We start from the raw sequence: 288,358 nt of genomic DNA, 5'->3' as shown, positions 1-288,358 counted from the left end.
GGAATGGGGTCCAGAACAAGCCGAGGCAGTAAAACAACTCAAAAGAAGCCTCTCACAAGCGCCTTGCCTAGCTTACCCGGTCAGAAACAAGGAGTTCTTCCTGGAGACAGGGTTCTCTAATACGTACTTGACGGCAGTATTATATCAAAAGCATGACAAGGTCAATAAAGTAATCTCCTATGCGAGCAAAACTTTATCCTCTGTGGAGGAAAAATTCAACGATTGTGAGAAGGCACTCCTGGCAACGGTGTGGGCATTGAAGAATTACCGCCCGTTTATCCAGGGGGAACACATCATAGTGGAGACTCCACACCAGCCTCTGCAATATCTCCAAAGTGACAGCATCCGGGCCGGAAATGTGAGTAATTCCCGAATTACTTCCTGGATTCTGTCAATGCAAGGCTTTCCTGTGGAGGTCAGATATGGCCAAAACAAGAAGAGTCCCCTCGCGCAAGGTCTGGCTGACTTGCATGATTGTGCCAGAGAAAACTGTCTCGAGGACGAAAGTCTAAAAATAAAGGACAACATGGAGGCATACCTTAATTCCCCACACAAAGTCTTTGAAGAGGACAAGTGTGAGGGAATGCCCACTGTGTACGTGGATGGATGCTCTTACCATGTTGACAACAACGGGGAGAAAGAACTAGTGGCCGGCGTAGGGAATGCATGGGTGAATGAGTCCCCAGAACCCTCCGCCGGATACAAAATTGGTCCCCGAAGTAGTCAGGTGGCAGAATTGATGGCTGTGCATCAAGCCATCCTCACTGCTGTCCAGCATCAACTCCACGAACTGGTCATAATCACAGATTCGGATTATGTACGGAACGGGTTCGTGGAGCACCTGGTTAATTGGAAAACCAGAGGCATGTTATGTGCTAACAACAAACCCTTGAAACATGGGAAGTTGATCCAAAACATTGATGATCTGGTCACCTCGAAGGGGATGACCATCTATTGGAAAAAGATCAAGGGTCATTCCAAAGTAGAGGGACCAGACAAAACTGGAAATGACTTAGCTGATCAGCTGGCCAAAACCGGGGCCATCCAAGGGGATCTAATTGAGATTGAGTCCCTGTTGGGGGAAATCCAGGTCACTGCCATCACTAGGTCCCAGACAAATGCTCACAACGACCTTTCTATTGCACAATGGAGTAAGGAGACCCCTGATGCTGATTTGATTACCGCTCAGAAGGGGGATCCAATTATTGGTAAATTTTACCAGCACCTTGAGGACCCTGAGAACTTTCCCCTGACGGATACCGATTACATTGGGAAAGAGGACCTAAGAGTGTTGATGAAATGTCCAAAAATGTTCCGGATCCAAGACGGTTTGTTGGTAAGGAAATCCAAAGCTGGCCACGACCAGTGGGTGGTTCCTACCTCATTCCGAAGCCTGATGTTAAGTCACGCCCATGATGCGGCCACCGCCGGTCATAGGGGGTTTCACACAACATTGGAAATCTTAAGAGAGGTTGCATACTGGCCACACATGGGCCAGGACCTCAACCAATATTTGAAGGGTTGTCTTGTGTGTGCACAATTTCAGCCGACATCCCTCACACACCGGGCGCCTTTACAAAAGAGGGGAATGACACTGCCATGGTCAGATTTACAAATCGACTTTGTAGGCCCTGTGATTCGCTCGGCTAGGGGGAATAAGTACATGTTGACTGTGACATGCTTGTTTACCAAGTGGGTGGAATGTCTCCCAGCCCCAAATTGCAAGGCAGAAACTGCAGCTGCCTTGATGATTAACCACATCTTTTCCCGTTTTGGTCTACCTCAAAGGATTGAGTCAGACAGAGGTAGCCACTTCACCAGTGAAGTAATGACAAAGATGTGGGAGATACTGGGGGTCAAAAGGAAGTTGCATATTGCTTATCGGCCAGCTTCTTCTGGGGCAGTAGAGAGATATAACCGGACAATTGTGAGCATATTAAAGAAGTTTGTGGCAGATTCTGGGCCAAGTTGGGATATCCGATTACCTCTGGTCCTAATGGCCATCAGATCTACCCCTTCATCTGCAACCAAAATGTCACCATTTGAGTTGATGACTGGGCGCAAGATGGTGCTTCCGCAGCATTTGCTCTACAGGACCCAAGAGCAGACACTGATAAATGCCTCCACTACTCATGAGTATGTAGAGAATTTAAGGAAACACCTTCAACATGCTTTTGCTTATGCTCAGCGGAATCTAGAAAGATCAGCTGATAGCATGAAGACCCATTATGACCTGAAAACTTCCAGGAAGGAATATCAGGTGGGAGACCGGGTCTATCTATACAACTTCCAAAGGAACCAGGCCAAGCAGCGCAAATTTTTGCCTACATGGAAGGGACCCTTTGAGATCATCGACAAGATCTCCCCTGTGGCCTACAAGATCCGCATCCCCAAAGGCGGTTCGGCAGAGGGGGAAGACAAGTGGGTCCACATAAACCAGTTGAAATGTTGCCATCCCAGGCACACTCTGCAACAACTGGAGGAATCCTCTGGAATCCTAGCGGGTACTGTCTCAGACTAATTCAGTTCCAACCATAAAACATACCACATCTAGTCTCTAAAATATTGTGACTTGCATGAAACTGTCTCTTAGTTATACTGTTTTTTTTTTCAAAATAAGAATGTAATGTTTCGTTATGATGAAATGCATATGCCGCCCCACTATCTCAACAGTGGTGGAAAGACGTCTATGAGTAGGTATTGCCGCTCTTCCTTTGTCGTCCTAGGAGAGAGAAAACCGGGAGACGGGCCAAGGAGGACGATCCGGAGACCGGGAGCAGAGACGCAACGGGCCCGGGGTACCGCCCAATCTTCCCATCAGGACCGGCGAGGAGAACTGATCGATCTGACCGGATGGAGAGGAATATGCTGAACTGTGCCATCTACAGAATTGGAAGAAGATAATGTGGACATACCAGCGCCAGGGTTCAAAACCTCCCTTGCAACCGACTCCCCCTCGACTCAAGTCAAAGCGCAGTCGGGTGGGGGGGTTTGTGGAGGGTTTTGACCCATGTGGAATCATTAGACGGGGTAAATATGGGGATTAAGCTGTTGCTGCCCATCATTTTACCCCAGAACAAAAATAAATCATTGGAGTGCGTAAAGATGGGGATGCGCTGTCGCCGCCCATCATTTCATCCCAGAATCCAGGAGAGCTGCGCAGTTGTGCGCACACCAAAATGGTTACCTAACTTGCCACCCACCAGTGTAAAGAAAGGTCTTTGTTAACAAAATCCACTGTTACTGATGTCAAAAAGTTGCTGAAATCGTGACTCATTGGACCACTTTAAAGATTCAACCCTTTTTGTGGGGTTCCACATAACCATCTTACTATAAGGAGCCCCATCAAAACAATGTTAAGCAAGGATTTACTATCATGTAAGAACCATTCCTGTTTAGAATGCATTAATCCAAGAAAATTCCAAAGTTGCATGCAGTGCCAACAAAATCCCGATGGTGGCGCTAGCGGTCTAAACTCTGACAGGAGAACTGAGTGCAGTAGCTGACAAAGGGATTTGACTCAGCTGACTTCAAAGGCTGCATTTTAATTAAAAATTAGCCACATGCTGTTCCCAGAGGCCTGAAGCCTGGGAAACCCTCTCACCTCCAGAGCTCACACCAGGAGTAAGAATCTCACATGACCTCTTGATTGATAGAAGGCAGACTGGCTGGGAGCTTCCCAGAGACCACACAAAGGACCCTTTCCTCTGAAAGGAATATGTTGATTTTGACTGTTTAATGTCAACAAAGCCCTGCCTGCCCAGAGGACTGACCCACCCAAGTCTTGGAGGCGGACCTCAACACTCTGAGGACTGAATTGAAAGGAAAATATATATTTTTCAAAAACACTGATAACTCTTTGTAATCAAATGACAGAAATGTATAACTTTGAGAGCTTTAATTTAAAAAATGTACCTTTAATTCAAGACTAAACTCGAATTTGTGTGATGTTCTGGGGCAAAACCCCATTGTTTATTAATATTACAGACTCCCTGTTTCAGCTAGACAAACGAAAATGCATTGGTATGTGGGTAGATATGTGAGGAACAGTTGTATAAAATTTAATGAAGATCCAATGTTGTTTAGCACATTAAAAAGTGCTAGAAGTTGCCATTTGTGAATGCAAGCTCCTAGAAACAGCAGATTTGGACAGAGACATGGCTAAATTCAGCCACACCATGTATATGTAATTTCAAACAACTGTGTAACTCTGAAATGTGTCTTTTATTATCAAATATAGAATGTGTGCAATCTGACAGAGGAGTGTCCTATCTGCAAGCCATAAAATGACATCCCTCTGACTCACAGTTCATTCCCCAATCAAATGATAAATGGAAGTTTGACCAATTAGAAGCTGAGAGAGAGGTAGGGTCAGTGATGCTAGGACACACCCACATTCTAAACACATAAAAGCAGACAGACAGGACAGAGAGGGACCTTCCAAATCCATCTGCAGCGGGACGCTCTGCCGGAAAAATCCATACTTACCTCCATCAAACCTCCAGAGAGCCAAACTAGAGACTTCAATCTATCCAGAACTAGAGACCAGACCAGAGGGAGAAAGCAGTGCTGTACCCAGAGAGACCCAGACCAGCAGAGAGAGCTGACCCAGATCACTGTGAAGTGCAGAGGCCAGACCAGACCAGACCAGAGCCCAGTCTAAAACCCTGACCAGATCCGTGATGAGGCCCATTTAATTCAAGAATATAGTGTGAGTACCCAGCAGAACTGTGTAGAACCAATCTCTTAGTTTAAATTCATCTAATTCAATCTATTTAACCTAAGTAGAACTGCCTCCTAGCTGTCACCTGTCATTTCTAGTTGCAAGCTGCACTTGTCATTTTGAGCTTTTGAAATTTGCAAACCCAAAAACGACCTTTATTAAATCGCTCATATCTCCGCGACCGTTTGGGCTAGAGACTTGCAGTAACTTTCCTCTGATAGCTTAGAATCGTAGCTTTGAATCGCACCAAGAACCGCATTCCTACCCCTTATAGTATTACCGCAATCGCGGAACACGCATCCGCGAATTTTACCACGATTTGCAATTTCTTCACATGTAAAAACTGCTGCTGCTTGCCTTCCATTTGCCAGAAATTCGTTTAACCTGCTAACTATCCCTGCCTCATTGCTAGTGTGAGTCTGGACTAATATTAACTAGATACCACTCACCCTGAACCTCTGAAAGGGAATTAAAAAGCATTTCCAGCATATTTCTCATCCATTGCTAGCACATATCAAAGCATTTGCCTGTGTTTTCAAAACTCCTATCTGTTTTCTGTAGTCTAAGCTTGCTGGGGTGAACTGAATTACAGTTGATTGCATTTCTGAGAACTGTGTGCTTCCTTCCATTTCCTTGCATTGCATCAAGGGGGGGAGGGGATTGCCAGAGAAAAGTGATTACATTGTTTTGTTGAAATCATATTGAGTATTTTCTATACTGCATTTCATTCATTCAACCTTGCATTTCCTTGAACCCTATAAAGCATTTTCTACCACATTATACTTCTGTACCTATTTACCAGTGTGCTACCTTATCCATTTCATCTCAACTCCTTAGTAATTATAAAGAAGTGTGCTAGTGCCAGATTCTCTGTTGTTAATCTGTATCATATCAGATCAAGTGTGATATTCAATTATTAATTTATTATAAAGTGTCATATATATATCTATTGTTTAAAGTATCAAATAAACCCTTTTAACTTGCAAAACAGAACTACTTCTTGGCTCAGTGGGGTCAGGGGGATTCCAAGAGAGGGGTGTTATATAGGGGTAGTCATCCAGAACGCATGAACTGGACCTAAAGATATATCAATAAGGGTTTTCATTCAGTATTCTAGACTAGGCGTTAACTTAGCTGTAGTGCTGAATTGAATCCTCTTACACTATATGTATGCTATACTAACCCTACCACTCGAGTAACCAATCCAGAGTGGAAGTAGGTTTTTTGTTAAACTTTGTAAGGTGGCGCAAGTGGCGCGTCATACTAAGGTAAAAAGGGCCTGCGAGCCCCACGATTGTGTGTGTGTCAGGACGGACGCGTACGCTCCTTGACCCATCCCTGCCGTTTTGTCTAATAAACAGCAGAGTCACCTTGCTTCTTGCGTGTGTCTCATACTCTATCTCTTTTGGGATATACGGGAGGAGTTGGGGCCTCCCTGCCCGGAGGTCTGCGGACGGCCCGGCCGACCCCAGCAGAATTTCCCCCCGACAAGTTGGAGGCACTGCTGAGATCTGTTTAAGATCTGCTTTTTTTATTTTTACTTTTTTCCAGGTAATCCCGTTGCGAGGAGGCCCGGCGGCGCGGCCCCCTCTGCCGTTGCCCCCTTCTGAGGACTACAGGACAATCGCGGAACTGCGAGAATACCGGACAGCGCAATCCGGATATTAGCCTTCGGGAGCCGGTTGAGAAGTATCCCGCCCGCGGTTGGCGAGTGTCCGGACGTGGTCCAGACGGGGGGAGGTGGCGAGCCGCTTGGAGGGGTGCACGCAGTCGAGCGGCCCCGCATCAAGAGAACTTGGTGAGCATGCCACGCACAACAAGCAATGTGAAATTGTGAGGGAGGGGGGATGAATTAAATACGGGAGGTGTTGCACAGGTGCGCGGCGAAGGTTTGACAATTTAGTGTTGGCAATGAAATGAATGGTAGCCGAACGATTGCGAGAGCAGTGGGCTACGTTACGCGAGAGAGGGAGGTGGAGCACGAAAACATCACGTGCGGCCGCTCGTAGACACTGTTTGGCCTAGGTCGCGATTACGTGTAAGGGTGTGTGTGTGGTTTCCTACGATTTGGCATTTATTGATCAATGAGTAGATGAGGATCCCTATTGTTCGAGCAAGAAACTCGATAGGTAGATGACGTTTCCCTGTAGGCGGTAGCTAGTTAGTTGCCCAATACGGAAGATAATTGGCTGGTTAAGCCCTCCTGTCGAGGGGCGTATCACACGCGAGGCGACGCAGTGTGCGCAGTCCGATTATACTATTGATTACCTTGTTCCAGGAGTGACAGGAAGACAGCTGTGAGGATTAACGGGGGTAGATTTCAAGTGTATTTTGGACTCAAAGAATATATGAAGAACTTACCAGTAGTTCGAAGAGATCGGTGACGTCACCAGTAGGGCTTTCATAGGATATCCCGAGCACAAGGCATCTTTCTTTCTGAGAGTGGTGGGGAAGAGAACTGTGGTAAGGGAGTGGAAACGGAGATAAACGGTAATGAATTGATCGAGGAAAGGCGAAACGGGGGACGTGGCGGCGCACGGAGAACGCCGGCCACGGCAAGTGTAGAAGAAGGAGGAGGAGCAAGTGAAAATAGGACGACTGTATAAGAACGTCACAAGGGGCACGCTGCCGCAGGGGGCTACGTGCGCCTCGGCCACAGGGGGCCGTAAGGGTGTCGTGTAAAGGAAGAAAGACAGAAGAAAATATACAAATGTAAATACTATATTTTAATAATTTTCCTTAGCGGACTATCGCAAGTCCCCAAACTTACGGGGCCAGGTAACGATATAAGGCTGTATATTGTAAACTGCTAGTGAGATAACCGCTACCAAATAGGGGAAGGGTAACAAGTTGAGCGCTACTATGTCACACGGGACAAGATCGGGAGGGTGGGGGAACACCCTCACTATCCCACTACAACACATATGTACAACACTGTCACCCCATAGGGAGAAACTGATCAAGTATAGCATAGAATGGACACAGGGGACGGACAACAAAATGATAACACCATGGCCGCCTAATGGTAGCTTCGATCCATATACCCAACATTCACTATTAAACCATCTGCATAATACATACAAAGGGAAGAAGTTGACAAACCACGTGGAGGTGTTTAACTTATGGAGGATGTTCCAGGGGTCCCGACCAGGACCAAATGGAATGTTCACTGTGGGGGAAATACCGGAAGAAAAAGAGATTAAGGAGGAAAGAGAGAATGGGAAAAAGGGGAGTGAAGACCCAAAGAACACGGGGAATGGACAAGAGGGAGGAGAAAAGAATAATAACTCAAAAGTAAATGAAATAAAAAAGGAACAGAGCAACGATATACCCCTAGCAAAGGTAGGGAAAACAGAGGGAGGGGGGTTGTACCCTTTAAGAGAATTAGGAGAAATAGAAAGAGGACAGTTAAGGGCGGCTGAGGGGTACTCGAACCCGGCATACAGCCCGCCACCATATGTGGCTCATAGGAAGATGCCAGCAGGGGAGGAGAGTACTGGAGAAGAACAAACTGTGGAAATAGGACATGAGGAGTGGGTAGCCGTGCAGATATTATTAAAATTACGAGGTTCATTAACAGGAGAAGAGAAGGAGGTAGTAAGGAAAATAGACGAGGATAATACTAGGGAGAGTGGAATGACAGGGGAAGAGCTGTTACGTCAAAAGGAAGAGATTTTGGAGGAACGACTAGCAGAGTTAAGGGATGAGCAGAATGAACTGATCAAACAGCTCGAGAGGGAGGAAAGAGAGAGAGCGAGGGAAAGGAAAGAAGGTAAGAACAAATTGGAAAAATAAGGGAACAAACTGAGGAGCAAAGGCAAGAAGCTGACAGGGTAAAAGCAGCAGCAGAAAGGGTATCAAGAGCAGTGCTTCGAGAGAGGAACAGGGAAGAAGAAGAGAAAGAAAAAGAAATGGCAATGTGGAAGAAGAGATTACTATCAGAAACAACTAAGAAATACGAAGAAGGGAGGGTGATAGAGAGTATATTAGAAAGGGAGAGCGTGAGAGGGGAAAGGAAGAAAGAGGATAAAAAGGATATTGGAAAAGATGAGTAGTGAAGTAATGGAGGAATTAAAAAGGAAAAGGGAGGAAATTGGTAGAGAGATGGAAGAGAGAAATGAAGGGGAAAGAGAAGATAGGAGAAGGGAGAGTGAAGTAAGGGGGGGATGTATATAGAGACACAGAAGTAGCAACAACATCAGCGCAAAGGGGAGCGGTTGATAAAGGAGAAAAGGGAGAACTGGACCTAATAGACTTAAAAACAGTAACAATCAAGGGGAAAAAGACCGAGTGGGGGGTGCCGTTTATGACTGACTTTTGTAGTGAGGAAGAAGAAGGAATGGAGAAGGAAGGGAGAAACAGTGAAAGGGAAAGTCTAGATAAACTATACACCACCCGGACCAATACAGACTCACCATGGATCTGTAGGAGAAAGGATGAACTGGAGAGAAGTGAGGAGGAAGAGCAAGGAATAGCGGAAAGACAGACACATGAAACCACACCGTCACCATCACACCCTCTCCCATCCCACCCTACATGCTCAACCACCTCACGCTCATTACGTACAATAAAACTTGCGCCCTTCACAAACGAACTGACACCCTATGCATGTCGGCTTAGATACCTCCCTAGACGCAGGCAGGAAGGACGAATACACACGCCCACATTAAATACAGGAAATGATGGAAGAAGGGGAAGGATGGAGAAGAAAGAGTTACGAGCAGGGGAAATACGGACGAAATTGACGATGTAGGAGAGAGGGAAGAAGAGGAGGGGTGTGAGGACTCGATTTTATGGAACCCAAGGGATAAAACGAGACACAACTTAATGCCACTTCTGGAGAGGGGAGGGGTTAGACCACAGTACGTCCCTTGGAAGCATACAGACAAAGAAAATATAAAGTGCAGGCTCCCATCATTAAGTGGAGGTGCGGTTAAATGGATATATGAAATGGAAAAACACACCGCAGGACAGAAACTGGCAGTGGGAGATGTAAAGGGCCTTCTAATATCGATATTAGGGGATGCAGCGGATGACATTTGGAAGAGAGCGGGATTCCCTGGGGTAACAATAGCAAACACATTGCATGATGGGGCACCATTCGCAAACTGCAGACATGCACTATGGCAGGCTTTGAGGGTACAGTACCCAGACACATCAGACATAGGAGCAATTACCTCACGCAAGATGTGTGAGAACGAAGATCCTGTTGATTATATCCAGGAAATCCAAGAGAAGTGGCGCATGGAAACTAGAGAACAATGGGACAAAACACCAGCAATATTTTATCATATACTAGTACAAGGGCTCCCAGAAGGAGTTCAGAAACAACTGAAGAAAGTAGTGGGAATGGAGGCAAAAGCATGGCCAGAAATACAACTGACAATAGTGCATCATTGTAGGGCATGGCAAGGAAAAATGAAACAAAAGGAAGAGGACAGGAAAACGGAAGAGGCTAAGCTAGTACAGAAAAAACTTACTAAATACACAATGGAAGGGGCACTAATAACTGCACCTACAATAATGACCCAAAGCCCCACACAAGTATTGGCTGCACAAGATCCCTCCCAAATACTACCCTCACAGACAATAACACAACAGGTGCCGCTACTCCAACCATACACGACCAACATGGGAGGAGGATACTCAATGCCAGGAGCTGGGTATTATAATTACAACAGGGGAAGAGGAGGAATTATGAGGGGGAGAGGATACGGATATAACACACAACAGCAGGTGGGAGGACTTAGAAACTCCTACCCCACCAGGCAACCAGTATACCAGGGCAACACAGGAAGCTTTCCATGGCAGAGTAGGGAACCACGGGTGTGTTGGAGTTGTGGATTAGTAGGGCACATGTCACGCACGTGTAGAGTAAGACCAGGTATACCATCATGGAGCGAACAGGGACAACCAAGGCCCACACAGGACCAGCAGGGCATACAGCAACAGCAGACGTTGCAACAGGGAAATGAACAGCAACAACTAATAACACAACAACAGCCACAGACATATTCACTGCCACAACAACAGGTAGCGATAACACAACAACCCCAAGCACAACAAACACAACTGGGTAGGGTGACGGTCCTGGGACACAACCCTTACACAGGAAATGGTCAATCGTTGTACCCTCAATAGGACAGCCCACAGACGGCCTTGGTGTATCCCATCCTGTCGGTAACACCTAATAGTGCAGAGGAACCACGCATAGAGGTAACGATAGGCGACAAAAAATTATTATTCCTTGTTGACACCGGGGCGACCCGGTCTTGCATAAGGGAAGGTAAATTTACGATGTCGGGCGAAGCCATGAACTCCCAAGGATTCTCTGGGGCTAGAGGGTTGGTTCCTTTTACTGATAACATTCCCTTATCTATAGGAGATTATGACATGTCAGTCCCACTTTTATATTATAGTGCCTCACCAGTAAATATACTGGGGAGAGACATAATGAACAGGTTGAATATGACGATCTCCTTTACGGAGGACGGCATAATTTGCTCTACTCCAGGAATTAACATGCTCACAGCACGACAGATTATGCAAGCATACTGCGGACAGACAGCGATTAGGGCCGAGCCAGTAGATGGCGAACTCTTCCAGTACGGGACAGACATGGCATTTGCATGGATGCCAGGGATAGAGGGAAAGATCTGGAGGAGGCCAGCAGCATATTTGTTCAGACCAGAAACACCAGTCAACGAACTAGAAGGAAAGGTGGTTCCAGTGGACATTGAGAGCATTATAGCAACAGCTGATTACATTGCTGTACATGCCCAAGACAGAGAAGGAAGAGCTTGGAGGGCAGTGATAGCACTAGCAGAAGGATGTAGACTCACCCAGGTGTCAGATGAGGAGCTGTTCTCAGAAGAAAAGGAGGAAGGTGAAATGGTGTTTATGATGAGTGTGGAAATATGGCTAAGAGTGGCGTACAAACAAGTGGCACAGAAAATGGCAATGGCACTTGAGGCACCCACATCCACCCCAGTTCCCTTCTTTAAGTACCCACATCATTATGGACTACTAGCCCCTATGACGTGGGGTGCATTAAAAGTATAGGGGGGTAAGGATAAAATTGAAAAAAGGTGCAATACTCCCCAGAGTGAAACAGTACGCACTATCAAAAGAGGCAGATGAGGGCATATATGAAACCATAACGGCCCTCATAGATAATGGCATATTGGTCCCCTCAGAATCACCATGTAACACGGCTGTATACCCAGTGCGCAAGGCTAGAGGGGGGTCTTGGCACTTCATACAGGATCTCAGGCCCTTGAACAACATAGTAGAAGCAGAATACCCCATAGCCGCAAACCCGGCCACGATATTGTGTGGCATTCCAGCGGAAGCATCATGATTTACAGTGATCGACCTTAAAAATGCTTTTTTCTCAATACCATTGCACCCAGACTCACAAGATCTGACAAGCTTCACTTACAGAAACACAAAGTGGAAACACACCAGATTACCACAAGGGTACTGCGAATCACCCTCAATATTCAACAGAGTAATACAGATGGATTTGGGTAACATTGAAGTGGAAAGCACAGTGTTGCAGTATGTCGACGACATAATAATTTGCAGTACAAATGAAAGAACATGCAGAGAGGACTCATTAAAGATGCTGACAATATTGGCTGAAAAAGGTTACAAGGTAGACATGGAAAAGTTGCAGTACTGTCAAGAACAGGTACTTTACATTGGTCAGCTCATATCCCAACATGGAAGAAAGATTGCACCACAAAGGGCACAGGCCATTTCAAAAACGCCAATGCCACAAACAGTGAGGGAACTGCAGCAGTTCCTGGGTCTGTGCAACTACTGTAGAGCATGGGTATTTGATTACAGCTCATACATAGGACCCCTGCTTGAGGCGTTAAAGAAAGCTAATAAAGGGGAGAAAAAGTTGGGGTGGACAATGGAAATGAAAGAGGCTTTTGATGAACTGAAAGATGCAATATCAACTGCTCCGGTACTGGCAACCCCAGACTATGAGTGACAACTCTTTATATTTTCACATTGCGACTCAGCAGTAATGAAAGCAGTGTTGGCTCAAAAAACAAGCATTGGCTACAAACCAGTAGCATTTTACAGTGGCCACTTAGATCCTGTGATGTTAGGTAATTTCCCTTGCGAACAAGGTCTCGCCGCAGCTGCTTTTGCGGTAGAAAAAGCATCAGCAATCACCATGGGGTGCCCAACTACACTGTTTGTGGAACATGCACTATTTGCAATATTGAATAAACCTAAGTCCACCCTAACCACGCAAAGGGCATCAGGTTATGAGATCATTTTATCCAGAGCTGAACTATCAATTGTTAGATGTAGCATGGTCAACCCTGCAAGGTTCCTAGCAGAAGTACTTGAGGAAGGAGATTATGCCCACGATTGTACGCAAATAACTGAAATGTACTCATGTACTAGAAAGATTGAAGAAAACGCACTAGAGGGAGGTGAGCTCCTGTTCATTGATGGGTCATCAACTATCGACCAAAGGGATGCTATAAGGAGGACTGGGGCAGCAGTGGTAAAAATGATGGAGGTACCGGTGTGTGTGGCAATGAAATGTGTTCAACTACCACAGCATTATTCCGCTCAAGCAGCAGAATTAATTGCACTGATTTTGCCGTTGAAGGAAAGCTTTGACAAACGAGTGACCATATATTCCGACAGCGCATATGTTACGTCCACTGTCCACTCAGGGCTGTCGAAATGGAGAAGAAGAGGGTTTAGGAGAGCTGATGGCACTCCAGTGCAACATGCCCTCCTATTGGCTGAACTAATTGAAGCAATAAATGACCCCCAAGAATTAGCTTTGGTCAAATGCACCGCACACACCGATGGTGAAGACCACATTTCAAAAGGGAATGCAGCAGCAGACACACATGCGAAGTATGCTGCATATTTTGGTGAGATATGGAACCCCCCAGAGTCAGAGAGAGGGAGAGGGAGGGGAATGGTTAAGGAGATGTTGATAAGAGAAGGGTACACCCATCTCCCAGCCACACAGATTATGGAGCTACAAGCGGCTGCACCAATGGCCGAAAAAGAAATATGGCTAAAAAGAGGATGCACAATGTCACCAACCGACGCACTATGGCGCCAGAGTGACACTGGGAAGATTGTAATACCACTGGCACTATTGAACACCGCCCTGAGCCAACTACACCACCCAGCCCACACAGGCAAGGAAGTAATTGCAGCACGAATTAGGGAAGACTGGTTCTGCCCCGAGTTAAATTCTCATGTGTCAAATTTTATCAGCAATTGTCTCACATGTCAACAGTTTACGGCCGGTCACACTCTGAAGGTGATAAGAGGTACTATACCCCGGCCAGAGGGACCCTTCTGACATCTCCATATTGACTATGTTGATATGATCAACTTATGTCAAGGAAATAGGTATATGATTGTAGTAGTATGCCCATTCTCGAGGTGGATTGAAGCAGGGCCCTGTTCACACCCAGATGCATTTAGAGCAGCTAAATTCCTAGTGAGGGAGGTCTTCCCCAGGTGGGGAGTGTGCGAAGTACTGCGGTCAGATAATGGCCCACATTTCGCAAACAAAATGTTCCAGCACATCACATCCTTACTGAACATCAAGCATAAATTTGCATGTGCATACCACCCACAGGCCAACGGTATATGTGAACGCCTGAATGGCCTATTAAAGGAGGCAATTGCAAAAATACAGCAAACAACAAAGAAGAGTTGGTTGTATTGCCTTCCATTAGCCCTATTTGAGCTAAGGAATAGACCAGGTTCTGACCACCACCTCACCCCTCACAAGGTGGTTACCGGACGTCAAATGCGCCTTCCCCTAACGCCAACATCAAGAGCATTTACTGACCACGAGAGTACTGCAAATGTCCTTGGTGACGAAATGTAACAATATGTGTCTTCTCTGATTACTAGTGTAGTGTTTGTGTCTCAACAGCTCGAGCGCACGCGGGGCGGGTCTAACAGCGATCAACAAGAAGACGCGGATAAAGAATTGGAAAAGGAAAGACTGTGCAAAGTTGCTAAAGGTGACCACGTACTACTTCGCAATTTCAATAGAAAGTGGAACAGTCCACGCTTCACTGGCCCCCATCTGGTAGAGGAGGTATCAACGAGAGCAGTAAAGCTACAGGACAAACGTGCCTGGAACCACCTACATGACGTAAAGATCTACAAACTCCAGACCCGCCCCAGCACCACCGACAGGGCCACTGAAAGAACAACAACAGCGTCACCAATGGAGGAAGAGACTTCTACCGCAACTAACGGCCTAAGTGTCCCCATACCCTGCCACCCCCAGATTCCCCAGAGACAACTACTAGAAAAGAAAGGGGTGATCCCCATACCACCCACCCCATGGTTACACGATCAAAGGGTAAAGAGACTTCCGCCAGTTGAGCCCCAAACCCTTTGCCCATTGACCCCCTACCCACTGTAGTAATAACTGAACTGAAGGACATTGTTTTGCACATATACACATGTAAACACCTGAATGTTCTCTTTCTTTTCTCTCGCACATGCAGGTACAGCGTATTATTGTACTGTTAAGAAAGTAGATAACTAACCAATTCACTGCCCAGGAGTAGATGGTACCCTCAGACGATAATTACCTGGAAGAATTGTCACACCAATTTGTATATGAAATAAAACGGCCAACGTACCTGAAAAGAAGGAGGGTACGTGTCTACTACACAGTATTCCTCTTGGCCATAGAACACTCAATGCCCCACCTCCAACCATACTTGCCTGCCCTAAGAGATAGATCGCTTAGATTGGCGTGGGAACAGCTCTTCGCCTGGGCACTGAATGACTACTTGATAGGGAGAGCTTAAAAAAACGACAACTAACACCAATAACAAGCATATTAAGAATTTTCAGGCGGGCAACTGTAACGTCGCAAGAATAAGCTGCCGGACTGCAGCAAGGTAAGAGCAAAATGCCGGTGAAATTAGCATCTGTAATAAAATTGATAGGGATTTTAATGATCACCAGGTTCTTGGCTGCCTCTGTATGGCAGTACAGCTATGCTATTGATATTATTGCTGTACCCAAACCTAATGCACCCCCACCCCCAGCTGCAACAGGTGTTACGTCAGGTGGTACTAGTAAAATTCCACACAAGAAAAATAGAATTAAACGCAGCACATACTCAGATAATAAAGGTATTGACAACTACATACAAGATTCAGCACATATCTCAAACAACATATGGTACCAACACATGACCCACATAGGTAAACAGACAACAGAAGACAGCTGCTACGTTTGCTCATTAATTCCATACGCCATAAGCGCTTCTCGAACATTTGTTGCCACGGAGATAGATGAAAAAATAGCACGATGTATAATATACCTGGCACTGTTCCAGACGAAAGGAAGATTTCAAGGGACAGTGGTGCATCTGGTGTGGAAAACACGAGATACATATCCATATGAAAACAACTTCCTCAAGACTTATTTGAGTTACCACAAGAGCAGTTTACATGCTGAAGGATTCAAATACATAACAAGTGGTCCTGAAAAAGGAGAAACAAAGAAAGTAACACTGCAGTACCTACCATGTGATTGGTACGCCACTGAAGTCCCTGGTAAAAACGGATGTTGGGAAAGACCACTGGTGATAATAACAGGGAAGGTGTACATGAACAACAAATGGGACATAGGAGTGGTTGGCAGCAACATGATAACAAGAGAAAATATTTCAACTATTGATGGACACAACCATAGATGTTGGATGACTTGGGTCAAGTACGTACCCATGCTCACGTGGATGGAAAAGGATGAAGACCCAATAACAATACTGCCGCTAACTGCGCCTAAGGTATGCTACCAACATAAAGGAGAAGTGGACGTAGGATACAACACCAACTGTGAAAGCGTGATGGAGTTTCCTGAGGGGGGAGCAGGAACAGCAGTAGTAATGGACCATTACTGGGCCTGTGGAGACAAGGCATACCACACACTGCCCCCTCTGTGGAATGGTGTATGCACAATAGTACACGTTAATGTACCATCACTAGTGGTGCCCCAGAAACATGTGAATATGGCGAATTTCCCCAAAATGGATGAAGGAAACCAGAGGAAGAAGAGATCTGCACAGCTTCAGAAGGGGCAAGAGAACAGGAACAACGGCAACAACACCGTCCTGAATAGGAAGAAAAGACAAGGAGAACCTCTGACAGGAAATTACCTGTGGGGAAGGTCGGAAACAGCACTCACTTCAATTCCGCCAGAACACAGACTATTCAGCAGAGCAGCAATGTTCTTCTCCTCAATAATACATCCGGGACTACAGGCTTACGCAAACGCAAAATGGCTCCAGATAACTGGGTGGGAACTAATGATGACAATTAACTCTACAGTGAATGGATTCAACGCAATAAAAGAGGAACTGCGAGCTGTGAGGATGGTAGCGCTTCAGAACAGATATGTACTGGACCTCCTCACAGCAATGGAAGGAGGAGTTTGCGCTAAGATAGGACAATCATGCTGCACATTTATCCCTGCCAACGATGCTGACAATGGTACACTGACAGAAGCAGTTTTACAATTGACCCAGATGCACTCAAAAATGATGGATGAAAGTAAAGGTGTGAAAAAGGATGAGAGCTGGTTTTCAATATTATGGTCATGGATGCCATCTTGGCTGTCAGATGGACTGAAGATTATAGTTGGATGTACTATTTTGGCTGGAGCTACATTGATCATAATAAGATTTTGGAAGGCCCGGAAGGCACGCACCACAGACGAGATGATCGAAATGGTTGGTATGCACCTCTTGATGCCAACAAATGACGGAAAACACACAGGCACAATAAGAAAAGAGAGAGAGAAGTTGCGCAACCAGATCATCACCAACCACCTGGACCCACCATCTGTAAAGCTCGAAAACCCAAGAAACCCAAAGAGCTACATAGGGAAATGGGTATACTGCACTCCTGGAGGAACCTGTGAATATATGTATTGGTTATTTGAAGACCATGTTAACCACTATGGATATTTGGGAGGAATAACTAAAATATGGAGAGTAAGAGGAGATAAAGAAAATGATATGTTTGTGGTCGACAAGTCGACCAGAGGGGGGACTGAGGTGGGAGAATGGAAGAACAGGCTCCCACCCTTCCCCTTTCGCGCTTGGCCTAGAGGATCACGGCCCAGACACCCGCCACGAGAGGAGTTTGCCCATCTACCAGACGACCAAATACCCTGGTACAGGAACATACGGATGTGCCCACCAGCCTGCCCTGCACATGCCGACACCTGTGGCATGGATGGACTCGACTGAACCATCCAGCACTAAAATCAACACGTCGTTAGAGATGCCATGACGACCTAGCCAACGGTTAGCACACCTGTGCAAACATGCACACGGACACTCCCACACCAATCCACACGAAGAATATACTCAGTGCTATGACGTAGGCGACAGACATACTCACGGACGTGCATCTTTATTATTTTCCACATAGGCTCTCAAAATGCAGAAACGCAAGACGCATCATGAACTTATCTAAAAAGGCTTGCTCACGCTTCTTCTAAGAACCATGTACCATAATGAAGAATATAACGGAGACACGATACTGAGGATAGGGCAATATGATACCGTAACCTAAAGCGCTCTGCATCAAACGGTTCCACCTATGCACCAGGCCCAAGTAGGCCGCAAGCAAAAGCTTCCATGAACATTGAATGAGCAAGAGCTCGGTTGCTGACCCTGCAGAATGAGCCCGGCGAAAGCACACCGCCAAGGGCACGATGTTGCAATCTTGCACGCCGCAAGCCAACGCCAAGGTCGCACCTGCAAGATAAACCAGGCACACAGTGGGAAAAACAATATTAATTGTGCTGAATTCTGCCTCAAACATGGTCCCACCTCACGTGACAAAGCCAAACCTGACAGGATGCCAAGCCCAGGAGGAAGGAGACGCCTGAATCCCACGTTTTAAGACACAGGCAGATACAATTAAAAGATTCATTGGACATCTGCAGCAGTGGGAGTAGTCGACCTCCCAACATATGAATAAATCCTCACATTGTTTACACCTATCCATAGTAAAACATTGTTGCAAATTACAGGTGCACCGCGAGCTGGGAACAGCGATAGTCCCAGACTGGGAGGCTCGCGAGTGGACCAATCAGAACATGGGGCCCTTATCACTGACGCCATTAACATTGACCAATCCTCAGAGGTCTTCATGTAACAATTTTCATGTATCAAATTGAAGGGACAGCCCAAGTAACCTGACTAACCCTCAACCACTAACACCGTTCTCTATATGTATGCTATACTAACCTTACCACTCGAGTAACCAATCCAGAGTGGAAGTAGGTTTTTTGTTAAACTTTGTAAGGTGACGCAAGTGGCGCGTCATACTAAGGTAAAAAGGGCCTGCGAGCCCCACGATTGTGTGTGTGTCAGGACGGACGCGTACGCTCCTTGACCCATCCCTGCCGTTTTGTCTAATAAACAGCAGAGTCACCTTGCTTCTTGCGTGTGTCTCATACTCTATCTCTTTTGGGATATACGGGAGGAGTTGGGGCCTCCCTGCCCGGAGGTCTGCGGACGGCCCGGCCGACCCCGGCAGAATTTCCCCCCGACAAGTGGAATACAGAGCCCAAAACAAACAAAGAGAAAATACTGTGACATTGTGCCTGAGAAGGCCCAGAGCAGCGTAATAAAGGAAAGAAGTGGAGTCTGAGGAGGAAGTGAGAGAACATGTGAGTTTTGAGTTTGCTCGCAGGCGTGCACTGAAGAAAGAGAGGACGCGCTGCGTCCTATGACAAAAAGGATTCCAAAGGAAGATTCTGATGTGCGGCATCAGGAAGAGAAGGAACAGAGAGAAAGTGAGACAAACGCGAGGCATCCTCAACACAGACAAGAGCTAATTGGTGGCATGACCGAAAAGGAGCAGAGTTTTGTCCGTAGTTCTGGAAACAACACTGATACGCTGCCTTGGCACTGACACAGAAAGTGCAAACAAAAGAGAAACTGGGAAGGTTGTGTGTGAAACCACAGAGACTCCAAGAGGCCAACCTGACAATTGACCATCCCAACCCTGTGACACTATCCTGATACAGCACAAGGTAATGGGCAAGGGGTGAGACCCCAGGGAGGGGTCTGGGATTCACTACTGGAACGATCCTACTCATTCCAGTCCTAAGATATTGACATTGAATGAAGAGAAAGATAATCATTACTGGAATGCTCTTACTGGTCCCAATCCCAGACATTTAATGAACGAAAAGAGAATCATCACTGGAATGCCCATACTCATCCCAGTCTTAAGATATTGGCAGTAAGTAAAGGAGAAAGCCCAGAAACATTTTAGAATAGGAAACTGTGATATAAAGATTGAAAACCCATGAAGTCAAGAGATAAGTTTTAAGTGTTGGATAAAATTTCTTATGAGAGAAAAAGGCTAAATACAAATAAAAGAAAACAAGGTGAGGGCCATGCGTATCAAAAGAGTAATCCAAAGAGAGAAAGGATTATACATTTGAAGAACTCAACTGTGTGACTTAACACACCTAGTTGCCCACTTAAGAATACCGTATTGAACTGAACTGGGCGAAGAACCAGCGTGCAGGAGAAGGGAGTAATTCTCCTGCTTTCTGTTGTTATAATAGTGCTAGGGTTAGAAAATATTAGGTTGGACAGTAGACTGGTTCTGATTTGGACTCTCACTGATACTGAGAAGCACCTTAGTTAGTTTTGTAAGGCATGGACAACCCTTAGCATGTGGACAGATATGCATTTCTTCCTTTCATGTAATAAAGCCACCAGTGGACAAAAATAATCTGAGTCTGTGCGCTTTTTCTGACCTGCCACACTGACCAGAATACACATAATCCTTCTACAGCTGTTCTGGGCTCACAGTTTTGAAATATTTATGATACAAATTGAATGTGGCTTCTAATAAGTATGTGATTTACTATCCACCCTACTGTAAACGGTGTCAGGTAATATTATCCCCACCAATAATATTGCCATATATATGGTCGTCGGGGACGGCCATAGGCAATATTATTAGTGGGGATAATTTTGGGGGTAAAAGGGAGCAGGGGTTGAGGGGGTGTCCCCCACTCCCTTTAAAATAATATGGGGGTTGTGGGGGTGTCCCATGTACGTTCAATGGTTTAATATCGCCGCAGAAATTCAACGCCATTCTTGTATGGCGATATTTATGCAGGGATATTAACACATGGAACCCTGTAAACTCAGGTATAACTTCATGTTTAAAGATTAAAGTGCTACCAGAACAGTAATCCCTCATGAGTATGTAGCTTTGGAAAAGAGGTGCAGTCTTTAAATGCAGCCTCTGAGCTGATTTTGACTTGGCTGTCATATCAGCTGTCAAAAGGGCACCTGTGATTGCTAAAACTGTTCTGTGCTACTTTTGAGAGCAGGGGCTGCAGATCAGGAGACTGATGAGTAGGCCATGGGTGTATGTTATGTGTTTAGCATGCAGCTTCTAAAAGAGAGGTCTGATAAGCAGGCAACCCTTTCTGAGATGGAATTACCTGCATCATTGTATTAAATAATAAAAGTGAAATATGCCAGGGCTTCTAGGCCATTGCCCGATTTTAATTCCTCACAATCCATTGGCCCCATTGCATCCACCATTTTGGAAATGTGCTGCCATATTTCCTTCTTTTACTCACTGATGTATTCACACCCTGGTTCACAAACAGCCTGGGGCACCGTTAATGGCCTCGTCCATTTGTATGGACAATTCATCCTCAGAAAATGGGATCTTCCTCTTTTGGTAAATACCCCAACATCTCTCTGATCCACTTTCTGGGCTCATTGTGGATGAATGGCACACAGACAGGCAGTGTGGCAGTGGACTGAAAGCAGTAATAGTTAAAGGCAAAGGAGGAAATTCGTTTTCTGAGAATGTGCAGAGGGTGAATGGGAGTGGGCCTAGGACTGATCCTTGATGAACAACCATGGGAGGGAGGTGCTGAAGAACATTGAGGTGGGGAAGAATGACAGGGGACACACTTTCAAGCATGGTGTCATTGAAGCCAAGGAGCAAAACACTTTAAAGGAAGGGGGATGACCCACAGCACAAAGTTCAATAAGGATGTGAATGGATGGGAGATGAGAGTGGTGGGCAGTGGTAAGAGAATTCATGCGTATGAATGCCATTTTGAGTGTTTGGACCAGAATCCAGATGGGGGAGGGCCAGCAAGTGAATGTACCTGTAGATAGTTAACGATGTGGTTGAAGACAACACTCTCAATGATTTTAGAGTTGTAGGAAAGAAGAGGCAGGTCTGGAGAATGAGGTGTTTGTTGGGGTCAACACATGGTTTCTTTAAGTAAGCTATCACTGTGGCTTTTTTGTAGCAGGTGGGAAAGATACCATTTGAGTGAGATATTTTTTGAATGAGGTGGAGAGATGAGCAGAGGTGATGAGTTTAATGTCCTTAATAAATTAAATGTAAAGGGGTCAATGTGAACCCAGAATGGGTTGGCAGGGGGAAGGAAGGATAGATGTTCAGTGAGGAATATGAAGATGGCAGTGTGGTGAGGATGGGAAGAGGGGAGAACAAGGGTGCTGGTAAAAGTGATAGAAGGGTGTACTTGGTGTGCAGCATTTTGATGATGTTAGCAGAGAAGTAGGAAACAAAGATATTTGCAGAGAGACAGGAGGAAACAGGGCACTTGATTACAGTGAAAGCATGAGCTGGAGTGTAATAGATAAATAGCAAGGTGGCAAGGAGAAAGAGGAAACACCAATAGTATAATAGGCGGATTTGGCAGTATTGAGAGCTGTGGTCCGGGTCAGTAGAGAGTTCTTGTAGGCAGTGAGGCGAGTGGGAGATCAGTCTCTCCACCCTTCTTGCCCTCAGCAGCTGGTTGGAGATACATGTTTGAGTATGCAAGCAGGGTAGAGTGTAGGAGTGCAGAGTGTAGGAGCAGGCGGTGGAATGATCATTGGAGTTGTTAGACAGTGCAGAGTTGCAATAGGTAAAGGTGGGTTCAAAGAAGAGGGCAAGTGTAGGAGAGAAGTGAGATGTTGACCAGATTGATATAGGGGACCATGGAGTTGGGCATGAATTTACATTTAGTGATCGATGAAAGGAGGAGGCTGGAAGAATGTTGGAAGACCAAGGATGATGAAGTAAATGAGGAGTGGTCATAAGGGCACAGTTGAATTGTGGGAGCATAGCAGACCAGGGTGGAAGATAGGAAGATGAGATTCACAGAGTTACCTTTGGTGTGGGTTGGAAGGGTATGTAGGTTAACTTGTGAGAGAGTGGAATTAAGTTGGCGCTGTTGGGTTTTAGTGTGATGAAATTACTGATCAGCAGGAGTTCAGGAATGAGCAGCGGCTAAACCACCTACTCAGCCCCACACTACTAAACCACCAGTGATCCCAATCATGAATGTGGAACAACCAAAAGCTATTTTTTCAAGAGGGGTATGAGATGATTGTAGTAGCAACCCAAACAATAATAGTACAGGACTCCAAAACAAAAGAATGTCCAATCAAGGCTCTATGAAATATAGACTTTTATTTAAACAATACAAATGCAAGGAACTTACTAAAAACACAAGCAAAAACTCACTCCAATGCAAGTTGTTGTAGTATAGCACTCTCGGAAGATGAGCAGTGGTGTTCAGGCACCCAACTGGCACAATGTCAGTGTTCAAGAAAGTGTATTGTTAGAAAAAGACAAGAATGGTGCTAAAAGTGGAGCAGGGGGACAGGGCTTTGGGTACTCAACTGCAAAATTAGTTGGGCTTCTATGCACTTTCCTGCAGTCAAGCCTATGTCGATAAAGGGCAATTTGTGTTGACTCAGGGGTGAGCCGGCATCAAGACAGGGTTCTGTGTAGATCGAATTGCGCTCAAGATGAAGCAGGTTGATGTGTTCGAACAGGCTGGAGTAATTGGTAGAGTCAGATACAAAGGATGCCTGTGGTGGGCTGAGTTGCTGTCTGATGCGATAGCTTCCAGTGGGTTGAGTCGGGTTGAGATGATGTTCTGCTGGGTCCATGCACTGCACAATATTTACTTCGCAAATCGAGGCAGTAGTCATTTTTACTGGTGCAGGACAACGTTGAGTCAACACAGAGATGCAGGTAAGCAGCTGAAGTGTTTAGAGTGCTATATGTAGTACATCAGGTCCTGTGTCAGCTCGAAGGGTGGTGATGATGAATTAACTAGCTTGAAGATCACTTGAGGGGATGAAAAAGGATTCCATCTGATCTTGAGTTTTCCGGTTGCTGGGAGACGCAATCTAGCGACTCCTGACCAAGGTGAACTCTTCTGATGCACTCCACCTCCCAGGAGCTTGGCTGGCATCTCCAGGGTTTCCTTCACCTCAGTGACAGGCTACTGGTTCCAGTGCAGCCGTGGGAAGGCCTTGGTTCAACAGCAGTTCATCCCAATGCATCCTGGGGAAGGTTATGGAGCAGGGCTATCCTATGCCTTGCATACCTTCTGTCTTCACATTCCTGGCAAAGGAAATTTGAATCGACGTATGTTCTAACATGTAAATTCCATGTCATTCTTAGAGTCTAGGAATAAATCCAAAAATGAGGCGGTGTCCCTCTCATTTTATAGGAAACACTGCCACTGGGATCTGGTCCAAAGCAGGATTGCTGTAAGGGGTCCAATTCCAGTTCTTGTCCTTTGCTTTATGACATCACATCCAGTGTGGTTTGTTTGCAGAAAATAAATGAAAAGGAAGAGCTCCTCAATACAGCCAAAATGGTTGAACTCCTCTCCAGACCTACCTTCCCTCTTTGGTAACACTAACTCTGCCCCCTTTCATGCATGCTGGTTTCAACAGTATTCCAGTGATCACCACCAGTCCACCAGTGTGTGAGGCTGGCTTTGTTATGGTATTACCCAAATTGACCTTTCAATTTGACCTTTTATCCTAATTGGCCTAATAATAGTGGTCCTAAATGACCTTCTGCACAATTGACCTTTACCTTTATTTTAGTTCTTTTATATATATGTGGGGTGGGTTTGTGATAATAAATAATATATATATTTTTTTATTTTATTTGTTTTGGCTACACAGTAACCTTAACAAAATATAGAAATCTCATAATAAAAGATCATAAAATTACATTACATGAAATCCAATACATAAAATATACCAAAACACATATTGTATACAGATAGACCAACAAAAACAGAAAAGACAATATTACATAATAGATAACTTTTCCTTTCCTTCATGAATTTTCGTGTTGCATATCCCCACACGTTAAGCAACCAACATATCTACCCAGCATTCCTCCCTGTATTTCACATTTAGTTTAAAAAAAACGTAGCACCACCAATTGCAGTTTGACCCTAGAACCATGCAACATATCTATCCAGAGCGCTTCCAGATTAACACACTCTGGGTTGGGCACATAATTAATAAAATAGTCAATGCATGCTTGTCTTAGTCCTACACATTTGGCCTCATTACAACTCAGGCGGTAAGGGGTTTACGGCGCTGTAAACAGCGCCGACCCTTACCGCCTGAGTACGAGGTCCCTTAGCGCCATGGCGGATTTAACACCTGCTTTTAGCAGGTGTTAAAATCCATTGCGCTAAGGGACCATGGAGTTAATTACGCCACCGTAATTTACGGTGGCGTAATTAACGCCTTCCCCACTCCCATTATGCCCTATGGGGCAAAAATGGGAAAGGGGAAGGGTAAATGGGGATTGGGGACTTACCGCCCCGCCAAACTCGGAATGGGGCGGTAAGTCCGCCAACCACCATGGCGTAAACGTAGTTTACGCCATGGTGGTAAAGTCACGGCCCAGGTGGTAACTTACCGCCTGGGTCGTAATGAGGCCCATTGTGTCAACAGATGTTGCAAAGTTACTTCCCTGATGTCTAGGTTACAAAATCGACATTCTGCCGTAGGGGTAGACAAACATTGCCTTATACTCATAATTTGGCCCGTTGCCAACACATTAAAGCGAAAACGCATGAATTCCTGTCTGTGCCCTTTAATGGGGAATTTTATAAGGTAAGGTGCTGTTGTAGCCATTTTTTTATTATTACCGACCAGATGCACATATAATTGTTTTCTTTGAATTAAATTGACCGTCAAATTCCAGTCTGCATGTTGCAAGAGTATCTCAACCTTCGTCGGGTTGCTAATAAGCAGGTCTTTTGAAACCCCTACTTCTACAAGGATTTCCTGAACCTCCCTTTCCAATTCTCGCAATACCACAAGAGAATCCTTGCCAGCCACCAAGCACAGACCCAGGATTCCATACAGCCTAGAGTCCTTACCCACAAGCAATTTCCTAAAAAGCGATAATCTATGCCAGAGAATTATACTTGAGAGGGAATATAACCCAAGTTCTTAGCGTATTGCCGCAAGTGGGACACACTTCGGGAGGTACCAGACCAAGGACCTCAACAAACATGACTAAAATTTTGGAAATTCACTCCTAAACCAAGATGGAACCAATTCCATCCCATAGCAAAACTGTGCAATGGTCTTGCTACGGTACATTTTTAAACAAGGTAACATCGAGAATTTCCCATATTTGTTGTCAATTTTGAGTAATTGGGAAATCAGAGGAGTTTTTTTTTTATCCAAGTAATTGCACAAATTAACCCTGGTAACAGTCTCAAAAATAAGATAGCCAAGGTACCGGAAAGCATGACATATTGAGAGTTTGGCCTGATCCAAGAACCAGGCAAATTTAATTGCACTCTTCCTATAGCTCAATCGCATGATGAAAGTTTTTGAGCAATTTATAGCTAATGCATTTTCCACCGTGTATTTCTTAAATGAAGACAAGACACGTTGCAGGCCTAGGGAGTTAAATCAAATAGTAATACGTAATCCGCATAGGCGGTCCACACAATCTTGGTACCCTCCACTTTTGGGACGGCAAAAGATGCCTCTTCCAAATGCGGACCAACATCTGACATATACAAAAAAGTTATTTGGCGCAAATATACACCCCTGTCTAAGACCATTACTTGTGATGATTTCCTCAGAGAGAGTTTCCTCAGTATTAAGTCATACCCTAATCTTAGTTTCTGCATGAAGATGGTATAAGATATCTAAGAACTGTACAGGCATATCTAAGGCAAGCAGTTTACGCCACAGCGTGGCTCTATCAACTAAATCAAAAGCGGAGCAAAGATCAATAGACGCCAAGTATATTGGTTGGCTACCTCTTTGCCTGGTCTGGTGCTGCATAACGGTCAATAAAATGATCAGTTCCCACTGCTTTCTTAAAGCCACATTGCTGGGGTGAAAGTACTGCCTCTTCATCCATCCAAATGTGGATGTGTTCCAGGACTAGGGACACACAGATCTTAGAGTCGGCATCAAGCATGGCGATAGGTCTATAGCTAGATGGTAAAGACCTATCGCCCTTTATATAGATTTGTACAACAAAAGACATGTGCCAAGTAGTTGGAAAAACCTTGGATATAACAATATCCTTGAACAGTAGAAACAAAACTTTGGCCCACTGAATCATATTGCCCTTAAAAACAACATTGGCAAGCATATTTGATCCTGGTGCACGAGATGAGGAACATCTAGAGATAAGTATTTGTACATCCTGCAGTATAAAAGGGATGTTCCACTGACATGCAGAAATCTCTGTAGTGGTCCTAAATGACCTTCTGCACAATTGACCTTTACCTTTATTTTAGTTCTTTTTTTATATATGTGGGGTCGGTTTGTGATAATAAATAATATAAGGGTATTGGGTGCGCGGTTCAGAGAGGTTTGGATTGGGTGGGGGTTGTGGGGTTTTCCCCCCACATATATGTCCTAATTGACCTTTTAAATTAGATCAGTTTTCCCTGCGAGCAGTTCTCCTGCGATCGATTGTCATTAGAGCAATTCGTATTCATCCTTTGTTATATCTGTGCTGACTCAGAAGCACTGTCCCCAGGAGATCTTCAGAGGGAATTTTCTATGCCCTTGTGGATATTTTTTGTCACTCTTCTTGTCTATTGGCCCACAAGGCAGCTGTAGAAACATTCAGCCTCAGCACCAATACACATATTTTCTGTCTCATTTTAGCACTGCAACAGAGTTGACACTAGTGTGATATTAGATTGCTGTGAACTCAACATTGTGTGCTCTTAGCAATATCATGCCACAACCAGGGATAGCTTATATTTAGAGATGCAACTGCAACCTGACTGATTAATGCAGGCAATTATTATTTTTATCAGAGATAGATAGACAGTGTCCCAGCACCTTGGTAGGTTGCACAGGTGACATGTGAACCTTCTCTGTGCCACAACAAAGCTTGCACTGTAATTGTCAGTAGACTAGTTAAAGCAAGGAACGGCTGTGCACTTTAATTTTGGCATGTACCATTTTGAAAGGGAAAGGTATGATTAGCAGGCCTACCTTTCAGAAACATAATTAGCCACATCATTTTTGAAGCACTATTGGTGTTTCCAGATACCGGGGAAGAGGTTAATAGAGGGTGCAGATGCAGAGGAGGTAGTTGTTGGAGTAGATAAAGGGATGCAGGAAGGGTAGATGAAGTTGCAGTGAGTGGAATGGGAGAGAGAAGAGCAGCTTTATTGGTGTTTTAGAGCAGAGTGAAGAATGGAAAGACAAGGGGAACAAGTCAAGTGGTGCGTAGGGAAGATGGGTGATGGATGTAGGCCATGGGGAGCGTGAGCAAAACAAAAGTAAGATGGACGTGAGGGATTGCCAGGACAATGACACAATTAATGGTAGGGAGGGTTTAGGGGGTACCATCGGGTCCTAAGTGACCAAAGAGTAATATTTAAAAAGTCACAGGTTCCTAGATAACAAACATTTTACAAATTAAAAGCATCACATGGACCTAGGTGAAAAACAATGCTATTTAAAAAAATCACATGGTCTTAGGCCCCCAAACAGTGCAATGTAAAAAAGAGTCCTAGGCAACGAACAGTGTGATTTAGAAATGCACAGGTTCCTAGGGGACCAAACAGTACAATTTAAACAAATCACAGTGCCCTAGGTGAGGAAATGTAATAAATCACAGGTTCCCAGAGGACCAGCAAGTGCAGTGTAAGAAAACCACAGTGCCATAGGCAACCAAAGAGTGCCATTTAAAATAATAGAGGGGCATAGTTGGCCAAACAGTGCAATTTAAAAATTACAGGTTCCTAGGTAAACAAACAGTATGATTGAAAGCATCCTAGGGTTCTAGACAAATACAACAGTGCTATTGACAGTGTCCATTTCGTACATTTATTTGTGAATGTTCATAACAGTGATCTCACTGATTTAGGGAAATAGGACACACGTGGTGTCTCTGCATTCATGGGAAAACAGGTGGAGGGTGTATTATGGGCAAAATGTGTTGTCGTAGGATATACCAACCCCTTCCATGGCCTACCCTTCTCTATACAGCCCAGGGCATTTTGGAAATTGAATATTTATATATACATGAAATAAATCCACAGTGATGATATTGCTACCTGGGAATAGAGGATGGCAATGCCTGGCAAATAAGTGGGCACGGGGTTATAATCAGAATAAGTGGCGTACCAACCAATGTGATTTATTTTAATTTTAATTAAGTTTATATAGTGCTAATACTTAAGAGCTGAACAGATAACAGTATCAATTGGTACACAATTGTGTCACAGTGCAATTCTCGTTGGCAACATTTGAAGTTTCGGACTGGTGAGAGGAGAGAACATTGGTTTCAAAAGAAAAGCAAGAAGAGTGTATTGAAGCAGATTGAATGTAATGAGGAAAAAGGTTGAGCATTCCAGTCCTTCGGGGCAGGACTGAACACAAAAGAGCAAGGACAATTTAAACGAAGCGGAGAGTCAGAGGCGTAGATAGGGTAGTGCCTGAGCGGGCCAGGCCCACCAAAAAACTGTAAAGGGCCACTCAGCAGCACTGATTAAATGTGTGGGGATTTACAGGTGTTAATGTCACTGCGGTGGGCCCATCTACATTAGCTTCAGGCCCCACTTCAGGCCACTCTCAGCAACCTCGGTCCAGGGCCCAGCCACTCTCCACCTGCACTGCCTCCCCGGCTCCCCCTGCACTGTGGGACTGTCACTGTATCCCTACAGCCCCTTTCCCAGCACTTGCTCTGCACTTACCTCGCACTTGCCACCAGCTGGCCCTTTCTATTTATTATTTATTATTATTTTATTTTATTTTTTTTTTTTTTACGCTACTTACCTTGTACTGCACTTCCCCCCCACCTCCTCCCCCCTGCACTTCCTCCTTTTCCCCTTACCTCTGCACTTGCGCGATCTGAATGACACCTGGCCTAGTAGGATCGTTTGTCTGTTTTCCCCTTGTTTCCCTCCCTCCCTGCCTCGTCGCGCCTTGAAACACTTGTGTATAGGCGCGTTACAAATACCATATCATATCATATCACTTGTTAGACAATCCCGGCTACACCTCTGCGAAAGTACTGAAGAGTTCTGCATGGTGAAATGCCAGTGATGAGAGAAAAGAGGAAAGACTCATTAGCATAAATGTTACTGGAAGGATATAATGGATCAAAGAAGGATGGTGTAGATTGAGAAAAATGAACATCCAGGTACAGATACTTGAGGGAGCAGAAAGGAATAAGTAGTGCAGAGAAGAATTGCGCACTCAAGATACAGAGTAATTGCAAAGAACGGTCAATAGTGTCAAACGCAGCAGATAGGTCAAGAAGAATAAGAATGAAGGGGAGCTTTGAATGCTGTGCTAGACAGAACGTTAGTAACGTGAAGAAGGCTACTTGTGTAGAGCAGGAGAGAAGACCAGATTGAATACTAAGGAGGAGGGTATTTGAGTCAAGATAGTGGGAGAGGTGATTCTAAGGAATAGGTAGAATGGCATAGTGCTAATAAAAGGAGGACAGATACCAGCATGATGAGAGAAGTTAAAACGAAGTAGATAGAGGAAGTAGATAGAGGGAATAATGAGAGAATACTGAGAATCCAGAGAGGCAGAGGTGGGACTAGCAACACGAAAACTATGTTAGATTTCTGATTCAGCTAGAAGAGAAGTGGGTGGAATAACAAATGTGGTGAGAGAAGAAGAAATGCATCCGCAGGTAGGCAGTCAGAGCAAAAAGAAGATCATACATAGTTTCTCCATTTTGGTGAGCCTGGGCACTGCTGCAAATGGCCATGGCGATATCTGTCAAATTAGTACCCGGCGTGCCATTTTTGTACTTACCTGCTAAGGCCCATTGTTGGAATTGCAAGACTTACCTGACCAGTAATCCCTCTTCTGATGTTCCATCTTGCGCCCAACTTCGCACAATGTTCTTTCCCTGTCCCACACAGCATCGCTCAACGCTGCAGCCCCAGAGTTCCTTCAACGACCGTCCACCACAGAAAGAGAGAAGGCACTCAAGGTAGTCCTGTCTCCCTTTCATTGGCGGCTATTTTCTTTGATCAATGTATGTCATGGAAATGGAGAAGGGACTTTTGTATCACAATACAAACGATTCTTAGGAGAAATAATACTGCAAACTCATGTCTAGAGATACTAGTTGAAAATGAATGCAGGAGGGGGAACCAATGTTATGTTGCTGTCTAATCCTTGTTGGAAGAACACTGTGTCCTCACACAGGGGTGCCTGTCCCTAGGCAGCGTATGGTGCAATGCCTATCTAATAGGGATAGGGTAAAGAGAAAACTGTCCCTCAATCTACCAAATGTTCGGATGCCCCGACCTGCATTAAAGATTCTGAACAGGAAATGCTAAAATGGAGACAACCAAAGAAACAACATACCACTCCAATGTTTCCTGGTGCGGCAGGACTGATAATTAGATCGCTGGCCAGCACAGCTAAAAAATATAGCTTACATGAGTGTTTAAATAACCATGGGATTTTCTGTTCAAGTTTTATTCACCCTAAGGAAATTTAGTTTAGCCTCATGATGGAGTGGTGGATGTTATGAACATCTAAAAAGGCAATTGGTATGGGTACATCAATGCCCCTAAGTGTGAAACACTATAAAAACCTCACGATTTGTGAGTAATGAACTAGTATTATATATATTATTTATTTATTTATTTATTTTCATGAAAAACTACAGTTTGAATTCAAGAAACAAACTTTTGTTTCAAACAAGACCTCAATTCTCACATCATAAGAGTAATCAAAATCCATCAGAAACAGGAGAAAGGAAGAAAAAGAAAAAAACAAACAAGAAACAAGATGCAGAATTACAAGCAAAAATGCAGATGCAAGTATTCAGTTGCCGACACCATCAAGATTCCACCCCGTCCTTCCACCCGATACCAAAATGTAGCTTTAGCTCTCCTCTTTCAGTATCGAGTCAAAATAATTCATAGTGGCACATACAAGTTTTATATTGTGACCAGTGATGATCCGCCCCACCATCGCTCCATGTCTCCATCTATTGGTGCAAAATTACCCAGATGTAGTGTGCGTTGAGTAATCGTCTTGGTGCATTCAATTAACAGATGTTTAGCTGATTCGATCGACTGATTACAGAAGCGGCAAAGATTGTCTTTGATGGCATTGTCCTTTCTTTGCCAAAGAATTTCTTTGGTCTTTAGAGCATTTATTCGAAACCTAAGAAATTGGGCTCGATGATGCCTCGAGGGACAGTGCAGTAGATAACGTGCTGGTTCATTTAGCTTCCTATGCACACCTTCCATTAGTTTCATCGATTTTAATTTAGATCTCGCATCATTGTTGGTAATCCAAGCTCAGTTATCAAATTTCTTTTTTGCATATTGTGGCGGTTTATCAACTCCTTGTTGGTGATATTTGCTGCAGAGAGGTAGGCCGACAATTTACGAAACCATATGCTGAGAAGATCATGATTGTTCGGAAACTGATTGTTGGCAAAGATTTTGTAGGCTAGGGCCGGTGATGTTGGGATAGAATTCCAAACCATTTTCATATGCAGCGAGTTGATCGCTAGTTCATGTCGCAGTATGGTAATTGGCGTTGCTTGCGGCACCTGCAGAACTTTCCACCAAAAGTGGCCTTCCAAGATATGCCACGTTTGGACAGTTATATTCCAGCCTGCCTCAGCCCCAAATATTATGATTGGAGTCACTTTTTGTAGGTAAAATTTGAGGACAGGTTCTAATGAAAATTTTCCAAAATTCCTGTTGATTTTTGCAGCTTGTAAAGATAACTTCCTCATTTTGGATGTTAGTTCAGCCACCCATTGTTGCTCGCAGATGGAATTATTAACCTGTATGCCCAGATATCTTATCGAGTCAACAGTTGTTAAATTGGTTTCGGCAATTCTCCACCTGAATGCTTTGTCTTTTTTACTTACGATGTTTCCAATCGACATAACGTTGGTTTTCAAGGTGTTTATTGACAATTGATTTGAGTCCATATATGATTTCAGGCCTTGATAGGAGACGTTGTAGCCCAATTTGGGTTTTATCCATCAGGACCAGGTCATCCGCATATACTATACATTTAATTGATATTTGGTTTATCTTGGGTGGGAAACAAGGAATTTTGTTCAGGTGGATTGGAAGGTCATCCAAGAATAATTTGAATAGTTCTGTGGCTAGGGGGCAGCCTTGCTTGACGCCCTTGTGGGTAGAGATGGCTTTAGACAATACACCGCTATGATTTAACCGTACTTTGATTGACGTATCTTCGTGTATAGCAATAATTGGTTCTAGAATTGCAGGCGGACAACCCCATTTTGCCAATTTTGCCCATAATAAGCTTCGATTCACTCCGTCGAACGCTTGTTTTAAGTCAATGAATGCAAAATGTATCTTGCCGTTCTTATATAAGGTTTCCAATTTTAAGATCGTCTGGATAAGCAGATTTACGTCCACTCCAGTCCCTTTCGTGAAGCCGGTTTGCCGTATGTCGCTTATCTGTGCCATTTCAGCCCATTTTGCAAGTTTAAGGCGCAGGTTTGCCCCGAAGATTTTGCCGATCTTATCTAGCAAAGCGATTGGGCGATAGTTGTTAGGATCGTCCCAACTGCCTCGCTTATGAATTGGCAATACAATTGCGGACTTCCAAGAATCAGGCAATTTCTTCGTAAGATTGATTTTTAGAAATAGTTTCCTAATGAAATCTGCCCACTCACATGGATGTTTTTTTAAGTCGATGTTGGAGATCAAGTCGGGACCTTCAGCTCGTGAGCACTTGAGGACTTTAATTGCTCAAATTATTTCTTCATTTTTCATCTGCACGTCCCAATTGGTGTCATTTGCGCTCACTGGTAACGTAACCTCGGAGTCCGGACTTTTGAAGACCGATGAGAAATGCCTATTCCATACATCATTTGTTATGGTGTTGATTATAAGTGGGGCGCCGTTTACTGACTCCATGTTTAATAATTTCCAAATCTCACGTGTATTCTTGTTCAGAATCAATTGCAACATGTGCTCAGCGCGCTCTTGCTCAATTATGGCTGCCTGTGACTTTAGCCAATTTCGATATCTCGCACACCTTTCTTGTAAAGCATTTTGAGTTTCCATACTAGGACTAAGTTTCTTTAGACTTCTCAGATCTTTTTGCAAGTCCTTTTTGGCAGCATGTAGCACCTTGCAATATGTATGTGGATGAGTCCGCCCAAGGTTTTGGAATGTATTTTCCGACATGATGAAATCAGTCAAGAGTGGAATGTAATTAGGCACATGTGAGGCTGACTTATTCAAAAGCTTTACACCAAGACCCACAATTTGTTTCCCGCTTACTCGTATACGATTTCTGCGACAGTTGGTTTCTAGGTTTGTCTTACACGGCCTCGTCGGCAAAATCGTGTCTAACATGATGCGTAAGTGAACAAGACAGTGGTCACTATAATTAATTTTCTTTATTTTCAGGTCGACTACCTTGAATACCAAATTTCTTGAAATCCATATATAATCAAGAATGCTGTGTGTGGAATCTCAATTCCATGTTGGATTTGCTGGAACATCTCCTTTCACATTTCCATTTAACATTTGAAAGTCACATACCTCCATGGCAGTTTCCCATCTTTTCGCTCTTTCATCAAGCGCTTCCTTAGGGATTTGCTGGTAGCTTTTCAGAGATTGATTGAAGTGGAACCACGTACAGTTCAAATCCCCACAACAGATAACTGAAAGATTATTATAAGCTAACATTGCTTCATCAAGTAAGTGTGAGACTGCAGAGATGATGCTGTCTGTACTGATATTTATTGGGTTCCAGTAAATGTTTATGATTAATAGATATTGTCGCTCTGTGATCTTTTTTTCCATTGTGTGCATGATGGTTCCTTGCACATATGGGTTTGGGTTTATTGGAATCGGCAGTGACCAAGTTTGAGTAATCCTCACCATTGTTATAAGGCCCGAACTCGGGCGACCCTTGATGTTTTTGACTGCTGCATTCAATAAGACCGAGAATCCATCACAAATGGGAGGTATACAAAGCCAGGTTTCTTGCAGGCATATTATAAAAACGTTTTCTAGTGGTGTCTCAAACTCGTTGAATAGATGTTTATATCCACGTGTGTTCCAGGAGATGAGTTCAGATGGATTTCCTCCTGTGATTAGTCATGGCTAGTGCTGCTTCCCATAGTGCTTTGGATTCTGTTTTTTGAATGACACGTTTTTTTGTGACAGCTGGACTGGACTGAATGATGAAGAAATGCTCATGGACTGTCTTAGTATATCTGCATCAACCAGTTTGCTTGAGGAGCTTTTTCCCACGGTTGTTCTCTCTAAACGGCTACACTCTTCCTGATCTGGTTCGGGCAAGAGTTCGAAGCCAAAGAACAGCAATTCATCACACGCTTTTAAGAGTGTACCACGAACACTTGCTGAATTAATATGCAATAACACCTGATCAGAGGTTTTTTCAGTAGCATACTCAACTATGCGTATATCCTCAGAGACAATTGTGCGTAGCGACGGCACGCATTGAAAGAGTTTCATAATGTTTGCCCTATTCAGGTTTACTTCTACGTCGTCGTTTTGAATGTTTTGCAAGCGTAGTTTTTTGTAATTGAGGGTGTTTTGAGAGTAAGTATTTTCATGAACTCTGCTTTTGAGTTTGACACCTTGTGTTCGTTGTTTCAGTGTGAATTTCGGATTCAACTGAATATCCGCAGACATGTCCTGGGTGAATTTTCCAGCATCCATATTACAAGCTTGCGATTTCTGACCTTGTGATTTCACATCTTTTGCAGATCATTTGTTTACTATATCTACAGAGGTATGGATAGATGTCTCTCTGTTGTCATTTTGACTGCTTTCGGCATCTTGAACCTCATCAATTGAATACATAGATAGATCGCAGAGGTCTATGGAGGTGGATGCAGTTGTTGTCGAGGTGCTGTCAGAATCAGAAATGATTCTTCTCCGTTTTAAAGATGGTTTATGCAACGCTTGAGTCGAGGGCATGCAAGACGCTAGCTTTTAAGCAGCCCCGGGTTTGGTCTTATTCTGGCCGTTTTTACGTTTGAATGTACTCAAACGTGGCGGAGTTGATAGGTTTCTTAGAAACACTTTTTTCTTGGAGGCTCCCGTTTGTTTGGTGTCTTTTGCAGGGTTTATTACCAGGTTATTGGATTTACCACTTGCCTTTTTGTATACAGCTTTATTTTCGTCTGTTTTTGTAGCAGGTGTCGTTGTTTTTGCAGAACCAGAAAATATGCCAAAGGAGGAGAAATTACATCCTGGTAAGGCCACTTTTACTTGTGTGGCAGCCTGATGCGGGACATTAGTATCCTCTTTTGGGTCATTTTCCCTTAATTGGGGTCCATGGATGTCGTTACAGATTGTAGTCCCAGACGTGGTCGCAACCTCCAAGCAGATCAGCTGAGACATCGATTTATCAGCCATGGCCGGATTGTTGGATTTTAGTTGGCCCCCTTTTGTGTCAGATAGAATCACACAATCCTCAGTCATTTTGTCAGCATTATTTTTTGCTGAGATTCCAACCTCTTTTGCCTTAGCGAAATCTGTATTCTGCGACATGTTCTTAGCACTATCATTTCTGCATGTCATACAACAATGACATTTTTGCGTTAAGCTCAGAGCCTCAACCAAGCCACCAACTAATTTCTCCTGGTGACAGTTGTTTCGAGTAGCCATGTCGTCTTGCCTTCTTTGCCATGTTGCGATGCGTTCTGCGTCAACATTAATTTTTCAATTAGATAGATGTTAGACTTTTCTAGTTCCGTCGTTTTCTGAATGAGGTTTGAAAGTAGAGCCCCTTGATCCTGTAGCCGTTCGCTTAATGCTTGATATAATTTAACAAAAGGAATCATTGCCAGGGAGGATGTTGCCAAAACGTTGTTATGAATTTGCATAGCTGCGGCTGACGAAATGCTGGCTTTTGCTGGAGTTTGTCCTGTGTTCTCTCCTCCACTAATTGAGAGGCATGAAGCGTCTTTGTTATGAGCATTTGTTTCGGTCATTAAATCAGATTTTCGGGCCGCCTCTGGCCCTTTATTGTTTCTGCTTTTTCATGTTGGCATCACAGGGGTACTTGTAGTTGGTTTGTTTAGTTCGAACATTGAGCCCGCAGTTAAACCTTTCAAGGAGTTCTTGTTCATCGTCTGAGTGATCTTAGCAATGCTATTTTCTTGATTTGGAGACATAGGAGTTCCATTAGATGTCGACGCTATGCTTTCCAACATGGGCATTCAAAGAATTTCATCCACAGAAGATGTAGGCAGGGATGAAACAATGGAACTATAATTTGGCCCTTTGTCAAATCGCTTTGGATTCGGCATGGGATGATAGCGTATCACCTGGCCTCCGGTTGGAGTTAAACCCCCGTGAGTTCCATGAAGTTGAACCTGATGCAAATTACACCTTGTTATGTCTGGAGACTCATAGACTGGGTCTTTTAAGCTTTCGGCTTTGCCATTGTTCGACTCTCGCACTTCTCTAAATTCTCTAGCGTCAACATTGTTTTTAATGTTAAACTGATTGCATATCTGATTTGCATTTTCTGGCATGGCGGTTTGGACTTCTATTTGCTTGCCGACTAACAATTGAGTTATTTCCACAGACTCATGCTCAATAATCAGGGCACTTGATGAAACGTCCTGACGTTCACAAGGTTGCATGTTTTCCGGGAAATCTTTTACGCACATGATTGGTGCGGAAGAGGAAACATGTGCAGCAGCCATCATGTCGGCGTCTGTGATTTCAAATGGTGAGTAAAACGTCTCTTGCGACGTCAGGCTGCAAATTTTCTCATGAGACTCATGAGACTCACAAATTGATTGTGATATGGGTTCTAAATTGTCTAGAGTCAATAGAACAATTTTTGGTGATACTGTCGCCGAAGAAGTTACAGATCGTATGTCAGGCTGGATTGCCTTTGGCATGATAAGCTTTTCGCCAGATTTGGCAAAGTTTTGTTGGTGTTATTAAATGGGGTGTCAAGATGTTCATTATTTACTGGTAAATCTTTTTGGGCAATAAAAGGAGACGTAATAATGTTAGATGTGTCTCCATTTGTGTCGCCGAAAAAGGCAGTGTTTGGCTTTTGAAGTTTCGCGGCACTGACACAGAGGCCTATCTCAGTGCTCGTACTCGTGTCCTGCAAAGTTGTTGTTTCGCTTATGGGAACCGGGTTCTGCAAGATTACAGTTTCAGTTTCTTTTCTTACCTTTCCTTCACATTGTTTATCCTTGTTCAGGGCTGTCCATGGGTTCAACATCCGATGTTGCTGAAGCGTTTTGTTGCGGGTCTGAGGTCCTGACTTTTTGGCTGTTACGTCCGTCATAGTGCGGACTGGGAACTCGGGGCAGACTCGCTCTCAATGGAGTGGCGTAGATTGACTCTAGGTTCAACTTCGTAGGCGCACAGACGGGATCAAAGCGGTGAATCCTCTGCAGTCTCCCCGGATGTAGGTAGTGCACCACCTGCGCCAAACAGCCGCTCAACAGCCTCCAGGCCTTTACCCCTGTCGTGCTTAACGCCGCAAGGGTGGTAGCCTGTGTCTTTTGAGTGAGCCCTCGATCACATGATCAGCTCACGTGTCGCACGTGGCCCCGCCTCCTCCAGGAAGCAAGGTGTAGCAGGGAAGCCGGCAAGAGCCTAGGAGAAGCTTGCAATTGCGGGTGAAAGTTTGCAGCTTTAAATTTACCACAGCAGTTGCTTCAGGTAAGCAGCACCTTATATTACTTATAGGGTATCACCCCTTACTGTTGGGGATATCCAAAAATGGCCATGGTACCACCCATGACCAATAGGGTCGACCGGTTTCGATGGAGTAGGGTATTCAGACCATCTTCTTCAGGAACATCTAATCAATCATGCGGTAAGTCTGTCTTCCAAACATGCCCAAGGGTAGGGGCACGGTGTGGATGGGCTGCTCCGTCTCCTGTATGTCTGGTAACTAAGGAGGCGGTCAGTCAGGATGCCCAGGCAGGTAGAAGGGCTACTGTTGAAAACCTTGTTCTGCTTCAAACTGTGCAGGAGCGTGATGCAGCAGCCATCCGTGGGAAGCACAAAATTAGTGAAGCTCCTCTATGGGGGACTACATGCAGTCTCTTCTCACGTTCCATGGCAGCAATTTTTTTGTTTACTTTTATTTTTTTCTTCAATGGCTGCCACAGAAAGGGAAAAGGGACAATGTATAGTGCGTTTTCTGAGTTATGTGGTAGCCATTTTTTTCTTTTTTTCAGTTGCGAAATGCCAACGGTGTCTCGCAACTGAAAATAACACTATTAGTACCCCGGTTTTACGGGCCTGAGTACTAATAGCAATAACCCCCTTGCAGGGTAATACCACTTCAGATAATGCCCCGGGATCTGCATTAAAGCCTGAGTGAAGTGAGTGCCTGCAGTTATGGCCCCTGGGGCATTACCTGAAATGGTAACGCCCCCCTGCTGTGGCTATTGCCTAAATAATGTTGTTATTCCTTTTATTGATCACACGCATTTATCCGACTTCTGGATACGCTCCTTTCGAAATAAAGTTTCCTATATGTGGTGCCAAACTTTATTTGTATTTCTTAAAACACGTTGGATTGAACCGTGGCAGTAGGACTTTTATTCTCATGAAAGGGTAACACTTAGCTTGTTAAGCTATCGGGGAGCTAGGGAACAACCTTTGAAAAAAGTTGACATATTTGCAGCAAACAAGCCATCAATGACTTTATGATGACTGTTTTTTAGTGCAACATGTCAGGGGTAATTCATGTTTCAAGCAGCTCAAAATTCACAGTCTGAAGGTATTATTTTTATTTGGACTCAGTTTAATATACAAATGGAATTCTGGCCCTAAATGTGGGTTACGTGGGAGTGGGACACAGTGCATCTACATACATGCCTACCTGCCTCATTCCATTTGGGAGATGCTGGTCCAGTCCTGGATTACCTTTGCATTCTGGGACTTGTAGCCCGGGGATTCCCCATTATAATTCAGGACTACAAGTCCCAGAATGCAAAGTTAAACACAGGACTGGACTAACCTCTCCACAGGAAGCACAGCAAAATGATGACTGTGCAACAGGAGTACAAGGATGAGTAGTGACTAATGCAAAGCGCCCATGCAGTCTCACACTCCTACTAACCCAACAGTGTTCCCAATCATAAAGGTGAACAAAGTGCAACACGCCAGTATACACCTCCTTCACCGCCTCTGGTAGCATTGCCCAAGGGCAGGCTGTGCTCTAAGAGGGGATGTGAGCTGGTAACAGTAGGAACTCAAACAGCATTAATACAATGATTCCAAAATAAAAGAATGTCCAATCAAGGTTCTATAAAAATGTATGCCATTTATTTAAACTATCAATGCAAACAAATAATTACAACTCTAAAGACCCACCCCTGTAAGAATAAAACAAGAGTACAAAACAGAGGATGCAAATGTTTGATGGCACTCAGGGTTGATAAGCAGAGGTGTTCAAGCAAACGATTTCAGCAGCAATGTCAATGTTAAAGTATCTTGTCTTTGGGGTTCAACAGCAACAAGCCAGGTTTCAAGATGCTTTGCTGCAGTTGTGCTGGTGTTAAGACGATTGAGTTGCGTGGTCCCAAAGGGGAGTTGACGGCGAATCCGTTGAAGGTGTGAGCTCCCACTGGATCAAGTCAGCCTTAAAGTCAGTTGGGACAATGGCTTCCAATGGTTTACATTAGCAGTGGAGATGGTGACAAACAGATGATTATGCGGGATCGAGACAGTGTTTGAGACAGTGAGGGAGATATTTCCAGCAGGTACTCGAGTTAGTTGCTTCACAGATTCGAGCATGAGATCATATTGATATGATCTGGTCCATTACAATAGGTCGAGCTGGTTCCTGGATGGCTTAAAGACCAGGTCAGTGATTCAAAAATTGTAGAGTGCCAAAAGCATCACAGCAAGTCCTTAGTGGCACAAATTGAGTTGAGCGCTAATGAGCTGGCTCAAAGATGTTTTAAGCTGGTAAAACATGTTTCCAACTGCTTAACCCAGAGACATCTGTGTTATGGGGAGGTAAACCCCAGGTTCTCAGGGGCCAATGTGAGTCCCTTTTTCCGCCTTTCCGCTCCAGGTAGCTTGACTCGAACTCACAGGAGTTCCTTCACATCCAGTGCACAGGCAGGAGAGAAGTCTTGGTCCAGGACAAGGTTCACTCTCTCATGTTCTCTGGGAATGATTAGGGAGCAGAGCTTTCGACTTCTTGGAACCCTCTGTCTTCACCTGGACTTTGTGATAGACTTTCCCCTCATCAGAGCGCCACGTGAATTCTTCTTCTTCCTCTTAGAGTGCAGCTGTGAATCAACTAAGGACAGAATTACCCATCCATAAAATGGTAAACTGCTAAATTTTATTGGCCAAAAGCAAGCCTGCTGTCAGTGGTCCAATGCAGGCTGCTGTAAAAAGTGCTGTTTGCCTTCTGATATCATACCTAGAGTACTCTGTGGAAAGTGGGGATGGACAGAACGTCGTAGAGAGCCGTAGCAGAAGCCTGGATAGAGGAACACATCTCATGGCCTCTGGGATACACTAACTCCACTATGTTCCCATGTCTGCTGCCTACAAAAGGACTCTGCAATCAGCAACCTGATGTGAGAGTGGTTGGTTTATGTCAGGGTTGTATTTTTTTTTACTCACTACTTAACAGTTGACTTCACGGGGACAATTCCTGTGCCTTGAAGGATTTGGCCTTCCTTCGGGAGATCAAAGGGCAGCTTGCTGGGCATTGTCCCACAGGCCTGTGGTGGTGCCATCCAGGCAAGACAACTAATACTAATTGACCCCTCTATGGCTAAGGGTTCTATGAACCAAGTTGACACAATAGGATTTCCAAATGCTGTGGTTGTATAATTGTGTGGTCCTTGAAGCTATTGTGCCGCAACCAAGCATGACTTATTTTTACAGTTTAATGTGCCCCCAGGATGACTAGTGTACAAAGATATTAACAGAAGACAGAAGATTAAAAAGCCATGGCTGCCTGTTGGATCTTTCTGTTTCAGCAGCTGTCAGGAATTCACATGTGATCTTTGAACCTACTCTGCTGCCACTGCAGAGCAAGTGCTGTAGATGTCAGGAGAACGTTTTGACCAGGCACATGGTAAACCATGGATTTACACTCATAGAGTATTTTAGCAAATGAAGTCTGGTTAGCAGTGCTAACTTGTAGAGGCAGAATTGCCCACATAATGTTTTCCTAAAAATAGAAAAAGGGTCAGGTTATCTTACCCCTAGCAAATGACCATTCTGTTACACTACTTCTTCCCCCACCCTCTCTCTTTCTCTGTATGTCAAAATCACTCACTCTCTGTCTTTCTGTCTCACTCTATTGGCCTCATTATGAGAATCACGCTAAAAACACAGTCATTACTGGCATGGTGGTATTAGGGTGTCCGTGCACCCTTGACGCTGCTAATAGCATCTGATTACGAGTGCGCTAGCACGTGTGAACCCCCATGCTGGTGATGGTTGCACCGCCATGCCGCAAAAGGCCCGCCCAACCCCCTGATAGCGCCATCACAGAACCCGCTGATACTGCCTCCACCCAGGAGCAACCCCTTAACAACGGACCCATAAATACCATCATGCAAATACCGGGTTTGTAATACCGGACCCGGAAATAAAGTCATTGCGCCGGAACAGGAAATGCTCCGGCGTCCATCATGAAAATCACAATCCATTGCAATCCCATGGCTACAGGCAGTGAAATCCAAAACCGAGATCCCAGCCTGCCAGAGATGACACAGTCCACCCTCAAAGGCACACCTCATCTGCACAAACAATGTTTCTCCGGCGAGGAGAGAAACATGCTGGCTGACACCCTGGCCCAGCAAGCAGATTTGGTGTTCTGCACAGACCTGCGCCATGCGACACAAATCAAGAAGAAACAGATCTGGGAGGAGGTGGCCCAGAAGGTGTCTGCAGTGGGGACAACCACACACAAAACAAAGGAATGCCGGAAAAGGTGGAACGACCTGTGGCTGTGTGTCCACAACATACTGACTACCAGCCGTCAGCAGGCCCAGGCAACAGGAAGTGAACCATTCTTGCCCATCCGGCTAGCATGGTGGGAGGAAACGTGCTGCTCCCTGATGCACACTTTAGACTCACTTGCATCGTGGGTGGGCGGTTCATCTATGTAAATAGTTTCATTGTTAATTACATCTCATTTGGAAACAAATAACATGACAGGACATTGCTTATTGAGTGTGTCACAATTTAATGCAAACAGTGTACAGTGCCCAGAGTCCCTCGATCCCAGTGCACAGCGAGTGGGAATTGATGCACCCTCTTCATCACAGTGCATCAAACGAAATTGTCCATCACTGATTGGCGCACAGCACATCCATCATGTGCATTGGCACATGGCTGATTTATTACTCTTACCTTTCATCATCCCCATCTTCACCTGGTGGTTGCTGGTCAATGTCAGGTGGTATGGGTAAGTTCCACTGGATGCACATGTTGTGCAGTATCGCACAGACCATGGTGATCTTATCCACCTTCTCAGACCCATAAAGGAGTGCTCCACCAGACCTGCTGAGTTAGCAGAAACGTGCCTTCAACAGGTCAAAGGTCTGCTCAATCACAACACGGGTACGGGTGTGAACCCGATTGTACGGCCACCGTCACCTGAATGGGAGCACAATGAGGTATGTGTGACACAATTTCTGGCATTACACCTGTAGAAATCACTGTCATGGCTGCAGCTATTTGGTGTTCACATGCACATGTCCCTGGATGTATGCAGTATACATTTGTCACAATGTTTGCTGGACATTGGTCTGCAGGTGTGGATTGCATTGTCCAGATGATGCAGGGTGTTCACTTGCATGTTGCTGCAGATATAGTGTGGATGCGGAACCATGTCTTGCCACCCACATTGGCGATGTATGGCACTCAGTATGTATTGCCACTAGAGGCATTGTCACAGGTGTAATCATGTTTTGTCATCCATCGCTTGACATTCCCAAGGTGGCCTGCTTGTGTGTCTGGAATTTTGTCATTGCTGTGCAGCATTGATCTTATGTATGGCATTGATGTGTCATGTTCTGGTTGGTATGTTCAGGGCAACAGTGTTTAGCTGCATGGGCATTGTCCACTCACTGCCCAATCTCACCCAGGTGGATTATGCATCCCCCCCAATCTCACCCAGGTGCATTATGCATCCACCCCCCCCATTCTCACCCAGGTGGATTATGCATCCCCCCCAATCCCACCCAGGTGGATTATGCATTCCCCCCCCCATATGACCCCCTCACAGCACTACCATGGGCCTATCAGGCAACTTACCAATCAGCCAGGCACGATGTCCAGCATGTCGCTCTATGTAGCGGGGTAGCGAGGAGTTACGCAGCACCATGGCATCATGTGTGGATACGGGATACTGAGCACAACAATGTGTGATGATCTCACTGGAGTCACATACCATCTGCACATTGTTGGAGTGGTATTGCTTATGATTGCTGTACACCGCCTCTATGACATGAGGGACCACCAATTCTACATGGGTGCAGTCGAGGGCCCTGACGCAATTGGGCATTTCTGTCAGCGCGTGGGAGCCAACTTTGGTGTCAGCAAGCTCCGTGGTAGGGATATGTGGATGCTTGCATGCTTCAGGAGGGCATCCAGCACTTGGGTCAGCATGCGCGAAAAGAGAGGTTGTGATTTGCCATGCTGCTGGACCACTCAATTATCCACTGAGCCCCTTCACCTCTTCACCCCTTCACCCCTTCAATTACTTTTTACGCATGCTCCCCCCTTACCTATCACAAAAGGCTCCATGGCCCCTTTTCTGGGACAGGACAAATCCTCCCACCAAGCTTTCACTCCTCTACCTCTCTATCCTTCATTTAATTCAATAAACACTGGCTACCACTTAAATGGTAACTATCCTACCTGCTTCTTCATCCCCTCCCACTTACATCCTCAACCATGGATTTCTCCAGCCAGATAGCCAAGATATTTATGCACATTCATATACATCGCTAGGATGAAAGCTCCTCCACTAGTCCTGTTATTCCCTACAAAGACTCTCTCATTGCCCTCACTGCTGCTCTTGGCTCTGAAAAATACTCTTACTAGACAGATTTGATATCTTCTCTCAGTATTGCACTCTCACAATAAATCCAATACCCTGCAGGCCATGTTCTCCCACCAGAAGAAAACAAACACTCTAAATCTACTTTCTATATATGCTAACAGCTTTGCATCCTACATCTCCAAAATATCCAAACTATGCAATGTCCTGTACCTTTCTATCTCTCCCACCCACTCTCCTTCATTCTATTTTCTCGTCTTCCAATCACTCTCAGCCTTTACTCAGTATCGAACATCCTTCTTAATTCCCCAAATGAACTGACTAATCCTTTGCTCAGCCAACCAATTCTCAGCTATAGTTGATCCCTTTGTACCTCAAACATTTCATCTCATTTTACCTCTACTGGCTTTTCAATATTTTTCTCTCAACAGGTATCTTCAAGCCTGTTAAACATAACCACGGGGATACCCGTACTAAAGAACAGCACAGCAGATCCCAACAATCTATCATTCTCCGGACATGTGCCGTTCCTACCTCGCCATTCAAAACTTCTCAAAAGGGTTGCCTTGTAATGCTTATAATCGACGACCTTCAATATATGCACTATACAATCCCCTTCAATCTAAATTTAGAAGCAAAACACTTCAATGAAACTACTGTCTCCCACAGCTATAAATATGTCACCACTGATCACCACTCATACCTCTTGTCTCTCATTTTACTTGATCTCTCCGTAGCCTTCCACATTGTGGCTCACCGCTCCCTCCTCCAAAAATGTTATTCCCTTTGGTTAATGGACACCATACCTGATGGGGTCTCCTCATATATCTCCAACTGCCACGTTTCTAACTTTTGGAACACACGCATCTCTTCCCCTCATTTCTTTTTCAGTTGGTGTTTCCCCAGACTAGCCTTTTTTGACTCTTCTTCGCGATTTACATTTCATCTCTGGTTAAAGTCATATCATCCTTCTGCTTTCAATACAAAATCTATTCTGGTGATACTCAAATCTTTTTTTATCTTTGCCTCTATCACACGACTGTCTCAGAATGTATTACTAGCTGCCTCAACACCATGTGTAAATGGATAGCTGTACACCTGCATGATGCTAAACTTATCAAAGACTGTAGTCATCTTTATCCTACTTTCTAACATTATCCCATCTCTTCCATTGACCATCTCCTTCCTTTGAACTCTAGCAGTCATCATGGCCACGGCTAGCACATTCAGGCTTAATCTTCACAACATAGGGAATATTTGACCACACCTCATGCACCACTCAGAAACCATTCTGATCTATACTCTGGTGCACTGAAAACGGGGCTACTGGTGTAGCCTATTCCTTGGTATTCCCATTGACGCCTTGCTCCCCTCAACAGAGTTCTCAAATTTGCTATACACCCTATATACTGTCTACCTAGATCATGTTCCACTTAAAAGTATAACATCACTATGTCTGAATCCCATGCAAAATGTCTCACTCCTTGAGTTTCAATTCCCCCTTCTTTAAATCTATCCATGTGCTTGCCTACAATTACCTTTTTGATTGAATCAATCTATACTCCCTCAGACTCTGCAGTCCACATCTATCAGCACCCTATCTGTGCCCACAACTCTTTGCCTCTCCCACTACCACACCTTCTCCCGACTTGCCCCCTCCACTGAAATGCTCTTTCCTTGGACATCAAACCCATTTCATCAGAGCAGTTGTTCAAGACCAGGCTGAAACACCATTTACTAGTGAATGGAGGGGCACCTCTGACACCCACACTAATCCTCCTCCACTGACCGTCCAACCTGCCTTTCCCCATAATATCACATATGCATGTATACATGGCCCTGTATATCTTGCTCATAGTTGTTCTGTCCCCTAGTCATTATGTCTGGTCTACAGTATTTTACATAATCCCTGCACCACCAACTTACATGGAACAGAAATCTGAGAGAGTTCAAGATGTGAGGTCAAAAATAGTAGATGCATGAAAACAATCCGTTAGCAATGTAAGCAATACAAAACCAAAAGTCGACAGATGTCTAATGTTTTAACATCTTGCCTTCATCACAGATAAGGGGAACTATGGATCATCAGAACCAACAATGTCATGAGTGGAATCAAGCGTTTGTGCCAACTGTTACTACCTCAGTGTTGATCTTCCATAACTAGTCATTACAGGTTTCTGGGCTTCTTCCAAATTACATTTGAGATGTTGTTAATGAATTGGGTGACCCGGGAAAGTTAATAGATTGTGCAGTATATAGAACAAAGCAATCATACCGGCTGTGTGCATCAGTACAATTAACTCTCCATGTGAACATTGCAGTATTTGAACATGCAAACTAGATGTACATGTATCTAGACATATTCACTACTCCCTATGTAACAAAGAAATTGGTCATGTTCATATACATAGTAATATTAAATTCCATATAATGTAATGCATTGGTGAAGTAAATTCCACCACATTTTTCACAGCATTGGTGTAAATAGGTAACCCTAAAAACCACAACGTACATTTGTAATAGCTATTCAATCATCTCTGAAAAATATTGTCATTATAGGTTTCCAGTTAAGGTTTCTATTAATCCTTCTCTTGATTAGTGATACTAACCAATGCTCTAAGTGGGTAAATAATGACAAACCTTTGAATATTCAAGGAAGGGATTCGCACCTGAAGTCAGAACACTGACAATCTTCTCATACTCACTTGCAAAGGAGAGGGAAACATGCTTATGAACGACAGAAAATGTAGGCAGCCATCTAGCGCACACTAGCAAGACCTCTGCGTATGCTGTGTAGCTGCCTACTGGGGCTAATACTTTGCATCACTATGCAAAATGGAAGCACTACATTCTAAGCCTCCAGTCACCATGTTGTATGCATTTGCAGCCCTAATGAGCAATCAGAAGAGCTCTCTTTACTTTAATTGTATTGTATGCCAGGGGTTTCATCTAGTGCTGCATTGCTCTTGGATGTGAAGGCCTGTGTCAGAGTATGTTCCAGCAGAAGTGAAACAGTTGTATGCTACCTACTTATATTCAAACGGAGAGCTAAAATTGGCCATCATCCCTTGCCAACGGCAATGCAATGTGACAATATGAGCCTGATTGTGGAATATTTGCTGCTTTCTATGCATTTGAACTAGCTAACCACCATTGGCCATGATGCTTTTTCTCGCAGGTGCTTTGACATAGTGGGCCATACCAGTTTTAACGTCTTGATGACAACAAATATATTCGATATCTAAAAGAACAGAAGGATAAAATAGCGACAAAAGAGATAACTGTTATGGTGGATATATGACATATATTTTGCATACATCATTACAATTCAAATTCCTACCGGTGAGTTGTCAAGAGACCACAGTTGTCCCCTTCAGAATGCAGCATTTGTAATTATTTTTCAGAGTTAGAGTATTGCATTTTTTTGGTAATAAAATATGCTTAATTCTAAAACAGTTCAGTCGTTACAGTTAACAAATAAATGTTCAATTTAAATCTAAATGTGAATGGGCCTCATTCCGAGTATGGAGGTAGTCATGGCGCTATTTGCGCCATGACTACCTCCCATACCGGGTCCAGGTCCGACCTGGTTCATTGGTGACTTACCGGTCCATTCCGACGCTGGAGAGACCGGTAAATCCCCATTGAAAAATCCATTCAATGGGAGCTCAAATGTGAATGGGGAAGTAGCTAATAACGGTACCGCAATTTGCGGTACCATTATTAGCTCTCTGGTCCCATACTGGCTCCCGCTAAGTGCGCCTTGTAAAACCAGGCACCCATAGCAGGACCCGCTAAGGGACCTCGGAATAGGGCGCAAAGGGATTACTGGCACCAATGTCCTTAACGGTGTCTGGTATCCCTTTGCGTCCACCTCGGAATGAGGCTCAAGGTGTTTATTAGTTTAACTGGTGCCTGTAATGTGTTAAATTCTTAATTCAAGCTGTTTCTCGGTTCATTAGAACACAGCAGACTGTACAAACTGGAACATTACAAACAACAAGGAGTGATTGATTGATTGATATTTTATTTCTATCGCGCTCGTACACAAGTGTTTCAGAGCGCGACAAGGCAACTGAGGGGAACAGGGGAGAACAAAATAGCGATTTTACTAGGCCCAGTGACATTGAGAACGCGCAAGTATATGGGAGAAGGGGAGGGGAAAAGTGCATGGAAGGGGGGAGAGGTGGAAAGTGCGAAGCAGAGGAGAAACAGATAAATAACAATAAATAAATAATAAAGGCAACAAACAGTGGTAATGCAGCCAGCAATTTGCAAGTGCTAGGTTTAAGGCAGCAGACAGGGTAAGTCTGATAAGTGCAGGAAGAAAAAAGGGGGGCTGTATGGGTACAGATACAAACCGCAGTGCAAGGGGTGGCCCGGACGCAGTGCGGGAGGGTGGCAGGATGAGCAGGTACCTGGGCCCAAAAGACAGAGGGTGGCCAGGTGCACGAAGCCAAGAGAGAACAGATCAGCAGGGGAGAGGGGGAGCGAAGGCAGAAGAAATGAGGAAGGTCTTGAGGTGCTTCCGGAACCGGAGATGGTTCTCCTCAAGTTTTAGTGTGGCAGGGGGGCTGTTCCAGAGGGAGGCCCCAGCCGAAGACAGAGATCTACCCCCAGCTCGTTTCTTAGAAAAACGACTGACCCTGAGTGAGTTGGAGGTAGAGGAGCGAAGAGCTAGAGAGGGGAGGTATTTGCGGAGGGATAGCTGAAGGTATTTTGGACCCAGGCCCCAGAAAGCCATGTGGACAATGCAGAGGGTTTTGAATTTAATCCTTGCATCCACTGGGAGCCAGTGGAGAGATTTCAGAGCTGGAGAGATATGATCCCAGGGCTTGAGGCCAAGGACAAGTCTTGCAGTCCTGTTCTGGATTAGTTGCAGAGGGCGGAGAGTAGAGGCAGGTAGATTTAGAAAGAGGCTGTTACAATAGTCCAAGCTAGAGAGAACCAGAGCTTGAGATACCATGAGCTTCTGGGGGAAGGAGAAGAAAGGCAGAGTACCTCTGAGGAGGTGCAGTCGGATATTTGACTTTTTAGAGACCTCAGAGATGTGGGCGGAGAAGGAAAAGGTGCGGTCAAAGATGACCCCGAAGTTCTTAGCCTCGCAGGTGGGGGTAGGAGGAGGGCCAAGGGAGGCCGGCCAGATAGTGAGGGGAAAGGATGGTGAACGTGTGCCGATGAGGAGGATCTCCATCTTGCTGGCATTCAGACAAAGATCATTGGCGGCACACCAATCTTGAATGGCAGTTAGGCAATCAGAGATGAGAGGGGGAGAGGAGGTGGCAGAGGGCAGCTTGAAAATGAGTTGAGTGTCATCAGCGTAGCACTGGAAATTTGAGCAGCAAATGGCAATACAGTGTGCGAGAGTTGCCAGGTATTGGTTGAAAAGCCAGGGCGAGAGGTTAGACCCCTGGGGAACACCACAGGTAGAGAGGAAGATAGATGAAAGGAAGAACCCAAGTTGGACCTGGGAGGGTCGATCTGAGAGGAAAGAGGTCAGCCAGGCCAGAGCCTGATCAGTGATACCCAGGTTTTCACGGAGACGGTTGAGCAGGATGGTATGGTTGACCGTGTCGATGGCAGAAGAGAGATCGAGGAGGATGAGGACAGATGGAATGTTAGAGTCAAGGTTGATGAGCAGATCTTCACGGATGTTTAGGAGAGCATTTTCCATGCTTCTGGCAGCTCTGAAGCCAGACTGGTGGTCATGGAGAAAGCCAACAGAATTGGAATGAAGGTTAAGCTGAGAGAAGGGCAACTTTTCCAGGAGTTTGCCAAGAAAGGGAGTAATGGAAATTGGGTGATAGTTAGCTGGACAAGAAGGATCAGCTGTGGCATTCTTGAGAAGAGGATGCACAAAGGAGTGCTTCAGAGGGGAGGGGAAGGATCCAGTGGCAAAGGAGTGGTTGCGAAAAGCAGCAAGGGCCGGAGCGAGGTCAATGTGGTCCTTGATGGTTTTAGAGGAACAGGGATGAACCTGTTTTGAAGAGGCTTTCATAGATCGGACTTGTCTAGCAACCTTGTCAGGGGTGAAAAGAGGAAAGGACGAGAAGGATGGTGGGAGGGTGGCTAAAGGACGGTCAGCAAGCACAGATGGAGAGGGAAGTGGAGGAATGTGGGTGGAGAGGGTGGACAGGATGTCCTGGGTTTTTGAAATGAAGTGAGAGGCAAGGGCATTGCAAAGAGCCTGGGAGGCAACAGGAGGGGTAGAGACTGCAGCACGGTTGGCCAGCTCCTTGCAGATTTTAAAGAGTTTGGCCGAGTTGTTAGATGCCGCAGAGACACGAACTTGAATGTGGACTCTCTTCTTGGTGAGGACAGAGAGTCGGTATTGCCTTTGTAGCAGGCGACAGGCCAGTTTGTTAGAGGATGAACATGAAGTCCTCCATTTCCTCTCAGCTGCCCTACACTTACGTTTAAGTGTAGGTAGGTCAGAGTCATACCAGGAATTGCACTTGGCTTTGGACTTCAAACGGATCCTCATGACAGGGGCAAGAGCATCAAGCGTATCAGAAATTGAAGAGTAGAGCAGAGACACGGCTGTATCAGGATGAGAGACAGCCAAAGGTGGAGGGGGGAAGAGAAAGTGGCGGCAAAAGCCTCAACTGACACACGCTTCATGGGCCAGATGTCCGAGAAAGTAGGTGGCAGTGTTGGGGTAGGCTTGGCTTGGGGGGAAGAGAGGGAGAGATGAGATGAGAGGAGGGAGTGATCGCTCCAGGAGAGAGGAGTGGTCGGGGGGGATGGAGAGGGGGAGGTCAGAGGAGATCAAGACATCGAGTGTGTGCCCTGCAGAGTGAGTCGGGCCAGAGTTGAGGATGGACAGGGAGAGGGAGTCGCAGAGGTCACGGAAGAGTACAGAGGAGGAGCAAGGAGAGTCTAAATGTATATTTAGGTCACCGAGGAGGAGGAGTTGAGTGGTAGAGGCCAGGAGGGAGGAGGAGAAGTCTGCCCACTCAGAGAGAAATGAGGTGATTTGACCAGGAGGCCGGTAGATGGTAACCACAGTAAGAGAATGGGTAGGTGAGAGAGAAAGCCTACAGACAAGGCATTCAAAAGAGAAGTAGGTCTGAGTGGGAATGATAGAGGCAGGAATCCACTCAGGAAAGATCAGGGCTACCCACCCACCGGACCGGGAGGATCTGGGTGCTGAGAGGATCTTGTAGCCATCAGGGAGGAGAGTGTCAAAGCTCGTGACTGAGCTGGCCCTGAACCATGTCTCAGTAAGACCAAGGACATCAAGGTCTAGTTCTTCAAGGAGGTGGCAGATGTCAGAGGAGTGTTTGACGGCAGAGCGAGAGTTGAGAGTGGCAATATGAAGAAGGTTGGTCACCTTAAACACCTTCCGGGGAGGGGTACAGATCAGAGGTACGCCCTGTGGAGGAGAAAGAGCCCTCGGAGGGGCAGAGGAGGAGGAGGAAGAGAGCGAGGGCAAGGTAGCCAAGGGGGGAGAGGAGGGGGCAGCAGGAGATGAAAGGAAATTGATGAGGCGAGGGAAGCACCTATCAAAGAGGAGGAGATTGGCCTGAGGGCCTTGGACCATGACAGTGCCATTTAGGTAGACATTAATGATGACTTTAGAGGAGGCGAAGGAAGCCATGAGAACTTCCCAGCAAGTGCCACCATTAATGGGAGAGGAGGAGATAGGGCAGAGCACAGAGACCATATGAGGAGTCCATAGATCTGGCGAAGGAACGACAAAGAGGATGTTGGTAAGGGTCTGTCTGGCGGAAGCATTGGAATAGGTGTCGGCGATAGGAAGACCAGGATTAGAGGCCAAGATATCCTTTTTGAACTTCTTCCTACCAGACTTAGTGAGAAGGGAAGGATAGTCAATGGAGAAGCAGTTGGAGAAGATGGGAGAAACAGAAAGCGCCATTGGGGTGGAAGTTAGGAGAGGATAGAGATACGGGGGGGCTAAGGCAGGTAGGTGTGAGACAAAAGAGAGTGGTGAGGTCACTGGGCTGGCAAGTTACAGAGAAGAAACAGTATCCAAGCAAAATACAGAGAATTTCGCAATGGGCAGCAAGATTTGACTTTTTAGTACAAAGCAACAACAGCAAGATTTGACTTTTTCAATCTTGGAATTGGATGTTAGCAAAGGGTTTTAAGAAGCACTGCGCAGCAGGATGACAACATGGGAGCAACAAGCAGAAAGAACAGTGATAGTCAAAGGCAGTAGAAGTGAGTCCATAAGGAGGGAACTAACCCATAGTTCTGGAGGTGCCAAAGTCAAGGCAGTCCGGATTTCTTAGAAGAGTGAGGTGGCAGTATCATTGTGGTTATGGTGCAGGGAGGACCCCAATCAGCGTTCCGGAAGCGGACAGGGAGCAGACAGGGGAAGTGGGCCTTTGCTGAGAGGGCCCGCTGAAGCCTGCCAGTCCCTGATTGGATGGAAGAAAACATTCAGCAACCAATGGGAGTGCAGTACAGGGAGAGGTGATTCAGCACAGCCTGCCTACACAATAAAGAAAACCACGGCGGTCATCTTGGGAGGGCCAAAAACAGTCAAATAAGCACCAATAGTAGGAAAAAACTAGTGCTTTCAAAATAGCAACGCAGCTCCAGGTATTAAAAATCTAAAAAAATGGCTGCACGGTGAAAATGCTAAATAAAACAGTTTTTTCCAACACTATTATGCAAATGTCCTCTATTTTCCTTTTTCTTCTTTTTTTTTCAAATTTCGATTTTTCAGGTTCAATAATTCCCCAGGAGGTGCATTAATGCTCAGAAAGTGCACCTACCTAATGGAATGGTCAGCAGCCAGGCACAAACTCCACATGTGCTGGAGAACAACAGATGGCCAGGAGGATAGAAACAGGACCTCACTCCCAGTGAGAAGCAGATGAAAGAAACCAGTTCCAGTCAGTGGGCCTTGCTGAGAGGGCCGGCTGAAGCCTGCCGGTCCCTGAGTGGAAGAATAGGGTGTGAGAATACGTTTAGAGCAACACCTTAGATTTCTTCAAATGTGGCTATTAACTGCCAGCAGAATCGTATGTTAAGACCAAACTGGAAAAACCTTTGGCTACGTGCACCATATGTTAGACATAAGTAAAGTATTCTCAAAATGATACATATTTTAAAGGTGCTTTATGTTGAGGCTTTCACTATTGAAGCTGCTGTGAGCAGTGAATCAGCATTCCAGTAAAGTTATTCTCTAAATGCCTTATTGGTGTATACATTAGCTACTATTGCCGTTTTAGAGATTATCACACATGAGAGCTTTGGATTTACATACTGGTTTGCCAAATGTACCATTGGACTAGCAGCCATTTGCCATCGCCAGCTTTATAGAGAGATGCCCTATTCAAGGAAGATAGCGGCTTGTGATGTAGACTCCCTCCCTTCAAGGTGGAAGAGTGTCGCCTATACAGAGACTCCGCCTTGAAGGGGGAAGATGTATTTGGTTATGGCATCTTCACGTTCAAGGGTGAGATTTATTCTGATAGTCAATGATCAGTTTATTCTGTGTTAAGACCATACAACCAAGTGCACAAAGTCCATACATCATAACTGTACATTTACACCATAATAATAATTAAAGAACATACCAAAATCCTAGAAGAGCCTATGCACATTCGACACATCATTCATAAAGAATACAAATCCCCAATCTTGTCTCTAGAATATTCACTGGTACCTTTTGCCAGATTAACGCCTTGCTGGTCAAGGATTGTAGTTTAATAAAAGTATTTCTCCTCAGCCAGTCCCTGTTAATGCATTTGGATCCATAATGAACAATATAGGGTCATGTGTTTCCTTGCGTAAATCTAGAGTATTATTCACACTTCAAATGCCTAGCTTTCTGAATAACGGACATAAATATGACCCCCTTAGTGAGAGCGACTTAGTATTTGTGTACCCTCATATTTCTGCTCCATATAGTGCTGAAGATAGAGCTTGGGTCTAATGCATTTTTATAGCTGGAGATATGGCCCCACCCTGGAGACATGCAGCAAATCTTATTATGTCACAACCATTTTTGTCTAGCCTTACACATCCTTTTGTCACCTGGGAGGTCCATAGGCGTTCTCAGAGAATCTAATCCCTAAATAATCGTATCCTTCTACCTGCTCTTGACGATAGTCATCTAATAGAAGATTCAATTTCGCATGTATAGATGCTTTAGGTCTAAAGACCATCACCGTGGTCTTACTCTTGTTTATCACAATCTTGAGTTGCTTGCTTTTGGATACAACATTGTCCATGGTATGCTTGATTCCCATTGGTGTTGTGGACAACAAGAGAACAGCGTCGTTGGGAAAGAAGAGACATGGTATTCTCTGTTCCCAGTCTAGGGCGGTGTTGGGCGTGCACAACATGCTCTCCAATCACTTTATCAATATAGATGCAGAAGAGCAGTAGGGCCAGGACACATGCTAGCGCACACCCTTCTCTACTTCTATAGGTCTAGTCGTACCCTCCTCCTGAGTCCCAACATCCACTGCCTTCTTGTCTGCATACAGGTTTTTGATTATTTCTAGCATAGATAGATAGTCTTTACCTTCAAAGAGGAGAGTTTGAATAAGGAGTTATTTTCTGATCCAGTGTATCCCCTTTCAAGGGTGACGAGTCATTGTAACACAGTCTTCAGCATCAAGTGGGAGGTTTTATTATTGCACAGTTACTATCTTTAAAAGTAAATAATTTCTTCTGCTACAGATTCTCCCCAGGAAGGAGGAACGTTTATTCTTATACAAAGTTACCCTCTTCAAGGGGGATCGATTACTACACATAGGCCCTGAATCATGGACCTATTTGCGTGTAAAATGGGGATTTGCATGTCACAAATCCTTATTCGTCAAACAGGGATTTGCGCAAAGAATGGCACGCAAATCCCAGGTTTACACGCAAATAATTCCATTAATCAGGGCTATAGTCTCTACTTGCAATGGGTAGATGTTATTCTGCTAGAAGATAATTATTCTGGTACTGAGACACACCCTTCAAATAAGAGATTTTATTCTGATCCAGAGCCCAACCCTTCAAGGGGGAGAGTATATTTTTCTACAGAGACGCCAATGTCAAGGAGAGGGGGCGGGGGGTTATTCTACTACTCAGTCTCCCTCATCAAGAGAGACACTTTATTCTGCTAAAAATTCTCTTCCATTAAGGGAGTTTATTCTGATACAATCTATACTCTTGAAGGGGACCATTCGTTCTGATAGAGAGTCTTCACTACAAGGGGAGTGTTTATTCTGATACAGTCTTCCCTTTAAAGGGGGGAGTGTGTTCTGATACAGAGTTTCCCCTTATTCTGATTCAGAGTCTCTCCCTTCAAGTGGGAGAGTTTATTTGGGTACCGAGTCTCCCCTTCAAAGGGAGAGTATATTCTGATACTGAGTCTTCCCTTTCAAGGGGGGAGGCGTTTATTCTGATAGAGAGTCTACCCTATTAAGGGTGAGAATTTATTCTGATACATAGTCTCCCCCCATCAAGTGAGAGAATGTATTCCGATATATAGTCTCCTCAAAGAGAAGAGTTTATTCTGATGTAGAGTCCTCCCTTCAAGAGGGAGAGTTTATTCTACTACAGATTCTCCATTTCAAGGGTGAATAGTTTATTCTGATACAGTCTCCCCCTTCAAGGGGGAGAGTTTATTCTGGTGCACAATCTCCCCCATCAAGTTGGACGGTGTATTCTAGTACATAGTCTCCCCCTCAAGAGGGAGAGTTTATTCTGATAAAGAGTGTCCCCTTCATGAGGAGAGTATTTTCTGACACAGTCACCCCCTTTCAAGGGGGAGAGATTATTCTGGTACTGAGTCCCCCCTTCAAGGGGAGAGTTTATTCTGATACAGAGTCACCCCCTTTCAAGGGGGAAGAGTTTATTCTGGTACAGAGTCTGACATAGAGTGTCCCCTTTCAAGGGGGAGTGTTTATTCTGTTATAGAGGGAGGCACAACAATATTTCAAAAGAAAAACTTATTTTTTCTGACTCGACTTTTCCAACACTCTGCCTAGAACAGTAGAGAAACTGTTTTGAAAGATTCCAGGTGATGGAGATTTAAAATGTTTTTAAATTAATTATCACAGGGGTCGGGGGGAGTTTCCATTTCAGAATAAAGTCCCCCGGGGGAGACTCTGTTAAGGGGGAGGGTTTATTGTGTAACACCGGCATACCATTTATTTTATCTACCTACCAGTATTTTTAGTACATAACACAAGTGTTGCCTTGGTGCCACAAGTAATGCAAACAAGCATGTGCTGTGGATGAACAGGCCGTATCATGTTCTGGACGCGTGTATGGACCGTAGGAAACTACCTGCCAGCTGAATGGTGGCTGCTGTTTTGCAAGTCTGCCCAGAGCCGGAATCTCACGGCTCCTGGAGGTAGAACGCAATGCCATCAGTAACAGTGGTGTGCTGGCTGCAGCATGTGCATGGATTGTCTGATCACTTTTGCTGGAGTGGGATCGCTTGTGGACATTGCATGTAGTGCACCATCTTGTAGAACGGATATGCACCAAAGTAAAGATGTGTCATGTAGTCTAAGGTTTGTAAAGAGCTAAGGAGACAATACTACGAGGGTCCTTCTATTTTGGGCGTTATTTGATGGTATTTCTGTGGTATGTCCACAACGATCAGTAAACATTACCACCACTTTATTGGATTGACTGTTGAATTATCAATATGGCATTACCGGGCAAAATACCCATTTTGTAGTCTACAGAACTTTATTGGAGAGTTGGCATATTTCCAGTTGGTGGTAATTGTACCCAGGTTAAATGTGCTGCTTTTGTCACCAAAGTGGAGGGTGTTCATCTGGCAACTTGCTGGAGGTAATTCCTCAATGTCAAGGTCAAGTGTCTAGTTTGGAGGTAACATAGTTACCACCATTTTTTACCACACTGCCAAACTTGTAATGAGCCCTTTTGACAACAGTTAACATGACTGGTACAAGTAGATAAGTATAAAGGAACATTCCAAGACGAATGGAGGATGCTCAGTTCATGATTCCAACTACACATAGTATGAACTGAAGGTTCTAGAAGTAATGGATCCTAGCAACTTAGAGGTGTTGGTGGCATCAACTCGTGGGTTATAGCGATGCTAATCAATTCAACAGTTGGTGATATGTGTACACGATGCATAGAGCAAGTCATAGTGAAAGACAAGTGTGTGACAGGTAAATGTACTATGTGAAATGGCAATGTGTCTGTGGTTCTACTTGTTTTCATAGACAGTCTTTTAGACATGAACATTCGCCAGGGCGATATGCTTTAAAAGAAGGTGCACAGGGTAAGTGCGTGTGTGTGCACACCCCTGCACACACTTCAGGCCACATTTGAAAAACAACTGTAAATCGCCCATGATAGACAAATAACATATACTTCTGCTGTTTAACGTGGCTGCAGCAGAGAAAGTAATGCAGCATTTAAGAGGGAAATGCTACGGTATATGTTCCTTTTGTTGACGAACAAAAGTATGAGAAGTATGAGGGGGCAATGTCTGTGGAACATGTCAACATTTTCCCAGACATGCTTGCTCCATTTTCATCACCTCCAGCAGTATATGTGCAGGGTAAGAGGCGCTAATTCCCCTTTTTGCACGGTTAGGACTTCTACACCTGTCTCTGATGATCACAGTCAATCCACTCAAATGTTTTCGGAGATGATTCTGGTGGCAGGACACATGTGATTTTGATTGACAGACTACTTAGCATTGGCCACAGTTCCATTTCTCTGCGCAGTAAAGAAAAGGTGTGTCATTCATAGCACCCCGCACATTATCTTCAATATACTTCTCAACTAACTTATTTGCATCAAGGTGGAGTGTGCCTTGTCCCCTTCTTATTTAATTTATATATTAGTGATTTATACATTTTTAATTGATGGACAGTGATGTTTCAAAATAGTTGGTAATCTATTAGCAATAATACATTACTCAGATGATGCAGTCTCATTGACATGGACACCCAGAGGGCTGAAGGCACTGATCCACATAAGGTCCTCTCAATTAACACCTCATGGTTTAAGGTTATGGTGGTTAGGCAGAAACATAAACTGTTCCTTGATATAACATGCAAGTGTGGTAAAATGGAGACAATTAAGGATTATTTAGGCCTTGGTTTCTCTGATCTGCTGACATGGACTCACCAGTTCCACAGTAGACAGTCTGTATGGATGACACACATAAACTCAACCCTCTCCTGTTTTTTCAGAAATAAACGTAGTCATCATGTCAAAGATATGGTGTAGGCTTATTGGGTTTAAATGGTAGAATAAGAGACATATGGGCAATTGTTTGGGATTAAACCAACGTTGATTTTCTTGAAAGTGGGGGAAATGATTTCCTGAGGGACGTGTTGTGTCTTTCTTACACAACTAAATGTTTGCACTTCATCAAGAAACAAGGGCAAGCTATATTGTGGATTGTCTATTCCTGAAGCATATTTTATTATGGTGCAGCATCGGGAGAAATACTGCGGCATCATCCCCTACCAGTATCCTTGCAACTGTCAGGAACTGAGCCATGGGGCCAACTGGGTCTAAGGACATGGATTGTGTACCATCTGAAGTATATCTGACTGCTTCACTGCATGTTGTGACTTTCAAAAAGAGACAAAGGGAATGATGACTATCTCACACACTGACATGAGCAATATTTAGGTACAGAACATATACAGATATTCTCTTCTCTTTAAGTTGAGATGTAACATGTCTCCTAGAAATGTAATCTCTGTTAGAGTCATCGTCATTTGTGGTAACTCGTGTGTATTACTACTGTACTCCTCCTGTAGTCAAGCACTTGACACATTTTATGTATTTTTCCCCTTTGCATTCCCTCTAGAATAAGAAAACGATAGTTCATATCCTGATATTATATTGTTTTAGTGAATGTAGGACAGCACTAATATATCTGCAGTTGCTTAATGAGGAATTAGTTTGACAAACCGTTGAAGATATCTTTAGGGTGTACTTAAAATTAGAAGCAAGCTGCCAACTCCTTTTGGATTTATTGTGGTATGATGGTGTGCATCCTAAAATGGCAATAAACAATGGCCCTCATTATAAGTATGGCGGTCCAGAAATAAGGGTGCCGGTAGCAATATATCGGCACCCTTTCTGGACCGCCATATTACAACAATGCTGGTTGTCACTGAAGCACTTACGGACGAGAACACCCCACCTGCGGCAGACCACACCGCAGAAATCAACCCACCCTGCTCATCGTAAAACAATTACAGGCCACAGTCCAAAGACGTGGCATGTAGACAAACACACCCAAGCTTTGATAAGGACCCCGAGGGGTCGAACCATGTGTTGGCTGACCACTTATGATACATAATAAACCACACAGTACTAACCCAAGTGTTTAGATATGGAATCATTTTAAAACCAGTGCAAGGTATCCGGGTACAAACACATTTCTACATAGAAGATGGTAGCCATTTTGCTTCTGTAATGAAAAGAGCTGCCCTTTAGCTGCCTGTGCTCCTGGTGAGTAGTTTATAACATGGCAGGATGTTTGGTAATGTTTAGTTCACCCTTGACTTTGTGGAGATTTCACAAAGTACCATGTACCTAGATCCAGCAAGCCTACAAAACTGTAAATATCCGTGTCATGGGTGTTCAACTGCTTGGGAGTCATCAAAAAGAGGTTTTTGGGTGGCACTTTGTGATGTTGTCACCAGGCCTTATTGACTGGGAACTAGCACACATGGCCAGCCTGGGAGTAAGCCTGGAGTAAGTTGTGTTGCAACCAATTCTTCGAGGAGCTTCAGAAGGCCCCTTACTTTGTTTTATGTCACTAGCACACAATTAATACTGAGTAAAGTCCTTATCTGCCTCATAACAGAAGATGCCGGCCATAGCAAAATTAATACAAATATTTCTGAGGACTGTAGGATCACATAGCACTGTCTGCTGGTATATAAGAGCAAGCAGCTATCACATGTACTAAATGTGGCCAACACATCAATGCCAGGCCATTAAGACAGAGATAGAGTTATTAGCAGATATTAGATTGAAGCAGAAGGAAGGAAAGCTATGCACACTACCAGTCCAGAGAGCATCAACTCATCCCCGAGTTGAAAAACACTTATTCCAACTGTTGAACCCTACGAAGCAGTGCCTGAGCCAAGCATACTTTAATTTTGGTAAGTGTTCTTGGGGAAATGATGGAACAAAACCAACTACTTTAGGGTTTCTCATGGGACCAGGTTCTTCTCCGCAGTATGAATTTCTTTGTTTTCACATTTCACCTGTTTTACTCCTGTGGTCTGCTGAAACCCATGGCTTGTAAACTACTTATAGCCCTAATGAGAGCTGAGATCATGAAGAAAGATAATGCTATTGTGCAGCTATTAGACCCTAACCCCTCAGCTAGATTGAACCAGGATAGTGCATGGAGAGCTGTGCGTATGGATCAATGGAAGGGGAATAAAGGGAAGGGCTGGGAAGATATCAGAGCAAGGTGACCATGAGAGGGGACAATATCCTACTGATGGGGTGATGATTGTTAAAAGGAGCATATGTGAGGAAATAGAGTGGGCACTGTGGAGAATCCAATGGGATTACGACCAGGAAGCTTTTTTGGGACCCTTCTCCTGTGGCCAGGTGAAGGCAGGTGCTCTCTGATACTGACCCTGGGGGTGGTGTACTGTGAGAGGATCAGACCAGGATGATTGGGATGAACCCCTTTATTTTCCAAATCAAACTAAAAGTCTCAGAATCCCTCAGGAACAGTGTAGAGGAAGCCAGCTGTTGGGTGTCCTGACCCACGTTTGGACTATTATGCTGCAACATTTGGTCCTGTGGGCTTAGGAAATCCAACATGGCGGAAAAGCCCACATTTGCGCCAGGATCCAGGAAAACCGTGCAGTTTTTGCACACACCAAAATGGTCGCCTGACCTACCACCCACCAGTGTGAGCGTGATGGGCCAGGAGTGCCATGAGTGGAATGCGAGCCAAAGGAAAAACAGCAGTGCCTGTTAGCTCAAAAAGTGCTTTGAAATCACCTTTGTTTCTCTGAAATGCAAGCTACAAATGCCTATTTTAAACATTGCAAGATATTCAAAAATCTCAATGAACACCAGCAGACATTTGGCAGAATGTAGTCTTGTGTGCATACAAAATCTGGAAAGATGAAGAGACGAAAACAATGTTTATAACAAAACTGGCTGAGATGTGGATGTCAGCAGCTGAAGTGAAATTGGACTTAAAGCCACTAAAATCGAAATGTTTAAAATAAATGAGTGACCTACTTTGAGTGTCACATAGGTTGCATCTGTTTAAATGTCAAAGTTTTGAACTTAGAATCAGCATTCTAGCTGCATGTGTTTGATTTGGATGAAGAAAAATTGGGAACAAAAGTGAAATTTGGCTGAAGCCTGGCTTGAAGAGATTGAATTCTGCCCGGCAACTACCCCCGACAGGAGTGGAAACTTGCTCAGCCACTGCATTCCCAGACCTGGGTGCCTTCTGCTGTTCCCACCAAAAGGAGATGACACCTCCCTGATTGAATCAGGGGAGGAGCACCTGGGAGCAGGGAAACAGAACAATGAGCCTTCCTTGACTCAGGCAAATGTTAAATTAGGGGGGGTCGTAAATAGCTTCTTCTTGAGAGAAACTGGGAGGGGCAGTGCCTCTGTGAGCAACTTGAGTTGGAGGAAGTGGACAAACCAGAAATTCCACCATGTGCTTTGGGAAACCACACCCCTCTGTGCCAGAGCATAATTTTAAAAAGATGGATAATTCATAGTATGGACTTGTCAAAATTATATAATTAATATCATTATTCTTGTGATTTTTCTGTGCACATTTTAAGAGGTGTTAGGACTCTGTGGTATGTTCTTGGGGGTAGTAGTGGAAAATAAGGTATTACTCCGAATGTCTGTATGTTAAAAATCTGACACTTTATCATCTAATGCCCATATTCCTTGTGCATGTTTGTGTACATTCTGGAAAAGCTTAGAGGTTGTGTTCTTGATGAAAAGGGCAGAATTCTGTCATAAGTGGACACGACATCTTACAAAGACAGGGATCGGATGGTTTGGTGCTACAGAAAATATGTTAACTGGACATATAATATTAGAAAAATTGTACGTAGATGAATATGTATTTGGATCAAGAATAGATTTGTGTGCAAATTGACCAGGGGTGGATCCTCTGACCCATAAACTACCTCATCACGATGACACTCCATTTTCTTCCCCCAATCAAGGGAGAGAGGAGAGCTTGGCCAATGATAAGTTGTGAGGGGCAGGCTTAGTTATGCCCACGCACACACCCACTTTCAAAAACACATAAAAACAGACTGCTTGGACAGGCGAGACCTTCACTTTCCAATTTCTTGCCGAGCATTTTGACGGACGACTTCACATACAGATTCCAGACTTTACATCCAGAGATCCAGAACATAACTACAGAACTTAAAGCAAAGGCCTAACCCACAAGCTGAGAACTCTTCTCAGCAGGCCTTCAGAACCCAGCAATCCAACCAAACTATTCTACAGCCGGACGAGCTGTTGGATTCTTTGCCAAGAACTTTTGCCAGAACCGGTAGCAGACCCAGAAAGCAGTGCTGTATCCAGAGAGACCAGACCAGATCACTGTGAGCAGAACCAGAGATCTCCAGAACCAGAGACCAGCAGAACCAGAGACCAGACCGCTGTGAAGTGCAGAGCAGAGCTGTGACTTTACAACCACCCGCCAGGAGTCCAGTCCAAACCTGATCAGGCCTTGACGGCCTATTTCAAATTTATAGTGTGAGTACTCAGCTAGAACTGTGCCAGAACCAATCTTTTAGTCTAAAATAATCTGATTCAAACCATTTTAACCTGTCCAAAACTGCATCATAGAATGGTGTGTCCCTTCTCCGATTTTAAATCTGTAAAAGTGCCATTTTGAATCATTATTTCATTTCTGAAAAACTACCTTCATATAATCGTCTGTATCTTGGGATTCGTAGGTGCTAGGGACGATATTTAACTTTCAATTGAAAGCTAAGATTCTAAGCTTTCCAAAGACTTTCTATTCATTATAGTTTTTCCGTAATCGCGCTCGATGCATTTGGAAAAATTGCCACAAATTGAAAAATTAGCTCCTGTCAAAGATAGCCGTCTTTTGCTTGAACTGCTAAAATTCGTTTTCAACCTGCTAATCCCTCATTGAGCATTGCCAGTGTTTCTTGAACTAATCTTAAATATCTATCACCTACCCGAATCTCCTATAGGGAATTAAAAATCATTTTTAGCATACTTTACTTCATTGCCACCACATTTAAAAGGATTTGCCTGCTTTAAAATCATACCTGTTTTCCTCTAAGCTCGCTGGGGGGAACTGGGACTTTGAACTACATTTGATTGTAATCCTGAGAACTGTGTGCTCTCCTTTCCATCTTTTTATATTGCATAAGGGGGGGTGGTGAATTGCCAAAAGGGGAAAAGTGATTACATTGTCTTTTGTTGAAATCAAATCAAGGTTATTCCTGTGTTGCATTCTTTTCCATCATTGTTTTTCCTTGAAACCATAAAGGTATTCTCTGCTACTTTAAGTAAGCATACCATTGTCATATTATCCATTGTTGATCACGGTCATATTCATAAGTGTGCAATCAAATATAAATGTATTTCTAAAAGTGTAATATATATATATTGTTTAATTTTTCCAATAAATCTTTTAAATTGCAAAACAAACCTACTTCTTGGCTCAGTGAGGTCAGGGGGATTCAAAGAGAGGGGCGTTATATAAGGGTTTATCATCCAGAGTATAACTTGTCATAAAAATATATAAATAAGGGCTTCCCTTGGGCGTCCCAGACGAGGCACTGACTTAGTGGGATTGCTGACTTGAAGTCTCTTGACAGATTGGGGGCTCGAGCCGGGGATTCTGGATTAGATCTATCACTTGTGCAGATTAATACAGTGTGCTAACTGACAGGATATATAGGAAACGGTCTGTTTTGCAAAATAAAATACAAACTTCTGTAAGTCAGGAAGGAAATCAATTTCCAGAATGACGACCTTAGTAGATATCAAAATAGCCAGAGAACACCTCTTACATAAGCTATTTGTGAGAGGTGAGTGGGCTCATCAGGACCAGGTGGCCTGGTTGCAGGCAATCGCACCCCAGATCATTGAAACAGGGTCAGATATATGGAGAGATCAGGGTCCCTTACATGTGGCCCTGAGTGAACTATATATGGCCCCTAAGGCCAAGGATGAGCACAACAAGATTGCCAGGGTAGCAGCATATTTATATTTATATATGGGAGCCATACAGGACAAATGTGCTAAAGGCCAAGATCTGGCAAATAGGCAACTGATGGCATTAGAGAAGGCCCAATCTGACCTGGTCTCTTCTGAGTAGAGGCTGCAGAGGAGCCAGGAGTCAGAAAATTATAGTAGGCAGTATATTATTAAAATAAAGGAGGATATCGATATCCTGCAACAGGAAAAGGCTGACCAGGATACCAGATATCTGGCCTTGCAGAAGGAGTACTAAGAAGGTTTGGACTCCCTACTGCAGAGCCAGAAAAAGCTGGAGCAACAACTAGACTTTAACAGGGAATGCACAGAGCAGGTAGCCACCCTGCAAATCCGACTAGACAGAGAGAAAGAGGAAAGCAATAAATTGATTTTGAAAGACCTGGATACCCAGGCAGAGTTTGATCAAGAACGCCAGAAAGCCGGTGCCTTTCAAAGGCAGAGGGACGACCTGGCAGCACAGATGCAGGCTCTTAGTCAGGAAAGGGACACCTTAGGCCAGGAAGTCTGCCAATTAAAAGAAAAAATTGAAGAAAATCACTTGGCCCTCCAGGTACTGGGTGACCTCCAAAAAGAGCATCAGAACTTGTTAAGGCACACCAAGAGGGTGGAAGATGCTCTGGCAAGAAAGGAACAGGCTAGTAGGGATGGGACTCAGGAGGTAGCCCTCCTGCAGCAAAGAATGGCCCAGTATTCCAGGACCAACCAGGAGGCGCAGAGAGATAATGAGGCTCTCTGTCAGCACAATGATAGGCTCCAGCAACAGGTAGCCATGCAGGAGAGACTGATAGAGTGTAGTAAGGCCTTAACTGAGGAACTGAAAGCGCAGGCTCTTGCATTGCAACAGGGAGCAGGGGCTGACAGAGATGAAGTTTGCTGGGAAAGGGAAACACCTGAGCATAACGTCAGGAGCCCTAGTACCAGAGGCCTTCATCTCTCCCAGTGCTTGGACTCTGCCACCCCCATGTCCCCTGGCGCCATGAGCCAGGGCCACAGGAATGGCAGATTAATATCCAGCCAAAAGTATGGGGCTCATTGGCCAGTACCACCCAGGAATGGATGGGCGGGCATCCGGGTATGGGCACCCAAGCACAGTGCAATTTAGTTGGGAACCCCAGGAAAGTAGGCCCACTAAGGGCATCCTAAAAACCTCTGCCCAGTTAGGTCAGTGGGGGGGGGAACCCATCAAATCCTGGCAGCAAGGAGGGATCTGAAGACTCCTCTGAGCGGCCCAGGACACAGGAGACTAGGTCCCCACATTCTGCCAGCCATTCCCAGGCTGGCAGAATCCGGGAAAACCTGTAAGATCAGACGGGCACCTCTGGGAGCAGTGCTTCTGAGTCAGAGGATGAATGGACCAGGGTTACCCAAACCAAAAAGGCCAATAAGGCAAAAAAGGGCCTTGCTTAAGGACCCCTTAAAACAGATTAAGGCAATAAGGAGTTAAATCACGCCTTACCACAAGAACGGCAAGTATTCTGTTTGGGAACACTTGGAGCTTTATGAGCAAATGATGGAGACTTTCCATTTGAAGGAGAGCAGTAGCTGCATTCAGTATGTCAAATGGACATTCTCCCAGAATACTCCAGTTTCTTTGCGGGGCTGGAGGACCAAAATCATTCAAGATGGTCCACGTACAAGGCGGCCATCTTGAAACATTTTTCTGTTCACAGAAATCCCCAAGAGGCTCGCAAGGCAGCCTACAATTTGCAATGTGGGGAGGATCAGGACCCACAAGAATGTGTGCAGGAGTTAAAGCGTGCTTTTGCGCAGACTACAAAAAGGATACGCACGGACAGTAAAGAATTTTTTAATACATTTTTCCATGCCTTACCCAAATACATAATGACCCAGCTCGTGAGAGACTTTCACGAGAAAAGATCTTTAGACTGGGTCATTGAGCAAGCCACCCGCATCTATGAGGTGCAGAAACCGGTGGCAAATAAGAAACAGCCCAAAAACCCCAAAACCAACAGCACCCCTGCTGCTGCCAAGGTGGCAGAGGTAAAGGTTGCCCCCGTTTTAGATTTGGAGATGGGGGGCCTAAAAACCTGCCTGCACCGAATAATTCTAAGCCCATAAGGCCCTCGGGCCAGTCACAGACAGGGAGTCAAGGAGGTAGTCCCACAAATGGGGTTCCTCGCTCCCCTGACTATGTCAGTCCCCGCTATAAGGGAAACAGTCCAATCCTGGGTTATGTGTGTACTCCTCCGGCCCAAGAGGGGGGATCCAACCAAGCGCTCAACTCAGGGAACTTCCCTCCTAACTTCCCACAGGAGGGCAGAAATTCCCCAAATCCTGGGAAGAACTTGTTCCCCAGGTATCCACCCAACTTCCAGCCCCAAAATCATCCATCCTTCTTTCCCCAATTCCCTGAGCCTAGACAACCTAATCCAGGAGAGGGAAGGTCAAGGGTGGAGGGGTACCCAAATCTTCCCAATCCGGGGTACCACCAGAGAAGGGATAGCTACCCTTCCTGGGATTAGCCCAGAGGAGAAAACAGAACCCCGTATCAGCCTGAGCGGGTTTCCCAACTTAAGCACCAGGTCCAAAATATGGCACAGGAGCTGGGTCGCGTGCTAAGGGTTCAGCAGAACCCTCAGATGGGCATGCCGGCACAGAATGCACCAAACTCTGGGCCTGGTGCTCCAGAACAATGACAGGGGCAGCACCCTGATAACCCACCGGTTCCCAGGGAGGAGGCACAAGGGGAAGGGTGGTGAAAAGCCTTGGAGGAAGCTTCCTTCCCCACTTGTAAACAGTCCCTGGAAACCCAGGAACCGGAAACAAAATCTCCTACCCCTGAAAGTCTGCCACCCAAAGAGCAGAGAGGAGGTAGGAGAAACAAAGGACCCAAACAGACCCATTTTGTGGAGGAGGTACAGGTCTTCCAATATGAGGGAGAGGGATCCTCAGAGGATCCTGGGAAAAGGATCTTCTCCTTCAGAGAAGGGGGAACTCCTCCCAAGGAAAAATGGGTCCCAAGGGATTCCAACCCAGACCGGGTAGATGTGGGGATTGAGCTGTCGCCGCCCATCATTCTATCCCAGAAACAACAAGACCGAAAACCCCTGGTTCAAACCCATCCTGATGACTGCCTCCAAAAAGGGGGGCGGCCCAGAACCGGAACCAGGGGAACCTAAAACCGAATCAATGGACTGGGTAGATGTGGGGATTGAACTGTCGCCGCCCATCATTCTATCCCAGAACCAACAATACCGAAAACCCCTGGTTCAAACCAATCCTGGTGACTGCCTCCAAAAAGGGGGGGGCGGCCCAGAACCGGAACCAGGGGAACCCAAAACCGCTTCAATAGACTGGGTGGATGTGGGGATTGAGCTGTCGCCGCCCATCATTCTATCCCAGAACCACCAGCATCAAAATCCCTGGGTTCAAACCCATTCTGGTGACTGCCTCCAAAAAGGGGGGGCGGGCCAGGACCGGAACCAGGGGAACTCGAATATCCTCTTTCAAGTTGTCAACTTTTTCCCATGACTCTGCACAGAATTATGCCCAAATCTCTTCTCTCCCAATGTCCAAAACCAGAAAATTAGCCCACCAGTTGTCCAAAAATGTGCATTATCTGTGCTCCCTTGAGGAGAAGGAGGGAAGATACTATGCCCCGGTACAAGTACAGGGGCAGGGTACAATTTTGGCACTGGTGGACACTGGATCCCAAGCTACCCTTCTGTCCTAAAGGGCCTTTGATGAACTAAATGCAGGAAGGGGGGAGAATTACCGTATTCCTCTCACCTCTCTTCCTGGACTACTGCAGACCTTTGACGGGAAGGAAATTCGCGTCGAGGGGACTGCAGATTTGGACATTAAAATTGGGCGACACAAGGTGAAACACCCGGTCATAGTAGTGACTCCAGAGGGCACCTCTTGTTTATTAGGGAATGACCTCCTGAGAAGGTTGTCACCCCTAATAGATTGCGTAAACAAGGTCCTCTGGACTCAGACTAGCCGACCAATAAAATGAAAGCAGAGTGTCAACCATGTTAGTTTAAACAGCACGTGCCACATGGTTGAACAAAAATCTGACCAAGTAGAATTTAACTTCCAGAACAACCAGATTCTAGACGTGACAGTAATAGCAGTAGGACAACAGACTGGTGATGGCAGGTCCTCTCTATTTCTGAAAATCAACATTCCTTCCAGTTTAAGGTGGTATTCCACACTGGAAGGAAACACTCTGAAATTCTTTACTAATCCACAATCAGAAACTCCCACTCCTATGGTCCAGAAAGATGTGAAATCAGCTCAGAGCCTGGCTGATATTCAGCAAATTGGAGAGCAGTTGTTCATCCCTGTTCAGTTAAATGATGGGAAGGACTCTGTTTTCGCCCAAGTGTGTGTGAACAACGGTAAGAGCTTCATCAGCGAAGCCATGTTCCGCCAACTCCCAAAAGATCCAGCCATTCCCGCATTCAAACTGATAGACAAATTTTAAATGGATCTGGAAACACCCAATTCCAAACATCTCCTGCCAAGCAGGTGTATGCTCAAAATCTCCATTGGCAACAAGAGCATAGTCCATAATTGTTGGGGCGTGCGAGACGTCACTGCCGCATTTTACTTAGGCAGTTACATTCTCAATCGCTTTGCCATTAGTTTGGACCTAATAAACTTCAAAGCTCGGTCCCGATTAGCGGATAATCCCATGGGCTTTGATGATCCAGAAAAAGCATTTAGGTCAGTTCAATTGCTACCTTATGCAGTTGAAATTCAGGTTAAAGAGGAAGTCACCATCCCAGAAAGGACCCGACAATTCTCCCTGGAAGTGAAAGTTAAAAGAGGACAAAAATTGAAAAACCCTGATGCTTATATTCATCTAAATGCTTCTCTCCAACAGCAAGGGTTGGGGGTAAACCCAACACGATTAGTCAACATAGAACATGACACCATTCCAATAGAGGTGGATAACAGCGACTTACAGAGTATTACTCTAGCCGCAGGCACCATTATTGGAATGGCGGTTGATGACAGACATTACTCCATTGATTTAGGAAATGAACTGTTAGGACCAATCCCCAAGGACTGTTTTGACAGTGACAGTGATGACAATACAACACCAGACAGGATCTTTACCCGGCATGGGGGGAACTTCCTGGTGTACACTTCTTGCCCTTATGGTAAGGAAGATGTGACTTGTGACTTCAGAGGGGATGAGGTGATTTTCCAGGTCCATGAGGGCTGCCTTTCCCACCTGAAGCCTCTGGACCAAATCAGCACTCTGACCAGGGACTTCTCCACCCAGCTGGAGGAGGCCGCTGAGATAGCAAAACCAGAAGTCTATCCAGACTTCAGGCAGATGGTGGAAGAGAGGGTCAACCTAGCTGATGCCTGTGTGACTCTAGAACAGAAGCAAAAGTTGAAACAAGTTTTCTTGGATTTCCAAGATCTCTTTGTGGTAGACTCATATGACTGTGGTCGCACCGACATCCACACAACCACAATTCCCACGGACCCTGGCATGGCTCCAGTGTTTGTGAAGCAATATCGCTTGCCTCTCGTATCCATGGAGTCCCTTACTGAAATAATTAAAAACCTTGAGTCCCGGGGGATAATCCGTCCAGTAAACAGGACCTTCAATAATCCGGTGCTGGGAATATTGAAGCCAAACGGCCAGTGGAGACTCTGCGTCGACCTTAGGGAGCTCAACAAACGGGTCCATACTTCCCGATGGCCTCTGCCCTACATTGACCAAGGGCTGGCCCAGATTCAGGGGTCACAGGTATTCACTGCAATATACCTGACCAATGGATACTGGACCGTGCCTGTCAGTACGGAGGACCAATACAAACTGGCTTTTACCTTTGGGGGCCAGCAGTACACATGGACCCGGGCTCCCTTCGGATACCTCAACTCCGGCAATTAGTTCAACATGTTCCTACATAAGGCCATGCCCGACCTGGGTGCGAGGGGTAACCTGGCTTATGTAGATGATGTCCTCATCAAAAGTTCATCTGTGGAAGAACACATAGCGGAGATCCGTTATGTTCTGACCCAGTTGAAGGCCGCCGGAGCAAAACTTTCATTTCAGAAAGCACAGTGGTGCAGAACCCGTGTTAATTTCTTGGGGCATGAGATTACTCCTCAGGGTCTCTGTCCCCAAGAAAAGAAAGTGGAAGCACTTCAGAAACTGAAAGACCCCACAACTCTGCGGGAACTAAGGAGCCTCCTTGGACTGACTAATTACAGCAGAAAGTTCATTGAGGGCTACGCAGAGATCACCAGACCCCTGATTCATCTCTTGAAGGGGTGGGTAAAGTGGGAATGGGGTCCAGAACAATCCGAGGCAGTAAGACAGCTCAAAAGAAGCCTCTCACAAACGCCCTGACTAGCTTACCCTGTCAGAAACAAGGAGTTTTTCCTGGGGACAGGGTTCTCTAATAAGTGCTTGACGGCAGTATTATACCAAAAGCATGACAAGGTCAATAAAGTAATCTCTTATGCGAGCAAAACTTTATCCTCTGTGGAGAAAAAATTCAACGATTGTTGAAGGCACTCCTGGCAACGGTGTGGGCATTGAAGAATTACCGCCCGTTCATCCAGGGGGAACACATCATAGTGGAGACTCCACACCAGCCTCTGCAATATCTCCAAAGTGACAGAATCCGAGCCGGAAATTTGAGTAATTCCCGAATTACTTCCTGGATTCTGTCAATGCAAGGCTTTCCTGTTAAGGTCAGATATGGCCAAAACAAGAAGAGTCCCCTCGCGCAAGGTCTGGCCGACTTGCATGATTGTGCCAGAGAAAACTGTCTTGAGGACGAAAGTCTAAAAATCAAGGACAACCTGGAGGCATACCTTAATTTCCCACACAAAGTCTTTGAAGAAGACAAGTGTGAGGGAATGCCCACTGTCTATGTGGATGGATGCTCTTACCATGTTGACAACAATGGGGAGAAAGAACTGGTGGCCGGCGTAGGGAATGCATGGGTGAATGAGTCCCCACAACCCTCCCCTGGGTACAAAATTGGTCCCTGAAGTAGTCAGGTGGCAGAATTGATGGCTTTGCATCAGGCCATCCTCACTGCTGTCCAACATCAACTCCACAAACTGGTCATAATCACAGATTCAGATTATGTACGGAACAGGTTTGTGGAGCACCTGGTTAATTGGAAAACCAGAGGCATGTTATGTGCTAATAACAAACCCCTAAAACATGGGAAGTTAATTCAAAACATTGATGATCTGGTCACCTCGAATGGGATGACCATCTACTGGAAGAAGATCAAGGGTCATTCCAAAGTAGAGGGACCAGACAAAACTGGAAATGACTTAGCTGATCAGCTGGCCAAAACCGGGTCCATCCAAGGGAATCTAATAGAGATTGAGTCCCTGTTGGGGGAAATCCAGGTCACTGATATCACTAGGTCCCAGACAAATGCTCACAATGGTCTTTCAACTGCACAATGGAGTAAGGAGACCCCAGATGCTGATTTGATTACGGCTCAAAAGGGGGATCCAATAATTGGTAAGTTTTACCAACACATTGAGCACCCTGAGAACTTTCCCCTGACGGATACCGATTACATTGGGAAACAGGACCTTAGAGTGTTGATGAAATGTCGAAAGATGTTCCGAATCCAAGACGGTTTGTTGGTGAGGAAATCCCAAGCTGGCCATGATCAGTGGGTGGTCCCTACCTCATTCCGAAGCCTGATGTTAAGTCACGCCCATGATGCGGCCACCGCCGGTCATAGGGGGTTTCATACAACACTTGAGATCTTAAGAGAGGTTGAATACTGGCCACACATGGGGCAGGACCTCTACCAATACTTGAAGGGGTGTCTTGTGTGTGCACAATTTCAGCCAACATCCCTCACACACCGGGCGCCTCTCCAAAAGAGGGGGATGACACTGCCATGGTCAGATTTGCAAATCGACTTCATAGGCCCCGTGATTCGCTCCTCTAGGGGAAAAAAGTACATGTTGACGGTCACATGCTTGTTTACCAAGTGGGTGGAATGTCTCCCGGCCCCAAACTGCAAGGCAGAAACAGCAGCTGCCCTGATGATCAACCACATCTTTTCGTGTTTTGGTCTACCCCAAAGGATTGAGTCAGACAGAGGTAGCCATTTTACCAGCGAAGTAATGACTAAGATGTGGGAGATACTGGGGGTGAAAAGGAAGCTACATATTGCTTACTGGCCAGCCTCTTCTCGTGCAGTGGAGAGATACAACAGAACCATTGTGAGCATATTAAAAAAGTTTGTGGCAGATTCTGGGCCAAGTTGGGATATCCGATTACCTCTGGTCCTAATGGCCATCAGATCTACCCCTTCGTCTGAAACTAAAATGTCACCGTTTGTGCTGATGACTGGACGCAAGATGGTGCTTCCCCAGCATTTGCTCTACAGGACCCAAGAGCAGACATTGATAAATGCCTCCACAACTCATGAGTATGTGGAGAATTTAGGGAAACACCTTCAACATGCTTTTGCCTATGCTCAGCGGAATCTAGAAAGATCAGCTGATAGCATGAAGACCCATTACGATTTGAAAACTTCCAGGAAAGTATATAATATGGGAGACCCGGTCTATCTATACAATTTCCAAAGAAACCAGGCCAAACAGCCACATTTTTTGCCTACATGGAAGGGACTGTTTGAAACTATAGACAAGATCTCCCCAGTTGCCTACAAGATCTGCATCCCCAAAGGTAGTTCGGCAGAAGGGGAAGACAAGTGGGTCCATATAAATCAGTTAAAGTGTTGCCATCCCAAGCACACTCTGCAGCAACTGGAGGAGTCCTCTGCAATACCAGAGGGGTCCGCTCCAGAGTAATTCAGTTCCAACCCTAAAATATCCCACATATAGTCTCTAAAATATTTTGATTCTTGAATGCAAATTGTCTCCTGATTAAAAAAATGTATATGTTCTTGAATCCTGATTAAAAAAAAATGTATATGTTCTTGTCTCCTGATTTTAAAAAAAATGTATATGTTCATGTCTTTGGATTTATAAGATGAATATGCCGTCCCACTATAGAAATATCTATGAATAGGTATTGCCGCTTTGCTTTGTCATCCTAGGAGAGATGAAACCATGGAGACTGACCAAGGAAGATGACCTGGGGACCGGGAGCAAAGATCCAAGGGGCCCGGGGTACCGGCCAATACTCCCATCAGGACTCGCGAGGAGAACCGATCGATCCACCCTGATGGAGGAAAAGATGCTGAACTTTGTCATCTGTGGAATCGGAAGAAGATGAAGCGGACATCCCAACGTGTGGATCAAAACATCCTTTGCACCCGACTCCCCCTCGACTTGAAATCAAAACGCAATCGGGCGGAGGGGGCTTGTTGGGTGTCCTGACCCACGTTTGGACTATTATGCTGCAACATTTGGTCCTGTGGGTTTAGGAAATCCAAGATGGTGGAAAAGCCCACATTTGCACCAGGATCCAGGAAAACCGTGCAGTTTTTACACACACCAAAAGAGTGCAATGAGTGGAATGCGTGCCAAAGGAAAAACAGCAGTGCCTGTTAGCTCATAAAGCGCTTTGAAATCACCTTTGTTTCTCTGAAATGCAAGCTAAAAATGCCTATTTTAAACATTGCAAGATGTTCAAAAATCTCAATGAACACCAGCAGACATTTGGCAGAATGTAGTCTTGTGTGCATACAAAATCTGGAAAGATGAAGAGCCCAAAACAATGTTTATAACAAAACTGGCTGAGCTGTGGATGTCAGCAGCTGAAGTGAAATTGGACTTAAAACCACTAAAATCGAAATGTTTAAAATAAATGAGTGACCTACTTTGAGTGTCACATAGGTTGCAACTGTTTAAATGTCATAGTTTTGAACTTAGAATCAGCATTCTAGCTGCATGTGTAAAAATTGTAAGTTTGATTTGGATGAAGAAAAACTGGGAACAAAAGTGAAATTTGGCTGAAGCCTGGCTTGAAGAGATTGAATTCTGCCCGGCAACTACCCCCGACAGGAGTGGAAACTTGCTCAGCCACTGCATTCCCAGGCCTGGCTGCCTTCTGCTGTTCCCACCAAAAGGAGATGACACCTCCCTGATTGAATCAGGGGAGGAACACCTGGGAGCAGGGAAACAGAACGATGAGCCTTCCTTGGCTCAGGCAAATGTTAAATTAGGGGGGGTCGTAAATGGCTTCCTCTTGAGAGAAACTGGGAGGGGCAGTGCCTCTGTGAGCAACTTGAGTTGGAGGAAGGGGAGCAACCAGAAATTCCACCATGTGCTTTGGGAAACCACACCCCTCTGGGCCAGAGCATAATTTTAAAAAGATGGATAATTCATAGTACGCACTTGTCAAAATTATATAATTAATATCATTATTCTTGTGATTTTTCTGTGCACATTTTAAGAGGTGTTAGGACTCTGTGGTATGTTCTTGAGGGTAGTACTGGAAAATAAGGTATTACTCCGCATGTCTGTATGTTAAAAATCTGACACTTTATCATCTGATGCCCATATTCCTTGTGCATGTTTTTGTAAATTCTGGAAAAGTTTAGAGGTTGTGTTCTTGATGAAAAGGGCAGAATTCTGTCATAAGTGGACACAACATCTTACAAAGACCGGGATCGGATGGTTTGGTGCTACAGAAAATATGTTAACTGGACATATAATATTAGAAAAATTGTACGTAGATAAATATGTATTTGGATCAAGAATAGATTTGTGTGCAAATTGACCAGGGGTGGATCCTCTGACCCATAAACTACCTCATCACGATGACACTCCATTTCCTTCCCCCAATCAAGGGAGAGAGGAGAGCTTGGCCAATGATAAGTTGTGAGGGGCAGGCTTAGTTAGGCCCACGCACACACCCACTTTCAAAACACATAAAAAGAGACTGCTTGGACAGGCGAGACATTCACTTTCCACTTTCTTGCGGAGCATTTTGACGGACTACTTCACATCCAGATTCCAGACTTTACATCCAGAGATCCAGAACTTAACTACAGAACTTAAAGCAAAGGCCTAACCCACAAGCTGAGAACTCTTCTCAGCAGGCCTTCAGAACCCAGCAATCCAACCAAACTATTCTACAGCCGGGCGAGCTGTTGGATTCTTTGCCAAAAACTTTTGCCAGAACCGGTAGCAGACCCAGAAAGCAGTGCTGTATCCAGAGAGACCAGACCAGATCACTGTGAGCAGAACCAGAGATCTCCAGAACCAGAGACCAGCAGAACCAGAGACCAGACCACTGTGAAGTGCAGAGCAGAGCTGTGACTTCACAACCATCCGCCAGGAGTCCAGTCCAAACCTGATCAGACCTTGACGGCCTATTTCAAATTTATAGTGTGAGCACTCATCTAGAACTGTGCCAAAACCAATCTCTTAGCCTAAAATAATCTGATTCAAACCATTTTAACCTGTCCAAAACTGCATCATAGAATCGTGTGTTCCTTCTCCGATTTTAAACCTGTAAAAGTGTCATTTTGCCATTTTGAATCATTATTTAATTTCTGAAAAACGACCTTCATAAAATCATCCGTATCTTGGGAATCGTAGGTGCTAGGAACGATATTTAAATTTCATTTGAAAGCTAAGATTCTAAGCTTTCCAACGACTTTCTATTCATTAGAGTTTTTCCGTAATCGCACTCAACGCATTCGGAAAAATTGCCGCGAATTGAAAAATTAGCTCCTGTCAAAGATAGCCGTCTTTTGCTTGAACTGCTAAAATTCGTTTTCAACCTGCTAATCCTTCATTGAGCATTGCCAGTGTTTCTTGAACTAATCTTAAATATCTATCACCTACCCTGAATCTCCTATAGGGAATTAAAAATCATTTTTAGCATATTTTACTTCATTGCCACCACATTTAAAAGGATTTGCCTGCTTTAAAATCATACCTGTTTTCCTCTAAGCTCGCTGGGGGGAACTGGAACTTTGAACTACATTTGATTTTATTCCTGAGAACTGTGTGCTCTTCTTTCCATCTTTTTATATTGCATAAGGGGGGGGGTGAATTGCCAAAAGGGGAAAAGTGATTACATTGTTTTTGTTGAAATCAAATCAAGGTTATTCCTGTGTTGCATTCTTCTCCATCATTGTTTTTCCTTGAACCCATAAAGGTATTCTCTGCTACTTTACCCTTTCTATACCAATTCCTAAGTGATTAAGTAAGCATACAATTGTCATATTATCCATTGTTGATCACGGTAATATTCATAAGTGTGCGATCAAATATTAATTTATTTCTAAAAGTGTAATATATATATATATTGTTTAATTTTTCCAATAAATCTTTTAAATTGCAAAACAAACCTACTTCTTGGCTCAGTGAGGTCAGAGGGATTCAAAGAGAGGGGTGTTATATAAGGGTTTATCATCCAGAGTATAACTTGTCATAAAAATATATAAATAAGGGCTTCCCTTGGGCGTCCCAGACGAGGCACTGACTTAGTGGGATTGCTGACTTGAAGTCACTTGACACAGCTAAAGAGGCAGGTAGGAGTCCAGGTCAGCCTGTGGGTCTGCACCTAAATCTTATCAGCCCACCTGAAAAGGGTATAAAAGGCTTCTTGAGAAATAAGCAGTAGAAAGAAGCTGGGGCAGGAGCTGGACAGTCGGAGGTTGCAGAGAAGAAGAAGTAGAGCACTTAGCCAGCAGATTTCAAGGAAGTGTGATCACAACAGGGACGCCAGAGTAGAGTGGCAAATACCAATTGCAAACTCTGAATTGGTCCTGTGCTCACAAACCCTGAATAGATGTGGCAGCACTGGAGAGAAATGAAACCACCAGGCAGTCTTTCCTGGGGCACATGATTGCTGTAATTGCAAAGCTGAAGTTGGAGTTGTTCCTAAGGCATGTCTGCAGAGTCCAACCGAGGGAAACTGGAGAGTAAGAGGCTTTCCCTTAATGAGGCTGGATCGAAGACACGTGTGCAGCAGAGTTGTGTTGATGACAAGCATGCCTGCAGTAGTTGCAAGAGGAGAAGCAAAGGCAGGAAGCCACAGCAACCTGCAGTCATTATAATTGGGAGTGGAAAATGGAAACTCTGTACTCCTAAGAGCAGAAGTTCCTTGCTGTTAACTGTAGCCAGCTTTTAATTACACTTGCGTTGATGTACAAGTGTGTGATGAAAAGCCTTTCTTTCCCTTATAGTATTAATACTTTGTTGCTGAGCAGTTGCTTGTCTATGATTAACACATAGAACGCTGCTGGTAGCACACCTACAGCTATACAGACTTTCCTGAAGTGTTGCAAGTATTGTCAAAGGAACTGTGTGCATGAGACAATGTTTCCAGATACCTTGGAAGCTGAGCGCGGACCGAAAGGTGGGAACGCATCTCTCTTTGAAGTGGCAGTTCACTACGAAAAAATAGTTGTGTGTGCCAAGTTCTCATTCCAAATGGAAATACACATATTGCAACAAATCAAAGTCTGAAGCAGAAGATTGCAAAAGCCAGGCAATGTATAAACAACCTCATTCTGAGGTTCAGACTCTGGATGCACCAGTCATTTTAAGATCAGGCTGGCAAGATGATTAGGGCAAAAAGCATGCGGTTGAGGCACACAAAAGCAGGATTGAAGGAAGAAGTGGCTGCTTGCTTCGTCAGTGATGACCTTATCTCAATGAAATTGCTGGCTGGATTCAAAGATGCACGAGCACTGGGGTGAGCAGTGGACGCTGCGCTGGGTGTTCTTGTCGAGTGGTAATCAGCCAGAAGCCAGCGGGGGCTGCTCCTGCAGATGGAGATGGAGAAGGGCTCCAGCCAGAACAAGCAATACCCAAGAACATAGAGTGATGTCTATGAAAGTAAAAACCCATGCATATAAGAACTCTATACAAGTGCTGTAAAGCTGAGGAGTGTATTGTTACCCAAGAGTCTGTATTCAAAGCTGGGAGAGTGGCACAATCTCTTTGCGGTAATACTGAAATCATGGTATATACAAAGCTGGGAGGGGAGCTCGGTATTTGTTCCTTAAAGTAGTTTTCTTTATCTGCATGGCAAAGACTGTTTAAAAGAACAAGAATTAGTCGAGAAGCCCAAAGCAGATTCTATGATAGCTGCAAGACAGGCAAAGAGGCTGCCCTTTGTTAAGAATAGAAAGAAGAATGCTTTTTCAGCCTATGGAGGTAGAATATTTCTTGCAGAGTTGCTCATCCTTGAAGTTGCTGTTACAGTAGCAGATTGCAAAACAGTAGAAACCGTAGTAGCAGTAGCAGGACTGTAACTATCAGAATTTTCCAGAACTGTTGAGGCTCACTTTGGGGCAAAGTACCCTATTCTGACAGTTGCAGCATAGAGGGACGTTGCTGAGAGAGAGGAGTACATTTCAAGCAGAACCATTATGACAATTTGTATATAAGACACAGCAGAAGCTGAAAGTAAAGAAGTTGTCATCAAAGTGGGAGAAGGTACTTTTGTCAACTTCAAGAAATGCCATTGGTTCTATAGATTCTTTTTTGATTCTTTGTGGAACTGTAAAGCAAGAGGTGTTTACCAAAGTTTTCAACAAACAAAGAAGATACTTTGATCAGTGGATGTTATGTGTATGCACTTTTTGATTCTTTTGAACTTTTCAAGACTTTGGTTAAAACTTGTTTTTTGTTCTTTGGAGAAAACAGACTTTGGGACATTTTTGAGGGATCAAGATCTGCCCAGGACCACGAGAAGTTATCCAAGACACTGGATGTTTGGTAACCTCATCTTTATGTTGTACTTATGCTGTTTTGAATATTTGTATTATTTAAAGTTAGGGTTCGTTTTGTGAATGCTAGGAGCTTTTCCCGTAGAACTCAGAATATGTTGGGAATCCCCTGGTAGAGTAGATTTAGTTAGGATTTCTGTTATTTTCTGTGTAATTAAATGGCAAATCCTGAGAAAACTCAATACAGTTGTGAGTATCACATTACTGACCTCTCACAGCACCTCACCTTTGGATGAGATATCTCTATGGAGAGGGCAAGGGCTGAACAGGCATGACGATAGAGTATCTTCTCTCTAGAGGAGTGTGTGGATTCCCACTTGGAGAAGTCCATGTCCTAGATAGAATTACCAATAAGTGATCTCAGACCCAAATAACCAGACAGACTCAAAGAATATGGAAAAATACTACTTTATTATCAGCTCAATAAAGTAGGGAAACCTGGTGAACAAACAAATTGCAGCTCACACACTCTCAGAATACATTTTGATAAAACAAAAGCTCTATTCCTCGATGTATGTCAGCTATGACTTCATAGTACGAGGCAGACCATAAAAACCTATTGGGCAGAGGGATTGGTTAAAGGAACATATAGGGCCCAATTACGACCCCGGTGCTAAACCATGGTGCTATTAGCACCATGGTCCATGCCGGGGTGCCGCCATGGTGAATGGCGGAATTACCGCCCCATTCCAAGGTTGGCGGGGCGGTAATTCCCCATTCACCATGGCCCCTTCCCCATTCCCATTTTTGGCACATAGGGCTCAATGGGAATGGGGAAGGCGCTAATTACGGCACCGTAAATTACGGTGCCGTAATTAGCTCCTAGGTCCCTTTGCGGGTTGTTTTTTTAATGCCTGCTAAAAGCAGGTGTTAAAGTGCAACCCGCAAAGGGACCTCGTAATCAGGCGTTAAGGGTTTAACGGCGCCGACACCTTTTACGGCGCCGTTAACCCCTTAACACCTGGGTTGTAATGAGGCCCATATACTTATATTTTGTTTAGGTATTAGTAACACAATTGGCTGTCAGCTTATCTGGTAGGCATGCCATAAACTACTTTTGGCTACATAAAAAATCAGATTAATTGTAGAATAACAGCAGCTGATTGGCTTTTGCAACAATGTATGATCAATTGCTACATAGGCCGTCATGATTGGTTGGAATTCGCTCCCAACCATGGACATTCAGCACCTTAACAGCACGTAAGTAAAATGAAACCCAGGTGCAGGGAACAACGTCAGACTACCAAACACTTGTCATATTAGTTTATCATCTCTCATCAGTTAAGCCCTAAGGCAAGGCTTCTTCTTTGCAGTTCACCTGGATGACAATTCTCCTCCTTGGGACTTTTAAGGGAGTATAGTACATCACTTTATTGAGTTGGAGCTTGATGAAGAGGCCTTGTTTTCGAGACCTGCACCACATGTGAGGAGATCACGATGTTCTCAATTTAATCCTTTTATTTAGTGCTAATTAATTCAATTATGCTGGGTGCTCTTACTCCTCTTGGCCTCTGGAGACTTGGTTGCTCTGTCTTGCATATGCTTTCTGCATCCTTGATTGTTTGATACTTGGCACTTACAAATGTTCTTTCTTTTACCTAATTGTTGAGATATAATTCACGTGTATGTAGCTTATCCTCTCTGACTCCCTTTGTGCCTTGCTGTTGTATCTTGATTTGGCATCCTTGATCTCAAGCAAAACAGATATCATGTGTTCTCTCTGCAGAAGCTGTTTTACAGAGCCTTTCTGTTCTGTAGCACTGGTCTCACTCCTTAGACTTCTTAGCTTGCTATTATACGAAACCAACGTCCATCGTATCATCATGTCCGCATTGTCATCTTTATATGTTCTACTGCAGCAAACTTCTATATGTCTCTTTCTACCTTGTGTTTCTGCATATGCAGATCTACCGCATCTCTTCTTACTTATCTTCTTAGAATATATGATTTCTTTGTACTTGCACATCCAGTTACTTTATTACTTCAGTTCTTATCTTCATTATTTTTGCATTTGCATATTCTTTCAGTGTGTCCTATTATCTTCTCTTTATGACACCACTTTTCCATTGTTTGGTTTAATTTATAGCTCTTCTATGTTCAATGGCATATGCCGACATCTTTTAACCTTCTCACTGCAAGGGTATTTTTGATGCGGTTGTTTAAGTGCATAACGTCTATTTGATCTTCGATGCATTATTGGGATGATACCTGGTCTCACTCATTGTATTTTGTTGTTCGTCCAATATGACAGAGGTGACGTGTACATCTGTCTCTCTACATTCCCCCCTCTGGTTGTGTCCTCCACCACCTCCTCAATCTTCTTCATCTTGTCCCCACATGGTTGTATAAATTGTTTATAGCAGCTCCCACCCACCTAGTATTTTATAACCATTTGGTGTTTACTGCTGTTTGAATTCCCGGCATGAATATGGCTGTAAATATCACTGCCATCCTATCACACAGTTTATGCTCATCTGGAATGTCATGATACATTCTACTGAGTTTGCTGAAAAGTAATTTTCCCTTTTCAATCGGATGAGGTTGAGCGACCTCTTCTTCCTGTGGTGTGCAGTCATTGTTGGAAACCCATCTTTGTGGAGGTCGCTCTGAGAGATCACCAATGCAGGAGCATGTACCACCACCAAGGAACATACTCCCTCCCAGCTGTTGGGCAACTTCATATAAGTTATGGATCTGCAGGCCCAATAACGATACATCAATACTGCAGTTCCTCCTGTCATTCTTGTAACCTAGACTTTTTTCTGGCATCCTTTGTTTTCTCTAACTTTGGTCAGGCTCTTTTTTTATGAAACACAGTGTTGCATTCTTTATGTGTAATGTAGATACAGGTTCTACTAAATCTTCAATCCATGTTACTAATGTTGCATATTTGGCCCATTCCTTGAGACATCCATCATGTATTTTCTACACTACATGCAGTGGTGATGTCATCAATATGTGTGCACTGCATGCCAACATTCTTGCCTCCCATCCTACATTAGTGGTCACTTGTCCATATACTAATAGTTGACGACCCTGTCCCAGCATCATGGAAGTCCTGGTCTTTCACATCCATCTGTGTAATTCAATCTCTTGCTCAATGACTGTTATCTGTCCTCCAGTCAGGCCACTAAATGAATAATGCAGCATTCTATTCTTACACTCTTTTCCATCTTTTGTGTCTTGAGGAAAGAATCTTCCTATTGGAATGTTTTTTGACATCCATCGTAGGGTGGCCCATTTTCCTTCAAATTGTCCTCTGGTAAAGCATGCTGCTATGTTGACAAAACACATTGCATCATGAACAGGTATTTCTCTTTATATAAATGTTCTGTCTGTAAATGTGGCATATGAAAAGGAGAACAAATCCTGGGAGTCCTCATAAAGGTGAATTGAGAAGAAGGCGTTCTTTAAGTCTATGACTTTAAAGTACTTGTCTATGGCTGGAATATTACATAATATCGTAGCTGGATTTGAAACCCATTGAAACTCTGCTTTTAATATATTGTTTAGGGGACGGAGATCCTGAATAAATCTCCACGACCCCATGTTTATTTCTTCACTGCGTACACAGCCGTGTTACATGGGGATTCTGATGACACTAATATTCCCTGCTGCACCAAATACTTCCATGTACCTGTGAAAGGATTTGCTCCTACCACGGTCACACTCCCGATACTGGGTGTGGATGCGTGTAGGACTCCTGTATTCACATTCTATTGTGGCACCATTGCTTTTGTCTGTGCTGGCTCAATTTGCACTTTCTGTGTTTGCATAGGCACTTGTTATGATTGCCCTTGTGGAGATTGTGATTGCAATAAACCTTATAGAACTTGCTTTATTTGCGGTGCACATGTTTGATTCTGTGTGTTATCTTGGGTATACTATTCCTGTGTGTCCGTATTATATGTGGAGTATAGCCCATCCCCCCTCTTGGAGCTTGCCAGTTTTGTTGCATGCCCCCTCTGCTTCTAAATATTCAGGGTTTCAAATATACCTTTGTCTGCTTCTCTGGTCATGGTATACCGCTTTGCTCGTGGCAGGATTGCTCCTGGATTGAGCTTAATTTTAACTACTCTTGCACCACACAATAGGCCATGTCATATGGACTACTGTTCCATAAGATGCTTGGCACCTTTTCTAAATCTTCCCGGAAAAATTATGGATTCTTTTTCACCAATGTCATTCTCTGTGGTATTTCCCTATTCTCAACTTTAATCCAATAAATGAGACTTATAAAAAATACTATTCATCATCTGAATAATCATCTCTAAACAACTCATCATCTGTCAGGTCTGATAGTCAATATCCTTCACCAAGAGCTATTACTGATCTCCATCCCCTTCCGTCATCGTCTGTCCCATGAACAGCCCCTCTTTCCTCTCTTACCACTGCTGCTTTGAGTTCTAGAGGAATAATCTGTTCTTCCTCATCATCCATAGGTATTTCTGGCCTAAACATAAATTCATCAGGTATTTTCAATACTTTACCTATCAACCTAGGAAGCCATGTCAACAAAATATTCACTCCAAATAAAAAATACTTCTGGATCACCTCACAATGCCTTTTGGCCTGTAAATGCTAAGATACACTCTCTTACAGTCATATAATGTATACCTGGAGTGGAACATACTATCCCTTTATCAGTAAAATATATTGTCATGTTTAGTTTCATCATCAAGTCACGTCCTAATATGTTAACTGGTATCTGCATAGAATCCAATAGTGGCATAGTCACGTCATGTTCTCCTATAGAGATTAGTAATTTGTTAGTGAAATGAACTAGGCTTATAGCCCCAGAAAACCCCTGAGCATTCATGGAAATGTCAGATATTGGAAACACAGGAACAAGTCGCTCCAGTGTCTACAAGAAGCAAAAATGTCTTGCCTCCTATCATTACCCTGACCCTTGGTTCCTCCTGAGGGTCCGGTGTCCCTGATAGTACTGAACATATCATGTCTCAGGCTATATGTCCCATCCTCCTGCAATTCCAACATTGTTGTGGTTGTCCCCCATTAAATCCTCCTCCTCCCTGAGGTCTTGAAATCCACCTTATCCACCTCTAGGTCCATTCAACCTGCCTCGTGGCCAAAATTCATTCCTGCTTGGGTCTATAGGACACCCTACATTGTTTGGCTGTGCTGACTGTACCTCTTGTGTTGCAACACCTTCACCACTTTTCCTTTTCAATACTGCTCCTTCTCATGCAAATTTGGACAATTGTTTCTGAACAAATGTAATTTCCTCCTATTTTCTACTCTCAGCTTGCTTCTTGATTTTCTTTTGTAATAATCGACAATTATGTACAATAGTCAATTGGATTTCTGACCATGGCTTCGCTTCCATCACTACCTGTTTCTTCATCTGCCACTGTACTGGCTCGGGCAGTAAAATACGATAAAATAATACTACTGTTTTTGTTTTATCCCATGGTTCTCTCGTCTCAAGGCACCAACGTTCTTGATTCTCCTGAATAAATGCAGCCAGATCTTCATCCTCATCCATTTTCCATGTCATAATCACGCCCACGTCTGACATCAGGATATTGCACCCTAAGTGCCCGCCTGTTATGCTCACCTCGTCTCTGCAGGGACGTTGGGGCACGGCAGCCCTCCCTGAAACTGGCTCCCCTGGGTCAGGCTTCTTCCCCTGCTCCTGTGTTGTGGACTGCACTGGTTGTTGATACTGCCCCAGCGAGAATACGAGAGGCTGTGAGAACGCTGAGATATGACTGTGGTCTCCCTCAAACCCTTCTTCCCAGAATGTGGTGAGCATGTGCCTACCTAGATAGTCTCACCAGTTTAATTATGATGGCGAGCTCTCCGCCCTGCTTCTCACTGCAGGGACGCTTGTAGATAGACGGAGTTTCTTCACTGGTCCATGTGTGTGGCAGCCCAGACCGGCTGTGGCAGAACCACTTCAAAGGTAAGTATCCTTCGATAATGATTATTGTCTGTATCCTTTTGTCATGTCTTTTCCCTTGATTATTGTCCGTATCTCTTGTAATGTCTTTCCTTTTCCCCAATAGGTCATAAGAGGCCCAGCGGTAGTTATGGTGCAAGAAGCGAGTGCCAATGGAGAAAAGGAGTTTGTGATGTCCGAATAGGTGGTAAGTTTGGTTCTTAGGTCAAGCGCAAGGATTGGTTTGAGCGCGACCTTAGCGTAATGTCTTTATTGTTTTTTCTAACATTATTTTGTCCTTTTCTCTTGCAGGGATGGCCTGGTAAAGTCAGACTGGAATGCTGTTATCTGGAGATCTGCCTGCGGATGAAGGATGCCTGGATCTGCGATGAAGCTGGCCGAAAGTGGACTCCCAAGTAGTGTTGTGAGCCGGAATAAGGTAAGGATACGCTCCGACTGCGGTTGCTGCTGGAATCAGGTAAGGATGTGTTCCGACTGTAGTTGCTGCTAGAATCAGGTAAGGATGCGCTCCGACTGTGGTTGCTGCTGGAATCAGGTAAGGATGTGCTCCGACTGTAGTTGCTGCTAGAATCAGGTAAGGATGCGCTCCTACTGCGGTTGCTGCTGGGATCAGGTAAGGATGCGCTCTGACTGCGGTTGTTGCTGGAATCAGGTAAGCTGCTGGAATCAGGTAAAGATGCACTTCAGGCGGCAGTGAGCGTTATGCTGCTGTAAGAAGACTAACGCAAAGCACCTGCATGTGGGTGGGGTAGGCTTAAATAGCCTGGTCCTGGCCACGCCCATTTGTTCTGACTCATGGCCCCACCCTGCCACTCCTAGAGGATGCTGCACGTGCAGCCCAATTAATTCCTATGGCCACGCCCGACCTGGAGACATGTGGAAGCCCTGCAGGAAAAAAAAGGCACGTGCACCAGAATAAAGTGTGCAGAGCACACCTACTCATAAGGTGGACCTTTTATGTAGTGGAGCTTGTGGTCCTTGCCCAGTGGCCATGACACCGCCATACATCTGCTCTGCAATTGTTAAATGGTGCTCCATTGTGTCTCATGTTTTGCGCTGTCACACTCACTTACCCTGCTCGCCTCGAAATGTCATCAGCTCTCTCCCCTAGAAAGGCTGCTAGCAGGGCTTTTATGTCACCCACTGCTAACGTTATTCCCGCTGTCAATCCTTCTAACTTCTAGATCCATTTTCTCACCTCTGCCGTCAAACTAGGTAGATTACAATCCAAATTATCTTTATCCATTTGTGGCCACAGAATATAATGTATGGGAGTGAGGCCCCCAGCCCCCCTCGTGCCGTACACTCAGTACAAAGCTTGGACCACGTTCCTCCGGTAGTGGGTTTGCCCCTTGCCCTCATGTAAAGTTAACCACGGTTGACCGCTACATAGATGGGACTACTGAGCAGGACACGGGGCATCCATCTTTTGTGCCCCCTTTAAACTCCATCTTGGGTAAACAGGCCTCACTGCGATAGTACAGCAAGGCTCAGCTCCCCTTCCACTGCAATAGCCAAGGACAGAGACACACACAAGGCGCGCAGGCAGCTGGCTGGCCCCCACCGTTTCACTCCCCCTGCGAAGGAAAGCTCTGCGCTCCCATTCTCATGCTGAAGCTGGAGAAAGTTGCAACAATCAATATGATACAGTTTTCTTCCTCTGAGATCACTGTGAGCATGAGAACCAGCATGTTAACCAGGATGAGATAAGCACTTTCTGCTCGTTCATCCCCATAAACGTGCAAGCCACCCACCCCCATTTAGAGCAATTCATTGCCATCCTGACCCTGCGCTCCCTGTAAGGTATTTCTTTCAAGTGCCAGACCCTCGCCTGTGCTGCGAAACCCACCCAACACACCCACTACTAACCTTAAGCATCTTGCCACAATATATGTTTTTACTTATACTAATAGGTCTAAAGCTTAGGAGATATGTGAAACACAGCTTGACTCTTTTTACATGCACAATAAAGGTCAAGGCCTCCAATTAAAGCCACAAATGACCCAATTGTACTGACAATAAATACTATGTGTGATTTGTGTAAGAAATATGAAAAGTAGCATAAAATGTTTAGATAATTTGTTATTTAGTGTTTTACGAATGCAACATATTAGCTTAGGTAGTGACCACAGTGACTGGAACCTGACCTGCGTGGAGCACAAGATATTCGACGTCCATCATCTCGTCAGCCACTCAGCCAATCAGAAGGAAGAGATGCCACCCACACCTACAGCACCACACCGCCTGGCCAATCGGGTCCATTTAGTATTTTTTGTTAGAGTTACTTTAACTGATATATATATGAGTAATGATGTAAATGTTTTTGGAGGGTTTTTTGGATTATTTCCTAGCTGGAGAAATAAACCATCCTTTGAACTCTTGCAGCCGGGTCTCAGTGCCTCCTTCCCCTTGTGGGGTTGTGTTGGTTATTTTATTTTCTCTTACACGTAGTAAGCCGGGGAAAGGCACCTACAATATTGTGGTTGTCCTCCCCCTTTCTCTAATAATGGACCATGTGTAAATCCTGGTCCACAATCTACACTTCTCGTCTTCCAGGTGGGGCTCATTTCTCCCATTCATCTTTGTCCTGACAACAACCTTAATCTGCTTACACACAGCGGGGATAGATCCCCTGCACTGCACGGCCATTCTGGTTGTCATTCAGAATATGGTGTTGGTTCTGGTGTTTTTTTCTTTTGGGGCTACTAAAGCTGATCATTTTACCCCTCTCACTCTGCTTGGGTATATCAAAAAATGTCATGCCCCTTCTCCTTGTGCCCTTTCGCTTTGTTCCCTTTCTTCGTCTGACATCATTATACAACAGCTTGTATGAATCTCGTCCCTCTCCTCATTATCAAGATCTAATCTGCTTGGGGACAACGTTCTATCCTTGTGCGCCATTAGGTCATCCAATCTCCCTCCTGTTTCCTGTGGTGGAGACCCTTCGATACTCGCTTTGGTTTTATAACCATCGTTCTCCCCATTTGCCTATATAAATCAACAACCCTTTTCCCTATGACTTCTGCCTCATGTTCATCAACTCATGTCTATATTATTGGTATCCGTTGCAGCTTCCTTCAGGGCTGTTGTGACCCTCTCTCTTCTTCCCATTGTGCTTGTGCTTCGATTGGCACTATACATCTATTAACCAAGTGATCTATTTCTATTCTATTCTATTTTAGTGGGTTTTTGTACAGTGTCAGCATGCCCATAGGCCTCATGACGCTCACGGAACATACAGACAAATAACATAGACAGGTATGGGTGTATCTCTCAGAGGAGCTGGGTCATATAGGCGCAAGTGGAGCTTAAGTAAGAGACATGTTTTTTCAAGTTCAGATTGGAGTCAAAAACAACCCCCAAAGTTTTCATATGGTTGGAGACCGGTATATTGGTGCCTTCAATCAGGAAGGCTTTATATTTTACATCTAGTTTCTTCAGCTTCACATCTTTTCCTGAAGTCAGAGTCTCAGATTTATTGTCGTTTAGTGCGAGGGAGTTTTCCGTCATCTATTTTTTAATGGTTGCAAAGATCTCCTTTACTGTTGTTAAATCTATGTCGTAGGTGCTGGATAGCTCCAGGACAATCTGGGTGTTGTCTGCGTAATTTGCGAATTGACACCCAGGCCATCCAGGAGATCAGACAGTGGTATAGAATAGATATTATACAATAGCGGTGACAGGCATGAGCCCTGGGGAACGCCACAAATGAGTTGGACTTGGTTAGATTGGAAATTCTATTTGGCAGCACTTGCCCTCCTAGGTTCCATGTGGTTCAATGTGTTAATATCCCTGCAAAAATATTGCCATACAAAAATATTGCCATATTTTTGCAGAGCTATAAAGCCATGGAACCTGCGGGTGACACCCCTGCAACCCCCATCATTTTTTAATTGAGCAAGGGACACCCCTGCAACCCCGGTCCCAAAACCCCATAAATTATTCCCATTAATAATATCACCTATGGCTTTAACCCACGACCATATGTATGGTGATATTATTGGTGGGTATAATATTACCTGACACCCCCTCCTTGGTAGCAGTAAGGATTTAAACCAGTCCACAACTAGTCAACAAACTAGTCCAGAGAATTTTCCCACCTTTGCTATCCTATCTACCATGATATCATGATTAAGGCAGCAGACAGGTCGAGCAACAACAGCATGGCCAGCCTGCCCCTGTCTATGACATCCGCTATACAAGATTTGACATCCACCAATGCTGTTTCAATTCTGTGTTTTTTTCCTGAAACCCCATGGACCTTTGCCAGGATTTCCCTCTGTTCAACAAAGGTAACGTACAGAGTACATGCCACTTTGTCTACGACCTTCAGCAAATATGGTACATTGGTAATAGGCCTGTAATTAGCGGGCTCATTTGGATTAAGGTTCTCATTTTATAGCAAAGGGGAGATCTAGGTCTCTTTAATGCACTCTGGAACATATCCCTCATTGAAGGATCAATTAATATATGTTACCACTGATGGACTTTAAGAGGAGAAATATTCTTTAAAATATGAGACAGGAATGAAGTAGGTTTCATGTTAACAACAATATCTGTAACTTCAGTAATAGTTATATTATGGAAAGAGAAGGTGCTGACAGTAACGTCTGTCTCAATAGGCTTTTAACCTACAGCCTATTGTTGGTGTGTTGTTTACGCCATCTGAGATGTTTGTTTGATGTTCACTAATTTTCTTAGTGAGCCCATCATGAATTTTCTGACACCAGGTATCATCTATATTCACAGGTGAGTCTGGAACTATGCCCTTGAGTTCATTCAATATTATTAACAGCTCTCTAGAGCTCTATTTTGCTCCCATGATCCGTTCCTCTAACGTATCTTTTTTGGCTTTGAGAATAGTTCTCTGGTAGCTCTTAGCTGCCTCCTTGTATGTCGGGAGTGATGAGTCTGAGGGGTTTCTCCTCCAGCTCCTCTCAGCCATACTCTTTCTACTTTCTGGCTGCTATGAATTCCTGAGAGAACCATTAGTTTATAGTTGGTTTAGTTTTAAGAGTTAACCTTGTTGGTGCTAATTTCTTAAAGGCCTAATTCAAGGTGGTACATAGCTGTGCCACATATTGTTCAAGAGGACTGAACTCATCCAGAGAGTCTAGATGTGGGCAGACGATCAGATCTATTGCCTCCTGAGAGATCTTGCAAGTGCTTGGCAGAAGAGTGGGTTTGAGAGTCGAGCATACATTTGTCCTTCATATTTTAGAAATCATGATATTGAAATGTATAGTATAGTGATCTGACCAACAGCAGGTTTGAACATCTAGAGTGGAGACAGCGTGATTTCTGATTAGTACCCAGTCTAGGATGTTACCCCCTAGATGTGTAGGCACCGTTGCGTGTTGGCTCAGACCGATATTCTGAAGCAATTTTAACAAAGTGGAAGCCTCTTGGTCCAAATAGTTAGATGCCCACAAATTGAAGTCTCCAGAAATTAACAATGGTGCTTGTACTTTAATGTGTGACCCTATGAATGCCAGACACTGTGTTTCAAAGAGAAGGGTAACAGTAGGAGGACGATAAAGGATGAGAATTCTGATCATTGATGTGGGGTTCAAGGCGAGTTTCACCAACATAGCCTCACAGGCGTCGAATGTTGGGATGCTAGAGAGGAAGATATTGGGGCATTCCTTGAAAATGATGGCTATCACCCTCCCCTTAGATCCACTCAATCTATATACAGGGCTTTGTTTCCTGGGGGCGTGGCTAGTTGAATGGTATGCAGGTTTGCTTCTTGAATCCAAGTTTCCATGAGAAATGTCCAGCATTGCACTTTCAATGTTGTCTTAAACTTCTGGTGGATGGCATGCTAACGATTGTGCAATAAGTAACATAATTGGGCTTCATTACAAGGTGGTGCAGTAATAACGATACCGGTAAGGGAATGCCTGCATCCTTTACCGGACCGGGCCATCACGACTTGCAATGCCGGTCTTACAGGCATCGACATGGACCCGCGGGCACCGTGCGCCACCGTACCAGATTGTGCGCAGACTCGCGGCTGCCGTGCCAGTAACACTAGCATGCCGCAAGGAAGAGGACATTACGAGTTGCACGGACATGCATATTCCGGCATCCAGATGCCGGTAAGAAGGGTCACCAAGATGGTGGTAACACTGGCATCGCGGGACAGCCGTTAATGGCAATCTGCTGTGCTCAGACCTGCCACAGGTGCACACAATCAGCACAGGGGGAGGCAATGGAGTCTGGCCCAGCACAAAAGGTGCACACCCACACACCACAAACCGTCCAAGACATAAATGATTCCACTAGCGGTTGGGATACAGTAGCTGGAGGACATGCCTGCACTGTGTCATGATGCCTACCCCCGGGCATCAGGACTAAGGCCCTCAGCTACGGGAGCAGGCATCCAGACATTTGTTTAAACCTCAGCAGCCCCGGCTAGGGGCTGTCTGGGTTCAGTCCTGGCGCCGTAGGTGCCAGGCTCATCATAGAAATCAGTCCTGGCGCCATAGGCGCCAGGCTCATAGACTTTACTTACCTGATGCAGACCATGCTGCAAAAGAGTCCAACCCTACATGAGGCCTGGATGGGACTATTTTGTTACAGGGACTATTTTTTACTCGGGCGTGGCTCTAGGGAACTTCTTACCTGGAACTACTTTGGAGGCTATTTAAACCACACCCGAACAGCAGCACATGCTTTGCGTTATTCTGCATCCAGCAGCGTGACGCTCAACGTGCCTGCAGCCAGCATCCAGTCTTCAGCCACGCCCGCATGCCTGCATCCAGCATCCAGTCTTCTGCCACGCCTGCCTCGAACCTGGAGCTCCTAGAATAAAGAAGAAGAAAAGGACAAGGTTAGAAAACGAACTTATTTCAAATTCCTCACCTAATTCCGGAACCATTTCATCTCCAGACCTGGAAAGTACATCAGTCCTGCACGTGTCGCTTCGCCAGCTCCAGCACGGCGCCATACTCACCAGTTCTCACAGCATCTTTCGATCCGGCACTGTCTCCATCATTTCTTCTCCGTAATCCGGCACCTCAGGGACACAAGAAAAAACAAGGTGAGCCAAGGGAATCAACAAATACAACCTCTTACCACCATAGACTTACCTGATTTACCACCGGCGGTATTATTCCATAACTCTCCACATTTTCATATGCCCCATCTGTAAAGAGGGAGAAAAACAACACGTTAACGCATGCCATAGTTACCGGACAGTGTTGGGTAACACAGACTCTTACCTGAACGCCAGCAGCAGCTACGAGAACTTCTTCTCACGAACTCAGTTGCAATTTAAGGAAGGAAGGGGACAAGAGTGAACATCGGGTACATTGAACTCTTTGAACTTGATACTTACCAATCCCGCCAGGGACTTCAGAGTCAATACTTACAGGAACTCTCCCAACGCCTTCAAACCAGTGAAATAACTGGTATCTACGCGCCCCTGCAAAACATGCAGGATGGAGAGCTCATTTTTTACGAACATAAGGTGAGGTTACTAAGGGGACATCGGAGGAGATTAGTGGGGGAGAGCGATAACCGTTGGGAGGCCATCACTAAAACCCACAGGTGGTTAATCCCTATCTCCACTTGCAGGAAAATACTTCTTCGGGTCCAGCAGACAAGACTAGGCAGGCCAGTCCAGACAGTCATCTCTGCACTACGCACCACGTTGAAGGAGACCACAGCTGTCCGGGTCCGATCGACACCCCTGTGGGGTCCAGGTGAGCGTAACACACTGCTACTCTTTGAGCAGGCAGTGCCCCAGGGATTACAGAGGAGACGCAGGAGGAGGAGGAGGAGGGTGAGACTGGCCCAGCAAATACCACCAGTGCAAGCAGTGGTTCCGCACAGGCAACCACCAATCTCTTGCATAAGGGCCAGTCCATTCGACTTAACCTCAGCACAGATCCACACCCTGTAGCGCCTGGACAGGGACACCATCACCAGCATCGTGGATCTCCTTCATGATGACCTGGTCAGCCTGATCAACATCTGCACCGCCATCCCCCCTTTGCTGAAGGTAGTGTCTGTGCTCCACTTCCTGGCCACAAGCACCTATCAGCACACAGTGGGGCAGGTGCATGGCATCTCGCAGCCATGTTTTTCCGGTATGTTGAACCAGGTGCTGGATGCACTCCTAAAGCACGCTAGTGCCTACATATCCCTACCACGGACTGTACAGGAGGTGAATGACACCAACATTGCATTACATGCACTGGCAGGCATGCCTAACGTCATTGGTGCCCTTGACTGCACCCACGTGAAGTTGGTAGTCTGGCATGCCATGGAGGTGGTGTACCGCATACAGAAGCAATACCACTCCATCAATGGATGGTAACACATTGCTGTGCCAGATACCCAGGATCCACACCTGGTGCAATGGTGCTGCGGAACACCACGCTCCCCTTCAACATGGAACGAAATTCTGCGAAACGTACTGGCTGTTGGGTAAGTCTGACCACAGGGCCATGGGGTTCATTTTAGGGGGGGGATCACATGCATATGCAGCCTGTATGCTTCCTGGGCCATGGGGTCATTTGGGTGTTCGAACACTGTTATTGGTGGCAAACACTGTGACCCTAATCATCCCAACCTGATGCATGATACTGACAAGGGATGCAGACGTACCATGGCCGCACATCAATGTACAAATGTCAGACTCTAATTCAGCACCCACCCATGCACATGTTCACTGGACATCATCAGACCGCACCCAAAGGTACCACAATGCACCATCTTGCAGTCCCAAAGCTGAATCCCCATTAGCGCATCAAAGCACATCACAGATCATGCATCCGTGACTGTGCAATGTAAAATGCCACTCAGGGATTCCCTGTCACTGCCCCACCCCGACAGGAACACCTCATAACACCATGCCATTATGTGCAGATGAGGGCAAACTCAAGAATCCCATGTCACAATGATGATGAAAATAGATTCCATAAAGTGGTGAACATCACCAACATGAGTGTGATTGGTGCGGGAACAATCCACAGTACAAAAGTACCAGGATGCCAGTTGTCACCCTGCATCATGAAAGGGACATATCCCTACACTGGCAGACCATACTACCAATCACATTGTGCCATGGTTACATGGGTATGGCATCATCAATTATTTGAAATCATGATAGTCAAACCCACCTGTATCATGTTGGAAAGCCACCAAATGCATCATACAGTGCTCAACATGCATTTGGTTTCATTCCCTGCTGCACACCCCTCACATGTGAGTACCTCACAGACCTTCACACTTCATCTGGGTGAGTGGTGTATCTCATGTCAAGGTCCCTAAATTGTGTACGCCACCCATGCCCCCCACCATGGCTTGCTGAGTAGTACACAGGCCTGATATTTGCGCAGATGTGATGGCAATAGATGTCATTGGAAATGTAGTGCATATGAAAATGAACAATGTACAGGCAGTGCACACATGGAATGGCATAAATACTCATAATCACACTTAATTTTGCTCCCATACAGGGGATGCTGGCTATCCCCTGAAGCCGTGGCTCCTCACCCCTGTCAGGCATCCTCTGAACCGGCACGAAGAGGACTACAATTGTGCACATACACGCACTCGTGTGGTGATAGAGCAGACTTCTGGCCTGTTGAAGGCATGGTTTTGCTGCCTCAGCAGGTCGGGTGGGGCACTCTTTTATGGGCCCGAGAAGGTGGGAAGATTGTATTGGTATGTGCCATGCTGCACATGTGCATCCTACGCATTGTACCTCTGCCACCTGACATGGACCAGACACCACTGTGTGAAGATGATGATGATGTTGAAGAAGATGCTGCACATCGGCCACATTGCGATACGCTTGTGGGACATACTGTACGCCAATCATTGATAGCACAATATTTTTGATGGACTTGGTCACAGAAGGTACCGGTAATGTGTAACACTGGGCACTGGGATTGGGGGACTCTGGGCACTGGTCACTGTTGAACAATAAATTGACAAACACTCAAGAAGTTATGTCCAGTCAGGTTATTTTTTTTCACACAACAGGTGTATTAATGAAGTGGTACTGTGTACATGAATTAACCCTCCACATGCATTATGTTACAGACTACCCACCCCCAACAGCTCCACACACCCATGCCCACCACCCCCCAACACACCACACCCCCATGCCCACCACCCCCCAACACACCACACCCCCATGCCCACCACTCCCCAACTCCCCCACACACCCATGCCCACCACCCCCCAAAACCCCCACACACCCACGCCCCCCATTCACCCAACACCCCCACACACCCACGCCCCTTACCCCAAATTGAGTTCAACAGGACTGCCACATAAAATGTCCCAGTGTCCCTGGCTATTGTTGCCCCGTTTTGGATGGTGGGGTTTGTAGCTCTGGATGGCGCACACTACGCAGAGACCTGCGCACAGGGCTCATCTGCATCGATCTTGCAGGTGTTGTGCTTGACAATGGTGGTTGTGGGTCGGTTGGGGCAGGACGTTGTTGTGCCATGTTGCCAGCCAATCGGTCGACAGCCTGTGTCAAGGCTAAAATGCCCTCATGTACCCGCCTCGCCACACGGTTCACTACACAGATGATTGCCTGTGTGTTCTCCCTGTTAGCCCTGCGTGTGGCCTCCCCTTCGGCCAAGTGCTCTTTCACCATGTCATACATGGTTTGCTGTCTCACCTCTATGTGGCTAAGCCGCTCTTCAATGTCCCGTATGCATGTGCTTCCATATGGCTGCACAGAGGTGTTGATATACTCCTCACGGGGTTGAAGCCATGTTCAGCCATCTCCTCATCAGTGTTGTGGGTACCATCCACATGTTCAGGGGTCGCACTGTGGTGTGTCTAACATGCTTGGGGTGTGTTGGCCATCCCCCAACATACTAGGTCCTGCAGTGTGTTCATCTTCAGGCCAAACGTCCTCTTCATTGCTATGTTGTGCTGAGGCTGTCACCTCACCCATGGAACTTGTGGCCGTTGAATGTGTACCCTCGACAACACTGGCCACTGTGATTGGTTCATCGTCAGCATGAGATGTCTGCTGCGGGGCCAGTTTTCTCATTGGTGCGACCTTTCTGGTCGCTGCATCTTTTTGCAAGTGTGCCTTGATGGCACATATGTCTCCGGTATGGTGCTCCTCAGTGACTGTTGCAGGTGGCTGCTCCACCTGGTTTTGAGGGTGTGCAGCCAGTTGGGCACTGGTGTCTGATTTAGGTGTGCCTGTCTTACGCGTTGCAGGCCTAGAAGTTGATGGCCTGGTGATGTCATCCTCACCCCTGCCCATGCGTGCAGGTGTCTTTCCTGTTGATGTGGCGTGTTCAGAGTCACTGTCTGGATTCGTGCTTGTGGGGGATGGAGAGGCAGGGCATCAGTCATGGGAGAACTTACATCCTGCATGCATCGATGTTGGTACAATTTGGGTCATGTGCATCGTTGTGTGCATGTTTGAGGGGCACACATGGTGCTTGCAGGATTGGGGGGATTGTATTGGAATCCTTCTGATGCTTCCATGATGTCCATGGTGTCTGTTGAGTGTCCTACAGGTGTGTCGTGGCTTCAAGTGTGTATTCGGTAGTGGAGAGGCGTGCAGTATGCATTTTAATGGGACGGTGGTGATGCCAGCATCTCAACAGGGATGTGTGTGTATGTGTGTGTGCATGCATATGTTGTTTGTGTGTGCAATTGTGTGATCATTTTGATGGTGGCTTTGGGTTTGCTTGTGTGTTTTTGTGGTTAGGATGTGGTATTTGGTTTAGGGGTGTGGTTAGGTGGGGCTGATGGGCCATGTATTTGCTCTCATCTACTTCCCACTTGGAGAACAACTTTGTAATTGGGATATCAGGCGTGTGTGGTGACTTCTGTATTTCACAAAGGGTCACTCACCATCATCGTCCGATGATGGGACTCCCGTCTCCGCATGGCCAACTCCATCGATTGCCTCCATATCCATCATGGAGCTACACGTCTCCTCCCACCATGAGAAGTTCATAGGTGAGGCAGGTCCACCACCTGTTGCCTGCCCATGGCTGCGGTTGGTGGACATGATGTTTCTGGCTCACAGCCGCAGGTCATCCCATCTCTTGCGACAGTCCTTCACACTGCGTGGGGTTGTCCCCATGGCAGAAACCTTCCTGGCCACCTCCTCCCTTATATTTTTTCTTCCTTATTTGCACTGCATGGCACGGGTCAGCACAAAACACAATGTCGCCATGCTCGACGAGTGTGTCAGCGAGCATGTTAAGTTCATCATCACTGAACCTGGGTTTTCCTTTTCTGGTTGCCTTTGACATGTTCTGGCAGGCTGGGTAGTGTGTTTTCTGAAACAGGTCCTGTCTGTGGTGGGTGGCAGTGGATTGTGTTTTCAAAGATGGAAGCCAGTGCATTTCCCGTTCTGGTGCGATAACGTTGCTTCTGGTGGCTGTATTACCGGTGCCGGTGTCAACGGTGCCGCTCTTAGCAGAGACAGTGATGCCAGTGGAGGTCTCTGAGCATTCAATGATGCCGCTATCGGGGGTGGTAAGGACCTTACAGCCATGGCGGTGCGCGTGTGCATGCAGACTCGTAATCAACGGTTGATTACGGGGCCAGTGCAACATGGACACGTTAGTACCTGCATGCCGGTAATTGCTATTTCTTACCGCCAAACTCGTAATGAGGCCCATTGTCTTTAAAACACTGGACATTGTGGAATTACAGCACTCAGCAATCCCAGTCTCCCACTGGTTCTTTATATTAGTAATTTGTTCTGTATTTGTTAAAGGATTATCAATCTCTTTGTCCTCTGGGTCATTGCCAGTGTGGATTTGAGCAGGAGTCTCGTCTGCTCCATCTCGGGACACAGCTTCCATGCTTGATTTGCGATTCTTTTGGATATGCATAATTAGGCCACTGCATGACGTCCTGCTATGTAATAGAACTATTAGTATACGAGTTAAGTATTAATCTATACTTACAGTGCAGATCAGTATGTTGAAGTTAAAGGGGGTGATACAGCACAGCACCCTCAACGCCCATGAACCGGCAAACACCGGCTTAGACGCACCAGTGCTGACACACCTGACAACATCTAAAAAGGTGAGGGCTGACTACAAAACTTCTGGAAAATGAATTCCGGCTAATTTACACACACAAACAATGATAAAATCAAATCATGCAGGTAAAGTTAATACAATTGATGGTTATGCTCCTAAAATAGATTTAAAAAGCTGATATGTTTTTTAAAAATCAAAGGTGTCTATCAGGACTAAGATAGTAAGTTTAGTTTAGTTTATTATTTGTATAGCGCCGCCTGGCCCTAGGGCATCCAGGCGCTTGCGATGAATACAACAAGAATAATACAACAGAAATGTACAAACCGATTACATATTTAAAATTTACAGTCTTGGTGCATGCTAGTAAGGTAGGGCTAGGCAGTTTACGTTTCTTTGGATAGAAGCCAAGTTTTGGTGTTGTGTCTAAATCTGTGAAAGGAAGGTTCTGATCTCAGCTCGAGTGGAAGTGAATTCCAAAGTTTGGAGGCAAGCACGGGGAAGCTGGAGCCACCTGCTTTTTGGAGCTTAAATCTTGGGATATTTAAGCAATGTGTTTGAGCTGATCTGGTAGGGCGCGCTGGGGTGTGGTGATTGAGATTGTCGGATAGGTATCTGGGTGCTTGGTTAGCTAGGCATTTGTGTGTGAGTGAGATGGTTTTATATTCAATTCTTTGTGGTATGGATAGCCAATGGCAGGTGCGTCTGGCGTCCGAAATGTGTTCATGTTTGGGTATGTTCAGGGCTGCTCGCAAGGCGTTGTTTTGTATGACTTGTAGTTTGTTGATGTTTTTCTGACTGGTTCCCAAGTATAACGCATTGCAGTAGTCAACTTTGGAAAGGACTAGCGCTCTGGCTAAGGTGATGCAGTTGGATGGTGAGAGGTAAGGTCTGCTGGCATTGATGAGTTTACAGGTGTAAGCAGTGGCTGATGAGATGGAATTGATCTGTCTTGTCAGTGTGAGGGAGGAGTCGAGGTAGATTCCTAGGGTTTTGACGCTGTTAGAGACGATGATGTTATTGCCGTCTATAGTGAATGCTTGATAGAGTTTGTCGAGTTTATTAAGTCTGGGTTGGGAACCTAGGAGAAGAAGTTCGGTCTTGTCGTCATTGAGGCATAGGCCATGCTTGGCCATCCATTCTTGGATAATGGAATAAATGTTGTTGAGAGCAGTGAGGTCGGTGGAGTATCGCCTGTTAAAGGGATCAGTATTTGGGTGTCATCTGCGTAGTTGGTGTAGATGACACCCAAGCGGTAAGAGTATAAAAAATTTAGCAGCAGTCAATGTAAATTGGGAGCAAGGAAAGCAAGTTACAAAGATCATAGTTTCTGCACAGTGAAAGAGAAAAGAAATTCTAGACATGCATTTTGCAAGCGCTTTTGTTTATATAACTCTGGCACAAATTGGCTTAGACGCGGCAGCGCCAACGCGCCTGACAACATCTAAATTGGGGGGGGGCTACCAAGCTTCTGTGAAATGAAGTCCGGCTAATTCACAAACAATGCAAACAATGATAAAATCGAGTCATGCAGGTAAATGTCATACAATTGATGGCTGTGCTCCCAAAAATAGATTTAAAAAGCTGAAATTCTTTTTCCAAAGCAAAGCTCTCTATCACAACTCACAGGCCGATTCATGGAATAATTAGCGCGGCGCAAGTGGGCAAAAACGTGCGAATCGCAGTGGAATAGCGAAAATCGCAGTGGAATAGCGAAAATCGCACGAAAAGCAGCGCACATCGATTCATGGAAGGCCGTGCGCGAGAAAACCATCGGACGTGCGATAAGAAAGTGCGCGGCGCATGTTGGCGCACAGGCCATCTAACGGCATGCGCCAGGTCACAGCGAAAATCGCACAGTCCACAGCGAAAATCGCACATAGCGCGGCGCACGCAACAAAAGTAGGCGGAACACGGGGCGTAACACTCGGAATGGGGAACAACTTGCCAAAATGTGGGCGTCACGGGGGAAGCACAGGGTAAAAGTGCGCAGAACGCCCACACGCTCGCCTACAACACGTTTTCATGGAATAGAATAGGTCAAAAAAGCGCACGCTCAAACCAGCGCACAGGCACAAACACGACCGCCACAAGAAAGCAGGCGGTAGCGTCTCAGCGGCTGTAAGAAATGTGCGCCAAAAGGTGCGCCAACAAATAGCACCCATATACTGCCATGATGAATGTCCTATACTGTGGCCCTCCAGGACAAATGAGGTGCAAAGGGGTACCCACAAACACGGACACGCTGACAAAAAATACGTGTGCGCGGGAAGTCTCAAACGCGATTTGGCCGGGTACGTGGATTTCAGGGGTGCGCGGGAAGTTCCACACGCGATTACAGCAGGGTACGTGTATTTCAGGGGTGCGCGGGAAGTTCCACACGCGAATAGCCTGGCCGCGTGTATTTCAGGGGTGCGCGGGAAGTTCCACACGCGATTACAGCAGGGTACGTGTATTTCAGGGGTGCGCGGGAAGTTCCACACGCGAATAGCCTGGGCGCGTGTATTTCAGGGGTGCGCGGGAATTTCCACACGCGATTCCAGCAGGGTACGTGTTTTCAGGGGTGCGCGGGAAGTTCCACACGCGAATAGCCTGGGCGCGTGTATTTCAGGGGTGCGCGGGAATTTCCACACGCGATTCCAGCAGGGTACGTGTTTTCAGGGGTGCGCGGGAAGTTCCACACGCGAATAGCCTGGGCGCGTGTATTTCAGGGGTGCGCGGGAAGTTCCACACGCGAATAGCCTGGCCGCGTGTATTTCAGGGGTACGCGGGAAGTTCCACACGCGATTACAGCAGGGTACGTGTATTTCAGGGGTGCGCGGGAATTTCCACACGCGAATAGCCTGGCCGCGTGTATTTCAGGGGTGCGCGGGAAGTTCCACACGCGATTACAGCAGGGTACGTGTATTTCAGGGGTGCGCGGGAAGTTCCACACGCGAATAGCCTGGGTGCGTGTATTTCAGGGGTGCGCGGGAATTTCCACACGCGATTCCAGCAGGGTACGTGTTTTCAGGGGTGCGCGGGAAGTTCCACACGCGAATAGCCTGGGCGCGTGTATTTCAGGGGTGCGCGGGAATTTCCACACGCGAATAGGCTGGGCGCGTGTATTACAGGGGTGCGCGGGAAGTCCCACACGCGATTACAGCAGGGTACGTGTATTTCAGGGGTGCGCGGATATTTCCACACGCGAATAGCCTGGCCGCGTGTATTTCAGGGGTGCGCGGGAATTATCACACGCGATTTGGCTTGGTACGTGTATTACAGGGGTGCGTGCGAAGTTACACACGTGATTAGGCTGGGTGGGTCCTGTCACCCTCGACGGCCCCTGCAGGCAGCCCACAAAACAGGGGACTACCCTGCACACCTGCTCATGTCTCCCACCACCCCCACCCCCCCAGTCACCAGGGGTACCCTCCACCAGGCCCCCACTCATGTCTCCCACCACCCCCACCCCCCTGCCACCAGGGGCAGCCTCCACCAGGCCCCCACTCATGTCACCCACCACCCCCACCCCCCAGCAGTGCAGGGGCAGCCTCCACCAGGCCCCCACCCATGTCTCCCACCACCCCCACCCCCCTGCCACCAGGGGCAGCCTCCACCAGGCCCCCACTCATGTCACCCACCACCCCCACCCCCCAGCAGTGCAGGGGCAGCCTCCACCAGGCCCCCACCCATGTCTCCCACCACCCCCACCCTCCCGCCACCAGGGGCAGCCTCCACCAGGCCCCCACCCATGCCTCCCACCACCCCCACCCCCCGCCACCAGGGGCAGCCTCCACCAGGCCCCCACTCATGTCACCCACCACCCCCACCCCCCAGCAGTGCAGGGGCAGCCTCCACCAGGCCCCCACCCATGTCTCCCACCACCCCCACCCTCCCGCCACCAGGGGCAGCCTCCACCAGGCCCCCACCCATGCCTCCCACCACCCCCACCCCCCCGCCACCAGGGGCACCCTCCACCAGGCCCCCACTCATGTCTCCCACCACCCCCACCCCCCACCATCCAGGGGCACCCTCCACCAGGCCCCCACTCATGTCTCCCACCACCCCCACCCCCCACCATCCAGGGGCACCCTCCACCAGGCCCCCACCCATGTCTCCCACCACCCCCACCCCCCAGCAGTGCAGGGGCAGCCTCCACCAGGCCCCCACCCATGTCTCCCACCACCCCCACCCCCCAGCAGTGCAGGGGCAGCCTCCACCAGGCCCCCACCCATGTCTCCCACCACCCCCACCCCCCCGCCACCAGGGGCAGCCTCCACCAGGCCCCCACTCATGTCCCCTATCACCCCCACCCCCCCGCCACCAGGGGCAGCCTCCACCAGGCCCCCACTCATGTCACCCACCACCCCCACCCCCCAGCAGTGCAGGGGCAGCCTCCACCAGGCCCCCACCCATGTCTCCCACCACCCCCACCCTCCCGCCACCAGGGGCAGCCTCCACCAGGCCCCCACCCATGCCTCCCACCACCCCCACCCCCCCGTCACCAGGGGCACCCTCCACCAGGCCCCCACTCATGTCTCCCACCACCCCCACCCCCCACCATCCAGGGGCACCCTCCACCAGTCCCCCACTCATGTCTCCCACCACCCCCACCCCCCACCATCCAGGGGCACCCTCCACCAGGCCCCCACCCATGTCTCCCACCACCCCCACCCCCCAGCAGTGCAGGGGCAGCCTCCACCAGGCCCCCACCCATGTCTCCCACCACCCCCAACCCCCTGCCACCAGGGGCAGCCTCCACCAGGCCCCCACTCATGTCCCCTATCACCCCCACCCCCCGCCACCAGGGGCAGCCTCCACCAGGCCCCCACTCATGTCCCCTATCACCCCCACCCCCCCGCCACCAGGGGCACCCTCCACCAGGCCCCCACTCATGTCACTCACCACCCCCACCCCCCAGCAGTGCAGGGGCAGCCTCCACCAGGCCCCCACCCATGTCTCCCACCACCCACACCCTCCCGCCACCAGGGGCAGCCTCCACCAGGCCCCCACCCATGCCTCCCACCACCCCCACCCCCCCGCCACCAGGGGCACCCTCCACCAGGCCCCCACTCATGTCTCCCACCACCCCCACCCCCCACCATCCAGGGGCACCCTCCACCAGGCCCCCACTCATGTCTCCCACCACCCCCACCCCCACCATCCAGGGGCACCCTCCACCAGGCCCCCACCCATGTCTCCCACCACCCCCACCCCCCAGCAGTGCAGGGGCAGCCTCCACCAGGCCCCCACCCATGTCTCCCACCACCCCCACCCCCCCGCCACCAGGGGCAGCCTCCACCAGGCCCCCACTCATGTCCCCTATCACCCCCACCCCCCCGCCACCAGGGGCAGCCTCCACCAGGCCCCCACTCATGTCACCCACCACCCCCACCCCCCAGCAGTGCAGGGGCAGCCTCCACCAGGCCCCCACCCATGTCTCCCACCACCCCCACCCTCCCGCCACCAGGGGCAGCCTCCACCAGGCCCCACCCATGCCTCCCACCACCCCCACCCCCCCGTCACCAGGGGCACCCTCCACCAGGCCCCCACTCATGTCTCCCACCACCCCCACCCCCCACCATCCAGGGGCACCCTCCACCAGGCCCCCACTCATGTCTCCCACCACCCCCACCCCCCACCATCCAGGGGCACCCTCCACCAGGCCCCCACCCATGTCTCCCACCACCCCCACCCCCCAGCAGTGCAGGGGCAGCCTCCACCAGGCCCCCACTCATGTCTCCCACCACCCCCACCCCCCAGCAGTGCAGGGGCAGCCTCCACCAGGCCCCCACCCATGTCTCCCACCACCCCCACCCTCCCGCCACCAGGGGCAGCCTCCACCAGGCCCCCACCCATGCCTCCCACCACCCCCACCCCCCCGCCACCAGGGGCACCCTCCACCAGGCCCCCACCCATGTCTCCCACCACCCCCACCCCCCCGCCACCAGGGGCACCCTCCACCAGGCCCCCACCCATGTCTCCCACCACCCCACCCCCCCGCCACCAGGGGCACCCTCCACCAGGCCCCCACTCATGTCCCCTATCACCCCCACCCCCCCAGTCACCAGGGGCACCCTCCACCAGGCCCCCACTCATGTCCCCTATCACCCCCACCCCCCCAGTCACCAGGGGCACCCTCCACCAGGCCCCCACTCATGTCCCCTATCACCCCCACCCCCCCGCCACCAGGGGCACCCTCCACCAGGCCCCCACTCATGTCCCCTATCACCCCCACCCCCCCGCCACCAGGGGCACCCTCCACCAGGCCCCCACTCATGTCCCCTATCACCCCCACCCCCCCCGCCACCAGGGGCACCCTCCACCAGGCCCCCACTCATGTCTCCCACCACCCCCACCCCCCAGCACTGTGGGGAACCTGCCAGCAGGCCCCCACACATGTCCCCCTGGCCCCAGGTCCTGACGATACACAATCATGGCAGTAATGGCCAGCATACCCAGCACAAACACCCAGGCAAGGATTGCATCCATCCACATAGTGAATGCAATCACATGACACAACCCCAATGCCAAGTATGCAAAAGAACACATGTCCGTCACACACACATACACAATGGGTGCAAGTGAATGTCAAAACCCATATCATGACATGTAACAAACCAATGAGAAAATAACACAAGTGTAAGAAAATATAAAAAATGTATTAAATACCAAAAATAAGTGAACTTTTCAAACATACAACGATGTGGCTAAGTAAATAAATGGTCCATGTCCGAGAACAAAAGTGATAAACAAAAAAACAAAGGAATAAAAAATAAAAATGATTTTGTCCAAAGCAATATCATGTCATAGGAAATTAATGAAAAACCATTACGTCATGGTGAAAACAATAACAAATTAAAAAAATGTATCTCCCAAAAAAACAAACTATATACAGGAATGTTCCAGGGTCCATGAGCCCAACACCAAAAATGAAACCTACCACTAACTAATGAAAAATATATGTACAAAAAAGTGGCCATTGTCCGAGCGGTCCAAAATAATAAAAATAAAAAAAGGAAACCTAGCACTAACTAACTAAATAACTATATACAAAGGCAGCGGGCAAGTCCTGCGGCTCACTTGGTGATGTTGCTGGCCAGGGCATCATCGAACTCCATGTCGATGTCCTGGAGGCGGGACTCTGTCCTGGCCCCGAGGTCTCGCAGGGACAACCCCATGTCCACCTCAAACTCCCTGCGAGCTTCCTCGAGGCACTCAGCCCGCCTCAATGCCCGACGCATGGAGAACTCCGCCCTGACCATGGCGAGCCGCTCCTCTTCCGCCCGCTGCCGCTCCGCACCTATCCGCTGGCCAAACTCCTCCCACACGGAACACACCACCATCCCAGGGTTGCCCTGCCCTCCGGCCGATGCCTGCCCCTCTGATCTTGATGGCCCCGAGCCATGATGCCTCCCACGTCGAGCCCGCTGCTGCCTCCGACGCCACTGCCTCTGCCAGCACGACGGCATCCAGGCTGATGGAAACCACCGACGCCGTCGTGCACGTGCCCTGCCCGATGATGCCGTCACATCTTCCATCTGCTGGGGTCCACTTGCTGTGTTGTCCACCCCTGCTGGACCTCCGACTCCCAACTGTGGCAGGGATGGGATCCCCACCGAGCTGGCTGCATTGGTCGGGGCAGGTCCACAGGGGGCCCTGGTGGCATCTGGGCCGGAAGACGGCAAGGAGAACGACCGGTGGATAGCCTGCACAGAGGAGGAGAGGGCCGTGAGATTGGCCAACACATGCAGGAAACCCCCGAACATGGCCGATCCCAATTGGGCCACGTCGGCACGGTGCACTTCGTGATGACGTGCGTGCTCCTCCCGGGAAGCACGCACGTCATCACGAATCACAGCCGTGCGCATCGCGACCCCAATCAGGACCTTCTCCACGCGGCCAGGGGTTACCACGTCCGCAGGTGGAGGGGAGTCAGGTGACATGGACATCCCCTCTACCTGCGGACGGGCCTGGGACGGGGCATCCCTGCTGGTGCATGGTGGTGCACTCACAGGGTCAGGGACAGTGACATGCACAGGCCCCTCCACGGTGACCTGTGCTGCCTCCTGCCCCTGGCCCTGGACTGCACCACTTGCACCAGCAGGGATGCTCCCACCAGGCCCCATGTGTGCACCAGTGTCGGCCTCCTCCTCCTCTGTGCAAACCACCAACCTGGATGGCTCCTCACCGTCTCCCGCCGTAGCAGGCCCCTGTGGGGGCTCACCCACCCCTTCCGCTGCAGCCGTGGGGGCATCCCCGCCGCCTTGCTCCACAGCGCCGTCTCCGTCCTCTTCTTCACTAGCCGCTGCGTAGAGGGAGACAAAGAACACAAGCATCAGGCTACTGTACAATGGTCCCCTAGACAGGAAGCAATAGCAGATGAGCACCACTGTCAAAGTACACTTCCATCATGTCCCTCCACAACACACACAGTAACAGGCATGGTGCATGCAATGGACATTTCCATGCATGTCCAATGGACTCTTGAAACATTCAATGATATGTAACTCACATGCATCATGGCTCATGCATATCACATGCACACACTTCACCTCAGTCACATCCATCTGGCCCCAAACACACCGAACACAGGCGAAACAAGGGTAAGTTGGGTGCGTCACTGAATCTGTGCATTGTCACACACATGTGTCATGCATCCATGCCATGCACAAGTCACAGACACGCAGGTCAGGCACACAGACATGGCTACCATATATGTACCTGGCATCAGCACCCATCCTTCACCCCCATCCATGTCCAGGTACAGAGACTGGCATGCTCTCATGTCCAAAATCTGCATAGGGCTCCCCATGCCGCATTTCAACACATGCAACAACCATGTGGGTCACACATCACTGGTCGCACATGCATTACCATGATGTCCCTGCACACATACATGCATACATGGCCCATGGCACACATACAGGCAAGTATCATAGAACCAGCACACCGCAACATCCCCTGTCTCACACAGTAATGCTTGGACACATACCGCTCAACTCCAGACGGGCCTCCCTCTCAAGGACCTGGGCGTGGAGCGCTGGGCGTACGCGTTCCAGGACCCTCTTCTGGATGGAACTCATGCAGCCCCGGCCCCCCTCCACGAGGCGCCGGGCCTTCACAAGGGTCCTGGACCTCAAGTCCTCCCAGCGCTTCTTGATCTTCTGGACGTTGCGGGTTGCCACCCCCTCCGCGTTGATGGCAACCACACAGTCGGGCCAGATCCTCTCCCGTCCTTCCTTGCTGGCGCGGGACGATCCAAAGAGGGCATCATACTGCCCCAGGACATGCTCCACCAGGACACCAACTTCGGTGGCAGTGAAGCTGGTGCCCCTCTGCCCCTCTGGCCTGGGGTTGCCACTGGTGCCAGATGTGGAAGTGCCCGACATGGCAACCCCAGAGGCAGGTGTGGGTGGGCAACTGGGTCCTGGGGCTGGGCTGTGGAGCGATGTAATCCCAGTTGGGAGTCTTCAGTTCCAGCAGGGGTGGACACAGCAACTGGACCCCTGCAGATGGCTGATGTGCAGGCACCAAATGGCAGGGCACGGTGGCAGCAGGCAGGCAGGCAGGCAGGCAGCAGCAGATAGCACGTGGGAGGCTACTCGGGGCACTGGGGGGCAGTAACTCGGCCTTCTGGGCAGGAGCGTGGTGTTCCGTGTGTTTTCGGGTGGCCAGCTTGATACGGAGTGATTTGGCACGTGAAAATCCTGCACGTCAGCGTGAAATCCGAGGAAAGGCCCTTAGTGCGTAAGCGCGTCAGCACGCATACGCGATTCTATTGGACCAGAGTCCCTCAGCGCGTAGAAATACTCCACACACGTGGAAATACTGCACGTCAGAGTGTCATCGCGTGATTGGCCTATGTACACGCTCGCCTAGAACACGCGCAAAGCATTAATTAGCGCACTTTTCAAATAACAAGCCAGATGCCAGGATGAACATACCGTTCCTAGCAGCAGTGGCAGTGGGCTACCAAAGGAGGAGGAGGAGGAGAGTCAGGGCCAGAATATTCACACCCAGAACCAGCCTTTTCGGGATGCCTGATGACCAGGTGTATGGAAGGTACAGGTTTCCACCACACATAATACTGGACCTGGTGAGTGAGTGGGAGGATGACCTCACATCACCCACCCTGTGCTCTCAAGCACTCAGCCCCCTGGAGAAGGTCCTCGATGTACTGCACTTCTTAGCCACTGGATCATTTCAGCGGACAAGTGCCATAGTGGGTGGGGTGTCACAGGCCACCCAGTCACGCTGCCTACACCAGGTCTTGGACATCATCACTGCACGCCCATCAGTCCGCAGGCACATATACCTGCCCAGAACACCTGCTGAAAGGCATGCTGCCGCCCTGGATTTTTACGGAGTGGCACGATTCCCCAAAGTGCTAGGTGCCATCGACTGCACCCATGTGGCTCTACGTCCCCCCAGGGCATCTGAGCACATCTATAGGAACCGCAAGCACTGGCATTCCATCAACGTGCAGGTAGTATGTAATGCCAAGGGAATCATCACCTCAGTATATGCCAACTATCCCGGGTCCACCCACGACAGCTTCATTTACCGAATGTCCACCCTATGCCGGGACATAGATGCTGGGCGGCATGGCGATACATGGCTTCTCGGTGAGTATGTATGCCACTGCACATGCATGCATGTTGGATACTGAGCAAGGTCACAACCCCACCAATGATACCAATCACCACCTCCACAGGGGACAGTGCCTACCCTCTCAGCCCCCACATGATGACGCCAATTCGGAACCCCACCACGCCACCCGAGGTAAGATATAACACAGCCCACATTACAACCCGGGGCATAGTGGAGCGCACATTCGGAGTGCTAAAGTCACGCTTTCGCTCCCTTGACCGTTCTGGCGGGCAGCTGTTATACGCTCCCCCAGTAGTGTGCAGGATCATAGTGGCAGCATGTGTCCTGCACAACGTTGCAACACGCCGGGGCCTGCCCGTGGACATGGTGGTGGCCCCACATCCCCAACCACATGCACAGCCACTGCGCATGGGAGGGGAAAGGGCACGAGGGGAGGCAGCCCGTACACAGCTAGTGGCTAATTACTTCACATAGTATTCACTCCCCTGTGGAGTGCACACTGGCCTGGCACATTCCATCTGACAATCAATGATGACTCAACCTGACACTGATCCTGAATGTCTGGAGATTCAACCGTGAAAAGCATATCAGCCTGAGATTGTTCACCTGGAAGTGTTACAATGTGTGCATCCCTACCCACACACAACACCAATGCAGTTTTGTGAAGGAACACATTCAGGCAGCCAAAATTAATACCCACTTACTAAATGCAACAAGAGGACAGTGCCATGTCACCCAACCCATCCCCAGCACCGCCACACAACACACCGTGCCATGTCATGCTATGTGCAGGTAAACAAAGTAATCCCCACAACGTGACAAGTGTTGCGATGTACAGTGTCCCCAATTGAAACTTCCTACACCTGAAATGCTCACTGTAATGCAGGACAAACAACATACTTGAGCACGTACTACCATAAACATGACTTCAGTAATGTAATAAATCAGTTGTCTCACCACCTGGATATGCCTGCACTCCCACCAATTCCAACTGAACAGTGTTGGTGCCATGTAGAGTTGTAGGTGCACTGCTGCCAACAAGGACCCCATCTCCAGACTAGAGGGCCTTGTGTAGACATGAGGAAGGGACCTGCAAATTGGGAGGCAGACACAGATGATGAGTTACACATCAATGCAACATGCAGTGTACAACACAACAGCAATATGCACTAGGAATGTATACACAGTATTGACTAGACTACCCACACATGTAGTGGGAGTCCAATGTCACCATGTACTTCAATGTCACTTGGGCACACCCTTTGCAAGCCCATGGAAACGGGAAGCAGGAGGGGTGTGTGTGACTCAAACCCAGGCATCTGAACCTAATACATGACAAGCCTGCATGTGCCCAGCCACAATGCAGCGTATGCCCACAGGAACCACGGAAGCCAACAATTTGTCCCAAAAAAAATATAAAAATAAAAATAAAAATTTAAAAAAAATAAAAAGATAAAGAAAATCAAAAATGGCCATTAAAGGGCCCGGGGGGGTTGGGGAGGCCACCCAGGAGGTCCGAGGTCAGGGTGCACACCAGAAACCACCTGTGTGGATCCTGGGAAAAAAAAACACCTCCATGGGCTCATGGCCCACACGGCTACCCTATTGTGGGAGTATCACTGCTGTCACTATTATCACCCTGTGCAGCTGCATCCGGAGGTGGTTGCACTATGGGAGGCAGCCCACGCAAGGCCCTACTCTGTTCCTCCATGGCTGCAAGCATGCGGGTGTGGTAGGTCTCGTTCTGGAGGATGAGGGTGCGGAGGTCCCCATGCAACAACTCACGGGATGCCCGGACCTCCGCCCTCGTTGCTTGCATCTCAGCTGAGAGCGTACGGGTGAGACGCTCCAGCTGCTGTTCTGTCCTTTGGTGTGTTGAAGCCTCTAGCTCAACAAGAGTCATCCTGAGTTGATGTAGCTCCTGCCTCAGGGCTTCCCTGTGGCCCTGGGACTCTATGGAGATGGCCTCCTGCAGAATCGCCAGTGCCGCCCGCCTGTCCCTGTTGGACGCCAACATGTCCTCCCTGTGTGACTGGCAGATGGAGTCGGTTGCCTGCTCTAGTCGCTCCATCAGCCTTTCAGGGGAGACAATGGAAGTGGCCACCCTATCCATGGCCTGAGCCATCATCTCGGATGATGCTGCCTGTTGGGTAGCCATACCGTAAATGGATTGCTCCCATACGGTATTGCCAGGTGGCGTACGGCCACCACGTCGGCGGGCACCACACCTGTCTGGGGCAAGGCGGACTGCGCCTTGCTGTGCCGGCACTGCCTGAGGCTGCAGGACTGCATTCCCCCTCTGATCTGCTGGCCCAGGAACAGGATCAGATGTCGCGGAGTGTGACCCTGCATCCGTAACCACCAAAGGCCTAGCTGCCAACACTGACATCCCCATTGAGGGTTCTGACCCTGGTGCAGGTGGGTGGGACAGAACAGATTCCCTCCCTGGAACACTCACCTGCGACGGCACGTAGGTCTCATCATCCGAGTCAACAGCTGAGTACAGCTCGGGGGAGGTGCAGCCAGAGACACCCCTTGAGAGCACGACCTGCAGCACTTGTGGGTTTTCACCCACCAGCACACCACGTCCCTCACTGGTGGTTGGTCGGCCCTCGGACCCCTCCTAGCTCTGCACCATCTCCACAACCCCAGCAGTATCAGGTGCGTCTTCCCCTGCAATGACATAATGACAAAGAAATGGAAACCCGCATTAGCATCATGGCACACAATGAGGGCTGTGAAACAAGAGAACCAGTACTTGATTGACACATGTCCCACATGACTAAGACCCTCCCATGCATGCACCCTCACTGCGTATGAAGGGCAGGCAAATGGCACACACTCATTACACAAAGATGGAAGATGAACACATTTCATGCATGCTGCCTGGCAGTGGCATCACACATTGCCCTGTGATTGCCAGGTGACACACACATGCCATCACACAGATGGCATGTGCCATTGCTATTGAGTGTAGATGGAGAGGAGGGCAGCACTTATTCATTCTGTCCAGTTCCCACATGCAATAGCTTTTCTAATTCTGACAGGTCTGCTTTATCACCTGGAGCTGCCAGTCCAATATGGTCCAATTGCACAGGGACATGTGTGAACATATAATATCCAGGTAACAAAGTAACTCCACTTTACCATGGCCATGCCATACATGTGACTAGAGGACTGAGGAATGCCTAGTATAAGTGGTGGAATGCATACAATCTGTCTGATTGAACATAGGAAAATAATCAACAATGTAGTGGCAAGGTGACACTTCAAGGGCAACTGGCGTGCAGTTGGGCTAGATGTCTACTGTTGGCAGAAGGGATACTGCAATGGCGAAATGCAGCTGCGCAGGATGTGTTGCATGAAGCACATGGCTGACCCATTCGACTCAGGCGCACACACTCTCACCTGGCACACAAACAGATGCCCTCACACACACACCATGCACATGGATGACACACACATGCATGTGCACTCACCGGACAATGCCTCGTAATCAGGCAGATCTCCCACGCCTTGGATCTGTTCCTCCGTGACGTAGGTCCCAGCGACTGACTCATGTGGAGTGAGTTCCATGTCTTCTACTGGAGACCCACCTCCAGTCACTAGAGTTGCGGCATGACTTGAGGCCAGCTTCTTCTTTGCCCTGCGCTTTAGGTCATTCCAGCGCTTGTAGCAATCATTGGCTGTGCGCCTCACGATTCCAAGGGTACTTACGATGTCCGCAATGGTCTGCTAATGTGCCTGGCGTTGTGCAGGTGTGGTCTTGGATCCTGCAACAATGACCATCTCGTTATCATGTCCGGACACATACTCGACAAGTGCATTCAGTTCCACATCCGTGAAGCTGGGCTTCCTCGACGGACCGGACTGTGTAGCCGTGTCGGGGGCATCAGCCTGTGCCGGACGAGCACTCTTCCTCTTCCGCTTGGAAGGTGGTGGTGATCCTGAGTGTCCTGCGCCGCTCTGGACACTAGGGGCAGGAGCCCTGGTGGGCTCTGTATCAGGTGTGTGGGATTGCACACTCAGCATGGGAGTTGGTGCAGGCATTGGCTCAAGTGTAATGGTGTCATGGGGAATGTCAGCAGAATGGACTAGGACGGACACTGTCCTGGCTGGGTGTGTGAGAGCTGGGGTGGATGGAGCTGCAGCTGCCCCTGCAGCCTCTCTGCCCTGCCTACTTGGGGCAGCAGATGACCTTGCTGCCCCAGATCCACGTGGCATGATAGCATCAACGTGCACCAGCGCACGTGTCGTAGCCCTGCTGACCTGGAAGTCAGCCATGGAGTCAGCCAGGTCTGGTGCCACAATGGGCTGGTCCAACAAGGGCTGAGCATGGATGGTGTCAGCCACTTCAGCCTCAACGGGCGGGGGGAGGGGGGAGGGGGGGGATGATGGGTGCCCTTGACTGGTCCTCCACACATGGGGGGACAGGCTCACCCTACAAGTTACGACCACGTCCCCTACCGGATCCACCACGGCCACCACTTGTGGCTCTTCCACCTTTGCCACCCTTACGGAATCCTCGCCTCCCAGCCATGGCACTGATATTAATGTGCGTATGGGAGTGGCTGTAGACAATTGTCCTGGGCAATTGGGGGTCAAAGGGGTTGGGTACCAGATGGTAATTGTACCCTAGTGCTCTAGCACGGCTGATTGTAACCCCTGGGGAAAGATGACGGGTCACGCAACGCACAGGAGGCCCAAAAAAGGGAGATGACGTGCACTCAACCCCTCCTAGACCACGTGTGCAGAAAGAAAAACCTGCACTACGCTGTGGCACCCAGTAACACAAGAATGAACGTATGCGTGTCACACGCAGCCTAGAATGACCTCTGAAGGGGTAGGCTACACACGGGGCAAGCACAGAAGTTGGATACGTGCGTGACTCACCGTCTGCCAGGTAAAAGAGCGTGAACAATGAGCGCGTTTGGCTGGCAATACCCCCGCCAAAAGAAGATGTGTACGCTGTCTGAGAAGACAGGACAACAGTAGAAGGGGACACTGTTTGAGGGAACAGGCCCAGGTAAACCAGTACAAGAGGAAAAAAGAGAAAAAGCTGTCAGAGGTAACAGGGAGTACGAACTGGAAACGCCGTGAAGTAAATCGCGTGTGAAACGACAAGAAGTACAGAATTCACCCACTCGCTCTCCACGAAAAGCACGTACAAGGAAATGGTGTTCTACATGTACCTTATATACAGGCCCACACGTACAGTGTCACTTACGCGGCGTGTACGTTCACCAATCACACGCTTTGTCACTCCTGCGTGTAGATCCATTTTCACCAATCACACGCTTTGTCACTCCTGCGTGTAGATCCATTTTCACCAATCACACGCTTTGTCACTCCTGCGTGTAGATCCATTTTCACCAATCACACGCTTTGTCACTTCTGCGTGTAGATCCATTTTCACCAATCACACGCTTTGACACTGGGACGTGTCACGCAACAATTTCCTGCACGTGCAGGTGACTATAGGCGCGCATATGCTGTTGACGGGTTTACGCGCTAAGGGCCTTTCCTCGATTCACACGCTGACGTGTGGGATTTCACTCCCTATCAGGCTGTCCACGCGTTCACACACGAGAGACCACGCTCCTGGCCAGGAGGCCAAATTACTGCCCCCCAGAGCCCTGAGCACGCTCCCACCTGCCATCTGCTGCTGCCTGACTGCCTGCTGGCCACGTGCCCCACAGTGCTGGTGGGTGGGGGTGATAGGGGACATGAGTGGGGGCCTGGTGGAGGCTGCCCCTGGTGGCGGGAGGGTGGGGGTGGTGGGAGACATGGGTGGGGGCCTGGTGGAGGGTGCCCCTGGTGGCGGGAGGGTGGGGGTGGTGGGAGACATGGGTGGGGGCCTGGTGGAGGGTGCCCCTGGTGGCGGGGGGGTGGGGGTGGTGGGAGGCATGGGTGGGGGCCTGGTGGAGGCTGCCCCTGGTGGCGGGGGGGTGGGGGTGGTGGGAGACATGGGTGGGGGCCTGGTGGAGGCTGCCCCTGGTGGCAGGGGGGGTGGGGGTGGTGGGAGACATGGCTGGGGGCCTGGTGGAGGGTGCCCCTGGTGGCGGGGGGGTGGGGGTGGTGGGAGGCATGGGTGGGGGCCTGGTGGAGGCTGCCCCTGGTGGCGGGAGGGTGGGGGTGGTGGGAGACATGGGTGGGGGCCTGGTGGAGGCTGCCCCTGGTGGCGGGAGGGTGGGGGGTGGTGGGAGACATGGGTGGGGGCCTGGTGGAGGGTGCCCCTGGTGGCGGGGGGGTGGGGGTGGTGGGAGGCATGGGTGGGGGCCTGGTGGAGGCTGCCCCTGGTGGCGGGGGAGGGTGGGGGTGGTGGGAGACATGGGTGGGGGCCTGGTGGAGGGTGCCCCTGGTGGCGGGGGGGTGGGGGTGGTGGGAGGCATGGGTGGGGGCCTGGTGGAGGCTGCCCCTGGTGGCGGGAGGGTGGGGGTGGTGGGAGACATGGGTGGGGGCCTGGTGGAGGCTGCCCCTGCACTGCTGGGGGGTGGGGGTGATAGGGGACATGAGTGGGGGCCTGGTGGAGGCTGCCCCTGGTGGCGGGGGGGTGGGGGTGGTGGGAGACATGGGTGGGGGCCTGGTGGAGGCTGCCCCTGCACTGTTGGGGGTTGGGGGTGGTGGGAGGCATGGGTGGGGGCCTGGTGGAGGCTGCCCCTGCACTGCTGGGGGTTGGGGGTGGTGGGAGGCATGGGTGGGGGCCTGGTGGAGGCTGCCCCTGCACTGCTGGGGGTTGGGGGTGGTGGGAGGCATGGGTGGGGGCCTGGTGGAGGCTGCCCCTGGTGGCGGGGGGGTGGGGGTGGTGGGAGACATGGGTGGGGGCCTGGTGGAGGCTGCCCCTGCACTGCTGGGGGGTGGGGGTGCAGGGGGACATGAGCAGGTGTGCAGGGTAGTCCCCTGTTTTGTAGGCTGCCTGCAGGGGCCGTGGAGGGTGTACAGGGAACACCTGTGAGGACCCACCCAGCCTAATCGCGTGTGACTTCCCACGCACACCTGTAATACACGTACCCAGCCAAATCGCGTGTGATAATTCCTGCGCACCCCTGTAATACACGTACCTGGCCAAATCGCATCCCTGTAATACACGTACACAGCCAAATCGCATGTGATAATTCCCGCGTACCCCTGTGATACACGTGCCCTGGCTAATCGCGTGTAAAACTTCCCGCCTACCCCTGTAATACACGTACCCTGGCCAATCGCGTGTTAAACTTCCCGCGTACCCCTGTAATACACGTACCCTGGCTAATCGCATGTAAAACTTCCCGCATACCCCTGTAATACACGTACCCTGGCCAATCGCGTGTTAAACTTCCCTCGTACCCCTGTAATACACGTACCCTGGCTAATCGCGTGTATAACTTCCCGCCTACCCCTGTAATACACGTACCCTGGCCAATCGCGTGTTACACTTCCCGCGTACCCCTGTAATACACGTACCCTGGCTAATCGCGTGTATAACTTCACGCGTACCCCTGATATGCACGTTACCCGCTTTGCGTTCCTTGTTTGGCAGCCCTGTAAACTGGTCCAGGGTTAGCGCATCCCTTTGCGATGATTTTGCGATTTTGATGGCTTTTCCTTGCAGCGAGGAAAGCAAGTTACACAGATCAGAGTTTCTGCACAGTGAAAGAGAAAAAACTGTCCAAATTCACATGTTGCTAGCGCTTTTGTTTATATAACTCGGGCACAAACTGGCTTAGACACACCAGCGCTGATTCGCCTGACATCGTCTAAAAAGGGGGGACTTCCAATCTTCTGGGAAATGAAGTCTGGCTAATTCACAAACAATGCAAACAATGATAAAATCAAAACATACAGGTAAGGTTCATACAATTGATGGCTATGCTCCTAAAAATAGATTTAAAAAGCTGAAATATTTTTTAAAAGCAAAGCTGTCTATCACTACTAAGCTAGAAAGAGTATAAAAGATTTAGCAGCAGTCAATTTAAAATGGGCAGCAGCAAGGAAAGCAAGTTACAAAGATCATAGTTTCTGCACAGTGAAAGAGAAAATAACAAATAAACGTTTCGTCATCCCTTTGTCCCCTACTCCTTCTCATTTTGTCTTCCCTTCTCCACATCTCCCCTTTCTCTTCTGTCTCTCAACTTCTTTGCAACCTATGTTGTTTCAATCTCTGTGTTTCTGTTTCATCGTGTTTCTTCTCCTCTAATCTCTCTTTCTCTTTCTTTTGTTCCTCATACCTTCTTTGTTCTTCCTTTTGCTTCGTCTCTCTTCCCTTTTCCTCATTGTATGCTCTCTCTCATTCCTTTTCCTTTTCATCCTGTTCCTCTCTTTCCACTCTTGGTCTAACACCATCAATGCCCTTTCCATTTAACTTGAGTAAAATGTTTCCTCCATACACTCGTTCTGCACTATTGTCTGTTCCTTAGCTTTATCCTTCCCCTCTTTTTGTCTCTTAGCTTCTTCTTCTATATCTGTAACGCTCACCTGATTCCCGCAGAGGCGCCGGTCTTGACTGGGTGAATGCCGTATCTTCAAAGGTGATGTGTAACACACGGTTGGCTCTTTGGGCTGGACCTCTGTGCACTGTATGTCTGACTCGAAGAGTAAGATGTCTGCAGGTAGAAAGTATGGGATTAATTAACTGGGGTTATTGGGTGCCTCTCTCCTCTTCCCTTTCTCTTCTCTTGTAGAACCCCAAAGGTTAACGCCCTCACCTTAGGTAAGTGAACGCCGAGCTCTCCATCTGCCTCGGGGCAGGGTGCCGTAACCAGTTTCTTCACTGGATAAGGGTGCAGGCCTCTTGACCTCAGAAGACTGCTGTCCGTCGTTAACTGCACAAACGGTAAGTTCTGGGCACTTCAAATGTCTTAAAAGTCTTTTGTAATGATATCTCTTGTTTTGCAGGGTTCCGGCGATGGCGGATGGCGGGCTGATGAGAGTTGAGGATCGAACCTGCGTGAGGAATAGAAGCGCCTGGAAGCACGTAAGTAAGCGCTTGTAGCCTGCTTCACGATGCGCACTAACTGTCCCTTTTATCTTGCAGGTACAAGTTCGGAGCTTTAGAGAAGCTGAAGGGTGCTGGAATACCCACTGGATTCGGCGTGGGAAGGAGTAATGGCACGTGAGTAATAAAGTTGCCCAATGTCTTTAAACGCACCTTCTTTTGTCTTTCAGATGCGGGATGCAGCGCCGAAGGCCTCCGGAGCGTGCGAAGAGCTGGTAAGCTTTTGTCTTTCAGATGCCGGAATGCAGTGCGAAGACCTCCGGAGCATGCGAAGAGTAGGTAAGCCTTTGTCTTTCAGATGCCGGAATGCAGCGCGAGGCGTTGGTGACAGCCGATGGACCAGGTAAGAGATGCGCTGCCACTGAAGACCGTAGTGCTAACCTGTTCTTTCTTTGTCTTTACAGGTGCTGCTGAAGACTGGATTCCAGGATGGTAAGCCTTTGTTCCCTTAGGCCCAGGATCAGAAGCAGAAGACACGATGAGCGTTCTGCTGCAGAGAATGCAGAATAACGCAAAGCAAGATTCATCCATCGGGTGTGGTTTAAATAGCCTCCTGTAGTGTTTAGGTGTCTCCTTCCACAGCCTCGCCTAGGTGAGAAAAGAGTTCCTGCTTTCCAGAAGAGTTCCAGTGTTCTGAACCTAGGGAGTGGCTCCTGCCCCACCCAACAGGAAAAGTAGTCCCAAACAGAAGAGGATCAGGGGCTCAACTGGCAGGTAAGTAAGCAGCATGGTCTGCTGCAGGTAAGTCCACCCAAGCATTATGAGCCCGGCGCTTCCAGCGCTGGGACTGGGCATCTTTATGAGCCTGGTGCCACTTGCGCCAGGACAGGGTCCAAAAGGTCCCAATTGGGACTGGCTGGCACTCGGAACCGGGGTTATGGGTCTGCTTCCAAGGGAGTCGGGCAAGTCCTGATCTTTTGGAAGCAGAGATCATGACAGCACCCCCCCTCAAGGCCCCTCCCAAACCGGGCTTCTCCGGGGGTTTGGGCTTGTTAGGAAATGTTCGATGAAATCTTTTGATTAGACGAGGCGCGTGGACATATTCTGCAGGTTCCCAGGATCTTTCTTGGGGACCGTAGCCTTTCCAGTCAATCAGGTAAAATAGTTTAGATTTGGAGATCTTGGAGTCCAGGATGCTTTTGACTTCAAACTCGAGTTCTCCATCGACTAGAATAGGTTTTGGAGATTTAGTTAGTCGGGTTTGAGGTTGCACGGGTTTTAATAGAGAGACGTGGAAGACCGGATGTATCTTCATGTGAAGGGGCAAGTCCAACTTGACCGCTACTGGATTTACTATGGTAGTGATGGAATAGGGACCAAGGTATCTTGGGTTGAATGTGCGTGGTCCTTTTAGAGGTAGATATTTGGTGGATAACCAGACTTGATCTCCTACTTGATATTGGGGGGCTTCCTTCCGATGTTGGTCTGCTCCTTTCTTGTATTGTTCTTTAGCCCTTTGAAGGTGAGAAATGGCTCCCTTAAAGGCTTGGGTGATTGTAGAATGCAGGTGGTCTACTGCTGGTGTTCCAAGATCTTGGAGTGGATCCAACTCCGAGGTTCGAGGGTGACTACCGTATAAAAGAAAAAACGGGGTCTTCCCAGTTCCCGAGTGGACAGAGTTATTGTAGGCATATTCGGCTATCCAAAGGATATCTTTCCAAGTTTTTTCAGTTTGTTGTAGCATGCAGCGCAAATACTGTTCCAGAGTTTGATTGGTCCTCTCGGTTTGTCCGTCGGTTTGAGGGTGGTGGCTGGTCGAAAGTCTCACATCAATTTGAGCCGACCGACAGCAACTTCGCCAAAAATGAGAAATAAATCTACTACCTCGATCCGAAATTAGAACTGAAGGAAAACCGTGCAGTCGGACGATGTTTTCGAGAAATTCTCGGGCCAGAGTTGCTGCTGTTGGTAAGCCTTTGAGTGGAATGAAATGCGCCATCTTGGAGAATAGGTCCACGATTACTAGGATCGTATTGTATCCGGAGCATGGAGGTAGATCGGTGATGAAGTCCATAGAAAGCGTATGCCAAGGGCGAGGTGGGATGTCAATAGGGCGTAAGAGGCCGGCTGGTTTTTCCTTTTGACTCTTGTTTTGGGCGCATACTCCACAGGACATTATAAAGTCTCTGATATCTTTTTTCCAAGACGGCCACCAGAAGTAGCGCTTGATCTTTTCCGAGGTCTTGGTCATACCGGGATGTCCTTCCATTAAAGAATCGTGATAATAAGAGATTACCTTTTTCTGTAAATCTGTGCTGGGCAGGTATAACCGTTCTTGGAAATATAATAGGTTGTCCTTCACCGTAAAGTCCTTTCCCTGCAGATGCCAATTCTGTATGTCTGCTGGAGTTACCAGTAGCCTGGCTTTATCCTTAACTTCCTCTATGGATTGTGTGGCGATTACACCTAGAATTCTTTGTTCGGGAATGATATGTACAGGTTTAGGATTGATCAAATGTTCTTCCACTCCCATCCGAGAAAGGGCATCAGCTTTACCGTTTTTTGTACCAGGTCGATAGGTAATTATGAAGTCAAACTCGGCAAAGAATAGTGCCCAACGGAGTTGCCTAGAGGATTGAGCTTTTGCGGTTTTCAAATATTGCAGGTTTTGGTGATCTGTAATCACAGTAACGGTGTGTCGGCCCCCCAGAAGATAATGCCGCCAAGCCTTAAAGGCGGACTTGATAGCTAGAAGTTCCTTATCAGTAATAGTGTAATTGATTTCAGGAGGCGAGAATTTGTGGGACAAAATGCCACGGGATGCAACTGATTGGTTACTGGGTCCTTTTGTGATAGAACTGCCCCCATGGCAAGGCTTGAAGCATCAGTTTCAACGATGTAGAGGAGTTCTGGGCGAGGATGTTTTAAGATCGGTGCAGAGATAAATCTAGTCTTCAAATTCTGGAAAGCTTGTTCCGCCTCGGTAGACCATTCAAAACGTTTGCTTTTCTTTAACAAGGAGGTGATGGGCTGGACTATTCGAGAGAATTCGGGGATAAACCTGCGGTAAAAGTTAGCGAAGCCTAACATGCTTTGAACACCTTTTACGGAGGATGGCGATGGCCATTTGAGAATTGCATCGACCTTCTTTGAATCCATACGCACTCCGCTAGGTGATAATATGAATCCCAAGAATTCAACTTCAGTCACGTTGAAAACACATTTTTCCAACTTAGCGAAAAGTTTGTGTTGACGCAATCTCTCGAGGACCATTTTCACGTGTTTCCGATGTTCAGTTTCCGATGAAGAATAAACGAGGATGTCGTCAATGTAAACAACAACACACACATCTATGAGTTCTCTGAGGACATCGTTCATAAAATATTGAAAGGCGGCCGGGGCATTGCAAAGTCCGAAGGGCATGACCTGATATTCAAATAGCCCATACTTGGTGCGGAAGGCCGTCTTCCATTCATCGCCCTCTTTTACTCGTACCAAGTGGTAGGCTCCTCCAAGATCTAGCTTTGTATATATGCATGCTTTTCTGACTTGGTCCAGGAGTTCAGGGATCAAAGGTAACGGATATCTATTCTTAACGGTGGTCTGGTTCAGGGCGCGATAATCTATACAAGTTCTAAGGTCCCCTTCTTTTTTTGGAACGAAGAACAAAGCTGAGGAAGCAGGGGACTTGGAAGGACGAATAAACCCATTCGCTAGGTATTGATCCAGGTATTGTCGGAGGTGAAGATTCTCAGGCTCGGTGAGGGCATAAATTCTACTACAAGGAGGAGTAGATCCAGGTATCAGGTCTATCTGGCAGTCATAAGACCTATGAGGAGGTAGAGAGTTAGCCTGATCCTTCCGGAAAACATCTTGGAATTCTAGGTATTCAGGAGGTAACTGGGGAGCTTCCGGGGAAATTGCTGCCAGTGCAACACCAGGTCGAGGGTGACAAGTAGAGACACATTCTGGAAACTGAACCGTTCTTGCTTGCCAATCGATCTGAGGATTGTGCTTCTCTAACCAAGGAATTCCTAGAATAATCTGGAACTGAGGGGCCTTGATCACATCGAACACGATCTTCTCATGGTGTCCATCTTGACTTACTAGCGTCACTTCTTGGGTGGTATGCGTTACTGGTCCGGAGGCTATCTCCGTACCATCCACCGTAGTAATGACGTCCTTTACAGCCTTTGGACAAAGAGTCAGATTCATCCTCAAAACCATTTCATGATCCACATAATTGCCGATGGCACCGCTGTCGACGTAAGCTTCAATCGCATGTAATCAATCCGGATGTTCAGGGCTAATGAGGACCATAGGTATCACGAAATGCGAGGTCACGGAACTGGTTTTAACGCTCGGCAAGAGGACCTCTATTCTTGTCGGGCGAGGTCGTTTCCCTGCTCAGAGTTAGTGACCCTGGTAACTGCAGCTCCTACTGCCTTCTTGGCTGGTTTCACCGGACAGTCTCGAAGAAAGTGCCCCGAGTTTCCGCAATAGAGGCATAATTGCAGCTGTTTTCTCCTTTCCCGCTCCTTTTGTGTTAGTGGTCCTTTCAGGCCCCCTATTTGCATGGGTTCCCCGGAGTCTACTCCTTTGGTAGGAGTTGGTGGTTTGGAAAATACTCGAGCATCAAACTTGGAACGATCGGCCTTCCTGTTCTGCAGTCTGTGGTCAATTTGAATGACTAAGTCAATATAGTCCGAACAGTCTTGCGGGGGATTCACTACTTGGGCTAACACATCTTTGAGCTCTCCACGTAGACCTCTATAAAACAGCGTAATCCTTTTGTCCTCAGGCCATCGAGTTTCCACTATCAGTCTGTTGAAAGACGCAATATAAGCTAAGAGGTCTTGATTACCCTGTTGCAATGAAAGGAGCTCATTGTCCAAGGCCTGCCCCTGTGAATGTCTTGCAAACAGTTTTTCCATACTGAGCTGAAAAGCTTGAAAATCATGGAGAACCGGATCATCTTGATTAACTAGAGGGTTCGACTAGTCTGCCGCATTGCCACTAAGGTACGAAAGCACGAAAGCTACCTTAGCTTGATCAGTTAGAAAGGCTGCTGGCCGGCATAAGAAGTGCAACCGGCACTGATTAATAAATACTGCAAACCTCTTTGGGTCACCAGAAAATCGTTCGGGCGGAGCCAGAGGTACATTCCCAGGTAGTTTGATCTGCACTGGGTTCGTAGAGGATGTTGAAGGAAGATTTGCCCCTGATGCGGGTAACGGAGTTTGTCCGGCTTGTGACTGTAGCAATTGTCTAGCAAGATCGTCTGTTCGCTCCTTGGAAATAATCAGTTCCCTTCTTAGAGCATTCGTTTCCTGACGGGCTGCATGCACTTCTGCTCTTAGTTCCCCAAGTAACTGGGCTAGCTGGTCGGTATCGGAGGTTTCCATAGCGCCTGGGTGGGAGTTTTGCGGTAGGCTTTGCGTTCTGTAACGCTCACCTGATTCCCGCAGAGGCGCCGGTCTTGACTGGGTGAATGCCGTATCTTCAAAGGTGATGTGTAACACACGGTTGGCTCTTTGGGCTGGACCTCTGTGCACTGTATGTCTGACTCGAAGAGTAAGATGTCTGCAGGTAGAAAGTATGGGATTAATTAACTGGGGTTATTGGGTGCCTCTCTCCTCTTCCCTTTCTCTTCTCTTGTAGAACCCCAAAGGTTAACGCCCTCACCTTAGGTAAGTGAACGCCGAGCTCTCCATCTGCCTCGGGGCAGGGTGCCATAACCAGTTTCTTCACTGGATAAGGGTGCAGGCCTCTTGACCTCAGAGGACTGCTGTCCGTCGTTAACTGCACAAACGGTAAGTTCTGGGCACTTCAAATGTCTTAAAAGTCTTTTGTAATGATATCTCTTGTTTTGCAGGGTTCCGGCAATGGCGGATGGCGGGCTGATGAGAGTTGAGGATCGAACCCGCGTGAGGAATAGAAGCGCCTGGAAGCACGTAAGTAAGCGCTTGTAGCCTGCTTCACGATGCGCACTAACTGTCCCTTTTATCTTGCAGGTACAAGTTCGGAGCTTTAGAGAAGCTGAAGGGTGCTGGAATACCCACTGGATTCGGCGTGGGAAGGAGTAATGGCACGTGAGTAATAAAGTTGCCCAATATCTTTAAACGCACCTTCTTTTGTCTTTCAGATGCGGGATGCAGCGCCGAAGGCCTCCGGAGCGTGCGAAGAGCTGGTAAGCTTTTGTCTTTCAGATGCCGGAATGCCGTGCGAAGACCTCCGGAGCATGCGAAGAGTAGGTAAGCCTTTGTCTTTCAGATGCCGGAATGCAGCGCGAGGCGTTGGTGACAGCCGATGGACCAGGTAAGAGATGCGCTGCCACTGAAGACCGTAGTGCTAACCTGTTCTTTCTTTGTCTTTACAGGTGCTGCTGAAGACTGGATTCCAGGATGGTAAGCCTTTGTTCCCTTAGGCCCAGGATCAGAAGCAGAAGACACGATGAGCGTTCTGCTGCAGAGAATGCAGAATAACGCAAAGCAAGATTCATCCATCGGGTGTGGTTTAAATAGCCTCCTGTAGTGCTTAGGGGTCTCCTTCCACAGCCTCGCCTAGGTGAGAAAAGAGTTCCTGCTTTCCAGAAGAGTTCCAGTGTTCTGAACCTAGGGAGTGGCTCCTGCCCCACCCAACAGGAAAAGTAGTCCCAAACAGAAGAGGATCAGGGGCTCAACTGGAAGGTAAGTAAGCAGCATGGTCTGCTGCAGGTAAGTCCACCCAAGCATTATGAGCCCGGCGCTTCCAGCGCTGGGACTGGGCATCTTTATGAGCCTGGTGCCGCTGGCGCCAGGACAGGGTCCAAAAGGTCCCAATTGGGACTGGCTGGCACTCCGAACCGGGGTTATGGGTCTGCTTCCAAGGGAGTCGGGCAAGTCCTGATCTTTTGGAAGCAGAGATCATGACAATATCTATCTGTCTGTCCCTTGTTTCATCATGCTCTTTGCAAGAGGGCTGAGGGCATTACGCCCTCCCCTCTATGCCACTCCTTTTCAAGCAGGTCTTCATTCTCGCTCTGATACATCTTCCATTATTCTGAAATGGCGTGACATTTGTGTAGCTTCTTCCCTGTATATGCAGCGTGTAAGTATGTTGTCATGTGTTGCAATATGGTTCTTTCAGAATGAACCTTCTTGGGTCCACAGAATATGCATTTTGTCAGTCGTGCCTTTTACCCATTAAGAATGGTACTGCCTAACCTTAGGTGTGTATTTCAGTAATATCTTACATAGGGGTAGCAAGGGTGTGCCCTCCATGGAGACAAGTCATTTCTGACTGTCAAAACGCACAATCTGAATTATTTCATGTATTACTTTTAATCAAATACACAACAATAATCAATTCAGGCTTGAACCATGAATCGCTGCCCATTCCCAAAGTTTTTGCCAATTTTAAAAACAATGATTTTCTCTTTATTCCTTTGTTTATAATTCCATCAATTATTGCTGTCCTGTTGTTCTGTTATTAACACACTAAGGGCCTCATTCCGAGTACGGCGCTAACCAATGGTGCTATTAACGCCTTGGTTGACGCCGTACCCGGACCGGTAGCGCCTTGGTGGATGGCGGAATTACCGCCCCATTCCAAGGTTGGCGGGGCGGTAATTCCCCAATCCCCATTTACCCTTCCCCATTCTTGCCCCATAGGGCATAATGGGAGTGGGGAAGGCGTTAATTATGCCACCGTAAATTACGGTGGCGTAATTAACATCAAGGTCCCTTAGCGCCATGGATTTTAACACCTGCTAAAAGCAGGTGTTAAAACCTCCATGGCGCAAAGGGAACTCGGAGTATGGCGGTAAGGGATTACCGCCACCGCTCTCGTTAGCGGTGGCCGCTATCCCTTACCGCCATACTCGGAATGAGGCCCTAAGAATCTTATTTTATTTATTTATTTTTTTCTCAACTTTTATCCTTCTCTGATTGATGTCAATCATTTTTAGAGTCTACTAACCAACTAAATTATTACTGTTGTTTTATGCCTCCTAGTCTGAACACAATACAAGTAGTATGCTGACATATTTATAACCCCAAACAAATGTACACTTGAAATCTTCTGGGATCGACTTCTTTTACTATCTCTTAGTAAATGTATCTCATTTCAGTTTTACCCCATCTTGGAGTTCAATACGCATGCTTCATCTCGGCCCTTGCCTCAGGAATTGCAAAAAACTTACCAGTTGGAGTCTAATGCATGTCCTTCTGTCCCCTTGGAACCAGGAATTGAGGTATCTAGCTCTATTTAACCCAAATCCTATTTTATATACATATATGTATATATATACACGGTAGTGACCATGTAGTTATGGTTAAGTTGGTGTTTCCATAGGAAGAGCACTTTTTGGGTGGCTTATAACTTTGCTCCCCCTGGACGAATCCTCACCAAACTTTGCAGTATTTGGTCCACTCTGAAGTTTTTTGCAAAGTTTGGTGAGGATTCGTCCAGGGGGCGAAAAGTTATAGTGGAGGTCCCAAATTATTTTTTTTTCTCTTAGACATAATGGGAAAAAACTTTGCTCACGCCTACAGCCCAAACCGCTGGATGGACTTACACCAAATTTGCGGCAGGAGCGGCGGCTTGGTCCCGAAAGCGTGCTTTGCATTATTTGGTGTAAATCCGTCCAGTAGTTTTAAAAAAAATGACAAAAATGTAAGTGAAAAAAATTAGTGATATCTGTGTTCGCTTCGCGGACACACTTCACTGTTCACTCCGCCGACAGGACGGTGATTGGGCAAGCAGCTTGCGTGATGTCCGCGGACATCTGACGTGCTCTCTCATTGGATGCGGTGAAAGCGTGCAGTGGGTCTGGCTTCAGAGACGCCCGCCATCTTTGTTCCTCGCATGAGAGGCTTTGTCAGCAGGAGCGGGATCCGCCCTGGCCCGTGTCTGTCTCTTGTTCCTCCCACCCCCGCTCATGCCCCATGTGTCCTTCTTGTCCCCCCACCCCCACTCATGCTCCGTGTCTCCCCTGTTCCTCCAGCCCCCTGCTCACGCCATTGGCACACGATGTCCAGCGGAGGGCCAAGGAGCGGGATCTGCCGCCTGCACACGAACGCCGTGTGTCTCTATCCTTCCCCTGCTCATGCCCCGTGTGTCTCTCTCCCTCCCCTCCACCCCCCACTCATGCCCCGTGTGTCTCTCTCCCTCTTCTCCACCCCCCGCTCATGCCCCGTGTGTCTCTCTCCATCCCCCCCACCCCCGCTCATGCCCCGTGTGTCTCTCTCCCTCCCCCCACCCCCCGCACACGCCCCGTGTGTCTCTCTCCCTCCCCCCACCCCCGCTCATGCCCCGTGTGTCTCTCCCCCTCCCGCCCACCCCCCGCTCATGCCCCATTTGTCTCTCCCCCTCCCCCCATGCCCCGTGTGTCTCTCTCCCTCCCCCCCACCCCCGCTCATGCCCCGTGTGTCTCTCTCCCTCCCCCCCACCCCCCGCTCATGCCTTGTGTGTCTCTCTCCCACCCCCGCTCATGCCCCGTATGTCTCTCCCCCTCCCGGCCACCCCCCGCTCATGCCCCGTGTGTCTCTCCCCCTCCCGGCCACCCCCTGCTCATAACCCGTGTGTCTCTCCCCCTCCCGCCATCCCCCGCTCATGCCCCGTGTGTCTCTCTCCCTCCCCCCAGCCCCGGTCATGCCCCGTGTGTCTCTCTCCCTCTCCCCCACCCCCACTCATGCTCCGTGTGTCTCTCCCCCACTTATGCCCCGTGTGTCACTCCCCCTCCAACCACCCCCGCTCATGCCCCGTGTGTCTCTCTCCCTCCCCCCCAGCCCCGCTCATGCCCCGTGTGTCTCTCCCCCTATCGCCCACCACCCGCACATGCCCCGTGTGTCTCTCCCCATACCGCCCACCCCCCGCTCATGCCCCGTGTGTCTCTCTCCCTCCCCCCACCCCCGCTCATGCCCCGTGTGTCTCTCTCCCTCACCCCCACCCCCGTTCATGCCCCGTGTGTCTCTCCCCTTCCCCCCACCCCATCTCATGCCCCGTGTGTCTCTCTCCCAAACGCCCACCCCCCGCTCATGACCCGTGTGTGTTTCTCCCTCCCCCCACCCCCCCTCATGCCCCGTGTGTCTCTCCCCTCCCGCCACCCCCCGCTCATGCCCCGTGTGTCTCTCCCCTCCCCCACCCCACGCTCATGCCCCGTGTGTCTCTCCCCTCCCCCCACCCCCACTCATGCCCCGTGTGTCTCTCCCCTCCCCCCACCACCCGCCCCGCACTCATTCCGCATGTCTCTCCCCTCCCCCCACCCCCCGCTCATGCCCTGTGTGTCTCTCTCCCTCCCGCCCACCCCCGCTCATGCCCCGTGTGTCTCTCTCCTTCCCCCTCACCCCCCGCTCATGCCCTGTGTGTCTCTCTCCCTCCCCCCAGCCCCCACTCATGCCCCGTGTGTCTCTCTCCCTCCCGCACACCCCCGCTCCTGCCCCATGTGTCTCTCCCCTTCCCCCACCCCCCGCTCATGCCCCGTGTGTCTCTCCCCTCCCCTCACCCCCCGCTCATGCCCCATGTGTCTCTCCCCTCCCCCCCACCCCCCACCTTTCTCCCTCCCCCCCACCCCCCGCTCCTGCCCTGTGTGTCTCTCTCCCTCCCCCCACCCCCTGCTCATGCCCCATGTGTCTCTCTCCCTCCCCCCCACCCCCGCTCATGCCCCGTGTCTGTCTCCTGTTCTCCCCACCCCAGCTCATGCCCCGTGTCTGTCTCCTGTTCCCCCCACCCCCCGCTCATGCACCGTGTCTGTCTCCTGTTGCCCCCCACCCCCGCTCATGCCCCGTGTCTGTCTCCTGTTCTCCCCACCCCAGCTCATGCCCCGTGTCTGTCTCCTGTTCCCCCCACCCCCCGCTCATGCACCGTGTCTGTCTCCTGTTGCCCCCCACCCCGCTCATGCCCCATGTCTGTCTCCTATTGCCCCCCACCCCCCGCTCATGCCCCGTGTCTGTCTCCTGTTCCCCCTACCCCCCGCGTCTTTCTCCAGTTGCCCCCCACCCCCCATTCATGCCCCGTGTCTGTCTCCTGTACACCCCCACCCCGGCTCATGCCCCGTATCTGTCTCCTGTTCCCCCACCTGCTTATGCCCCATGTTTCTCTCCTGTTGCCCCCCCGCTCATGCCCCGTGTCTGTCTTCTGTTCCCCCCACCTGCTCATGCCCCGTGTCTCTCTCCTTTTGCCCCACTCCCTGCTCATGCCCCGTGTCTATCTCCTGTACCCCCCCGCCCGCCGCTCATGCCCCGTGTCTCTCCTGTACCCCCCCACCCCCTGCTCATGCCCTTGTCTATCTCCTGTTCCCCCCACCCGCTCATGCCCCGTGTCTCTCTCCTGTTGCCCCCCACCCCCTGCTCATGCCCGGTGTCTGTCTCCTGTACCCCCCACCCCCCGCTCATGCCCCGTGTCTGTCTGCTGTTGCCCCCCACCCATGCCCCGTGTCTGTCTCCTGTACCCCCCACCCCCCGCTCATGCCCCGTGTCTCTCCTGTTGCCCCCCGCTCATGTTTCATGTCTGTCTCCTATTGCCCCCCACCCCCCCGCTCATGCCCCGTGTCTGTCTCCTGTTCTCCCCACCCCCCATCAGGCCCCGTGTCTGTCTCCTGTTCTCCCCACCCCCCCGCTTAAGCCCGTGTCTCTCTCCTGTTGGCCCCACCCCCCGCTCATGCCCCGTGTCTCTCTCCTGTTGCCCCCCACCCCCCGCTCATTCCCCGTGTCTCTCTCCTGTTGCCCCCCACCCCACGCTCATGCCCCGTGTCTGTCTCCTGTACCCCCCACCCCCCGCTCAAGCCCTGTGTCTCTCTCCTGTTGCCCCCCACCACCGCTCATGCCCTGTGTCTTCCTCTTGTCCCCCCTCCTATGATGCCACTTGTTGACATCTTGTTACCCCCAACCCCCACTCATGCCCTGTGTCTTCCTCCCGTCCCCCAACTCCTCGCTGATGCCCTGTGTCTTCCTCCTGTTCCCTCCCACCCCCTACTCATTCCCTGTGTCTTCCTCTTGCCCCCCTCCTATGATGCCCCTTGTTGACCTCTTGTTCCACCCACCCCCCGCTCATGCCCAGTGTCTCCCTTCTTCTCCCGCCCACCCCCCGCTCATGCCCCGTGTCTTCCTTCCCCCCCGCACTCCCCGCTCATGTCCCGTGTCTCCCTTCTTCCCCCCCTACCCCGCTCATGCCCCATGTCTCTCCTGTTCACCCCCGCTCATGCTCCGTGTCTGTCTCCCTCCTTTTCCCCCCGCTAATGGCCCGTGTCTCCCCTGTTCACCCCCACCCCCCGCTCATGCCCCGTGTCTGTCTACTGTTCCTCCCACCCCCGCTCATGCCCCGTGTCTGTCTCCTGTTGCCCCACCCCCCGCTCATGCCCCGTGTCTGTCTCCTGTTCTTCCCACCCCCAGCTCATGCCCCGTGTCCGTTGTTCCCCCCACGCCCCGCTCATGCCCCGTGTCTGTCTCCTGTTCCCCCACCCCCCGCTCATGCCCTGTGTTTGTCTCCTGTTGCCCCCACCACCCGCGTCTCTCTCCTGTTGCCCCCCACCCCCCACTCATGCCCTGTGTCTGTCTCCTGTACCCCCACACCCCGCTCATGCCCCGTGTCTGTCTCCTGTTCCCCCCACCAGCTCATGCCCCGTGTCTCTCTCGTGTTGCCCCCCCGCTCATGCCCCGTGTCTGTCTCCTGTTCCTCCACCCGCTCATGCCCCGTGTCTCTCTCCTGTTGCCCCCCATCCCCTGCTCATGCCCCGTGTCTGTCTCCTGTACCCTCCACCCCCTGCTCATGCCCCGTGTCTCTCCTGTTGGCCCCCACGCCCCCGCTCATGCTCCGTGTCTGTCTTCTGTTCCCCCACCCCCCGCTCATGCCCCGTGTCTGTCTCCTGTTCGCCCCACCCCCCGCTCATGCCCCGTGTCTGTCTACTGTGCCCCCCACCCCCGCTCATGCCCTGTGTCTCTCTCGGTTGCCCCCCAACCCCCGCTCATGCCCCGTGTCTGTCTCCTGTTGCCCCCCACCTCCCTGCTCATGCCCCGTGTCTGTCTCCTGTTCTCCCCACCCCCCGCTCATGCCCCGTATCTGTCTCCTGTTCCCCCACCCCCTGCTCATGCCCCGTGTCTGTCTCCTGTTCTCCCCACCCCCCCGCTCATGCCCCGTGTCTGTATCCTGTTCTCCCCACCCCCTGCTCATGCCCCATGTCTCTCTCCTGTTGCCCCCATCCCCCGCTCATGCCCCGTGTCTGTCTCCTGTTCTCCCCACCCCCTGCTCATGCCCCGTGTCGGTCTCCTGTTCTCCCCACCCCCCGCTCATGCCCCGTCCTCTCTCCTGTTGCCCCCCGCTCATGCCCTGTGTCTGTCTCCTGTACCCCCCACCCCCCGCTCATGCCCCGTGTCTCTCTCCTGTTGCCCCCCAACACCGCTCATGCCCCGTGTCTTCCTCTTGTCCCCCTCCTATGATGCCCCTTGTTGACCTCTTGTTCCCCCCACCCCTGCTCATGCCCCGTGTCTTCGCCCTGCCCCCCCATTCCCTGCTGATGCCCTGTTTCTTCCTCCTGTTCCCTCCCACCCCCTGCTCATGCCCCGTGTCTTCCTCTTGTCCCCCCTCCTATGATGCCCCTTGTTGACCTCTTGTTCCACCCACCCCCCGCTCATGCCCCGTGTCTCCCTTCTTCCCCCCAACACCCGCTCATGCCCCGTGTCTTCCTTTCCCCCCACTCCCCGCTCATGCCCCGTGCCTCCCTTCTTCCCCCCGACCCCCCGCTCATACCCCGTGTCTGTCTCCCTCCTTTTCCCCCTGCTCATGGCCCGTGTCTCCCCTGTTCACCCCCACCCCCCGCTCATGCCCCGTGTCCCCCTTCTTAAATCATGCCCCCCACTCATGCCCCGTGTCTCCCTTCTTTCCCGCTCATGCCCTGTGTCTCCCTTCTTCTCCCCCACCCCCCCGCTCATGCCCCGTGTCTTGCTTCTTTCCAGCTCATGCCCCGTGTCTCCCTTCTTTCCACCCTCTGCTCATGCCCCGTGTCTCTATCCTGGTCTTCCCAACCCCCCGCCGATGGCCTGTTGTGTTTTCTTTATACACCCTGCCTTCCTACACCCTGCCTTCCCTTTCCCTGGTGTCCATCTTGGTAAAAGATTTTCCTTCCTACACCGGGACGCCTGCCTGCGGCGTCCCGGTTTGGGAAGAAAAATCTTTTTTTTACCACCCCGGATTCCCACTTTGAGAACCTAGGATGCTAGTGGTCTTCCTCCTTTGAAAAGGACGTTATGGTTACGTTGCACTAATAAAAAACTATGAAATTCAGTAAAAAAAAATGTGTTAAAGTGACATTATGGATAAGTTGCACTACTAAAAACCTATGAAATTCAGTAAAAAAACTTTGTTAAAGGGACGTTATGGTTAAGTTGCGCTACTAAAAACCTATGAAATTCAGTAAAAATACTTTGTTAAAGGGACGTTATGGTTAAGTTTCGCTGCTAAAAACCTATGAAATTCAGTAAAAAATCTTTGTTAAAGGAACGTTATGATTCAAAGTAAAACCGAAAAGCCACTGAAATTCGGCAGTTATGGTAAGATAAGCAACCATAACTCGCGCCACCGTGCACTGCTAACACTAACACCCAGGACATCAAAGATGACATCACAAATGTCATTGGTGACATCAGTGATTACATCACATAGCTGGCTCTCCCTTTTTTTCTAGAATGGAATCTACCAAAACAAAAAAGATATGCCTCCAACATAATTACCTCACAGAAACTGTACAGCAAGAAGCAACAGCAGACCTACACAACAGTAACAACACAATTTACCAGAAATAGTAACTAAATTTCATTTTTCTTATATATTTCTAAACCTTCTGTATTAGGTACACTAAAAGTATTTTTTTTTTTTTACACAGAAAAGTCCAGTACTTTGGAATGGATTGAAGAAAATTTCCCACGTGATGAAGTGAGTGAAGACAATGATACTAATGGTAGATCGTTCTCTATATAAGCCAATTAATAACCATTACTTTATGTGTACTTAACACATTTTTTTTAACAGTCCATACAAGCAGTGAAAATAATATAGCAAAAGAGACATTAAAAAATGCTCTGCAGCAAATGGAACAAAAAATGGATATGCTAATGAAAAATGTCAATCTTTTAAAACATTTTGTGGAGGACCACATCAAAGAAAACATTAAATATCATTGTACCACATGTAACTGTTCCCCCTCACCATGTCCAAGTCAACTGTCCCCAAACCATCACCACCAAGAAAAACGTTATGATGAGACTTCCATCCCTTCATCCCTTCTCATCCATCCTCTCCAAACCCCTAATTCCCCTGTATTTGTGTCAGTTTCTGCTTCCCCCTCTCTTTCAAAATGTTTATATTTGTATATAATAATAACATATTATGTGTGTTGTTACTTTATTCCTTGTGTCTTATTGTTTTTAAAAAGGAAGTTATGGTGTCCGTGGACAGCGTGGGTGTCCGGAATGTCCGTAATCTATGAAAATGGAACTGTTCTTAGAACACACTCGATGTCCGGGATGTCCGCAATTAACTAAAATGGAGGTGTCCTAAGAACACTATGACTATCCGTACTGTCCATAATCAATATGGAACTGTTCTTAGAACACACTCAATGTCCGTACTGTCCGCAATCAAAATGGAACTGTTCATAGAACACATTCGATGTTCGGGATGTCCGTAATTAACCAAAATGGAGGTGTCCTAAGGACATAATACCTGTTTGTACTGTTCGTAATTAAAATGGGAGTGTCCACACTGTCCGTAGAACATCTACGCACATGCGCACCACACCCATAGGTCCTACGAACATTGCGCCTGTCTGTCACACATGTGTCACACTTTTAATTAGTTTGAGGACACGAACACTGTCCGTAGAACAATTGCGCACATGCGCACAACAGTCCATGCACATTTGGTGTACTGCAAAAGAGCCGTCCCATTCGCGAACGTGTCCGTGACATCATCATGTAACTGCGCCCACGCTGAGCATGTGTCCTTATTTGAGGACACTGTTCGGGTCCCCAAACATTTTAAAAGTACTTTTTTGGACAATCCAAAGTATTTTACAGTAAAAGTTTACCATTGCACATGTCCCAGACAATGTCCCTGCCGATCTACATACTTTTTGGAACCTTTTGAGCCTTTTTCTGGTGTTCGATGTGTCTGCAGACATCCCCGCTGTCCGCGAAGCACGCACCAGCACCCCTATAAAAGGCCACACCCTAGAATTGCTCCTCATTGTGCTTCTGGCTACCTGACAGAGCATTGCTTCTAAATGCATTCACTGCATTGCTGCTGACTTTTGCCTGCTGTCCTCCAGATGGCGACCATGGTTGCTTCAGCTTCATCACCACCCCCACACTCTCGACCACCACCACCTAACCAAGAGCCTGCAGAGGGGAACAGACGTGAGGATCCAGAGGAGACGGATGAAGAGGATGAAGAGGATGTGGTAGTGGAAGTCCCTACTACCAGCACTTGCAGTGAGTCTTGGGTGTGGTGGTTATTTACCACTCTTGATGGAGTGCCAAAAGCTTGTGCGAATAAGGTCACCTGCAAACAGTGCCACATGGTGCTGAGTGATGGAAGGCTTGGTTTGTATAGCTTTGGTACGACATCAATGAAGCGACACCTAAGGTCGTTGCACGGTGGGACTATTCACAAGTTTGTCTACAGCATCCACCGTTTCTGCTCCTGTCACCACAAGAGACACTCCTTTGGGACAGCGCATCCCTCCAGCTGCCTCAGATGCCATTCATGATGCTGTTGACCTGTGCCTTTTGAGGGTCACACAATTGTGTATGTGCTGCGATGCAGTACTCTGCAGCAGGGAGAATCTTCAGAGTGCTTTTGAGACTGTGGTCAAGGAGCATGAGAAGGTCTGCTACCTACCTAAATAATGCCCATCCCTACATCTCCACTTGCCCTTTCTTATCCCCGTGGTTGGTGTCCCTTCCTTACCCTCCTTTCCCCTCCTTTCCTTGTGTGTCGTGTTAAAAAAACTTTATCCATTTGTGGACCAAATGAAGAAGAACGCAGCCACATTTGTCTCTGCGCAATACGAGAAAAAATGACTTGGGAATTTGGAAACATGCCCATGACCTTCCCAAGTCCTTCTTTCATTGCAAATTGCAAAGAAATTCCAGACACATGTCCTAAACTGTTCCCTCCACAATGAATAATAATTATGTCTGGATGACGCAGTGTCACCAGAGTAGCGCAGAGAGGTACCAAATACAGCCACTTCATTCCACGCGCTCCATGCCAGTGCACTTCCACATGAGGGAATCCAAGATGTGCAGCCACTCCACAGCATTCTGCATGCACCTCCAGCTAATGTATCCATGAGTCTCCCAAAATCCAGATAATCTGTTTTCTGAAAGACACAGCCATAGCTATCTGTTCTTCTCTCAGGAAAAAGACTTTCTGACAAACTCTCTCCTTACACAACACACCCAGTAAACCTTATTGACCAATCCCTTGCTCTGTTCATTCTCATTTGCATGCCTCTCAACCCCAAAATCCACGTATGTAATACGCGGTGTCCGCGGACAACCGCCATGTCCGCGGACATATCGAAAAATCTGAGCATGATGAATTTAAATTGAATTAATGTACCCCATTTCCCCTTTGAGGTTGGCTCTGAAAAGAGCCATTTCTTTCTTTTTTTTGCAGATCCTTGAGAGGCACCTTTTAATTTGTATTTTTTTAAAGTTTTTTTTAAATTATTTTACTCCTAAAATCTTCACATAAGCTTCTCCAAAGCAACCCTTATGTTCCAAAACAGCATGGCATTTCCCATAAAAATATTTGTATTTTCGGAAGGAACTTGTGGTTAGTTACCCTAAGTTGCCTGGGGGCAACCAGACATGGACTCCCTGCTCACTGTGCTCAGAGAGGCACAGCTTCACCTCACTGGTGAGGTCCAACAAGGCTGAAACATGTGTATGGGGTTGCTGTTGGTACTCTTGTTCAGAAGGGAATTGTCATTGCATTTCGGTGCTGGAGTGCCCATGTGGGCGGGACACAGATGGATATGCAAATGAATATTTCCCATCTGTGAAAGGTACAGTGAGCAAAAAGCAGATGGCTGCAAACTCTCAAAGTGGTTAAAAACCACTGAACAGGTTACCATTTTGGTGCTGGACTGCCCATGCGGGCGGGACAAAGACTGATATGCAAATGAATATTTCCCTTCTGTGAAAGGTACAGTGAGCAAAAAGCAGATGGCTGCAAACTCTCAAAGTGGTTAAAAACCACTGAACAGGTTATCATGCCGCGTTCTTTCGAGAGAGGGGCGCCTGCTACCTTTTTTGCATTTCCCATAAAAGATAAAGGAATACCATCTTCTTTAAAATAAACAGCATTACCAGAATCAATGTTCTCATTATTACAAAAGAACATACCAGCTCTAAGCATGAAAGCAAACATGCCTCGGTTGATTGCACACCTAGCAATGTTTTGCTGAGGACAAAAAACAGGACTATTGTCCCACATTGCCCTAGGTACTAAACCAGAAAAAATAACTTTGACATTTGGAAGGACTTTCATTACTGCTTGAACCAAGTGTTCCAAATCTGCCAACAAAGTAGGGGCACTGACATAGCCCAAATACAAAGTACCACAGTGCAAACTACCACATGTGGACTGTTCATCCAGCCCATTTCTTCACAAAATTGTACAATTCCCTGCACATTGAAATCAGGCACAGTGCTCCACACCCAGTGCTTAATTTGTGCCAGTGTTTGTCAGTCTTTTTTGGGCACCGGAACTAATTGATGCAGGCCGGTGCACGTTTTGTTTGTTTCAGCGAGCTCCAGCATAAATCATTGTGATTTGTTTTATTTGTCTCTGCTGTGCTTGTAGTTGCAGGCCATGGCTGGCTGGGCCTGAGACTATATCAATGAAACAACAGCCAATGAAAACTAACATTCTGTTGTTACTATGCAGTATTTGATAAATGCTGTACAGTAACACAGAATTTGCAGTTTTCATTGACTTTTCTTCTGAGCCAATGAAATGACATGGTAAGTGTGGGGGGAGGTGGTGGGTCACGTGGGTGCTGTTGTTTGGCACAGGCAGCGTGGCGCCACCTTCACTTCACAAGTAGGGCATGGCATCTGTGAGAGCCGAGGAGAGAGCCTGCCTAAGCCAGCCCAGCATGTCATTCCCTCAGCTGGGCCATGCTTATTTTTCATTTGCACCCCCTCTCCACCTCCCGACAGGAGGAGAAAGTCCCTGCTGACTCCAAAGAAAGACGGTAAGTGAATGTGTGAAGAAGTGCTGATTGAGCCAGGGGTCCGTCCGGTGCGGTCCCAGTGGTGGTGTTGTCTGTCGTCCTGCTGTAGATAAAAGTGCGTGCCCAGTAACCTTACTTACTCTTCTCCAACTTGATGTGTTTGCAGTATCGGCCTCCCCGCTCCCCGTTTTACAATTCTTTTCAAATTCTTTTCTGAACTCAACTGACCCCACCCGTCACTTTGTGAGCCTGGCACACATTTCCTTCGCTCACCGAAGAGGGACCCTAGCGTATTTAACCCTCTCCGTTGGTATGGGGGTTAGGGGTTGTCCTGTGCGGCCGCCCGTGTCCTGAAATGCTCTCCTGGTAAAGAGCAGCCCAGTCACTGCTTCCAGAAGCATCTCTGCGACAGCGCGATTTAAGAAAATACTAAAACAAACAAAAAAATGAATTAACGTGGGCCCTGCGAGCCCTCGATAAATACGTATTCTGTTTGACAGCCTTCGCCATTCTCTCACTTACCCTACTCCACAAAATGCCTTGTCCCTGCTGTTTTCTTTAACTTTTCAACCCAAGGGGTTGATTTGTTTTTATCCTTTCTTCCTCATCTTTTTGTCTATGCACTTCTGATTTCTCACGTCACCTGTCTGTAATTTACTATCATACTGGGACTCATTCCTTTTTTGTGACCATATTTAAATGTTTTTTTCACTAATGGCCCCAGGCCTGAAATGGGTGAATACATTGATTCGACCACATGGGAGGAGGGAGTTGGGTGAGGGAGCAGGAGTAAAGAGACTGAGTGGTAAACTGGGATACCAACTTCTGTCTGCACGTGGCTTCAAATGCAGCTTACATGCTTTGCCCTTTTGTAAGGCAAGCCTATCGAAACATATAGTCAGATGAGGGGATAGCTAACTCTAGACAGGAGAACACCCAAGCCATCACACATGACGTCATCAGCGCAACAACCAGTGCAAGCAGTTCAGGTGCAAACAGATGCCACGATGTGCTGCTTGTCTTCAAGATGCATAGATGCATTGTGCGGTCGTTATACATTCAAATAAACGACAAGCGCAACACGTGCTTTTGAATGTGGCACGACATTCCTATGAATTAAAAGCTGCAAGGTTAATGAAAACTTTACAGCAGTGCGGCCACTGTCCCTCCCACGTGCACACAGGAGCAGCAGGCCTCCCTGCGCGCACTTTGCATGCTTTTGCACAGGTGCCTGTGTGTTTTGTGTTTCTAGTTGTCATGAACTACTGGCTCTGCGATCCTTTTATGAGACGGCACTGCTGAATGTAAATCTACACTTTTTCGTGGGCCGAGCCCGGGACATAATATGAACTAAGTTAAGGTATGAGGAATGGAGAGAGGGGCCTTAGAACAGAGGAGCAAGAAAAAAGGAATCACTCTAGGATATGAATTTAAAATACTGAGGATAAATCTTTCTCTTAGCATTCTCCCTGCAAATCAAAATTATTACAACTCAATGCAGCCATATTACTCCACAGCACGGGGTGGGAGTGGCAGCCTGCACCCCATCACAGGCAACAGCGAGAGAGACCTAGACACCATGTCTCTCGACACCAGGCCTATTCGATCTGGCTGCCACTCTGGGGGCGAGTGGTATGGGAGGGGGACACGATTCTGATACATCTACATGGACAAGAGACTCAGCACTTTAAGACCACTATGGGGATGGTGGGCTCTGTATGGACAATGCAATAACATAGCATATCTCGGACAGACCTGCCCCCCATATCTCACAGGTACCAAGAAAGAGCACAGGGCCCATATTCCATGGCGCTCTGGAGTGATGTATACCGTATTTCCCTCTGTATCTGACATAGTACAGCACCGTCCGAGACATAAAAGAGGGCGTTGCTCCAGATCGCAGACACCAGAGTCCCCTCTGCACCCCATGACTGACTCCAAAACACCAGTGAGAGAGCTGCACTTTATCACAGTAACCGAAACCCAACAAACTCTATACCCTTTCAAATACAGATGGAAGGGACATGCCCATGTGTCTGAATCTGTAGAGAAAGCGAGGGGGAGCAGCACTCAATGTCCCATGACACAAGGGGGGCCCTGTGCTCCAAGTCTTGCAATGCAAGGGGGCCATATGTACTGCATGTCTAATGACAAAAGGAGAAAGCTGAACTCCATGTCCTAAAGCACAAGATGGGGACATGCACTCCACATCTCGCAACACAAAGCAGGCGCTGTATTCCTTGTCCCACAGCACAAGGTGGGGGCATGCAGTCGTTGATTCACCGGACAAGGTAGGGGCATGCATTTCATGGCATGTGCCACAAGGTCCGGACATACACTCCATGGCCCTCATTACGAGTCAGGCGGTGGACCGTGGTGCTATTAGCACCATGGTCCATGCCGGACTCCGGCATGGTGGATGGCGGAATTACCGCCCCATTCCAAGGTGAGTGGGGCGGTAATTCCCCATTCACCATTTGCCCTTCCCCATTCCCATTTTTGCCCCATAGGGCATAACCCTTAACGCCTGACTTGTAATGAGAGCCCTTGTCTTTCAAGACTATGGGTTTACCCTTTTCCGTTTTTGGCCTTCCTCGTTATTTGCAGTATGTGCCCATGCATTGTAGGGGGCAGAGACCTTAAAAGCCTGACTCGTTCTGCCGTTCATCCAGCAGCACCCTCTGCTTTTTGCAAATCTCCACTGCTCCAGAAAATTAGGCAGGTTCCGTTGAGCAAGATGGTTTTAGCTAGGAGTGTGCAAAGTTTCCACATGTGAAAGAGGAATTCGGGATTTGCACCATGTTTTCTGCTCCTGTGTCTTTTGTGGAAAAATGCAACTTCTGCACATTGTCCCCCTCTGCGGATATCGGTAATAGAACATTGCTTTCTCTAGTGTGCATATTTGTTACTGTCATTGTTTATAAATGCATGCCCTGGAGGTGTGCATTGATGCGCGTGTGAGGGAGTTGGAGAGTGTGCAAGAGGTGGTGGGCAGGGAGCTGTGGTTGTGCAAGCTTTCTTAAAATGTTGTTACGTTTTACTCGGTTTGGCGAACGAATGCAATAGTAATGTGCATGTGCATATGTTTGTGAGGACATGCCGTTAGAATGTGCGCATAATGTCTGAATGTGCCTATCTGTGTGTGTGTGTGAGTGTGTGTAGTGGAGTCTCTGATACGCAATAACTGCAAAAGCCTCCATCACATACACAATAAGGCCACGACCACCCCATAAAGCCATGAACTGAAACCCAGAATAGCTTGATATGCTAAAAAGTTTGTTTTGATGACCTTAGTTGAATGTTCATAAAACCATACAACACGCTGGAGGCTTGTGACGAAATCTCCAAACCTAAGCTGATATTATTGTGTGTCTTAAAGCGCTGAAAATAAAGTGGGTAAATTATAGATATTTTGCCTTTTGCATCTTATAATTTTCCATTCAGGCTGTATAAAGGTACACTGATATTATGTTGGCCCAACATGCTGCTATATTTCATGTTGTCATGAAGATTTTATGCAATTTGCGTATTTTGCAAGTAAACTCTATAGGACAGTATAATTAGGTCTTGTTGACACCCATGTAAAGCGTGGAAGAAGGTTCCTGTTCTGTTCCCAAATTGCAGAGTGGGTTAAAATCCCTGCTTCACTGTTCAGCATAAGTGTGTGATCCCGGGCAAATAATGTAATCTCATCCTGACTTCAACTGCAAAAATTGGAGTGCTTATTTATAAGTGATTACATTTACACCTTTAAGTTACAATAGGACAGTGTAGTGTAGGGTCACATTTGTCACGGAGCAGCAGCAGTGTGATGGGCTGGTGGTGGGCCGATCTAGGTCTAGAACTGAACTGGCCCGGCTGCCCGCGGTGCCCACCGGCCATATGCCCGGCATTATGGGCCAAGAATTTTTGGGCACTGACACTACACCTCCACTCCTTTAACATCAACATTGTTTGCCACATTCCTGCATTTAGCATACTGCTCCAAACCATGAAAAAACATATCTCCAACCACCAACACCCTGACTTTATCCACCTCTGCCATCTTCACTACACACAGCCTCTTTCAACACAAATCCACAACCTCAAAACCTGATTGGCTAATCCCTACAGTCCCCTTTCCATGCTGGTTTTGCTGAAAAACCCTGGATGTTGCACACCCTGTCCGCGGACAGCCACAGTGTCCTCAGAGCACGTAACTCTTAGACAGCCCTTCTACCCTATCCACCTCACTCTCTGTGCCATTCCCTCATTGGATGCAGCTGAGCAGTCACACAACCATCCACCAATCACATCCAAGAACTCTACATCTAACTCCATCATCATAGTGCAGCACTTCAAATGTACTGTTGATCACTCTGAGTACAAGTCTCATGTCATTGGAAAGCACTTACTACACAAACAGCTGTACAGGATCTCTACTTGCAACTTCATGCATATCCACATGCATGAATAAAAACTACAGGTATGCATATTATCAGCACAGTACATGTACAACTCTTGTAAATGCATATAAACAGGGTAACTGCCACTTAACCTGTATAACTTACAGCTATCTAAAAAAGTGTAATTTAATATTAAAAGATGGGAGAAAGAACAGCATTATTGTAGAAACACACTTAGTAGTGTATTATAAAATTGCACAGAGCCAGGATGAGTGCATGCATCTTTATACACTCATACAGATAGACACCATCATTAGAAAAGCTCCCAGCTGAAATAACACCACTGTCTCTACATCACATCCTTCTGCTTTATTACCCACATCTTCACAAATGTATACATTCCATGATTTTCTATACAGTTTCTGCCATTTACCCTATAAAAATAGCACAATAAGTACATGGACATTGCTTCTATCTCCTAACATCCAATAACACAGCCTTAAGAAACCAAGTGAGTTTCATATGCTTAGAATTATACTCATTTGCAAAGCATGTTCAACTAACAGATTCTAAGTAAAATATACAGGCTGCACATAGGAAAATTAAACTGCATGTACACACTATGATCAGTTATCAAAAAACACTACTAATACAAAAACATAAAAATAAACGTCTAAATTAACAACAGTGCTATAAACAAAATGACTAATTTATTTCTTTTACAACTGCAGTGAAGACCACTCTCCTGAAAAGCAGCAGCATCTGAAGTACAAACAACAACTCAGAAGAAACCTACTCTTTCACTACAAAAAAGTAAGTACAATACTACCATAATGTTCTAACTGTTACTCAAACACACTGTGGGGCTGATTCATGGAATTTGTGCGCCAAAAAACAGGGATGTGTGCGCCATTCTGCCCACAAATCCCCATTTGTTAAACAGGTATTTGCGGGCAGAATGGCACACAAATCCCCTTTTTCGGTGCACAAATTCCACGAATCAGGCCCTAGAATATTAGTATTGTAGAACAAAGAACTGTTTTAATTGTATACCATTAGATGTATTATTGGTGCTTCTCCTCACCACTAGCCTACTTTGTATTGTCATCTGAACCCCAGTTTAGTAACACACAAATACAAGAATAGCCTTCCCAACTTGTTGTAGCTGGCCATTGCACAATCGCACACCTCCACATACATCCTTATCATACTCAGACACTCATGCACACAGCACACATACATTGCACAACAGCCCAAACCATGCCTTCTTTTTTTCCCAACAGACCCCAAAGAATGCCTACCAAAAATCAAGTCTGTAGAAAGCAACACAGAAGTAGAGCAAATCAAAATAAAAGTGTCCAAAATAAGCACCTATCTCTAGAAGAATGTGTACAAAAAGTTCAAACAAAACAGCTAATACAGTCATTAAGCGAAACAAAACAAGCTTCCAGTACAGAAACTTCCCCTCCTCTTTCAAAATATAAAATGAAACAGAAAGTGATTAACAAGAATTCATCTACCACTACTGCTAACACTGCTCCTATACATCTTGATGTAGTGCCAAGTGACTATACCAAAAAAAGTATTTTACGAAAAATGTTCCGCCACATAGTCCTTCAGAATCTTATAAAAACAGGAGAGACATCATGCACAACCCTTAAAACCTACAGTAGAAAATGAATCTTCGAAGCTCTCATAGACAGTGCAATCCTTCTCTTAAGGAAGTTATTTATTTTAGTTTTGAACAGAATGAAACCACTAGCAAAACTAACTACTAAACTACAAAAAAGACTTCTCAATAAATGGAATGTCAACAAAATAACTTCTTAAATATCTGTGGAGGTGAATGGAGTCACACCACGAGCACAGAACCATATTTTAATGACGAATCAAACAAGCAAAGGCAAAAAACCACAATTGCCATACATAGCAGTGGACAAGGGTATGAAAAATGTAATAATACCATAATGGAACAAGAAATGATGCTTACAAAAATATCCCCAAAAAACTCAGTAGCACCTCTCCATTCGACTGAACCAAAACGTCCAGTCTACACATGGCTGTGCTCGTCAATGTGTAACAATGCAAAAAAGATCTTTCAAATCTTTACGCCAGTTCCTCAATCAGTATGTGAAAGGCAAAGACAAATTTAAAATGAAACTACTACAAAATGTGGATACCTGCCCAGTGCGCAAATACACAGGACTACAAGGACATTCATTAGCCTGCATTTCAGGACCTATTTGCAAAAGCACCTTCCATCATATCAAAATGATATCAACACATCATTCAACTATAAGAACTCTAGTCCATAAACTGTACTATGCTAAAAGCGCTGCTTTAGCACTAGCCAATTTAAATAACAATCTTCTACATTGTACAGCCAAAGACTTACTCGAAGAAATAGAGCATATCCAAAGAAAATATTTTGGAAGTGAAAGCCACTTACAAAATGCAATAGATTTACAACAGACTAGCAACAATTGTACAGATGGGAACCTTCTACTACACACATACAAAAAAGAAATATTAACATTTAAAAGTACATCCGCTGAAGTACCAAACCATGTGTGTGAGTGTTGCCGCAAAACTTTTTATAAAAGTAGCACAAAAACTGTAGACATAACATAGAAAATAGAAGACAATGAAGATTCCAAATGGTTTGAATTAGCTCTCTACCTTATAGCAGAAAACAAATACTTTGCATTTACTGCACTGCAAAACTTGACAACAACCAAACTCCTTCACGCGCTATCACAAATAACTTGGAATTATTACCACTACCAAAACCCCTGCAACAACTCAATTTACATGAGAGCATCATAATTCAAACAGTGCACCCATTTCAAGAAATAATACCCCTTCAACAAAAAACAACAAAATTACCTCCCTCTGAATTAGTGAAAGGCATTTGTGGCAAAGTAGTTTATTTACCATTAGATCTGAAAGAAAATGTAAACACTCTGGGAGTGCCACGTCCAATAGATCAATCTTTTATTGTCTGGTGTACCTACAAAAGACAACAACTTGTGAACTTACATAAAGTTAGACAAGACTTGCAATATCTAAAAGACAATAATGAATACTACAAAGAAATTAATATTGAAGAAAACCTGTGGGAAACGACTGAAATAATTCTAGATCCTACTACAGTATCCAATATTTTAGCCCATTATACAATTCATCCATTACACTCTAAAGACACCATAGATGATGCACTAGAAATGTACCAAATGCGACAAAACAAAGGATCACCAATCAGCATATGGGAAAAAAGTATAGAAGCACGTGCCTTTCCTCTACTCTTTCCTACTTGGAAAGGAGGAAGGTACGATGATAGACCTACTCAGATAACAGCATCAGAATACCGCTCTTTACCAATGTATTCTGAAGATCCCAGATTTAGACAAAATGTGGAATATATATTCCACCTACTCTTTGAAAGTGAACTAGCAACTCTATGCTACGGAGTTGCACACAAATTGAAATCAGGTATCCATTTTCAAAATATGTCAGCTACACAATTACTACAAAAAGTTCAAGAAAAAGATGAGGTTCTACAATCAAGCATTACAAATCTGTTAGCAAACATGCGTGGTACAAAAGAATACTGGTTCCGATGTCATGGAGAGGTACGTTTTATGATAAGAAACCTTGGCCCACCACTTGGTTGGTTACATTAAATTGCGCAGAATATGCATGGGAAGATTTACATGATTTCCTAAGCATAGCAAACAAAAACAAAACAAACATAGATATACTAACACCTGGAGAACTCTGCTCTCTAGATCCTGTTAATGTTTCAAGATATTTCCATCATCGCTTCATTGCTATGCTACACTTTATTTGTAATACAATTGTTCCTCCCCTCGGAGAAGTGCAAAACTTCTTTTGGAGAAAGGAATACCAAGCCAGAGGACCACCACATATCCACATGCTTTTATGGATTAAATATGCTCCTAAATTTGTTCAAGACAGTGATGCCACTGTTTTACATTTTATCGAAAAATGGCACTTGTGAAATTCTTTCACAAACAAGAAATAGTGATCTTCATGCACACATTTTACAATTTCAAAGACACAAATGTGGTAACTATTGTCGTCGCAAATATAAGAACAAAGGGAAATACTACACTAAATTCTGCTTTGGTTTCCCTAGACCAGTTACAGCAACAGGTCAAGTAAACAACTTCATGTATTTAGGTAGACATATTGTCAAAGGTAAACCACCTAAGAACACATATTACATAAAAAGAACAGAAGAAGCAAAATATATAAATGATTACAATGCAGTCATTGCCCCCTTACGGAATTTAAACATAGATGGGCAGTACATTGCAGACAATTCCACTGCAGTTGCACGATATGTTACAGCCCACTTACCCAAAGCAGAAAAAACCGAGCTTCACGATCTCTGGGATGACCTATCATCTGACAAAACACTGTCGCAGAAATTGTACTCTATGTAATCTCATAGAGAATGTGGCTGCTAAGAAGCTGCAGACCGTTTAACCGGTACTGCTTTGTATGGAAAATCTGAAAATATAGTATGGCTAAGTCTTGGTCCTGCTAAATCTAGAAAGAGTTCTCAAATCATATGAGGACATAGAAACAATAGCCAAAAATGATCCCAACAGCCAAGACATTTTGAAAAACTATTTACTAGACACATACTACCCAAACAGGAGTACCACTTTGGAAACCCTGTGTCTATACCACATAGCCCAAAACTTGACATACAAAAATAATATAACATCAGATGAAAACAAAGGTAGATACAGAGTAACAAATTGTGAAGGCAGCTTAGTGAAACTTACCAAACAAAGCTTAATTAATCATACCAAATTGTCATTAAAAACTCCTCAACATAAAGAACTATATTACATGTCCCTGCTACAACTTTTTAAACTATGGAGAAAAGAAGAAGAGTTACTAGATATGTATGACTCCTATGAAGACGCTTTCAAAGCAAATGAAAGCACTATAACAGATGTAAACTTTACTCAGTACAAAACAATGTTGCACAATGAACAGCAACACGAAGAAGAACTCCAGGCCCAACTAGATGGGGACTATCCTGACAGTAGTTAACCTTCTGTAACAGGAAGCCAAGAACCTCTGGGACAGCCACTAATAGCAAATGAGGCAGAATTAGCTATGACAGAAGTAGAAAACACTATGTGTCACTATGAAGAAGATACAGAAGACTTCACTCTACTGAAATCAAAACTGAACAATGAGCAGCGTAGCATTTTCCAAGAAGTAACAAAACAAATTGAACATGGTGTACAACATGAAAATAAAAACAGTACCTGCCAAAACTACAAACCTATAGTGCTATATATCAATGGTAAAGCTGGTTCAGGAAAAACATTCTTCATCAAAATCATCAGTAAGTTCCTTCAACAATTGACAAACAACAAACTGTCAGCTGTTGTAACTGCCCCCACAGGTTTAGCTGCCTACAACATAGGTGGTGTCACTTTACACTGATTATTAATCCTTCCAGTAGAACACCGAAACAAATTAGATTATTACAAACTTTCTACAGAAGCTGCAATGGAACTACGCAGAGTTTTGAAACAACTAAAAATGCTACTAATAGATTAAGTGAGCATGGCTCCAACCTAATACTGGCTTTAATTCACTTCAGATTACAAGAGGTAATCAGAACAGACTACGAAGAGTTCTTTTGAGGAAAACACACTATTGTTTTCAGAGATCTTCTTCAATTGACACCAGTGAAAGGTGACCTATTTTTAATACCTTAGGGCACAAACTCTGCCGTAAAACTGTTGGCAGCATAGGAAATGTCAACCTTTGGCAACATTTCCAATACAGAGAATTAACAGAAAACATGCACCAGTATGCAGACGTCACATATGCCAACATTTTAAAAGTAGTAGAGTTGGTGTACTATCTCAAGATGCACAATCAATATTAAAAACCTGCCACATCCATGCACTCTGTGGCCATAACTCATGTGCTACTGATGTCATGGAAAAATATGCACACAAAAATGCCAATTGTATCTCCTTGATGCCATCTCTTGCAAGCTGTTCGAAATTCAATGAAACAATGTTGAAAAAAGAAATGCAACCAATAATTGAAATTTGCTCCACAGACAAACTGGAAGTACATGGTATGACACTACCCATGTGTCAACAAGCCACAACAAGACTAATTACCTTAGAAAACTCTATCTCCAACACAGCTGGTTTGGAAAAAATATTAAAATTATCTTTAAACTGTAGAGTAATGCTTAAACTTAACCTTGACATGGAGCAAGGACTAGTTAATGGAGCACTTGGTACAGTTATTGGCTTTCAAGCATACCCACGTGACAACAACATTCAGTTTGTCAATATTTTCTTTGACAAACTATCAGAAGTTAAAAGGATAGGACGCTCAACAGCCTGATTCCTTCTTTTCAAAGACATGTATGTACACAGAGAACAAGTTTCTCTAACTCTAGCATACGCAGTCACCATTCACAAATCACAAGGTCCTACCCTAGATAAAGTGTTGATAGATATTGGGAACACAGTCTTTAAAGAAGGCATGAGCTATAGTTTAGTGTATTTTAGTTTATTATTTGATAATGCGCTCCAAACCCAGGGGTAGCCGGGCGCAGCAGTTACAAGAATACTTAGGCTTAGGTTACATACATACAGAGGATATATTAACATATATACAATACAATTATACAAGTATACAAAAGATACAAAAAGTGAATCCCTCTCATTGGTCAGGTATCAGATAATCAGATCGATTAGATAATCAGATAATCAGGTGTCAGAATCAAGGTAGTTGTACGCCATGATAGGATTGAGTTCCGTAGGTTAGTTATCGTTAATCCAAAGCCAACTTTTCTCCTTACATCTGAATCTAGAGTAGGGAAGATTAGTTCTCATTTCTGTAGGGAGTGTGTTCCAGGCAAAGGCAGCTCTAACAGTGAAGATTGCTCCACCTGCTTTAGTTAGTCTAAATCTAGGAGTTTCAAGTAGGGAGTGGTTAGAGGCTCTGGTGTGGTGAGTAGAGGATTTTCTAGTCAGTCTAGCTGAGATGTATGGGGGCGCAGTGTTGTTCAATACTTTATGTGTGAGAGATAGCGTTTTAAGGAGAACTCTGTCACTGATTTTTAACCAATGATTGTCTTTCCTAATGTTGGATATGTGTTCTCTGTGGGGTATGTCCAGGGCTGCTCTAAGAGCATTGTTCTGCAATATTTGTATTTTGTTTGTGACAGTTTTATTGGCGCCCGCACATAGGGCATTACAGTAATCCAATTTGGACATTACTAGGGCATTGGCTAGTGTGATACAATTGGTTTTAGACAAGTAAGGTCTACAGGCCCTGATTAATTTGCAGGTGTAAGCTGTGGAGGAAGCCAGGGAGTTGACTTTTTTGAGAGATAAGGTGGAGTCAAGGTAGAAACCTAGTGTTTTTACCTCTGTTGCCACTTTGATTATACTGCCGTCTATATTGAAGGTGCAGTAGTTGGGGCTGAGTTTTTTGAGGTTGCAGTCGGAACCCAGGATCAGTATCTGTTTTATCGTCATTCAGGCAGAGGCCATGAGAGGCCATCCATGCCTGAATGATGAGGTAAATCTTGTTTACTAAAGCTGTGTCATCAACAAAGTTGCCAGATAATGGTATGAGGATCTATGTATCGTCCGCATAGTTGGTGTAGGCTCCCCCGAGTCTGTCAAGTTTGTTGAAGAGTGGCTTAGTGAAGATATTGTACATTGTGGGGGAGACACATGAACCTTGTGGGATGGCACAGGTGATATGTATTGGGGCCGCTGAGCCTAAAGGGGAGAACACTCTCATCGTGCGGTTGTCAAGGAAGGATTGTACCCTGGCTATAGCTTCACTTGAAAAATGGGCAGCAGAGACTAGATGTTTGTATAACACTGCGTGGTCCACTAGGTCAAAGGCCGCCGATAAGTCAAGGAGGAGGAGCATAGCTGTTTTACCTTTATCCTTCAACTCGCCGATTTGTGTCTTAAGGTCGATAAGGGCTGTTTCAGTACCATGTAATGGTCTGAAGCCAGATTGGCGTGATCCTAGTAGTTGGCTTGTCTCCAGATAATTTTGGATCTGGAGGTAGGCTACTCTGTCAATGATTTTAAGGAGAAATGGGACTGTGGTAATTGGCATATAATTAGTCGGGATGGCTGGGTCAAGGGTCTGTTTTTTAAGGACAGGCAGAACCCATGATTCTTTAAGGTTAGTCGGTACGGTGCTGGATCGGAAGGAAGAATTTATTAATTTAGAAATAAAGGGCGCTAGGTCTCTCGCTGCATCCTTAATAACTTGTGGTGGGCAGCTGTCACCTTGGCAATTGGACAGTTTCAGGGATAGTATCACCTTTTCAATTTCCAATATTGATATGTTGCAAAATGTGAATGATTTGCAGTTACTTTGAGTGACTGTTCTAGGTGCAACTGCACCAATGTGGGAGGTATGGTACCAGTGGGGTTCAGGGAAGCTTTCTTCTCTGCAATTTTCGTTTGTAGCATTGTAATTTTATTAGCTAAAGCATTTTGGATGCTGGCGCACCATTGTTTGTCCTTAGGGACATTGTCTACGGGTGTGATTGGGTTTTCCATTTCCCGGAGGATGGAGAAGAGCTCTTTGGAGTTAGAGTTGGCATTGCTAATTCTCTCATTAAATATATTCTTTTTAGTTTGGATTATTTATTTCTTATATTTTTTGGCAAGGTTGTCAAGTAAGGTTTTATTCTCAGCGGAAGGTGTGTGTCTCCAAATAGCTTTGAGTTTACTTTTTTGGATCCGTAATTCTTTGAGGTGGGGGGTGAACCATGAGTTAAGGTGAGACTCTCGTTTACTTTTGCACAATTTGATAGGTGCAATGGTATCTAAGGCTTTGGACATAGTGTAGTTGAATGTCTCAACTAGCATATTAGGGTCAGAGTTGATGACGCAAGCAGTAAGGGCTGGTAGGAGGAGTGGAAGTAGTTTTTCAGCTGTGATTTCTTTTTTACTTCTAGTAGGCATAGGTGGAGCTTTTTCAAGCTTGTCTGGTTTAGGAGGCTCTATGGTAGATGAGAAGCAGATAAGGTAAGCAGTCCATGTTTGTGGTAGGATGTTGGAGATGGTGGTGGCACAGTTTCGGTTAGCTATCCAATCTAGTGTCCATCCTTTTATATGTGTGGGGGCTAAGACTATTTGGGTAAGGCCGTGATCGACTAAGATTGATTGGATGGAAAGGGCCTGTTTGTCCACATCGTCATTGAATCCTAGGTTAAAGTCACCTAGTAGCAGGAGCTGAGTGGAGTCTTTGATGATGTTCATGAGAAGGCTAGGCAGATTTTCCTCAAAATTACCTAAAGGGCCTGGTGGTCTATACACCAGAAGGACAGTTAGTGTACTGTTGTTAGAGATGGGTGTGGGGTGAGCCTTACCGCTAAATTCGTTTTGGCAATAATGGCATGGCCACCTCCCCTAGAGTTAGGCCAATCGACTCTTAGTATGTTGTAGTTGTCAGGTATGGCAATCATGAGTGCGGGGCCAGCAGCGTCATGGAGCCAGGTCTCAGTAATAGCTAGGAGATCTAAGTTGTCCATGGCTAGTATGTTGGCAATTTCCGTATTGTGTGCTATGAGGGACCTTGCATTGATGAGGGCTCCTGATAAGGTAGGAGTTGTGATTATTTTTTGCGTGGGTCTGGGATTAGGAAAATCAAGTCTTTTCTGGTTATGAGAGAGGTCAATGTGTTTTTTAGGGCGTCTTTCTGCAGCTAGGGCAGAAGGGTTGGAGTCAGAGGCAGTTATAGTTAGTGTACAACCAAGGGGTCTAGTTCTTTTGTTTTTGAGGTCATGCAGACGTGGTAGTCTCGCTGTCAGTCGCTGGTTAGTGTGGGTCATTGTTATGATAATAGTGAAAATGGTCCAAAGTAGGGAGCAGAGTACATATATAAGGTAAGTCTTAGTAATGTGCATGTTGGGAAGCAGTTGGCAATGGCACCTAAGAGCGACAGTCCCAGCAATGTCTAAAAATTCAGAGAACAGGGGCGGCACCTAGGTGCAGCAATCCCAACAGTGACTAAGAATGCAAGGAACAAAGGACGGCACCTAAGTGCAGCAATCCCAACAATAACTAAAAGAGCAGAGAGCAAGAGCGGCACCTAAGTGCAACAATCCCAACAGTGACTAAAAAATGCAAAGACTGGGGGCTGCCCCTAGGTGCAACCTCATAGTCCTTCAGTGCATGACAGAAGTAGAATGCCAGCAGGCTAAAGTACAATTGTCCTACGTGTGGCACAGTTTAGACCAAATACAATTGTCACATATAATACTGCATTAGGCTAGATAGGGTAGTCCTGCGTGAGGCAAGAGGTGGGCATGAATACTCAAGTAGTTAAGGGTAACTAAAGACAGGCTCAAGTAGTGAATAGGGCTCAATTCCAGTTTAACAGTAAGGATAAAACACAGCAAAATAAGTAGGCAGACAGTGCATTGTAGAACTTGTGCATGAAGCGCATGATGACCTAGGTTGTGGGGTGGGCACTACCAAAAAAGGTCGCACCAAATACAACTATGACAGGTGGTTATGTTTTAGGTAGTAGTATAAGATGCAAAAGGAGCACTGTATAGGTCATATCACAGGGCATGCAAGAGGCCAAATGAAGTTCCGGTGCGCAGGCGAAAGTTAGTTTTTGTATGAATTCACAGGGGTGGCCACGCAAAGCTCAGCAGGACGGTTGGACTTTTGATGCCGGCGTAGCGTAATGTTGACTGGGGCAAGGTGCAATATGGGCCGGTGACTAATACAAAAATAATAAATAAATAAATAAATAAATCAGGTGGTTTGATGCATCATGTGCTTGTGCTCTTACGTTTGTCTGCGGCCGTGTTCAAGGCATCAGAGCAGTTTGTAAGAGGATTCAATTCAGCACTACAGCTAAGTTAACGCCTAGTCTAGAATACTGAATGAAAACCCTTATTGATATATCTTTAGGTCCAGTTCATGCGTTCTGGATGACTACCCCTGTATAACACCCCTCTCTTGGAATCCCCCTGACCCCACTGAGCCAAGAAGTAGTTCTGTTTTGCAAGTTCAAAAGGTTTATTTGATAATTTAAAATAGATATATATATCACGCTTTATAATAAATTAATAATTGAATAGCACACTTAATCTGATATGATAAAGATCAACAACGGAGAATCTGGCACTAGCACACTTCTTATAATCAATAAGGAGTTGACATGAATGGATAAGGTGGCACGCTGGTAAATAGGAACAAAAGTATAATGTGGTAGAAAATGCTTTATAGGGTTCAAGGAAATGCAAGGTTGAATGAATGAAATGCAGTATAGAAAATACTCAATATGATTTCAACAAAACAATGTAATCACTTTTCTCTGGCTATTCACTCCCCCCCTCTTTATGCAATGCAAGGGAATGGGAGGAAAGCACGCAGTTCTCAGGAATGCAATCAATGTAATCAGTTCAATCCCCCCCAAGCTTAGACAACAGAAGTTTAAAACACAGATAGGAGTTTTGAAAACACAGGCCCAAATGCTTTGATATGTGCTAGCGATGGATGAGAAATATGCTGGAAATGCTTTTTAATTCCCTTTCAGAGGTTCGGGGTGAGTGGTATCTAGTTAATATTAGTCCAGGCTCACACTAGCAATGAGGCAGGGATAGTTAGCAGGTTAAACGAATTTCTGGCAAATGGAAGGCAAGCAGCAGCAGTTTTTACATGTGAAGAAATTTGCAATTCGCGGTAAAATTCTCGAATGCGTGTTCTGCGATTGCGGTAAAACTATAAGGGGTAGGAATGCGGTTCTAGGTGCGATTCAAAGCTAAGATTCTAAGCTTTCAAATAAAAGTTATTGCAAGTCTCTAGCACAAACGGTTGCGGAGATATGAGCGATTTTGTGAAGGTCGTTTTTCAGATTTGAAATTTTAAAGTTCAAAAAGACAAGTGCAGCTTGCGACTAGAAAATGACAAGTGACAGCTTTACAAATGACAGGTGACAGTTAGGAGGCAGTTCTACTTAGATTAAATAGATTGAATTATATTATTTTAACTAAGAGATTGGTTCTGCACAGTTTTCTAGGTACTCACACTATATTCTTGAGTGAAATGGGCCTCGCCACGGATCTGGTCAGGGTTTTAGACTGGACTCTGGTCTGGTCTGGTCTGGCCTCTGCACTTCACAGTGATCTGGGTCAGCTCTCTCTGCTGGTCTGGGTCTCTCTGGGTACAGCACTGCTTTCTCTCTGGTCTGGTCTCTTAGTTCTGGATAGATTGAAGTCTCTAGTTTGGCTCTCTGGAGGTTGATGGAGGTAAAGTATGGATTTTTCCGGCAGAGCTTCCAGCGGCAGATGGATTTTGAAGGTCCCTATCTGTCCTGTCTGTCTGCTTTTATGTGTTTAGAATGTGGGTGTGTTCTAGCATCACTGACCCTACCTCTCTCTCAGCTTCTAATTGGTCAAACTTCCATTTATCATTTGATTGGGGGAGCTAGGTTGGGTCAGAGTGATGTCATTTTACAGCCTGCAGAAAGTCCACTCCTCCTGTCAACTTACACACAAATCTAGATTTGAAACAAATACATATTTGCAGAGGTACATATTGTTTTAAAATCATATGCACCCATCATGCATTACAGGAGGTATCCCCTGTTCAAACTCTGCTCTTCCTGGGAGCTTGCATTCAGAAATGGCACATATTTCACTTTTTAACTGATTTTGCAATTTCTGACATTGACCCAACTTTACATACATGTGCGCAGGGAGTACGGACATTAACTGATGAAGTTTCAGATTTTTAACATGCATACATTTAGAGTTATCCCCACTTTTCCGCTGACACCCCCCTGAACATACCACCGGTTCTAAAAACCTCTTAAACTGTGGGCAGAAAAATCACAAGAATTATGGTATCATTTATAAAATTTTCACATGTCCGCTCTATAAGTTATTCATCTTTTTAGAGTTAGGTTCTGGCTCCAAAGGGGTGTGGTTTACCCTCAGCACAAGGTTGAATTTCTGGTTTTTCCAGTTCTGCCAAGCCAGCTTGCTCTCACAGGCAGTGCCCCTCCCCTTTCCTCAGGAGGAAGCCACTTTTTACGACCATTTACGACTCCTGCCAATAAAACCTTTGCCTGAGCCAGGACAGGGCTTTGTTCACTTTCCTGCAGAGCACAGGTAATTCAATTATCAGATAGATGGCATATCCTTAGTGTGAGCAGCAAAAGGGCAGCTAGGCCTGGGAACACAGCTGTGACTCAAGTTTCACTCCTGATGGGGGTAGTTGCCAGGCAAATTGGAATCTCTTTAAGCTGTCATTTCTGTTCCCCAGTTTCTGCATTCAAATAAAACTAAACATTTTCACATATGCAGCTAGAATGCTGATTCTAAGTGCAAAACTATGACATTCCAACAGTTACAAAGGCATGTGACACCAAACATAGGTCACTCATTTAATCTAAACATTTTCGATTTTAGTGTCTTTAAATCCAGTGCAATTTAAACTGCTGACTCCATAGCTCAGCCAGTTTTGTTATAAGCATTGTTCTGGGCTCTTCATTTCCCAGATTTTGTAGGCACACAAAACTCCATTCTACCAAATGTCTGCTGGTGTTCAGTGAATATTTTGCACATATTGCAATGTTTGAAATAGGCACTTTGGCTTGCCTTCAGAGAAACACAGGGTGGTTTTAAACTGCCGGCTTTTGGATAGTGGTGAGTACTGGTACTGCACCCATTTTTGGGATTTAAGAAAATGAATTCCCAACAATTCTAGGTTGCATTTGGCAATCAGCATTGCCATTCCCAATGGTTTCAGACTACTGTGTGGGTAGTCCAATGGTGGTTTTAGGCAGTGTCCTTCTGTGCCCATAACATCGGCAAAAATGGGTGGCAGCCTATTCTTCCTGCATTTCCCTGTGCCTTTTCTGGGAAGCTCTGGCCATCATGATGTTTTCCATGTCAGTACTGCACAGTTTTGAGGTAGGGCTCGGATGCATGGGTAAATACATCCCACAAGCCCCCCTCTTGCGATGGCCATTCTATTTCACGAATGGGACTCGCAAGACCTGGGATGTTTCCTCATCTTCTTCCAATAGATGGCACAGTTCAGCATCTTCTTCTCCATCCGGTACTGATCGATCGGTTCTCCTCGCCGGTCCTGATGGGAAGATTGGGCGGTCCACTGGGCCCATCGGATCTTCGTTCCCGGTCTCCGGATCGTCCTCCTTGGCCCGTCTTCAGGTTTTCTTTCTCCTAGGACGACAAAGGAAGAGCGGCAATACCTACTCATAGACGTTTTTCCACCACTGTTGAGATAGTGGGACAGCATATGCATTTCATCATGACGAAACATTACATTCTTATTTTGATAAAAAACAGTATAACTAAGAGACAGTTTCATGCAAATCACAATATTTTAGAGACTAGATGTGGTATGTTTTATGATTGGAACAGAATTAGTCTGAGACAGTACCCGCTAGGATTCCAGAGGATTCCTCCAGTTGTTGCAGAGTGTGCCTGGGATGGCAACATTTCAACTGGTTTATGTGGACCCACTTGTCTTCCCCCTCGGCCAAAGGACCTTTGGGGATGTGGATTTTTTAGGCCACAGGGGAGATCTTATCGACGATCTCAAAGGGTCCCTTCCATGTAGGCAAAAATTTGCGCTGCTTGGCCTGGTTCCTTTGGAAGTTGTATAGATAGACCCGGTCTCCCACCTGATATTCCTTCCTGGAAGTTTTCAGGTCATAGTGGGTCTTCATGCTATCAGCTGATCTTTCTAGATTCTGCTGAGCATAAGCAAAAGCATGTTGAAGGTGTTTCCTTAAATTCTCCACATACTCATGAGTTGTGGAGGCATTTATCAGTGTCTGCTCTTGGGTCCTGTAGAGCAAATGCTGAGGAAGCACCTTCTTGCACCCAGTCATCAACTCAAATGGTGACATTTTGGTTGCAGATGAAGGGGTAGATCTGATGGCCATTAGGACCAGAGGTAATCGGATATCCCAACTTGGCCCAGAATCTGCCACAAACTTCTTTAATATGCTCACAATTGTCCGGTTATATCTCTCTACTGCCCCAGAAGAAGCTGGTCTATAAGCAATATGCAGCTTTCTCTTGACCCCCAGTATCTCCCACATCTTTGTCATTACTTCACTGGTGAAGTGGCTACCTCTGTCTGACTCAATCCTTTGAGGTAGACCAAAACGGGAAAAGATGTGGTTAATCATCAAGGCAGCTGCAGTTTCTGCCTTGCAATTTGGGGCTGGGAGACATTCCACCCACTTGGTAAACAAGCATGTCACAGTCAACATGTACTTATTCCCCCTAGCCGAGCGAATCACAGGGCCTACAAAGTCGATTTGTAAATCTGACCATGGCAGTGTCATTCCCCTCTTTTGTAAAGGCGCCTGGTGCGTAAGGGATGATGGCTGAAATTGTGCACACACAAGACACCCCTTCAAGTATTGGTCGAGGTCCTGCCCCATGTGTGGCCAGTATGCAACCTCTCTTAAGATTTCCAATGTTGTGTGAAACCCCCTATGACCGGCGGTGGCCGCATCATGGGCGTGACTTAACATCAGGCTTCGGAATGAGGTAGGAACCACCCACTGGTCGTGGCCAGCTTTGGATTTCCTTACCAACAAACCGTCTTGGATCCGGAACATTTTTGGACATTTCATCAACACTCTTAGGTCCTCTTTCCCAATGTAATCGGTATCCGTCAGGGGAAAGTTCTCAGGGTCCTCAAGGTGCTGGTAAAATTTACCAATAATTGGATCCCCCTTCTGAGCGGTAATCAAATCAGCATCAGGGGTCTCCTTGCTCCATTGTGCAATTGAAAGGTCGTTGTGAGCATTTGTCTGGGACCTAGTGATAGCAGTGACCTGGATTTCCCCCAACAGGGACTCAATCTCAATTAGATCCCCTTGGATGGCCCCGGTTTTGGCCAGCTGATCAGCTAAGTCGTTTCCAGTTTTGTCTGGTCCCTCTACTTTGGAATGACCCTTGATCTTTTTCCAATAGATGGTCATCTCATTCGAGGTGACCAGATCATCAATGTTTTGGATCAACTTCCCATGTTTCAAGGGTTTGTGGTTAGCACATAACATGCCTCTGGTTTTCCAATTAACCAGGTGCTCCACGAACCCGTTCCGTACATAATCCGAATCTGTGATTATGACCAGTTCGTGGAGTTGATGCTAGACAGCAGTGAGGATGGCCTGATGCACAGCCATCAATTCTGCCACCTGACTACTTCGGGGACCAATTTTGTATCCAGCGGAGGGTTCTGGGGACTCATTCACCCATGCATTCCCTACGCCAGCCACCAGTTCTTTCTCCCCGTTGTTGTCAACATGGTAAGAGCATCCATCCACATACACAGTGGGCATTCCCTCACACTTGTCTTCTTCAAAGACTTTGTGGGGGGAATTAAGGTATGCCTCCATGTTGTCCTTTATTTATTTTTAGACTTTCGTCCTCGAGACAGTTTTCTCTGGCACAATCATGCAAGTCAGCCAGACCTTGCGCGAGGGGACTCTTCTTGTTTTGGCCATATCGGACCTCCACAGGAAAGCCTTGCATTGACAGAATCCAGGAAGTAATTCGGGAATTACTCACATTTCCGGCCCGGATTCTGTCACTTTGGAGATATTGCAGAGGCTGGTGTGGAGTCTCCACTATGATGTGTTCCCCCTGGATAAACGGGCGGTAATTCTTCAATGCCCACACCGTTGCCAGGAGTGCCTTCTCACAATCGTTGAATTTCTCCTCCACAGAGGATAAAGTTTTGCTCGCATATGAGATTACTTTATTGACCTTGTCATGCTTTTGGTATAATACTGCCGTCAAGCACGTATTAGAGAACCCTGTCTCCAGGAAGAACTCCTTGTTTCTGACAGGGTAAGCTAGGCAAGGCGCTTGTGAGAGGCTTCTCTTGAGTTGTCTTACTGCCTCGGATTGTTCTGGACCCCATTCCCACTTGACCCCCCCCTTCAGGAGATGAATCAGGGGTCTGGTGATCTCTGCGTAGCCCTCAATGAACTTTCTGCTGTAATTAGTCAGTCCAAGGAGGCTCCTTAGTTCCCGCAGAGTTGTGGGGTCTTTCAGTTTCTGAAGTGCTTCCACTTTCTTTTCCTGGGGACAAAGACCCTGAGGAGTAATCTCATGCCCCAAGAAGTTAACACGGGTTTTACACCACTGTGCTTTCTGAAAGGAAAGTTTTGCTCCGGCGGCCCTCAACTGTGTCAGAACATAACGGATCTCCGCTATGTGTTCCTCAACAGTTGAGCTTTTGATGAGGACATCATCTACATAAGCCAGGTTACCCCTTGCACCCAAGTCGGGCATGGCCTTGTGTAGAAAAATGTTGAATTCATTGCCGGAGTTGAGGTATCCGAAGGGAGTCCGGGTCCATGTGTACTGCTGGCCCCCAAAGGTAGAAGCCAGCTTGTATTGGTCCTCCCTACTGACAGGCACGGTCCAGTATCCATTGGTCAGGTCTATTGCAGTGAATACCTGTGACCCCTGAATCTGGGCCAGCCCTTGGTCAATGTAGGGAAGAGGCCATCGGGAAGTATGGACCCGTTTGTTGAGCTCCCTGAGGTCGGCGCAGAGTCTCCACTGGCCGTTCGGCTTCAATATTCCCAGCACCGGATTATTGAAGGTGCTGTGGACTGGACGGATTATTCCCCGGGACTCAAGGTTCTTAATTATTTCAGTAAGGGACTCCATTGATGCGAGAGGCAAGCGATATTGCTTCACAAACACAGGAGTCATGCCAGGGTCCGTGGGGATTGTTGTTGTGTGGATGTCAGTGCGACCACAGTCATATGAGTCTACCGCAAAGAGATCTTGGAAATCCAAGAAAACTTGTTTCAACTTTTGCTTTTGTTCCAGAGTCACACAGGCATCAGCTAGGTTGACTCTCTCTTCCACCATCTGCCTGAAGCCTGGAAAGACTTCTGGTTTGGCTATTTCAGCGGCCTCCTCCAGCTGGGTGGAGAAGTCCCTGGTTAGAGTGCTGATTTGGACCGGAGGCTTCAGGTGGGAAAGGCAGCCCTCATGGACCTGGAAAATCACCTCATCCCTCCTGAATTCACAAGTCATATCTTCCTTACCATAAGGGCAGGAAGTGTACACCAGGAAGTTCCCCCCATGCCGGGTAAAAATCCTGTCTGGTGTTGTGTTGTCCTCACTGTCGCTGTCAAAACAGTCCTTGGGGATTGGTCCTAACAGTTCATTACCTAAATCAATGGAAAAATGTCGGTCATCAACCGCCATTCCAATAATGGTGCCTGCGGCTAGAGTAATACTCTTTAAGTCGCTGTTATCCACCTCTATTGGAATGGTGTCATGTTCTATGTTGACTAATGGAGTTGGGTTTACCCCCAACCCTTGCTGTTGGAGAGAAGCATTTAGATGTATGTAAGCATCAGGGTTTTGCAAATATTGTCCTCTTTTAACTTTCACTTCCAGGGAGAATTGTCGGGTCCTTTCTGGGATGGTGACTTCCTCTTTGATCTGAATTTCAACTGCATAAGGTAGCAATTGAGCTGACCTAAATGCTTTTTCTGGATCATCAAAGCCCATGGGATTATCCGCTAATCGGGACCAAGCTTTGAAGTTTATTAGGTCCAAACTAATGGCAAAGCGATTGAGAATGTCACTGCCTAAGTAAAAGGCGGCAGGGACGTCTTGCACGACCCAACAATTGTGGACTATGCTCTTGTTGCCAATGGAGATTTTGAGCATACACCTGCTTGGCAGGAGATGTTTTGAATTGGGTGCTTCCAGGTCCATTTCCCATTTGTCTATCAGTTTGAAGGTGGGAATGGCTGGATCTTTTGGAAGTTGGCGAAACATGGCTTCGCTGATGAAGCTCTTACCGTTGTTCACACACACTCGAGCGAGAACAGAGTCCTTCCCATCATTTAACTGAACAGGGATGAACAACTGCTCTCCAATTTGCTGAACATCAGCCAGGCTCTGAGCTGATTTCACATCTTTCTGGACTATAGGAGTGGGAGTTTCAGATTGTGGATTGGTATAGAATTTCAGAGTGTTTCCTTCCAGCGTGGAATACCACCTTAAACTGGAAGGAAGGTTGATTTTCAGAAATAGAGAGGACCCCCCATCACTAGTCTGTTGTCCTACTGCTATTACTGTCACGTCTGGAATCTTGTTGTTCTGGAAGTGAAATTCTACTTGGTCAGATTTTTGTTCAACCATGTGGCATGTGCCGTTTAGACTAACATGGTTGACACTCTGTTTTAATTTTATGGGTCGGCTAGTCTGGGTCCAGAGGACCTTGTTTACGCAATCTATTAGGGGTGACAACCTTCTCAGGAGGTCATTCCCTAGTAAACAAGGGGTGCCCTCTGGGGTCACAACTATGACCGGGTGTTTCAACTTGTGTCGCCCGATCTTAATGTCCAAGTCTGCCGTCCCCTCGACGGGAATTTCCTTCCCGTCAAAGTTCTGCAGTTGTCCAGGAAGAGAGGTGAGAGGAATTTGGTAATTCTCTCCCCTTCCTGCATTCAGTTCATCAAAGGCCCTTCTGGACAGAAGGGTAGCTTGAGATCCAGTGTCCACCAGTGCCAAAATTGTACCCTGTCCCTGTACTTGTACCGGGGCATAATATCTTCCCTCCTTCTCCTCAAGGGGGCACAGATAATGTACATTTTTGGACAACTGGTGGGCAAATTTTCTGGTTTTGGACATCGATAGCGAAGAGATTTGGGCAGAATTCTGTGGAGAGTCTTGGGAATCTGAAAGAAAAAAGTTGGCAACTGGAGATCAGAGCCATTGTGGGTTCCCCTGGTTCCGGTTCTGGGCTGCCCCCCCCTTTTTGGAGGCAGTCCCCAGGATGGGTTTGAACCAGGGGATTTCCTTGCTGTTGGTTCTGGGATGAGATGGTGGGCGGCGGTAGCTCAGTCTCCACATCTCCCCAGTCTGGATTTGCATCCCTAGGGACCCATTTTTCTTTGGGAGGAGTTCCCCCCTCTCTGAAGGAGAAGATCCTTTTCCCAGGATCCTCTGAGGATCCCTCTCCCTCAAATTGGAAGATCTGTACCTCCTCCTCAAACTGAGTCTGTTTGGGTCTTTTGTTTCTCCTACCCCCCCTCTGCTCCTTAGGAGGCAGACTTTCAGGGGCAAGAGATTTTGTTTCCGGTTCCTGGGTTTCCAGGGGCTGTTTACAAGTGAGGAAGGAAGCTTCCTCCAAGGCTTTACACCCCCCTTCCCTTTGTGCCTCCTCCCTGGGAACCGGTGAGTTATCGGGGTGCTGCCCCCGTCATTGTTCTGGAGCACCAGGTCCAGAGTTGGGTGCGTTCTGCGCCGGCATGCTGATCTGAGGGTTCTGCTGCGCCCTCAGTATATGACCCATATCCCGCGCCATGTTTTGAACCTGGCGCTCTAACTGGGAAACCCGCTCAGGCTGATACGGGGCCCTGTTTTCTCCCCTGGGCTGATCCCGGGAAGGGTAGCTGTCCCTCCTCTGGTAATACCCCGGGTTGGGAAGATTTGGGTACCCCTCCACCCTTGGCCTCCCCTCTCCCGGATTCAGTGGTCTGGGCTCAGGGAATTGGGGAAAGAAGGATGGATGGTTTTGGGGCTGAAAGTCGGGTGGATATCTGGGGAAAAAGTTCTGCCCAGGGTTTGGTAAATTTCTGCCCTCCTGTGGGAAGTTTGGAGGGAAGTTCCCTGGGTTAGGTGCTTGTCTGGATCCCCCCCCTTGGGCTGGAGGAGTCCACACATAACCCAGGATGGGTCGATTTCCCTTGTAACGGGGACTTACATAATCAGGAGAGCGAGGGACCCCATTTGTGGGGCTGCCTCCTTGGCTCCCTGTCTGTGACTGACCCGAGGACCTCCTGGGCCTAGCATTATTAGGTGCAGGCAGGTTTTTAGGCCCCCCCATCTCCAAATCCAAAACGGGGGTAACCTTTACCTCTGCCACCTTGGCAGCAGCAGGGGTGCTGTTGGCTTTGGGGTTTTTCTGGGCATTACTTTTGCTATCTACCGGTTTCTGCACCTCATAGATCCGGGTAGCCTGTTCAATGACCCAGTCTAAGGATCTTTTCTCGTGAAAATCCCTCACGAGCTGGGTCATGATGTATTTGGGCAAGGCATGAAAAAATGTATTAACGAATTCTCGACTGTCTGTGCGCACCCTTCTGGTGGTCTGCGCAAAGGCACGTTTCAGTTCCTGCACAAATTCTTGTGGGGCCTGATCCTCCCCACATTGTAAATTGTAGGCTGCCTTGCGAGCCTCTTGAGGATTTCTATGAATGGAAAAATGTTTCAGGATGGCCGCCTTATAGGTGGACCATCTTAAATGATTTTGGTCCTCCAGCCCCGCAAAGAAACTGGAGTATTCCGGGGAGAATGTCCACTTTACATATTGAATACAGCTTTGGCTGTCCTTCAAATGGAAAGTCTCCATCATTTGTTCAAACAACTCTAAGTGCTCCCAAACAGAATACTTAGCGTTCTTATGGTAAGGCGTGATGACGCTCCTGATCGCCTTAATCTGCTTTAAGGGGTCCTTAAGCAAGGCCCTTTTTGCCTTATTGGCCTTTTTGGTTCGGGTAACCCTTGTCCATTCATCCTCGGACTCAGAGGCACTGCTCCCAGAGGTTCCCGTCTGATCTTCCAGGTTTTCCCGGATTCTGCGAGCCTGGGAATGGCTGGCAGAATGTGGGGACCTGGTCTCCTGTGTCCTGCGCAGTTCAGAGGAGTCTTCAGATTCCTCCTTGCTGCCAGGATTTGATGGGTACCCCCTCCACTGACCTAACTGGGCAGAGGTTTTCAGGATGCCCTTAATGGGCCTACTCTCCTGGGGTTCCCCACTGAACTGTACTGTACTTGGGTGCCCATACCCGGATGCCCACCCCTCCATTCCTGAGTGGTACTGGCCTATGAGCCCCATACTTTTAGCTGGATAGTAATCTGCCATCCCTGTGGCCCTGTGCTCATGTGCACCAGGGGACATGGGGGTGGCAGAGTCCAGGGACTGAGAGGTATGAGGGCCTCTGGTACTAGGGCTCCTGAGGTTATGCTCCGGAGTTTCCATTTCCCAGCGAACCTCATCTCTATCCGCCCCTGCTCCCTGTTGCAATGCAAGAGCCTGCATTTGTGCCTTCAGTTCCTCTGTTAAGGCCTTACTCGCCTCTATCAGTTTCTCCTGCATCGCTACCTGTTGCTGGAGCCTATCATTGTGTTGACAGAGGGCCTCATTCTCCCTCTGTGCTTCCTGGTTGGTACTGGAGAACTGGGCCAGTCTTTGCTGCAGGAGGTTTACCTCCTGGGCAATGTCCCTATTGGCCTGCTCCTTTCTTGCTAGAGCATCTTCCACCCTTCTGGTGTGCTCTACCAAGTTCTGGTTTTCTTTTTGGAGATCACCCAGCCCCTGGAGGGCCAGGTGATTTTCTTCAATTTCCTTTTTTAAGTGGCAGACTTCCTGGCCTATGGCATCTCTTTCCTGACTAAGAGCCTGCATTTGTGCCGCCAGGTCGTCCCTTTGCCGTTGAAGGGCACCAGCTTTTTGGCGCTCCTCATCAAACTCTGCCTGGGTATCCAGGTCTTTCAGAATCAGTTTATTGCTCTCCTCTTTCTCTCTGTCTAGTTGGATTTGCAGGGTGGCTACCTGCTCTGTGCATGCCCTGTTGAAATTGATCTGTTGCTCCAGCTTTTTCTGGTTCTGCAGTAAGGAGTCCAAACTGTCTTGGTGCTCCTTCTGCAGGGCCAGAAATCGGGTATCCTGGTCTGTCTTTTCCTGTTGTAGGATGCCCATATCCTCTTTTATTTTAATGATATATTGCCTACTATCATTTTCTGCCTCCTGGCTCCTCTGCAGCCTCTGCTCAGAAGAGTCCAGATCAGATTGGGCCTTCTGTAATGCCATCTGTTGCCTATTTGCCAGATTTTGGCTTTCAGCACATCTATCCTGCATGTCTCCCATATATAGGTACAGGTATGCTGCTATCCTGGCAATCTTATTGTGTTCCTCTTTGGCTTTAGGAGCCATATATAGTTCACTCAGGGCCACATGTAAGGGACCCTGATCTCTATATATATCTGACCCTGTTTCAGTGACCTGTTGTGTGATGGCCTGCAACCACACATCCTGGCCCTGTTCGGTCCATTCACCTCTCACAAATAGCTTATGCAAGAGGTGCTCTCTGGCTATTTTCATGTCTACTAAGGTCGTCATTCTAGAGATTGGTCTCTGTCCTGACTTACAGAAGTTTGTATTTTATTTTTGCAGAACAGAACTTTTCTTGGAGTGTCCCTTTTGAGGAATGCTTCACAGCGTAATGCAGCGTGGTGATCCGACCGGATGTATGTATCCCGTCAGTTAGCACACTGTATTAAGCTGCACAAGTGGTAAATCTAACCCAACGTCTCGGCTCGAGCCCCCAATTTGTAAGAGGATTCAATTCAGCACTACAGCTAAGTTAACGCCTAGTCTAGAATACTGAATGAAAACCCTTATTGATATATCTTTAGGTCCAGTTCATGCGTTCTGGATGACTACCCCTGTATAACACCCCTCTCTTGGAATCCCCCTGACCCCACTGAGCCAAGAAGTAGTTCTGTTTTGCAAGTTTAAAAGGTTTATTTGATAATTTAAAATAGATATATATATCACGCTTTATAATAAATTAATAATTGAATAGCACACTTAATCTGATATGATAAAGATCAACAACGGAGAATCTGGCACTAGCACACTTCTTATAATCAATAAGGAGTTGACATGAATGGATAAGGTGGCACGCTGGTAAATAGGAACAAAAGTATAATGTGGTAGAAAATGCTTTATAGGGTTCAAGGAAATGCAAGGTTGAATGAATGAAATGCAGTATAGAAAATACTCAATATGATTTCAACAAAACAATGTAATCACTTTTCTCTGGCTATTCACTCCCCCCCTCTTTATGCAATGCAAGGGAATGGGAGGAAAGCACGCAGTTCTCAGGAATGCAATCAATGTAATCAGTTCAATCCCCCCCAAGCTTAGACAACAGAAGTTTAAAACACAGATAGGAGTTTTGAAAACACAGGCCCAAATGCTTTGATATGTGCTAGCGATGGATGAGAAATATGCTGGAAATGCTTTTTAATTCCCTTTCAGAGGTTCGGGGTGAGTGGTATCTAGTTAATATTAGTCCAGGCTCACACTAGCAATGAGGCAGGGATAGTTAGCAGGTTAAACGAATTTCTGGCAAATGGAAGGCAAGCAGCAGCAGTTTTTACATGTGAAGAAATTTGCAAATCGCGGTAAAATTCGCGAATGCGTGTTCCGCGATTGCGGTAAAACTATAAGGGTATATAATGCGCTTCTAGGTGCGATTCAAAGCTAAGATTCTAAGCTTTCAAATAAAAGTTATTGCAAGTCTCTAGCACAAACGGTTGCGGAGATATGAGCGATTTTGTGAAGGTCGTTTTTCAGATTTGAAATTTTAAAGTTCAAAAAGACAAGTGCAGCTTGCGACTAGAAAATGACAAGTGACAGCTTTACAAATGACAGGTGACAGTTAGGAGGCAGTTCTACTTAGATTAAATAGATTGAATTATATTATTTTAACTAAGAGATTGGTTCTGCACAGTTTTCTAGGTACTCACACTATATTCTTGAGTGAAATGGGCCTCGCCACGGATCTGGTCAGGGTTTTAGACTGGACTCTGGTCTGGTCTGGTCTGGCCTCTGCACTTCACAGTGATCTGGGTCAGCTCTCTCTGCTGGTCTGGGTCTCTCTGGGTACAGCACTGCTTTCTCTCTGGTCTGGTCTCTTAGTTCTGGATAGATTGAAGTCTCTAGTTTGGCTCTCTGGAGGTTGATGGAGGTAAAGTATGGATTTTTCCGGCAGAGCTTCCAGCGGCAGATGGATTTTGAAGGTCCCTATCTGTCCTGTCTGTCTGCTTTTATGTGTTTAGAATGTGGGTGTGTTCTAGCATCACTGACCCTACCTCTCTCTCAGCTTCTAATTGGTCAAACTTCCATTTATCATTTGATTGGGGGAGCTAGGTTGGGTCAGAGTGATGTCATTTTACAGCCTGCAGAAAGTCCACTCCTCCTGTCAACTTACACACAAATCTAGATTTGAAACAAATACATATTTGCAGAGGTACATATTGTTTTAAAATCATATGCACCCATCATGCATTACAGGAGGTATCCCCTGTTCAAACTCTGCTCTTCCTGGGAGCTTGCATTCAGAAATGGCACATATTTCACTTTTTAACTGATTTTGCAATTTCTGACATTGACCCAACTTTACATACATGTGCGCAGGGAGTACGGACATTAACTGATGAAGTTTCAGATTTTTAACATGCATACATTTAGAGTTATCCCCACTTTTCCGCTGACACCCCCCTGAACATACCACCGGTTCTAAAAACCTCTTAAACTGTGGGCAGAAAAATCACAAGAATTATGGTATCATTTATAAAATTTTCACATGTCCGCTCTATGAGTTATTCATCTTTTTAGAGTTAGGTTCTGGCTCCAAAGGGGTGTGGTTTACCCTCAGCACAAGGTTGAATTTCTGGTTTTTCCAGTTCTGCCAAGCCAGCTTGCTCTCACAGGCAGTGCCCCTCCCCTTTCCTCAGGAGTAAGCCACTTTTTACGACCATTTACGACTCCTGCCAATAAAACCTTTGCCTGAGCCAGGACAGGGCTTTGTTCACTTTCCTGCAGAGCACAGGTAATTCAATTATCAGATAGATGGCATATCCTTAGTGTGAGCAGCAAAAGGGCAGCTAGGCCTGGGAACACAGCTGTGACTCAAGTTTCACTCCTGATGGGGGTAGTTGCCAGGCAAATTGGAATCTCTTTAAGCTGTCATTTCTGTTCCCCAGTTTCTGCATTCAAATAAAACTAAACATTTTCACATATGCAGCTAGAATGCTGATTCTAAGTGCAAAACTATGACATTCCAACAGTTACAAAGGCATGTGACACCAAACATAGGTCACTCATTTAATCTAAACATTTTCGATTTTAGTGTCTTTAAATCCAGTGCAATTTAAACTGCTGACTCCATAGCTCAGCCAGTTTTGTTATAAGCATTGTTCTGGGCTCTTCATTTCCCAGATTTTGTAGGCACACAAAACTCCATTCTACCAAATGTCTGCTGGTGTTCAGTGAATATTTTGCACATATTGCAATGTTTGAAATAGGCACTTTGGCTTGACTTCAGAGAAACACAGGGTGGTTTTAAACTGCCGGCTTTTGGATAGTGGTGAGTACTGGTACTGCACCCATTTTTGGGATTTAAGAAAATGAATTCCCAACAATTCTAGGTTGCATTTGGCAATCAGAATTGCCATTCCCAATGGTTTCAGACTACTGTGTGGGTAGTCCAATGGTGGTTTTAGGCAGTGTCCTTCTGTGCCCATAACATCGGCAAAAATAGGTGGCAGCCTATTCTTCCTGCATTTCCCTGTGCCTTTTCTGGGAAGCTCTGGCCATCATGATGTTTTCCATGTCAGTACTGCACAGTTTTGAGGTAGGGCTCGGATGCATGGGTAAATACATCCCACAAGCTGCAGAAGTTCTTCGACTCGGTATGGGTGATAGGACTGGCTGTGAGATCCAGGCGAGGTGGTGGAGCGGGGGCGGATGCTCAGGAGGCAGGATTCGTGGCTCTGGGCTCGAGCGCTCCAGACAGGCTCACGACAGGGTACGCTGCCTTGAGTAGTGTGCCTTTGGGAGTGGGCCGGCTTAGAGCCTGCCGGCTCACTATTGGGCAACAAATACGGATAGTGGGCCAATCAGCTGTAGATGCTGGTCCTGGTGTGTTTACACACATGGGACTCGCTGGATGGAATTTCGATCGGCCATTTTGGAATGGCTAACAGCCTCGTGGTCGGAGATGGTGCTGGCTGCACTCCGGTGCTGTAGGGGCGAGATCTGGACTGTGCAGACACCATGAGCAGGTGCCACACATCAAAAATAAATGTGGCAATGCTCCGTGGGGCAGGAGGCGATTTCCGAGTGGAAGTGCTGCACCAGGATGAAGCAGGGAAGGGAGAGGCAGTGGCCCTACCTAGTATTCTGTGTGTGCCTCCAGGCACGCCACTGCTCCTGCAGTGGGGGGTGCTCCAGCTCCTCCGTGGGCGAATGTAGCACTATCACGCTTACGTGCAGTTGACAGTCTATTTATAATCAACTTTGATGCAAGTAAAGTAAACGCTGATATTCCTTGAATACAATAGACTACGTTCACTATATACCCCCCATCTAAAAACCTATCCTGTTCCACAAAAAGCAAAACCTTGTAAAAGAAAACTATTTCAAACAGAAATGCAACAGGATCTCACTGAAAATCCTCCAAAGAGAGTAAAAGAAGCTAATACTTCATCAATTACTTCTACCAAAGAAGAATCTACTACTCAGAGTAACTCAGGAACGTCTTCAAAGAAGCAACACACACTCCGAAGAAATGACATGGACACAGAACTATCTGGTTCATTCAAATTTTCAAATAAAACTGGTGTAAATTGCTACGCAAATGTAGCAATACATATTCGATTTCAATTCCCATCAATTGTTGACAACATTTACTTACACAATACAGACCAATTGTGTTTGCAAATGTTAGTCCTTCATAGAAATGCAAGCACCAATCCTCACAACACATACAAGCCGATTCATGGAATAATTAGCGCGGCGCAAGTGGGCAAAAACGTGCGAATCGCAGTGGAATAGCGAAAATCGCAGTGCAATTGCGAAAATCGCACGAAAAGCAGCGCACGTCGATTCATGGAAGGCCGTGCGCGAGAAAACCAGCGGATGTGCGATAAAAAGTGCGCGGCGCACGTTGGCGCACAGGCCATCTAACAGCGTGCGCCAGGTCACTGCGAAAATCGCACAGGCCACAGCGAAAATCGCACATAGCGCGGCGCACGCAACAAAAGTAGGCGGAACACGGGCGTAACACTCGGAATGGGGAACAACTTGCCAAAACATGGGCGTCACGGGGGAAGTACAGGGCACAAGTGCGCGGAACGCCCACACGCTCGCCTACAACACGTATTCATGGAATAGAATAGGGGAAAAAAGCGCACGCTCAAACCAGCGCACAGGCACAAACACGACCGCCACAAGAAAGCAGGCGGTAGCGTCTCTGCGGCTGTAAGAAATGTGCGCCAAAAGGTGCGCCAACAAATCGCACCTATATACTGCCATGATGAATGTCCCATACTGTGGCCCTCCAGGAAAAAAGACGTGCAAAGGGGTACCCACAAACACGGACACCCGCTGACAAAAAATACGTGTGCGTGTATACCGGGATGCGCGGGAAGTCTAACACGCGATTTCAGCAGGGTACGTGCATCACAGGGGTTCGCGTGAAGTTTCACACGCGATCGGGTCTGGGGGAGCGGGCTACGTGTATATCAGGGGTTCGCGTGAAGTTCCACACGCGAACAGCCTGGGCGCGTGTATTTCAGGGGTGCGCGGGAAGTTCCACACGCGAATAGCCTAGGCGCGTGTATTTCAGGGGTGCGGGGGAAGTTCCACACGCGAACAGCCTGGGCGCGTGTATTTCAGGGGTGCGCGGGAAGTTCCACACGCGAATAGCCTGGGCGCGTGTATTCCAGGGGTGCGCGGGAAGTTCCACACGCGAATAGCCTGGGCGCGTGTATTTCAGGGGTGCGCGGGAAGTTCCACACGCGAATAGCCTGGGCGCGTGTATTTCAGGGGTGCGCGGGAAGTTCCACACGCGAACAGCCAGGGCGCGTGTATTTCAGGGGTGCGCGGGAAGTTCCACACGCGAACAGCCTGGGCGCGTGTATTTCAGGGGTGCGCGTGAAGTTCCACATGTGATTTGACAGTGTGGGTCCTCCCAGGTGTACCCTGTACACCCTCCACGGCCCCTGCAGGCAGCCCACACCACAGGGGACTACCCTGCATCCCTGGTCATGTCCCGCAGGCAGCCCACCCACCATGGGCATGCCCCCCAGCAAAGGCACATGTCTCCTTGAACTAATGAACACCAACTCATGTCCCCTTGCACCCCCACCCCCCAGCACTGTGGGGCACCTGCCAGCAGGCCCCCACCCATGTCCAACTCATGTCTCCCACCACCCCCACCCCCCAGCACTGTGGGGCACCTGCCAGCAGGCCCCCACCCATGTCCAACTCATGTCTCCCACCACCCCCACCCCCCAGCACTGTGGGGCACCTGCCAGCAGGCCCCCACCCATGTCCAACTCATGTCTCCCACCACCCCCACCCCCCAGCCACCAGGGTCACCCTCCACCAGGCCCCCACTCATGTCTACCACCACCCCCACCCCCCAGCCACCAGGGTCACCCTCCACCAGGCCCCCACTCATGTCTCCCACCACCCCCACCCCCCAGCACTGTGGGGCACCTGCCAGCAGGCCCCCACCCATGTCCAACTCATGTCTCCCACCACCCCCACACCCCAGCACTGTGGGGCACCTGCCAGCAGGCCCCCACCCATGTCCAACTCATGTCTCCCACCACCCCCACCCCCAAGCCACCAGGGTCACCCTCCACCAGGCCCCCACTCATGTCTACCACCACCCCCACCCCCCAGCCACCAGGGTTACCCTCCACCAGGCCCCACTCATGTCTCCCACCACCCCCACCCCCCAGCACTGTGGGGCACCTGCCAGCAGGCCCCCACCCATGTCCAACTCATGTCTCCCACCACCCCCACACCCCAGCACTGTGGGGCACCTGCCAGCAGGCCCCCACCCATGTCCAACTCATGTCTCCCACCACCCCCACCCCCCAGCCACCAGGGTCACCCTCCACCAGGCCCCCACTCATGTCTACCACCACCCCCACCCCCCAGCCACCAGGGTCACCCTCCACCAGGCCCCCACTCATGTCTCCCACCACCCCCACCCCCCAGCACTGTGGGGCACCTGCCAGCAGGCCCCCACCCATGTCCAACTCATGTCTCCCACCACCCCCACCCCCCAGCACTGTGGGGCACCTGCCAGCAGGCCCCCACCCATGTCCAACTCATGTATCCCACCACCCCCACACCCCAGCACTGTGGGGCACCTGCCAGCAGGCCCCCACCCATGTCCAACTCATGTCTCCCACCACCCCCACCCCCCAGCCACCAGGGTCACCCTCCACCAGGCCCCCACTCATGTCTCCCACCACCCCCACCCCCCAGCCACCAGGGTCACCCTCCACCAGGCCCCCACTCATGTCACCCACCACCCCCACACCCCAGCAGTGCAGGGTCACCCTCCACCAGGCCCCCACTCATGTCACCCACCACCCCCACACCCCAGCAGTGCAGGGTCACCCTCCACCAGGCCCCCACTCATGTCACCCACCACCCCCACCCCCCAGCAGTGCAGGGTCACCCTCCACCAGGCCCCCACTCATGTCTACCACCACCCCCACCCCCCAGCCACCAGGGGCACCCTCCACCAGGCCCCCACTCATGTCACCCACCACCCCCACCCCCCAGCAGTGCAGGGTCACCCTCCACCAGGCCCCCACTCATGTCTACCACCACCCCCACCCCCCAGCCACCAGGGGCACCCTCCACCAGGCCCCCACTCATGTCACCCACCACCCCCACCCCCCAGCAGTGCAGGGTCACCCTCCACCAGGCCCCCACTCATGTCTCCCACCACCCCCACCCCCCAGCACTGTGGGGCACCTGCCAGCAGGCCCCCACCCATGTCCAACTCATGTCTCCCACCACCCCCACCCCCCAGCACTGTGGGGCACCTGCCAGCAGCCCCCACCCATGTCCAACTCATGTCTCCCACCACCCCCACCCCCCAGCACTGTGGGGCACCTGCCAGCAGGCCCCCACCCATGTCCAACTCATGTCTCCCACCACCCCCACCCCCCAGCCACCAGGGTCACCCTCCACCAGGCCCCCACTCATGTCTACCACCACCCCCACCCCCCAGCCACCAGGGTCACCCTCCACCAGGCCCCCACTCATGTCTCCCACCACCCCCACCCCCCAGCACTGTGTGGGACCTGCCAGCAGGCCCCCACCCATGTCCAATCCATGCCCCCCTGCACCTGGGTCCCAACATTCCCCAATCATGTCCGTAATGCCCATCCTCCCCTGCCAAAAGGCCCAACCAACTATCACACCCACCCACATATCAAAGGCAATTACATGTTACACCCCCAATGTAAATAATGCAATATAACACATGTCTGTCACACACAATGGCTGCAAGTGAATGACAAAACACCCAACATGACATGCCTGAAAGCAATGAGATGATACGACACATTGAAGATTAAAAAAATAATATGTATTGAACAGCAAATAAGAAAAAACACAAAGCAAATCAAACAAAACAAGATGAATGTCCAAGAAAAAATTCTGAAAAATTAAAATAAGCCAATTAAGAAGATCATCCTGGGTCCATGAGCCCTACCAAATTAAACCTAACTGACTACTAACTAAAAAGTGAACTATATACAAAAAAGTGGTGCATTGTCCAATCGCAACCAAAAAAAAATCAAAAAAACAAAGGAAACCTAACCCTAACTATACAACTATATACAAAGGCAGCGGGCTATTCGGACGGCTCACTGGTTGTTGTCATGGGCCAGGGCATCATCGAACTCCTGGTCAATGGCTTGGAGGCGGGCATGTTCCCTGGCCCCGAGGTCCCGCAGGGATAACGCAGTGTCCAGCTCAAACTCCCTGCGAAGACCCTCGAGGCACTCAGCCCGCCTCAGCGCCCTCCGCATGGAGTCCTCCGCCCTGACCATCGTGAGCCGTTCCTCCTCTGCCCGCTGCCGCTCCGCACCTATCCGCTGGCACAACCTCTCCCACACGGAAGCCACTCCCATTCCAGGGTTCTCCTGCCCTCCGGCCGATGCCTGCACCCCTGATGTTGATGGCCCCGAGCCATGATGCCTCCCACGTTGAGCCTGCTGCTGCCTCCGACGCAACTGCCTGTGCCAGCACGACGGCATCCAGGCTGATGGAAACCACCGACGCCGTCGTGCACGTGCCATGCCCGATGATGCCGTCACATCCTCCATCTGCTGGGGTCCAGTTGCTCTGGTGTCCACCCCTGCTGGATCTCTGACTCCCGACTGTGGCAGGGATGGGATCCCCACCGAGCTGGCTGCATTGGTCGGGGCAGGTCCACAGGGGGCCCTGGTGGCATCTGGGCTGGAAGACGGCAAGGAGAACGACTGGTGGATAGCCTGCACAGAGGAGGAGAGGGCCGCCACATTGGCCAACACATGCAGGAAACCCCCGAACATGGCCGATCCCAATTGGGCCACGTCGGCACGGTGCACTTCGTGATGACGTGCGTGCTCCTCCCGGGAAGCACGCACGGCATCACGAATCACAGCCGTGCGCATCGCGACCCCAATCAGGACCTTCTCCGCACGGCCAGGGGTTCCCACGTCCGCAGGTGGAGGGGAGTCAGGTGACATGGACATCCCCTCTACCTGCGGACAGGCCTGGGACGGGGCATCCCTGCTGGTGCATGGTGGTGCACTCACAGGGTCAGGGACAGCGACATGCACAGGCCCCTCCACGGTGACCTGTGCTGCTTCCTGCACCTGGCCCTGGACTGCACCACTTGCACCAGCAGGGATGCCCCCACCAGGCCCCATGTGTGCCCCAGTGGCGGCCTCCTCCTCCTCTGTGCAAACCACCAACCTGGATGGCTCCTCACCGTCTCCCACCGTAGCAGGCCCCTGTGGGGGCTCACCCACCCCTTCCGCTGCAGCCGTGGGGGCATCCCCGCCGCCTTGCTCCACAGCGCCGTCTCCGCCCTCTTCTTCACTAGCCGCTGCGTAGAGGGAGACAAAGAACACAAGCATCAGGGCACTGTACAATGGTCCCCTAGACAGGAAGCAATAGCAGATGAGCACCACTGTCAAAGTACACTTCCATCATGTCCCTCCACAACACATGGGTCAGTCCAGGCAAAACACACACAGTAACAGGCATGGTGCATGCCATGGACATTTACATGCATGTCCAATGGACTCTTGAAACATTCAATGATATGTAACTCACATGCATCATGCCTCATGCCCATCACATGCACACACTTCACCTCAGTCACATCCATCTGGCCCCAAACACACCAAACACAGCGGTTACAAGGGTAATTTGGCTGCTTTACTGAATCTCTGCATTGTCACACACATGTGTCATGCATCCATGGCATGCACAAGTCACAGACACGCAGGTCAGGCACACAGACATGGCTACCATATATGTACCTGGCATCAGCACCCATCCCTCACCCCCACCCATGTCCAGGTACAGAGACTGGCATGCTCTCATGTTCAAAATCTGAATAGGGCTCCCCATGCGGCATTTCAACACATGCAACAACCATGTGCATCACACATCACTGGTCGCACATGCATTACCATGATGTCCCTGCACACATACATGCATACATGGCCTATGGCACACATACAGGCAAGTATCATAGAACCAGCACACCGCAACATGCCCTGTCTCACACAGTAATGCATGGACACTTACCGCTCAACTCCAGACGGGCCTCCCTCTCAAGGATCTGGGCGTGGAGCGCTGGGCGTACGCGTTCCAGGACCCTCATCTGGATGGAACTCATGCGGCCCCGGCCCCCCTCCACGAGGCGCCGGGCCTTCACAAGGGTCCTGGACCTCAAGTCCTCCCAGCGCTTCTTGATCTTCAGGACGTCGCGGGTTGCCACCCCCTCCGCGTTGATGGCAACCACACAGTCGGCCCAGATCCTCTGCCGTCCTTCCTTGCTGGCGCGGGACGATCCAAAGAGGGCATCATACTGCCCCAGGACATGCTCCACCAGGACACCAACTTCGGTGACAGTGAAGCTGGTGCCCCTCTGCCCCTCTGGCCTGGGGTTGCCACTGGTGCCAGATGTGGAAGTGCCCGACATGGCAACCCCAGAGGCAGGTGTGGGTGGGCAACTGGGTCCTGGGGCTGGGCTGTGGAGCGATGTAATACCAGTCAGGAGTCTTCAGTTCCAGCAGGGGTGGACACAGCAACTGGACCCCTGCAGATGGCTGATGTGCAGGCACCAAATGGCAGGGCACGGTGGCAGCAGGCAGGCAGGCAGGCAGGCAGCAGCAGATGGCACATGGGAGGCTGCTCGGGGCACTGGGGGGCAGTAACTCGGCCTTCTGGGCAGGAGCGTGGGCTTCCGTGTGTTTTCGCGTGGCCAGCTTGATACGGAGTGATTTGGCACGTGAAAATCCTGCACGTCAGCGTGAAATCCGAGGAAAGGCCCTTAGCGCGTAAGCGCGTCAGCACGCATACGCGATTCTATTGGACCAGAGTCCCTCAGCGCGTAAGCGCGTCTGTGACGTGACCCACACGGGTGTTCCCCACTCAGCACGTGATGACGGGGCACACGTGGAGATACTGCACGTCAGAGTGTCATCGCGTGTAATTGGACAAAAGTGCGCGTACACGCGATTGGCCTATGTACGTGTATTTAATGGGTGCGCGGCCACTTACACACGCAAGTACGTCAGCGAACCTGTATCACGTGGTGCGTGTGAATTTCCGCACGCTATTGGACTGGGAACTGGATTCCAGGGGTGCGCGGGTCACACGCTGTATCCCGTGGTGCGTGTGAATTTCCGCACGCTATTGGACTGGGAACTGGATTCCAGGGGTGCGCGGGTCACACGCTGTATCCCGTGGTGCGTGTGAATTTCTGCACGCTATTGGACTGGGAACTGGATTCCAGGGGTGCGCGGGTCACACGCTGTATCCCGTGGTGCGTGTGAATTTCCACACGCTATTGGACTGGGAACTGGATTCCAGGGGTGCGCGGGTCACACGCTGTATCCCGTGGTGCGTGTGAATTTCCACACGCTATTGGACTGGGAACTGGATTCCAGGGGTGCGCGGGTCACACGCTCGCCTAGAACACGCGCTAAGCATAAATTGCGGACTTTAACAATAACAAGCTCAGACGCCAGGATGAACATACCGTTCCTAGCAGCAGTGGCAGTGGGCTACCAAAGGAGGAGGAGGAGGATAGTCAGGGCCAGAATATTCACACCCAGAACCAGCCTTTTCGGGATGCCTGATGACCAGGTGTATGGGAGGTACAGGTTTCCACCACACATCATACTGGACCTGGTGAGTGAGTGGGAGGATGACCTCACATCACCCACCCTGTGCTCCCAAGCACTCAGCCCCCTGGAGAAGGTCCTCAATGTACTGCACTTCTTAGCCACTGGATCATTTCAGCGGACAAGTGCCATAGTGGGTGGGGTGTCACAGGCCACCCAGTCACGCTGCCTACACCAGTTCTTGAACATCATGACTGCACGCCCATCAGTCCGCAGGCACATATACCTGCCCAGAACACCTGCAGAAAGGCATGCTGCCGCCCTGGATTTTTACGCAGTGGCACGATTCCCCAAAGTGCTAGGTGCCATCGACTGCACCCATGTGGCTCTACGTCCCCCCAGGGCATCTGAGCACATCTATAGGAACCGCAAGCACTGGCATTCCATCAACGTGCAGGTAGCATGTAATGCCAAGGGAATCATCACCTGAGTATATGCCAACTATCCCGGCTCCACCCACGACAGCTTCATTTACCGAATGTCCACCCTAAGCCGGGACCTAGAAGCTGGGCGGCATGGCGATACATGGCTGCTTGGTGAGTATGTATGCCACTGCACATGCATGCATGTTGGATACTGAGCAAGGTCACAACCTCACCAATGATACCAATCCCCACCTCCACAGGGGACAGTGCCTACCCTCTCAGCCCCCACATGATGACGCCAATTCGGAACCCCACCACGCCACCCCAGGTAAGATTTAACACAGCCCACATTACAACCAGGGGCATAGTGGAGCGCACATTCGGAGTGCTGAAGTCACGCTTTCGCTCCCTTGACCGTTCTGGCGGGCAGCTGTTATACGCTCCCCCAGTAGTGTGCAGGATCATAGTGGCAGCATGTGTCCTGCACAACGTTGCAACACGCCGGGGCCTGGCCGTGGACATGGTGGTGGCCCCACATCCCCAACCACATGCACAGCCGCTGCGCATGGGAGGGGAAAGGGCACGGGGGGAGGCAGCCCGTACACAGCTAGTGGCTAATTACTTCACATAGAAATCACACCCCTGTGGAGTGCACACTGCCCTGGCACATTCCATCTGACAATCAATGATGACTCAACCTGACACTGATCCTGAATGTGTGGAGAATGAACCGGGAATTCCATGTCAGCCTGAGATTGTTCACCTGGAAGTGTCACAATGTGTGCATCCCTACCCACACAGACACCACCAATGCAGTTTTGTGAAGTTACACATTGAAGCAGCTAAAATGAATACCCACTTGCAAAATGCAACAAGAGGACAGTGCCATGTCAGCCAACCCAACCGCAGCACTGCCACACGACACACCGTGCCATGTCATGCTAATTGCAGGTAAACAAAGTAATCCCCACAACATGACATCACTCTCACTATGTACAGTGGCACTATTAGAAACCTGCAACACCTGAAATGCTCACAGCAATGCCGGACCAACAACATACTTGAGCACGTAGTACCATTAACATGACATCAAAAATGTTACATATTAGTAGTCTCACCACCTGGAAATGCCTGCACTCCCACCACTACCAACTGTGCAGTGTTGGCGCCATGTAGAGTTGTAGGTGCACTGCTGCCAACATGGTCCCCATCGCCAGACTAGAGGTCCTTGTGTGGACTTGAGGAAGGGACCTGCAAATTGGGAGGTAGACACAGAAGAAGAGTTACACATCAATGCAACATGCAGTGTACAACACAACAGCAATATGCACTATGAATGTATACACAGTATTGACTACAGACTGGCCACACAGCTCATGGGAGTCCAACGTCACTGTGTAATTCACTGTCACTTGGGCACACCCTTTGCAAGCCCATGGAAACGGGAAGCAGGAGGGGTGTGTGTGACTCAAACCCAAGCATCTGAACCAAATACATTACAAGCCTGCATGTGCCCAGCCACAATGCAGCGTATGCCCACAGGAACCACGGAAGCCAACACATCGAAGCCAACACATCGGAGCCAACACATCGGAGCCAACACATCGAAGCCAACAGATCGGAGCCAACAGATCGGAGCCAACACATCGGAGTCAACACATCGGAGCCAACACATCGGAGCCAACAGATCGGAGCCAACAGATCGGAGCCAACAGATCGGAGCCAACAGATCGGAGCCAACAGATCGTCCCAAAAAAATTGGGAATAAAAGAAATCAAAATAAAAATAAAAATAAGAAACAATCAAAAATGGCCATTGATGGGCCCGGGGGGGTTGGGGGGGCCACCCAGGAGGTCCGAGGACAGGATGCACACCAGAACCCACCTGCGTGGATCCTGGGAAGATAAAACACCTCCATGGGCTCATGGCCCACACGGCTACCCTATTGTGGGAGTATCACTGCTGTCGCTATTATCACCCTGTGCAGCTGCATCCTGAGGTGGTTGCACTATGGGAGGCAGCCCACGCAAGGCCCTAGTCTGCTCCTCCATGGCTGCAAGCATGCGGGTGTGGTAGGTCTGGTTCTGGAGGATGAGTGTGCGGAGGTCCCCATGCAACAACTCACGGGATGCCCGGACCTCCGCCCTCGTTGCCTGCATCTCAGCTGAGAGCGTACGGGTGAGACGCTCCAGCTGCTGTTCTGTCCTTTGGTGTGTTGAAGCCTCAAGCTCAACAAGAGTCGTCCTGAGGTGAAGGAGCTCCTGCCTCAGGGCTTCCCTGTGGCCCTGGGACTCAATGGAGATGGCCTCCTGCAGAGTCGCCAGTGCCGCCCGCCTGTCCCTGTTGGACCCCAACATGTCCTCCCTGTGTGACTGGCAGATGGAGTCGGTTGCCTGCTCTAGTCGCTCCATCAGCCTTTCTGGGGGGACAATGGAAGTGGCCACCCTATCCATGGCCTGAGCCATCATCTCGGATGATGCAGCCTGTTGGGTAGCCATACCGTAAATGGATTGCTCCCATGCGGTATTGCCGGGTGGCGTACGGCCACCACGTCGGCGGGCACCACACCTGTCTGGGGCAAGGCGAACTGCGCATTGCTGTGCCAGCACTGCCTGAGGCTGCAGGACTGCATTCCCCCTCTGATCTGCTGGCCCAGGAACAGGATCAGATGTCGCGGAGTGTGACCCTGCATCCGTAACCACCGAAGGCGTAGCTGCCAACACTGACATCCCCATGGAGGGTACTGACCCTGGTGCAGGTGGGTGAGACAGAACAGAATCCCTCCCTGGAACACTCACCTGCGACGGCACGTAGGTCTCATCCGAATCAACACCTGAGTACAGCTCGGGGGAGGTGCAGCCAGAGACACCCCTTGAGAGCACGACCTGCAGCACTTGTGGGTTCTCCCCCACCACCACACCACGTCCCTCACTGGTGGTTGGTCGGCCCTGGGACACCTCCTGGGTCTGCACCATCTCCACAACCCCAGCAGTATCAGGTGCGTCTTCCCCTGCAAAGACATTAAAACAAAGTAATGGAAACAGGCATTAGCACCATGGCACACATTGAGGGCTGAGAAGCAAGAGAACCAGTACTTGATTGACACATGTCCCACATGACTAAAACCCTCCCATGCATGCACCCTCACTGCGTATGAAGTGCAGGCAAATGGCACACACTGATGACACCAAGATGGAAGATGAACAAATTTTCTGCATGCTGCCTGGCAGTGGCATCACACATTGGCCTGTGATTGGCAGGTGAAACACACATGCCATCACACAGATGGCATGTACCATTGCTATTGAGTGAAGATGGAGAGGAGGGCAGCACCTATTCATTCAGTCCAGTTCCCGCATGTAATAGCTTTTCTGATTCTAACAGGTCAGATTTTTCACCTGGAGCTGCCAGTCTGAAATGGTCAAATTGCACAGGGACATGTTTGTACAAATGATATCCAGGTAACAAAGTCACTCCACTTTACCATACCCATGTCAGACATGTGACTAGTGGACAGCGACATGCCTAGTGAAAGTGGTGGAATGCAAACAAACTGACTGAATGAACAGTGAAAAATAAGCAAATATGTTGTGTCAAGGTGACACTTCAAGGGCAACTGGCGTGCAGTTGTGCTAGATGTCTACTGTTGGCAGAAGGGATACTGCTATGGCCAAATGCAGCTGCGCAGGAAGTATTGCATGAAGCACATGGCTGACCCATACGACTGAGGCGCACACACTCTCACCTGGCACCCTAACAGAAGCCCTCACACACACACCATGCACATGGATGACACACACATGCATGTGCACTCACCGGACAATGCCTCGTAATCAGCCAGATCTCCCACGCCTTGGATCTGTTCCTCCGTGACGTAGGTCCCAGCGACTGACTCATGTGGAGTGAGTTCCATGTCTACTACTGGAGACCCACCTCCAGTCACTAGAGTTGCGGCATGACTTGAGGCCAGCTTACTCTTTGCCCTGCGCTTTAGGTCATTCCAGCGCTTATAGCAATCATTGGCTGTGCGCCTCACGATTCCAAGGGCACTTACGATGTCCGCAACGGTCTGCCAGTGTGCCTGGCGTTGTGCAGGTGTGGTCTTGGATCCTGCAACAATGACCATCTCGTTGTCATGTCCGGACACATACTCGACAAGTGCATTCAGTTCGTCATCCGTGAAGCTGGGCTTCCTGGACGGGCCGGACTGTGTAGCCGTGTCTGGGGCATCAGCCTGTGCCGGACGAGCACTCTTCCTCTTCCGCTTGGAAGGTGGTGGTGATCCTGAGTGTCCTGCGCCGCTCTGGACACTAGGGGCAGGAGCCCTGGTGGACTCTGTATCAGGAGTGTGGGATTGCACACTCAGCATGGGAGTGGTGCGGGCATTGGCTCTAGTGTGATGGTGTCAGGGGGAATGTCAGCAGCATGGACTAGGACCGACACTGTCCTGGCTGGGTGTGTGAGGGCTGGGGTGGATGGAGCCGCAGCTGCCCCTGCAGCCACTCCGCCCTGCCTCCTTGGTGCAGCAGATGACCTTGCTGCCCCAGATCCACGTGGCATGATGGCATCAACGTGCACCAGCGCACGTGTCGTAGCCCTGCTGACCTGGAAGTCAGCCATGGAGTCAGCCAGGTCTGGTGCCACAATGGGCTGGTCCAACAAGGGCTGAGCATGGATGGTGTCAGCCACTTCAGCCTCAACGGGAGGGGGGGAGGGGGGAGGGGGGGGGATGATGGGTGCCCTTGACTGGTCCTCCACACATGGGGGGACAGGCTCACCCTGCAAGTTACGACCACGTCCCCTACCGGATCCACCACGGCCACCACTTGTGGCTCTTCCACCTTTGCCACCCTTACGGAATCCTCGCCTCCCAGCCATGGCACTGATATTAATGTGCGTATGGGAGTGGCTGTAGACAATTGTCCTGGGCAATTGGGGGTCAAAGGGGTTGGGTACCAGATGGTAATTGTACCCTAGTGCTCTAGCACGGCTGATTGTAACCCCTGGGGAAAGATGACGGGTCACGCAACGCACAGGAGGCCCAAAAAAGGGAGATGACGTGCACGCAACCCCTCCTAGACCACGTGTGCAGAAAGAAAAACCTGCACTACGCTGTGGCACCCAGTAACACAAGAATGAACGTATGCGTGTCACACGCAGCCTAGAATGACCTCTGAAGGGGTAGGCTACACACGGGGCAAGCACAGAAGTTGGATACGTGCGTGACTCACCGTCTGCCAGGTAAAAGAGCGTGAAGAATGAGCGCGTTTGGCTGGCTAAACCCCCGCCAAAAGAAGATGTGTACGCTGTCTGAGAAGACAGGACAACAGTAGAAGGGGACACTGTTTGAGGGAACAGGCCCAGGTAAACCAGTAAAAGAGAAAAAAGAGAAAAAGCTGTCAGAGGTAACAGGGAATACGAACTGGAAACGCCGTGAAGTAAATCGCGTGTGAAACGACAAGAAGTACAGATTTCACCCACTCGCTCTCCACGAAAAGCACGTACAAGGAAATGGTGTTCTACATGTACCTTATATACAGGCCCACACGTACAGCGTCACTTACGCGGCGTGTACGTTCACCAATCACACGCTTTGTCACTCCTGCGTGTAGATCCATTTTCACCAATCACACGCTTTGTCACTTCTGCGTGTAGATCCATTTTCACCATTCACACGCTTTGTCACTTCTGCGTGTAGATCCATTTTCACCAATCACACGCTTTGTCACTTCTACGTGTACATCCATTTTCACCAATCACACGCTTTGACACTGGGACGTGCCACGCAACAATTTCCTGCACGTGCAGGTAACTATAGGCGCGCATATGCTGTTGACGGGTTTACGCGCTAAGGGCCTTTGCTGACGTGTGGGATTTCACTCCCTATCAGGCTGTCCACGCGTTCACACACGAGAGACCACGCTCCTGGCCAGGAGGCCAAATTACTGCCCCCCAGAGCCCTGAGCACGCTCCCACCTGCCATCTGCTGCTGCCTGACTGCCTGCTGGCCACGTGCCCCACAGTGCTGGTGGGTGGGGGTGTTGGGAGACATGGGTGGGGGCCTGGTGGAGGGTGCCCCTGCACTGGTGGGGGTGGTGGGAGACATGGGTGGGGGCTTGGTGGAGAGTGCCCCTGGTGGCGGGGGGGTGGGGGTGGTGGGAGACATGGGTGGGGGCCTGGTGGAGGCTGCCCCTGGTGGTGGGAGGGTGGGGGTGGTGGGAGACATGAGTGGGGGCCTGGTGGAGGCTGCCCCTGCACTGCTGGGGGGTGGGGGTGCAGGGGGACATGAGCAGGTGTGCAGGGTAGTCCCCTGTTTTGTAGGCTGCCTGCAGGGGCCGTGGAGGGTGTACAGGGAACACCTGTGAGGACCCACCCAGCCTAATCGCGTGTGATGATTCCCACGCACCCCTGTAATACACGTACCCTGGCCAATCGCGTGTTAAACTTCCCGCATACCCCTGTAATACACGTACCCTGGCTAATCGCGTGTTAAACTTCCCGCGTACCCCTGTAATACACTTACCCTGGCTAATCGCGTGTTAAACTTCCCGCGTACCCCTGTAATACACGTACCCTGCCCAATCGCGTGTTGAACTTCCCGAATACCCCTGTAATACACGTACCCTGGCCAATCGCGTGTTAAACTTCCCGCGTACCCCTGTAATACACGTACCCTGGCTAATCGCGTGTTAAACTTCCCGCATACCCCTGTAATACACGTACCCTGGCCAATCGCGTGTTAAACTTCCCGCGTACCCCTGTAATACACGTACCCTGCCTAATCGCGTGTTAAACTTCCCGCGTACCCCTGTAATACACGTACCCTGGCCAATCGCGTGTTAAACTTCCCGCGTACCCCTGTAATACACGTACCCTGGCTAATCGCGTGTATAACTTCACGTGTACCCCTGTAATACACGTACCCTGGCCAATCGCGTGTTAAACTTCCCGCGTACCCCTGTAATACACGTACCCTGGCCAATCGCGTGTTAAACTTCCCGCGTACCCCTGTAATACACGTACCCTGGCTAATCGCGTGTTAAACTTCCCGCGTACCCCTGTAATACACTTACCCTGGCTAATCGCGTGTTAAACTTCCCGCGTACCCCTGTAATACACGTACCCAGGCCAATCGCGTGTTAAACTTCCCGCGTACCCCTGTAATACACGTACCCTGGCTAATCGCGTGTATAACTTCACGCGTACCCCTGATATGCACGTTACCCGCTTTGCGTTCCTTGTTTGGCAGCCCTGTAAACTGGTCCAGGGTTAGCGCAGCCCTTTGCGATGATTTAGCGATTTTGATGGCTTTTCCTTGCGCGAGGGCGTTCTTGGGGGCGTTACTGGCGCTGCTGCAGGGTCGCTGCGATACTCTGCGCCACGGCTGGTTTGGGAGCATGAAATCCATGAATACGCTGTGCGCGGAAATCGGTTTTAGCGCACGTGCCTGGCGCAGTCAATCGCACGCGGACACTCTGCGCCAGCCGCTTGCGACACTTTTCAGCGAAATTCTATGAATTACCCTGATAATGTGTTCATGGAATAAGACAAGAATTGGACTACTGTGCTGCAATGGTTAAATTCACTATAAACTCACAAGAAGATCCACAAAAATGTCTAATGTACCTAGTACTAGTACTGGAAAACAAAAACGTACCTATAAATGAAATCTTCCAGATTTCATACATGTGGAAACATACAAGCACTGTCTGCAACAATATGGCACAGGAACACATCCCTAATGAACTCTTCCTGTATTTATCCATACCTAACTGTGAATCCCTTCCATTTCAGCAACTTGTACAAAATGCAAACCATGACAGATTATGTACTACCTGCAATTCAAATAATCGCTCCACTTTACAAATACAAACACATAGTAAATATGTAATATTAATGCTTCTACGTTACAATGCAGATGGTACCAAAAACAACTGCAAGCTGACTGGATTCACACATGGTCAAGTATCACTTAGTAAGAAAACCTTCACAACAAAAGGTATAATATACCACACAGGAGCCACAACCAATGCAGGTCACTACACTGCATATATATATGACGCTCACCTGGTATCCACAGGGACGCCACCCAGCCAGGTTACTCGCTGGTATGCTTCTCAGCTTTGCCCTGATGTGGTCTGCAAGGAAGGTTCTGCCTGAAAATACAGGAGGACTGTGTTCAAGGCTGACCGACTGGGATAAGTATCCTCCCTCCACCCCCATATGATTTCAGTCCCTCTGGTGCCCCCTCCTCACTTTGTGGTAGAATTAGGCGTTCTCTTCGTCCTGCCTTCTTTGCAGGGGCAAGTGCGGTACAGTTACTTCACTGACGCCGGCCCGTTTGATACTGTTCAGGTTCAGGTAGGTCTTATTGCTGTTCTTTAGTTTTGTTACTATCCTGCATGCCTTTCTTTGTTTAAAATGTCTTTTTTTCTCCCTTAGGTATGCAGAACTTCAGCGCGGCGAACTGGCTTGGTTGAGCCCCACTGGTAAATGATGGCGCATTAAGAGCACTATGATGCGGTAAGTAAGCCCTATGCGCAGCGCTGCAAAGTCTTGCCTTTGCTAACCTGTGTTTTCCTTCCTTGTAGGTCGCGGTGTTCTTCAGCACGAGTGGAATGTCCGGAGTGGTGCCAGCCGAGAGGCCACCAGCCAGGTAAGCCTTTTGAGCAGTTTGTTATTTGTAAATGTCTCTACTGCTTTCTTTAATGTTGCCTCTATCTTCCTCTTTCAGGTCGTTCTGTCCGGGAGGTGTGCAGATTCGAGGAATCTGGGATGAAAGGTCCGGGTTCCCTTGATGGGTACGAATTTAGCGGCTAACAAAACTTTGTCACCAACTAGATAATCAGGGGCCTTTTTCTGGTGTTGGTCGGCAAACTCTTTTGTTTTTCTTTGGCATGAATAAGGTGTTCCTTTGCCCTTTTGAAAGCCTGAGTAATGGTTGTGTGTAGAGTCTTTACCGCTGGCATTTCCAAGCTGGCTAGGAGGTCTAGTTCAGAGGTACGTGGATGTCTGCCATAAAGGGTATAGAAGGGCGCTTGTCGCGTGCTTGAACGCAAAGAGCTGTTATATGCATATTCAGCTATCCATAGTAGGTCTTTCCAATTCCTTTGTTCATGGTGCAGCATGCACCGTAAATATTGCTCGAGTGTCTGATTGGTTCTCTAGGTTTGGCCGTCCGTTTGGGGATGGTGACTGGTAGATAGCCGAACGTCGATCTGTGCCATTGCACAACATTTTTTCCAGAGGTTTGAAACAAACTGGCTGCTTCGATCAGAGACCAGAACCGAAGGGAAGCCATGTTGCTTAACCACGCCCTCCAGGAACACTTTTGCTAAAGTGGCTGCGTCTGGGAGTCCCTTGAGAGGAATAAAATGGGCCATCTCCGAGAATAAGTCCACAACTACAAGGATGGTGTTGAACCCTTGGCTTGGAGATAGATCAGTGATGAAGTCAAGGGAAAGAGTGTGCCATGGAACTGGAGGAATGTCCAATGGTTGTAGAAGACCAGATGGTTTTTGTTTCTGTGATTTATTTTGTGCGCAGACATCGCAGGAATATACTGAATGATGTCCTTACGCCAGGTAGGCCACCAAAAGTTCTCTTTCACCTTAGCTTGTGTTTTGGCGATCCCAGGATGCCTTTTGATCAGTGAATCGTGATAGGTTGAAATAATATGCTGTTGTAATTTCTTCTTGGGTACATATAGGCGATCCCTAAAAAAGGGTAGATGGTCCTTGATGGTATATTGTTCTCCTTGAGTTTGCCATGCGAGGTAGGCATCAGGATTCATTGTCCGTTGGTTTTCTTTTCGTAGTTCTGCTTGTGTTAAGGCAGTTGTGATACCCAAGAGTTTGTCTTCAGGTATAATAGGTACTGGGTCTGGAGTTATATATACTATTTCATATATGCCCATGCGTGATAAGGCATCCGCCTTTCCGTTTCTGACTCCTGGTCGAAATGTGATTACATAATAATATTCGGCAAAGAAAAGGGCCCACCGTTATTGGTGCAAGGACTGGTCCTTGGCTGTTTTGAGATATTGCAGGTTTCGGTGGTCTGTGATGACTGTAATGGTGTGCCTGGCCCCCAGAAGGTAGTGCCTCCAGGCTTTAAAGGCAGATTTGATAGCCAGGAGTTCCTTGTCCGTGATGGCATAATTAATCTCTGGAGGTGAGAACTTATCGACCAGAAGCCCACAGGATGTAGCTGGCCGGTTTCCGGGTCTCTCTGTGAAAGGACCCATTACGATACTGGACACATCAGTTTCAACGACATAAGGGAGGTCTGGACGAGGATGTCGCAATATTGGAGCGGAGGTAAACCTTTGTTTAAGTTCCTGATAGGCCTCTTCTGCTTCTTCAGTCCAAGCAAACTTTTAATAGTTTTTTCGTAATAGTACTGTGATTGGTTGCACAACCTGAGAGAAGTCTGGGATGATTCGGCGGTAGAAGTTCGCAAAGCCCAGCATGCTTTGTACCCCTTTCAGAGACGTCGGTGAAGGACATTTCAGAATGGCATCTACCTTTTGCACGTCCATTCTGATGCCTCCTGGAGTAAGGATAAAACCAAGAAATTCTACTTCGGTGGCGTGAAAAAAGCATTTGAACGAACGTACCTGACATGATCTTGTTCCGAGGCTGAGTATACTAAGTTGTCGTCTATGTACACTAAGGCGCACACATCAATTAACTCCTTTAAGATGTCATTCATGAAATATTGGAATGCCGCAGGAGCGTTGCATAACCCGAAGGGCATGACTTGATATTCAAACAAGCCGTACTTAGTACGGAAGGCGGTTTTCCATTCATCTCCTTTTCTGACTCGGACCAGGTGGTACGCTCCTCAAAAGTCCAATTTGGTATAAATCTGGGCATCTTTAACTTGGTCTAGCATCTCAGGGATAAGTGGCAAGGGGTAGCGGTTCTTCACGGTGATCTGGTTCAATGCGCGGTAGTCAATACAGGTTCTCAAGTCTCCTTCCTTTTATGGTACGAAGAGCAATGGACTGGCTGCGAGGGACTTCGAAGGACGGATAAATCTGTTTGCAAGGTACTTGTAACGCTCACCTGATTCTCGCAGAGGCGCCGGTCTTGACTGGGCGGCTACCGTATCTTCAAAGGTGATGTGTAGCACCCGGTTGGCTCTTTGGGCTGGACCTCTGTGCACTGTATGCCTGACGTGTAGAGTAAGATGTCTGCAGATAGAAAATATGGGGTTAATGAACTGGGGTTATTGGGGTGTCCCTATCTCTTTCCTCTTCTCCTCTCCTGTAGACCCCCAAAGGTTAACGCTCTCACCTTAGGTAAGTGAATGCCGAGCTCTCCATCTGCCTCGGGGCAGGGTGCTGTAACCAGTTTCTTCACTGGATAGGTAGCGCAGGCCTCTTGACTTCAGAGGACTGCTGTCCGTCGTTTAATGCACGAACAGTAAGTTTCGAGTCATTCAAATGTCTTTAAAGTCTTTAGTAATGATGTCTCTTGTTTTGCAGGGTTCCGGCGAAGGCGGATGACGGGCTGAAGTGAGTTGAAGATGGAGCCCGTGTGATGAATAGAAGCGCCTGGAAGCACGTAAGTAAGCGCTTGTTGCCTGCTTCACTATGCGCTCTAACTGTCTTTTTATTTTGCAGGTACGAGTTCGGAGCGGCTGCAGGGTGCCGGAATACCCACTGGATTAGATGTGGAAAGGAGTAATGGCACGTGAGAATTAAAGTTCCCCAATGTCTTTAAACGCACCTTGTTTTGTCTTTCAGATGCCGGAATGCAGTGTGAAGACCAGACCTCCGGAGCGCACGAAGAGTAGGTAAGCCTTTGCCTTTCAGATGCCGGAATGCTAACCTGTTCTTTCTTGTCTTTATAGGTGTTGCTGAAGACTGGATTCAGGATGGTAAGCCTTTGCCTTTCAGATGCCGGAATGCTAACCTGTTCTTTCTTGTCTTTATAGGTGTTGCTGAAGACTGGATTCAGGATGGTAAGCCTTTTTCCTTAGGCCCTGGACCGGATGCAGAAGACACGATGAGCGTTCTGCTGCAGAGGTTGCAGAGTAACGCAAAGCAAGATTCATCCACCGGGTGTGGTTTAAATAGCCTCCTGTAGTGCTTAGGTGTCTCCTTCCACAGCCACGCCTAAGTAAGAAAAGAGTTCCTGGTAAGAAAAGAGTTCCTGCCTTCCAGAAGAGTTCCAGTGTTCTGAATCTAGGGAGTGGCTCCAGCCCCACCCAACAGGAAAAGTAGTCCCAAACAGAAGAGGATCAGAGGCTCAACTGGCAGGCAAGTAAGCAGCATGGTCTGCTGAAGGTAAGTCCACCCAAGCATTATGAGCCCGGCGCTTCCAGCGCTGGGACTGGGCATATTTATGAGCCTGGTGCCACTGGCGCCAGGACTGGGTCCAAAAGGTCCCAATTGGGACTGGTTGGCACTCGGAACCTGGGTTATGGATCTGCTTCCAAGGGAGTTGGGAAAACCCTGACCTTTTGGAAGCAGAGATCATGACAGTACCCCCCCTCAAGGCCCCTCCCAAACCGGGCTTCTCCGGGGGTTTTGGCTTGTCAGGAAATGTTCGGTGAAATCTTTTGATTAGGCGAGGAGCGTGGACATATTCAGCAGGTTCCCAGGATCTCTCTTGGGGGCCGTAGCCTTTCCAGTCAATTAGGTAGAATAGTTTAGATTTGGAGATCTTGGAGTCCAGAATGCTTTTGACTTCAAACTCGAGTTCTCCATCCACTAGGATAGGTTTTGGAGATTTGGTTAGTCGGGTTTGAGGTTGCACGGGTTTTAATAGAGAGACGTGGAAGACCGGATGTATCTTCATGTGCGGGGGCAAGTCCAACTTGACCGCTACTGGGTTTACTATGGTAGTGATGGAATAGGGACCAAGGTATCTTGGGTTGAATGTGCGTGGCCCTTTTAGAGATAGATATTTGGTGGATAACCAGACTTGATCCCCTACTTGATAGTGAGGGGCTTCCTTCCGATGTTGATCTGCTCCTTTCTTGTATTGTTCTTTAGCCCTTTGAAGGTGAGAAACAGCTTCCTTAAAGGCTTGGGTGATTGTAGAATGCAGGTAGTCTACTGCTGGTGTTTCAAGATCTTGGAGGGGATCCAACTCCGAGGTTCGAGGGTGACTGCCGTACAAAAGAAAAAATGGGGTTTTCCCAGTTCCCGAATGGACAGAGTTATTGTAGGCATACTCGGCTATCCAAAGGATATCTTTCCACGTTTTTTCAGTTTGTTGCAGCATGCAGCGTAAATACTGTTCCAGAGTTTGATTGGTCCTCTCGGTTTGTCCGTCGGTCTGAGGGTGGTGACTGGTCGATAGTCTCACATCAATTTGAGCCGACCGACAGCAACTTCGCCAAAAATGAGAAATAAATTGACTACCTCGATCCGAAATTAGAACCGAAGGAAAACCGTGCAGTCGGACGATGTTTTCGAGAAATTCTCAGGCCAGAGTTGCTGCTGTTGGCAAGCCTTTGAGCGGAATGAAATGCGCCATCTTGGAGAATAAGTCCACGATTACTAGAATCGTATTGTATCCGGAGCATGGAGGTAGATCGGTGATGAAGTCCATAGAAAGCGTATGCCAAGGGCGAGGTGGGATGTCAATAGGGCGTAAGAGGCCTGCTGGTCTTTCCTTTTGACTCTTGTTTTGGGCGCATACTCCACAGGACATTATAAAGTCTCTGATATCTTTTTTCCAAGACGGCCACCAGAAGTAGCGCTTGATCTTTTCTGAGGTCTTGGCTATACCGGGATGACCTTCCATTAAAGAGTCGTGATAACAAGAGATTACTTTTTTCTGTAAATCTGTGCTGGGTAGGTATAATCGTTCTTGGAAATACAATAAGTTGTCCTTTACTGCAAAGTCCTTTCCCTGCAGATGCCAATTCTGTATGTCTGCTGGAGTTACAAGTTGCCTGGCTTTATCCTTAACTTCCTCTATGGATTCTGTGGCGATTACACCCAGAATTCTTTGTTCGGGAATGATTGGTACAGGTTTAGGGTTGACCAAGTGTTCTTCCACTCCCATCCGAGAAAGGGCATCGGCTTTACCGTTCTTTGTACCAGGTCGATAGGTAATTATGAAGTCAAACTCGGCAAAGAATAATGCCCAACGGAGTTGTCTAGAGGATTGGGCTTTTGCGGTCTTCAAATATTGCAGGTTTCGGTGATCCGTAATCACAGTAACGGTGTGTCGGGCCCCCAGCAGATAATGCCGCCAAGCCTTAAAGGCAGACTTGATAGCCAGAAGTTCCTTGTCAGTAATCGTGTAATTGATTTCAGGAGGCGAGAATTTGCGGGACCAAAATGCCACGGGATGCAACTGATTGGTTACCGGGTCCTTTTGTGATAGAACTGCCCCCATGGCAAGGCTTGAAGCATCAGTTTCCACGATGTAGGGGAGTTCGGGGCGAGGGTGTTTTAAGATTGGTGCAGAGATAAATTTAGTCTTCAAATCCTGGAAAGCTTGTTCCGCCTCGGTAGACCATTCAAAACGTTTGTTTTTCTTTAACAAGGCAGTAATGGGCTGGACTATTCGAGAGAATTCGGGGATAAACCTGCGGTAAAAGTTAGCGAAGCCTAACATGCTTTGCACATCTTTTACGGAGGATGGTGATGGCCATTTGAGAACTGCATCGACCTTCTTTGAATCCATACGCACTCCGCCAGGTGATAATATGAATCCCAAGAATTCAACTTCAGTCACGTTGAAAACACATTTTTCCAACTTAGCGAAAAGTTTGTGTTGACGCAATCTTTCGAGGACCATTTTCACGTGTTTCCGATGTTCAGATTCCGATGAAGAATAAACGAGGATGTCGTCAATGTAAACAACAACACATACATCTATGAGCTCTCTGAGGACATCGTTCATAAAATATTGAAAGGCGGCCGGGGCATTACAAAGTCCGAAGGGCATGACCTGATATTCAAATAGCCCATACTTGGTGCGGAAGGCTGTCTTCCATTCATCGCCCTCTTTTACTCGTACCAAGTGGTAAGCTCCTCTAAGATCCAGCTTTATATATATGCATGCTTTTCTGACTTGGTCCAGGAGTTCAGGGATCAAAGGTAACGGATATCTATTCTTAACGGTGATCTGGTTCAGGGAGCGATAATCGATACAAGTTCTAAGGTCTCCTTCCTTTTTTGGAACGAAGAACAAAGCTGAAGAAGCAGGGGACTTGGAAGGACGAATAAACCCATTTGCCAGGTATTGATCCAGGTATTGTCGAAGGTGAAGATTCTCAGGCTCGGTGAGGGCATAAATTCTACTACAAGGAGGAGTAGATCCAGGTATCAGGTCTATCTGGCAGTCATAAGACCTATGAGGAGGTAGAGAGTTAGCCTGATCCTTCTGGAAAACATCTTGGTATTCTAGGTATTCGGGAGGTAACTGGGGAGTCTCTGAAGAAATTGCGGCCAGTGCAACACCAGGTGGAGGGTGACAAGTAGAGACACATTCTGGAAACTGGACCGTTCTTGCTCGCCAATCGATCAGAGGATTGTGTTTCTCTAACCAAGGTATTCCTAGAATAATCTGAAACTGAGGGGCCTTGATCACATCGAACACGATCTTCTCATGGTGTCCATCTTGACTTACTAGCGTCACCTCTTGAGTGGTATACGTTACTGGCCCGGAGGCTATCTCCGTACCATCCACCGTAGTAATGACGTCCTTTACAGCCTTGGGACAAAGAGTTAGATTCATCCTCAAAACCATTTCATGATCCACATAATTGCCGATGGCACCGCTGTCGACGTAAGCTTCAATTGCATGTAATCGATCCGGATTATCAGGGCTAATGAGGACCATAGGTATCACGAAATGCGAGGTCACGGAACTGGTTTTCACGCTCGGCAAGAGGACCTCTATTCTTGTCGGGCGAGGTCGTTTCCCTGCTCAGAGTTTGTAACTTTGGTAACTGCAGCTCCTACTGCCTTCTTGGCAGGTTTCACCGGACAGTCTCGAAGAAAGTGCCCTGAGTTTCCGCAATATAGGCATAATTGCAACTGTTTCCTCCTTTCCCGCTCCCTTTGTGTTAGAGGACCTTTCAGACCCCCTATTTCCATGGGTTCCCCGGAGTCTACTCCTTTGGAAGGAGTTGGCGGTTTGGAAAATACTCGAGCATCAAACTTGGAACGATCGGCCTTCCTGTTCTGCAGCCTGTGATCTATTTGAACGACCAAGTCTATATAATCCGAACAGTCTTGTGGGGGATTCACTACTTGGGCTAAAACGTCTTTGAGCTCTCCACGTAGACCTCTATAAAACAGCGTAATCCTTTTGTCCTCAGGCCATTGAGTTTCCACTATTAGTCTATTGAAAGATGCAATATAAGCCAAAAGGTCTTGATTACCCTGTCGCAACGAAAGAAGCTCATTGTCCAAGGCCTGCCCCTGTGAATGTCTTGCGAACAGTTTTTCCATACTAAGCTGAAAGGCTTGAAAATCATGGAGAGCCGGATCATCTTGATTAACTAGAGGGATCGACCAGTCTGCCGCATTGCCACTAAGGTACGAAAGTACAAAAGCTACTTTTGCTTGATCAGTTGGAAAGGCTGCTGGCCGGCATAAGAAGTGCAACCGGCACTGATTGATAAATACTGCAAACCTCTTTGGGTCACCAGAAAATCGTTCGGGCGGAGCCAGAGGTACATTCCCAGGTAGGTTGATCTGCACTGGATTCATAGAGGATGTTGAAGGAAGATTTGCCCCTGATGCGGGTAACGGGGTCTGTCTGGCTTGTGACTGTAGCACTTGTCTAGCAAGATTGTCTGTTCTCTCCTTGGAAATAATTAGTTCCCTTCTTAGAGCATTCGTTTCCTGACGAGCTGCATGCACTTCTGCCCTTAGTTCCCCAAGTAACCGGGCTAGGGGGTCAGTATCCGAGGTTTCCATAGCGCCTGGGCGAGAGTTTTGCGGTAGGCTTTGCGTTCTGTAACGCTCACCTGATTCTCGCAGAGGCGCCGGTCTTGACTGGGCGACTACCGTATCTTCAAAGGTGATGTGTAGCACCCGGTTGGCTCTTTGGGCTGGACCTCTGTGCACTGTATGCCTGACGTGTAGAGTAAGATGTCTGCAGATAGAAAATATGGGGTTAATGAACTGGGGTTATTGGGGTGTCCCTATCTCTTTCCTCTTCTCCTCTCCTGTAGACCCCCAAAGGTTAACGCTCTCACCTTAGGTAAGTGAATGCCGAGCTCTCCATCTGCCTCGGGGCAGGGTGCTGTAACCAGTTTCTTCACTGGATAGGTAGCGCAGGCCTCTTGACTTCAGAGGACTGCTGTCCGTCGTTTACTGCACGAACAGTAAGTTTCGAGTCATTCAAATGTCTTTAAAGTCTTTAGTAATGATGTCTCTTGTTTTGCAGGGTTCCGGCGAAGGCGGATGACGGGCTGAAGTGAGTTGAAGATGGAGCCCGTGTGATGAATAGAAGCGCCTGGAAGCACGTAAGTAAGCGCTTGTTGCCTGCTTCACTATGCGCTCTAACTGTCTTTTTATTTTGCAGGTACGAGTTCGGAGCGGCTGCAGGGTGCCGGAATACCCACTGGATTAGATGAGGAAAGGAGTAATGGCACGTGAGTATTAAAGTTCCCCAATGTCTTTAAACGCACCTTGTTTTGTCTTTCAGATGCCGGAATGCAGTGTGAAGACCTCCGGAGCGCACGAAGAGTAGGTAAGCCTTTGCCTTTCAGATGCCGGAATGCTAACCTGTTCTTTCTTGTCTTTATAGGTGTTGCTGAAGACTGGATTCAGGATGGTAAGCCTTTGCCTTTCAGATGCCGGAATGCTAACCTGTTCTTTCTTGTCTTTATAGGTGTTGCTGAAGACTGGATTCAGGATGGTAAGCCTTTTTCCTTAGGCCCTGGACCGGATGCAGAAGACACGATGAGCGTTCTGCTGCAGAGGTTGCAGAGTAACGCAAAGCAAGATTCATCCACCGGGTGTGGTTTAAATAGCCTCCTGTAGTGCTTAGGTGTCTCCTTCCACAGCCACGCCTAAGTAAGAAAAGAGTTCCTGGTAAGAAAAGAGTTCCTGCCTTCCAGAAGAGTTCCAGTGTTCTGAATCTAGGGAGTGGCTCCAGCCCCACCCAACAGGAAAAGTAGTCCCAAACAGAAGAGGATCAGAGGCTCAACTGGCAGGCAAGTAAGCAGCATGGTCTGCTGAAGGTAAGTCCACCCAAGCATTATGAGCCCGGCGCTTCCAGCGCTGGGACTGGGCATATTTATGAGCCTGGTGCCACTGGCGCCAGGACTGGGTCCAAAAGGTCCCAATTGGGACTGGTTGGCACTCGGAACCTGGGTTATGGATCTGCTTCCAAGGGAGTTGGGAAAACCCTGACCTTTTGGAAGCAGAGATCATGACAGTACCCCCCCTCAAGGCCCCTCCCAAACCGGGCTTCTCCGGGGGTTTTGGCTTGTCAGGAAATGTTCGGTGAAATCTTTTGATTAGGCGAGGAGCGTGGACATATTCAGCAGGTTCCCAGGATCTCTCTTGGGGGCCGTAGCCTTTCCAGTCAATTAGGTAGAATAGTTTAGATTTGGAGATCTTGGAGTCCAGAATGCTTTTGACTTCAAACTCGAGTTCTCCATCCACTAGGATAGGTTTTGGAGATTTGGTTAGTCGGGTTTGAGGTTGCACGGGTTTTAATAGAGAGACGTGGAAGACCGGATGTATCTTCATGTGCGGGGGCAAGTCCAACTTGACCGCTACTGGGTTTACTATGGTAGTGATGGAATAGGGACCAAGGTATCTTGGGTTGAATGTGCGTGGCCCTTTTAGAGATAGATATTTGGTGGATAACCAGACTTGATCCCCTACTTGATAGTGAGGGGCTTCCTTCCGATGTTGATCTGCTCCTTTCTTGTATTGTTCTTTAGCCCTTTGAAGGTGAGAAACAGCTTCCTTAAAGGCTTGGGTGATTGTAGAATGCAGGTAGTCTACTGCTGGTGTTTCAAGATCTTGGAGGGGATCCAACTCCGAGGTTCGAGGGTGACTGCCGTACAAAAGAAAAAATGGGGTTTTCCCAGTTCCCGAATGGACAGAGTTATTGTAGGCATACTCGGCTATCCAAAGGATATCTTTCCACGTTTTTTCAGTTTGTTGCAGCATGCAGCGTAAATACTGTTCCAGAGTTTGATTGGTCCTCTCGGTTTGTCCGTCGGTCTGAGGGTGGTGACTGGTCGATAGTCTCACATCAATTTGAGCCGACCGACAGCAACTTCGCCAAAAATGAGAAATAAATTGACTACCTCGATCCGAAATTAGAACCGAAGGAAAACCGTGCAGTCGGACGATGTTTTCGAGAAATTCTCGGGCCAGAGTTGCTGCTGTTGGCAAGCCTTTGAGCGGAATGAAATGCGCCATCTTGGAGAATAAGTCCACGATTACTAGAATCGTATTGTATCCGGAGCATGGAGGTAGATCGGTGATGAAGTCCATAGAAAGCGTATGCCAAGGGCGAGGTGGGATGTCAATAGGGCGTAAGAGGCCTGCTGGTCTTTCCTTTTGACTCTTGTTTTGGGCGCATACTCCACAGGACATTATAAAGTCTCTGATATCTTTTTTCCAAGACGGCCACCAGAAGTAGCGCTTGATCTTTTCTGAGGTCTTGGCTATACCGGGATGACCTTCCATTAAAGAGTCGTGATAACAAGAGATTACTTTTTTCTGTAAATCTGTGCTGGGTAGGTATAATCGTTCTTGGAAATACAATAAGTTGTCCTTTACTGCAAAGTCCTTTCCCTGCAGATGCCAATTCTGTATGTCTGCTGGAGTTACAAGTTGCCTGGCTTTATCCTTAACTTCCTCTATGGATTCTGTGGCGATTACACCCAGAATTCTTTGTTCGGGAATGATTGGTACAGGTTTAGGGTTGACCAAGTGTTCTTCCACTCCCATCCGAGAAAGGGCATCGGCTTTACCGTTCTTTGTACCAGGTCGATAGGTAATTATGAAGTCAAACTCGGCAAAGAATAATGCCCAACGGAGTTGTCTAGAGGATTGGGCTTTTGCGGTCTTCAAATATTGCAGGTTTCGGTGATCCGTAATCACAGTAACGGTGTGTCGGGCCCCCAGCAGATAATGCCGCCAAGCCTTAAAGGCAGACTTGATAGCCAGAAGTTCCTTGTCAGTAATCGTGTAATTGATTTCAGGAGGCGAGAATTTGCGGGACCAAAATGCCACGGGATGCAACTGATTGGTTACCGGGTCCTTTTGTGATAGAACTGCCCCCATGGCAAGGCTTGAAGCATCAGTTTCCACGATGTAGGGGAGTTCGGGGCGAGGGTGTTTTAAGATTGGTGCAGAGATAAATTTAGTCTTCAAATCCTGGAAAGCTTGTTCCGCCTCGGTAGACCATTCAAAACGTTTGTTTTTCTTTAACAAGGCAGTAATGGGCTGGACTATTCGAGAGAATTCGGGGATAAACCTGCGGTAAAAGTTAGCGAAGCCTAACATGCTTTGCACATCTTTTACGGAGGATGGTGATGGCCATTTGAGAACTGCATCGACCTTCTTTGAATCCATACGCACTCCGCCAGGTGATAATATGAATCCCAAGAATTCAACTTCAGTCACGTTGAAAACACATTTTTCCAACTTAGCGAAAAGTTTGTGTTGACGCAATCTTTCGAGGACCATTTTCACGTGTTTCCGATGTTCAGATTCCGATGAAGAATAAACGAGGATGTCGTCAATGTAAACAACAACACATACATCTATGAGCTCTCTGAGGACATCGTTCATAAAATATTGAAAGGCGGCCGGGGCATTACAAAGTCCGAAGGGCATGACCTGATATTCAAATAGCCCATACTTGGTGCGGAAGGCTGTCTTCCATTCATCGCCCTCTTTTACTCGTACCAAGTGGTAAGCTCCTCTAAGATCCAGCTTTGTATATATGCATGCTTTTCTGACTTGGTCCAGGAGTTCAGGGATCAAAGGTAACGGATATCTATTCTTAACGGTGATCTGGTTCAGGGAGCGATAATCGATACAAGTTCTAAGGTCTCCTTCCTTTTTTGGAACGAAGAACAAAGCTGAAGAAGCAGGGGACTTGGAAGGACGAATAAACCCATTTGCCAGGCATTGATCCAGGTATTGTCGAAGGTGAAGATTCTCAGGCTCGGTGAGGGCATAAATTCTACTACAAGGAGGAGTAGATCCAGGTATCAGGTCTATCTGGCAGTCATAAGACCTATGAGGAGGTAGAGAGTTAGCCTGATCCTTCTGGAAAACATCTTGGTATTCTAGGTATTCGGGAGGTAACTGGGGAGTCTCTGAAGAAATTGCGGCCAGTGCAACACCAGGTGGAGGGTGACAAGTAGAGACACATTCTGGAAACTGGACCGTTCTTGCTCGCCAATCGATCAGAGGATTGTGTTTCTCTAACCAAGGTATTCCTAGAATAATCTGAAACTGAGGGGCCTTGATCACATCGAACACGATCTTCTCATGGTGTCCATCTTGACTTACTAGCGTCACCTCTTGAGTGGTATACGTTACTGGCCCGGAGGCTATCTCCGTACCATCCACCGTAGTAATGACGTCCTTTACAGCCTTGGGACAAAGAGTTAGATTCATCCTCAAAACCATTTCATGATCCACATAATTGCCGATGGCACCGCTGTCGACGTAAGCTTCAATTGCATGTAATCGATCCGGATTATCAGGGCTAATGAGGACCATAGGTATCACGAAATGCGAGGTCACGGAACTGGTTTTCACGCTCGGCAAGAGGACCTCTATTCTTGTCGGGCGAGGTCGTTTCCCTGCTCAGAGTTTGTAACTTTGGTAACTGCAGCTCCTACTGCCTTCTTGGCAGGTTTCACCGGACAGTCTCGAAGAAAGTGCCCTGAGTTTCCGCAATATAGGCATAATTGCAACTGTTTCCTCCTTTCCCGCTCCCTTTGTGTTAGAGGACCTTTCAGACCCCCTATTTCCATGGGTTCCCCGGAGTCTACTCCTTTGGAAGGAGTTGGCGGTTTGGAAAATACTCGAGCATCAAACTTGGAACGATCGGCCTTCCTGTTCTGCAGCCTGTGATCTATTTGAACGACCAAGTCTATATAATCCGAACAGTCTTGTGGGGGATTCACTACTTGGGCTAAAACGTCTTTGAGCTCTCCACGTAGACCTCTATAAAACAGCGTAATCCTTTTGTCCTCAGGCCATTGAGTTTCCACTATTAGTCTATTGAAAGATGCAATATAAGCCAAAAGGTCTTGATTACCCTGTCGCAACGAAAGAAGCTCATTGTCCAAGGCCTGCCCCTGTGAATGTCTTGCGAACAGTTTTTCCATACTAAGCTGAAAGGCTTGAAAATCATGGAGAGCCGGATCATCTTGATTAACTAGAGGGATCGACCAGTCTGCCGCATTGCCACTAAGGTACGAAAGTACAAAAGCTACTTTTGCTTGATCAGTTGGAAAGGCTGCTGGCCGGCATAAGAAGTGCAACCGGCACTGATTGATAAATACTGCAAACCTCTTTGGGTCACCAGAAAATCGTTCGGGCGGAGCCAGAGGTACATTCCCAGGTAGGTTGATCTGCACTGGATTCATAGAGGATGTTGAAGGAAGATTTGCCCCTGATGCGGGTAACGGGGTCTGTCTGGCTTGTGACTGTAGCACTTGTCTAGCAAGATTGTCTGTTCTCTCCTTGGAAATAATTAGTTCCCTTCTTAGAGCATTCGTTTCCTGACGAGCTGCATGCACTTCTGCCCTTAGTTCCCCAAGTAACCGGGCTAGGGGGTCAGTATCCGAGGTTTCCATAGCGCCTGGGCGAGAGTTTTGCGGTAGGCTTTGCGTTCTGTAACGCTCACCTGATTCTCGCAGAGGCGCCGGTCTTGACTGGGCGACTACCGTATCTTCAAAGGTGATGTGTAGCACCCGGTTGGCTCTTTGGGCTGGACCTCTGTGCACTGTATGCCTGACGTGTAGAGTAAGATGTCTGCAGATCGAAAATATGGGGTTAATGAACTGGGGTTATTGGGGTGTCCCTATCTCTTTCCTCTTCTCCTCTCCTGTAGACCCCCAAAGGTTAACGCTCTCACCTTAGGTAAGTGAATGCCGAGCTCTCCATCTGCCTCGGGGCAGGGTGCTGTAACCAGTTTCTTCACTGGATAGGTAGCGCAGGCCTCTTGACTTCAGAGGACTGCTGTCCGTCGTTTACTGCACGAACAGTAAGTTTCGAGTCATTCAAATGTCTTTAAAGTCTTTAGTAATGATGTCTCTTGTTTTGCAGGGTTCCGGCGAAGGCGGATGACGGGCTGAAGTGAGTTGAAGATGGAGCCCGTGTGATGAATAGAAGCGCCTGGAAGCACGTAAGTAAGCGCTTGTTGCCTGCTTCACTATGCGCTCTAACTGTCTTTTTATTTTGCAGGTACGAGTTCGGAGCGGCTGCAGGGTGCCGGAATACCCACTGGATTAGATGTGGAAAGGAGTAATGGCACGTGAGTATTAAAGTTCCCCAATGTCTTTAAACGCACCTTGTTTTGTCTTTCAGATGCCGGAATGCAGTGTGAAGACCTCCGGAGCGCACGAAGAGTAGGTAAGCCTTTGCCTTTCAGATGCCGGAATGCTAACCTGTTCTTTCTTGTCTTTATAGGTGTTGCTGAAGACTGGATTCAGGATGGTAAGCCTTTGCCTTTCAGATGCCGGAATGCTACCCTGTTCTTTCTTGTCTTTATAGGTGTTGCTGAAGACTGGATTCAGGATGGTAAGCCTTTTTCCTTAGGCCCTGGACCGGATGCAGAAGACACGATGAGCGTTCTGCTGCAGAGGTTGCAGAGTAACGCAAAGCAAGATTCATCCACCGGGTGTGGTTTAAATAGCCTCCTGTAGTGCTTAGGTGTCTCCTTCCACAGCCACGCCTAAGTAAGAAAAGAGTTCCTGGTAAGAAAAGAGTTCCTGCCTTCCAGAAGAGTTCCAGTGTTCTGAATCTAGGGAGTGGCTCCAGCCCCACCCAACAGGAAAAGTAGTCCCAAACAGAAGAGGATCAGAGGCTCAACTGGCAGGCAAGTAAGCAGCATGGTCTGCTGAAGGTAAGTCCACCCAAGCATTATGAGCCCGGCGCTTCCAGCGCTGGGACTGGGCATATTTATGAGCCTGGTGCCACTGGCGCCAGGACTGGGTCCAAAAGGTCCCAATTGGGACTGGTTGGCACTCGGAACCTGGGTTATGGATCTGCTTCCAAGCGAGTTGGGAAAACCCTGACCTTTTGGAAGCAGAGATCATGACAGTACTGGTCTAAATAGAATTTCAAATTAAGGTTTTCTGGCTCTGTGAGAGCGTAGATCCTGCCGCAAGGGATTTGTGCACCAGGAACAAGGTCAATCTGACAGTCACAGGGCCTGTGTGGCGGCAATGTATTGGCTTGGTCCTTTCGGAAAACATCCTGGAAATCATGGTATTAACTTGGCAAGGTATTAGTTGCTCCTAGGGTTGATACTGTCACTCCGGGAATCATGGGGATACAGACGTTGGGTTTCTCCTCTTGGTAATAGCAGGCAGGGGAGCTGTCACAGGGGAAGGTTAATTTTCGTGCCCGCCAGGCTATCAAAGGGTTGTGAGAAACCAACCATGGCATCCCTAATATTAGCCTGAACTGAGGGGCCTTTATGAGATCGAATGAAATAGACTTCCGATGTCCGTCCTGGCACAGCAAGGTTACCCTGGCTGTGCACTGGGTTACTGGTCCGGAAGCGATTTCTGTCCCATCCATGGTGGTTACCTTGTCCATAGTTGGCTTAGAACACAAAGGAAGCCCCATCTCTGCTGCCAGTTCTTGATCAATATCATTTCCAACTGCTCCGCTATCGATGTATGCTTCAACGGCATGCATTCTTGATGACTGTTGGTGGTTAATTAAGATCACTGGTATTGCAAAGTGTGAGGTCAGCAACTCTTTCTTCTCACTCGACAAACTGACCTCTACATTTGTTGAGCTTGGTAGTTTTCCGATTCCTTAGCTTCATCCTTCTCTGTGGCCCCGACTGTTCTTCTTGGGGGTTTTACTGTACAGTCCTTCAGGAAATGTCCTGGTTTCCCACATTACAAACAAAGCTGTTGTTGTCTTCTTTTGTCCCGCTCTTGTTTTGTTAATGGAGGCCGTATCCCTCCAATCTACATGGGTTCTACAGCATTTTCAGGTACACACGGTATGTTTTCCCTTGGTCGAACATACACGATCCGAGGGTCCGTCTTAGACCGGTCTGCGTTTCGGCCCTGCAACCGGTGGTCTAGCTGCACAACCATTTTTATGAATTCTGCACCGTCTCTGGGTGGATCAACCACCTGAGATAAAACTTCCTTTAATTCGCCTCATAAGCCTCGATGGAATAACGTGGTTCTTTTGTTTTCTGGCAACCTGGCTTCGGCAACCAGTCTGTTGAATGTAGCAATGTACGTTAACAAGTCCTGATTCCCCTGTCGGAGGGACAAGAGTTCATTGTCTACTGCTTGTTCCTGGGTATGGCGAGCAAAAAGTTTTTCCATTTCTCTCTGGAACCCCCCAAAGTCATGTAATAGAGGATCGTCATGGGTTACCAACGGCACCGACCAATCTGCTGCACTACCACTCAGGTATGATAAGACAAAAGCTTGGTCATTTGGAAATGCTCCAGGCCTACAAAGAAAATGAAGGCGGCACTGATTGCTGAATGCTGCATACTTCCGTGGGTCGCCTGAGAACCTTTCTGGTGGTGCCAGGGGCACTGTTCCAGGTAACGTGATCTGTACCGGAGTGGGTAGTATGGCAGGATTTTGCATCGTTGGATTGCTTCCAGGTGGAGGCGACTGTCCTGCCTGTGATTGCAAGTATTGCCTGCTAATCTCTTCAGTGCGTTCTTTGGTCACTATTAGGTCTCTCTGTAGGGCATTAGTCTCTTGTCGGGCAGAATGAACCTCAGCATGAAGCTCTCCTAGTAATTGGGCCAATTGGTCCATTTCTGATGTCTTCATGGTGCCCAGGTGGATTTGTTATGGTAGGCTTCACGTTCTGTTACGCTCACCTGGTATCCACAGGGACGCCACCCAGCCGGGTTACTCGATGGTATGCTTCTCAGCTTTGCCCTGATGTGGTCTGCGGGGACGGTTCTGCCTGAAAATACAGGACTGTGTTCAAGGCTGACCGACTGGGGTAAGTATCCTCCCTACACCCCCGTATGATTTCAGTCCCTCTGGCACCATCTCCTCACCTTGTGGTAGAATTAGTGGTGCTCTCCGTCCTGCTTTCTTTGCAGGGGCGCGTTGTCTTTCATGGGCGAGTGCGGTCCAGTTACTTCGCTGATGCCGACCCATTTAATATTGTGCAGTAGTGCATTTTTTATGTCCGCGGACAGCCGTGAAGACTGTGGACACGACAAACACATCAGGGGCATCTGCCACCTAAACCAATACAGCATTTGACCCATCTCCTACTCCCCCACCGTCCCCAAGCACTCTTACATACCAACACACTCCCCGACATTGTAATTTTCCCCCATTCGTCGCTGCGCTGTCTGCGGATCCAAGATGGCAGACGCATCAAAACAATGTGACACACCTCATGCTTCACCCCAGCCGATCAGCGAACACGTAACATGTCCGCGGACATGACGCAAGCCGATTAGCCAATCGGTGTCCTGTCCGTGGAGTGAACAGGGAAATATGTCAGCGGATCAGACATAGATATCACTAATTTTTTTAGACCTACTTTTTGGTCGTTTAAAAATAAATACTGGACGGATTTCCACCAAATTTACAAAAGCATGCTTTTGGGACCAAGCCGCTGCTCCTGCCACAAATCTGGTGCAAATCCGTCCAGCAGTTTCAGCTGTAGGCGTGAGCAATGTTTTTTCCCAATTCACTCTATAGGAAAAAAAGAAAATTTGGGACCCCCCTTGTAACGTTGCCCCCCCTCACCAAACCTCACTTAACTTTGCAAAAAAATTCAGAGTGGGCCATATACTTTTTTGCAAAGTTTGGTGAGAATTCATCCAGGGAGAGTGAAGTTATAAACCACCCAAAAAGTGCTCTTCCTATGGGATTAGCAACTTAACCATAAGTACATCGCCGCTACCACAGGCCATGTAATATCTATATCTATATCTATATCTATATCTATATATATATACCTATATATATATATATATATATATATATATATATATATATATATATATATATATATATATTCAGTGAAAAAACTTTGTTAAAGGGACGTTATGGTTAAGTTGCACTACGAAAAACCTATGAAATTCAGTAAAAAACATTGTATGCACAAACATATCTCCAAGCACCAACACCCTGACTTTCTCTACTTCTGCCATCTTCACCACACACAGTCTCTTTCAACACAAATCCACAACCTCGACATCTGATTGGCTAATCCGTACAGTCTTCTTTCCATGTTGGATTTGTTGGAAAACCCCGGATGTAGCACGCGGACCGCGTAACTCTTCGACACCCCTTCTACCATTTCTACTTTACTCTCTGTGCCATTCCCTCATTGCATACAGCTAAGCAGTCAGACAATACGAAGAACGTCCTCAGATCACCCCCATTTTGTTTATTTTCGAACATTTCAGGACAATTATCATTTCATTATTCAACATATTAACATTACAAATATTATACTTTTATCTTGTACGCTGCACACAATGCTATGTTTCTCCATTAGTAGCTCAGTATACTAGATAGAACCCCATAATACAATGCTATTTATATCAATGCATCGTTCAAAGCACTAATTACGGTATGATATTTATTGCAATGATCCTTGACACTTTTCTCGCAACATTATAATAAAAATCCCTAGTACACAAATTTCATGAAAAGTAAATGCACATGTGATGTCATCAGTGATGTCATCAATGACATTTGCGATGTCATCTTTGATGTCCTGGGTGTTAGTCTTAGCAGTGCACGGTGGTGGCGCGAGTTATGGTTGCTTAGCTTACCATAACTGGCAAATTTCAGGGGTTTTTCGGCTTTACTTGGAACCATAACGTCCCTTAAACAAACTTTTTTTATTAGCACGCAAACAATATACAAAGATGTAGTGTAAACAGCAAGTTCTCACAAATGGCTTTACACAGAATGTTGCAAAGTAAGCATTTATGCTCGTTCACAGTGAAGGTCAGCTGCTTCTATTTTTTTCTCGCGGCCCGGAGAGGCCCACGACTCCCAGTATATGGTTCTATTTTTTTTTACCTTGACAGACAGAGATTGTGCTGAAAGACTTCTTTTGAAGAAGTGTAGCAAAAACGTAAGACACGATAAAGATGACATTTCTGAAACGAAACCACTTTTGTATATTGTATCACTTTGAGAAAGATCGTTGGCACACGCGGAGTCGTATTCTGGGACTGCACTACACTTGGACAATGGAAAATCCAATTATAATGTAAGTAACCCTTTAGATTATTGTATACCGGAATATAATAACAATAGTGTGGCATTAAAGCCCGATCAAGTTGTACTTGTTCGTTCAATGTGGCATATTGTTTTCTACCGCGCACTATCACCGCCAAATTGATCCCCTGTCGTTTAGAGGGCTCTGAAAAAGGCAGACGACACAGGGTGGGTTAATAGAAATAAGTTAACCGGTCTGTAGCCGGTCAAGTGCTCTACTCGCTGTGCCTCTTCACTGTAGCTGGTCAAGTGGCACAGCGAGTAGAGCGCTCGCTTTGACATCCGTGCACAGCTTGCTAACGCAGGTTCGAATCCTGGCACGACCAAACTCAGCCTTTCATCCTTCTGTGGTCAATAAATGAGCACCACACACCGTGGGTAATAATAAGCAGCGCTGAGATACCTGATGATTCTTAGCGCTATATAAATACAAAAATATTATTATTTTTCGCTAGCAAATAGTTTCACGCCCTAATAAATAAAATGAATATTTTTAATAAAGATCGGCTGGTGAGACTAATTTATGTTTTTTAAAACAGGTATGTTGCCCCATTTTGCCAATGTCACGATTTGCAGACTCCAGCGGATGGATTTTTCAACTGCCAGGTGCAGCTCCATGTAAGCAACTTCATGACTCTCACCATTTTATGGGACAATCGCCAAGGACCAATATGCCCAATATGGTCTAATGCCTCGTTGTTGGAGCAACCTTCCAATTATCAGTGCGACCATTTACTGCTTTTATCATAAACCACCAGCCTATCTACCGCAAAGGAACAGCGCGTGGCTCAAAATAATCTTTTGCAGACAATTGCAAATCGCGGAATATTCACTAAACATTTCATGTGAAATAAATGTACTTTACCAAATGTACAATCCTGCTGTTTACTTTTAAACCACAGTTTCATATTCCGAATTGTGGCGCACTGTGTTCTAAGCTGATCTAACACCCTCTGTACTGCAAAGGAACATCGCGTGGCTCAACATGAACTTTTGCGGATCGACAACAAAGACAAATGCAAATCGCTGAATATTCTCTAAACATTTGATGACAAATAAATGTACTTTACAAAATTTACAATCTTGCTGTTTGCTTTTAAATCACAGTTTCATATTCCGAATTGTGGCGCGCTGTGTTGTGACATAATTTGTGTTCTCTTCCGGGTTCTGTGTAAAGTCGCGTAAGACTGGAGACGACTGGGCGCGTTTGATGACGCACCCTGTAACGTCACGGAGAGAGGCGGGGAATATGAATGCTTTCATAATGTCAGGCTTAGGGACGGGAGAAATGATTTAGTGTCACAAAAGCAAGTCAGCCAGGTCAATAGCGCCAGTCATAGGATTATCACATAATGTCGGCGCACACCAGCCTGATTTATCGTTTCTTTAGTGGACAAAAAGTCGGGTGAGGCCCATAGGAAATTGTATTATCAGCGGACAAAAGGAGGGTTCGTAGAACACTTTCAACCTGACAATGAACAATACAAACAACGTTCTCAGAACAGCCCCATTTTGTGTAATTGCAACCATTGCGGGACACCGCGAGTGTTCTTAGAACACATTCAACTTGACAGATTACAATACGGACAGCGTCCTCAGGACACCCCCAGTTTGTGTATTTACGAACATTTAAATACACTGCAAGTGTTTTTAGCTCAATTTTACCTTCCTTGCGAACAAAAAGGACACATACTCCGTCCCCTGAATACTCCACCATTTAGTTTATTTACAAAATGTCAGAACAGCCGTGTTCTCCACGGACAAATCGAACACAACAAAAGCGTATAGCACATAAAAAAAAAAAACATTGAACCTATCTCATACTCCCCCACCCTCCCCAAACACTCTTACACACCAACACTCTCCACTAAATACAATTTTTAATCCGAGTTTCACCGTGCTGTACGCGGTCGACAGTGAATACAAGATGGTGGGCGCCACAGAAAATCTGACGCGCTCCACGCCCCACGCCGTCCAATCAGCAAACACGTTGCATGTCCGCGGAAAAACAAATGTTTTGGGACCGCCCCCTATAACTTTCCCCCCCCTGGACCAAACCTCTCCAAACTTTGCAACCAAATTCAGACTGGGCTTTTTCTGCAAAGTTTGGTGAGGATTCGTCCAGAGGGAGCAAAGTTATAAGCCACCCAAAAAGTGCTCTTCCTATGGAAACAGCAACTTAACCATAACTACATGGCCACTATGTATATATGTATAAATATATACACATGCAGATCGAGTCCCTCAGTATAGACTCTTCCCCAATCGACCAGTTTGCCTTCAGTCTGCGGGGCGCCTGCGTAGACCAGCCAGGAATTTTGACAAAGGGTCACCTGCCGACCAACTTTTTTTTCAGACTTGAGTCTTTTTTCTGTTCCCCACAGGAAACTCTGCAATCTTCTGGCTAATGGTAGAAGCCGTCAATAATCTGAGAGTCTGGACCTGCGTACAGAAGACTGCACCGCTACCAAAATGAGCTGTCACACTTGGAGCGGTCCATGTGCCAGATGGAAATTCTAATAAATGATATCAGACACAAATAACCATACAGACTGTGGCAAAATACAACTTTATTATAACTCAATATAGTAGGGAAACCTGGTGAACAAGCAAATGCAGCTCAGACACTCTCAGAATACATTTTGATTAAACAAAAGCTTCATACCTTGATGTATGTAAGCTATGACCTCATCCTACGAGGCAAACCATAAAAACCTATTGGGCGTAGGAACTGGTTAAGGGAACATATATAATTATATTTTGTTTAGGCGTTAGTAACACAATTGGCTGTCCCCATATCTGGTAGGCACGCCTTAAACTACGTTCGCAACATATAATACAGATTAATAGTAGAATAATAGTGGATTGGCTTCTGCAACAATGTATGATCGATTGCTACAAAGGCCCTTAAGATTGGTTGGCATTCTATTCCAACATTGGACATTAGTCTCGTTAGCAGCATGTAAGCAAAATGAAACCCAGGTGCTGGGAACAACGTCAGACTACCAACCAGTTGTCCAATTAGTCTATAATCTCTCATCACTTGAGCCCTAGGACAAAGTTACTTCTTTGTGGTTGGCCTTCCTGATTGTTCTCTTCCTTGGGACTTTTAAGGGAGTGTAGGTACATCACTATTTTCAGTTGGAGCTCAATGAATAGGCCTTGTTTTGAAATCCTGCACCACGTGTGAGGACACCACGATTTTGACTATTTCAACCATTTGTTTAGTGCTGTTTAATTCAATTTTGCTGGGTGCTATTACTCCTCTGGGCCTTTTGAGACATGGTTTTTCCTTCTTGCATATGCTTTCTGCATCCTTGATTGTTCAATACTTACAAATGTTCTTTCTTTTACCTAATCTAAGAAAAATATGTATTGTGTATTTAGCTCATCCCTCTGACTCCCTTTGTGCCTTGCATTTGCCACTTGATGAGGCAGCCTTGATCCCAAGCCAAACAGATATTATTTGTTCTCTGTGTAAAGCTGTTTTCCAGTGCCTGTCGGCTCTGCAGCCCTGGTCTCTCTCCTTAGACTTTTTAGATTACTATTATACAAAACCTATGTCCATCTTTTCATCATGAACTCTTGGTCCACGTTATATTTTCTACTACAGCAAGCTTCTATGTGTCTCTTTCTACCTTGCGTTCTGCGTATGTATGTACATCTACTTCATCTCTTCTTACTTATCTTCTTAGTATATATGATTTCTTCGTACTTGCACATCCAGTTACTTTATTACTTCCATTTTTTTTCATTGTTTACGTATTCGCATATAATTTCAGTGTGTCCTTATATCTTCTCTATATGACATCAGTTTACTCTCATCAGGTTTCACTTACATAATTTCTATGTTCAATGGCATATGCAGGCATCCTTCAAACTCCTCAGTGCGAGGGTACATTCAATACATTTATCTAAGTCCATAAAGTCTTTTATAACTTCAGTGCAGTACTGGGATGATACCTGGTGTCAAGCACAGTACTTCCTTGTTCTTCCAATATGACAGAGGTGAGGGGACAGGCACTAGATAGGACTTGTACATATGTCTCTCTACAAGTGATTCTATAATAATCCAGGTACTGCATTCATCTAGCATCAAAAGTTACTCAGAGTCTTGCGACACTTGGAGAGTAGCCAATGAAAGGATGAGGAGCTAATTTTCAAGACCACAGGGCAAGGCTTCCAAACCTCCAGAAAGAGACCAAAGGTATATTACTGGTCAATCTCCCACTTGAACCTTTCAAATGGTGGGGTATTGAGTTGGGTATTCCTGTGCAATTCCATTAAAAGTATTTTGTCTTAAGTAAGGGAGGTGTTGATATGAAACCTGATCCCTGTATCAACCCCTAAACCACATAAATACTTTGTTCCTTTAAACTTTCTTTGGAGGTATTCACTATGTGAGGTCCAGAATTGTGTATACCTACGCTAAATCGGTGTACCTACTCTGATCCACTGATCTCATCCTGCACTGCAAGTGATCCACTCTGTGTTCCTGGGCTAACCATTTAAGCCCATCCTGCCATGGAGGGGGTTCCTTTTTATCCTTAAGAAAGTACTGCAGCCTGAGAGAAAGGGGTTGTTGCACCCATGTGATAATTCCTGAGGTCTGTGCTGTTTTGGCTGGTGGTTCTCTGCTGCTAGATTAAACATGATGTAAGTGTGTAGTGCTTCCTGCTGGTTCCCTCCTGATGCTAAGCCCAGTACAAAAATGTGTTTTATAAGCCATTGTCATTGTACTCAATGTATAGACCTTGGCCTGGTGATGGGATGAGTTGACTTTGTCTGCCTTTGGACCTGTGTATTCTAGGCTACTGTGCAGGCCAAATATCTAAGGAAAGTGCTCAACTTGAAAACATATCTTATAGATATAATTAGCGGAAATCAACATTCTTTCTGCATGCAGAAGATTCTCCATCCCTGCATGAACACATTTTTCATACAGTGAACAGTTTCTCCATCCATTGGAACTAACATTTGGTACAGTTCACCTGTGTTGTATCCCTGAGCTGCTCCCCAAAACATGCCCTCAATACAGATAACTTGCTGTCAGCCCTTCGTTGAATATCAGAACATTTTCTTCCTGTATGTGAAATTTTGTATTTCCCTCAGTGAGTTAATATTACAATCCATCTTTCACACAGGTGACCCCATTAAATCACTGTTTCAATCTCGTTAATGAATTCTTGATCCATAGGATTTTTTGATTCTTAATTGAATTGTAATTGTGAATTATCGATCCTCTGGTACATCTGGCAGGGATAAGTCACAAGCTTGGCTTATTTTACCCATTTATAAGCTTGGGCTACTTTGCGTAGGTATGTGACCTGTCTTTTATTATGGTTGGTTGAATAGGGTCATGTGGGGGTTCAGTTTACCTTTACAGCAATGCCCCAATTTTCTCAATTTCTGTCTTAATCACCAGAACCCATAATTTAGGCAGTGACCAATATCTCTCTCTTCGATGAATCCCCAAAGACCATCCCTCCAACAAATAATTAGCTGATAATCCTTAGGCCACTCCCCAGAACCAATCCTTCCAAAAAGTGATGGTCTGCAACCTCTTTTGATAATATTAGAACCTATTCTTCCACAAGAACAATACACATGTGTTTGCATAGCCCATACCGGTGCAGATTCTCATTTAAATGACATATTCTCTGTGCTCGTGCTGCTTCTCACAGTCTGTTATTTTGTTATTTTGCAGGTTCTTTGTCCATGTGCGAATCCCAAACCTATCTTCCTCTAGTTGACAGGCTCTTTGTCCATGGGTAAATCCATATGATCCCTGCTTCTACAAGGGAAACATTTATTTGTCATTGAGAAAATGTCCCAAATCCACCTTTCCTACCTGGGCAGTTACTCATCCCCTCTATAAATACATAGAACCATCCACATTCGCACCCGGGAAAGGTAGATTGACCATTCACAATCTACAATTCCCGGGTGCGTTTGTGCATTCATCGCCTGCACTGTTGTAGAAAAACAAATGCCATAAAATATGTCTACTACAACATGGTATTTTCTTTTTGGGCTCAATGTTACAACATTCACATAGGAATCTCTCCTTGCTGGAATGAGCTGTAGTTTCACAGTCAAACATTGTATGTGGACTGTTTAAGTACATTCAACACTTCCTTTTTGTCTTCTGGCTCTTCAGAAGGTGGTCATCTGCTTATCACCTTGGTTATTTTGGGAAACAAATTCCATGGTGCTCCAGGCCAAAATGTGTCTGTGCACTATGCCTCCCAGTGCCTGGAGCTGTGGTCGAGGCCAGCTGTGTAGTCCCCAAAGGTGCCACAAGGAAACTGGTGACATAGATTTTCAAATATTCTTTTTTCCACTTCTTCAACCAGATTCCACAAAGATTGAATTCCTTTATGGGCTTCTTTTTTATTCTTTTATCTCCCCTCTCTACTTCCTGGTGACATCCACTGTGTCTCACTGATTCCACCACCACAGAGTCTGTATCCCTGTACTATCTTTTGTTCACTTCCTGCTGGTGCCCTAGTCCTAGCTTGGTTCTCTAAATCCCCAAACTCTTCTAATTCCTTGATGACTCACAATGGTCACATTCCTAAAGGATCCTCCCTGTTAATTACCCCATTCTCCTTTGCACTCACTGACCTTCATGCTGTTCCTCCAGAGTTCATTTTCTAAAACTCTGGTTCTCTTCTCTTGTCATTTTACCAGCTCCATCACTGTACTCTTTTCCACCTCACCTCCATCCTAGCACCCTCTCCTCCTCTCTCCATTATAAATATATTCTCTCCTGCCCACCAATCACTTTTCTGATGTTCTTTCATTCAACCTCCTTGTAAACCCTTATAACTTCCTCATCAGAGCTTCTGTTCACTTCCTTCCTGCTATTTTGACAAAGATCCTCTATATTTCTTATGTCCAGCCTTATGTCCTGACGGCTTTCTCCTTTCTCCTTATCACTTGCACTAATCTCATCCTGGCTCCTTCTGCCCTCCGGCCTTCTCACAACTTATATTCCACCACCATGCGACATCCTTCATTATGCGCTCTGCTCCACAAGCTAGTTTTCTTCTACTAGTCTCCATTCATCTCCTGTATCTTTTCTACCACAGGATCCTCTCTGTCAAAACCTATGTTTCCCTCTCGGCAACTCCAATCAACTGCATCCTGACTAAGCAGCCTGCTGTGCATAAAGCCATATTTCTCTCCACCTGTGCCATGTTTCTCCTCACCTGGTGCAACTGTGAGCAGCATTAGGTTTGTGGTTGGATGCATCTGTGACAGCCACGTTTCCATGGGGATACAGCACATGGTGGACCAAGCCTTCATAATGCTCATCCTCAATCTTGGAACTGACAAGCAGAGAGCCAGCGCGTGCATCACTCCACCACACGATTCCTGAAGCATCTATGCTGCTCTGCAAGCCCCTGAACTGGAGTCAATAAATCTGTCAGCCATAGTAAATCCCATGCTTCCCACTTTTCATCTGGATGTCTAGAATATATGGTAGTGGCATTCCAGGCCTCCAGCAGCTCTGTATTTTAAATCCATGTATTTAAGGAGCAGGGTCCTCATGGGACAACAACATGTGACACGCCTCTAGCACACTATGTGGGTATTCTAGGGTAGTTTTTGCTTAAGAGTCTAAGCCATCAAGGACCCTGCTTCAGGTTTGTGTTGCTTCTCTTACCTGCTGAGAGTTTTGTGCTTATTTGAAGAGATATTTATGTGAAAATAGAGTTGAAACTCCATCAGTTGTAAATCTCATGGGCAAGGCAGAGCTGAGGAAGCCCCTCTGAAGGGTTCTCTCAGCGTCTTCCAAGCTTGGCCATAATGGCACATATTTTGTGGACTATGGCCTTTACCTTGGCAACCTCTGTGTCTTGTTATGATATCTTGCACCATAAGGGTCAAGCAGTGTTCCGAAAAAGGGCACATGGCAGTAATTGACATCTGCCACTCCCTTCATACTGATGCTTCCACTGTCACTCACAACAACATCCGAAGTCAATTGTTTTGGTCCAAGGCCCTCCCAAAGCCTAGGCATTGAATTCTGCCATTGATTTCTGAATTCTGTTTGCTGCATGATTGCCTTTTCCACGGAGTCATTGAAAGAGGTGTTAGCTAGTCAATTATTCTGGATTGGTGTCACAGACATCTGGGTATTGTCTTCGCCCACTCAATGATGTCTAGGAACTATCACCACCTTGGGGATGGTGCAGGGAGTATGGGTCTTGAGGCTCTATATCCTGAGCAACTGCTAAATTTCTCCAGTAAAATGTTTTACAATAGACGTGAAGTACAATGTGACCAGAGAAGGATGTATGAACATTCCTGTAGGATCTGTGAACAACTGGCTGATTGGAGAGTCTAATCTAGGCTTTGCGCCTCTGAAGAACCATCTTTGTATTGTAACCCCTATCATGTTTCTCTCTAGGCTTCCTTTTTCATCACAAGATTCCTTTCCAGTTTTGCATATAGCCTTCGTGAGATGCCAACTCTGTCCTTCTATTTACCATTACGGTATGTAGGATATTGGATGCTCATCTTCTGTTCAGGCAGCAAAGGATACAGGTAGATTTGTACAGGGGTGTTGCTTGGTCTGGAAAAGATCCGGGGCTGTGCTAATGTTGGGATGGTCATGACTCGGGCTAGCTGGCCTTTTGGTTGTAGCCCCTGAGCTTCTATCTGGGGCTTCAACCAAAAGACCTGGGGCTATAGCCCCTAACCCCGCCCTAACAGCGACTCTGGATTTTCACATCTTCCAGAACTCCTGCTGGTCTCTCATCATGAGACCCAGCAGAGCAGATTGGTGTTTCCCCTGAGAAGACTCTGGATCACTGACTTCAGCCTGGTATATTTCAGAAACAATTGAGATGCTGAGCAGCAAGGGAAACATGCTGGCACATCCCTGCAGCAACTGCACCACTAATGGATGGCCCTTTCTGCAGGTTTCTGGAGTGGCTGTGTGAAGGAACACCCAGACCAATAGAGGACATTCTACCTCATGTGTTAAAGACATCATTTAGGAAGGAACTCTGAGATGAAGATTGCTTTCTTTAGGTCACAATGCAGCTCTTCATTGTCACGCCGACTTTCTTGTAGCTATCACCTACACGAAGGCACCAGTGTTTTACCTCTGCAAATACATTATTGGGACTCTGGGCAGCAGCTGGAACATACTGGCATGTCATCTGAAACAAACATTGCGGGACTAGTGTGTGCCCCTTTCTGCAGGATGATGGAGTGTAGGGGACAACTTTGCAATGCAATTTACTGATCTTCTGTATTCACTGCAAGAACGGATATGTTATCATGCAGTAAAGTCTTCATGGTTGAGGGTCCCCTCTCACCCTCTTGGAGTGTAGGTAGCTTTCATTTGGTCACTCGGCTGCTCTCAATTTTTTTCAGGGAATGATGGGACTGTGAAGGATAGCACTTGCATGTGACCATGTCATAGCTATCACAATGAGATCAGATAACTCATTGATACATGCACTGAACAGTTCCCATTTTCATTTCATTGGAGTGTTGACCTTATGCCCCTTGACAAAGCACATCAGTGTGTATCTGTGGACATATATTGTGTAGCTATCGCTGAAATTCCGGATTGAAGCACATCCCTTTAACCTCTAATGTCCTCACAATGAAGGCTCCAACTGCACTGTGTGAGAGCAGATTCCAGTGATTCGGCACACGGAGGTGCAGCACTGCAACATGGCGCATGCAGGATGGAACTCCTCAAGTAGCGGTAAACCAGCCTGTTGGATGTTCTACCAAATTAGCTAATGAGGCGCATTGTCCCTATCTAATTGTAAATTGCAGAACACACTAACTAAAATTGTAAATGTATCATCACATTCTGTAATTCTGTAACTTTTACTATTAATGAATGAGTAACTTACCCATAGCAGCAAGAACACAGGTACTGTGGGCCTCATTCTGAGTTTCGCAGAGTGGCAAAAACGTGGTGGTAATAGAATTAAATCTTGAGTTTGGACTTCAAGTGGGGGATTTTCCTCCAGCCTCATGGTGGAGGCAAATCCTCCACCTGAACCCGGAAAAAAGTGCAAACTCAGCGTAATATCCACCGGCTGTAATTCTGCCGAAATCCCCATGGAGTCTTCTAGACTCCGAAAAATTGTGATTTACACCATTTACCACCATTTGTAATCCTGCAGTGAATCCGCTAAGTGCCGTTAACGTTGATTCATTTTGACAGTAGTTGTGTTTAATTTTCACATGCTGTGACTGTATCGGATTTATGAAGCGGGTATGTCTCACACTTTTCCAATGTGAAATGTGAAAGTGCTCATTATACATACACCTCAATGGAGTTCAGCCAAGTTGCACATTTTTCACCATGGGATATCCCATGGAATGGGTGTGTCAAGTTGTTTGTGTTTTTGTTTATTCATTTGTAACACGCACCAGACCCGAGGGTATCAGGGTGCGACAGTTACAGGCAGGTTCTCAGCTTGGTTACACAGATAAATAAATTAGAAATACAGGTACCTACATGCATAGAATAGACACAGGCAACAGTGGACATAGAGGTTATACATTACGTTACTGTCCACTTAAAGGTGTTGGAATCTAGTGGACACACAGGTGGAGTTAAATATTGGAAGACCTGAGCCAGTTGGTACATTTAGATCTGAAGTTCTGATATGGCTTATCTTCTCGGATAGCAGGAGGCAAGGAATTCCAGAGCTGGGCCGCTTTAGTGGGGAAGCTGTTCCCACCTAACTTAGAAAGTTTGAATCTAGGGACAAGGAGGGAGTTCCTATGGGCTAGTCTGGAGGGTCTAGTGGAGGCCCTTTTATGGAACCTCTCTGCCACGTAGCTGGAGGCAGCATTGTTCAGGGATTTGTGAGTGAGGGACGTAGTTTTCACTTTGATTTTGTCGTAAATCGAGAGCCAGTTGTTTTGCTGCCTAATGTCAGAAATATGATCTCTTTTGGCCACTCCAAGGGCGCTCTAAGGGCATTGTTTTGGAGTGTTTAGATCTTCCTGACTATTCCTTTGTTTGAGCCCATATAATGGGCGTTGCAATAATCAAGCCTGGACAGGATGAGGGCTCTGGCCAGGATGATGCAACTGTTGTTTGAGAGGAAGGGTTTGCCGGTTCTGATGAGTTTGCAAGTGTAACTGGTAGTGGAAGTCAGCATGTTGACTTGTTTGGTGAAGGAGAGGGTTGAGTCAAGATAGAAGCCAAGGGTTTTCACTTCACTGGCCACTTTGATGAGGTTGCCATCAATTATGAAGGAGGCGTATTCAGTCCCAAGTTTTTGGAGCTTGATGGAGGTGCCTAGGAGGATGAGCTCTGTTTTGTCATCATTCAAGCATTGATCATGATTAGCCATCCATGCCTGGATGATGAGATACACCCTATTCACCAAGGCCAAATCCTTACTATAATACCCAGAAGGTGCGAGGAGAATCCGGGTATCATCCGCATAATTAGTGTAGGTGATACCGAGATTGCTCACATCATCGAAAAGGGGCTTGATGAATATGTTGTATAGCGTGGGAGAGACACAGGATCCCTGGGGGACGGCACATGTGATAGGCATAGGGTCTGCAGCTGCTGAGAGCGAGAATACCTTCATGGTACTTTCACTGAGGAAATACTCGATCTATGCGCTGGACTCCCTAGAGACATCAGCAGCTGAGTCTAGGTGGTTGCATAGGACCTTGTGGTCAACCAGGTCGAATGCAGCCGAGAGGTCAAGAAGGAGGAGAAAGGCCGTTTCCTTTTATATCTTAATACGTCGACTTGGATCTTTAAGTCAATGAGGGCTGTCTCTGTGCCTTGTTGTGGGCGAAAACCAGATTGACGTGCTCCCAGGAGGTGGTGTAGTTCCAGGTATTTTTGGATTTGTGTGTAGGCGACCTTGTCGAGGATTTTTAATAGAAAGGGTATGGTCATGATAGGCCGGTAATTAGTGAGTATTGACAGGTCAAGTGTTCGTTTTTTTTAGAAGGAGAAGCACCCATGATTCTTTTAGGTTAACTGGGATGATACCAGAAGCAAATGAAGCATTGATGAGCTTGGAAACAAAGGGGGCTAGGTCCCTTGATGCGTCCTTGATAAGCTGGGCTGGGCAAGGGTCACCCTGGCAGTTGGAGGGTTTGAGCGAAAGTATAATTCTTTCAACCTCAAGGATGGACATTTTAGAAAATGTTAAGCGAGCGGGAGGTGAGCTGGGAGAGGTGGGTGTTTTAACATTAGACTGTATGGTAGTGGGAGGGGGAGTGTGGGATGGCGTAGGGTTAGTGGGGAGTTCAGGGAGGCTTTTTTTTAGGGCTATTTTACTTTGGAGAGTAGTTATTTTGTGTGTCCTTGACTACATGGCTGTATTATAATGTCTCTGTGCATCTCAAATACGGTGTGACTTCCATGGACCTGTTGTTCAAGTTGCCAAACTGTAAATCTCGCATTGCTTATATTACACCTAATAGTTTATGGTGTAAATGTGGTTTGAGGAGTTTAAAATTTAAAATGTGCGTATGGAAATGAGAGATTTGGAAATACTCTGTGAAAACATTAAATGTGTCAGTTTCAGTTAAAAAAGCTTGCCTTGCCTGCAAGTTCACCAGTGAAATATCCACAGAGATTTGTTTTGGGGGGGATTGCATGTACAATAGTTTATTTTTAGTGAAGCGGGTGAAACATACATGGTGAATCCTGAAGTATATACTCACTCAGGAGTGAGTGCCATTTTCAAGCGCAAGTTACAGCACACGAAAACGTCTGCAAGCATCACGTACCCCTATTATGTTATGCTTAGGGAGCCATGCCCTACGTCTGTATATGCAGCGAACCCTTGGTGCCAAAGAAACGCACACATTAATTTGAGTTTTTCAAGCAGTTACCCCAAGTAGCTTAATGTGTTATATTTCTTACACGCAACACATTTAAACTTTTATACGTGTATTTCTTATGTGTAGAACTTACACGTTGGTCCTTTTAATGTCATGTTTTCCACAATAAATTTGATAATACAAATACCAAGGCAGATTCTCAATCGAGATGTACTTTTCTTCAGTCTCTAGATGCGGCTAGAATGAGCCAATAGGTGGTAATCACAGATCAGTTCAAGATTGTACAATGTCTATTTTGCAACTGGCATTCTGCGTTTTATTCCATGTTCTCTGGCTCTATTGTTTTCAAGGCTATGGCTCCAGTTGTTCTCCTTTGATGCTCCACCACTGACAGATTACAAATGACAAAGTGTCGCACCGATAGCGTAAGATTTATTTAGAGCATTCTACTCGCAAGAGTGAAATAAATATAGGTCTCTAACCCAAACAAGATAAATTAAAGGCAGCATATTTATCTCACTGAGTGTCGGGATGATTTACTGGATTAAACACATAATGTGATCAAAGATATTAAGCAGCTTATGAAGAGGCAGACAGTGTGTTGTGTTCCATTGGGAACTATGGGAATTTTAATTATTGAATTATGGTCCTCCTTTAGTCAGAAGAGGTAGATATTCAATAGCATTTGCGTAGGTTTGACTGAATTATTTATTAGCATTTGTGTTATATTTATTCAAATGTAATATCCAGCACTGCACAGGGCATTAATATATGATATGGTGTTCGTTTTTATACCATTGCTCCACTTCCATTTGAAAAGAGCATTGGAAATATGGGCGCGCAGGAAAAGGTGTGCTGGGTTTGGTTAGTGGTGACATAGGACAAATCCAAAATAGCTGTGCTTGTGTTTTGATGCATTCAGTTTTGAACTATCCGGGTGTTATGTGCAACATTTGTAGTTGTTGAACCTGTATAACAGAGAAGTTCCTACAGAGAAGTTCCTTATGTGCCTGCAGTGGGAGGAGGCTTTGGTTTGGACTTTAATTTCTATATTGGTTGGGGATGTGAGTGTTCCTGTGTCTTGGGAAGGGGGTGTCAATTGCTGAGTGGTGTGTTTGTTTTTGCTTTGTTGGTAGTCCTATTGTGTGTTTGGAAGTAGAATGTGGGGTATTAGTCTTGGGAAGAGTATGTGGAGACGCTGATATGCATGTTGCGCATCTATTCCGCGTAGGCATTGCGGCGGTTCTGCAGAGATGCAGTGAGCATTGTAGAGTGGTTTGGTCTCCCTAGAAGGGGATAATTTACAATGCCTGGTTCTAAATCACTATGGAAAGAGATAGGAGGCAAGTTTAAAACATACAGGAGCTAAAAGCAGTGCTAACAATGGGACTCATTACAAGTACATCGATGCAGTTAAAATGGTGGTAAAGTGTCAGTATTTCTGTTACCGCCTCGTTACTGCCACAATAATGCACCACTGTAATGCATGTATGGTAGGGAGGAAGATTTACATCCAGAAAAATGTTAGAGGTAATTCTTCCTCCTTAACGCCAATAATCAGTGGATTTACCGTGTGGTAATTCGGCCAGTGGTACATCCACCAAAACCATGTGACAAAGTGGTGGCAACCGTAAATGAAGTTGGTAGTAATTATCACCAGACTAGTAATGAGGCCCCAATTGAAGGTAGAGTGATATAGAAGCATGTATATTCTTGTAAAATTCAATATTGGAAAATCCCCATGCAGATAGATAACTACATCAGGCATCCACAGGAGAAGGCAACAGTGGGACCCATATATGGGAGTCATAGTGAGAAAATAAGGGAAGATATCCAAGATGGTCAATAGTAGGTAAATGTCACAGCGGAGCAGGAGAGCAGTAGGTAATGCAGTGTGGTAGCCAGCAATGGGAATGTGAACAGTAATGCAATATGAAGGCTGCAGACATCCTGGTTAGAGAGCAGTGGCACTCTTCTGGGAATCATAGAGGATTGGACTTGCTGAATAGGGATACCTATGAATTGGAGAAGTTGCTCCAGGGGATACATCTGTGCATGCCATTTCAAACTGGAGGCATGGCATGCATGTCCCAATGTAGGATATCCTTGATCAAGTGCTGGAGAACTAGGAGGTCGTGCAGAGCAGATACCTTGGAGCGATGCCACAATGAACGTTCTGTTGTCCAACCTTGGATGAGATTGTCTGGGAGCCATTCATGGATATTTGGGCCAAAGAGTGGCTCATGACTGAGATAAAGTCAACGTTACAGGAGTAACAGAGCAATTGAATACTACAAAATCAACAACAAGATGGCCAATTAATGATTATTTGCATATGCTGTTGTTGCCGATTATGCATTACATGCAAGCTATTACCAGTTATTTTAAATTCCAAATGCTGTATCGTTTTGCAGTGACACAATAGCAGAGGATTACGGAAGTCATAATCAAGTGTGGTGACGTCACCTCATGGGGATACAGCATTTCTTTGAGAGGCATGTTTTCCTGTTCTAGGATGCTGTGGGATGAAAGAAGAGGGAAAGTATTCTTTATGTTGTATGTAGTGTCACAGATGGCTTCAAGGATTCAAGGATTGGTTTGATAGATAAAATATTGTATTAATAGGTTTCACAACTCAGCTGATGATGGACTGCAGGATGGCAAGACTAAGGGGAGGCACTGGTCTATCCCTTGATCTCCCGTGGGATACCTCCCTCTAGCCCAGGCTCCCCTACTCTTCAACTGTTTGTAAGAACTAGTGTTACTTTATCCCTGCTATTTAGTTCTATCATGCACTTCAAATGAGGCCCTAACGGTTGTAGACTTATCTATCTTACTACCCTATTCTGACAGCTGGGCAGGTCTATCTGGCCCCTTCTCTTCCTCTCTAGTTCTATTCCTCTTGCTTCTAGTATCTCCTCCTTTAGCCTCTCTTAATACTCTGAAATCATTCTTTCTTTTTTATCCTCTCTGCTCTGCAGGCCTCTCTCTTGGCATTGCAATCACGGGTATCTGATCGTTAAATACACCTTCATCCATCCAATCTGAAATTATTTTCTTCACACTACCACCATTGCTCTGCTTCTACCTCCCTCTTCTTCTTTCTTGTCCTCCATCCTCTCTTTCAGTCTTTTTTTCAAGATTTTAGAGGCATTCTAGACTCTACTCTGTCTATTTACTCTCATATCTTCGCTGTTGCCCCTCCTGTCCTTTTCATTTATATAATGTCCGACGAGCGTGTCCTTGTATTACCTTTTGAGGCACTACAATTCTTGTCTCATCACTTATTTTCTCTCAGCTCTTTTTTTTTGCTTCACTCTCCTCCATGGTCTTCCTGCCAATCAGCTGGCTTCACTGTATTATATATTCAACTCTTCTATTCACCTTCTATTCCTTCTCTCACCTCGTGGTTCTATACTTCCTGAACTGCTGTCTCTTCAGTGTCTTTATTTGGAATCTTTTTTTCTTTGCCACTTCATTTTTGTTGTATTTAAAGGTCTTCGTGGCATGGTTCCTTCTTATCTTTCTTCAATGGTTACTTTCTAGTCACCTTCTCGCTCCCTTCTTCCCCAGTCTCTATTCCTTCTATTAGTTCGTCATCCCTGGTTTCCATCCTGTATCACATTGCACCTAAATTGTGGAACAGGCTCCCACTTAATCTCTGATCTTTTACTTCCTTGTCTCTCTGCTGCTCCGTCTTCTCTTTATTATGTACATGAACTTTGATTCAGTGTATTTGACCTTTCATATGTTTAGTACCACCTTTCGTTTGTCATGTGCTTTGACAAATGGCATTATATACATTGGAAAAACAAATACAATGTGATGTTGAATTGGTGCCTGCTCTCTCACTCTCTCACAATCTATCTTTTGCTCTCTCCTCACTGTTCTCTTTCCCTTCTCTCGCTGTCACTCCACCTGCTCTCTCCTACTCTCTCCTCTTCTGTATCTCATGTTCCACTCTCTATCTCTCTCGATTACTCCCACCTCTCTCTCCACCTCTCTGTCCCTCCTATTGTATCACTATACCATTCTTCCTCTCCCTTCTGCTGCTTCCTCCTATTCTCAATCCTCATTTACGCATGTTTCATCTCTCTTTCACTCTCAATTCCACTCCTCTTCCACTCCGTCTCTCTCCCTCTGTTCCAATCTTGCCTTCTAATATTTGTACTGACCCTCTACTCTCACTCTTTCCTACCTTCCGTACAATCTCTCTCTACTACCACACATTATAACACCCACCTTTACAACAACCACATAACTCTCTCATGCGTCCCCACTCTCTTCCTCTCTTTCTTTTGCTCAGTCTGTCTCTGCCTCTGAGTCACTCATACATTTCTCCCTCTGACCTCTTCTCTCTCTCTCCCTATTGCTACTCCCTCATATTCTACAACCTTCCCCTTTACACTTGTTTCCTCCCTCTTTCACTCTCTCTACCACTCCACTCTCTCTCACCTTCTCTCTGTTTTTTCTCTTTTACTTTTTCTTCATCTCTCTATACCAGTCTCACTTTTTAACAGGTGCTCTACACTCACGCTCTCCTATCTCTACTGCCTCTCACTCTACTACAACTAATTTGAACACCCACTCCAAGAAACACTCCACTCACTCACGCTCAGTACCACACTGTTTCATATGAAATACCTCACTTGCACTCTTTTCCAATAACTTCAGCAATTCTTCAGCACTCTTATCTAACTTCCACCCTCACCTAGCCTCCGAGTCCACCAACTCTTCTCCAGATCTCACCCGAACGCCCCTCAACCATAGCATGTTAGATGGGTCTTTTATACCTGTGTCCTCCTTCACTGCCTCCTCTCCCTTCACATTAGTCCCCACTAACACCTGACTACTCTGGCCAATATATCCTTATGTTTTTGCTGAGACTAGGGTAAACTTAAAAACCGCACTTGACCTGCCCTCCTTCGGCTTGTAGACACAATCATGAGTTTCTGCGGCCCACTCTTGTTGGTGTTCGTTGCCAGCACCTCCTTTTGGCAGTCCCAGGAAATTGGTGTTTCTGCCAGTAGTCTGGATGGTCTCGGAAGAGGGATACTCGTCTTCTGCACCTCTGTTCCTTCTTGAGGTTTAGACCACCACTGAATCTGGATAAAATTCAAGACCCTTTGCATCGTACACAAGGCTTTCTGGGGCATGGGAGAGCAATATCTCCAACTCTCTCTGCGGAATAGCTTCCAATCAAGCTCTTCGCTCTTCCACCTCCAACTCCTTGAGGGTCAGTCGCTTCTCCAAGCAACAAGTTGGGGACAGATCGCTTTCTCCTCTGGAACAGCCTTCCTACTTCTCTGAAACTTGAGCAGAACCATCTATGGTTCCGGAAGCACTTCAAGACCTTCCTCTTTGCTTCTGCCTTCTCTCTTCCTCTACCCCGCTGATATCCTGCCTGTTACATGCACTGGTCACCTGGCAACCCTATGAACTTGGATCCAGGTTCCTGCCTGCCAGCTGCATACCCGCACTGCCTCTCGGCACCCCCTGCACTTGTGGTTTGTATCAGTATCCCTACAGTCCCCTCTCCTGCACTTATCAGACACTTGTTGTCTGCACTCCTAACACTTACACTTGCCACCCGTTGGCTGCACTACTTGTTGTTTTCCCTGTTTTTCATTGTGCTGCACTTGTCCATCCTCTCACAGACACCACCGGCACTTCTCCTCTCCCCGCTCCTTCGCACTTTCACGATCTGAATGTCACTGGGCCTAGAAAGATCATTGTTTTTGTCCTCCCTCTGTCTCCCCACCCTTGCCTTGTCGCGCCTTGAAACACTAGTGTATAGGCGCATTATAAATGCCATATCATATCATCCTGGTGCCTGGGGTTATGTAAGTAATAGGTAAGATTTGAATCTGAAAAGGGTGACTCGCGCTCAGGGTATTCAGGGTCTGATTCACAGAACGTTTTCCTGTGGGATTGTGCCTTTATAACATGCTTCCGTGAATCAGGCCCTATATCTCAAAAATAGTTTTAACTGGAATAATCCAAATTGGATAAAACAGTCACATTTTGGCAATAATGTTTTGCAGAAATCAAATGTATTCCATGATGTGCAGAGCCAACACATGTTTTGACCTCGTTGTCATCTTCATACGTAGTAGACTCTTGTCTCTTGCGGGATTACTGAGAGGGCGGTGTAAATAATGCATAGTGATAAGCACTATGAAGCCGATGCTTGTCACACCTGAGATTTAGGGCATGCATCTGAAACAGCTTGGCGCCGACATGTGATTATTCAATTCTCCAATTAAGATCAAGGCTTGTCTTAGGGTTTCAATGTCACCCCAAATGGCATCTGCCTGTCATGGAGTCAATCCCTGTACAAGAAGTTCTATGTAAACAATAGGTATGGCCTCCGGCAGACAAGAGCCTGAAAGGCATGGTGTGACAGACAGCGGTACCCACATTCAAAGTATGCCAGGGGAGTTAGGGCCTCGCCAGCCCCCAACTCTATCACTCCACCTCTGAGTCAGGATCCTGCTAGACTGTCTACCTCAGGTCGGAAGAGGTCTCTGTCTGCCCCAAAATCCCCTCCCCCCCCCCCACCACTTACAGGGTCAAGCCCCTGACCCTGTCACAGTAGTTCCTCATGACTCCACTCTGCACCCCTGGCAATTTCGTTCCATAAGGGACAGCACAGGATGAAAGGGGGGAGGCCCGCATACACAACATAACATTATAGATTCATAGATTTTAACTATGGGATGCATTTCACCTTGAGGTTTCGAGCGACATAACAGGCACTATGGCTCTGTAATTCCAAACATAACATGTTTAACGTTACATTACAGGGGTTTAGATTTTGTTTTGTTAATAGGGTGCTTGATCATGCAGTGTGGGCTGCCCTTTCCTAGCTTAGAATGCATATGATACGTGTAACCCTCATGACCTGTATGCTTTCAGCCAGGAAACTGCATTGTGTTCACCTAAACAGCCCACATGGGATTTGTGTAGAGAGCATTGTCACCGTCAGCTGAACAGATGATAATTTGCTTCAGAACAGATGTTGCGCGATGATCTCACTGTCATTGAGCTGGCTAAATAGCATCAAAGCTGATATTGCTCGAGGGTACACCGTATCTTTTTCTTTTTTTCTTCTTGATCTAGTTCTTCCACTTAATGTGCACCCCAAAGGAGTTATGTCTGTGAGTATTATGTCATGTTGCCTGATAGTGGAGAAAAATACATGGTTTAGCATGTTGTATATTGACACTTGTATGTGAATATTATATTTGCATTGGCTATCTAAGAAGGAAAGCCTGCGATCAAGGTCATTGATATTAGGTTAGCAAATGCAATTTTGTGATTTATTATATTTTGGGAAACAGTTTGAGACCCTGAATAAATAGAATGAATGTGTACCCTGGAGAGAAATAAAATGCATTTACACAGTTCTGAAAAGTAGAGTTTAGAGTCACAGCAGGAGATGTGTGGAAAAGTGTCAAAAAATGTGCGTCAAGTGAAAGAGTAGAGCATGTTTGGCAAACATATCAGAGGTATTAGTATATGTTTTCAAACATCGTCTTATATTTTCCTTTCTACAAAACATTCTGGGCCTCATTAGGAGTTTGGAGGTAACCATGGCGCTATTAGCGCCATGGCTGCCTCCAAATCCTTACTGACTCCACCCTGGTGAATGGAGCTATTACCACCCCATTCCAAGGTTGGCGGGGGCGGTAATTCCCCATTCACCAGGGCCCTTCCCCATTCCCATTTGAGCCCCCATAATGCTCAATTGGAATGGGGAAGGTGCTAATAACGGTACCGCAAATTGCGGTACCGTTATTAGCACCAAAGTCCCTTTGCGGGTCCCGTCCTTAACGCCTGGTAAAACTACCGCCCACCTCATAATGAGGCCCTCTGTCTTTGTGTCAAGGCCCAGATCTCTACAATGAATATAACAATGCTATCAAATTTAGCTTGCAGAACAGTACCATAGTAGACATTCTAGACAGTGGGCCTCATTACACGGTAGGCGGTGAGCCATGGCGCTATTAGCGCCATGGCTCATGCCGGTAAAATACCGGCACCGCCTTGGCGGAAAGGGGATTTACCACCCCATTCCAAGGTTGGAGGGGCGGTAAATTCCCTTTCCGCCATTGCCCTTCCCCATTCCCATTTCTGCCCCATAGGGCTCTATGGAAATGGGGAAGGCGCTAATTACGGCACCGCAATTTTGCGGTGCCGTAATTAGCTCCGAGGTCCCTTAGCGGGTTGGATTTTAACGCCTGCAGCGTTAAATCCTCCAACCCGCAAAGGGACCTCGTAGTACGGCGGTAAGGGTTAACGGTCACCGTTGCCATTAACGGTCACCGTTAACCCTTACCGCCCTCCGTGTAATGAGGCCCAGTATAATGGATTAATAATACATAGGGCCACATTACGCGATACCAGCCGGTTGCTGCTGGACCCGTAAACATTTACCAGCACCTGACTTGCCGGTAACACCGCAGGATTACAACCCCGGCGGCCAGGAAGTCATGCGTCAGTAAAATATTATTCCCCATTGGATCACAGAAACACTGGTAATAACGGTGCTGGTAAGCTTACCGGCACCATTGTTTACAGACCGGCATGCTTGTAATGAGGCCCATAGTTAATTACAGCTGTCACTGTTCTTTTTTTCATGGCATGGTGGGCATTCCATATGAGATTATCAGAATAGGTTAAGGGAATGTTATCATGATTTCCTAAGGTTTGCTGTCCAAATCTAAGTTAGCAGATCTTTTTGTCCCAGTTGTTATTAATGGATATGATGAGTTTTGTTTTGCTTTATATATCAATAAATTGCTAATGAAACAGTATTTCTGTACAGCTCTCAGTTGTGTGTCTCTACATTGGGATTCCTTGTGATTAAACAGGAATAGGCTGTGTCAACACATAATGGTGTACTAACTACTTCTACTGTCGATATAGCATGTCTTTCTATTGCGATGAATCACATTCGGGCTCATTACAAGTCTGCTGGTGAGGATCAATTTTATCGATAATTCTGTAGCCACCATTTTGTTTTAGTAACGGTGCAATTTGATTGCACTGTCAAATTCCGAGATTGGATATAGCTGGAGTTAAATCCCCCAAATTCACGTTAAAAAAATTGTTCAATTTACTACGTTAGAATTGTCTCTTGAGTTGTATGCACTTCAAAATTGAGGTTCACCACCGATTTACTAGCACTTGCAAACAAGCTGTAAATCCTCTAGACCAAGTGGCAGTTCCAGTAAATACATTTGGTGGTAATTATAGCAGAAAAGTTACAGAAATGGCACCATAATGAAGCACTTTTCTAAAAACAACCAAATCATGGTAAGCCCCAGGTGGTAAGTCTGCTTGTTTTTTTAAATGATTTTGAAGATGCAGCTCATTTTGCTAGCTTTCCTTATCCTGACCCAAAAATCAACAAGCCCTATGAAGAAAGGTGTACAGATGGCTAAGCAGAACGCTTGGGGATGGAAACATTGTGAGAGAAGATTTAAAAATTGGGAAGAGGCTGCCAATAAAGCCTGCAGCCTCCCTTCAAAATGTTGTTCTTATTGGGTATGTCAATTCAAGCCTTAGTTTCTTTCATCAAAAAGGCTGACCCACTAACACATCCCTTCTCCAGGATAAGGCTGTTGCTACCAATTGGTCATAGTGTCCCTGATGGAAGAAACCCTTTGACTACAAGTATACCCACGCCTCAGGAGAGCAGGTCTGCCAAAGCAGATCTGTCAAAGCAGACTGGTGCACCAGATGAGACATGAGCCCTATATGTCTAATCTTACAACAAATCAAAAGAAGAATATGCCCATCTAGTGGCAAACTCAAGTAGAGCAAATGGGAGTGACAGTCCCAAATAGCCACCACTCTCTTTCACACGAAAATTGTACTAGTACGTGATTGAATGGAGAACATCCCTATTCTGTGAGTGAAATTCACCAAATGGAGCAGGACTACACCCCTTTAATGATCATCAAGATTCAATATTGGAACATTTCTGGCATCCTGATATTAAAGCATAAGTCTCGACGTACAAAATGATTGTCGTACAGGAAACTTGGTAGTTAGAACACTGGTCTCTGGGAAGCTGTCTGCACCTTTCCAACAGTGCAGGAAACGGATCAGAGGCAAACAATCAGTGAGGGCTAGAGATTTCGGGCAAAATGTTTGAATGGGGTTCATGATTTTATGGTATGTGGTTATCTGATTGCCAAGATGGGTCTTTGGTGAGGGATCAATGAGGCACAAAATGGGAAACTCAGCACATATGTGTTACCCATTCTGAGCCATGGTTGAGTAAAGATCAATCATAAAGTGCAGAAGCTAATGAGGCTAATGCAGTTTTGTATCAGACTGATTTGGCATCTGTCCAAAACACTGTGGTCTCTGATTCAACAAATTAACCCACATATGAAGCCAGAGATTCAACCATCATTGATTGACTATGCGCTGGTTGTGAATGACAAATGGTACACTTATGAACATTTTACAGTAGTGTCTAGACTAGAAAGTGACTATAATTCACTCTGTTCAAATATCTATATGAGGCTAGAGACAGGTAGGACCTATAGAAGAAGCACATCTCTTAGAATTAGCAAACAAAGCAAGGGTTAGTTAGGGGACAAGACTGGAAAAATATTTCATCGGTGCATCAGAAAAATTCAACCTGACTGCACGTGGGCCATCTAGTAAGGAGGGTCAAGAGACTGATACCTGCGTTGTTCATATGTACAAGGAGATAATATCCTCCCTTGCTCAACTTATCACTAAAAGGGCTCCTGCTAATAGGTCCCCATTTATACAAAATGCACTAGACTGGTTTGACAATGAATGTGCCGAGGTAAGTAGAACCCTGCAGGAAGCAGTTAGACTAGCAGAGGGAGATTAGCAAGGTCATTGCGCTGCGAAACAATGACAAATCACTTGTTGCGCAGAAAAATAATGACCATTTGATTTACAGATGGCAACACCTGGCAAAATCAGCAATGGAGAAAGACTCACTAGCAATCTGGAAGGCTATTTCTCTGCGGCTGGGCCAATACTAACCACGCAAAAGTGTTTGCAGATCTGGGGAGAATTCAGTTGTTCACTGCACCTCTATATTTCGGGAGGTGGGGGTCGAACACCCAGATCAGCAGTTTGACTCATCTACACATAGGAAGTAATATCAGTGAATGTGAGGGGGAAATATGCCTTGTTGACATTATTTTCCCAAAATAAGATCTATGAAGCAATTAAGCATATGGCAAGAGGCAAGGCACCAGGCCCAAATATGAAACCTGTAATACCTGTTCAAACGTTCAAATAATCTAGCAATTGGTGAACTCACAAACTATTTGAAGCGTTCATTTTTTTTGTAACAAGTGGGACATTTCCTGTAGCTTGGTCTAACTCTACCATTATCCCACTATATAAGAAATCTCACGTCCACGTGGTCTGCTACTACAGACCGATCAGTCTGATCGACATTGTACGATCTCTATCATGTTATTTTGTCAAAGCTAAACAGGTGGATCGACGTAAATAGTATTCTAAATTGGGTACTGAGAGGTTGCAGATGTGGGCTATCCACAGTAGACCACGTTTTTGTTTTTTGGCATATTGGCAATAAATATGTTCTAGTCAAGAATTGTCCTATTTGTGCAGCCTTTCTGGGAATCACATTGGCTTTCAACCTAGTAGGTAGAGACAGGCACTGGGTCAAACTTGCTGAGTTGGGAATAGGCACTCCTGCACATTATCATGGATTATATTTCAGAACCTCTGTCCCGATCAGATAGGGTCGATGTGGTCAGCTCACAGACAAAATACCCATGGTAATAGGCATTAAACAGGGTTGTCTATTAGTACCAGCAATCTTCTATCTGTAAAATCAAAGTTCTGCCAGCATTTGCAGAAGAAGCTTCTAAAGATATGCCTGCTATATATACGGATGACTCGGTCCTCTTGGCCAGGGCACTAACTAATGACAGTTGCAACCTATTATAAGTAAAATCAGCTAATTTTAAATAAAAGCAAGTCAAAAGTCTTGATTATCAACAGCAAACATACAAGGAAACAAATCCTTGTTTTAGAATGGAGGGGAACCAATAGAGGTTGTAGATTGCTTCAATTGTTCTGGGATCTCTATTTCCTCAAATCTTGCCTGACAATTTTCAAGCAGAGACTGCAACGAGGAAGGCAGCAGTAGCAGGGAAGGTCATGATCAACCATGCCCAAAAATATAGGGATAACCTGAGGGCTGATATTGAAACAGTCTTCCAAGAGAAATTTGGTGGGACAATCACCTATGGTGATGAAATGTGGGGTCTAGACAAAAATTTTAACAGAGTAGGCATAGGCGAAAGCCAATTCTGGAAACATATTTGGTACTTACCCAAGGGCTTTCCAAATGCTATTCTCCATGCCAATGTGGGTTTTCAAAGCCAACAGCAAAGGATGAGGAATTTATCAGCAAGGGATGCTGTCATAAGAGTGTCAGCTCAGACACAGGATCTGGTGGGCCTGGTCCAAACACTTTTCCCAGTTGTTTGTCTCGAGCTGTAGGAAACAGGTGTATCACAATCTTACATGTATAGGCCTAGAGTGCATACTAAACTCAGCATGTTATCCACTAGTCCCTCGTAGGTCACTCTTGAATGAGCTGACCTGGTTACCCGCCAAGAGGGTCTAGGATGGTTGATGGAGGAGGGTGCAGCAGCAGTCAATCTCCCTTGGCCCCATGGACATGGCAAAACTGCTGACAGGGGGCTGTGACACTCTCTACTGGATGGGAGAACCACTGCACCCCCTGGTCCTTCCCAGCTGACCCAGTCGCAGTGTGTAGGGAATGCAACATGCATGGGCCGTGTGGGCCCATTGGAAGATCGCACGAGTGGATCAGCTATTCTGGACCACTAACCTGCCCGCTGTGTTGGATGCTCCATGTGGACTACACAGACCCCACCCATTTAACTCTTGACGGTTTCACGGCCTCTTGCACTCTCGCTTCAGTGTTATTCTCAACTTTCCCTTATGGTACTGGTTGGCCATTAGCCTTTTGTCCGTATTTAGCCTTACATGGAGTTTACAACCTGCTCTGGCCTGAATTCTCAATCAACCAAACTCCATGATTACCCCGACCTAGTATGCCAGGGGGCACTACCATACTCACCCTTCCACCGGACAGGGATTCAGGGCTGTTTTTATTTCTCTTCACTTACCATTTCTTAGGGAATCCTGGTTAGTCACTTTTTCTCTGCTTACTACTATGTTTCAATTCAGTGGATCACCACGTCTGATCTGAGGTCATGGTTGGGGAGCCAAAGCTCAGGCAGGTGGCTTCAGGGCTGCAAAAGTTTCAGGCTGCGCCAAACCAAACCTGTGGAGGGGTTGGCCATTGGATGGAATCACAAGGCCGGCCATCCAGGGCTGTCCAATGCAGGCAACGATGGGACACCAAAGACAGCTACAGATGGCATGGTCAGATGAGCAGTGGTAGGGGAATGTGCATCAGGCTTTTTGGCTGCTACCACCACAACCACCACCGGAGCACACTGGGTGCCTGGACCTCCCAAACACACAGGTTGTGGAAACGAGGAGTCCAGGACAATCCAACAACAGGCCTCTGTGCCAGGTCCAGGGATCCTGTGACAGTGCTGGTCAGGGTCTGACATTAGGGAGACGAGGGGAAGGGGGTCCATGCAACAACCCGAGCCATGCACCTGGGGAGTGCCCTAGGGCTATTGACATTAAAGTAACCCGCAGACAAGAGAAATTCACGGTCGCAAGGTGCGTTCAAAGTGTCAGATACATGTGTCCTGCAATCCACACTAATTCTCGCAGGTAGCTGCTTTGTTCATTGATGTGCAAGACCAGTGATCCACCACCAGGAGTCACAGCTAACAATTTTGTCCAGATATCAGCCCAAACCTGCATGTGCAGGAGGACTGGTGGGAGACAGTGCCGCCAGTCCCACCTGCCTGCACAGCGAGACAGCCAGTGCCCCATCTAGCTTCCCCACTTGTGAGTCAGCAAAGACCATTGCAGTTTTCAAAGGAAACCCAACGATCATCTTCTGCAGCACTGCAACTGGGGCTTTCCACAGTGACTTGGGCATGCAGCTTACCGCCAGCCCACCAGACCAGCTCATCCTTCCACAACCATGTCCTACCGTTTCCCTTTCAGGGAGAAGGAGAAGAGGCCCAGAAACAAGCATTGTCGAGGATGGGTGGGACCTCTACGGTCTTCAAACCCCAGCTCAGCCACACAGGGCCAATCTTCAGTATTGTGGTGGCAGTGGTATGTCTCACACTGCACTGGTGAGCATGGCCATCGCTCACCCACATCGGTGGGTGTCGGAACCTCAACACCAACCCTTGGAGTGGCCTGGCTGCGACATGGCTCAGAGCTTGGCTAGTGTGGCAAGCTCCCATCCAGCTGGGGAGGTGTCCTTTGAGATCAGCTAGATTTTCTTCTTCTCCGAGATGCACCCACTCAGGATTTACCTTCTGACTGTAGTGCCCCCACCAATACCTGCTTGCTAGATGCTATCTGGCCAGAGAGCAGAGAGCACCCAGCCAGCACAACAGCTCCCCTGCCAGTCGGATAGAAAGGGGTCCACTCATGGCTCCACTCATGGCTCCCTTACCAGTGTGTGCTTGGGGTTCTCCTGGCAGGTTCACCCAACATTGCCAGATATCCTCATCAATCTACTGGGTCACGGACCACTCCGTTGGAAGGGATCCCGCTCCCCGGCACCTGCCCCAGCCACAGACAATTGCACTGGTGAGATCATGCCACGATGCGTGCCCTGAGCTGTGGGTATGCATGTCTGGGACAAAACAGCTGGCCCACCATTGATGACCCTTCCACAGATTCAACTACAGAAACATTGTTGTGACTTTTACTTTCTCAGGATAATCAAGTTTGTTCCTCTTTTCAGCACTCCACAAGGGACATTACCAACCCCAGCAAGACTAATCCGGGGGCCACACTCAACCATCCAATCAGTTATGGTAATGGGCAATGTGTACAAAAAGCAGAAATGTAATCAACACTGGTTTATGACCTGCACTTACTGGGAATTCCTAGTGCATGTGATATGATTGCTATCTCCAATAAATATCACAAACAGGGGTCATCAGTTTACCTGCACCTGTCGGCAAAGGGTAGACACATGCTGATCTGTGCAGTGTAGCACACGTGCAGCCCCTGACATTGGACAGTGTCACAGACATGTTATTGGTCAATCTTGTGTGGCTAAGTGCCACTTGTCCCTCTTAGAAGACAGACGCCAACCACTGGGGGTAACGTAAGTAGTTGGCTTGGAGGAGTCTCGTTCATTATCAGAATTACCCAGAACAATGGCTCCACCAACCTAGAACAGACCTGCACCCCAACCCAATTTATCAAATATGAGCTATCAATCTGTCAATCCTTTATGTGTACGGGCAGGTGTGGTCAAACTGAACTATTGACTATAATCCTGGTGGTGCCCTTCTGTCTATTCCTTTCAGTTTCAGCTTTGCAAACATGCTGCCCCTCAGTACCCAAAGGCTTGGTTTTCCACGAAGCTGCTCGGCCAGTCATTGTGTTTGCTGGAGAGAGCCACACACATTGAGATGCCCTCTCTGAGGGGAATGACGTTGATATGCTCCCAAGGGAGGTGGTGGGTCATTGAGTGAAACAACAGCTGAGGCCAGCCAAGCAGTCTGACAGTAGAAGAGTATCAAACAGTGCCAAATCAGTCCCATGGAGTACAGGAAGGCACACAGGCAGGCCACCCTGACATTCACATGCAAGTCAGCTGAGGATTTGTCAGCCAGTCACCCTGCTGACAAGGAAATAGGTGGCTTCTTTGAGAAAACCCAAGTGCTTCTCCCACCGCCCCCCACTGTGAGCCAGAAGGACACCTGCAACAGGCCATTCTCTAGAGTGCAGCCATTGGCCACAAAGGGGGTGGTTTCACCAAAGAGCCCAGGTGGGGCAGCGATAACCAAGTGGAGCATAGACAGGGCCCATGCCCACTGTATATAGTACTCCATAGGTAGGCGACTGAACTTTCTTGTATTCTGTGTACCCTGGGTGAAGAGGGGGAGGACTGAGCCACCAACCTCCTTATGACTGTAGATTAATTTGGAACTTAATTCCCACCCAAACTTCCAGTGGAGGCCGGCTGTCTGGTAGTACAATGCATTCTAATGGGCCTGGCCTGGAAGGTCCTTTGGCCCCCTGCCAAAGAGCCGGTAGGCCCTGCTGGGCAGGGGACACAGCAGACCCGTGTGTGAGCCAGGCACCCAAGGGTGGGGATGAAGAGGGCCAGCACTTGCACTCTGGCCAGGGTACATTTGAGCTTTTCCCTCCAGGGAGGGATAGGGACAACGGAAGGGTGTCCAAGGTCCACTGTTGGCTGTTGGGCAGGCAGACTGTCAACAGGCATCAAGGCCGGTGCCCAAGGGAGGAGGCAGCACCCCCGGCCATGATGGAGCTCAGGCCAGGGTATGAGAAAACTCTTCCAATCGGCCTTCTAGGCAGGCACAGCCCCTAGCCTCCTGGCACAGACCCACCCCCTCTGCGTGGCCCCAGAAGGCAACATCCAGGTGGTTTTGTGGGGCAGGGTTGGAGGCTGCAGGGACCTTGGCAGGACAGGCAACGGCTAAACGCATTGGATCTTTGCATGACCAGGGGCCCACACCAGGCACACAGGGGGCACTGGTCGGTAGATCACAGTGGTCACGTTTAACAAATCCATGCAGGATTCATTGAGGCAGTCGTTTTATTTCACACTACATGCCTATGCAAGTTGGCATGGAAGTTTAGCAAGCCCTGCCCAGGCCACTCCGGAGGGCATGGGTCAGAATTGTCCCAGCCAGTGACGCCGCTGCCCAGGGCTGTGAACTCAGCCATTGGGCACAAGCCTCTGATGAAGTTTGCCAGCCACATTACTCCGCAGTGTTCCTCACAGGGAACCCAGCCCACTCTGGAGGGCACAGCTTTGTTTGTTGTTGCCGGGTAGACCATAGCTGTCATGATTCCTTGCTCCATACTGGACACCTCAAGGCTGTACATTTGTTTTTCTTTGACACACTGCCTGTCTATGCAAGTTGAAACGGTGATTTAGAGACATGATGTAGATGGGAGCCAGGTGAGTCCTTTTTGCATGTTGGTTCATGGCACTTAGGGGTGCACAGGGTATGGTGGCATGGGTGACATGGATGTGTTCACTGTGTTGGGTGTATTGATGTGCATTGGCTTGGGGTGAGTCGGTCCAGCCGCATGGGTGCAGAGGGAGGCATGATGGAGATGGGAGGCAGGTGAGTCATTTGTGCATGTTTTTTTATGTCACTCAGTGAAGCACAGGGTATGGTGTAATTGGATGCAGGGATGTTGATACCTGCTCTGACCATGGGTTTTCCTTTCTTCTTAGGCCTTCTGCAAGGGGAGACGGTTACTGCAATGCAAAGACGCAGGGCTGTGGAATGTCTGCACGCCACAGGCAGTGTAGGCTGGTGTCGGCAACTCCAGAGAAGTACATTGCTACATGACTGAGGACAGCTGAAGCAAGATCTCAAGGGAAAACATGTGCCACTTGACTTGGACTTGTTTCTGAACACAACTTGCACTTTCCCCTGTCTGCATAGCTATTTGTATGGAGATGTATGCAATGAGCTGTATTATTGGCAGTGAATGGAGTATCCACTCCATCTGTATGTTAGGGTGAGAAATGCCTACGGTGGGCAGATCAGTCCTCCCTGGCATTAGTTCCTGATTACATTATATGCTGTGTATTTTTACTTCTGGTCTCCTGTGTTTTATTGGGTGTCTGCACAATTATTGCTGTGGAGCAGGATAAACTGGTAACAGGATGTTATGCTATGTTAAGTAAACTTGTATAGTGCATGTACACCAAAGGCATGAATGCCCTCAAAGTACAACAGGAGGACTGGAACCAGAAGACCCAAAGGAATTAAACCAGGTGGTTCTTGAACAGACGTCTAAACTGGAGATGATTTCCCATAAGCCTAAGAAAACGTTGTAAGGTATTCCACAATTTGGCTGCTGCAACAGTGAAGGAGCAACCACCAGTCCTAGCTAGCCTAAATCGGGGAACCAATACTAGCGAGCATCCTGGGAGTGCAAAGGATGCAGAGGAAGATAAGGGGAAAACTTGTCATGCATGTATTCTGCATCCTGACTATAGAATGTCTGGTAAAATATACAACGTGACTTAACGGAAATGTGTTTAAAGACTGTCAACCTGTGTAAAGAGTGGTGTGTGGGGGACATGTGGGAACCATAAGGAGTGTCAGTGGCTATACGTGCCACCAAATTTTGAAGGAACTGGAGACAAAAAGAGAGAGGAAGTGACTGGAGCATGACAATTAGGGTGAAGAAAGCAAAGTACCTTTCGAAGGACTTTCAACTGGAAATGGCCAATATGGCAAATGGAACTAACTTGTGCCTCAGTTTAGAAAGATGCAAGACATTTTAAAACTAAGATTTGTCACCACAGATTCTGGGGTGGGAAAGGGACCAAGATCCGAGGGGCCAAATTAAAGGAGTCCTGAAAGAAGGAATGGTGAGAGCAGCTAGGCACTGACCCCTGCAACGATGGAAATGGTTGTTGGCAGCACTGATAGTCATGGTTTTGTTGTTATGTGTGTGATGTGACTGCTTGCATGTGTAGGACTTGAGTGTGTAGCCTGGGGCTGGTTTTGGAGGTGAGTAAGCATAGTGGGAGGTGTTTGGGGGCGGTGGGTGATGTGAGGCAGGCGGGGGCAGCCTTGAGTAGTGGGCTGATGTGAGTGGGGGTAGTGGGAAGTCTCAGGACTTGAGGTTGCAGCTTGGGGTAGTTGGTGTAGGTGAGTGCGGTAAGTGGGAGGTGTGAGGACTTGATGGGGTTGCCTAGGGTTGGTGGAAGAGGTGAGTGGGTATAGTGGGAGATGTGAGGACTTGAGGGGGCAGCATGGGGTAGTGAGTGGAGGTGAGTGGGGGTAGCGGGAGGTGTCTGGATTTGAGGCGCAGCCTGGCGCTGGTGACAGAGGTGAGTGGGGGTAGTGGGAGGTGTCAGGACTTGAGGGGGCAGCCAGGGGAATGGGTGGAGGTGAGTGGGGGTGGTGGGAGGTGTCAGACTTGAGGGGCAGCCTGGGGCTGGTGGCAATAGTGATTGTGGTAGTGGGTGTAGGCCTGACTAGCAGGCAGCTGTCTGCTTGCTTGTGTGTGATAGTTGATACTTGAATATAAGCCAAGTGTTCCCATAGGTTCCTGATCTGGTATAACGGTGAGCATCGGTCTATGAAGCTATCATGCATGCTCCCAGGAAAATTGGCATTCACATTCATGATAACTCCCTTCACATTGCAGATGGCCTGTGCATTGATTGAATGCCAATGCTTGAGGTACCTGTGGGAAGTGTGCAATGTAATACAATGCCTGGCACACTCTCTGCCTTGCCTGTAGGGTGTGTGACATGTACATGTGCCTACACACACTTGATATTAATCAACACAATACATGGTGTAGGCACTGTGATTGTGTGGGCTGTGATATGCCCCCTACAATGGCGGAGGTGTGCTGCAATGAGCCTGTAGCCCAAGAATTGAGGGCTGACAGCACCTTCTGAAGGGGAGTGAGTGCATGGGAGCAGATGGTGGATGATGCAAGGTCTTCCTCCCACTACCTGACTAGGTCTAGGATGAAATGGGGAGGGAATCTATACCTTGCATACATTGTGTATTTCGTGGAACCATCACGAATAAAAGGAGGGAAACACACAACCATTCATTGCTGTTTACCAGAAACTGCATCGATAATAAGGGCAAACCGATCATCACTTGAATATCTGGGATATTTGTTGGAAGTACCTATTCCGACAGAGTCAATAGCGGAAAATTGTCAAAATTGTAAGTGTGCATGTACAACTAGACCGACATCAATAAAGCAAACAAAAACTCCACAAAGGTTCAGTGATGAGCAAGGATGGGAATGGCTGCAAGAAATGTTTGCTCAGAAAAAAAAGATGATGAACCTCGACTGTAACTTGCTGGAATACGAGGGGCTTTAGTCATTGGATGAATGAGGGCCCCTCACGTGACCAACTTCTGACTAATGACCTATTTTTATTACAGGAAACGTGGGTAACTTTTGATCTGGAATTCGATGGATATACAACCTATCAAAATATGGCTATAAGGGGAGAATGGGGAAGACCAAAAAGGGGCTTGTTAATAAGTGCTAAAACTGCCTACAACCCTAAATTGATTTATCAAGATAGTCCTGGAGGTAACATCTTGGCGATCCAGATTAGTCCACCAGGGGGTTGGGCAGGGTGTAAAGAAGTCCTGATCATTAACATCTATGACCCACCTGGGGAACTGATTACGGAAGCCCTAGGAGATAAGCTGGATGCATTGCTAACTACCTGGTGTATGGGGGAAGAAGCGATGGCTGTAATACTTGGCAGAAATTTGAATGCCAAATGTCTTGATCCTGAGGGATGTGGGAACTATCCCTCTGTTCAAAATATCAGTGAACTACCCTCAGACCAGAGTAATACTAAAGGGAGAATGTGGCTTGAAATCCTTAAGGAATGGAACCTGACCATTTTAAATGGGCGCACAAGGGGGGATACTCCGGGTAAAGAAACCTGGGCAATGGGAAAAAAGCATTCTGGTCTGGACTATATGGCTGTATCTGATTGTTTTCTGAATTATGCCCTGTATTTAAATGTCATGCTGAATAACTACCGTGACCATGGTACGCTAACATTAAGTGTGGAGGGAAGTGGAGAAATGGCAGAGGGGGGTATATGTAGAAAAATTATACCTAACCATGCGGGAAATAAGATTAGGTGGATTCAGCGAAACATCGAAAAGATGACCAGTGTAATTTTCCCCACTTATATTAACATCAAACAGCTAATGTGGGGAAATAGCCCTAAAGAGATTGAATGTTGGATAACACATCTTACCCATACATTATTTAAAAGCAGTCCTGCTCCGGGGCTGAGTTGGAATATGAGGGGTGCCTTAACCTTTGATATAAATATAAGAGATCAGAAACACACTATGCGACGAGCCCTTAGAAATATAAGAGTAAATAAAATTGGCCAAAGTAACGAAGGTGCAGCAAAAATTGAGACAGTAGAAATAAAACGAAAATATCAGAGGTGGCTTAGAGGGTATCGTCAAACTCTAAAAAGATATCAATGGCAAAAGTTTGCTGAAGCGCTATGTAGTAGGGATAGTCGTAGAGTTTGGCAGATACTGGCCCAGGCTGGGGGAGAACCAAAACTGAGGGCAGTCAATCCCATCCCAGGGGATATATGGGTGGAATATATATCAAATACATTTTATATAGAGAACATGAGTACCAGCAGTTGTCTGGTGGGTGTAAGGACATGGCCCCTGCCCCTGAGCTACAAGATCATAAAGCAATCTATTATGAATCTAAAATCGTCCAATGCCCCGGGCCCAAATGGACTAGCCAATGCAGTTCTGAAGAAAGATCCACACAATTGGGCTCAGTTACCTAAACGATCAAGGTGATGTAACTGATAAAATCATCATCAATATGGGGGTAAAGCAGGGCTGTGTAACTGCTCCAATGCTATACAACATATATATAGCTGATTTACTGGATTGTATGGCACAAAAATCTAACTGCCCCCCCAAATTAGGGAAGATCCCTATAATAGGTATGTTATATGCGGATGATTTGATCCTTCTGGATCCTTCTGGATCCTTCCACAATGGCGGGTATAAAGAACATGTTGAACGAATTAGTAGATTATTCAACACAGAGAGGATTAGTGATCAATGTGGAGAAAACAAAAATAATGACAATAGCTCGTAAGGGACCTGGCCGTACTGAGATAGACACAAAGGTAGGAACAATTGAGGTGGTAGAGCAATATCCCTACTTGGGTCTAGATTTTAGAGCACCTACAGATTATGACACCATAAAAAACATAAGATACGAAGAGCAAAACTACTCACCCTTCAGGCTTGTAAATTTGCAAAGGGTACTGCAGGCTTCAGTATGGCTGGTATATTGAAACTTTATCAACAATGCTTTGTACCCGCAGTTTTATATGGCTTGGAGGCAGTGGCTATACAAGATCTTACATGGCTAAATACTTTGGAAGGGCATTATTGGCGTATGGTGCTCGGCTTGGGTCCCTCTGTTCGATACAATGTCTTCACCAAGAATTGGGCCTTATTTCCTTGAGAGGCAGGTGCTTTTTATCTGAAACCTCATGCAGAGCCATATTGTAAATTATTGAGTCTGGCAGGGGAAAATTATGAGGCTGAAAAACATCCACGTGGTTTGAATCATAAAGATTTGAATGAATCACTCTTTAGAGAGATTGATTGGCCCTATGAAAAACTGATCAATTTACCTTATATCCATCAAAAAAAGTCATTTGAGGAAAAGTTGAACAAGTGGGACTGGTGTGCGAACACAGACCGCTTGTCTAAATTGAAAGTATATGAGGCAGTCAGGTATGTCTCACATAGATATTTAAAACCTCAGCCCTATCTGTTATTAAGCCTGGCCCCCGATGTAAGGCATTTCCTACTAAAATTGAGAACCAACCAGCTTTCGATTCTCACTATTATAGGTCCTCGATTGAAGATCTCTCTGGAGGCCAGGCTATGTCGAATCTGCCAGGGGGCAGGAACATTGGAAACTGCTAGACATGTACTAACACTTTGTCCAAAAATAGGTCCTATATATATGAATGCGTATGAAAAATGGGTTAATAATTATAAGGCAATTAAGGAGGATGATTACAGCTCGCACTTTTCAGGGTATGGTCACAAATTACCCCCTTGCCTGAGGTATTATAGTAATATCGGTATTAATATATCATCACCCCTTCCCCCAATTTCCCCCTTTCTTCAAATTACCCATGTATGAATATACAGAGTCTTAGAATTTAGAGTTCTTAGAATTCAGAAGTTTTAGAATTGTTGGAATTTACATATATATTCCCATTGGTACTAAATTATATTATTCTTCTTTTTAATTGTATTGTATTGTACTATGTTTTTTGTGTTACACTATACTTATATATATATATATTTATATTATTTTGTATTTTGCACATATATATATATATATATATATATATATTCAGTGAAAATACTTTGTTAAAGGGACGTTATGGTTCAAAGTAAAAACGAAAAACCCCTGAAATTCAGCAGTTATGGTAAAATAAGCAACCATAACTCGCGCCACTGTGCACTGTTAACACTAACACCCAGGACATCAAAGATGACTTCACAAATGTCATTGATGATATCACTGATGACATCACATGTCTGGCTCTCCCTTTTTTCCGTTTACTGACATATCTAGGCCACATAGTTTTCTTCAGTAACAGTCAGGAAGTAAAAATTGAAAAGGTACTTTATTTGTAGACTTAGGGTCAAGTCACATCATATGAAACATATACATAGCGGAAGACACAGGCTTGAAAGAAAGCAATCCTTTCTGTGCATGAAGATAATCATTAGGGTTATCAGCACTTTCTCATAGTTTTATTTGTATTACTCTACCTTCCCTGTATATGCTCATATTTGTGTACAGTGTACTCACTCTCCTTTCCTTAGGGTGCAGTCACATCATGTGATACACATACATATGGTAAGTATCAGCTTTGAAACAGAGCAATAATCTCTGCATAAAGACAATCAGGTTATGAACTCTTTCTGCTACTACTTCTGCTTTTTTGTTTACTTCACTGTCCCTGTATATACTCATATTTGTATGTGTTGCTGTCTCTTTGTGTTTTGTCTGTAATAATTATGTATTAAGTCGGTTTTATTATCTACTTATTACATGTGTCACAGTATGCAAAACTCTAATAAGAAAGCAGTGATCATTTCACTATTCAACATGGCAAGATTATGAATATTGCACCTTCATCATGTATACTGCACACACTGCCTATGTTTCTGCATGAGTAGCTTAGTATACTGGATAGAACTTCATAATAGAATGCTATTTATATCAATGCATTGCTTAATGCAATATTTAGCTCATGATATTTATTCCCAATGATCCTTGACAGTTTTTGGTCAGCATTATAAGAATCCCTTGTACAGAGTTTTCATGAAAAGTAAATGCACATGTGATGTCATCAGTGATGTCATCAATGACATTTGTGATGTCATCTTTGATGTCCTGGGTGTTAGTGTTAACAGTGCACAGTGGCGCGAGTTTTGGTTGCCTTACCATAACTGCTGAATTTCAGGGGGTTTTTGGTTTTACTTTGAACCATAACGTCCCTTCAACAATGTTTTTTCACTGAATTTCATAGGTTTTTAGTAGCACAACTTAACCATACCGTCCCTTTAAAAATGTTTTTTTACTGAATTTCATAGGTTTTTAGTAGCGCAACTTAACCACAACATCCCTTTAACAAAGTTTTTTTTACTGAATTTCATAGGTTTTTAGTAGCGCAACTTAACCATAACGTCCCTTTAACACAGTATTTTTACTGAGTTTCATAGGTTTTTATTAGTACAACTTAACCATAAAGTCACTTTAAAACATTTTTTTTACTGAATTTCATCGTTTTTTATTAGTGCAACGTAACCATAACGTCCTTTTCAATGGAGGAAGACCACTAGCATCCTAGGTTCTCAAAGTGGGAACCCGGGGTGGTAAAAAAAAGATTTTTCTTCCCAAACCAGGACACCGCAGGCAGGCGTCCCGGTGTAGGAAGGAAAATCTTTTATCAAGATGGACACCAGGGAAATGGAAGGCAGGGTGTATAAAGAGAACACAACAGGGCATCGGCAGGGGGTCGGGAAGACCAGGAGAGAGACACGGGGCATGAGTGGGGGGTAACACGAGGGAGACACGGGGCATGAGCATGGAGTGGAAAGAAGGGAGACACGGGGCATGAGCGGGAAAGGAGGGAGACACGGGGCATGAGCGGGGGGTGGGGGTGAACAGGGGAGACAAGGGCCATGAGCTGGGGGAAAAGGAGGGAGACAGACACGGAGCGTGAGCGGGGGTGAACAGGAGAGACACGGGGCATGAGCGGGGGTAGGGCAAGGTGCACTGGTGCACTGTTGGAACAGGGCAGACACGGGGCATGAGCGGGGGGTCGGGGGGGAAGAAGGGAGACACGGGGCATGAGCGGGGAGTGGGGGGAAAGGAAGACAGGGCATGAGCAGGGGGTGGGGGGAAGAAGGGAGACACGGGGCATGAGCGGGGGGTGGTGGGATCAAGAGGTCAACAAGGGGCAACATAGGAGGGGGTGACAAGAGGAAGACACGGGGCATGAGCAGGGGGTGGGAGGGAACAGGAGGAAGACACGGAGCATGAGCGGGGGGTGGGGAGGTACAGGAGACAGACGCGGGGCATGACCAGGGGGTGTGCGAGTTCTTCATGAAGGCACCACAGCCACGCAGAGTACACAGCCGGGCCCACGAAGGTGGGGGCTGTGCTGCTCGGAGCAGTCTGCTCCAAGCAGAACAGTCCCCACCCTCGTGAGCCCGGCAGATCAATTCTGCTCTGTGCACCGCACCCCAGTGCACATCGCCTGCTGTTTAGGGAAACGTTCAGTGCAGTGCACTGAAAGTGCGAGTTTGAACTTCATCCCACACTATTTTAAAATGAAACCGCTCTAGAACAGTTTCATTTTAAAATAGTGTGGGGTGAAGTTGAAACTTGCATTTTCAGGGCACAACGATGTGCACTGATGTGCGGCGCACCAAAACATCCCGTCGCCGAAACGGCAACGCCAAAATGGGGTAACGACGGGGCATGCGCGGTGGGGGGAACAGGAGACAGACACGGGGCATGAGCGGGTGGGGGAAACAGGAGACAGACACGGGTCATGAGCGGGTGGGGGGAAACAGGAGACAGACACGGGGCATGAGCGGGGGATGGGAGGGAGGGATAGAGACACAGGGCATGAGCCGGGGGTGGGCAGCGGGAGGGATAGAGGCATGGGGCATGAGCGTGGGGTGGGTGGCGGGAGGGATAGAGACACGGGGCATGAGTGGGAGGTAGGCGGCGGGAGGAATAGAGACAAGGGGCATGAGCGGGGGTTGGGTGGCGGGAGGGATAGAGACACGGGGTATGAGCGGCGGGTGGGCGGTGGGAGGGATAGAGACACTGGGCATGAGCGGGGGGTGGGCAGCGGGAGGGATAGAGACACGGGGCATGAGCGGTGAGTGGGCGCCGGGAGGGATAGAGACACGGGGCATGAGCGGGGAGTGGGCGGCAGGAGCGATAGAGACACGGGGCATGAGCGGGGGGTGGGCGGCAGGAGGGATAGAGACATGGGGCGGTGGCGGCAGGAGGGATAGAGACACAGGGCATGAGCGGGGGGAGGGATAGACACATGGGGCATGAGCGGGGGGTGGGCAGCGGGAGGGATAGACACACGGGGCATGAGCGGGGGGTGGGCGGCGTGAGGGATAGAGACACGGGGCATGAGCGGGGGTTGGGCGGCGGGAGGGATAGAGACACTGGGCATGAGTGGGGGGTGGGCGGCGGGAGCGATAGACACACGGGGCGTGAGCGGGGGGTGGGCAGCAGGAGGGATAGACACACGGGGCATGAGCGGGGGGTGGGCGGTGGGAGGTATAGACACACGGGGCATGAGTGGGGGGTGGGCGTTGGGATAGACATACAGGGCATGAGCGTGGGGTGGGCGGGATTGATAGACACACGGGGCATGAGCGGGGGGTGGGCGGCAGGAGGGATAGACACACGGGGCATGAGCAGGAGGTCACGGGGGGTGGGGGGAGGGGAGAGTCACACGGGGCATGAGCGGGGGGTGGGCGACGGGAGGGACAGACCCACGGGGGTGGGCGGCGGGAGGGATAGACACACGGGGCATGAGCGGGGGGGTGGGCGGGTGGGATAAACACACAGGGCATGAGCGTGGGGTGGGCGGGATTGATAGACACACAGGGCATGAGCGGGGGGTGGGAGGCAGGAGGGATAGACACACGGGGCATGAGCGGGGGGGGCAGCGGGGCGGGGGGAGGGGAGAGACACACGGGGCATGAGCGGGGGATGGGCGGCGGGAGGGATAGACACACGGGGAATGAGCGGGGGGTCAGGGGGAGGGGGGAGGGGAGAGACACACGGGGCAGAAGCGGGGGGTGGGCGGCAGGAGGGATAGAGACACGGGGCATGAGCAGGGGGAGGGATAGGCACACGGGGCATGAGTGGGGGGTGGGCAGCGGGAGGGATAGAGACACGGGGGGTGGTCGCGTGAAGGATAGAGACACGGGACATGAGCGGGGGGTGGGCGGCGGGAGGGATAGAGACACAGGGCATCAGCGGGGGGTGGGCAGTGGGAGGGATAGAGACACGGGGCATGAGCGGGGGGTGGGCGGCAGGAGGGATAGAGACACGGGGCATGAACAGGGGGTGGGCGGCGGGAGGGATAGAGACACGGGGCATGAGCGGGGGGTGGGCGGCGGGAGGGATGGAGACACGGGGCATGAGCGGGGGAGGGATAGAGACACGGAGCATGAGCAGGGGAGGGATAGAGGCACGGGGCATGAGCGGGGGGTGGGCGGCGGGAGGGATAGACACATGGGGCATGAGCGGGGGGTGGGTGGCAGGAGGGATAGACACATGGGGCATGAGCGGGGGGTGGGCGGCGGGAGGGATAGACACACAGGCATGTGCGGGAGGTTGGCGGTGGGAGGGATAGACACACGGGGCATGAGCGGGGGGAGGGAGTGGGGGGGAGGGGAGAGACACACGCAGCATGAGTGGGGGGAGGGGAGAGACACACGGGGCATGAGTGGGCGGTGGGCGGCGGGAGGGATAGAGACGCGGGGCATGAGCGGGAGGTGGGTGGCGGGAGGGATAGAGACACGGTCATGAGCTGGGGGTGGGCGGCGGGAGGGATAGAGAAACGGGGCAGGAGCGGGGGGTGGGCGGCGTGAGGGATAGACACATGGGGCATGAGCGGGGGGTCAGCGGGTGAGGGGGAGGGGAGAGACACACCGGGCATGAGCGGGGGTGGGGGGAGGGGAGAGACACACGGGGCATGAGCGGGGGTGGGGGGAGGGGAGAGACACACGGGGCATGAGCAGGGAGTGGGCGGCGGGAGGGATAGAGACACGGGGCAGGAGGGGGAGAGACACACAGGGCATGAGCGGGGGGTGGGCAGCGGGAGGGATAGACACATGGGGCATGAGCGGGGGGTGGGCAGCGGGAGGTATAGAGACACGGGCATGAGCGGGGGTGGGCAGCAGGAGGGATAGACACACGGGGCATGAGCAGCAGGAGGGATAGACACACGGGGCATGAGCGGGGGGTGGGCGGCGGGAGGGATAGACACACGGGGCATTAGCGCGGGGTGGGCGGTGGGAGGGATAGACACACTGGGCATGATCGGGGGGTGGCCGGCGGGAGCGATAGACACGCGGGGCATGAGTGAGGGTGGCCGGCGGGAGGGATAGAGACACGGGGTATGAGCGGGGGGTGGGCAGCAGGAGGGATAGACACTGGGCATGAGCGGGGGGTGGGAGGCGGGAGGGATAGAGACACGGGGCATGAGCGGGGGGTGGGCTGTGGGAGGGATAGAGACACGGGGCTTGAGCGGGGGGTGGGCGGCAGGAGGGATAGAGACACGGGGCATGAGCGTGGGGTGGGCCGCAGGAGGGATAGAGACACGGGGGATGGGCGGCGGGAGGGATAGACACACGGGGCATGCGCGGGGGGGTGGGCGGCGGGAGGGATAGACACACAGGGAATGAACGGGGGGTGGGCGGGCGGCAGGGATAGACACATGGGACATAAGCGGGAGGGAGAGAGACACATGGGGCATGAGCGGGGGGTGGGCATGAGGGGGAGAGACACACGGGGCATGAGCGGGGGGTGGTCGGGAGGGTGAGAGACACACAGGGCATGTGCGGGGGGTGGGCGGGAGGGGGAGAAACACACGGGCCATGAGCGGGGGTGGGCAGGAGGGGGAGAGCCACACGGGGCATGAGCGGGGGGTTGGCGGGGGGGGAGAGACACAGGGGGCATGAGCAGGGGTGGGGGGAGGGAGAGACACACGGGGCATGAGCGTGGGGTGGGTGGGAGGGGGAGAGACACACGGGGCATGAGCTGGGGGTGGGCGGGAGGGGGAGAGACACACGGGGCATGAGCGGGGGTGGGGGGTAGGGAGAGAGACACACGGCATTCGTGTGCAGGTGGCAGATCCCGCTCCTTGGCCCTCCGCTGGCCACCGTGTGCCGATGGGGTGAGCGGGGGGCTGGAGGAACAGGGGAGACACGGAGCATGAGTGGGGGTGGGGGGGACAAGAAGGACACACGGGGCATGAGCGGGGGTGGGAGGAACAGGAGACAGACACGGGCGGAATTACTGTGCAGGCGGCAGATCCCGCTCCTGCTGACAACGCCTCTCATGCCAGGAACAAAGATGGCAGGCGTCTCTGAAGCAAGAGACGCACTGCACGCTTTTACTGCATCCAATGAGAGAGCATGTCAGGTGTCCGCGGACATCACGCAAGCTGCTTGCCCAATCACTGTCTTGTCCGCGGAGCGAACAGGGAAGTGTGTCCACGAAGCAAACACAGATATCACTAATTTTTTTCACTTACATTTTTGTCATTTTTTTATAAAACTACTGGACAGATTTACACCAAATAAAGCAAAGCACGCTTTCGGGACCAAACCGCCGCTCCTGCCTCAAATTTGGTGTAAATCCGTCCAGCGGTTGGGCTGTAGGCGTGAGCAAAGTTTTTTCCCATTATGTCTATTGGAAAAAACAAAAGTTTTGGGACCCCCCCCTACAACTTTTCCCCCGCTGGAAAAATCCTCACCAAACTTTGCAGTGGGCCATATACTTTTTTGCAAAGTTTAGTGAGGATTCGTCCAGGGGGAGCGAATTATAAGCCGCCCAAAAAGTGCTCTTCCTATTGAAACTCCAATTTAACCATAACTACATGGCCACTACCGTGGCCATGTAATATATATATATATATATATCAATATTAATGATTGTGTGTTTAAATATGTGTTGTGTAAAATCCTGTTCTTGGATTATATCACAATAAAATATTATTATTACTATACCTTGCATACACTTCCTCATCTGGCATTCCAAATAGGGTAGTGCAGGGATGGAATATCCTGGCCCTCGCCATACTCCACCTCCTCCTTCCAACAACGATCAATGCCACTAAGCGGGATTCATCCTGGAAGTCACATTTTGTAATGGTGTGCATTGCACGCTTTTTCACGCAGTATGTTGTGTCTCAAATCATGTTGCGGTAAGATCATGAAATTTGTGGTTTCCATTGGGAAATTGTGCATTGAAATCCATGAAATGGGTTATGTTTGTGCTTGGCTGGGCGTGCATGTTGTTTGCGTGACTCGTCTCTTAACACACCCACATTATTCCTTGTTCTTCTTCCTTTTGCGCAAGAAATGGGGAATATGCATGTTCTGCCCCCTATTTATTCCTTTGCTGAGGCCCTTCCCACACTTTTCAATGTATGCTGTGCAAAGCGCTCAGCACAGCGCTAAGTGGGGAAAAACATGCCCAAAGTCTGACCTGTGAATCAGAAACTTAAGATTTGCGCACCACAAATTGGACTTTTTCCACGCTAAGTGCCTTTGCGGCACGCAAAACCTTCTGTGAATTGAGCCCTTAGCTTCCAAATATATTTCTGATCTTATTTGTATTTAAACACATCGGCCCTCATTACGACCCTGGCGGAAAGTGACTGACCGGACCGCCACAGCGTAAATAGCGTTTCCGCCATTGCACGAAGGAGCAAAGTGCGGCCCATTCCGACCCATCGGGCACGAGCACCACGCCACGGCGGAAGTGCAAAGTCCGCGATGGCGGAAATGACCCCAAAACGGCCCACACCGCCGCCGTACGGCGCCCTAGGTGCAATACCGCCACCCCTCTTAGCGGTCACCGCAGTGTGCGCCTACCGGAAAGTACAGTGACCGGAAATATACGGAAACGGAAGTAAAAACATGGGCCCGGAACGGGAAACATCCCGCCGTACACCTATAAAACCACTAAAACCACACAACCACTAAAATCACTACCCTGAAACACACCCCAACCCGTCACCCACCCTAGCGAAACCAAGAAAAATGGGAAAAGTAGCGAAGAAAGCGTGCGACCGCAAGCGGCAGGTCCACTTCTCCCGTGAGGAACTCACCGTGCTAACAGAGACCCTCCAGGAGAATGCTGCCGTTGTCTTCTCCACGCAAATGACCAGAACGGCACTTGCAAACAAGAAGACCATATGGGCTCTGGTGGCACAGCGGGTAAGTGCGGTGGGGACCGCACCCCGCACCCCACAGCAATGCCGCAAGCGATGGGACGACCTGCGGATACGCGTCCGCAGCATACTCTCTGCCAACCGCAACATTGCCACAGCCACCGGTGGAGGTCCTGAATCACCCATCAAGTTGACCCCCTGGGAAGAAATCTGTGCCTCCACCATCGGAATGGAGAGCATAGAGGGAGTCGGAGGGATGGAGAAAGGAGTGCAGACATCCGAAGATTCAGGTAGGTGGGCCCGATAAAACAATGCCAAATCCACACAGTCCATCCATGTGAAGTACCATGCGTCCACATAGTGCAACAGAAACACATGTCCAGGAGAACGTCCACACACATCGGCCTGATAGCGCACGTTAAAACCCACAATAAATACATAAATAATTAAAAACCCCTAATACACGCACTACACGTGCAGCAGGCACACCCTAACTGCAGGCTGCCAAACAACTGCACCCTCACTCCACACACAAATTAAAGCACCTCCAAGGCCCCGACCCAAATCACCCTCAGGTACCACCCCAAAGCATGTGATACAATGCCATTCCAATTCCCACAGACCCATCAATAACCCTCGCCCTCCTTTACTCCACCACAGGGTCCGATCCAAACGACGAGCTACAGGACACCCCTACCAGCACACCTGCAAAGAGGGCCAAGACCAACGGCCAAAGACCCTCCACCTCAGCTGCACGCATCAAGACACGGCAGCAGCACAAATCAGGTGGCAGCACAGAGGAGGGAACATCAACAGGCACCCCAGCAGCCAGCATACCCACAACACCACCACCACAGGTCCCCCCAATGGATGCCACAGAAGGCACTGCCTCTGGTGGCAGCAGCACCATAGGTGACACCCCATTGATGGCAGCATGCTCGGACACAGAAAACGGGGATGTCGAAGTCAGATCCATCCATGACCTGTCCCAATCCCCCTGTCTGTCCCATCCCGTACAACATGAGGATACCACGCAGGGGCACCCACAAGACGACGACTGGCCATCCCCCACAAGCCCTGTGGCAAGGCAACATGAGGACAACAGCCCCTCTGTGGCACCCCCGCAAATGGGCATGGCCCAGCAGAGGCAACAGTCCCTCGACCAGTTAATCGTACAACAGCAGCAACTGGCCACACTCCTCAAGGACCATGCCGATGAATGTGGGGGCACTAAGGCAGACATAGAAACATCAACTGAGACACTTAGGGCAGAAATGGAGAGAGGTACAGAGACGCTAAGGGCACAAATGGAGAGTAGCACCGAGAGCCTGAGAGTCCAAATGGAGAGTAGCACCGAGAGCCTGAGAGTCCAAATGGAGAGTAGCACCGGGAGCCTGAGAGTCCAAATGGAGAGAAGCACCGAGAGCCTGAGGGGGGAACTGCATGCGACGTCCAAAGACATATGTGCCGAACTTGCCGCAGTGCGCCGTGTGCTCACTGAGCTCTCGCAAACCCTTAGGGACATGCATGGACGTGAGCAGGCAGACACATCATCCGTTGCAAGTTCCGTCCAGGGCAGCCCCCAACGTAGATCTGGAAGGAACCTGCGCTCCACAGGCAGGGGTGCCCCTGATACCCGCAGAGGGGGCTTGCAATAGCGACAGCCCACTGACAATGAGCATCTTTGGACACTGGTGTTCGGGGGGGAGGTAGGAGGGTGGAGGGGTGTGTTGGGCTCACTTGGGTGGCGGGTCGATAGGGTGTTCAACATGACATCACATATGCCATAAAAAGTGCACGATCAACCAATGAGATGTGTGGACATTGATCTTTGTGTACTAGGCCATCATAGGCGTACAGTCCATATTGTGCATGTCCCAGACACACGCAGTGCCACGAGTCCCGTGTCCATGCATCAGCCACCAGGCGTGAGTGCTAGAAGCATACATCAATGAGATGCTGACGAATGTCACGGGCCTCCGGTGCCTCGCAGACTCCATGAGGTGCTGCCACATCCCCACCCTCATCATGACCATCATCAGGTGCTTGCAGTTCTGCGTCAGGGGGCATGGGCACATTTCTACGTACGCACATGTTGTGGAGCATGACACATGCCATGACCATCTTTGCAACCTTCTCATGGCGGTACAGGAGTGCCCCGCCAGACCTGCTGAGGCAGCGGAAACGAGTCTTCAGTAGGCCGAATGCCTGTTCAATGACTACACGGGTACGTGAGTGGGCATGGTTGTAGTCCTCCTCATGCTGGTCCCGTGGGTTCCGGACTGGTGTGAGGAGCCATCTCTTCAGTGGATACCCAGCATCACCTGTATGTGGACGATAAACGTATGATGTGGAATGCCATTGCTACGTACGCACCCTCCCCCCCTTCCTGCCAGGTCATTGCCGAATCACATACCCCACATCATCATGCATGTAATGAGACTCACCGAGTAGCCAGGATCTGTTCCCTGCGTGTCGCTCCATGTAGCGTGGTATTGTAGAGTTCCTCAAGACCATAGAATCATGGGTTGATCCAGGGAATCAGGCACAACAATGTGTAATGATCCTGTTGGAGTCACACACCATTTGTACATTCAGGGAATGAAATTGTTTTCGGTTGCAGTACTGGGCCTCCATGGCATGTGGGACGACCAATTCCACATGGGTGCAGTCGATGGCACCAATGCAACCCGGTATGCCGGCAAGTGCATGGAATCCCACTTTTGTGTTGGTAATTTCCTGCTCCGAGCGTGGTAGAGAGATGTAGTCGTCTGCGTGCTGCAGGAGGGCATCGAGCACTTGCAATAGTGTCCGTGAGAACAGTGGCTGAGAAATGCCATGCAACTGTCCGACTGTGTGCTGGTAGGTGCCTGTGGCCAGGAAGTGGAGTACAGACACCACCTTCAGTAGGGGTGGGATGGCGGTTGGGCTATCTATCATGCTGACAAGGTCAGCCTGTGTCATGTCCACAATGGCGGCTATGGTGTCCCGGTCCAGACGGTAGAGGGTGTGGATCTGCTCATCAGTGAGGTTGAACGGATGTGCTCGGAGGCGTGGGATTGCGGGCTGCCTGCGTGGTGGTATTGGCTGTGCTGGTGGGCCTTGCTGGCCCTGCCTTGGCCTCCTCCTCCTCCTGCGTCTCCTCCGTGCGGCTGGTTGTAGTTGGTGTTCGTCTTCTTCTTGGAGTTGGAGCACTTGCAGTGCTATCAGGTCCCCCAGGGCCAACATCGCGAGTCCTGCCGGTAGCATTTCAGTGTGGTTGTGGGAGGAGACTGGCTGTGCAATTTATGTGTTTTCAGGCTGTATGGCCTCCACCTGTGGTGATTAATTCCACCTGTGCAAACTGCTCTCCCCTTTGGCCGAGCACGTCCCGCGCACAACGCTGCAATTCGGGGAATGGCATCTTGCTATTGCAATCATGTATTTGTACCCGATGGCCGTGTAAGATTGGTTGATATGTTCATTCTGCTGTGGTCCCATTGTTTCACATACTATCTGTGCAGTCGCGAACAGACTTGTGAAGGGTCAGTGGAACGTAGTACTCGAGTAACGGTGGGCCCTCATGCATCACTGTACCGAGTTGCAACGACGGGCGGGGCGTCCCATTTGTGGGTGAAGGCAGTTGCCATTTTCAAACACAGCCGCACTCGATGGAATAATTAGTGATTTCAAACGGCCACAGATGCCTTTTCGACGTGATGTTGCAAATGAGGAATTCGAAGGGCGGCGCTTTCGGTTTCCAGCTAGCGGCGAGGAGATGCCCACAGGTCTGACTGCAAATATAACGTTCTATTGTTCAATGTCCTTGAGACAGGGCCCATGGCGAGGAAGCAATGATTGATATGAATAGTTTGGGATGCGCAATAGCTACGTGGGCGATGAGGCCGGCCGTTCCCAAATACATGTTACTTCACAACACTGGAATCACGGGCTGGGGCACTGTGGATTTTGCAGGCTGCATAACGCACAGACTCAATGGATGTTTCTAATGTTATGTGAGTAATTATTCAGGCGTTTTGATCCCGGGATGAGGGAATGATGAATGGATGCATGGGCAGGTGATTTGATACAGAGTTTGCCATGTACAGGGCTACTTGGGATCTATCCGCCTCCCCTGCGCTATGTGATGCAGGGCTGCCATAGTGGGACCATCGTCTATCTGGCCTTGTTGAGCCCTCCCTGTCTCGACGCGCCCTCAGACACTTGTGTCCATGCACGTTAACATTCCCATCTGATGGATTCTGTTTTGACAGTCGCATGCACAGGTACACTCGTTTGTGATGGTGTTTGCACCTCGATATAGATGGTTATGAGTCGCAAGTGGTTTTGGGGTGGTGATGATCCTTTGGAGTGGGCTAGCATGCATATGGCTGTGGTTTCGTGTGATCATTGAAGTGAGTTGTTGGAATGTAGTTCTGATGGCCATTCTGTTCTTTTTCTTTTCTTTTGGTTGACAGGTATCTCCTCCCCTTTTGCCACTGCCATCTGTATGCCACTCCTGCAGATGGCTTTTACTCCCGACACCTGCTGCTTCGTGTTAATCAGTGGAGCAGCATTACGACCTTATGGGACGATCGCCAATGGCCCACATGCCCTTACGCAGTACTGGTGGCTCGGAGCAACATTTCGGCCTTTCAGCTGGACTAGTGCCTCCCCATTGGGACGGCCCTGCGGTTCTGTGCGCTTCCATGTTGCCTTTTCGTACGTGAATGTGGCTCTGTGTACCATGGGGGAACAGGGCGACACACAAGTAGTGGCTGGTCATTTCTTGCGGATGCAGCCCACAATGGTGATTGGTGTTTTGGAGGTCATGGCCTGATGGCTGTATGGGCTTGGTGACTTTGATGTGCATTAAATTTCTATTCTGATTTGGCCCGTGTAGCGTTTTTCTTTGCAAGTGATGTGGCATATGCCTATTTGGGGGGCGATGTATTGTGGGGAGATCTGCATTGGGTTCCAGCTTCGGAGTTTAGTTGCGTGGTACTGTACTGGGCGCGTTTGCCTACTAAGCCCGTGAGGTCAGGGATGGGGGCTGCCAATATGACTGTTTGAATGTTGTCATGCTCAGGGGCGGGGGATTGGGTTTTGTGTAACAGATGCCGGTCAGCCAGGTGGACTGGTGGAATGATGTGATTCTCGGAATATTGCTGGTCACAGGTGCCTGTGTTTGCGTGCGTTTCTTGGTGGGGGACTGTGGTCATGTCCATTGGGATGGCTTCTGTATTCGTGCCATCTGTGCCCTGCAGCTCCCATTGGCCCCTGTTGTGTTTCTTTTGTTCGTTGCCATGCATGGGTGACTTGTACATTTCAATGGTTGCATTGTGACTTCATTGCACCTACGGGGAGTTGTACTTTGTGGGCAGGGAGCGGTGTACAGGCACTCAGTGGGGCCGTTTACGGTTGATTCGCGATGCCGTACTTCTCACCATGGCGGAATGGTACATTACGCCATGCCTGATGGCGTTAGGTACATGTCCGCTAGGGTCGGAATTGGCGTACCCTTGCGCCATGGTGGTGTTTGCGGTTTCGCATGGCGCGCGCGCGCGTGCTTGGTGCAGTTAGCGTTGGCGTTCACTACGGTGTCGCTAATGGCTTCGTACTTTGCGGTGACGGGTCATAGTCGCACCGAGCGCTATTCGATGGCGGTATTGCATTTCCGCCATCGTTTTCCGATTTCCGCCAGGGTCGTAATGAGGGCCATCATGTCGTTCATTATTTAGTGATACTAATTTCTAGTGCACTTTTATGATATTTGTTTATCACATTGGGGGTCATTCCGAGTAGGGCGGTAAGGGTTAACGGTTACCGGTAACGAGACCAGTGCCGTTAAACCCTTACCAACCTATTCTGAGTTCCCTTTGCGGGTTGGTACTTAACGCCTGCTTTTTGCAGGCGTTAAAAAACCAACCCGCAAAGGGACCTAGGAGCTAATTACGGCACCGTAATTTACAGTGCCATAATTAGCGCCTTCCCCATTCCCATTGAGCCCTATGGGGCAAAAATGGGAATGGGGAAGGGCCCATGGTGAATGGGGAATTACCGACCCCGCCAACCTTGGAATGGGGCGATAATTCCGCCATTCACCATGGCGGAGTCAGAAAAATAACGGCGTCCACCAAGGCGCTAATAGTGCCTTGGTTAACGCCAGGGTCGGAATGAGGCCCATTGAGTAGCATCCAACGCCCAATACTGTATTGTTCAAAAACTCAAGGTCATCGGCATGGGTCAAGCATGTGAAACGGTCATTCCCTAACATAGGTGGAAACAAACTGCCTTGCCCTAAGGTCTGGTAAAAATCAGGCATATACATTGTAGTCCTCGTGAGGTGTCTGTTTTTTTTCTCACTTGTGTTGTTGTCATTCCTTGGCCGTATTTATTTCATGCATGCATGTATGAAAACGTTTATTTTGCTTTCACACTTTAAACATTAATTCATATTCACATTATTTACACATTATTTTTAAAGAACGCAAACCCTAGTCCTTCTCTTCAAGGGCTGTAAAATAGAAAGCTGAACAGCGTTAAATCGCAATGCTTTCTCTATAAAAGGTGCAGAGAATTATTGTTACTCACATTCTCTCATTAACATAGCCTCTTCACAGTTCAATACATGCCAGTCTACGTAGATGTGGTTCAATGTATCTTTTAGTTAGAAGTGCCTTTAGTATATAATAGCATAAAATGCATAAGGTCATCGATCCCACCAATTTCACAGTCACATAGCTTATGTAATAACATTATAATGTTCAGTGCCCCCCTCGTTAATCTCACAATTAGGCAATTTAATCCAAAACCTTCAATGATCCACTCTGTCAAATGCACTGGTCTGGTCTAAAAATGTTGCATGGGGAGGACACATACGCCATAAGCCTTTTATTTCTCAGGGGCACTCTGTCATCTTTCTTGTGGATTAGAATCAAAATGTTCTCACATGCAATACCCCTTCGTCCATCAACCTCCTACCGGCCCTATAGCCTCAAAGCAAATATGGAGCAGCGACATCGTCTCCTGACTCGCCATAATCAGGGTACAGATGACTTGAGCTGGTTGGCGGGTGCCCTGGTGAGGTGCAATTAAAGGTCATAGCATGGGGAACTGGGGGGTCCGAGCAATTGCAGGTGTTGCGCAGCCAGGTTTAAATCTGTAATTGGAATACACAGTGTTTCCTGCACCTGTTTGGGAGGGTATCCCAAACGTACATGAATTAGACATAATTTGCCTGCAGGAGACGTGGCTCAAGTCTCCACCAATTTTGGAGGGATTTTCCATAACTTTTGATTCGGCGTAAAAAGGCTTAAATGGTAGGCCAATGGCCAGCCTTCTAATAGCCCTGCGTGTAGAAAGGAGTTATGTGTTTGTCTCAGAATTTCAACCAACACTGTTGATTCAGGTAATAATAATTCTAATGGGTCCGTCACCAACAGGAACTACCAAGGCGATTGTGGTGATGAATTTATATTGGAACGTGGCATCCAAGTGGAGTGATAGATACATGGAGACAATGTTCGCACTCGTCGATGATGCTAGAGCTACCCCCGCAAACATGGAGGTCTTGGTGTGCGGAGACTTGAATATCCATTGTTTTGATTGTGCTCAAGATCTTATTAAAGGATAGTTCCGGGACTTTTTTTTATTGTTCCTATGGTTCGGCCATGTGTTTTTAAGCATAAATCGGTAGATCGTAGAAAACTTTCCTATGGACCTTACCCGACTTTTCGTCCATTAACGCACTCGAAAACATCCGCCATTTTATGATAATCCTATCATTTCCCCCCATCGCCCTGGCTCACCTGCTTTTGCGGCACTAAATCAAATCCCCCGCCCCTGAGCCTGACATCAGCAGACGCGTACCGCCCATTTCCCGTTTCGTGTCAACAATCGCTGCGCCTCAGCTAATGAAGTGTCGCCATGGAAATGGCAGGACGCCTCTTTCCTCAATAAGTATAAACAGACCGTTTCACAACACACAGCAGCAGATTTTAGAATCCATTCCTCTCTCTGTGTTACTTTGAGTATTCTGTGACTCGTTTCTGTGCTCTGGTCAGCTACCTTCGTTGATTGTAGCCCGTGTGAACAGATACCAGTACCACCGCTATAAATTATTTTACTTTCTTTACCACATAATGGCTACAATAATGCCGTATATGTACGAGCCCGAGTACACCGAGGAAGAACTACTGGAAAGGCAAGCACGCGAAAACGATGGGGATTCGGACGGCAGTTGGGAGGACCAGTCAACGGATGAAGAGCCTGGACCATGTCGCATGGACGGCGTCTCCACCTGGTGCATGTGCAATCGGTGCGAGCTAATGCCAACTGAGGAGGAGAACTGCTGCTGCCGAGAAAACTCGGGATGCCTGGCCTACATTTCGGAAGGCGAGCAAAGTCTGCAGGAAGGCGAGCAAAGTCTGCAATGCATCACCGAGCTGCCAGAGTTCAGGGAAGCCTGCCTCTCACGGACCGTGTTGAGGATGATGATGGTGCTTATGCACGAACTTCGTGGCACTGTTCGTCCGCGTAATCCGAGTAACGAGTAAGTATACTCTGGTTGTGATGTCAGTGATGCCACTACTATGTCATGGTCGTCTCCCACATATAAAATTACATCTACATATCATTCGAATGCATGTAAATTGGTTCCATATTGTGCATTTTCTAGATAGAATTTTTTTCAAAGCAGAATGACATTTTTTACCTGAATCGACAGTGATAAGAAAGTTTTGTCATTTTAATACAGTTTGCATCTTTCATTTTCACAGGTGGTACAGGCTGGTGGCCTATCGTTGCTTCACTTGGTGGCTTCACGGGAGGCTCGGACACCGCGTTCGGAGAGTAATACCTGCCTGTGCGGTACTTGCCATTAGACAACATTTCCCCAGCGACAGTGGACAATACCGCGGATTTTCCCTGGATGTGCTGCAACCGCAAATTTACAATGTGTAATGTTTATTATTTATGTTCAATTGAAATTAAGATCCAAAATAAAAGCCAATATATATTTTAACAATGGTTGTTTTGATTTGTTCAAGCGTTGGCAATAAAAGGAAGGCCGTTGTATTTTATTGATACAAAACATGGTTATAGGTAAATATGGTTGATCATAATAAATCATCCTTTTGGGCACCGGGTACAGAGATGACCACCTCTGGCCCATGCCGCCTTGCCACCACAGGCCAGCCTGCTGCTGACTAACTGCCTAGGCATCCAGGGTCTCCAGGGTGAACTGCACCCATATATTCTCCTGGGAGTGTGAGGTATTTATAAACTCACCCCCCTGCCTTCCATGTACTAGATCCTGCAGCCAGCCTCTTACATGCAGTTAGATGGCCTCTCCTTGGTGAGGCCCTGCGGCAAACGAGTCTTGTCTGCACGACCACCACCCCAATCCACCCCCCGCCCTATCAAAGGCAATTCGCACCGGGGTACTTGTGCTGGCAACTGGAGCAGTCAGGGAGCGATAAAGGCCAAGAGGTGCCAAAGACCATGTACACTTCAAAGTGGTCTATAGAGCATGGGTTGTTGTTCCCATGTCTACCTCCAGACCCCGTGTCTCCTGCCAAGCATCCCCCCTCACGCTGGACGGCCCCCTGCAATCCACATAAGTGTGTCTCCATTCACGAGTCTTCCTGTGTCTTGTCTGCACGACCACCGCCCCAATCCACCCCCCGCCCTATCAAAGGCAGTTCGCACCGGGGTACTTGTGCTGGCAACTGGAGCAGTCAGGGAGCGATAAAGGCCAAGAGGTGCCAAAGACCATGTACACTTCAAAGTGGTCTATAGAGCATGGGTTGTTGTTCCCATGTCTACCTCCAGACCCCGTGTCTCCTGCCAAGCATCCCCCCTCACGCTGGACGGCCCCCTGCAATCCACATAAGTGTGTCTCCATTCACGAGTCTTCCTGTGTCTTGTCTGCACGACCACCGCCCCAATCCACCCCCGCCCTATCAAAGGCAGTTCGCACCGGGGTACTTGTGCTGGCAACTGGAGCAGTCAGGGAGCGATAAAGGCCAAGAGGTGCCAAAGACCATGTACACTTCAAAGTGGTCTATAGAGCATGGGTTGTTGTTCCCATGTCTACCTCCAGATCCCGTGTCTCCTGCCAAGCATCCCCCCTCACGCTGGACGGCCCCCTGCAATCCACATAATGCCACGACATATACACGTCATTCATTCACAAACACACCCCTGTTTCGAATTCTTTATAACCCACTTCATATTTCTAATGAGCACTTCTTTGCGCTTTGCTAGTCAACCCGTGAAGGTGCTGGTTATCTGCTCTTCGCCTCTGTGAACTTCCGTGACCACTTCGAGGAAACTCGTCAGTTTGCAACCTGTGAACTGCTCCATGTTCTACGACAAGAAACTACTCTGATCCCTGCATCTAACTGTTTGTTCGTCAAGGTAAGGCCATGTACCATAATCAGTTTGCGCCCAATTTCGTTTCGTTCAAGACAGTACATGCAAGGAACTAGTCACATGATCTGAGTTTACATTGGTATTCATAGAGAATTGTTGATCTTTTCTTTTCAGAACTTTCCACAATGCCTGCCTGTTCCATTGGCGGTTGCCCTTCGAAGACCCATAATAAATCTGAAGGTACTATAATGCATGTTTTCCCTAAGACAATAGATCAGATAAGAGAATGGGTCCGATATTGCGGATATCCACCATCTGAGCTTGAAAGTAGAGTCCTAGAGGTCTTTGCGGACAAGAGGGGTGATCGATACCGCATCTGCAGCAGGCACTTTACCTCTGACATGTACTCCACATCATTGCTAATAAAGAAGAACACACCGCGAGCGAGGCGAAAATTGCTCTCAACCGCTATTCCCACTCTATTCGTCCACATCCCTCCACTGGTGAGTCAAGTTTACGTATTTATCTCTTGGCCTTGCGGTAGTGTGTAGCATTAGCTAACAATAATTTCCCCATTTATGTATCCACTCAATATGAAGGCGGAAGATTCCCCATCCGTGTCGTTATTGCAGTCATCAGCCACTTCAAGCGCCTATCGGGTAATCTTACTTGGCTATTCTGCCACTGACTTGTTTTAGGCATGTAAATCAATAGTTTTAATTTATCGTGTAATTATGTTACCTAATGGTACACCCTTGTACTCGTCCTCTAGTCTTTGTTTTCAGTTATAATTATTGTTATCCAAAATAACGCAAGTACTGTCTTTCAGGGAAATGCTGAGGAGTCCAACGTATTGACGACTACCGTTGATGTCACTCAGATGCTCGAGGTACGTTTCAGGACAGTTCCGTCGCCCTCCTATGTGTCTTCTTTTTTCAATTTTGTGTTCATTACTAATGAAAGTCCTATGTTTCAGGGAGTCGATGGAGCATTAGTCCAAGAAGAAGGGGGAGCATGCAGTTACGGGTCGGCGCAACAGCTTGCAGAAGTGTGCACCGCAGTTACATCGTCCCTTGATGTTCTTATGCATTTCGAGGTATGGATACTGACAGTTCGATCAAGCGAAATCATATGACGTGATTACATCCGCTATACTTCCTTCTTTATTAACGCAAGTACTATGTTTCAGGGAGATGACGGAGCTTCTTCTACAAGAACATCACCCCTAGTAGTTGATGCAGATCTCTGGGTGGTGACACTTCCAACGATCAAGCAAATCGAATCATATTTACATATCCATTATTTATTTTAGACAACTGATCATTCGTGCAGGTCTATTTAGATGAGCCGTTCACGCCTGCACAAAGTTTCTGTTCTTTTTATCAAAATAGAAAACCATACTAATGCAATTACTGTGTTTCAGGGAGTCACTGAAGCATCATCTTCAATAATATCATCAATGGAAGTCTATGAGGAGCCCGAGGTATGGATCTTGACAGTTCCATCTAACTAGATCAACAATGCGTGAATAATTGCCGTTTGAATGTTCTACACAAAGCGTTCATTCGTGTTTTGCTATTGAGATGTACGTGGGTATTGGTCCCCAAGTACATTTTGTGTTTTCGATATTATTATACATACTAATGAAAGTTCTATGTTTCAGGGAGTCGATGGAGCGTTAGTGCGTGATGGATGTGCTTATCATGAAAATGTAGTCGTTGCAGCGCAAGAGGAAGTGGAGACATGCACACACGAGTCGGAGCAACAGCGTCCTGATGTTGAAGTTCGAGGCAAGAAAGTTTCAAAGAAAAGAAAGCAAAAGAAGGTTAGTGTCCTGATCACTATATTATGTTGTTTTTCACTGTTAATAGTTCAATACTGTAAGTTGTGTTTAAACTGAACATCCCTTCCAATCTGTCCTCTAGTTGCGAGTGGGTGTACGAACTAGATCTACACAGACAGTGAAGCGAACGAGAGATGTTGCTTGTCAAACCTTTTGGCAGGGACTTGAGACTGGAGATGCATCGTGCCAATGGGAAGAATATGAAGTGATTGACAACGGAGCTATACCACCACCAGCCATTGATAGTGAATGTCCTCCTGGTAGTTCGGATGCAGTTGGAGATAAATTCACAGAATCCACACCCGCAAAAACTAAGACCGCGAGAAAGTTGAAGAAATTGTCCTATTCACCCATTGCCGGAGAAGGAACAGATGTTGCAATGGAAGAGAATGAAGTGGACTACAATGAAACACCTTCAATATCACTGAACATAGCGGAAGACGATATCAGAGATTCTACCTTTCATGTGAGTGACATGTCCTCAACGTTACTGGCCGAACCAGCTGGGATGCAGAGTGACAGTATAAGGAAAGAGGCCAAATTCATTGTATCCGATAGTTGTTTGATTGATATTATTATTAGGATGAAATGTGGGCATTCGGTTGGTGGGGAAGTATGTGGGGAGCCATTGATTAATGTGACTCGTGCAATTCGAGGCACTAACCTTAAAATACATGCCACCTGTACAAAATATCATCCTTTCTCATGGTCTGCACAACCCATGCTGGGGCAACTGCCAGCAGGCAATCTACTTTGTGCAGCGGCCGCACTTTTTAGTGGTTCAAGTTTTAAAAAGTTAGAGTATTTCTTTCAGTTTGTGGGAATCCATTTCATTGCGAAAACTCAGTTCTACAAATACCAAATCGATTATCTATTTCCAGCCATTAGCGAAGCTTGGAGAATGGAAAAAATGTCTATTGATAGTACATTCGCGGGCAAACGGTTCAGGCTAGCCGGTGATGGACAGTGCGACAGCCCAGGATTTTCAGCCAAGTATTGCACCTACCACTTTCAGGACATGGAAAGTAAGAAAATTGTGAGTTCGGTGGTCGTGCAGGTGTCACAAAGTACATCCTCAGTGGCCATGGAGAAAGTTGGCTTTGTAGCATCATTGCAAGAACTACAATCGCGGGGAATGGTGATCGACCTGATAGCCACGGACAGACACGTTTCAATTGCCAAGACAATGAGAGAAGAGTACAAAAATATAAATCACCAATTTGACGTTTGGCATCTTGCAAAAACAATCAATAAAAAATTGTCGGCTGCAGGTAAAAAAAAAGATATGCAAGGTATTTCACAGTGGTCCAAGTCAATCAGCAACCATCTTTGGTGGAGCTCAAAAACATGTGGAGGGTCGTTGGAAATTCTACTGGAAAAATGGCGGTCAGTAATGCTACACTGTACAAACGTGCACAGCTGGAAAACGAACCAACATTTCCACAATTGTGAACATGGCCATTTGTCCACAGAGGAGGCACGGAAGAAGAAGTGGTTGATTCCTTCATCACCCACTCACAAAGCCATTGAAAAGATTGTATTTGATAAAACTATAACAAAAGCTTTGAGGGGACTCACGGAATTCTGCCACACAGGAGATTTGGAGGTGTTCCACAATATGTGCCTAAAGTACAGGCCAAAACGATTGCATTTTGGCATGGAGGGCATGATAAATCGGACTCTTTTAGCGGTCTTGGCACATAACCATAATGTCGGCCGTCAACAAAGTAGGACGACCGGAACTTTAGGGACGCTTCGCTACAATAAGGCCTTCACTAAAAGAAGTAAACAATGGGTGATCAAACCAGTGTTTGAGGATATGCAATATGAGTTTATTGAGAGACTTATTGTTGACGTCCTAGATAGGCACATAAATGGAGTTGTGAACGAACCTGTGCAGGTGACAACTGCATTGCCACCCAACATTGCCTCTGTTCCATGTCCACCTAAAGAAGAGCTCATTGAGAAATACACATCACGGTTTAAATGATTGTAATTTGATTGTCTGTTCTCTCGAGTCTCCTCATGTCGCAGGCCCATTGAATATGTTTATATATCCAACCTTGTTCATTTGCGCATTAAATTAAACCAAACAGTAATATAAATGATTTTTCCAAAAATATAGAATGTCTCCGTATTTATGGTTCTGTGGGGCAGCAAAGCACGCAGACAAAATGCAAAGATGGAGTGTAAATTTCAAGTCCTGTAAGATGGCCTTACACTGAATGTAGCTAACTAGGAATGTGTGTTCGTTCAAAGTGAAGGTCAGCTGCTTTGATTTTTTCTCGGGTGCCAGAATGGCCCACGACTCAGTATAAGGTTCTATTGTTATTTGACCTTGACAGGCCGGGACCACGTAAGAAACGATAAAGAATATAATTTCAGAAACGAAAGCCATTTCATGTTCGTTCATTAGAAGAAATAAAACGTCGGCATAGAAGGAGTTGTATTTCGGGGCTGCCCTACGCACAGACACAATGGAAAATGCAAATATAATGTAAGTAACTCTTTAGATGAGTTTATACCGCAATTTAATTACTTTACAGTAGCTTTAAAGACGGGTTAAGTTGTACTTGTTCATTCTATGTGGCATATTGTTTTGTACCGCGCACTATCTTGGGGAGAACCGTCTCCTTTTACGGAAGCACCTCCAAACCTTCCTCTTTGCTTCTGCTTTCTCTCTCCCTCTCCCCTGCTACAACTTGTCCACTGTCTGCGACCTCGGTCCTGGGCCCTTCCACTCTCCACCTGCACTCCCTGTCAACCCCTGCACTGGGGGACTGTCTCAGTATCCTACAGCCCCCCCTTGAAGTATAAAACCCAGTTGCACTGTCCTAGCTATGAAATAATTTCCAGACCTAATATATAAAATGAATAATTTTAATAAAGATCTGATGGTGAGACTAATTTCCATTTTTTTATGTTTTTCAAATAGATACATCGTCCATTATTGTCTGTGTCACGAGTACCAGACACCGGCGGATGGGTTTTTTAACCGCCAGTTGCTTCTCCGCGTGAACAACGTTAGCACCCTGACCATTTTGTGGGACGATCGCCAAGTACAAGTATGCCCTTACGCGGTACTAACGGCTAGATGCAACATACAGACCGTTGTGGTGCCCTAGTGCCTCGTTGTTGGAATAGCCATGCGATTATCAGTGCGACCGAAGAGCTTATTTTATCGTAAACCAACACCCTGTCTACTGCACACGAACATCGCTTGCCTCAAGATGAAATATTTTGGATCGAGAGCAAATAAAAATTCATTGATCTAAGACCCTGTGTACAGCAAAGGAACATTGTGTGCCTCGAAACGAACTTTTCGGAACGTGAGCAAATAAAAATGCAAATCGCTGAATATTCTCAAAACATTTGATGTCAAATAAATGTACTTTACCAAATTTACAATCTTGCGGTTTAATTTAAAAGTACAATTGTGGCGCGCTGTGTTGTTTGAGCTCATCTGTGTTGATTTCCTGGTTCTGTGTGGAGTCGCGTAGAAGACGCCTGGGCGCGTTTGCCTACGCAGCTCAGTCACGTCACGGATAGAGGCGGGGAATATGAATGTTTTGATCAAGTCTGTTTCAGGGGCGAGGGATTTGATTTAGTGCCGCAAAAGCAGGTGAGCCAGGGCGATGCGGCAAGTGAGAGGATTATCATAAAATGGCGGATGTTTTCGAGTGCGTTAATGGACGAAAAGTCGGGTAAGGTCCATAGGAAAGTTTTCTACGATCTACCGATTTATGCTTAAAAACACATGGCCGAACCATAGGAACAATAAAAAAAAAGTCCCGGAACTATCCTTTAAAGAAATGTTGCCGTTATCACCCCAGCAAGTGAAGAGAGGTTTACTTTGGTGAAAAGACCTTTTGGAAAGGAATATCCATTTGTTAAATGGGCACACCTCAGGGGATCGTCCACCAAGGCCAACGTGGAAAAGGGGCTTGGACTTATAAGTCTTAGACTATGTGTTAGCCTAAGATCTACTCTTCTTAGACTTATTAAATCTAGAGAATTGGGACACTGGCAAGACTGACCACAGTTTTGTGGTTGTAACAGTGACACATTGGCCAGTTAGGGTCTGTAAGCGACAAAGTGACATCTTGGAAATTGAGCCCAGAAGAAACAGGCTGAGGTTAAGAGTTTCCCCTTCTGATGTGCCTACACACCTGGTAGCCACCCAACCCCTCGCCCAGAACTCCCTCAAAGCTTATTATCTCGGGCCCTTGACAGCGAATAAAGTCAGATCCTCTATGCGACACAAATACGACTCAGAAGTGGCCAAGAGGACAAATAATTTGAATAAGGAGCTAAGATTAAACTATGTAGATCAAACAGCGGAGGTAAGGGAACATGCAAGAAGGCTCAAATAAGCCTTTAAGAACTGGCTCTAGTCACATACATATTTGATGTTGCAGCGGGAGGCAGGAAGCATATTACATTATATCTCCTCAAAAAACACAGCAGAGATGTGGAGATTGATTAACCACCGCCTGGCCCCTCAGAAAACTCTGCTCCTTAATCCAATACCTGCGGAAAAATGGAAGCTTAATTTCAAATCAGTATTTGCTGAGAGTCAACCTCAAAGAAATTTGGGCACGGGGGGCGCCTGGGATTTCTCCTTGTCACATAGTGAAATATACAACCTGATCATCAGGGCGTGCAACTCTAGAGCGGCTGGCCCTGATGGATTGACAAATCTGCATTTACAAAAAAGACCAAAAAAATCCTGCCATCCTGGACAAGCACACCCATCGTGCCTATTTTAAAAAATGGTGATAGGACGTTGCCGGCAAATTATAGGCCCATCGCCCTTTTAGATGCCAGTGGAAAAATCTTTGGATCACTGCTTCTTAAAGCGCTATCCAATTGGCCAACATCAACACATTGTTACGACCCTTGGCAAACGAGATTTATCAGAGGCATGGGGACGTCTGTCAATCTCTTCATCCTTAACATCTTCAAGTCAAAGGCAAAGGATAGGAATGGTCAAGAAATATACATGGCGTCAATTGATTTGGTGCAAGCGTTTTGACACCTGTGGCTAAAACTGGAAAATTGGGGGTTGCCTGTCAGATACAGGAGAAGCTTTGAAATTATTACACTGCAAGACTTCACTATGTGTGAGACTAGATCGAAGGGGCTTCATGACTTATCCTGCTAGAACCTCTAATGTGTTAAAACAAGGATGCCCACTGGTGCCAGCTGTCTTTAATTTGTTTATTTTGGATGTAGAGGCGGCTTTTGACCAGGTCAGATGTTTTCCACCTACTCTGGCATGGGTCCGAATTGGAAGACTGCTTTATGCAGATGATTTGCAAAGTCGTCATCCAAAGATAGCTGAACGCCCAAGAAAAGTATGTGGATCTAAATGGTTGTAAAAAAATCAAGAATCCTAACCTTTGGAAAAAGGAAGAAGAAGAAAGAGGGATCTACGAAGGCGTGGTTTATCAAGGGCGAAAAAATCCTAGAGGTGTCGGCACTTACCTACCTGGGGCTCTGCCTAAATGACAGCGCTCCCGTTATAAAGGGAACAATCCCTGCAGAGCAAGACAAAGAACTTAGCTGCTCAAGCCAGCGACATTAAAAACAGATACAGTAAATTTTCTCTGACCCCAGTTATTGAATTTTTTCACCTTAAGGTGACCCCGAACCTGACCTACGGGGCAAAAACATCACTTTCACTGTCTGCATTAGTGTGGGGAAAACTAGGGGGCATTTTTTGGAGGAGGGTTTTACGCTTGCCAAACTGTGTCCCAATTTAGGTGATAAGGATGGATTTGGGGCTCACCTCCCTCTATTCCTTTACAGTTTGAAAACCCTCTAACTTTTCAGGAACTGTCACGCAGATGGAATCGAAGGAGGCCTGGCGGCTATTGGACTGGCTATGGCAAGGCCTTCTGAAACCCTATTGACTGCCTGGAGCTCACTGTGTAATGACATTCTGATCATCCTGGGGAAAACAGCAGAGTCGTTATGGGGCACCCAGCCAGAATTAAAAGAAAGCTTGTACAACCTTGACTGGATCCATTTGCTTGAGGCCAAAGCTATCTCTAAGATCTATGGAAATAACTTTAAGGATATAAGAGCAAGAGGTTCTCTTCTGCCTTACATTTCTAAATTTCCATGTAAATTTAAGCGGGATAAGTTTTTGCGGGGAAGAATGAATTTGTCCTACCAAGGAACTTCTGAGGTTAGGGAACAGTTGAACTACGGGACTATCGGTGCCGGCTGTGCGATTGTGATCGAGAAACCTTATTTCATCTCAATCTAAACTGTCCTGCTTTTAATGATCTACGGTCAAAATGGCTGGCTAAGTACTTTGGTAAATTCACAACCCTGACGGTGGAGGAGTGGTTGGGGAGCTTGATGTCAAGCACAAAAACCTTGCTGATCCTGGCCTTGTTGGCCTTTTTGAAACAACTTTTTGAACTTATAGCGACCAAGTAAGACAAAATAGTGATGTCAACTCAAGCCAATGGGAGCATCCACTCAAATGGTGTATTTAAATGATGTACCTTGACCGTATACTCAGGGAACAGGTTGAACTTTAACTAATTGAGTATGGGTGCTCCTGGCAGGGGATTTTCTTTGTGAGGCAAGATGGAGATCAAGATTCTGAATGTTGTAGTTAATTGAACTATTCTTAATTGTCTGTCTTTATTCTGTTTTGTAGCTAAGGTTTAAGTTGAAAACCATAGGCTAATAAAACAATTAAAAAAAGAAATGTCCTCACTTCCCAACTGTTTCTAGAAAATGCTATCACATTAATTAAATGTACGGCATTTAAAAGACATTTGTATGGTTGAGTCTTCAATAAGACACTACTGAAACCAATGGCAAGGATTATATTAGCACTTTAGCCAAAGATGGATGACATCTGTGCTGTGCGTTTAGTAAATTGTCTTGGAATGTCGTAGTCTTGTATGTTAATTTACCATGACTAGGTCCCAGCTCTCTTAATTGGCATAATTGGCATACAAAAATTGACCATGGGAGTTGGAGTCCTCTTGTACCAATACAGAACTAAGAATATTTTAGCCAAACCCTGGGTCTATTCCATTTGCAAAAGTGTCTGTGTTGCAACAGGGAGCACTTAGGTCTCCTGCTACTATGATACATTTAGAAGAGTCTTGAATTATCCAGAATAGTCAACTTCTCTTAACTTGGCACCAAATATTTGGTGTGAGTTTAATACTGTAGGGATAATCCACATCTCATCAATGATCTAAATAATCACTCATTATAGTTTGATCCATTTTCGATGTTGACTGGCCAAAAAACTATTATAAGAGTCTCCTGTCACTATTGGTTCTTTACTCCTATAATAAGGGCTCCTTTTTGGAGGCCCCAACATCTCTTACTGGTTCCAGGTTAATTGTCATGTAATCAGTTTTGAGATAGGTAGTTAACAAATACGTGTGTGCAATGGTTCTATTGTGCTACCTTCATAGGTTTAGGTTTGACATTATGTTGATCAAAGTAAGAGTGAATCCTGGTGTTCCAAGATGCTGTAATAAGATTGTATTTGCATAGTTGATGACCACTGGAGAATAGATAGTTGCAAAACCCCTCATGACGATAAATACTGAATGTCACTCTTTCTATTATCTTAATTTGTATGATAGACACTAGAAATTCTTTTCCCTACTTCCCAGTGAACTGCAATTTTGAAAATGTCCTTGTCTTTCTTTACTTTTTATTGCACTCTCTCGGTCAGAACAGTGGTCATAGATCATTCTCAAGAGCGCACTACTTTTCACTGTCAACCTATCCAGTCTGCTTCTTTACATGTACATTTTAGAAACCACACTCTGATTAGGATGAGGGCACACTGTGTGTTCTGTGTCCTGTGAAATAAGTATGGTTAGTGACAGAATCTGAGGAAAGAATTGCTCTATATGGACATGATTAAGTGCCATTCTCTTTGCATCTTTTAAAGCTGTTTTCATTGTCATTAGTTTATTACAAAGAGCGCTCCTTCACCCCCAGTATCAAACACCCATATGTTGCCTGCAGACTTCAAAGCATTTTTCAATGGGATGGTACCATTGTAAAAGGCGTTTGTAAATCAGCTGCCTGTATATATGGCCAGTGTTATTTGGGAATTACTTATATTTATTAAGCTCCTTGGAGGGTTTGGGATCCTCTCCATTAATTTACCAGCTCAAACTGTATCCCCATTCCAAACTGTGCCCTCCACTGGCCTTCTTGGGACCACATCAGGGCAAGTAGTTGAAATAATATCTATATCCTGCTTTGAACCATCATTAACAACGGTACAAAGTCCTCACTCCAAGATTTGGATGTTGCAGGAGCCTTCAAATCCCCCATTTGCATTATCAACATTTTACATCCTTTGAATCTATTGTTTACCGTTACCCTTTTCCGACCTTTCTTGCTACCTTGCTATTGCTTTGTGTTGAGTCGCTTTCTGCCGCACCTTTACCATTATATAAATGTATTCTTCAGTAGCTTCAAAGGTCACATTGTTTGACCCATCTGTTTGTACTGTTGTCACGTTTTGGAAAGTCTCCTTATTGCTGGTAGTGGGTAGTGGGTTGTATCCTTTTACTTTTTTGTTTAGACGGGTATATCAAATGGCGTTACTCCCCGTTCCAGCACTTGGAACGCAGGATTAAGGCTGGGTTGCCAAAGCCGTAACCCAGAGTTCTAAAAAAAGGATTTTCCTGAATACAACGGTATGCGCATGACATCGCTTTGTACGAAGGAAACTCCTTTTCAAGGCCGGTGCAAGGAATATTGCCACTCTGGGCAAACTGTCAGATTGGCGCTCCCCCACCACAATCTTTCCAGGTCCTAACCGTTCTCAAACAACCGTCACCATTTTGTTATTGATTGCTGCAACCCATTACATTACCTTCACCTAACACATTGTTCACGTCTTCTGCTGTGTATGGATTTGAATGCACTTTCTTCACATTAAACTGCAAGAGCACTAGCATGTCGCTGGTACACTGTATCCAGGCAAGCTGACTGCCTTGTGAAGGCTCTCGGTTGCGGTTGTGTGTCAGCTGCACACATGCTCGCAGCAGGTGATGGCAGTTTCAGAGATGGCAAGGAACAGCAACTGAGAGGTAATCGCTTGTGCAGGGTTATTATTCAAAGGGACTCTTTCACAGTGCATGGAGCATTCATTTCAGTGCGACACTTATTGTACACAGGGATTCACACAGTAGGCTTTGCTTGTATTGATGACTGACGGTGGCTGATAAAGTAAAGTAAACACAGTCTGGCTTTCTTTTGTTTTGTAATCACTCAGCTTACCTTCCACACTGAATCTGTTGGTTGTCTCCCTGACCGACAGTCTGGCTTTAGCACAGCCAGAGGCACAGAAACTGCTCTTCTGAACACCTGTGAAGACCTGTTCTCTCTCTGTCCTCATTCTTCTCAACGTCTCTTCTGCTTTCGATATGTTAAACCACAACATCCTGATCACCCGTCTCTGTGCTGCCCTGGGCATCACAGATCAGCCCTGGCGTGGCTCACCTCCTTTCTATCTGACCGGCCCTCCCAGGTGGAAGTAGGGTCCTTTCTCTCCTCTATTACTCTCTCTACTTGTGGTGTCCCGTAGTGATCTAACCTATCCTCCTGGTTTTTCAGTATCTTCATGGTCCCCTTGGCCCAAAGGATCTCTACCTTTACCACTAACTTTCAGCCTAATGCGATTGACAAGGAGCTCTCTTTCAGGCTATCCTCAGCCTCCTCCTTGCTCATTCCCGACTGTCTATCTGCAGGTCAGTCTTGGCTTGCTGCTAAAGATCTTTGCCTGAATGCGAGTCAGACAGAGATCATACTCATTGGGACCCTTGCTCCTGCTTTCCCACTCTCCCCCTGGCCAACCTCCCAAGGCCTTGCGCCCTCACCTACCAATGAGGCAAAGAATCTAGGGGTCATCTCTCCTTCTCCTCTCACATCTCCAACATCCCCAAAAAGTCCCAATACCAACTGCACCTCCTGAGAGGTATTCTGCCATTTCTCAATTTCCCCCAAAGGCTCACCACCTCGCAAACCCTGGTTCTCTCTAGGCTGGACTATTGCAACAGTCTCTTTTTCAATCTTCCTACCTCTACTCTCTGTCCTCTACAACTCATCCAGAACAGAACCGCAAGTCTGATCCTTGGCCTCAAGCCCAGGGACTGCATCTCTCAGGCGATGAAATCCCTCCACTGGCTCCCTGTGGCTGCAAGGATCAAGTTCAAGACCCTCTGCATAATCCACAAAGCTTTCTGGGTCCGGGGCCTGCACTATCTACAACACTCTCTTCCTAAATACTCTCCCTCTAGAGTCCTCCACTCGTCCACCTCCAACTCTCTGAGGGTGAGCCACTTTCACAAAAAAAAATGTGGGGGTAGATCTCTATCCTCTGCAGGTGCCTCCTTCTGGAACAGCCTACCTGCTTCTCTCTGTCTTGAGCCTGAGCACTTTAAGTTCCCTAAACTCTTCAAGACCTTCCCCCTCTCTTCCTCCTTCTCAATCTCTCTCCCCTGATAACCCCTGTCCTTTTTCTCTCCACCCTCCTTCTCCTCCCTAACTCTGATCAGTTTTGCTGACTGGTTGCCTAGCTCACCTCCAGAGCCTTCCACGTCCCAGGCTCCCGTGCCAGTCTTTTGCACTTGCCTCCGGGCCACACACTATGTTCAGCATTACTGCACTTTCAGATAACGCTCCATGAGCGGCACAAGCTCTCTGCACTTAACCCAGGGCCCTGCTGGACTGGACTCATTTGTTCCCCCAAGACTCCCTTCCACGCACCGCCGTCTGTACAAATGCATGACCTAAATGTACCAGGACTAGTGTCATATACAGATATTCCCTATGGAGGAGATGGAAATCACGTAAATAGTTCCTTTCTTGCCCCATCCATCATGGAAACTCCCAGGCCCAAATTGACTGTTTCACTAACTTGGTCTAATTGTTTCCAATATGGCCTCTGGTCTGCTCCCTTAAATACATTTCATTCACAGAGGACGGCCCGTTAGTTCAAATTTGATAGCTTTCAAGCCATCCAGACATCTTGATCAAGTAAGTGCCTTTTTCTTTCTTGTTTCATTCCTCACACTTCCCACCTCCCTTTTGCCTTCTCTTACTGCTCTATTTTCCTTGATAGAAGTCTAAACAGCATTGCTACATAACGCTATTGGGAAATAAACGGCTTTGCCGATTTGTTTCAATAGCAATGAGCATTTCCGTGTTGCTTTTACAACACACATCATTTGCCTCACGGCCTCCTTGGCCCCGGGAAGCCTGAGATTCTAAGCTGCATATCCACGGCATTCCTCCGCTTTGCTCTAGGAGCACACATCAGCTGTCTCACGGCTCCGTACAAGCCTCAGAAATCCTGCGGCGCCTGCTGCTTATCAATTATGTGTACTAACGCTTCATAAATCCCACAGTGCATGCTGCCTCCATTATATTTTGGTCTTTAAGATTGCTGATGATTCCTTTTCCAAGATGGCCACCATAGAAAGGGAAGCGGGTCTCCTTGCAAACCTTCTCTTCCCTTTTCATGGCGGCCTGCAGGAGCGGAGCGGCGAAGAAGTAGCAGAGGGGAAACAGCGGCAACGGCAGGGAGTTCCACCGCCACAGAGATATCATAAGATGGGGATTCCGAGGGGGAGAAAAACAAAAATAACAGGACGGAGGGTGGGGGGGGAGAAGGCGGTGGGGGAGCCGGCCTTCAATTCGGATGGAACACAAGCTTTCACCAGCAGTTCAAGCCTAAAGTTCTTAGCTACCTGATTGGCTTGCTCCCCCCGCCAGTGTGCTAATATGCAGTAGAACACCCTAGTGGTATTTTCACAATCCTGATTGGTCATTGATATGATATGATATGATATGATATGATATGATATTGCATTTATAACGCGCCTATACACAAATGTTTCAATCTGTGGGCTATAAGAACTGGTATAGCCCGCAGATTGATTACAACCCGCAATTGTAATTCTAAATTCTTACCTGAGCCTGCATCGCTGCCATCGCCCATTGCAGCTCAGAAACTTGCTGTGTTGGTCTTCGTGTGATACCAGAATGGAAAATAGCCCTGCCCACTCTATGAAAACAGGAAGAAAGACTTTCCGTTCTCAGCAAAGGTGTTTCATGTAGCAGAAAATTAAGATATGTATTTTAGTATCCAAGCAAACTGCCCACTTTCATATTTCCCCGGCATAAAATAACATGGACCCATGGCCCCACCTCCTCAAGTTCTTTTGTCCAACATTGTATATCAATGTCAAGGGGAAGAAAAGAACAGAAAAAGTAAACGTTAATTGCTAGGCAGACCCACCTTGCAAATGTTGTGCTAGTATATTTAAATGTGTAATGATTATAGGCTTTCATTTTGGTACTTTAAAAACCATACCCACACCTTACATTTCCTTACTTACATACTCATCCCACCCAATCACCTTCCACCACCCTATAAAAAAGAACAACCAAGTCAATGGCTGCAGCATTGCAGCTGTGTTTTGTACTGCTACACTCTGTAATTTGATGGAAATGGCACAGATATCATTTAGCCTCCTTGGAAACCAAACCCTAGAGGAGTGGCTGAAGGAAGATAATGAAGACATACAGGAAAATATTGAAATGCCTAAAAGACACAATTTTCTCTCTGATGCCGATTTAAATGCTCTAGAGATCAACAAGTACAAAGTCAACACACAAAATGAAACCAAATGGGCAACCAACATCTTCAAAACCTGGCTAGCACAGTACAAACTATCCTTGCTGTTTGAACTACTTCCACTGCCAATACTAAGCAGCTTGCTGCGGAAATGTTATGCGAAGGTACATAATTCATCTGGCTCTGAATATCAACCTGCAAGCCTAATTTCAATCCGTGCTGGCCTAAATAGATAGCTGAAGAACTGATGAGGCCCAACAAGGCTGAAACACGTCTATGGGGTTGCTGTTGGTACTCTTGTTCAGAGAGGAATTGCCATAGCATTTTGGTGCTGGACTGCCCATGTGTATATGCAAATGGATATTTCCCATCTGTGAAAGGTACAGTGAGCAAAAAGCATGTGCTCAAACTCTCATCTCAGAACAGATTATCATGCCATGTTCTTTCTGGAGAGGACCGCCTGCTAAATTTTTTGAAATATCTGAAGAACCATCCATTTTCACGAAATGTGAACTTGATGCATGGGGAAGAGTTCCAGAGTGCCAACAATATCTTCATTGCCATGATAAAGAAAGCAAGACTTGAGTGCAAAGATTAAACAACGCACAAACAATGCATCAGCGGAAAAGACCTGCACACTCTGAAAAGTAGTGGAATTTTCAAAAGAGACATCGAATAACTCTGCAATATAAAGTATGGTAAGATAACCAACTGCATTTTACACGACGAGGAAGAGAAGGGCAACATGCCCAGCCAAGTGATGCTTTCCGTATTTGCACAGACGAAACAGGCCGCAAGCATGCCAGATTGACATTCAATGAAGCTACCAAAAACCATCAATCCATCTCTAAGAAAAACTGAGATAGCCTTCATGGGGCAATGCATGAAGTTCCAGATGAGGAGGACTGCCCCGTAAAATCCCTAGAACTATATCTACAAAACTCCCCCAGAATGCACCATGTTTGTTTGTCCTGGCCAAGAAACTGACAATTGCTGAAGCCAAACTGAACACCATTTGGTATACCTGCAGACCACTTGGGAAAAATACACTGGGATCAATGATGCAAGCAATCAGCAAGAAAGCAAAATTAAGTACTATCTACACAAACCACTCCTTGAATGTCACAACTGTGCAGATTTTAGCCAATGTAGGTTTGGAAAGTTGTCAAATAAGTTCTGTTACAGCCCACAAAAATGAATCCTCCATCAAAAGCTACTGGATAGACCCCACAGTACTCTGAAAAAAGGGAATGGTCTGGACCTCTACATAATGTAGAAAAACCGAACAACAAATCTTCAAGCTTCCTTTTTACCACAAATCCAGACACAAATATACCTTCAACAAGCAAAATATGCTTCAGTATCAGAAAACACTGGAAAGTCAACTGAAATAAGTGTGACAGATGGATTTCCCATCAAACCCCAGTACTGTTACTGCTTTCATGTGCACTCCTGCAGCCAACAAAACATAATAAATATCCTAAACTGTCAGCAAACCAACCAACTGATGAAACTTTTCCAGATTTACTGCGAAGCACTTCGTCTGTCCATAATTCTGTCTGCTACCTCAAGCCCAAATGTAAACAAAACTGGAGTCCCCAGTCTTATTCCACATGGCCAATTTATAAAGTGCACCCTTCATTTCTATGGTACCACACACTTAAATCTAAAATAGACATTTATGTTTACAAAACGACCATTTCTAACCTGTAACCATTTTCCCAATAAATACTTAATTTCTGCAACATGTATGTATAATTTCTCTTTGTTTCTACTTTAATTAAACACTAAGGGTGTTCTAATAGCTTTATGGACCTGCAGCTCGCACTGTACCGGGCGTCATATCTCTTTAAAGGCCCTTGCTTCACTCGGCCCATTAACTCGGTTTTCAGGGCCCATAACGCCCGGTACGGCCTTCATTGCAGGTCTGTAAAGCTATATTAATGCATGCTTATACTTTATGTTTGAGTTAGACCTTTTGAGACCATCTGACATCCTACCGGCACTGCTTTAGTTTTACTTTAATTTACCTTATTTCATTTGTACGGCACTCAATGGACCCATACGAATGATGGCGCAACATAACAAACAGTCACATAAAATATAAAACATGAAACATAAAGGAGAGGGCAAGCTACATATTATAAAGAAGCAGTGTAATCGCCAAAAACAATGAGGAGTCCAACTTGCAAACATGTAGACTACCAGGAAGAGGATCAATTATTCAAACAATGAACTCTTCACCAGGATACATCAAAGTACCAGTTTGCAGTTAATGCCTCCCAAGGGAGGGGATTTGCATGCTCTGAGAAAAAGCGATAAGGCAGTAAAACCCACAGCCCACTAAAACACAGTCGCAGGTATGTTCAGAGCACCAATTGCTCAAATCTATCCTGCTTAGGATCTTTATGTCAGACATTCTGACCACACCAGGGCCTGTCTTTTGTCGTAACCAAGCAAGCACCTTGTTTCGCAATGATTCTCTGGACTCTTTCCCATCCCGTTTAGTGGAGTTAGTAATCACAAAATTCCTTTGATCCATGACAAAGGTTTTGGTAATCACATTTGCGATGTTGGGCATTTGTGATTTCCTTGCGCACAGACTGCCGGAGTCACATGATTTCTGTTGCTGTTTGCGCCTAGTGAGGAGTTCTTGCAGAGCTCCCCAATATGGGACTCTAATTTAGAGGTCTCAGTATGGATTTACTACACAGCAGCTTTTGACTGCAATCAACTCAACTTTCTCTTCTTTAGGGACAATAAGATGTAATAAGGAGTCCCGTAGAGTCCCAGTCTGCCCAGGATTCTGTGCTGTGAGGAGCTGCTGCTACAGACTGAGTTTTGGTGAATTTACCTTTTCTGGCCCTTTAACTGGTTGACTCCACCCTTAAAAGGGTGTAGCTGGCGCGAAGCGCCGCAGAGTCCCGTAGAGTCCCAGTCTGCCCAGTCTGCCTCTGACGGCGAAAGATCTGGCGATTACGAAGGAGACCGGAACTAGTGGAAAAATGACTGCACCAGGCCCTCAGATGAGGCTAAAGACGCTGTTTGAGCGACGGCAGTCGAAACTGCCCAGAGCACTCGGTCTAATGTCTTCCCCTGAAATATTCGACGAGGTAAGCGCTGATATGCCATTAGCAACCTGCACTCAGTTATCTGTGGCATTACCAGTGCCATCTCTACAATCGCTTGCATCAGGCCCCTTAAGTCCCAGGTTGAAGGAATCGGGCTTAACACAGGCTTTGACTCCATTCTCTAATCAACAAGTACATGTCGAGACGCGTGCTGAGACACAAGTCTCGTTCGTAGTAACAACTGATGTACCTGTCTTACCTGAAGTTTCACATGAGGTCCTGCTTGGGGGAGCTGTTGATGCCACTCTGTTGAATGCTGACGAGACTGAGAATACAGAAGATGTCGGATATGGACTTCCAAATAACATTACTATCGATCCCTAGCTGTTTCAATCTCTGTTCGATGTCACAGACACCGAACTACTTAAAATACATGTCCCGTCAAATGCTATAGAACAAAGGGAAGTGTTGTTCAATCCTCAACTCCATGAGGTACAAAAGAAATGCCTTGTGGGTCTTGAAGTGTGTCAACCGTCAACGCAGGTCGAATCAGCGGCAGCGAGTCAATCTGCTTCTACAACATATTAAGCGGATTATGGCTTGATTTCATCCACTGATCCTTCGAACATGCCCCGCTCCTGGGTGAGCAAACAATCTCCAGCGCCATTAAATCAAAAACAGACAGCGTTTGCTTTTCCAGTTGCCTGCGAGGAGGCGTGTCCAATCATTCATGCTGCCGCAGCTGCAAACTGGAACGCGCATGACAATCAGAGCTGTGAAGTGAGTGATACTTGAATGTCTATGGGACGCGGTGCCATTGGCCTGCACAGAGCCAATCCCCTTACATCCAATAGGGAAACACCAAACGTTGCCGTACCTGACACACTGAAAGCAAAAACCGCAGTCTTGGGACACCATCAAATTCAGACGTCTGCGCAATTAAAAGCAAGCTCTGATGCTGTCGAGAGGGAAGCGCGTTTGACTAAACGCCTGACCGATGCCTTCTTGCAAATAAAAGACAAATTAGTGAACAGCTTTTCGCTCCCAGTCAAATCAGTGCCAAGTAATATGATTTTGAGTTCGTCTTCAAACAATGTAAACACTACAGAGGTGCGTCGCCGACAAATAACAGAGAAAAAACAAGTACTCCACAGACAAATAACATGAGAGCCAATGCAAGCTCTCAAGGGATAAGAAGCGTTTCAAACGCTCCATTGCACCATCACTGCAACAAATCGACATCGGAAATGTCACAAAATAATGGAGACTATTCAGCAGGCTCGAAAAAGGGTTCATCGAATCAGCCACATATTGAGCAGCCACATAAAGAGCACAATGTAGAAAGTGCTTTAAAGGCAAACATTTCAGTGGCTGCATCTATTCAAATACACAACAGCGTGCTAGCTGCAACGTCTCTGGCATTGTTGCCATTTGTAAAACTATACGAATCTCTGAATGTATCCATAAGAGATCAAGGGGCAATAATGGCAAACCTGGACAATAAATTGTCAGTTTTAACTCACAGTTTTGAATTGTTACAGCAGAAAAACGAAATGGAGGCAAATCTATCTCTCCAATGGCAACACAGATTAAGTGACATCGCAATGAGAGAGCATACCAAGTCAGATGACCTCATGGAGGCCATTCTTGAATGTATGAAATGGTTTCGCCACCTGGACAAAAATCGTTGGAATGACCAATCTTGCTCTTATGCACATGGATGTCAACATGTTATGGCCGGAGTAAATACAGCTAAAACAGGCACTCCACGAGAGGCGATGAGTTATAAAAGCTTTAGTATCAGCTTCCGCTCCAGCAGTCTTCGTTGATTCGGGAGAAAAACCTCAGGATCAGATTCCGTCCATCGTGATAGTGGAGGAAAGCCCCACTTCTGTGTGCCCGAAAATGCCAGTGCAAAATAGCCCAAAAGAAAACCACTGTAATACCTTTGATATTTTTTTGGGCAAAGCTAAGACTCTAGAGCTCTCCACAAAAATATTCGATGTTAATAACAAACAGAAGCCAGCGGTAAAAAAACGACAGAGAAAGCAAAATCCTGCAAAAACCAAACAGTTTATACGAAATCTGTCGACACCGAGCAAACTAGGTCTTTTCCAACGGGCTCTCCCTGATAAGACACAAGCAGCGTAATAGACAAACTCAATTTTCAGGGAATGCCGAAGATTGTTGAACGATCGACTGCTCAACAGGAGAAAAACCCAAAAAAACGAATAAGGCTGGACTCAGAAACAAAAACAGTGGAGTCGGTAAAAGAGTCTTCTGAACTTGGAGATTGGTCAACCTATTCGATCGATGAAGATAATGATGCTGCAAGAGATGAAAACGAGAGTGCCCCTGGAGCAAATGTGCAAGAGATGATTCCTGTAACTGCACCATCCATTCACTCGCCTAGTAGTTGCTGAACGAACAAAAGCAAAATGAATAATGGCAAGGCTGACTGTACCATAGCCCCAAAATCCGCTTCGAGGAAGCTGACTAGTGAACCAAAGGCGGAGTCTCAAAAAAGAAACCATTCAAATATAGCGCTAAATCCAAGAGTAACTCAAGCGCAAAGGTCAAAAAATTCCGTTCAAGAACAGTAAGTGCGTTTTGAAAAAAACCCTGTCACAAAAAATTCGACTAGAAGAGTTCGGATTGAAAATATTTTCCCAGATGGCAACGAAGGAAATCTAAATAGAAGTAACGTGATGTGCTTATTTTATGTTATTCCATCACTGCGCACAATAACTTCAGATGACATCCGTATTGTAGAATACCTATCAGAGACTTGTTCTGACCAGGTACTACTACATATACGTTCACAGGGAGTAGAAAATACACTACTGTCAGCTAAAGACGAACTTCTGTCCTATGGATTTGATGTCTCACATCAGATAGAAGACTCCAACGAACAACGGTCCGAGTGTACCTCCCCAGTTGAAGATCCCCGTACGATGAGCGAAAAGCGAAGAGATGTTTTAAGGCAGGCATTTAAAATACAGCCTAGACAGAAGGAAAATGACCATGTGGCTAAAGGGAGAGCAACAGTGGAAACTCAAAGAAGGACGTAACTAGATAGGCCAAATGGAAAAGTGATTTGTGAACTGGTTTCATGGAACACACGTGGCTTTAGCCATCTTTTTCAAGACCTACCTTTTTCCTTAGATAAGAACTTTGCGATATGCCTACAAGAAACGTGGCTGCGTGAAACACCGGCAAGAGATGGATATTCCATTCTTCTAAACCCAGCTGGTAAAAATCATAGCAGTCGCCCCTTCTCTCGGCTTTTAATAATGCTTAACAACTCATTTGGATGGGAAATAATCAAAACATACATGCCTAACTTGTTTGTTCAAGGGATTCTGCTGGAATTCATGCCATCTGTCTTTAAAGATTCCAAAAAGTTACTCTTGATCAACACATATTGGAACCATACCATGATCGCAACTAGCAAATACTTGGAATCAATAACATTAGTTATAGACGACAGTTTAGTGATATGTCACGATTTACAGATAATCATATGTGGCGACCTAAATTGTTCTTGGTTTGACGACATCGAGCCAACAAATTGAGCAAGAAAAGAATCAGCCAACGCAAATATAGAGAGAAAAACACAATGGCAAGGAGCCATAGAAACACGAGACTGTGATATGTTAAATGGGATGACGAAAAGTGATAATCCACCAAAGTCGACTTGGCATAGTGGACTGCGGAATTAAAACCCTGGATTACATATGGATTTCAAACAACGTGTGGGCTGACTTTGTTGATCTAGAAATCATTAGGTGTGCTAGTAGTGACCATGATCCATTACATCTATCCTGGAGATGTGACAAATATACACCTGAGGGATCCTATGAGACCGCCGTCGTAGTCAATCATGGAGGTAATAGATTAAGGATCAACACAGCCCAATTAGTCAAATTTTCACAGAATTTTAAGATGGGGAACCAATCTCCAAAAAGCAAAATAAATGTTGCCCCTATGTTATCAGAATTTCGTGTCATAAACAAATTGGGTGTGAGTGTGCCTAAAGTTCAGAAGCATGCCTTTAGCAGTTCCGTGCAGACGGAAAAAAAGTTGTTGCGAAAAGATCTAAGACTGCTCAAGAGACATCATGGTCACAATGCTGGCCCATTAATCAAAAAAAGGAAGTTGAAATACAGAAACTGGTTGAAGTCCTTTGTCTGCTTGCGCGATCAGGAAAGAGGTGAACAGATGTTAAAGTTGATCCTAAATCACAAGTCCAGAGAAACTTGGAAGATCTTAAATCAAGGGTCTCTAAATCAAGACATAATGCAGTCAAATGGGATATCGAGGACTACATGGGAAGAACACTTCTGCAATGTATTTAGTTCCACATCTTCAAGCAAATTTATTCAGACAGAGGTTAGGACTGAGCCCTGGGATGTGGTAGAGAACATTATAGATATCGAAGAAGTTATTAAACATCTAAAGAACTCAAGAGCTGCAGGGCCTGACTGCATTACAAATATCATGCTCAAAGAAAGAAAAGAGAAGTGGTCTCATTTCATTGCCTACCTGTTCAAACTAATAGCATCAGTGAAAGAAGTTCCTGAGTCATGGCGAACAGCCATTGTCGTTCCAGTATTCAAGAAGGGCAGTCGGGACAATCCCTCGAATTATCGCCTGATTGCTCTTCTAGACACTATTGGAAAAATCTTTGCAACCTGTTTACAACAGAAACTAGCAAAATGGGCCCTCGGCGCTGGTCTGATGGACTGTCGACAAACAGGTTTCTCCAAAGGTGTGGGAACCGAAGTAAATCTCATGATACTAAACTTGTTAAAATTGGAGACGTTAAAGAAAAAGTCAAAGCTATTTTTAGCATTCATCGACATGAAACAAGCATTTGACTCAATAAATAGAGCCACATTATGGGTAAAGTTGGCTAAGTGGAACTGTCCAACATCACTATTAGACCCGGTGAGAGCCTTACACTCAAATACCTCCATGTGTGTACGGATGAATGCTCTAGGTGAGTTAACAAACAAAATTCCAACAAATAGAGGTGTTAAGCAGGGCTGCCCATTGGCAGCACTATTATTCAAATTATACATCTCTGACATCTCATCAGCACTTGGCAATGTCTCATGCTTCCCACTAAAGGTAAATGGGCAGCATCTGAGTTGGGCAATCTATGCCGATGATATTGTCTTAGTGGATCTCACACGAATCGGACTCCAAAGGTTGGTAACTGGATTTCAAGCATATTGTAACGACAATGAGTTAACAATAAACGAAAAGAAAACTAAGATTCTGATTGTTAGCAAGGTGTTAACAAAGAAAGATCGTGCCTTCAAATGGTCTATTGGTCGTGAGAGTACAGGAAATGTTCCCTCCATTCGCTATTTAGGAATTCTCTTCAACAATTCAATAAGCGAATCAGACTGGTTGAAAGCTCTAAAAAATCGGATGGCCAGCTTTGGAGTGCAGGGAGCACGCATACATGCAGAATATGGGAAATTCACAACAATTCCAGTGTTGACATTCTATAAACAGAAAGTCGTTCCAGCAATTACTTTCGGCTCCGAGGCAGGATGGAACCTGAGCTTTATCTGTTGGGACATACTTGAAGCAAAGTTCTGGAGACATGTCTTTAGTCTCCCGTTTTACGTCTCAATAAAAGCCATAAGATATGAGCTCGGTCTTGTCTCCTTATACACCACTGTGCAATGGAAATCTATATCAACAGTAAGGAAATTACATGAGCCCATGCCTGCATACAGAATCCTGACAGAATCCACACAGCGACCATATGAAGGACTGCTGAGATGCTGGGTCAAAAAAATAAAACCAATTGTTGACGCCGCTGACATTAAATGGGAAGCCGTGATGGAACTACCACAGCTAGCCAATAAATTCCATCAGTGGAGTTGGATACAGAATGCAGAAAATCGTGTGAACATGACGACTTCCCTGGATCTAGGTACTGCGATAAATGGCTTGGATAAATTACCAAAATATCTAATCCAATTTCCATCTAGATATCATCGAAATAAATTTTTGAGACTACGCTTAAATATGTACCATACAAAAGATGTATTATGGACCCGACATGATGTAAATACAACCGACGTCACATGTAGATTCTGTCTGGACAACAACGAATCTTTGAAACATATAACTGAATGCGACAAGCTAGTAAAGACGAGATCCCTGTTTTTGGGCAAATATGCTCCTCTAAATAACAACTCTGAGGAGTGGTGGTGTAGGACGCTTTCCAGTCAAAATGTCCATCTAACCTGTGCGGTCATTAACTTTTTAGAAAAGATCCTTCCATATGAAGAACTCATAATATGAACACTCACCAATATGGGAAGGAATCCGTGATTATTTTTCTGTCCGCTTATGTATATTTCTTTTCTTCTCTCTTCTTGTTCGTGGCTCTGCGTTCTCCTTTGTGTTTTTTTATGTTCTTTTCGGTAATAAGAAAGTTTGTAATAAAAGTTTGAATAAACTAAAAAATTACAATAAAAAAAAATAAAAAAAATAAGATGTAAACAGGACCCCTCAGAATGTACTAAATCAGCTCTCTTATTGAGGGCACACAAAATATTACTGCACATTGAATTGATATAGTCCAAAATGACTCAGCCAATTAATTTAACAGCAGTGTAAAGGCTTAATGGCATGATAGTGACACACATGGCTGGCTTCACACATGCAGGCAGCGCATTACCTTGCCATGCCATGCTGCCCCAGCTAGTGATATGATGCATATGTCAATCAGCAACACATCAGGTGAGTGGGATGTAGTCACATCCCTCCTCTATACGGGCAGCAAGTACCAAGTTCCCACTGCACGTCACCAGCGCAAGTTTGAATGTACAAAATAAGTATCAACAAAGGTTCTCACCTAGCTGTTGCCTAGATGGTAGAGTCAGTGCTTAATTTGTGCCAGTGGTTGCCAGTCCCCAACACTGGAAGTGTTTTTTCAGCACCGGCACTCCCCTCTGCAGCTGCCCTTAATCATGGCTTGCTGCGGAGATAGAGGTTGCATTAATCAAAGAAAGTTAACAATTAAGTGTTAAATTTCTGTGATGAATGAGGCTCTGCTGTCAGTGTTCCAGCCACCTGCCGGGCCCGTGGAGCCGGCGTGGCGCCAGTCAGGAGTGCGAGTGCCGCCTTGCTCCCAGTGGCTCTTTTTTTACAGTGCAGGATGGGTCTTTGATGGCAGGCACCAATGCCTGCAAAGGTCAAGAAAAGCAAAGCACCCAAAATCAAAGAGGAGGACAGTGTCCTCGTGCTGACGAAGCGAGAACTTTGCGAGGGCCTTGAAAGAAAACAAGTACCTGCTCGTGAAGTTCTGTGAGTACCACCACTGCCTCCTGCTTAGCGTGTTTTTTTTTCGAGTTCACAAGGACAGAGGCTGTACTGAGAGACTCCTACGGTAATACGTGAATAGAAAAATCTTCCTGCGCCGTTTCGTAAATGTTAAATGAATATGCTTCAAATTATCACAATGCATGTTTCAGATTTCCTAATGTTATCTTGCATTTATTATGAAATCCTAAAGTTGGGAATGCAGACACAATATTGAACGTATTACAGGGCATGTTTCCCATTGAAATTAAAATGTAGTTTTACAATGTTTGGTTCTTCTGAAGTACAAATGCGTGGATTCTGAAAGTGTATATCATTAATACGCAGTTTGTTGATCGTGAGTTAGAGAAGACTTTTTCTGCAGTGTATCCGGTTTCACATGACTTTGCCTTGATGTTAGACAGTAACGCCGGGCAGCGTATGGTCTCATTTGAGCAATGGCACTGTATCGCACCTGGCTCTGTTTGCAGGCTATGCTGGAAAGCATTTATCATTTAGCGTCGGCAAGCGGCCACCAGCTCCAAAGTGTTTTCTCGTGGCAACACGTACTTGTAAAGTAAACGTAGGTGATAAGCACACGTCTGGGCTACCACGCAATTATTAACTGCAGAGCACAATTCTAGGTCACAATCAATTGATCTGCCATCAGCGTGCTCATAACTTTAGAGTGCACTTTCACACGTGCATCAGTGAACGTTAACGGCACTGATAGGCCTGTTTCCTTTTTACGGCTGGTAACTAGAAGCCCGCTCCTGCTTAACAGAACTGTTTATCTCAGACTGACTGGAAAAAAAATAGTTTTGCATGCAGCCTGAAGGCTCGTGTTATAATCCTTTCATCAGCCAGCCCAAAAGCTTCCTGCCACCTGGAAAAGGAACACTTCCCTTTGAAGTTCGTAAAATAAGCCCAGAGGTTCCAAAGGACAGCACTTTAAATGCTTAATTGTCTGACAATGTTTGCGAGCAACGGGTTTGTGTGCATCTTAACTTGTATGTGTTTTTAAAATGTAACTTTTCTTTCATGCAGAGTCCGAGGCGTCACATTAAATATTCTGAAACATGGTCTGAGATGAATACAGATACATGGAATCATTGGCTATCACTAATTACTGCTAATAACTAACACTTTCTTGGGTCATAATTTACTGTGGTGCGTGTCTGTTGTGAACTTTTTTCAAAATATTGTGTAGTAAAGGCGAGAGTACATACACACTGCTCTTTTTAGATGTCATTTTTGTTTGCACACTTCATCCCGAGGGCATACATGGGAACTGCTCAGTGGTTCCTTGGCATAACGTGGATACACCTTTGGTCACAGATACATGTAACCTGATATTTTCTAAATGTGGCTTGAAATATTCCTTTTACGTAAGGTAAGGGACATTTGATTCCTTATAACACCTGACCATGCACTGCCAGCACCTTTAATGTCTGGCCTCTTGCTTAATGTATTGTGACCGATCTTCCAGTTGCTCATATATATTCAACGCTGAGTGTGTTTGGATTTAAAAAAAACACACTTTAAAAAACACACACTTAATATTCAACTTCTAGAGCCCGCAAGTGTGTTGGCTGCCGGATGGATTAAACAGGTTCAGGGGACATGTCCCTATAAAGAGGTGAGCAGACTGGAGAGCTAGCACAGCTGGAGATGGTATAGTCGGAGAGATGGCCAGGATGGTGGGGGGGGGGTGTCGAGTGGGGAAGGGGTCTGACCAGGATCACAAAGATGGGCTCAAATAGTGGGATTGCAAGGACTGCACTGTACAGTAATAATGTCTTATAGAGTTTACTTACAAAAAATACAAATTGCATAATAAAGCCACATGAGAGCATGTAAATACATATAGCAACATGTTAAGCCAAAAGAATATGATTGTGGCTTTAATGGTAAACTATAACTCGCAGAATGCAAGATAATTCCAAACTGAAAAATCTACTTAACTCCCTGGTACTTTCAGTGATTTAAGACATGAAATAAAAGTAGTTGTGTAATAAACAAAGATGCATATATGTGCTCCTTCCCACTATCCCGTGCTGTGCAGCGCAAAAGATTTGACATGGAGCAGCAGCAGTGTGATGGGCTGGTGGTGGGCCGATCTAGCACTGAGCCAGGCCGCTGGTGCCGTGTAACCGCCGGGGCTGGCATTAGTGAGACAAGAATTTTTGGGCCCTGGCACTTTTAAGCACTGGGTAGAGTGCATGAAAATGATTCACAGTATAGAGATCCTCTGGCCACAGTAATCCAATGAATATGCAAATCACCAGCCAATCAGCGGGGCAGGCTCTGGTCACACCCTTTCATAATGCCAACTCCAAGGTACGAATACTCCAATCACTGGCGCGTCTAAAAATCCCTACAATGTAGCATCAAAGATCCACACGCCAGAGATGAAGGAGTGCTTCTCAGAGCTTTGAAGTGCAGTGATCCTACAACCACGATGTGAGCATTACGCATGCATGGTTTTATTACCTGCATTCCATATTAGGTGAATCAATGATGCATTATTGAAATGGCTGCTTTTGCTAGAAGTCTGTTAAAAATAGGCTGCATACTTAATAACGTTCGATCTACCTTCATTCATGAGTTTCTAGTACTTATAATTATGTGCAAGAATTTACATTTATGACAGCATTCCTAAACACTCTAGGTGCAGGAAAATAAAAATAAATATGAGAGAAAAACACAAATGGGCTTCAGGGTGAACACCCCTCCCCAATGAATGATTGTGCAGCATTTCTGAAATGAGTTAAGAAGAGGCTAATATAGTTTGTAATTACATCCCCTCGCTGTATGTACATTTTTGAGTTGGCAGACGCTTATTGAAATTAGACCGTTTTGTTTGGTTGCAATCGACGTGCAAATGGTCCATTCTGAAGCTTACGTCTAGATGGCATGCAGGCATTATTAACAAATGAAGCATCACAGAGTTTAAATGATCGTTGGAAAATGATGAAGCCTCTCATCAACACCTGATTACGTTTTCTTTTTCTTAATGGCAGTAATTTTAGCTGCATAAATAAACCCTCAATAAAGTGCTTTCATGACACAAGGCACATTACACCGCGCATCTGCATACATAAAAAGTCAGCTCGTTTCCCCAAGGGTGCATGCAACTCGAGAGGCGGTGTGCACGAAGCCAGCAATGGTACTCGCTGACTTGAGGATCAAAGGGTCGACTTT

The sequence above is a fragment of the Ambystoma mexicanum genome, chromosome 4q (assembly GCF_040938575.1).
Source record: "Ambystoma mexicanum isolate Mex_15411 chromosome 4q, UKY_AmexF1_1, whole genome shotgun sequence".
Classification (NCBI taxonomy): Eukaryota; Metazoa; Chordata; class Amphibia; order Caudata; family Ambystomatidae; genus Ambystoma; species Ambystoma mexicanum.
Note: the sequence above shows the minus strand (reverse complement) of the source record.